This window comes from Pangasianodon hypophthalmus, chromosome 21 (assembly GCF_027358585.1).
Source record: "Pangasianodon hypophthalmus isolate fPanHyp1 chromosome 21, fPanHyp1.pri, whole genome shotgun sequence".
Classification (NCBI taxonomy): domain Eukaryota; kingdom Metazoa; phylum Chordata; class Actinopteri; order Siluriformes; family Pangasiidae; genus Pangasianodon; species Pangasianodon hypophthalmus.
Genome location: NC_069730.1, coordinates 16,950,499 through 17,238,856, shown reverse-complemented (window position 1 = coordinate 17,238,856; position 288,358 = coordinate 16,950,499). Strand labels below are relative to the sequence as shown.

Here is a 288,358-nt window from a genome sequence, read left to right as displayed (position 1 = left end):
AAGGGGAGGAAGGGAAGCAAGGGGGGATTTGGTGTTTTAATTAGATGGCTTTAAGAAGCCGAAGAAGTGTGGAAACTGTGCGTCGTGGGAGGGGAGGGTGCAGGTGACAGCCAGGAGATGACACAACACTAGCAGCCAGGAACTCATTTGCATGGCAGAGCGAGGTCAGGTTGGCATCAGGCCTGAGGACAGCAGAGAAACTTCCAGAGTCACAGCTCCAGGGCTTGGATGCACTCAGAAGGAGGGAGGAGGAGGGTAGATGCCTGAGACTAGAACTATGTTGTTTATGTGCATATGATTTTCTGTTTACAAGAAGCTGATAATTATGGTAAGTAATCAATGTCTTCAAAATCGGAAGTAATTTAGGGGAAAACAAGAACACAAGATCAACTCCAAGCTTCACACAATCAAATGCAAAGTTTCACACTATTAACTCCAAAGCTTCATACAGTTATCTCCAAAGCTTCATGGTATCAACTTCAAAGCTTCACAAAAGCAGCTCCAAAGCTATACACAGTCAACTCCAAAGCTTCGACACCTCTACTCCAACACTTCACAAAATCAACTCCAAAGCTTCAGATATAACTCCAAAGCTTCACACAATTTACTCCAAAGCTTCATGGTGTGAGCTTCAAAGCTTCACATAAGCAGCTCCAAAGCTATACACAGTTAACTCCAAATCTTCGTACAATCAACTCCAAAGCTTCATATACAACTCCAAAGCTTCACACAATCATCTCCAAAGCTTCACATAATTAACACCAAAGCTTAAAATACCACTTCAAAGCTTCACACAATCAACTCCAAAGCTACACACAACTAATACCAAAGCTTCATACAATCAATTCCAAAGCTTCATGTATCACTCCAAAGCTTCACACAGGTAACACCAATGCTTCATATACCACTCCAAAGCTTCACACAATTCACTCCAAAACACAATTAAGTCCAAAGCTTCATAAATAACTCCAAAGCTTCACATAATCAACTCCAAAGCTTCACACGATCAACTCCAAAGCTTCATATGTTCAACTCCAAAGCATCACACGATCGACTCCAAAGATTCACACAATCAACTCCAAAGTTTCATGGTATCAACTCCAAAGATTCAAACAATCAACTCCAAAGCTTCAAATGTTCAACTTCAAAGCTTCATATACAACACCAAAGCTTCATACAATCAACTCCAAAGCTTCACACGATCAACTCCAAAGATTCACACAATCAACTCCAAAGTTTCATGGTATCAACTCCAAAGATTCATACAATCAATTCCAAAACTTCATATACAAGTCCAATGCTTCACACAATAAAATCCCTTGTTTCATACAATCAACTCCAAAGCTTCATATAATCAGTTCTAAGCTGTGCATTATCAAGTCCAAAACTTCATGGTATTAACTGCAAAACTTTATGGTATCAACTTCAGAGTTTTAACTCTATCAAGACTAAAGATTTGAATTGTCCAAAGCTCCACTGTATCAACTCTAAAACAGTCTTTCCATACCTGAGTGTCCTAGCTGTGCAACAACAGATGTAGTTGTGTAACTACAGATAAACTGAATGCCTGAAGCAAAAGAATCTTCTGTGAATTGAGAGGAATAATTTGCAAGGATGCCCCCTGCTTGGCTCCCACTAGAGCAGTATCAGGCATATCCCACTGGACCGAGACCCCGGAGCAGACCCCGGAGCAGACCCAGGACCTGTTGGAGAGATTATATCTCACAGTTGGCTTGGGAACGTCTGAGGAACTCCCAGGAGGAGTCGGCCAGGGATAGAGACGTCTGGGCTGACCTTCTCAACCTGTTGCCACTGCAACCCCCACCAGGAAAAGTGGAAGTAAAATGAATGAATGAGCTCTCTTGTAGAAATGTATGAAATGATTGTTAATTAAAATAACCCTATGTTAACTCCATGGTGCCCCAGGATTTTTTTTTTAGTTATTCATCTTAAAGCATTATTCAGTAACAAGGTAGAGGAATGTAAATATGAAACTGTTGTCAGTTTTTGGGAATGTAAAGGGTTCTTGTCAAAACGTTCTCACGTCAGCCCAAGGTTTCAGAATATAAAGAGTTTTCCCCAGAGAGAAGGAGAAACTCTACATAGACAATAACCCAAGTTCAGGATCAAACCGGGGATCCTGGAGCTGTGAGGCGGCAACACAACCTGCTGCATCGCCGTGTCATCCTCATTTAGTTTCAGTCATCATAAAAACAGTTCATATCAAAGTTTTTTTGTGCTTTTAAATAAAACAAGCAAGCGAAACCCCTGAACTTCAATGAACATATACAGTACTTTAGAAGAAAGGTATTATAAATGTCAGTGAAATTTACTTGTGTTAGAGAAACTCTAATCAGAGACGTGTTTAAATTTCGTTAGTATAAAAAAGTGAACACAGGAAGTTAGAAAGCTGCTTCATATCTAAACACAGCCTTATAAACATTGTCCACAATTATGAAATAGTAATAATCAGACATGGAAGTGAAGGAGAACATAATCTTAAACATCTTTTTTTTCATAGTTCAACCAGATGGCCTAAGCAGAAGCTAACCATTACAAATAGAGTAAAAAACGAGCAGAATTGACAAAATAAGTCTTTACTAGAGCTGAACATTACACATTTACATACTGGGTAATGGTAATGCTGAAGGAATCCATTTAATGGTTGTAAAAGTGCAATTTTGAAGATTTTAATTCCTCGCAACACACACACACACATTTGCCTTTAGTGTTACGCTGTCGATGCGTTTCTCAAGGTTCAGGTGTTCTTGACCTAAAACCTCTGGCAGATGGGAGTGTGTGTTTATTCTAATAGTCACAGAGCCGTGCGCTGCTGCAACAAATGCAACAAAGTCAAAGTCATTTAGTGTCGCAAAGTGAAGGTATGAAGTCTAAATTAGCATATGTGCTACTCCTGCGTCCATGTACAGCACGTTTACGTCGTTTGTTTTGTGAAATGGGATGTGAAGGAATAAATATCAGACAGAAATGTTACAGATTTGTTGATTAAAGAATGTTACCTTGAAATAATAAGAGTAATATACTCTATAATAGCATCAGTTATTGAGTAATGTATGGTATGTAACTGTGAGGAACATCACAAAAGGCACTAGATAGACACAAATTAAAATGTTTATAAGAAAATTTGCAAAATTAACTATTATAATAAATAATTCTGTCAAATAATGTTAATTGGACTAGCTGGGGGTATTAGCATTACTTCTTGCTAACTAGCAACACTACCTTTCATTCACCGTTAGCAACGTTAGCACTAATTAGCTGAACTGTCCCAATGCCACACACAGTGTTCATGCATTCCTCCTGTCCTTCATAACCACTTTAAACCTCAAATGTTCCCAAGAGCTCTTCTCCATCACTAACAACCCTTCCTCACTTTAAACAGCCATTAATATTCCACACGGCACCTCTCCCATCCTGTCCAACGCCGCACCTTCACCACAATCCCATGATGCTTCACTCCCCCCCCCCGTCCTCTGGGAACGTTAGATTGGAGAGGACCGAGCTGTCTTCTCATGGTGGGGAGAAAACTTGGTTGGGATCCAAAAATGCGTCAGGCGGGACACGCATGGCCTGCTGGAGGCATCGACTCAGGCGCTAATGGGCCCCACAGTCGCCTGCACCACCTGGGGATCTGAGGGGGAGGGAACGAGGGAACGAGGGAGCGGTGCAGGATGAAACCAAAATGTTTTCACTTGCTTTCAGGTTTTTGGGGTTGAAAAAAAGCCATGAAGTGAAGCAAGTTGGTCAGGAGTTGGAGGGTTAATTTAGAAATGGGATGGCGGGTGAGATAATTTTGTGAGATGATGAAAGGATGTACGGAAATACAAATGAGAGTGAAGAGATAGAAATATAGACCTTTAGGAACATTTATTATGTTTACTATAACTTCTAGAAACCTCTATATTACAGCACTAGGGAAACTTCTATAAACCTCTATATTACAACATTAGGGAAACTTCTATAAACCTCTATATTACAGCATTAGGGAAACTTCTATAAACCTCTATATTACAGCATTAGGGAAACTTCTATAAACCTCTATATTACAGCATTAGGGAAGCTTCTAGCAACATCTATATTACAACACTGGGGAAATTTCAGTATCATTTCCTATGAAGGCCGTATCTATAATGATCAACACATACATTCATAACATGCTATAATACATTTAGAAATCATTATACATACATATTGTTGTAACTGTTTGTGCAAATGCATTGCACTTTATGGAAATATCTGTTATGCGTTATGGATTGCATTGTAAGTAGAGAACCTAACACATCTAACAAATTTAAAGTGAGACATATTTTAAAAAAATAATTTACAATATTACATTTGTAACAATTGGATCTAGCCCAAAATTACACTTAAATCACTCATTAATACACAGTCAACTATATCCTGCAGTTATTAATAAGGATACTATTCAAAATTATTCAAAATAAAACAGAGTTTCTTTGCTATTAGCCTAAAAACATTGCTAATAAACATAGAAATACAGTGTAATACATTTTCATAAATATTTATAATAATGTGTATAATGCATAACATGTCTCTCTCTCTCTCTCTCTCTCTCTCTATATATATATATATATATATATATATATATATATATATAGATATGTGTGTGTGTCTGTGGCCTTCAGTGAAAGTGTTACTGAAACATCTATATACATTATATATTATAGCATTAATATAAAATCTTTAGTTTACGGTATGACAGAAATTTCTAGAACTTTCATAGTATCAGAGAACCTTCTAGAAACATCTAGAAATATAGTATTGGAGAAATTTCTATATTATAGTATTAGGGTAATGTATAGAAACATCTATATTACAGTATTAGATAAATTTTTAGAACTCACACAATATTAGAGAAACTCGTAGAAACATCTCGATAGGTTATAGTTTTAGAGAACTTTCTATGTAGTGGTATTGGAGATACTGTAGGAGCATGCAGAAACTTCTGTATTACAGTATCGGAGACACATCTAGAACTATTATAGTATTATAGAAAATTCTATATTACCCTTTCACTAAACTCTCTACAGTTGGAGCTCGATCCTTCAGTGCCACAACTCCCACGCTTTGGAACGCATTCCTCCAGTATCTCCGAGATGTCTTCTGTCTCCGAGTCTTGCCTTATTTAAATCAAAACTCAGGTTCACATGTTCACAAACTATTTCCCATCTCACAAATAATTAACTTCATTTCTCCTTTCCTTGCTATGCCTGTGGTTTCTGCTAACCACTTCTTACAGAATAGCTATGTTTCTCCTTAAACTGTTCGGCTGTTATATATTTTTATTTAAATGTATTTAAATTTTATTTATTTTGTTAATGTTACCTTTCCTTTGATTACTCAGTAAAGCAACCTTGGGTTTGTGAAAGGCGCTATATAGATAAAATGAATTATTAGTATATTAATTCATACACATATAGAAATATTATAGTATTATAGAAAATTCTATATTAGGGAAACATCTAGAATATTTCTAAATAGACTTAATAGAATTGGTTTTAGCCTTCAGTAGTTTGTTAAACCCATGCTGAAATACAATTTGTCTTATTTTTTAGGTGGTTTATTATGTATTTAAAAAAAATAATAAAGCCTCATAATCAATGTTCATAATATCATTGGAGCATAAGATTAATAAGAGAAATATTTCAGACTTCGTTCATTCTTTTACACGTGTAAATTGTAATATGCTTGAATTTACAAATAAAGTCATAAGAAAATGTATGTAATCAAACCTTGCTTCTAATCCCTAACTGTATGTCGTTATCAAACTGTATCCACTGTCATTGGATTCAGTGAATTTCAGTGAATAGAGTCAGTGAATAGTATCTGAATTATTAAAAATGTTTCCAAATCTCCAGAGTGAATATTCTTCCCATCACTGTCGCTATTCTCTGAGCACAAGGTGTGAATGTTTCATCATGCGTAAAACGCTTTATTTAAATAGCATTATTCTATATTTATAAGGGCAATGAAAAACATAAATTATTTCATTAAAAGCATGTTCAAAAAAGAAATCCCGTCTGACATATATATAGAGAGAAATTGAAAGAGAGAGAGAGAGAGGGAGAGAGAGAGAGAGAGAGTCGTAAACAGGCAGGGCAGGTGTTGACGATGCAAATGAAACGGATGACAGATGGCGAGCTTCTCTGTCGCTCACTGTGCGGATAATGGATGAAGGTAATCAAATTCCTCTGTGGCTTCATGACTTTCTGCACAACTTTGTCATCAATAGTGGCATCAAACGCTGCCGACGCACAACTCAACAATAACACACACTTACACACACACAAATACTATCTACCTTCTCTAAATAATCCTCAGTGCTTTCAGAGCAAGAAGAAATCTAAAGCTCCTTTTGTGGTGGTCTTTTTAGTCATCATACCGCATGTGTTCTTCCTGGGAGGGATCTGAAAATCCACACCGCCACGGATGAGTGATTTCTGAAAACATCGCAATTTGCATGACAACGCATTGATCAAAAAAAAAAAAAAACAAGCAAAATGATTTCAGCCTTCATGTCGTGGACTGTTGGTACTTCACACACATGCTGTAGTGTCACCACAGCAAACAGCTACAGTCCTTCAAAACAGGATTCATCTACCATCTTTAGGGCTTAAACATTCTATGTAAAATCCTATCAGGTTTCCCTACCAAAAGGGTTCTAAGTAGATCCTGTTTAGAAAGCTATAACTTTCATAACTATTTAAAGAATGTTTGAAGAACTCTTGTTTCCAAGAGTGCACTGATGGTACTATTTACACATAAGTTTTACATGAAGCATGAAACCCTGAATTATCAAAAGAACTATTGAGGAACCCTTCTTTTTTTTTCACCAGATTGTACTGATGGTACTATTTACACATACATTATGCTTTATGTACTATAACTAGAAAGGTTCCAAGCCAAACTGCTTTAGGAAACTAGGAAACCTTAACTATCCAAAGTATCTTTGGGAAACCATTTTCCCCCAATAGTGTAATGATGGTGTTATTGACACAGAAGCTTTATGAGAAATTGTTCCAAGCAGAAACTCCTTAGGAAGCTAGGAACCTTTGAGGAACATTTCATGATCCTTTTTTCCAAGAGTGTACTGTTGGTATTATTTATAGCTGAACTTTTACAGGACATGGTTCCAAGCAGAAGCTAATGGAACCTTTGTGGAACCTTTGTTTTTCCAATAGTGTACTGACGGTACAATGTACACATAATATTTACATGAAACTCGGAACCCTTAATTATCAAAAGAACACCTGAGGAGCTTGTTTTTTCCCAAATGTGTAATGGTGGTACTATTTACAAAAAAGCTTTATGAAAAAAGCGTTTCAAGCAGGACCTCTTTAGGAAAGAAGGAACCCTCTGAGGACCCCTTTTCCCAAGAATGTAATGATGGTACTCTTTACACATAAAATTTACATGAAGCTAGGAACCCTTACACATCTAAAGAACCTCTGAGGATCCCTTTTCCCAAGAGTGTACTGATGGTACTCTTTACATATAAAATTTCACGAAGCTAAGAACCTTTAACCATCCAAAGAACCTCTGAGGATTCCCTTTTCCAAGAGTGTACTATTGATATTATTTACAAATAAGCTTTATGAACAAGGGCCGCAAACTCTTTATGAAGCTAGGAAGCCTTAGGTGTCCATTACTATCCATTACAGACGATGCCCTCTTGGAAAAAGGGGTTCTTCAGGTGTTCTTCAAGAGTTTATTGGACAATTAATGGCTTTTAACCACCTAAAAGAGCTCTTTATGGGAACCTTTATTGACAGGGAAACACTCTATTGTAGGGTTCTACACAGAACCTTTAAGGGTAACTACCCTAGAGGGACAACCATAGGAAACATTAAGGGTTCTGAATTTTCTGTGAGTGTCTGACATTTGCTTCTTTAGTTTCGCACTGGAGCTAAGAGACTAATGTAGCTAATGTTCTCTAAGTCTATCTCACGTTTCCCCTTTCCTTTTCCTTTTTAATTCATGCAAATCTTATTGTGATGTTATTTTACTTATATATTTAATATAAGTTTTTATATTTTTATATTTGAGTTCAAAGTCGAACCATCGTCCACAACACTTCTACGAGGTGGAATGATACAAATTGCATGAAAGAAAAAAAAAGCATTCTGGTTTTCAAGATGGCCGCCTAAGTAATATTGGAGCTTTTCAGCTACATGGTGAAGGTTTGTTCATGTTTACAGATTAAAGCAAGTCATACCGTGTCCTAAAACACTTAAGACAGCATTTTGAAGCAAATATTAACAGCAACAAAAAAAGAATTTGGGTAGATTTTTTGGTACTTGCTAGCAAAATTAGCCTTGTAGCTCTAGTAAAAAACTAAACAAGCAGACCTGACAATATGTCTGCTGACTGAGTATATTTGGAGTAAGTGGAAATTTCTGGAAAAAACAGATTAGCAGGAAGGTATGTGAAAATTTGAAAAGAAACAGTGTTTTCTTTTGCAAATCCTACATCTATTATCAACGTGCTAATTACGCTTAACACAATTCAGCAGCACTAAGATATGCTGGATAATAAAGCTGTTTACATCCAGACTGGTGTGTGAGAAATCTGCCTTGTTACTGTTGTCTGATTTTTTTTCCAGGTTTTATTTTGAGTTGCTGTTGCAGCGCTGTACACGATGACAGCTTGTTGTAGTGTGTCAGAAAGTGACGATGCTAAGAGCCTTCATACGGTAGTTCTTTAAAAAAAATAAAAACAAAACTATATCACGTCCCTGAGCACTGAACATTTCAGACATCACCTTGTATTCAAAACATTGTGTGTTTTTTCCTTTTTAAATCAGGAACAAATGCCTAGTTTGTGTGCTACAATGGAGTGCAAAAGTTTGTACACAAGTCAGAATAGGGCCTAGGAAAGACAAGGGTTTTATTTATAACAAGACATTTAGTGAGTTAGATTTCAATGATGTTCTTTCATTATCAAGAAGAAAGGTCAAATAGTGCATTTCAGTATTAATAGTAGCAAAAAAAAAAGACAAAATCTTTCTGAAAATTTTTTGTGTGAAGATGACAAAAATATTCTCTAATAATGTGTCCATCCAACCTATTTTGCATTGGAGAACAACAGGACACACCCACATTTCATCACATTTCATTTTTAAGATTGTGGATTTCTGTTTTAGTATTCTATTTTTTTCTATTTTTTTATTTTGCAGTTTCCCAGTCACAAACCATGGGGGGGTTCTTTGTACTCTTCTGTCTATCTAGGTCTTAAACCATGTTAGCATGTCATCTCATGTTGGACTCTACCTACTCTACTAAGCTAATTTGAGAAAGCAGAGGCACCAGAGAGTGCAAAGTTCTCTCTCCTGAAGATTTTCCCAAGGCAGAAAAGCTCTGACACTGGAGACTCCTTCCAAAAGTGTTTAATAAACTTCTCTTTACAGAAAGCTTTACCTTATCAATGCTTATATATTTTTATCTGTTTATTATTAGGCTTAGATTAAGTAGACCGTCCGGCATGCAAGTCCCTGTGAACATGTTGTTACCAGAGAAGCGATAAGGTATTAGAATGAAGGCATTACTGAGGGAATGGAACTCAGAGCTTCTGTTATAGAAAATTAATCAACACCTTCTTACCAATCAGAATTGAGAATTTATCAGCGCTATGGTATAAAACTAGATGTTCATTTATTAATAAAAAGCAATCATATATACACATAAAGACGAAATACATGCACACAAACGTTAATGTATAGAGCAATAAGGGCAGCGGTGGGTGTAGAGGCACGGATGAAGGAGCGCTGGTATCCTCGGGCACGGCTGCCAAGCTGCCAGTCGGTGCCGTCACACCTTGCTGCTTTTAAAGATTGCCCTGCAGAGACACGAAAGAGCGAAGTACAGCCCAGGAGACTTTTACGAGGTGGGAACCGTGCCAAGAAATGCCCACCAGGGAGGGTGGGGGTGCAGAGAGGGCACAGACAGCCACACTGCACCACCACGCCCCTTCCCCCTCCACACACACAGAAGGGCACATTCACAGGGTCTTACACTGATTCTAAGCTGATCTGAACAACCGATCAATTCCCCAGTCTGGCATAACAGCACAGTGTGATATATGCGCATACGTGAAGGCCTGCTTTCCCCTCACTCAAACCCACGCCTGCAATGCCGAGCCACATAAATGACAATGGAAGAGGGAATGTAAATGAGGCCGCTATTACACGGCCGCGTTCATCAAGCAAGCCTGGAAAGACATGGATGGCCCTGATGAATATGCATGCAGATTTGTTAATTAAGTTAATTATTCTGCTGAAAATTCATTTGCCTTCCCAAGGACATTGCAGCAGTGATTTTAAGATGTTTCTATCATTAGTCATGCACAATGCAGTTTAAAATCACATATGTCCACTCTTTTCTTTCTTTCTTCCTTTTTTTTGAGACAGGAAGGAAAAAAGGGAAGTTGATATGTGTGTGTGTGTGTGTGTATGTGTGTTTGATTTTTGTTCAGACAAATGACAGAAAAGCTATATGCAGAGATCTGTGTCTTGAAGGAACAGTTTAGAAAAAAAAATCACAGTTTTCCATTTATCAGAAACATAGTCGATCAGATCACATGCCTGGCTGATCATCTCATATTTGCTTCTTTAATTTTGCACTAGTTTCTTCTGATCCATTACCTCCATCTATAGCCTACAGCTACATAGCTAATGTAGCTATGTAGTATGAGCTATGTTCTATGTAATGTAACAAATAAGTAAAATCTGTCTCAGACTTTATCATAAACACAGGCCATAAACAGTTATATGCTTGGTTTACTTGGCATCAGTAGACTCCATAATCTCATTTTTTTAAATCATGTAAAAATCATTTTTAAACATTTCGCAGCATGGGTTGTGTTGCGCTAGGCTCTACTGGGAGCGTCTCGGCTGCGAGTGCACACATTTAGACAGAATTCATGGCTGTGTCCCAAACAGCACAGTGCACACTAAGTAGTACGGCTAAATACACATGAAAACCTTCATTTTTTTATACTGCACTGTTTATTGCAAATAGATGTCACAAAAGTGTATCAGGTTCAATGTAGCAGTAGATCAGGCTATTGAGAACAATGGACCAGTAGTATTTTTACTTTCGCAGCTACAAATGTAATGTACTGTTTCTCTAATTTATGTCAGACTTTTAAGGTTTCACTCACGAGTAATGACACTGATGGTGTTTGTAGTACAGTAGTATGCAGTTTGGGATGCAACCCATGATTGCTCACTATTAGAGACGTGTTAAAATAGATTCAAATTTCTCGTTAACCGTGTTTGTTTTTGCTACAATAAGGCACCAACAATCTCTGATATTTCATTCCAAGCTTTATTTTTCTTCTAAATGTCTCTATATACATTTAACGAGAGGTTTGCACATGAGAGGACAAGATAAGTATTTCTTCCATTTTTGTGTGTCAGACCGTTGTGTAAGGGGAAGTGAAGAAACGCTGGACACACGTGCCATAGGATTGGTCTGAGGAATCAATTGATTGATTCAAATGATTGTTTGAATTTGCAGCTTTAGTTCCTCATACCTAATTTTTCATAGAACAGAGAAAATTTCAATTTAAATGTTGCTTGTTGCTGAAACCGTTGCTCCATATCACTCACGTACGTAGTGAATGAACGGTCAGTGGTTGTGTAGTTGTTGCTTACCCAGTAGGGCTACAGGGTAACTCATGAAAAAGCAAAACCTGTACTCGCTTTCCCTAATCATCACTTTTTTCACTTCCATATTGCAGAGACGAAAAACTATAATGGCCAGTGTTGCATCCAGTGTTTTTTTTTCCTCTAATCATTTATCATACGTTAGATAATGCTAGATACACAATATAATAATACACTAGGGGATACTCAGAATTACAGACAGACAGACCTACGGACAAACAAACAGACTGAGCGACAGCGTGAGGGCCTACAGCCGTAATGAAGATGAGATTAAAACCAAAATCCTTTGATGAGCAGATGTGTATCTGACTCAATTAAATCTACACCTGGCACTTTAAATTCCTTTAATAAAACTACAGCATTTAATTCGGCTTCTAGCGACTTCTACAAATAACTGTGGTACTCTTTAGAAGTCAATTAAATGAAATAAACAGTATTTTCTTCCCATCTTTATTTTCAGATCATCTAAAAAAAATAAATATAATATTTAGAAAGTCAGGGTTAAAAGCTTCTACTTGAACTTGAGGTGTTTTTGTATCCCTGCCAACATTTCTGTTTGAATCCACTCCTGTGTTGTAGGTTGTGCAATGAAGTGTTAATTATTCCACTAGCGAAGACTGGAAGACTGAGGAACAGCTGGTATATTTATTATACATTTCACCGCGGTTTTATTCCATCACTTTTATACCATCCGTGTTGTAAAATAGCAGCGATTTTATAATGGAATAAAAACTGAGTTCCTTAAAATGAAACTGAGGCAAGTTTTCGAGTGAAAAACAAAAGTCTGCCTGAAGCATCTGCACTAATAATTATTTATTAATATTATTCATATTATTTTGCATGTGAGAATGAAAGAGCTTAAAAAACATGCTATGTTAATATTTTATATCTTGATATCTTACTCACTTCCAATTGGAAATAAATTGTCTTCAGATATCCAGTTTCAGTGCCCACTGTGGCCTCAAGGGTCTGAGATGCTTTTCTGCTCACCACGGTTGTAAAGTGTGGTTATTTGAGTTACCCTTGGCTTCTAAATCATACAAAATGATCTGATGTTTGATGTGGACATTAACTGAAGCTCTTGACATGTATCTGTGTGATTGTATGCATTGTGCTGCTGCCATGTGATTGGCTGATTGGTGAGTTAGCAGGGGTACAGGTGTTCCTATTAAAGTGGCATGAGTGGATATCAGTTTTAATCTTGATCATTGCCCAATCATTTTTGAAATATAAAACCAAATATAAACAAAATATATATATAAAAAACGTTCCTACTATGATAATATTTATCATATTTTCTTAATATGATATATTTAGTAAGTTTTTGCAATAAAAAACTTTTTTTTTAAGTACATGTTTGAAATACATACATTTGATGGATGTCTAACATTTTATTTGATTTTAATTCTATTACACATTTAATAATAAACATTATCACAATGTAGAGAAATCAGGATGTAAACATAGATCCCTAACAAACAAGCCAGAGGCGACAGCGGCGAAGAAAAGCTCCCTGAGACGACACGAGGAAGAAACCTTGACAGGAACCAGACTCAAACAAAGACTCGTCTTCTTCTGGGTGATGCCAGATAGTGCGATTATAAAGCATTGCTTTTCTACAAATATGTAATGGAAAGTCAAACAGTACTAAGTGTGTTAAAAGGATGTTCAGTCTGACAGTATGATGTTTCGAATAAGAGTCGAGCATAAGATTCTATCGGATCAGACTCGATACAAGAACAAAATGATCCCAATCTGCTTTTTTTTGTTTTGTTTTGTTTTGTTTTGTTTTGCAGGCACCTTCATCCAAAGTGACTCCTGTGTTAGTGGCTGGTACACTGAAAGATTGAGATTGCTTGTTAGAAAATAAATAGTCTCCTCATCTTCCTCCTTGTAAAGTCATTAGAATTCATACAACAAAGCGACTTGGCACGATGCCTGCTATTAAAATGATATGAAATGCACCAGGTGCCTGATCATTTATTTTCCAGCAGAAGGTCACTCTTTGGCATTACCCCGCCTAATTTTTAATACAATAATAAAATGTTACAGGCCGTAATCGGAACGAAGAGAGGTTTAGACGAGCTGTGTTACAAGGGAAGGTGTGTATGTGTGTGTGTGTGTGTGTGTGTGTGTCTCGAACCTGGCCTCAATGGATGACGCAGTTAATATGAACTTTCTATGACTGAAAAATAAAGAACTGATCAGCACTGTTGAATTCTCGGTTCTGTTGGTCAGGAGGTGTTGATTAATTTTCTCGAACAGCAGCCCTGGCAGTAGTTCTGACTGTGAGTCAAATCATGGGTTTTTATTAGTTCTAATACATTATTGTTTCTATAGAAACAAATTGTATAGGAACAAGGACAAGTCTAATAGTAAACCATATATATATATATATATATATATATATATAAAATATTGTTTTAAAAGAATGTTATTTAATAAAGAAAATGTACAATCATTTATTGTGAAGTTTTCTGTAAGGTGATTCTTTTTTTTTTAAGATTTTTGGAAGGAGTCTCCAGTGTCAGTGCTTTGTATCAGTTAAGCTTTTTTTTTTTACTCTTTCTGTGATTATTCATTAACATTAAAAGCTGTGTTTTTTGTCTTATTAAGTTTAAAAGAGAGAGAAATAAAAAGCTGGTGAGGGATCATGGCTTATAACAGGATTTCATAGAAATTCCACAACACTGAATGTAACTATAAATACATACAAATATGATGTCATTCTATAATTAATAAAAAATAGAATTGTTAGCAAATTGTTGCAGTGTAAGAGGATTAAAACATTTTGTGATATGCTGTTACAGGAAAATAATCAACTTTGGGGTGGTAACAGGAACTCACTGGAACACACAGGAACACACTGTTGTTGATTATTTTTCTCTAACAGCATGCCACCATGTTGTTTATTCCTTACTGACATATCCTGACATGTTTAGCAGCACATTTATTTTACGTTTCATTCACATTAGAACTATATACTGTATGTAACACTTTTAATGGACTATGTACTCTTATTTTTCTGTGTATTCTGTGTATTGCTCATCCTTACTGTAATCACACATCATTGCATTTCAGTGTGATAAATATGAGGGTGTACATATTTCTACAGCAAGTAACTCACATGAATAAAAAAGCGCCAAGGCTAATTTAACATGTGATTACTGAAGACTTGCTTAAAGAAGAAAACAGAAAGTAAATAAAGACAAAAGTAGCCCGAAAGAATGGAGGACAGCGAGTATGGAGGCCAGAGAAGGCTGATGAGACGCAGTCGAGTAGAAAACAACAGCTGTTTCGCTCCTGGCTACAAACCTGAGGAACACGTTTGCCAGGGAGGTATGGAGACAGCGAAGGAGGATGTCTTTCAACAAAGTAGGAAACAGATGTGGTGTGTTAGTTTATCCACTCTCCACCCTCCTACACTGTTCCATACCTATTTATAGAATATGTTCAGGCTCAAGATAAGTTCTGCCACCTCGGGAACATGAGACATGCAGTAGACTAGATACTAAGCAAAGGTGGTGACCCTGTAAGAAATGATCATCTTTTCTACGACATCATCCTTTAAAAGTCAGCTGTGTGAAAGTTTTATTTTATTTAAAACTCTTTGCTTAAGAAGTAAGAGAGTTATCTTTTTGTTCTATTGTAGTAACACACCCAATGGTCACTCTTATGTAACTGGTTATCAGAATAATGTTATTGTAAGGAACTGTTATTGTTCTTTCAGCTGTTCCCGTTAGCGGGCGCCACAGCGGATCATTGGCCTGTATGTTTGATTTGGCACAAGTTTTTAAGCTGGATGCTTTTCCTGACGCTTCCCTCCCATTTTATCTGGTCTTGGGAGAGTACGCTCCGAGTGGCTGGGTTGATTCCCTGCCCGGGAATTGAACCTGAGCCACCACAATGAGAGCGCAGGATCCTTAGCTACTAGATGACTAGGGACCATTATTGTAAAGAACTATTAAAAAAAACACATGCGTATGACAAGTGCATGTTTTGCATAATTTCATGGCCATGGCCATAGAACAAGAATCTGACCAAGTGACATTTTTCTGTCCAGTTTTGTTGAACCTGTGCCCACTGTAGCCTCAGATTCCTGTTCTTGGCCACCAGGAGTGGAACCCGATGTTGTCTTTTGCTGCTGTAGCCCATCCAGCCTCAAGCTTCAATGTTTTGTGCATTCTGAGATGCTTTTCTGCTCACCACGGTTCTAAAGAGTGGTTGTTTGTGTTATTGTAGCCTTCCTTTCAGCTCAAACCCTCCTGGCCATTCTCCACTGACCTATCTTATAAACAAGGTATTCCCAATAAAGTGGATAGCGAGTGTATGAAAAATCTTTCCAACTCTGGTGTTATAAAGCAGTGTGCAAAATTATGTGGATGTTCCTCTGTTGACAGCAGAGAAAACAAGTAATTCGAGGTCATTTATTAGATATAACATCACCAGAAGGAGACCATCATTTAATGTCATTTAATTTAATAGTTTAGAAAACAAGCTTTCCAGCAAGCAATATCTGATTCAGTATATGGTATTAATTTTAAAAAATAGTTTTAAAATGTCTTTTGAAATTAAAGAAAAAATGCAAAATTATGTTATTACAGTGCAAGTATAAAAGTCAATGCCCACGACGCCTGGCCCCAAACTAGGCAACTCAGACATACTCGGAAAAAAGATATTGTTGTAGTAAGATTTAATTTAAAAGTGTGTAAGAAATTATATGTATAGAGTATATTCTGCAATCAGATGTTAAAAAAAATTGTGGGCAAATTGTCGTTGTACAAGAGAAATAAAACACTTCAGGATGTGCTGTTATTAGAATATAATCAACACTGGGGTGGTACCAGTAACGCCGTTGGTTATTTTCCTATAACAGCACGTCCCAAAGTGGTTGGAGGAATGAGTCCTACCTCTTCAAGGACATTGTCCTTCTTTTTACAACCAAACACTGCTGAACTAAACACAGTAGGTAAGTGTCTGGTGGTTTTCTTCAAGTAACAGACATTAACAGGGAATTTGATTCCTGCTTTCAGTCAGAACCTCAGAACCCAGAATCTAGCTAAAGCTTAGCTCTTACCAGGAATGGAGTTTGAACCCATGAGGACTTTTGTCCATCACATTTTAAGTGCTAAGTGCTGAGATCTTAATGAATTTAGTACTGAAGCTTACTGTTATTATTCTGTCACTGTTCATATAATGCATATTTGGCTGCTTTTGCCCTTTCTTTGCAGACTTTGTCACTCATCCTACTTTATCGAATGCTTACTTAAGCAGTTATGTCTAGACTTGCACATGTTCATATTTAACAAATACATGTCTGGGTAGAAGCAAAAAAAAAAAAAAAAAAAAAAAAAAAAAAAAAATTAACAGCTAAGACCTGTTGTTATTCAAGCATATTTTTATCCTGAAACAATTGAAGTCTATCTAACCAGATTCACACTGAAAATATTTTTGCATGCACATTTACAGATGATACACATGAAACTTATGTAAAAGACAAGAACGACTGCAGGGCTATGTAATAAAGTACATGTATAATATAATAGTAATAATAATGTAATAAATACAAGAATAGTTAGGCAACAGATTTTGTATTACTGACATGATTAGATGTATTTTATCCTTTGTTGATTGTAGACAAAATGATTTTTCTTAATATGACATATGTTTGTGTGGAATTTCTAATTAAAGACCCCACTGATGTTTAATTTGTCATAAGTCAGAAACTTGAAACTTGGATACATTACATTGTAAGAATGGCTGAACAGATAAGATTAAGTCGCAGGAGTTTAGCTGTCCCTGTGCACTTGGATGTCCCAGTGGTTAAGGTGTTGGGCTTAGGATTGAATGGATGAATGCCCTTTTGGGTTTGAACTTCACTCCTGATAAGAGCTTCAGCTGGATTCTGATGTTTCTGAAATTAATCAGAAAATTCTTAAAGGAAACCTTACATGGAAACCGTTCCTTGAAGGAAGCCTTCAGAGAATTTCCTAACGTAGTGCTACTGTAAAGCATTAGTGATCCTGACCAGGATTCAGTAGTTACTGACAATGAATGCTTGAAAGGTAGGACTCAGTCTGCAGAAAGCCTCCTATGAGTAATGCTATTCTAGAAGCACACCAGGATGGCCGAGTGGTTAAGGCGTTGGACTTAAGATCCAATGGACAAATGTCCTCGTGGGTTCAAACCCCACTCCTGGTAGAACATGAACTCCAGCTTACTTCTGTTGCATGTTCAAGCAGCTGGAACGGGAATCTAATAGAAAGTGTCATTCAAAGTCCTAGTAAGGTCCATTACTTAAAGCAATGAGGTTCCATCTTATGGTGCTCTTAAAGTACAATGGACCTCTTTGTACTCAAAATGTGGGAGATGAAAAAATTCCAATTTTGTGTATGTAAATGTTCAGCTGTATCCTTGTCTTGTATCCTGTCTCACTGGTGAATCACTTCGGATTAAGTGTCTATTAAATTCATTATAATTATATTCAAAGTACTACACTATACTTTCACTTTCTTTGTTTCTAAGAACACACTTAACAAAATGACACAGCTCTTGGTTTGAGTATGCTACACAGAGCAACGGTTTTCCAACTAGAGGTTAAGCACCCCCATGGGACTAGCTTGAGGTTCTGCTATTTAAAAGAAAATGCTGCACTGGTGGCAATCTGAATCTACTACTAAGGTACTACATTTGATATACTGCATATAATGAATAAAACATTGATACACTGTATGTAATGAATAAAACATTTGCGAGCATGCTGTTATAGGTAAATAATCAATGATGTGGTGGTGATGGTGTGATACAGTTACTGTTACGACCCCAAAATTGATTCTTTTTCAAAAACAGCATATCCATGTTTTATTCCTCTTATACGACAGCAATTTGCAAACAATTACAAATTTTTAATTTTAAAAGAATGACACATAATATGTTTATATGTTTATAGTTACAGGAATGTTAGTTCCTGTTATCACTTACGTTATAGCAGCTATAAACAGTCGTTCCTGCCAATAATGAATGTGAATGCCTTATTTGACAAAAATATTTTGCTTGTAAACTGACTCCAAGGCTAAGGCAATGATTCGATTTATCATAAGATAATTAGATTTATTTTCAAAATATATAACATTTATTTCCTTTCTGAGGAAGCAGTTAATAAAATGCATATTTAATCTAGTTGTGAATTTAGTTCAAAGTAATATTTGCACTTCAACAATTCATATAACATCAAATTGTTTTACATATCTGTGCTGTTTTTGAATATTTTTCACACTAAACCAAGGCTATTCTCATTAGGACTTCCATCTACTGCACATTTAAGCATAATGCCAGATGTCCATAGACCTGAGCCACATGTTTGTTGTGCTCAGGCCACTTTCACATGCAGTACAGTGCTGGTAAAATAGTCATCATGTTTTGGAATTGGTTCAGCATTCACCTGCTCTATACCCCTGCAACCACGGAGGCTCCAAATGGATCAGACCACTGCTGCCATCTACTGTATAACAGTATAACAGCTAAGATTGATTACTCAGAATGTCTACTCTTGCTGGCGTAATCAGTTTCTCTTACAGTTGTCATTCTTCTCTGTTTGACTTTCAGATCCATTTTTTGTGGTTTCACTATGATGCATATGAGCATGTGCTCAAATCTAGTAGCAGTTTCCTTTAAATTGAGCCTATATGAAGAAACCAATTTTCACACATTTACTTACTATATATATATATATATATATATATATATATATATATATATATATATATATATATATATAGTAAATGTGTGAAAATGTGATTTCTTATATATATCCTCACATAAAGAGTAGCTTGAGTACCTTTTTTTTCCCTGTGTGAAACCTCAGACAACTCAGTGAACTCTTTTAAGAATTACCAGGTGCTAATAAACATAAATAATGAGGAGGTAGAAAACATTTTAGTGTATCAAGAGGTTCAACTGACTTTAAATTGTCCCCAAAAGGAAACCAGCTTCATCTATGTTATAAAGTCAGGTATTGCTCTGAGAGCTAAATGTTCCTGTTTTCTAATTAAAATGCAGTAATATAGATGACATATGTCTATATATATTTGAAATATATTATACTATATTATATATACTACTATACAGTATTATACTACTACTTTTAACTGCAGCCTTTCATGAATTGAAGTACGCTCAACTATCTCAGCTACGAGTTCTAACAAAAACAAAATGGAGAGAATTGCATTTAAAGATTCCGACTACAGCGCAGAAGCATCAGGGACATTTTGACAGTCAGTATCTGATTACAAACTGAATTGATTAGACTCATGTCTATTTTGCTATGGAATATAACTAGCTAACAACGTAAGCAAAGTGTGACATTCACTGTTTGAAGAAATTATATTTATTAAGAAATCATATCTTAGATAGCATCCAAGAAATTATGTTCTGAAAGTTCAGGAGTCCAAGGATATGACAAGAGATTTGGTTAAGTTGATGAAAAAATTCTTTCTGAGGCAGCTTTAATTGGCTTAATATGAGAGGAATATGAATAGTCACAGTAAAAGACAGTCTAAAATCTTATATATATATATATCTACACCTGCAGTCTTAAGACATCTATAAGAAAGAAAAGTGCTTTTTAATGAGTTGACAGCTGATCAGAGCTGCCAGCTCCAACTAATTTAATCAGACATCTTGCTGAAACCAAACACTTCATAAAGTTCATCACTTTATTGTGTATTTGTTAACCAGTGTACCATAAAAAATAATACTACATACTTATAGAACTCAAAATTGAAAAAAATTGTTGCAGAGAGAAGGATAAGCCTGTTTTACTCTACTATCTACTATAATCCAAAAAACAACAGAAAAGTACTATACAAACTAGTATAATTCCAAAAAAAAAACAAAAAACTATTTTGTTGAATTCCCTGAATTAAGAATTCACTGAATTAAATAAAAATATTTATACCGCAGCACTCTTGAGTGCTCAATTCCAATTAGTCCGAAGATATTGGTTAATTTACAACAATATAACAATAGCTCTGATTGTAGTTCTGCCTGCAAGGTGTGTATTAAGGTGCTCATTTTAATATGTTAGCGTTTCTATAGTAACAGCGAATTCACAGGGACTTGTGTGGCAGATTCTCCACATAATGTGAGACAGCTACTATTTAACAAAGAAAAATGTGCAATTGTTTGAATGATGAAGTGATGAAGTTTTCTGTAAGAAGCTGTTTATGGAATATTATTGGAAGGAGTCTACAGTGTCAAGGCTGTGCAACATTGAGTAAGTTTAGCACCTAGGGAAAGTCTTCACGAGCTTGCAGTTGCACTTTTTGGCTGCCATAATGTAAGTGATAACAGGAATTAACTTGTTTCACTGATGATCCATAACATTAAATGTAATCATAAAATTATAAAAGTATGACGTAAAATTGCTGTGGTATTTTCTTACAAACAGTTCACATTGTTGTGTTTTATTTCTTACTTATTTAAAATGTAAAATCTACATTATCTATCCTGAGATGTAATAATAATAATCTATTAACTGTCTGATTTTGCAAAAACATGCCATAATTTGGTGCAAAGAATTTATTGCTTTTGCAAAAGACAAAAAAATGATCAGTAAAACTAAAACTGATGACTAAAACTAAAACACATTACACTCAATGTGTCTCTCTAAATACTTTCATTTTTGCCATAGTTTGTGCAATAGTTTTAGAAATTCCCTGTGACTAACTGAATGTACATAGAATTTTTTGAGAAACACAGCTTAAAGTTATTTACAGTAATAAAACATTAATGTTACAAAAAAAGAGAATAAAACATAAAATGAGTTCAACAAAAGAAAAGTAAAACACAAGTACACTCTATGAAAATAAGGGTAAATCCAGAAGTCTGAATAGTTCTTGGGTTTGTTCATTTGTTCCTTTAGAAAGAAAACTCATTAACCATCCAAAAAATTCTTTGTATAAGAGTGCAGTCATCACAAAAAATAGCTTACAAGTTATAAAAATGTTAATGCAAAACACTCTGGGGGAAGGAAAAATATTATGTAGGAACAAACCAGATTAAAAAAAAAAGTAAGATATCATTTTGAAGTTAGATATTTCCATATAAACAGTACTCTGTACAATATTTTCACATAAAAAAATAGGAATTACTCACAGAAAAAGGAGAAATGTACCAGTTTTGAGTCACCACCACTGAGTTCATTGTCACTTCTCAAAGTGATTTAAGCTCTGTTACATTTTGTGGAATTGCCATGCTGAAGTGTTGGTGAATGTTGAAGTGACTCGGGTCAGAAGATCTGTCTGATGGTTCAAATCTCCTGTGTTGAGGCTGGCAGAACAGAAGCCTGGACAGGATTTTTCTGGACCTTCCTCTGATCAGAAACAACAGTGGATTGATACAGCAGTGGAAATAGGCAAGGATACGGCAGGCAACAAAAGTTTGCTGGAGTTGACGTTCCTTTGCGCAATCGTTGTTACGATGAGTCGGCATCAGGATTATGACAATATGATAAGGTCCCCAACATACGACGAAAGCCATGATTATGAGCAACACGACCAGCAACGTCTTATACCTTCTCTGTCCCGAGCTCGACATGAGCGTGTGCAGGATTTTGGCGTAGCACAGGATGATGATTACCAGTGGAATGGCGAAGAGCATGACAAATTGTGTGTAGTAACCCGCCTGGTCATCTGGAGAAGGAACGGTGTCGCAGCTGTGGACAGAATTCACGTTTTTAACCTCAGAGGACAGGGCTTCTTTCAGACAGGCTCCTACACTGATGATCCACGACCCCGCAAAAGCTGCCCTTGCACAGTTGAGCCTTCTTCTGCGAGTGAACCACTGGCTGCGCACGACGATAAAAAAGAAGCAGTCGACTGTCATGGCCGTCAGTAGAATGAGGCTTCCATATATTCCAACGAAATAGGCCCCAGTTAGGATCTTACACGCAATATCTCCAAAGATCCATTCCTTCAGGTGATCAACAGCCCAGAAAGGAAGCGTCAGTGTGAACAACAGGTCAAAAAATGCCAAGAAGAGTAGAAAAAGCATGGTGACCCTTTTGAGATCTTCGAAGCGGGCCAGAGCATAGAGGAGCATGCCATTCCCGAGGAAGCTGAAGCAACAGATGGCAATGTAACTTACTCCTGTGATTTGATCGTATTTCTCCAAATGACAGTGTGTGATTAAGTCTCCATAATCATATTCATAGGAGTCATTCTGATAATCAGTGACGTTATTTTCTTTCATTCTTGTGTAGGTCAGCGGTGTTGTTGAGTTAATAGAAAACATCCCAAAAACCAGATCCACACGTAGATGTCCTGCTTGAAGTCGGAAAGTTTCGACTGTCTTAAAATAAGACAGATGAGAGGTTTTGGCTGGTGGTTCTTCCTCTTTTTTTTTCCTCTGCTGCTTGGCAGTGAGCTTACTTATTTGTCTACTCAGAAAGAAAGAAGCTGTGAAACTCACAGTTTTGTAAACGGTGTTAGGACTTACGTGTTTACAGACCACAAAGCCTCTGAAATGATTGGCAGGTGGAGAGAGACTGTAATAGATATAACAGATGATGTTTTAAGCATATAAGGCATCAGCATTACGGGACCAACAAATCAAAACAAGCAACAACAACATACCACGAATTTCACAATTATGACCAGTACTGTCCTACTTTCCTTTACCAAGCTCAGGAAAATGTCAGTAGAACAGTGCTGGTCATGACTGTAAAATTTGTGGTATGTTGTCGCTGAGAATGTTCTTCATGTGCTTGCAAGCTCACAGGCCAAAAAGCATCAGAACTTATGGCACATGATATAGAGATGCTGAATAAATGTTATTTTTTATGATCAATTTAAGTTATCCACTATAGTGGATATAGTGATCTAATCAAGACAGTAAAGTGGAGTTCCTGTTACAACCCTGAAGTTGACAGTATTCCAATAAACGCTTGTCCAAAAGAGTTTTATTCCTCTTATACCACAGCAATTTGCCAATAATTACAATATTTTTTATTAACTAAAGAACTGTACATGTTATCCCTTTATAGTTACCTGAAATGTTGTCAAACTACTATGAAACAAATTAGTTCCTGTGACACATTTTAACAGCAATAAATAGTTTTCCCTTAACAGCATCTCTTTTTTTCACACTCTTTTCTCACAACAACAACAACAAAAAAGCAGCCTATCATGTTACAAAGAAACCGCAAAGCACTCTGTCTCTAACAATTTTTTTTTGTGAAATCTTACAGTTACAAGTATATTTCTGACTGTTACAAAATACTGACATGGGAGACTCTTTCCAAAAATGCTACATAAACATCTCTGGACAGAAAACTTCATCGTATCAAAGCTTACACACACTTTTAATCCATTCGAGTGGAGCGTTCACCATAAAAATGCCGCTTTCTAAGTTGTTACTATGGAAACACTAACATATAAATGCGTATTAATATTAACAATGCAGAAGGGACTCTGAATTTTCTGACCGATTAAAACAAAACAGTGACCGAAAACAGCGTGGTAGTATAATATTATATAAAACTATTAAAATAAATGTTATAACTTGGGGTGGTTTTAGAATAAAGTTTTGAGGAATAGAAAATGCTCTCAGTTTCACACAAATCAGTTCTGCACCTTAAACGTAATAGATCTATTTACTGTTGGATGGTATCGTATAAGTTAGCTAGCTAAACCCAGGTCATGTCAGTATGATTAGCAGTTTCAGAAGTGGTAGCTGTATTCCACCAGATACATGTTAATATGATATATTAACAGCTTCAACACATTAACACATTATAGCAAAAGTGATGTTGAAAAAAAACTAGCAAGGGATTAAAGCTGTAGTTTTTTTTTTGAGGTGACAAAATGTTAAACTATCTTAGCTAGCCAGCTGAAGTTAGCAACTTATTGTTTTCCCTCAGGCTGAGCTAGTTAGCTAGTGGGCTAAACAGAACTACTGCATGATTAAAACATTCACATACTTCACTAAATATATGTTTCAGTTGGTCTTACAGATTTAAAGAGTCTTATCACGATGTGGAACAAAAAAATCAAGGACAATGTAATGTAATTCCTAACGTGTCTTCTTTGTTTACAAATTGTTAGCTTTGTTAGGTGGCTTGCTAGCTTTTGTACTATGGAATCAGGGGCTAACAGGACAAAAGTAATCACAACAGCCATTGAAAGAAAACTCAATTGGCATTTAATTTGGATTGTTAACAGGTACTAGATGCTATCTGTGCATGCTTACATTTCAAATGAAGGTTCAGTTTTACAGAAAACCATGAAATGACTCATTGTTTCCTGTTCAGGAAATCACTTCTTGCTGCGTCTGTGTTGTTCATTTTAAAGCTGAAACATGTTACATAATGTTATTTATAACACTGAAATTAATATTATATCTCTATATAATATACTGTAACCTTTTTTCTTTAATCTCTCTCTCTTTTTTTTTTTTTTTGCTCCATGTGCATAAGTTCATTTATAAGACATTAAGACCACATTACTCTAAATATTTTATTTATTTTTCATTCATCTTCAGCATCTGTTTTATCCTGTTTGCGGTGGATCCGGTGGCATGAGGGTGAAGTACTGGGTGTGACGGAAGTACCTCACATGGCACCAGCCAATATATGTGTGTGTATGTATGTATATGTGTGGAGTTTGCATGTTCTCCCCGTACTTCGGGGGTTTCCTCTGGGTACTCTGGTTTTCTCCCCCAGTCCAAAGACACGCCTTGTAGGTTGGATATATACGTTGTATATATATAGGTGGTCTCCCTCTCACCTGTACATGAGGGGGGAGGGGTTGTCTTATATATATATATATATAGCCATATATAGCCATACCTAAATATATACAGTCTCAGGAAAAAGAAAGTACAACCTCATTCAATTCTATGTTTTTATTTATCAGTGCCTAAATAAAATTTGTGTGCTCCTCACCAACTTCTATATACAAACAAATAACCTCAGATGATAACAAAAAAACACAATACATTTCAACATGTAGTCTCCCCCCCCCACCCCCCTCACCCACAAAAAAAAATAAACCAACATTCAGAAACCAGGTGGGAAAAAATACGTACCCCCTTTAGCAACAATAACTTGAAGTAAACATTTTCTGTATTAGTTTATTGGGCTCTCACATCGTTTTGGAGAAATTTTGGCCCCCTCTTCCTTACAACATTGCCTCTGTTGAGTAGTGTTTGAGGGCATTCTTTTATGCACAGCTCACAGATCCCGCCACAGCATCTCAATGGGGCTGAGGTCTGGACTTTGACTTGGCCATTCCCAGGTCTTGTGGCTCAAAACAAACCCAAATTTTCACCCCTCCACCACCATGCTTCACAGTTGGTATTAGGTGTTTGTGGCAACACACTAAACATGACACTGTGCATGATGACCAAACATCTCCATCTTGGTCTCATCAGTCCAAAGGATATTGTTCCAGAACTTTTGTGGTTTGTTCAGATGCAATTTTGCAACCATAAGTCGTGCCGCCATTTTCTTTTTGGAGTGAAGGGTGTTTTTCCTAGCCACACTTACATGAAAGCCATAATTGTTCAGTCTTTTTCTGATTGTGCTGTCATGAACATAAACAATTGAATGTGCTTACAAAGGCCTGTAGGTCACATGACGTACATCTTAGGTGTTTCTTTATATGTCTGAGCATTAAACAGCCTTGACCTTGGACTGAATTTGCTGGGATGCTCATTCCAAGGAAGATTGGCAACTGTCTTGAAGGCTTTCCATTTGTAAACATTCGTTCTCACTGTAGAACGGTGAATTTCAAATTGTTTGGAGATAGCCTTATAACCCTTCCCAGATTAACGAGCAGCAACAACTGCTTCTCTGAGGTCATGGCTGATGTCGTTTCTTTTTGGCGTGATGTAGACACACATCTGAGTGCTCAAGAACACCAAATGCCAAACATTTTGCTATTTATAGAGGTAGAAACACAATAACTAATCTTGTGCATTTCATTATTAACATCTGGCTGCTAATTACTCTCTTAATGAATGTGGAAGTAGGAAGGGTGTACTTATTTCTTCTCACCTGGTTTCTGAATGTTGTTTTACTTTTCGGGAATAAATGACTAGATATTGAAAAAAAAAATTTTTGTCACCTGAGTTCATTTTTTTGTTTCTAGAAGTTTTTGAAGACCACCCAGTTGTTATTTAGGCCCTGAATAAAATAAAAACCTAGAACTGAAGGAGGGTGTACTTTCTTTTTTCGATGATTTGAAGGTATGACACACCATATGTTGAGTACTACTTTGACATACAGTTTAGGGTTTTTTATTTGGACATGATTAAAAACATATAAGAAACTCATTTTTTCACAAGATCTATGTTTCAGTCTTACTCACAGCCCAAACAAAAATTTCTTGACCTCTTGGCAGCGGTCACCAAAATCACCCTAAGTAGCTGCTTATTTTGCACATCAGGTAGAGCTGGTTCTGTTCACATTTGCTTAAATTTGCTTCTAAAATGAGCACAGCACCAATGAAGAATTCAAAAATCTTTCTCACATGCATCAAAATAAATGTAGTGTGCAAATTATGAAAATACCGCAGAGGAAAAAAATGTACTGCCACCTAAAATGTTGTCATAGTTTATTCAATATTCATTAAACACCTATACTGTGTAGACATATCTGATTACAAAAAAAAGATGCCAAAATTAACTTTTATGCATTGTATTTAGTATTTTAAGCATTTTAAATACAAGCTAAATAAAATACAGAATTTATTCATGATTATTCATGATCATTCATGATTTCTACATGAGTTCTTTAGAGCCCCCTGCTGTCTGAGAGATGAATTGTAATTGCCATGAAAATATCGGCAGGTCTTCAACTCCAACCCAACCCCTCTGCTGAACCTCTGTATGGTCTATGGGTTGATTTTTAGGGCAAAGGTTTGGAGCACTTTGCAGGGCTAAATTATGGGCTGGCAAAATGAAAGCAGAAGACATGTAGAAATGAAGAAACTAGTGAGATCTGTCACATGTCCCACAGTTTCACAGTTCCTAAAGTATAATGTATATGCATAATGTGTAAGTGCGTGATTATTATAAGCATAGAAACACTTTTAAAACACCTTTAGGTTATAAGTAAAAATGATTGGTCCTGTACAAATAATTTTTTAGTACATAATATTAGAACAATTAAGTATCAAAATATTTTTTTAAAAAAATACTACAATCTTTAATATTTACAAAAAAAAAGTTTTGAAAGTTTTGGAAAATTTTGACTACAATCCTTAAAGTAATTACTTTAAAAATGTCTTTTAATTAAAAAATATTTTGATGATTCTCCGGTATATTGAACAAATTCAGAAGAGGAAATCAAAAAGCTTTGAATACAAAACATTTAAAATACAAAACATTTAAAATTTTAAAGCTCACAGGCACTTTTGGCTACTTTCCTACTATAAAGAAACTGCTGCAAGATCAGCTAGAACATGGAAATTTCCTCCCCATTTGAGTAAATCAGATGACTCAGGGGTCTGTCGTGAGGTTGATCATCTTTCTTGCAGAAACTCTTCAGCATCTTCTTTAGGTGATCTCTGAACTTGACCCCCATAAAGACGTAAAACACTGGATTTAGGCAGCAGTGAGAGAACGCCACCAGTCGGGAGACGTAAAAAACATAATCCACTCTGGTGCTCACATGACACTCGTTGAATGGTGAGATTTGCCAGTGTATCAGAGAATCGAGGAAGATGACCACATTGTATGGTGCCCAACCCAAGTAAAAAGCCACCACAATGCAGAAGATCAGCTTCACGGTCTTGGGACGGGTGTGTGACACGGGTCTGAGCAGGCGTCCGAGAATTCGAATGTAGCAGAAAGCAATGGTGAAGAAGGCAATGAGGAAGAAGATGTTTTGCTGGTAAACGCCAATCAGTTTCCATCTGATGTTGTTATAATTGCAGTAAGCTCTGCCCTCTTCAAAAGGGAATATGACCACACTGAAGATGAAATGAGGGGTCGCGGCACAGAAGCTCAGGACCCAGATAAATGCAGAAATCCCAATGGAATAGTATGTGGTGCTGTTCAAAAGCATAGAGAGTGGGTGCACCACGGCCATATATCGATGCACGGTCATAACTGTGAGAAAGATGAGGCTGCTGTAGTAGCCCAGGTAGAAGATGAAGCTCACTGTCTGGCACACAGCTTCTCCAAATATCCAGCCCAAGACGAGGTCTGAGGCCCAGAAGGGCAGGCCGAAGGTAAAGACCAGGTCAGAGATGGCCAGGTTCAAGAGGAATGCATTGGTCATGGATTTCAGATTTTCATATTTAATCAGCACCCACAGGACCAATGCATTTCCCACACAGCTGAACATGATGACCATCGTAAAAAAGATTGGGGTGACCAGTGTTCCAAACTGCATCACTTCGGTCTTGTTGCATGAATGATCAGGAATATCATAATCGTAACTATAATTATCATAATATTCTGTGGAATTGATTTTTTCCATTACGTCCAAGCTAAAAGAAGAAGTAATAAAATATATATTAGTATAATACAGAAAATATACAGCAGAAATAGTAGTATTTTTCTAGTGCTTTTTGAAAGACAGTCAGAGTGCCATCAATCCAACTTTCACAATTTCACATTTACTGATTCCATCGTACAAATCAAACTCTCAGTAACAACAAATAAAGACATTTTAACTTTCAACTGGGTGGACTAAATGTTCTGAATTGTACATTATAGCTTGTTCATTTCATTTCCATACCTTCAGTAAAAGCTGCAAGGTGTTCTCAAAAAGAGCAGTTGATTTAGCAATTACGGATCATGCAGGACGTCTGATACTGACTGTTGTTATTCCTTTTTTGAAACCGTATCAGAAATACATGGTTCCCATTAGGTTGTAGACCATGAAAAAACTCTCATTTCTCAAAAGTGAGCCCATGAATTTTTTTTTCCAACAGTTAACAAGTAGAAGCTGAAAAGACCCTTTCACTGTAATAAAACCCCAAATTAAAAACTGAATTCAGTCTGTACTGCTGCCCTCCATATTTTCCTCCCTTGTACTTCTCTGCAGTTTCTCTGTATTTATTGTTAGGGTATTACCTCTGGTGTCTGTGGGGAGATATTAGTGGGTTTTTACTAACGGCATGAGAGCAAGATCACTAACTCTGTTTCTGAATTTCAACACATAATCAGTCTACTAAATTGAACTTGATATTAGATTTAAATTAGATTGGTTGGAACAGGGCTAGTCGCATAGGAAGGTAGATTTAACATGTAGTTTTAACATGTTAATTCATATTATTATTTAATCAGCCAATCCTGTTGCAGCAGTGCAATAGAAAAGTCCTGCAGATACAGGTCAAGAGCTTCAGTTCGTGTTCACGTATCAAACATCAGAATAGGGGGAAAATTGTAATCTCGGTGACTTTGACCATTGCCTGGTTGTTGATACCAGATCAGCTAATTTGAGTATTTCAGAAATTGCTGATAACTTGGGAGTTTCACACATAACGGTCTCTAGAGTTTACACAGAATGGTGTGAAAAACAAAAAACATCCAGTCAGTGTCAGTTCTGGAGGCAGAAACAACTTGTTGATGAGAAAGGTCAGAGGAGAATTGCATGACTGGTTAGAGCTGACAGAAAGCCTACGGTAGCTCAAATAACCACTCTTTACAATAGTGGTGAGCAGAAAAGCATCTCAGGACACACAACATGTTGAACACTGAGGCGGATGGGCTATAACAGTAGAAGACAACATCGGGTTTCAGTCCTGTCAGATAAGAAAAGGAATCTGAGGATAGAGTGGGCACAGACTCACCAAAACTGGACAAGATTGGAAAAATGTCACCTGGCCTTTCTCAACTCTTCAACTGTCCAGTGTCATGTGGATGAGCGCTTAAGCGTTCCAAAACACTCAGGTGTAAAATATAAGTAAAGAAAAATATAAATGGAAACACTTCAGTTAAATGTTTTGGAAGAATTTCTAGTGGTATCAATAATTATTAAATAATTAAATGAAATTATTTAGGCTAATTAACCACAAAGGCATTTTTTTTATAACCTTTTTGACTCATTGTTACCAAGGGTGCTAATAATTCTGGAGCCACTGATGGCTGCGGAAATGTCCTATGATCCATATGTCATACTGTATGACTGTATCAACCATCTTGATAAAAAAAAAAAAAAAAAAAAAAAATTGAGTATGAGGTCTACGGTTCTATCTCTCTCTCTCTCTCTCTCTCTCTCTCTTTTCAGATCAAACAGTTTTTGTGCTTTGTGGTTTCACAGGTGTACTGGAAACTGAAAACATGTTCAGTGATGCTTTCAGTAGGGAACTGAAAAAGTTTTGTTTTGAGACGATAATCTTGTTTGTTTTTTTTTTAAATTTTGTATGAAGAAAAATTAATTCATACATGGCTCCACAAGCATATAGGCCTTATGCAGGCAGCATTACATCAGTAATATTTAGTAAAGTCCAAAAACTCGATTATATTACAGTTATGTGAGTTAAAACTAAGTAACTTTTAGTTTTTTATTATTTACAATATATTTTATTGATGAAGTCTCAGTGTTTTGGACATAAACATCCTCAAAACTCTTCTATTTTGCCTGTAAGCTCAGCTAGCCTCCAGTCACGTGACCTTATTTACCTCGTCAATACGGTGAAACCGAACTTGCTAGACGAACCGCTCTGTCTTGTCTCTGATTGGTTGAGCGGACTGCCGATCATCCCAATGTCCCACCTACCGCATTACAGTTTTACTTGTTCTCTCCTGTAAATAAATCGATATGGAGGATCATCTTTCCTTTCGGAAGTACCGTATGTTTATACACTTGTTTTTATATCAAATGTCCGTGTTCTTTTATCGTTTTTTGAATTAATTAAAAAAAGACGCTTATGCTTATGAGTACAGTGAACATTGTTAATGTTTGTTCAATTTAAGAGCAGGTGTGGTGCTCCATCAAAGCTAAAGAGTTTCTTGCTTTCTTTTTTCTTTTTAAGAACTTATTTTTCGTGATGTTCTTCTCTGCAAACCGGTGTCGTCCATCATCAGCACGACGTCGTAATAAAGTGAAGCGAATCTAAAGTGTTTTGATTAATTAGCTGGAAATTTCCCTTATCTTTTCCAGTCAGCGGTCAGTTTTAGGAAGCGCGAGCCGGTGACGTAGCAACACGCTCTTTTCCGTTAAACTTTATTGGCTCAATAATAGTACATACAACACTCTAACTAAGGGTCAGTCTTTTTTAATTTTATTTTTGAGCGGGTTATTTATTAATTACGTAGCTGATAAACTGTCACTTTTAATAATAAACGATAAGAGTATCTTTTACGCACACAAAGCTATTAAATGAACGCAAGACCGCTGGGGGCTGATGGTGAGACTTATGGAGGGGTTCCCGGTGGTCTGACCTGTTAAAGCTAAAACTTTAACAACCCCAAAGCAAATAAACACCAGAGGTTTGAAAGTTTTTAAAAATGAAATATTCATTATATTTAACAATAAGCTACAAAATATGTTTCTCCAAGATGTGAATCATACATTGTACTTTTTGAACACCCCTACAATGGGTCGTACCATTTCTTAATTGTTGGTAGTGTCTCAGGTTTGGCTCTCTCATGTAAATATCTATTATATATAAATATATATTTATATATAAATAATGTATAATACACATCTATCTAGCTAGCTGTCTAGCTATCTGTTTATTTATTTATCGATGTATTTATCAATATAATTTATCAATATAATTTCTTGTATGTAATACAAGAAATCCCTTGTATTATATTTTTATATTCTTCCTTTTCTAGCTGTATAAAAGTAAATTCTATTTTATGTCACGGACAGCATTTCACTGCATGTCGTACTGTGTATGGTGTATTATTCTGTCTGCTTTTCCATCTACCTTTATCGTAGGTTCCCTTGATGCAGTACACAGTATGATGACAGTATAACCTGCGTTCGTCCTCCAGCTTCACAATGGCATCCGTAACAGTTGGTGAAAATCAGCTCCAGAGGATAATCAGAGATCTGCATGGTATCCAACCACATTACACACACACTCACACGCACTTCATGTATGATTCAGACTATTTCTTACAGTTGCCTCCGTGTTTCTTTGGATCAAATCATGTATCTATATCTAAATCTACATCTCTAGAGGCAGTGGTAGCGATGTTGTACCCTTGTGCAACACCCAGCATCCACACCAGCCATGCATTTTCACTACACCATATTTATGCGCCTCAATGCCGACGTATGTCGCGTGATTTGCTTGTGCAGACGCGGTTGCTGAGTTGACCAAGGAGCATGCGGAGAGTGGAGAACCCATCACAGACGACAGCCCTAGTCTCCACAAGTTCTCCTACAAACTGGAATACTTACTGCAAGTACGTTTTATGTATTATCAGTGATAATACAGCTCTATATTCTGTATTTCTCTTTCATTTGTCCTTACATGTGAACTACATGTTTTTTCCCAGTTTGACCAGAAAGAGAAAGCCACTTTTCTGGGCAGTAGAAAAGACTACTGGGACTATTTCTGTGATTGCTTGGCCAAGAACAAAGGGACTAATGATGGCATCCGATTTGTCAAGTCTATCTCAGAGGTAATCTGTTTTTTTTTAAATATAACATTGGAATGCTGCTTAAAATGCTTTATATTGTGTCTAATCTAAAAAAGAAGACCTTCAGACTGAGCAATGAAACAAAGTCTAAGCATTTTTATGTAAGGAGTCTCCAGTGTCAGTACTTTGTAACAGTCAGGAGGTTTTCCGCCCTGGGAAAGTCTTCTGTAAGGAGACGGTTGTGTAACATTTTTGGAAGGAGTCTCCAGTGTTAGTGCTTTGTAATGGTTAGAGGTAAAGCTGTTCTGTTTGGTTTTCCACCACAGGAAAGTCTTCAGGACAGAGAAGTTTGTGCTTTCTGGTTTTTGAGTAACATGAAAAGATGTATATTTTTGATCTTATTAACCTCGAGAGTGAATAAAAGAGAGGGTGGTGAGGGAACAATTAATTATAGTTGCTATAACATAAGTAATAACAAGAAGTAACTTGTTTTGCAGACGTTCCGCAAAATTAAATGTTACTATAAATGGATAAAACGGTATGACATCTTGATCTTTAGATGGAATAAGAGGAATAAATCTAACTAAATCTGTGATTTTTTTTTTTTTTTTTTTTTTTTTTTTTAAACCCCTGAGTTTATTTGAGACATGAATTCCACCAAGTCACCTTTGCATTAAAGAAGAATTTAAAATCCCAGTAGAAGTGTGTGTTATTCGTCAGCTGCGACGTGACATCTGCTGTCCATATGTTCTTTAATTTGGCCACTTTGCTTGGTCTTGCCATGTGCTGTGCTATGAGGTGACACACTCACAGTAGTGAGTAAACAGCTAAGTCAGTACAAAACCTTTAACGTGTAATGCTGTGGTGATTACTGTTTCATTTCGGGTTTATGCAGTGTAACAAGATTTCTGTCTGTAATCACGGCCCATGTTCGTTATTTCGTTAGTTTGGTCTCATGGTTGAAGAGAATAAAACACATTCCATTCAGATGTTTTTCTTTTAAAACTGATGAATATGGACTTGTTTTTTTGTGTTGCAGCTGAAGACGTCTCTGGGCAAAGGTCGAGCCTTTATCCGCTACTGCCTGGTGCACCAGCGACTGGCAGACACTCTTCAGCAATGTCTGATGAACCAGAGAGTCACATGGTAGGAGAACAGGAAACGCAAGAGTTTACAATCAGAACATGTTTAGCAGGAAGCGGAGAATGGTGCTCCACTGTAAACCATGTGACCATAATTTTGGCTAGGGTAATTAAAAATATCCTGATTGCAGAGGATCCTGTTTAAGTTGCTGGTGCTGTTTCAGTGCATCACGTATGAGCAAACATGTGACCGTGTCTCAGATCATAATCATGCTCTACGCACTACGTTATTACACATCACACTATGTACTTGACTATGTAGTATCCTGTCATTACTAATGAGAATGACTAATTACTGCCCGAAACCTCGTGGCCTTGAATCACCAGAACAACCTTGACAGGAACAACACTCAGTTGGCTCCGCCTCTTCCTCATTAATGAGTGAAACAAGTGTCCAATAAACCTCACTTGATATTTTTAGTAGTTTTAGCACATCTATTACTTATAACGCATAATATTTTGCTAAAGTTTCCACTCTTTTTAACCTTTGTTCTCATTCTCAATATAGCTGAAAGGATTTCTATTATATTGTCTTTCATTTACATAGCAATAACATAACTTTTTATTATATTCTTTTTATTTTTGCTGTAATAAACAAAAACTGAATGTGTAAATTTCCTCATTTTAAGCAAAATTGGTGCAAAATTCACTATGCAGACATTTTTCCAGAATGGATTGGTTGAGTTTGGGTGTAATTTGAGTACGTTTCCATATATTTGGGCAAAAATATAATATGTACGTCATACACACATACAAAATTAGATCTTGTGTGTATGCTTTTATTATGAAGAACTTCATTAATTTCTCTTAGCATGTGCAACAGTATTGTGCACTTCCAGTATGTTACAGTAGTACACTCTGTCTTGTATATAGTGTTTAGTAACATGTGTTGTGGTATGCTTTTTGGCCATAGCCACAGATAGTTGTCATAGTAACAAGAAACACAGATTCTGAGGCTGCTAAATGCCAGGATACAGTAGTATCTAAATAATATGTACAACAAATGACGTAATATTTTGACGTACTATTGATGTACACCAGACTGATGTTTTTGGAAACGCAAGAAGTCACATTGCATAACATCTGCAGAATCAGTGCGCATTCTTGTCCACGCTTGTCCATGCTTTTCCATGCATGGTATAAACACTGTACGCTACAATCTCGTGTCTGCGTAAATAAACAGGCTGAAGTGAAGTGAAAATTTTAATTACAAAACAGAGACCAAGAATGGGGAAACATGCCACATCTGTAAGAGTACACTTAAAAAAAAAACACAGATAAAAGGAAGTAATGCATTTCAAGTCAATGTTTTGCTCCAGTAAATTAAGCATTAAGATTAGGGCATTAACAAGTATGACCAAAATGTTTTTTTTTTTTTTTTTTTGTTTTTTTTTTTTTAAATTGAATTTGTATAAAAACAGCAGTACATATATTGCACAATTGTGTAGGTTGGTACATGTTAAAATATATAAGATAAAGACTTTTCCTGTAAATCTGCCAGTGAGATCTACATTCTCAATCACGCAAGCTTGTAAGCTTGAGTTGCTAATCTTTGTACAGAAAGTACAGTTCAGCACAGGCGTTGCTTTCTGATGTATTTTGACTACCTCAGTTTTACTTCTGCCTGACATTTTAGAAGGATTTTCTCTTCCCTTGTTGGAATAAGTGTGGCTTGTTTACGAAAAGAATGTCACAGCATTTTTTTTTTTTAAAAAAAAACTAGCATTTGATAGTTGTTGTACAGGTGCATTTTATTTTTGTACCAGGTTTCATCCCATCCAGTGACCCCCATCCTCTTTTACTTTTCAATGCAGTGACTGGTACTATGCCCGCAGTCCTTTTCTGAAGTCCCATCTCAACGTCGACATCATCAATCACCTGTATGAGCTGAACGAGATCCAGTTTGATGTGGCATCCAGAGGATATGATCTCGACTCCGAGTGGCCCGCCTTTGCCAGGTTGTCCAGGAAGTTTTCTGGTCTACACTTACTGCAAAAAGATCTTACATGTACTGTAGAACAGGGGTTGTCAGCTGGCACACCGAGGTCCAGAAAAATATATATAGTTTTTTCAATTTCCTCCCCATTTCCCATCCAGCTCTCGTGGCTATCTGCCCTCTTACGCATACATGAGCTCCCAAACATGCGTGATTGGCTAATGTTGCTGTGATTGACAGAGGAGAGCGAGTATGCCAACCCTCCCACCCAGAGAACACAGCCAGTTTTGCTCCCTTGGCTACTGGGATTGTCAAGATTTGAACTCTATTTGATTTTAGTTCACCAATCCCAATACTTCAGAAAATACTGTAACAAGGCCGGTAAACCTGTGACACAACCTGTGACATAATTTAGAGACTCCACATTTCTAAAGAGTTTTCTCCAGTTTTCGAACAAGTGCGGCTTCTGTAGCAGGTCCTCTGTTACATCGTATCCAATCACAAGAATGTTTGTAAATTATTTAGCTGAAGGCAGCTCGTTTTGGACCAGAGACTAGCTACAGGGCTAGAGACATTGTTTAAAGAAAAGTTGACAATGAAAACAGAATGTCTGAAAACAAGTGGAGAGAGAGTTACGTGTTTATTCTTCTAGTGTCAAATTCAAAACAGGTGTCTCATCTGTTCAGAGTCTGTGGTGCTAGTCAAAAGCGGGAACGTGAAGCAGCATTACGAATCAAAACGTAACCACTCACAATTATCTTATTATAGACATTAACTAATCACTAAATGTTAAGCATTGAAAGGTAACTTTTGTTGCCGTTCAGTCATGTTAATAGCAAATCTGAATCTTGCATGTGACTAGATTTTAAAAAAAACCCAACGTAACAGGTTTTAGCAGCTTCAAACGCAGTGCGAGGTTCTAGCCATACCACATCCTACAGAATTGTAGTCGAGTGTAACAGGCTGACAGTAATTTTAAACAGCAGGGGTATTTATAAAATATGTAAGCACCCCTGCTGTTGAAGATTATTTCCAGCCCCCTACGGTCGACTACAATTCTGTAGGATGTGGTTTGGGTAGGCTGCATTCAAAGCTGCTAAAACCTGTTACATCAGTTTTCACTTTGCTCAGCATGCCTTTCCTGTTTATTTCACCTCAGTAATACATAGTTCTTTTCTGATACTCACTGTTTCCTCTTGTGGTAATCGACCAAAATGTAACTGATAATGAGTTTCTGTTGCTCTCACCATGCATGTCAAAGTCACCTCATTTATGATCAACAATGCATAAAAATGATGCCTATGCCTACTTATTGCACAATAATTAGAGCTCATCTCAGGTCATATAAAAAGTAATGAAGCTTAATAAATACCAATTGTTCGTAGCTATCGTGCATGCATGTCGTGGTTCATAAAAAAGACACACCCACAATTAACCATATATGTAGTACGTAGGCATTTTTTCAAAGGTTACCTAGAAAGGAAATTTTGTTACTGCCACTGATAAGCAAAATGCAAACAAACAAACAAAAAAACATTTTCTGAAGTTCATGTTTTGATTTCGTAATTTTTAATATAAAAAAATGTAATAATGTGGAACATTAACAAATAGCATCGCTTTAACTCTGACACAAATCCAATCAAGTTTATTGGGAAAGCCAGCGATTGCCTGGAAGTTCTGTTTCAGGACTGTACCTGATAATTTTACGCTTATGTTTGTCATACAACACTCCGGGCACAATCCTACTCACTTGTTCTCTAAACTCTTCCCGTAGACCAAAATACTATGTTGAAAACACTTGCACAAGTATTACATTTTGCATCTTGTTTGCCACAGTTGTGACTCACAACCTATGGTCAAAATACTAGTATTGTTTTGGGGAGTGGAGTTTACAGCTTTTAAAAATGTTTTTTAAATCCTGAAAATGCACTCTTTCCAAATGGCACAATGTATGACATCCTCCCAAGAAAGATAAGTTGTACCATTTAACACTATCTATTTGAGAATAACCACGCTCAAAATGTGTAATGGATTTCGTACATAATTCAAATTATTCGTAGTTCAGATCCAGATCAGTTGGTCTTGAGCCAGTACACTTCATATTAACTTGCAGCGTTCTCTTCCACCTGTGTTCTTTGCGTACACAAGGCCAAGTAAAAAGTAATTTAAGCAAATGTTCTCATAAATTCCACATTTTGAATTGAAAAGTTTGCACACTCTATTAACACACGTACTTGTGTGTAAGTACCACTGATAAGAGCACTGGTCTCGTCCATGCAGTCATATTTAATGGGAAGATTAAAATTGATTCTCAGTCAATACCCATATCCTATGAATAGAGCATTATTTTAGTAATATTGTATGACTTTGGTACTTGTAGGAGAACTATCGGATCAGCAGTTCCAGGTGCCCACCTGTGGAGACCGCCCAGCCGCTGCTCCAGTGTCAACAGCCTTGTCAGCAACTACTCACAGGTCTCCACCCATTCTGTGCTAATACCAATTAGGAATGTGTTATAATGTTTGATGAGGAGTCAAGGGATCAAGAGAATATACATATTAAAACATATATGCCAGTCATTATACAGTCAGTAAGAGTCCTAGTCCATTTTCTCATGTCCTCTTAGTTGAGCAAGTTTGCACTCATGCCTAGTTGAGCAATGCCTAGTTGAGCAATCAGTTTAAGCTTTGGTTGTTTATGACTGATGCTTTCAAACTAAAGCATTTTATCCCTAACAATATATACTTGTCTTAGCAAAATGAAGTGTTTCCTGAATCCCTGTAACTTTGGCTTTTCTTTTTGCAGCAAGTGCAGGAATTTCTCCCAGGCAGTACAGACCTGGGTACCAGTTTTCAGGCAGACCTTGGAGAACTTGGAGAACTCTCTAGTAGTGCTGTAGATGACCTGCGTGTTGAACTCGACCAGTCAGAGCTACGAAAACAGCAGCTTCAAGAGCAGGTTCATCTGCTTACTGACGAAGCAACAGAATTAAAGCAGGAGGTTGCTGATCTCCAAGTGAAGCTGCTTGCTGCTGAGAGTGCCAATAAAAAGCCATATAAGGAGGAAGCAGGGAAGGCTGAAGTGGAGAAGCTGGAAGCTAGGTGCAAAACCGAGGATTGGGCAAAGCAGGCTGAAAGATTGTCCAAAGAACTCAAGGCTCAAGGGGAAAAGTTAAAAGAGAGTGAAGAAGCACTTGCCAAGCTCCGCACATCCAGCGAGAAGGAAAGAACCATTGCAGTCCAGCAGGCTGATGAGCTCCAAGTGACTGTCAGTCACCTCAATGAGGCATTGTCTTTGAAAGAACAGGAGGCAAAGAATTTGCATACCCAGGTGCAGGACATGCAAAGCTTGCTGCAGGAAAGAGTCCAACAGCTAGAGGAAGTGAAGAAGAAAGCACAACTTGAACGTGAGGAACTTCAACAAAAGAGCAGCAGCCTAAAGGAAGCACTAGATAGTCAGATTGTATCACTGCAGGAACAGTTGAAAGCAAAGGAGATCAAGCTCTCAATCAGCAATCAGAAGATCCAGCAGTTAGAAAACAAGGAAAACCAGAGCAAGAAGCTGGAAGAGTACAAGACCCAGTGTGTCAGCTTAATGGAGATCAATGCAAAGTTGGTCAGTACAGTAAAGAGGAGCGAGGAAAGCAACAAGGAGCTGGCTCAGACCAAAGCTGCTCTGGAAAGAGAACTGACCTCTCTAAAAGTCTCCGAAAAGCAGACCAAGGCCAGGCTGGGTTCGACTGGGCTTACAGTGGAGGAGAGAGAGAAGTTGTTTGTGGAGGAGAGCCAGTGTCTTGAGGAGAACACCCAGAAATCCCAGATGAAAACTGGGGCCAATATGAAGGAGAGACATGGACAGCTAGATAATGGACTAAGCTCCAGGGAGAACAAGACAGTATCTGATCAAGAATTAAAGGATGTTCAAAATGAAGAGGTAACAGATCACAGGAAAGATCTCCACCTAACACAGCACTCTCAAACTGGAGAAGCAGCTTCTAGACTAGCTCTAGCTGAAGCCCAACTAGACTTAAACATGAAGGAGGTATCCAGGCTCCAGGAGGAGGTTGTAGATCTTCGAGCCCGGCTCCAAATGACCTCAGAAGAGAGAATGAAGATCCAAGCTTTGCAGGAGGTGACTGAGGCCTCCAGGGCAGACCTTTCTGCTCAGACTGAGCAGCTCAAGGCCCAAGTGGAGGGCCTGAACCACCAGCACATAGAGGAGCTCCTGCATTGTCGGGAGAGGGAGGAGGCACTAGAAAAGAAGTGGGATACTGAGGCCCAGGCTCGAGCCAGCCTACAGACTGAGTTGGACTCCATGAAGGAGGAGCTTGACATGATGAAGAGACAGAACAATGCCCTGGCCCTGGAGAATGAAGAGGCTAAAGAGGCCCTTCACAGAGCCAATACTGAGACCGCAGAGCTGGGCGTTCAAGTGTGTATGCTGACTGGGCAGCATGAAGAGGCTAGGTTGCGCTGTGAGGAACTCTCAGCCAAGCTGCAGGAGCTGCTGGTAGTGCAAAATGACACACAGACCCTCAAAGACTCTGTGGAGACCCTGAGAAAAGAAAACGTTCACCTCCAAAAGGAGCTGAAACAAGCAGAGGGTCTCGCGAAAGACATGAAGCAACAACAGCAGAGGCTTGAGGGGGCGCAGGAGGAGGCCAGGAGCTTGCGGAAAAGCAACCAGAGAGAGCTCAGCGCTCTTCAGCTTCAGCTGAGCGAGGCAACCACATACCACCAAAACCAGATGAAGGTTTTTATCTTGTACCTTCTATCATCTTCAGAACAACTCCACAGATCTGACATATTTTCCATGTTTACAGGTTTTGAATGAGGAGCTGCTGGGCACAAGGTCTCAGATGGAAGCAGAGCAGGAAAAAGTGTCATCCCTGGAGACCAGACTGGCAGAGCTTGAGGTAGGTTTTCTCCAGGGATGTTGCCCGGAGCAACCACATCTGATGCTGTTTAACTTCTGCTTTTGATATGCGTAAGCAGGGGCCGTATATCCACACAACCAGAACGCTCACAGAAACTTCGAAATCCCTAAAATAGATTTCAAATGAATCTTATGGTAGGGTTGCACAATTAATTGCATTTTTCTTGTGATTAATTAATTAAGCATAATTAACATTAATATTAATGTGGTGGCTGATATTAAATAGGTGTCCAAATAAATAAAGTTGGATATTGGTTTATTTTCATCCTGGCGGATTAATTCATATGTTTTAATGGACTGTTTTAGTGCGTCTTTCTTTCTTTCTTTCTTTCTTTCTTTCTGTTTCTTTTTCAGTCCATTTTGTCTCTTTGTCTTTCTGTCATTTTTCAGACTGTATGTCTGTTTTTCATTCTTTCTGTTTGTTCTTTATTTAGTCTATCTCTCAGTTTCTCTGCCTGTCTGTCATTCTGTCATTTTATTGGCCAAGACTATATTAGGGAGAAAATCAGGGAAAAATCCAGAAAAACAAAGTAAATTGTAATAAAACAAAAATCAGCTGAATAACAGAACTGAATAATTGTAATATGTAAGTATTGAGCAAAATAATCATGATTAATTATTTTAACCATTTCACTTTTTTTTTTCGTCACCACAGTATATTTTCATAAAGATCATAAATCAGCCAGTTCCAAAAGCACTACACAAACATATCTAGTGTATGGTGGTATACATGTGTGTGTATTTTGTGTGTTAAGGCCAACAACACCAGCCTCAGTGAGACGCTTGAGGAGAAAAACGCTTGCATTGCCAAATTTGACACGTTGCTTCATCAGAAAGAGGAACAGCTCAACCAAATACAAAGTGACTTGGCAAAGTGAGTCTTTTGACGCATTTACACAGCCGCTTGGTCAAAACCATGCAATTTCTGTGGTGAGGTTCATACGTGTGTTTTCTGTGTTCGTGTCAGGGCTCAGGAGGAACTTGCTCTCACCCAGAAAGCCTGTCAGGACCTGAGTGAGAACCTGCGCAGAGCGCTTATGGAGAAGGAGACATGCGATCTCAAGTCGTCTGCAGAGATAGACGATCTTTACCGCACAAAGAGAAACCTGGAGGAAAGACTTATCGAGCTTATTCGGTACTCATTGTCTTCCTGCAATGTCCTTTCAAAAATCGACAATTTTTTAAATCGTAATTTAAAAAATATTAAGCAACAAGACATATATTTTCCCCAGATGTCTCTAATACTGAACACAGCTTTCCGTGTCAGTACAGCAGCCAGTTTACAGACATGTTGATGTTAGCTCTTTGGTGCCCCCTGCAGGGAGAAAGATGCACTGTGGCAGAAATCAGACGCTCTGGAGTTTGAACAGAAGCTGCGAGCCGAGGAGCAGTCGGACCGAGAGCTTCCTTATTGCTCTGAGTGTCACACACAGTTCAGCTGGTGGCTACGCCGACACAACTGCAAGTAAGAACCGTCAGGGCCGTGCTCTTTCAGGGCCTGTTTTTTTTTTTTTTTTTTTTTAAACAGAATATGCACAAACCTCTTTCTTTAACATAGAAGATTATAACAGCTTCTTTCTTTCTATCTTTCTTTCTTTCTTTCTGTCTGTCGTTCTGTTTCTTTCTTCTGTCAGTCTGTCTTTTCTGTGTGTTTTTTCTTTTTGTCTTCTTTCTTTTTTCTTTCTTTTTTCCTTTCATTCTGCCTGTGTCTTTCTGTCTGTCTTTCTATATGTCTCTTTCTGTCTCTATGTTCTTTCTTTCTTTCTGTCCCTTTCTGTCTGTCTGTCTTTCTCTTTCTGTCTGTATGTTCTTTCTTTCTTTGTATTTCTTTGTTGGTTTGCTTGTTCATTAATAAATGCGTGGGAGCTTTTGAGCCTTTTTCTGTTTCTAATCAAGCCGTTTATAATTCAATATAGAAAACATGGTCTTTAAACCAAGTTTTGTGTGACTTTAACAAATCTTTCTTTAGCTTTATCGATGTAATTCTTTAGATAGACATTTTTAACGTTCAGTATCACCCCCATCTCCCCATGGTAACGTTACATATGCTGTACAAATCTCGTGAGAATTTCGTTAGGTTGTGCTGGACTGCAGGTGAGCCCCTATACTGCACTTGTTCATGCTGTGAAATTGGAAATCAGTGCAATCAATAAAAGATAAAAAGTAAACCCAGCATGCAACGAGTAACTTGAGTAACTGTTGTGTCTAATTTGTGTGTGTTTGTGTCTGTGTGTCTCAGGCTGTGCGGTCGGCCTTTTTGCTACTACTGCTGCAGTCACGCAGTGAGCAGCCAGCAGGGCGGCGTCAGAGAGCGCTGCTGTAAGGACTGTTACACACGGCATGGCGCAGCAGAGCGCCACCCTCAGGAGGAGCTCGGAAGTCCGTCTCGGGTGTCATACAGCCCGCTGTGCTCGACTCCCACCAGAGCCTCCATGCCCAGTGTCACAGGTCAGAGGTCAAACGTGATTAATCAAGCCACGTCGCTAGGTTTTACAGGTCTTACACATGCTGAGGAGCATTTTATGAGCAAGTTTGTTAATCTAAACACTGTTTTCACCAATCCCTAATTAAAATGTTAGACATTATAAAATAATGTATATAAAACGTTTTCTAATTTTCAATGAAAATGAAACTATATCATAAATTAAGCTTGCTCAGTAATGTCTAAAATGATAATCACGATTACTTTGCTAAACAGAAAACATTTTTTTTGAAAACGTACATTATTTGCCCTTATACCACAGCGCCATTGAATTCTCTCTTCTGATTGGTCTGAAGGTAGTGATTAATTTTCTCAGAAAAAAAACCAAAACATTTACATAGAGATTGTAAAAAGAGAGGCTAGTGAGGCAACTGCTGTTTATAGCTGCTATATGGTAAGTGATAGCAAGAGCTAACGTGATTCATGGATGTTCCACAGCATTAAATATACTATTAACTATAAATGGGTAGAATGTAAAACATGTCATTCGTTTCATAAATATAAAATTGTAATCGTTGGAAAACTTGTGTAGTATAAGAGGAATACAACACTTCATATACCAGCTGTTGATTAGTTTCCTGTAAGTACATGTCCTGAAGTGTTTTATTCCTTGTTTATTCCCTCAAATGAATTGGAATAAATCTTTTCTTAATCACAGTTATTCAGAGCACTTTTTCAGTGGTAAATATAATTACAGTTACGGTCTAAATAAATAGATAACTATATATAACATCACAGTATGCAACCAAATAATTTATGAAATTTTTGATTTAATGTGTCAGAGTTTATAAAAACGAATATGAATATAAATTAATACTTTATCAAGGCTCCCCTGTATCACAGTTAATTATGTTTAATTAATTGAGGCAAAAATCAGAATGTGAATAGCGCAGTAACATGCTCCAAAACAAACTGATTTCATCATCAGCAGTGCACAACTGTGTGTTCTTCAGACAATATTGCCTCTATTAGGGGGAAAATGTGGCAGGAATTACACAGTAATCAGTGGAAAACCTGCTTATCCTGTTAGCCCTGAGATCTGGGACTAATCAGTTTAAACACTGTAATGAGCCGTAATGTGACGTGTTCTCTCTCTCTCTCTCTCTCTCTCTCTCTCTCTCTCTCTGTCTTGGCTGCACAGTGGCACCTCAGTCCCCCAGGCCAGACGACGCAGCGTTCGATATCATCACAGACGAGGAGGTGAACTGCATTTACGACAGCGACACACTGCCCTACACCACAGCTCTGTCTCCAGGAAGTGGACAGCAAGGAACACATGAGATGTGAGACACACACACACACACACACACACACACACACACATTTCTCCATCAAAATGTTATCCCAAATTATCCCAAATATCCCCAAATTATTTCCATTAGCTGCCATTTTGTGCAACCAATGATGCACTGTATGAAGTGTCCAGGTTACCATGGAAACCTGCTACTGTCTTTTTCTACCTCCAAAACAACATCCAATTACACCATAAAGGATTAAAAATAGTATTGTGATATACTCTTTAGTACAGTATTAGTTGGCCACATATACCCTTAATGGAGTGTTGATTTAATGCATAAGTCTGATTATGTATTTTGAGAAAGCTGGAAACTGCACTTTAGAAAACTCTGTACAAACTCTAAATAAAGTAGTAATCAAAGAAAGGAATAAAACAGGAGGAGTGCTGTTATAGGCAAATAATCATCGATGTGGTGGTATTTTCCTATAACAGCATGTACCGAAATGTTTTATTCTTCTTATACTACAGCAATTTGCCAACAATTAAGATTTTTCATTTATTGAAGAATGGTGTGTCATACTTTTTATCCACTTATAGTTACAATTAATCTTGTGGACAGTACTTCCTGTTATAACTTAAGTTATAATGGCTAAAGACAGTCTCCATACAAATAAATAATGTGTTAGAAAGAGTGCCAGAGCTGCTGACCAATCAGAATCGAGAATTCAACAGCACTGTGGTATAATTGTATGTAATTGTATAATTGTGTTATTTTCAGCTGTATTGTATGTGCAGAATAAAATTAGTGCATTTCTACCCACCACTGTTTCAGAGACATCACATGTGTCTTGTTTGCCGTGTTTGTTGTTTCTGTAGTAGCAGCAGTACGAGTGGTGGTGACCTCACTGCAGACGAGTCGGAGGAGCTGCCGAGCTCGGTGCAGAACGCAGAGATCTGCCTGCTCAAGTCTGGAGAAGTCACGTACGTACATGCTACAGGCAGTGCAGCCCTGAACACACACTACCTTATCAAATCCATTATTAATGAACAGCCTGAGAGGTGCAGAGGCGTCTCTGTGGGGGGCTCTGACTCACATATGTGTATCTATGTTATTTGCAGTGCACTGTTTGGTATTTTTCCATGAATGCAGCTAATTTACCTGAGCAAAGTGTGTTAGAAGACTTATTACTCTTTTATACATTATCGGGGGTCATGTGATCATTGTATACGCGTTTACATACTAGCAGAGGGTCATGTGATCAGTGTATGCGCTTTTACATGCTATTAGAGGGTCATGTGATCAGTGTATGTGCTCTTATTTGACATCAAAGAGTCATGTGATCAGTGTATGCTCTCTTATTTGATATCAAAGGGTCATGTGATCAGTGTATGCTCTCTTATTTGATATCAAAGGGTCATGTGATCAGTGTATGCTCTCTTATTTGCTATCAGAGGGTCATGTGATCAGTGTATGCTCTCGTATATGTTGCCAGATGGTGATCTGTTTGTCATCTATAGGCTGTCAGCGAGCCATGAGATCTGTGCGTTCTCCTCCTATTGGTTGTCACTAGGTCATGTGATCCGTGTGTGCTCTCCTGCAGGCTGTCCGTGCCGTTCAGTGTGGAGGAGATCTCCAACTTCGGTCAGGAGTCCAGAGAACTCTTCATAAAGTCAAGCTGCTACAGTCTCATCCCTATCACCGTGGTTACTGCTGGACCAACCATCAGCTGGGTGTTTTCCTCGACGCCAAAGAGCATCTCCTTTAGCGTGGTGTACAGAGAGAGCACAGACATACCACTGGAGCAGGCCAAGGTCACACACAAACACACACACTAGCATAATAACTGTATGCTAAACCTTTAAGTGATTAGGTTTATGTCATTTCTGTAAGTTGTAATCTTATCTTGAAGTGTATTGGGACTCTCTTGCTCTTTGTCTCTCTTGCAGGTTCTGATCCCTTTAACCAGGTGTAACTCTCACAAGGATGCAATCCGGGGCCAGGTGAAAGCTCGCAACCCCGGAGAATACGCACTTATCTTCGACAACTCCTTCTCCAGGTCTGCATTCTACATTCACAGCATTTTAGCTGATTATTTGAACACAGTCCTGTCTGACTGCGGTCTGTTTCCTCCTGCAGATTCATCTCGAAAAAAGTGCTGTACAAGCTGAGCGTGGAGCAAACGGTGGTCTACGATGGCAGCGACTGACCGCAAAACAGGGAAGCACTCATCATACACACTTCTGTCTGTCTGGGTGAAGAGACTTCTGGTGTATGAGTGGACTGAAGAGTTATCGAGCCTTTTGTGTTTTCAGGACAATTTAATTTCTCCATAAAAAGCCAAACTCATGCCGAGAGCACAACGCACTACTGATAGGACACGTGATTATTTAGACCAAATCAGCTTTACAAGGTGTTCCAGAAATCTAGCTTTCACGTATGAAGACTCTGTGATCACTGAAATACGATGATTTTTTAAAGGTTTTTTCCTGATATGTGGACTGTCTTCACAGGAGGTTTAGGTTTTAAGATACATTTTGTTAGTACAGAAAGCATTTATTTAGTCAAGTGACCAATCAAAGCAAAAGGTGGATAGGATAGAGAGTGTGTGATCGAGAGCTGGAGATGACGTGCACTACAAATCATGCTGCGCTTTAAATATTTGCTGCGTTACAGGAAAGTCTGTGCTTATTAAACGAAATCTATTTTTACATACTTCATGATCAACTCCATTAACATACAGACTGAATATTAAATGTATAGCAGATGAGTTTTTAAAAAGAGTCAAAGAGCTTTACGATGCTTTTAATTCATCCCATTAAAATAAGACATTTCTTACACTAAAGTAATGCTACATAGAAAGTCTTATATGCACAGGCGTGTTCATGAGAGCACAAGCTTCAAATTAATTTTTATCTCAGACAGCACTCGTTATCTGAGAACAGCGGTTCCGCACGTTTAAAGGTTTTCTTGAGCGTCTCGGAGCGATTATGCGTACGCCGAGATGAGCTGTGTAATCGTACCAAGCACAAGCACACCATAATAATCTGACTGTCACGTTTTTACAGCTCACTGTGCGTTTTCTGTTCCGCTGACGTGACGAGAAATTTTATAAGCAATATCTTTGCTGCTCTGTATTTAAATGAGACTCCTGATCTGTAACTCAGCGGGCCGAACCAAGTTGAACCCAATACAAAGTGGAATTAGTCTTTTCGTTGCAGAGGATGATTTCTACTGATGAGAATTAAAGGGGTGGGTTGAGAATTCAAATATTTCCCAATTTTCCATCCAAGAGATGTTTGGTGTACGAAATACGCGTTTGTAGTTTTGCACTGTAGCTATAAAGCTAATGGAAGACTCTCAGGCAAAATGTTGCCAGAAATTCAAACCTACGTTTTCATATATTTACTTGAAATTACACTGAGCCTCATTTTAACAAGCTTTTAGTAAAGCTGTGTGTAAATGAAATTTCCTTAATGCTGATTTTGTTCGTACTAATGTGCACACGGTGATAAAAGCCGAGCGAGTTTATGGAACAGCTTATTTACATTTAGCCCCACCCACAAAACTCCATAAAAGGCAAAGCTCAAAGAGCTGAAAACAACAAAATGATGTATAGTAACTCTTTCACCTTTTATAGGGTGCCATTTCTTTTGTCCTAGTGGAATATCTATTCTGATTTGCTGTAATTTATAGATTTCTTTCAAGTCATTAATCTGAGTTTGACAAATTTTGTTAAATTTGAGTGTAAAACAAATAAATAAGGGATTTACACTTGACAGTGTAATCCTTATATAAAATTTCAGTAACTCATCACCAATTATGCGATTTTAAACAGTTGAGGTTCTGAACTTTTTCCCGAACTAAATGGATTTTCATGAAACCACTTTTTGTGCTCCTGTGTATTCAGTATTCAGTTTTATAGCACTTTAAACAGCCTCACAAAGCGGCTTTACAGAAATCCCGATGTAGATTCAGATCTCTTTGCGCACGCCAGAGACAACTATGGTGAGAAAAATCTTCCTGAGATCACACGAGGAAGAAATAAGAGTCCTGGGATGAGCAGTTTTACAGCAAACAGTTCAACAAACAACTTTCTAATAGCAAGGATAGTGTTCACAAAGCTATACTATCATAACCCTACAAATTTTGGGAGGCGGGGCCTGGGGGAGATGTCCAAGATGGCTGCTCGCATAACATTACAGCATTTACAGTAATGTCCTGAATCACATCAGTAAGTGTGTGTGATATCACTCGATGCGATTTGAGGCAGATATTTACAGAAACGATTTTGGGTGAGATAGACTTCTGTTACTTGTTTGCCACGCCCCCTAAAGTAGGTCTAACAGGCAAAAAGGCCACGCCTCCTTTATCAGGACTGATGTGTAACTTATTAATTTGTTAAAACTTGTAGTTGTTTAATTTAATTATTTAATATATTTAATTTACATAGGTGAGCTTAATAATCAGTGTGCCATTTAATAATAATAGTTTTGTTTATTGTTTTTTTTATTTAACTTCGGACAGCAAACATGTCTTGGCTAATTGACTACATTTGTGGAAAAATGGAAAATGGGGTAAATTGGATTTTTCTCTAACCTCTTCCCTCTGTCACTTTTGCAGAAATGCACTTTTTGGACTGTTTTTAACTCTGTTTTTATTCGAGTGATGTACTGTACAGTGGTTTACTGTAAGCACATGATCTACAGTAGGACACTGGGATTAGATGTATGGGACTGATTGATTAAAGGACTGTATGAAATGCCTGTATGGTACAGTTACATCATAGTAATAAATTGAACTGACTGTGAATAAACTGACAGCAGCGTTTGGCTGCTGTATCAAACAATTTTTTTTTTTTTTTCTTTTAAAACTGCAATTAAGATATTCTTCACTTGAAAGATGCCTTCAGCTGGATATCAGTTCAAATTGGGCTCTAATGTGTAATTTGTCTTCATCTCCATTTAATAACCAGAGCTGTGGGAACCTGCACGAGCTCGCCACGCGGCACGTTTTCACGAGCTCTCGGTTTTGACGGCTGGTTGCCGATGGTTACAGCCACAGCAGGACTGTAGATAGCGGTAGCCGGCTCGCTCTGCAAGGTTAATGAGCTCGTTTTAAAGCAGCACACGTCTTCCGCCCAGCCTCGCCTTCTGCCTTCTGTGGTTTACACACACACACACACATGCAGAGAGAGAGAGAGAGAGAGAGAGAGAGAGAGAGAGAGAGAGGTTGGATGGAGGATGAGGGAGATGGGGGTTGGACAAACACGTGGGCTGCATATCAATAAACTCTGAAGGCAGTACATAACCCAGTGCTTCACATTCTCTGTAAATAACACGCTTTTTTTATGAACCACTCCCAATCACAGTGTACTGCAAAAACACACTGTTTTTGTGCTTTAAATTTTTTTTCCGCTTTTAGAAATCAGCATTCAAAAGCAGACGTGAAGAAAAATCTTTGATTCTTCGCAATTACAAGATTGTCAACAATTAAAAAAGCATTTCTTTCTTATTCAGACCTGGCGACTTGAGCCTGAAAGTTACACCAATATTTACGTTTTGAGTGTCTCCAGAGTTCAGCTATATTTCTTTAGCATTTTTGGAAGGAGTCTCCAGTGTCAGTCAGAGGAGAAGCTGTAACTTTAGGTTTTCCACCACAGGAAAGTCTTCAAGACAGGAGGAGTTTGCACTTTTTGGTTTCTCAGTAACATGACAAGCTCTGTTTTTTTGTCTTATTAACTTAAAAGAGAGGCTGGTGAAGGAACGACAGTTAGTGTTTGCAAAATTGCTGTAGTATAAGAGGAATAAAACACTTCAAACACTTCACTCGGTTTGATCATACCACCCTGGTGTTGATTATTTTCCCATAACAGCATGCCTCCCTAAAGTGTTTTATTCCTTACATAGCATCCTGAATTGAGACTAAATCGAATCATGTGCACTACCAGTTTCCACCCCGGAGGAACAGCGTTAACACACATGGAATGGAAGTGTCCCATATAATTTGATGCTAAAACTACAAAAGCACATCGGTTCAATTCTGAAGCGCTGCCTCGTCCGATCCCTCAAACCATTCATCAGCATCTCCTGAGCATTCACTTCAGCACACGCTCTGCCTTTTAGATTGGATTCCACAAGCGTCATTAGCCAGGTGAGAGATCTGTGAACGGTGCCATCCATTCTGAACGAAGCCCAGTCGAGCAGCGTCATCAATCTCGCCTTTAAGAGTTTTTGTGCCTGCTGTGCCCCCCTCTGTGCCAGACATCTCCACCAGATGAGCTTTTACAAAGCCCTGAGCTCTATGGGTTTGCCTGTTGCAGCTTGTGCGACAGACAGAGAGACGGCGATTCAAACATGCAGCCTAGAACCAAAGCATTTTCTCAAGTCTGCAGTGGAATTAATGATCCTGAGGTCCAGATGGATCCTGTGCGTATTTTTCTTATATTTTCACACTTCTGCAGTGTGCCATGATCTGCAGGATCACTAGGTGGCGGTCTCAGCTATTTCAGTTGAAATCCATTAAAGATACTGATTTTAGAATCATCATAAACAGGAATGAATATGATTCACATTCCTATTCATGACTGCAGTGCACCAAGACGGTCTATTTCAACCGAGCTGGGAATACATGGGAGCACATCTCCTTCCTTCTATCCTGGACTTGGATGATGGACTGATGATTATGTCAAGATGTGTGAAAGAGGAAGCGGGGGTGATCGGGTGTGTGTATCTGTCCTTCTGAGACAATATCATGCACATCTTAATTAAAATAAAAATTAGATTGTATATTAAGTGAGTTTAAAATACCTTTAGGACAGCAGTGCATTGTGGTACAGTATTGTGAAAACAGCTGCCTTAGCGTGTGGGAGTTAAAAGGCCACGCCTCTTTCAGTGTGACTTACAGACACAAAGGCCACGCCTCCTATATTATGCCTAACAAACAGAAAAGCCACGCCTCCTTCACTGACAGAAACAAAGGTCACACCTCCTTCAATGTGACTGAGGCACAAAGGCCACGCCTCCGTCTCTGTCACTAATAGACCCAGATGCCACGCCTACTTCAGTAGGGCTGACAGGCACAAAGGCCACACCTCCTTCAATGTTAATAACTGGCACGAAGGCCACACCTCCTTTGTCAGGACTGATGTCCAACTTAGTAATTTGTTTAAAAAAAAAATTTTAATTTAAATATTTAATTTAAATAGAAGAGCTTAATATTCAGTGTGCCATTTAATAATAGTTTATTATTTTTAATCTATTTTTAATTTTTTTTAATATATTGTGTTAGCATTAAAGCTGCAGTTTAAAAAAATCTACACCTTTAATAATTATTAGTCAAAGATACTTTGTCATTCACAATATTGTCATGCAATGTGTCTCTCTAGTATCTTTAGTTTAGATGTTTGTTCAAATTTTCAGGCTTGTAAATTGGCTCCGCCCCTTCTTCTGTCAAAGCACATCTTCTCAGCTCTGCTTTTTAAAATGTTAATATTGGCTAATATTGCTAGTAAGTAAGTGGAGCTCTTCTAGCTGCCAGTCGAACATGATGTCTAAATCATCAGCTTCCGAAGAAAATGTCAAGCAACATGTCATGGCTGAGCGAAGTACATTTGAGGAGAGGGGAAAATTGTGTAAATTTCATTTAACCCCTATGGATTTGTCTGCAACTGTCCTGGCTATTCCTGTGTGTATCTCTTTGTGTGTGAGCTTTCATTTAGTTGTGTGTGTGTGTGTGTGTGTGAAAACCTCCCCGCCGAGGTAATAGATTGACCGCTGACCCATCGTGCCCGCTGTTTACTCATGTCACACACAATTTCTCTGCAGCTTTTTCTCCCGAGACCTTTCAGCGCAAACTTCTAATCCGTCAGACAACAAAAGAGCTCATCTCAGCGCTCATCTCTCATCTCTCTCATTCATATCTTCATATATCTGTATTATGAAAGAAAAAAATGCCAATATTTATCTGCCAGGTTATTTAGCCGCTGGATGATGTATATAAATAGATGTGACCTATGCTTACATGTAATAAATGCTAAAAAAAAAAAAAAATCCATAACCTTGGAAGCTTCCTGCACAGCCTCGGTTCATATATCTGAATATTACCATCACCTAACACTTCCTGTCATCTATCATGTCTCCTTTCTGGACTTCAGGAGTGAATCAGAGCGCTTCTCGGCGTAGAGACGATGTGGAGTCTCACATGATGAATGGCTCTGAGAAGGAGAGGGAGAATGAGAGAAAGAGAGAGAGAGAGAGAGAGAGATCGCCAGGGAATAAGTCCAAGCGTAATAATTCTGTCCTGCTTTTAGTGTCCCATTCGTCAAAGAAGAACCAAACCTTGACCTCTATACACTTCTCCTCTTTAGTAATTTCCATATAGACAACAACACACGGATACACACACGATGCCAAGCTGTTTGGTGAGATTTTGCAGGTTTACACCATATTAGAAACACTTTGTTCATTCATTAAATCAATTTTTTTTTCTAACTCATTTAGCTTTCCAAATGATAACTGTATTATGTCCGTTGTTTCCATGACGACCCACGGCAGCTCAGCATCTTGTTTTAAAGGCTCCAGAGCATCAGCATCAGGAGAGGTTGATGTAAGGACATTCGTCTCGTAGAGAAACACAACATCAGAGAGGTTTTATTTTTAAAGGACTGCAAAACAAACGGCTTCTTTTAGCCGAGAAAAATAGATCAAAGTTGAAATGTTTCCAGAAGACGGCTAAGATTTAATGATTCACATCACGACACGGGGTGTCAGTACTTTTGATACAATACCAAAAACGTTACCAAAAAAAGCCATATGATAGATTTTCGCAATGAAAAATTTCGTTTTTGTGGAGGTTTTGCTAGCTAACAGTGTCCTGACAGAGCTAAATAAAAAATCTTTTACACAAAAGTACATCAAACGAAACATGAAAAGGACGAGAAAATGATCAATTCTATCGATTTCTATTGTCAATGAAACCACTGATGCTCTGAAAATAGTGTATGAAACTGTAATAAAGAAGAAACTCTTTGCTAAAACTAGCTAATCGTTGTTAGCTTGCAATTAAATAATATGTCTAGCATTGAAGTGAAGGGCTGTCACTGGTGTGCATTAGCTAAGTAAGGAATAAAACACTTGAGGCTGTGCTGTTATAGGAAAATAATCAATGATGGGGTGGAGTGATGACATGTTACAAACTCAAAGTTACTGATACCATCTCAAAGTTGATCATTTTCCACTAAAAGCACATCCTTGAAGTGTTTTATTCCTCTCATACCTCTTATATTGCAATTTTAAATTTATTAATGAACTACATACTTTTTATCCATTTTTAGTTACATTTAATGTTGTGGAACATCCACGAGAATAGTTCATTCATGTTGTCACTTACGTTATATACTAACTATAAACAGTTGTTTCCTCACCAGCCTCTTTTTTTCTCTTTCTTTAAGAAAATAAGATAAAAAACAAAGCTTGTCATGTTCCTGAGAAATTGCAAAGCACAAAATCCTGTAGACTTTCCCACGGCGGAAAACGTCCTGACACTGGAGACTCCTTCCATAGATGTTCAATAAACGTCTTACAGAAAGCTTCACTAAATAAATAATTATACATTTTTCTTTGTTAAAAAAAAAATATGATTTGATTATGAATATGAAGAATATGATTTTTTTTTAAAATTCTGCCTTAGATCATGTGGAATGTCTGCCATCAAGTCTCGGTGAATGAGCTGTTACCATAGCAACAATAACGTATTAGAGCCGTGTTTTGAGTTACAGCTAGAACTGGTGTCCACATATTCTGACCAATCAGATTTAAGGAATCAACAGCTCTGTGGTGTGAACATAACTCGCTAATTGCTAATCTAATAGCTAATTAACGTTAGCTAAAACCTCATTTTTTAATACTTTGGCTCATTGATTGCATCCTGAACTGAACAATATTTCATCAGGGAAGTGCACTAGAGAGCGAGATGCAGAGGGAACACTGTACTCTTGGGTGTCTTTGACCATTTCATGAAGCTGTAAATGAGCCCTGATTGCATGTAGACCCTTTACCCCTTTTCTTGTTCTCCTCTCGTTCCGCTTGACATCAACTAAAACGCCCCGCGCTAAAGATGACCGGCAAACGAGATTTGTTTTGCTCTAATGAGACCCGGCAGAGGTGGGGTTAGAAATCGCACACGAACATGAGGCATTCCTTTAGACAAATGAACCCTGTGGCATGTTATGCGTTTGCTTTTTTTTTCTTCTTTTTTTGCATGCTGGCATGAAAGGCAAGAGCACTATGGAGCTGTGAGCGATGTGATGGACACGCAGAGTTTCCATGGTTACTCGGTCCTTTGTGCAATCCCTGATAACGTATGTCATTGACTTCCATTAGAGAGCAGGGCGGCACCCTGAGGATATGTATATGTACAGTATGTAAGGTTCTCCGAGAGGAAACCTGATCAGAACAGAGATGAACAAGCCTATTTAATCCTGTGTTTTATTACTATTATTATTATTATTATTATTATTATTAATTATAATAATAATAATAGAGTTAGACCATGCTAACTGCAACTTATTTACTATAAGAAATGAATATAGCAAAGCTTTTATCCAAAGGACTAAGCAGTAGTAGTAGTGATATAAACGTGTAAATTTAAAGCAATATGGCACCTTTTTCAAAAACAAAACAAAAAATTGTAATCTCTGTTTTCCTCTTCTGTAGCATACTGGTGATTACTACAAACAAGAATTTCGAAGTATTCCTTTAAGCTCACTAGCTAAACCTTACTCACTGAGCTATTACTGTATATTTGACAAAAATGCAATTAAGATAGTGCTAAGCAGCTCATTGTGGTGCAGGACAACATTAGATAACAAGAGGCTAGCATGCTGGACTTATGCTAAAGGCTACTATCGAGTGAATTTTTAGAGTAAAACCTTAATAAGCAGTGTTATGGTGTCACAAAATAGAAGAGCCAATCATGTTCTAATATGCAAATGTGTTCAGGTATTGTACCATACCTGAGTAAGGGGGTGGAGCAGGTAGGGTTCGGAGGAGGGGTTGCAATTTACATATTCATAGCAAGTGAATTTTGTATGGTAAGTGTAGCACTTGGAGTGTTGTTTAATACATTTTTTTCTATGAAACATTCAATATGATCTTTAAAACAGATTTTGTGTAATGTTTAAAGTCAAATTGCTAAATTTTGAGCTAAAAAAAACAACAGCACTAAACATGAAGTACTATGTAGTGTAATTCCACCGCCAGCATTCTGCATTCCCCTGAGTGCATCGACGAGTCTTATTTTAATGGAATGACAGTGACTCTTGGTCCGTCCTGTCTCTGCCGAACAGTGAATTACAGGAACAGGTGTGCCGCTCCGCCTGCTCCAAATGGAGTTAAAATATCTAATTGAAAAATTACAGTAGAGATTAGCCCTGCTAATTACTGCCCTTAAAGCCTGGTAGGATCCACGCTCTGCTAATGCGCTCCGAGCCGGAGACATCCGGCATGTTTATAATAACCTGTCAGGTATTTAACGATGATTTTTTCCCCTCCATTTCTTTTTTAGCTGTTTGTCAGCTGTTGCAGAGAGTGTGTTAAGACTTGAAGGTCTTACGTCGGTGCTTCTTGTGTGAAACGTGTTGCTTTTATCCTGGGTTGACGAGCTCATTAGAGCGTTGCTGAAGACTAGAACATGAACGCTGTGATCTTTTATTCATTCGCCATTTCTCCATTCTTCCCTCTCCAGGCCGCTTCTTAGCACTCTGCATATGACATCCATCATCCCTGAGCTTGGTTTCAGAAACCAAGAGAGGGAGAACGGAGAGAAAAACAAATGAGAACGGTCTCAGTTTTTGCTACTTTAGTTTTAATTAAATTTCAATCGGCACAGCGGTTGAAAGTACCTCTAATTCTACAAATGCCAAATGCCAAGTGATCCTGAATTATTATATTTTCACCTTTCCTATCTCTATTTTTATCCCGGTATCAAATTATACGTCTGGAAAGGTCTTGAAACAGCCGTCACGTCACATGGGCCTTCATTATTGCTATTATGGATGGATATCTAATGTTCAATTTCATACCACTCATACTGTAAAGAAATGGCTGATTGATTGACAGAACGTTGTTTTTTTTTTTTTTTGGCTCTGAGAGCTGACAGATGAAGTGCAGTACAGCGTGTGGGCGCTCACACAGACGACAGGTTTGTGTGTCTGTGTGTGTCTCTGTGTGTGTGTGTGTGTGTGTGTGGTGTCGAGAGTTCTCTGTCAAAACTCTCCACACAGGTCTGGTGTGAAGTCCTTTCCCACTCCATCCTGTTCGAACCGAGAGCCTGAGAAGAGCACTTTCCCAGTGTGCGTTCACTAACACCAACCACACGTGAGGTACCGAGGTAAAAAAAAATAAAAGTCAATATTATACTGATATCAAAGCACTGAATATGGGATAATATTCCGTGCTGACATCTTCATAATAACCGACTGGACTCTCTGCATGTTTCTGTAGCTAAGTTGCTAAGATCTATGTCAACATACATCAACAGATTGGAATCGAATCCATTTCACTACCAAAATTTAGATGAAGTATTAGATCTAACACGTGCCTCCCCTGAGACACGTGAAGCCAGCCATCCACATCTTTTTCAAACTGCTGCTCCTGCTGCATCACAGAGCAGCGGAACACACTCTGAAAAAATGTGCTATCCTCCTTCTTCCACATACATGAGCTCACGATTGGCTAGTGTCACTGTGATTGAAAAGGGAGACAGAGAGTATGCCCCTCCCTCCCAGGGAGTACGGTCATTTTAGCTCTCTTGCAGCACGCACCATTATACTGAATAGTATAACAGCATGATTATATGATATGAATGGATATGACAGTTAAATGATTTATGAATATGCGCTTCAGAGAACGTGTTACCGATTTTGATTCTTTTTAAAAGGTCTAACATTTCCTCACAGGATGTGTTTTTTTTTTTGCACCAGCTCATCCTGACCACCATGTTTCTCTGATTTACATCCTGTATATTTCTTATATACCTTGGAAATATTACACATATTGCTCTCAATATTGACTATATTGCTTAGTCTAGATAGTTAGCGTATTATTAAGGCTCATGTCAGCATCATTTTTAAAGCATGACAACCTACAGCTATTTGATTTTGTTGGAGAATGGTGGCTCTTTTAGGATCCCAAGAGAATATTCCAATCATACATTTATAGACGATCACTGTGTCTATTTTTGTGCTCTTAAAAAAAAGAAAGAAAGATGTAGCTGTCCTACATTCTACATGTGTCTGAAGTCTTTTGATATGGTTCAGCTGGGTTATATTTAGAAATGGAACAATATTATTGGCACTCCAAGTGCTGATAGTGGCATGATTTAGAAATATGACTAATCCTTTTATTATTTTGTTCTGCAGATGTACAGGATTGATGGATGTTCAACACACACACACACACACACACACACCTTTTCATGCTTTCAGAATATTCTTAGTATTTTTCCTCATAGAAATTTGAAAGGAAAAAGAAGTACTCGCCAAAATGAATTGCTCATTTCCTGTTTTTGAATCCAGAACATATTTGCTGATGTAATTTTTTCCCCTCGCAACTCGTTTTATTATTTTGTGCTTTTAACCTGCCTTTTCTACTTTTCATCCCTAATCCATGATGTAGCGTCCTCTTGATAGTTGATATGTACCAGACTCTAGTCCATTTATCTCAGACCTGTACTCACAATATGGAACAAACGCTGCAGTAATGACTTGGTCAAAGTTGCCATGGAAATTGTAGCTATGAGAGATTTGGCGCTGAGACTCAGGAAGACATGCAGAGTGCACGGCTGTGCAGAATTGTGGACAGGGAAGTGCCAAAAACTGTCTGCTTTCACTCGAACCCCACTGCACAGCACACTGAACCGTTTAGTATCAGCTCATCGTGCGTCATTAGATTATAGGAGGCTTAGTGGGATGCTTGTACTCATGAGAAAAGCAGTGAAGGGCGAGAGAAACGGTAGCAGGGCACTGGGGATGAGGTCAGGTGTGTTATTTAGAGTGTGTGTGTGTGTGTGTGTTTGTGTGTGTGCACAGTGCATAGGACATATCCAGCTCCTTGCAGGATGCGACTCATTGTGCACTCTCAATGGTGCAATGCTCAGGAGCAAGGGCTCACAGAAGGCTTTGGTGTTGTTTTTTTTTTTTTTTTTTTTTTTTAGGTGAAGTCTGAGGTTGTCAGTGGTGAAATGAATAAAAGCTTGAAATCCCAGGGAACCTAAAGTTTGTAATGTATACATTTGTTTCTAGACTTACTATATATAATTATACACGCAGAAAAAAGGGTACTAACTGTAACTGTAGCTTTCCTTGTCCCTTTGTAGTATGTATCTTTTACCTAGAAAGGTGTATATAGTGTTTCTTTAAAGCTTGACGCCAAAAGAGTACTAAAAGGTACAAATCTTTTTTAAAAGAACACTATATCCACATTTCCAGGTGAACGCTAGTTATTAAAGGTACAGAAGATAAAGGTACTACCCCAGCGACAAAGAATAGAAATTTTTCTTATGAGTGTATGATTATATAAGTCTAGAAATACATTTAAACATGACAAACTGCATCTCTAATTCAATTAGAAAACGTACTAAACTGTACCATTTCTTGTCGCTGGTATGGTACCCTCAAGTGTACACCTTTTGTACCCTTAGTATGCATCTTTTACTAGAAAGGTGTATATAGTGTAGCTTTAATGCTTTACAGGTAACTGAAAGGTACAGTTATGTTCCTTAAATCTGTAACGCTACACTCTAGCCACATTCCCAGGTGAAAGATACACATTAAAGGTATAAAAGATAAGAGTACAACCCAACAACAAGGAAAAGTACAGTTTAGTACCCTTTCTAATTATTTTTGGAGGTGTGGTTTTGTAATGTTTAAGTGTATGTCCAAATGTATATAATTATACACTCTCATTCATGGATAATAGACATCAGACATGAAAGACAAAAAGGCAAGAAAATTAAATATTTAATCAAACATTGTTTAAATAAATAAATAAAACAAGGCTGCAACAAAGCAAAAAATTATTAAAATTAATAAAAAATAAAAGCAAATTAATTAATAAATAAATACATGCAAGCAAATTAAGAAACATACAAATAATTATATACAAACAAGCAAATAAATAAATAAATAAATAAATAAATAAAAGCAAACATAAATAGATAAATGCATAAATACAACAAACAAATAAATCTAAAGTAAAAAGATAATTTTTATATATATGTAATCCTTCTATATACATTTTATCTTTCTTAAATTTTTTATAGATTCATTTCTGATGCTGCTGTCTCACTTCCCAGAACAAAATGGTTTTTGCTCTTTTGATTTACAGATTCTTCTTAGACCTGTTGACAAAAGCTAACTGCTGATCATAGCATGATTTAAGAATACAGTCCTGACTCTGACTTTATAGATTTGGCACGTCTACAAACTCAAACACAAAAACTCAAAATCAATTTTTTAGAATTCTTTTAACATTTTAGGTTTTCCTGATAATGTGTTTCTCAATGACTTCAATTTCCAACTCTTACAACACTGACAAAAAAAAGTGTGTTTTTTTTTTAAACTGATCCATCATCATCATCATCATCATCATCATCAGCCTGCATCATTGCAACACTAAGTCAACTGTATCCTTTAAATCCCTCAGTGTTAGCATATGTACTTACATAAGTGTGTTTATGAGTGTTTGTGTGTGATCCCTGCTTGCATTAGTGTGCTGAATCCACTCCACACTCATTCGTTCCCAATTAGCTCTGAACCTCGTCTGCCAAAATCCCAAGAAGCGTGTCGGAATTTCTCCGAGCAATCTTGCATCTCTTTGATGTGTCTCAGGCCTTGTTTATTCTGATAACAGCACACGGTGGGGATAAAACCAAGCCAATTACTCCCTCATGCTCTGCTTTATGTATCTTGGCCTGAAAAGCGCAGTGCATCGACGGGAGACTCAGGGCTCTACATGGGTGAATGCTGGGAGCAGACCTTCATTAACCTCCGGCTGGAGTGCAGGGGAAACGCTGCCAGAGCACACGGCCACGGCGGCCAGGAGCCAAGCCTGCTCTGGCTTATGGGCTCAACTCGAGACAGTAGCGATGAATCAGATCGGGAATCTCGGTTTATGTCAGATTTGACATTCACTGATAGAGACATGATCTGATTTGGCTCTAATTGCATAGACAGTACATGAATACAAATTTAAAAATACCAAAGACAAGTCTCAAATCTGCAGCTCTCAAGTCAGAAGTACTATATGAACACAATAAGTTTTAAATAATAGTACCAGAACACTAGAGGTGTAACACAACACCACTATCTGTATCTGTGTCTATTTAGTGCTCCAAATATTCGTATCTGTATCTGTACTCGGATTTATACCCAAAGTGGGCGTGGCCTAAACCAGAAACATGAAACCTACCACTATGCCCACAGATCACTGGAAAACACTGGTGTGTGAATTCTGCCTCTGACATCTCTACGTCACTCAAGCTCATAAATGGTCTCAATGAAAGATTTTTAATCCTGCTCATGCCTTTATTATTTTTGTTTGTACCTACCAGCGATATTTTAAACATGTTCATGTTAATGAACGTGGTCTTTATTTGAGAATTATATCTGACTGCTCACCCATATTAAAGTAAAGATCTCCCACTTGTGCTACTTTTTTGTTTTTTGTTGTCTGCATGATCTCAGTTCTGATGCTGGGCTCAACTAGATGCCATGAGAACCTCTCTGGCAAGCTTTCTAAGTCTCTACTTCTCATGTGAACTTAATCCTGTCTGAATAGGGCTGATCAGGGCAACTCTGGCCTTGCAGGAGGATCAGGGGGTGAGGTGGGCAGTTGTAGCATAGTTTGAGGCATGTTATTAAATGCTCTGAGTCATGAAAATTGTGACTTAAGTCAGAATAAGGTCCAAGGCCAAGACTCGAGTATTACATCACAGGCAGATTGATAAAAGAACCTTGCCAAGGTCTAAAAGTCGACTTCCCCTTGCTCTTGTTTGCCAAAAGGAAAGTACGAGCAGTGTGTGCTTTCAGAGAGCTCTCTGAGAGAGTACTAGTGTATCCTCTCACCATCATCTCAGCTGGGTGCTCTTGTCATTCGCCAGCCAACCATTTCAACAATGCTGTGTTGCTTTTAGAGCTCTCAGCTGGCATTAGTTTTACTTCTGCTACCTGTTGGTTCCAGCGCATTTAACCGCTCTCAAAGATGATCTCATTCGTATGAATGTTATAGATGACATAAAATAATGTCAGGACCGACAAACATAGTCACTGATCCTGACCCAGCAGATTGCCAGGGCAATTCTTTTTAGTACCCATTGGGTCGTATCACCCTAGTCCTGCTTTCAATAACTAAATATTACAGAAACGTGATTAGTGAACTCTGGGAGCATGCATTTATAGGAAGCTAATCAAGGAAAGGGAGGTGTGACCCGAAGCAGAGTTACTGCTCCCACATCAAATTTGATTATTTTCCAATAACATCCTAAAATCTTTTAATTCCTCTTACACCACAGCAATTTGTCCATTTATTTAATGTCTGTAAAAGTCAGTTCTTGACATCACTTACATTATAGAGATAAACCTTCATTTCATTAACAGACTCTCTTTTTTTCCTTTCTTAAAGTTAATAAGACAAAAACAAACAAACAAAAAAACAAAACTGCAGCTTATGTTGCCAAGAAACCACAAAGCATAAACTCCTGAAGAATTTTTTCACGTAGGAAAACTTATTGACACTGGAGACTCCTTTCCTAAACGATAAACCAACATCTACTTATAGAAAGCTTCACTGTCTCAAATGATTAGGATTTTCTTTGTTAAGTAACAGCACATTTTTAAAATCTGTTTATTTTTAGTCTTAGATTAGGTGGAGCATCCTCCCTGTGAATGAGCTGTTACTATAGAAACGATAATGTAATCGAAAGAGTGCATTAATATAAACCTATGAGTTGCAGCTGAACTACTGTCAGAGCTGCTGTCACAGAAAACTGATCACCAGTCAGATTAGAGATTTCAGCAACACTGTGGTATAAGCTGCTATTAATATATACGAGGCCATGGCTGACAATTTTATCAGGTTAGCTTCTTAATCTAGCATTACCCCTAAGAGCTGTAGTATCAGATACCAAACTCTCACTTCATTTAATCCCCTCTCTTATTTCTACCTGTCTTCCTCTCTCTTATCTTTTCTTTCTTTAATGCAGACATTCGCCTGAAGTGTGGAACCAATTTTCCTTCTCTGGAACGAACGAGAACGCAGAGTGACACGTGTCACTCCGGTGGCTCCTCTCTCCACTCAGACAGCCTGTAATTACGGCAAAAAAAAGAGCTTTTCTATAAAGTCATCCTCCTCCAAAAAGCTCGCCTCAGTGCCAGACAGCTTCTGAATGTGCTTGTCAAAAACAAATGGAACAAAATGAAACAGACAAATTACAGTGACTGCAGATGGTGAGGGATTGCAGTCTGGAAGTGTCGGGTTTGAAAACTATGTGACATGATGTTTGTGGCTTTTGGGATGATATTTGTGCTAGCGTTTCTTTGAGCCAGCACTCATCGTATATATTTTGTATTTCGGCTAGCATAGTGGTGTTTTTTTGGTCCCAAACACGCAGCACAGTAGGACATAAGATTAAATTATTCAGCAAAAATGAGATTTAAAGGTAGACTGCAGTCACTTTAGGTCTAAATACCGACTCTTGAGGTACACCCTCATGACAAGGTTCTGTTTAGTGCCTTTTTTTTAGATTCTAGTTACATGACTTAAAGATAGGTTTTAGCATTCCTCCACCGGCCAGCCGTGACCTTTAGAATTTATTTTATTTGTAATGCTTAAAAAGTGATGTTTGAAATCGTGTCTTAAGATCTTAAGATCATATAGTGCTAGCATATAACTGCCTGTAATAAAAATAAACATTCATCTGGCTCCATCTGTCATTGATTTTAAAAAACCCACCTACAAATGTTTTCTTTTTATTAACTTTAGCATTTAACTAGCTTTTATTCACCTTACTTTTACAATAATTTTATATTACAATAATTATTATACTTTTATGATTATTTACTATTATTTGTTGCATTTTTATTATTTATTATCTGCCCTTTATTTATTATCTGCCCATTTTATTTTTGACCACCTTTTGATTTATATATATATATATATATATATATATATATATATATATATATACACTATATTACCAAAAGTATTCGGTCACCCATCCAAATGATCAGAATCAGGTGTCCTAATCACTTGGCCTGGCCACAGGTGTATAAAATCAAGCACTTAGGCATGCAGACTGTTTTTACAAACATTTGTGAAAGAATGGGCCGCTCTCAGGAGTTCAGTGAATTCCAGCGTGGAACTGTCATAGGATGCCACCTGTGCAACAAATCCAGTCGTGAAATTTCCTCGCTCCTAAATATTCCACAGTCAACTGTCAGCTTTATCATAACAAAATGGAAGAGTTTGGGAACAACAGCAACTCAGCCACGAAGTGGTAGGCCACGTAAACTGACGGAGAGGGGTCAGTGGATGCTGAAGCGCATAGTGCAAAGAGGTCGTCGACTTTCTTCACAGTCAATTGCTACAGAGCTCCAAACTTCATGTGACCTTCAGATTAGCCCAAGTACAGTACGCAGAGAGCTTCATGGAATGGGTTTCCATGGCCGAGCAGCTGCATCCAAGCCACACGTCACCAAGTGCAATGCAAAGCGTCGGATGCAGTGGTGTAAAGCACGCCGCCACTGGACTCTAGAGCAGTGGAGACGCGTTCTCTGGAGTGATGAATCACGCTTTTCCATCTGGCAATCTGATGGACGAGTCTGGGTTTGGAGGTTGCCAGGAGAACGGTACATTTCGGACTGCATTGTGCCGAGTGTGAAATTTGGTGGAGGAGGAATTATGGTGTGGGGTTGTTTTTCAGGAGTTGGGCTTTGCCTTTTAGTTCCAGTGAAAGTAACTTTGAATGCTTCAGGATACCAAAACATTTTGGACAATTCCATGCTCCCAACCCTGTGGGAACAGTTTGGAGCGGGCCCCTTCCTCTTCCCACATGACTGTGCACCAGTGCACAAAGCAAGGTCCATAAAGACATGGATGACAGAGTCTGGTGTGGATGAACTTGACTGGCCTGCACAGAGTCCTGACCTGAACCCGATAGAACACCTTTGGGATGAATTAGAGCGGAGACTGAGAGCCAGGCCTTCTCGTCCAACATCAGTGTGTGACCTCACCAATGCGCTTTTGGAAGAATGGTCAAAAATTCCTATAAACACACTCCTCAACCTTGTGGACAGCCTTCCCAGAAGAGTTGAAGCTGTAATAGCTGCAAAAGGTGGACCGACATCATATTGAACCCTATGGGTTAGGAATGGGATGGCACTTAAGTTCATATGTGAGTCAAGGCAGGTGACCGAATACTTTTGGTAATATAGTGTATATTGTACATTGAATCCCATTGATGCCACATCTGTCGATGACCAGGAGCTAATTAAGGGAGCAAAACTGGCCGTGCTCTCTGGGTGGGAGGAATGGCATACCCTCTCTCCTCTGTCAGTCACAGTGACACTAGCCAATCGTGGGCGTCTGTGAGCTCATGTATTCAGAAGAGGGCGGATAATGCTTTCCTCCGAGTGTGTCATGCTGTCCTGTGATGTTACCTGAGAAGCAGTTGGAAAACTGGCTGTTAGACTTCACGCTTCATGGTTGTGTGATAGAGGAGAGTTGGCTGGTTGGGTGGGAATTGTCGGATGACCAAATTGGGGAGAAAATGTAGAAAATTTTCCCCATTTCTTATTACTATTAATATTTTTATTCAAATCAGTATGCTGTATGAAGGCTTCCATCTGTCTGCTTGTGTTGTTTCTGATCCAGACTACAATCTGTAAATCGCAGCTCTGCACCATACGGCCTACATTCAAACATTTCAAACGTCCTCCTATAGAGAAAGCCGAATGATTCATATGACTCATATATATCTCGTTTTATGACATTGACATTCTCTCACATGTGGGGGTGGAGCGGGCACAGCAGTTGATGCTCCATCAACTGCACCCCCTTCTTCTCTTCTTTAATGAGAGTGGGGGTTGATGGTATGTTGAGAGGCCATCCACCCCCCCAAGGGCTCTGTCAATACAGAGTTGTGCTGCCCGGCGCTTCAAGCATCCTTCGCTGTCTGCATCACAGGCTCATCACCATGGCGATCCGGCCCACTCGGGCCCTAATTGAAGCGCTCCATTGAAGACGTCTAATCATTTGCAAACCGATTGAGCTGGAAAATAATGGTGGGAAACATTAAAGCATACTCACTGGGCATCCAGGGCTTCACTCCATTCTAAACAGGACAGATGTATTTTTAGGAGTGCTCAGCTTCGAATGTGCTCTCTCTTTAATGCACTTTGATATGCCAAGGCCCTTTGTTTGTTGCTGAGGATGCTGTGTTTAGTTAGTCTGGGGGCGGTTATTAGTGAGGAGTGGCCCTCTCTTCCGGCCGAGAGCCTCGACCAGCTCTTTAAGAGCTGCGCAAGGCTCCTGCTGGCTGTGCCAAAGGCTTGAAATAATCTTTTTTTGCCATGGAAACAGTTCAGCAGCTATTGATTTGAGGTTTTTTTTTCTTTTTTAAGTGCAAGCCACATATAATAATCTTCAAGTTTGTTTGCTCTGGTGATCTTGATTTCACATTCCTGGTTAAGAATTTGATCTTGGCATTCATTTGTTTTTTTTTTTTAAGGAACAACCTAGAGTATGTACAGCCTGTATGGAATACAGATCCAGTCTTTTTCTAGAGTAGTATCACCCTGGATTCTGTTGCTTCTTGTGCTGGATGCCCTGCAGGTATTATAGGGCACTTGACACCCCCGTGTGTGCTCAGCAGCCTTGGAGGAGCTCACTGTGCCTTCTCAGCTTGGTGTGCACAGTGGAAGTTGAAGCGTAGTTCATCTCAATGGGGAGGTGGAAAGCAGCAGAGCAAAAATGCACCACATCTTTCACTATGTTTAATGACCTACAGTCCAACCGGCTGTAGTAGAGCTATTTGTTTTATATATTACGTATTACATACTGGAAAAGGGCTGTTTTTCATTCTGTCTTCATTCTCTCTCTCTCTCTCTCTCTCACTTCCCTTACCTGATAATTCTAATGTGTTGGACTAAGATGGAATCCAATCATGCCTAAAAGGCATAAAAGAGTTTAGAATAGATGATAATGAAATAGAAATAGAATTCCCTAAACCATGGCCTCCATAGTCTCTGTAAATATACTTGAAACCAAAGAGCACTGAGTCTGTAAATTTAATTAATTAATAAATATAATACAAATTTATAAATAATATAAATTTACACACACAGAGATATATATATATATATATATATATATATATATATATATATATATATATATATATATATATATATATATATATATATATATATATTTATATATATATATATATTTTTTTTTTTTTTACACACATATATAAAGCACATCCACAAAAGCTTTATTCCTCCTATAATAATAATACAGTAATTTGCCAATGATTACAATTTTTTTTCATTAACAAAAATGCTATACTTTTTATCCATTTATAGTTATGTTTAATGTTACAGACCATCCACAAAGCACTGACACTGGAGATTCCTTCCATAAATTTTAAATAAATGTCACCTTTTAGAAGCTTTCCCCATATCACCGATTACATGTTATCTTTTGTTAAATAAATTTACACTTAATACTTTGTAATCTATTTATTATTAGTCTTAGAGTATTTAGAGAGTTTGCCATGAGCACTGGACTATCAGAGCTGCTGTTACAGAAAATTAATCAGCACCTTCTGACCAATCAGATTCAAGAACTGAACCATGGTGTGGGATAAAAACAGATAAGCACTGTGTCTTTTTTGGACTAAAAATATTTTAGTGCTTTCATTGCTGCCAACACACCAGATTAAACTAAACAGCCTTTTCTGGGGTGAAATTCTGTCCTATTACAGCAGGAAAAACACAGAAATGTGTAGGATAGGGAAAACTTCAATGTGGTATGTGGAACAGGGTGTATTAATGTGGAACAGGGTTGGGAATCTACCACTACTGATTACAGTGTCATATCCAACAAGCTAACTACTGTCATTACCGTAACCTATACAGTTCACTAATAGGAATTTTTAACACTTTCATCTCCTTTCAGGACAAAGAGATGTGACCAGATGGAACATCTCAAAATCTATTTTTGAAGCAACAAATGCAGAGTCTCTGTCCGTGGTGCTGAAGTAGCTGAGTGCATTTCAAACCCCAAAATCAATGCATAGATTTTAGGTTCTGTATTGGGTCTATCCTGCCTCCAGATCTTTTCACAGAGGTTCTGAAGAAGTTCATCTGCCACTAACAGTTCCATAAAACATTCCACAAAACTTCAACACTTCCTTTTATCAATAATTAGGTAACTCAAGGGTTAGGTGACAAACACAGCAAGCATCATAAGCAGTAGGATTTCATCAGTTGTATATCATTTGACATAAATTTAAGGGGGAAAATTTAATCTTTAAAAATATTTAACTTCAGTCATTCATTTTCATTATTTATATGTCCATATCATTAAATGTAGCTGAACAGAACAGGCTCATGACAAAGTTTGGGTCAACATCTTTGAACCATGGACATTTTTACCAATTTATGTAGGTCTCTTTATTCAAGAAATTAAAAAATAGCACAAACTGATATACAGCAATCTCCAGAGTGTTGCAATAACACATACAGTGCAAGGCCAGAAATCCCATTTCACATCATTCATGTGCTCAAAGCCTACTGCAACTTTATGTTTCTTGTAAATAAAATCAATAAAGCAATCAACTGAGTACGAGAGCAGGGTTGACAAAATGCAGTGCTCTAATGGAGCGTCATTCTCTCATTGGCTGCTCTAGTAAAACCAGAACTACACACCAAGCCAGCCTTCTCAGCCCACTATGTTCATATTCTCCTTTTTTAGAGATTAGATTATTGTCCATTGCTTTTTTTTTGCATTCCCTTGCCTTATCTCACACACAAGGAAGTGAAGGATCAGCCTCTTGGGCATCAACCCTAGGTCCATGCAGTTAAGTGTGAAAGGACATAGCTCAAGTGCCTACAAACTGTAGGACAGGCGAACACCACCCCTCTTACCAAAACTATTATTGGCCAGATACTATGTTCAGTGCAGATCAATTCAATTCAATTTTATTTGTATAGCACTTTTAATAACGGGCATTCTCACAAAGCAGCTTTACAGAAATAAATACATTCAAGATATACATACATTTATCCCCAATGAGCAAGCAAGAGGTGATGGTGACAAGGAAAAATTCCCTGAGACAATATGAGGAAGAAACCTTGAGAGGAACCAGACTCAAAAGGGAACCCATCCTTACCTGGGTTACAATGGATAGTGCAATTATAAATAAATCCTTTCTATATCTGTGTACTACATGGTCAAATAGTGCAATTGTGTTCTTGCCCTCCATTTTTGGAATTTAATAGATTCTTTCTGACTGCCATTTCTCACACACAAGAGGACCAGGGCCTACCATAGCAATTGGGGCTGAACAGACCTAATGGCATGCCTCTGCTGAGCCACCATGGCAGAGAAAGCTAAGATCGTACCAGGAGTGGGGTTTGAACCCACAAGGACATATATCTAGTGAAGCTGAAGTCCAACACCTTAACTACTCAGCCGTCCTATCTCCCCCCCTGGCATTCTTCTAAATGGAGGAACATGCTCTTCTATTGGCTTACTTACTAGGACTTACCTAAAGCATTTAGCACAAACTCGATTTTAGGACACAGTTTATATGAAAAGTTTCTATTACGTAGCCATTGGTTGCTCCTAGAACATCTATAGGCCGAGAATCAGAGACAGGCCAATCAGATCCAGCACTACAAACCACACACACTGTTTCAGACTACTTTAAGCCCCAATATTCCATTTTAGAAATGGAATTTCACTTATAGAAATGTTTGCTTTTCACGTTTCAAACTTGGGCAGCACAGTGGGAAGCACTGCTGCTTCATGGCTCAAGGGTTTGATCCTGAGCATGGGACTGGGTGGAGTTTTGCATGTTCTCCTAGTTTCCTCCAGGTGCTCTGGTTTCCTCCCAAAAACATGCTGGTAGGTAGATTGGCTATACTAAATTGCCCTTAGGAGTGAATGAGTGCGTGAACTTGTGTACAAGGTGCCCTGCGATGGAATGGTGTCGCATTCATCCAGGGCGTATTCCCACTTCCCACTGTGTGGTTAAGGCTTTGGACTTAAGCTTCACTGAGCAAATGTCCTTGTGGGTTCAAATCCAACTCCTGGTATGGTCCAGGTTTTAGGTTGTCATGGTTAAAAGGGGTGCCATTGCCCTACAATTCCAAGGCCCTGATAGACCTTGCCCTGTGTTTGTTTGTGTGTAAGATACAGCAAGAAATATTACTATGAAGTAACACAATGGATGATAAAGAAAGTGGTTTGTATACATATACTACATATCATACTGTCTATGCCAGGAGAACAGTAGATGCTATTGAAAGAATAAACAAATATTTCCTACACAAAAGGAAGTACAGGGAAACCATCTTGTGTATCTACCTTACCCTAGAGCAGTTGATGAAGAGGCTTTGCTCAAGGGTTAAACAATGGTTGGATGGTACAATGACCCTACCAGGACCTTCGTACAAGGTGAAAGAGGCTTGCTCAAGGACCAAAGAAGAATGGGACAGGATAATGGTCCAATTGATATTAAGTTCAATGCATTAATCACTCTACCATCATGCCAGGTGTGCTTAGGTTAGGGAGAACTACAACTTGGCAGGGCAGATGGTCCTGATGACTGGAGTTAAGAACCCCTGATCTTCGCTGATGGGGCCTTGGAATTGTAAGGCTGGGGTCTTACCCACAAAGGACCAGTGTGGCTACAGGCTTTCATTCCAACCAAGCAGGATCCACAACTGATTTCACTTTTTAACTGTTTAATCAGTTAATCTTCAATCAACTATCAAGTGTGCCTCCAATTTGGCTGAAATTAAATCCTCCAGCCACGTGGAAGATCTCTGTTGTAAGGCAAGACAATGGCACACCTTTTAACCAAGGCAACCCATGACCTGGATCCTACCAGGAGTGGGCTTTGAACACACAAGATCATTCATCCATTGGAGACTAAGTCAACTGCATTAACCACTCAGCCACCCTGGTTCTTCATGCAGACAAGCTAACACTCATACCTTTGAGGATAGTGGTGCATTCAGCCATTTTTCTTTCATTCATTCATCTTCGGTAACCGCTTTATCCTGGACATAGTCATAGTAGGAGTGCAAGGCAAGACTACATCCTGGATGGGACTCCAGTCCATCACAGGGCACCACTTTGTGCATTTTTCATCTACTGATAAATACTGAGGTTGCAGACCCAGTAATCTCACTGGAGTGCTATTTTGGTAGTCTACCCAAAGTACAAGTGTGTAATTTAGGGCAACATTTATTGGGAACCATTCATTAAGGAAGACTATTGAAGGTCATTGGAACATCTGCAAAGCCCCAGAGGCTACTTAGTATAGCATTTAAGTCTCTTTGCTTCAACAACCTCTAAACTCTGTGGCTCTGAACATCCTCAGCAGCATTTTGATTATACTTTCTAAAGTAGCACATCTTATTTGTTTAATAAAGCTCAAATTAGACACTTGTACAAGGTTTATTCACTAGTTTGAAGCAGTCTTAATTCGTGAAGACATGTCTTGCAACATAGATCTGGTGGGTGAAAATGACTAATAATTGCATTATTAGTAGTGATAATGTACACTAAACACTTTTTTTTTTTACTGTTCTACAAACTATTATGCATAAATTAAAATAAATTCACACATTTATTTATATAGCATTTCCACCTGAACACCAACAGCTCTTAAAGCTAAACTGCAGAAGTCACTTAACATTACCTATAGCCTAAAGGTCTAGTACGGACAATTAAGTCTAATAAGATGTGAACTGATTATTAATTCATGCTCAGAAGTTTGTATATTAAAATGTATTGCACATTACCACAACTAAAAATGCAATTATTAATCATTTTTACATTACAGATTTCCAGTTATGTAGCTGTCCAGGTGTTTGTGAATAAAGACTTAATGCGTAGTGTATAAACTTTTTAGGTGTTCCTTAACTGTTTTATGCACAATGTGTCAATTTAAGGATGTTTTTAGGAAAATATAAATGAGCTATTTTGAATGTGCCCATTATTCTAATTTAATATAATTCTTTCTCCTTATTTCTGTTGCTCTCTAGACCAGGGGTTCTCAAATTTTTTCAGTAGAGATTTATTTTATTGACACAATGTCAAATATTAGGCATATTTTATATGTGTTATATGTGTGTGTAACATTTTTTTAGCTATTTATTGGTGCCATAAAGCGTTCTGAATCTTCCACTTGAATAACACATTTTAGTAAAATTGCTAGATTAGATTTACATTGACTTGATTTATTGGCCTTGCTTTTTAGTTTTGGATACAAGAACTCAATAATTAATATAATAACTATGATGATGATGAGTTGTTGGTGAGATTACCACCATTATGACAAAATTGTAAAAGTCACGGATCCCCTCGATATACTTCCCCAGACATGCAGCATGTCTCTGGTATATCTTTGCAAACTTTCTACAATCAATCAATCAACCAACCAACCAACCAGACCGACAGACAGACAGACAGACAATCAATCAATCAATCAATCAATCAATCAATCAATCAACCAGAGAGACAGACAGACAATCAATCAATCAATCAATCAATCAAATGACCACTTTATTTTTTTTTTAACCTCCAAATTCAGATGTCTCATGCCTTGTGGAAATTTTGTACATATTAAGAATATTGCTCTATTTTGTTGGGGAAATGATCATTTCTATAATTTTGGTCAGACATTTTTGGTCATCTTGGTTTAGACCTGAATGTTAATAACTTTTGTTTAGAAACACATGGACAAGTAGGATGAATTTCTTAATGTGTTATTTAGAAAAAGTCAATATTCATAAATCAATTTTAACTAAACATAAGACAATGTATCATCTAAGGAATCTGGACATGTTTTGAATTAATTTCTGCATGCCATGTTTAAGTTAACTCGTACACTAATATATTGCACCGATATAAATGTTGGATTAAATCCAGTGTCCAGTGTTTGGAGACTTTGGATTTGGATTTTATAGTGTCGCATCCGGGTATTTTTCCCCGCTTGTCTGATGAATACTGCGCTGTTGGATGCTATCTTACACGGAGGATCTTTTAGTGGACTTGTCTAAATATTATGATTTAGGACACAATTTTTTGTCAAATCCACTGGAAGGCAAACAGTGGGCTAGAGCATGCTCTTTGCCTAGCTCTGCCCCGCAGTGACTGTGCGTGTGTGCGCGTGTGTGCGCGTGTGTGCGCAAACCGCACGCATGACTCGCGCGTTCTCCCGGGTACCACAATCAGACCCCAAAGCGAAAAGAGGGATCGCAGGAGTCCCAGCAGTGCCCGAGATGGTGAGTACTATCTTCATATCTTCATTTTTTTAAAAAAAAATCCTTAATTCATGCGTCCACCTCACATCCGATTGAGCATGCAAAAATATCTGGATATGAAATTTTGCCATTCTGAGTTCGAGCTCGAGCGTGTTCTGTAGCGTTGATATGGCTAAGAGAGCGATAACGCGCAAGGGCGCGAGCGGTGCATTGCATGACACACTGTGGAGTATCTGGACAACTGAACAACGGTTCACAATGCAGTATAATTCATCATGCATTAAAAAAACGAGTTAGTGTAGAATTGTGTGATATGTAAAGCAGACAGATGCGAACATGGACTGATGCAGAGACGCGCGAGCTGCAGTGCTACTGTTACTCCCATCCCAGCATATAGAGGAATTAAGAAGCTCTGAACAGAATAATTGCACAATAATGTGGGCAGGAAATGGAGAAAAGAAATCTCCCAATGCACGTGCAGCCTACTTCTTGTCTTTGTGCATGCATGCATATTTGTATAGGTTTAGAAATGAAGTTGCTTTTTGAAATGAATTACATGTAGAAATGGAGCTAATCTGTAGTGCACATCTGAAAGCCAGTCAGTCTGGGTTAAAAATGCATTAACTCACAGCAAAGTATAGCAAATATTCCATCATCATCATCATCATCATCATCTTCAGTGGCTGAACTATAGTTCCTGTCTAGACACTGCAATGGCACATTGATGCAACAGTGAGTCACCACACAAGGCTCATAATATAGCACCTAAAATCAGCAGAAAAGCTGCTCACCGCTCAAAATCCTCCTCATTCGTCTGCTGATTTATAGCTTTATTCAAAAACATTTTTTTTTACAGATTTCTTTTTTCAAACAAGGCAACTCATGCAGAAAAGTATAAGTAATTCCTCATCACTACATAAAAAGAAAAAATGGTGTTTGTGTGTGTGTGTGTGTGTGTGTGTGTGTGAGGCAGAGGAGGTTGTGGAAAATGAAGAGGTTGTTTATTGCACAGATTTATTGGAATTGTGTGTTTTTGTTTTCACTAAAGCTGCTTTGTGTCAGTATAAAACAGGGACTGCAGTGAGTGAGTGAGTGAGTGAGTAAATGAGTGAGTGACTGAACGAATAGAAGGATGACTCAATGAATGAATGAATGAATGAACAGAAACAAACAAACGGATGAATGGAGGTTTGAATGAATGAATAAATAATTGGAAGGACTTGTGAATGGATGGATGGATGGATGGATGAGTCTATGAAGGAATGGAAGGATGCATGCGTGAGTGAATGGATGAATTGTTGAATATATGGATAGGTGGATGGATGGATGAATGGTTTAACAAAAAAATAAATGGATGAATGAATGGATGGATGGATGAATCAGTGAATGAATGGAAGGATGTAGGAATAAGCAAATGAACAAACAAATGAATTGATGAACTGTTGGATGGATGGACAAATGGATTAACAAATGAACAAACAAATACATGGATGAATGAATGAATTGTTGGATGAATGGATGAACAAACGAAATGTAAATGAATGGATGAATGAATGAATTGTTGGATGGATGCATGGATGGATGGATGAATAAATGGATGAATTGACAGATGAATGGGTGTATGACAGAATGAATGAATGAATGAATGAATGGATGGACGGATGGATGGATGGATGGACAAATGAATGAAGAAGAACAAGAAGAATGGATTAACAAACGAAATGTAAATGAATGGATGAATGAATGAATTGTTGGATGGATGCATGGATGGATGGATGACTAAATGGATGAATTGACAGACGAATGGGTGTATGATGGAATGAATGAATGAATAAATGAATGGATGGATGGACGAATGAATGAAGAAGAACAAGAAGAATGGATTAACAAACGAAATGTAAATGAATGGATGAATCAATGAATTGTTGGATGGATGGATGAATAAATGGATGAATTGACAGATGAATGGGTGTATGACAGAATGAATGAATGGATGACTAAATGAATGAATGTCCATGTTTATGTGTCCAGTCTATAATAAAATCAGCTCCTAGCTCAGTTCTCAGTAGTCTCGAATATGTGGAACACTTCATCAACAGCGTTGTCTCTAAACCTCAGCCATCTGTTGTGTAGGACAGAAGTTCAACATTGTGATGAGGTCATGATCAGAGAGTTCAGAAAGGTTAAAGTGTAAATGCGCACGAGTGTGAGAAGTTGTGGGGAAAACTGAGCTGCTGTTATAGGTATGAAGAAGAACGTAAGAGAAATGGATTGACGAATTCCAGCTCATTTATTTATAAAAGCATCTGACCAATGAAGATCAATTAAAACATCTGCAAAAAAAAAAAAAAAAAAAAAAAAAAAAAACACCACACATTCTTCTACCGCGTACACAAAAAGCTCATACGTCACTATTTTGGAGAGTTTTTGGAGGGAAAAGTGTTTTAGTTGGCAGATTGATAAAACATGCAATTCATATGAATCCTATTAAGCAAGAGCAGCTTCGTCTGTGTTTTTATTTTTATATCTGAACAATTACAACCTTTTTTTATACAACGTGCCTCTTGATAATTCTTGAATTTGCTCATGAGCTCATGTTGCTGAAGCAGCTGCTAGAGGACGATGAGCTCTATTTTGGGAGTTGCATTTAAACTGTAATTAGTAGTTTGCACGTCTAAAGCGTTGTACCGATTAACTTAATTATTTTCCTGTCAATGCGTGTGAAGGCTTGGGAAGTAAAATGGATTGCTTTAGAGAAAAGAGAGATGTGAGGTTCAGCAATGTAAGCATGACAATCTGGATGCCCAGGTGCAAATCATGTCAAAGATTTAAGATATTTATTACATTCGAAAGCAAAAGGGTAAATGGTTTTGGGGTGAGTAAGTGCAGTTAATGACACACGGACGTGGCTGAATGTGTGGCGTGTTTAGTGTTCAGAGTGGCAGGCCATTTTGGGATGACGTGACATTTGTGAATCAGACTGGAACACTGTGTTAAATGGTTTGAGAAGGTGAATTCAGATGAGGTGAAGAAATCCAGGCAATTTTTGCGTAGGGGGGGATCAGAAAATCCAAAAATATTGTGATTAAAGATTAAAGATATGCTGCTTGCCGAGCTTGCTGCAGCTCTCAGGAATAAATAACACAATAAACAAGATTGCAAAACCAACAGAAAAAGGAAAAGGCTTTAAAATGTCAAGGAACGAAATGCTTAATTTGCATTTATTTACGTTAAGTAAATTACATTTATTTATTTTACAGCCAATTTATCCAAAGAAAGTGAGACTAAATGCAGTTTAGCATTTAGCTGATCAGTTAAATGTAAAAGAGCTTGCTTAAGAGACTGACAGTGGTTCTCCTGAACATTCTAGTTACTAGGGTAGAACCTGAACCATGTTAATATTAACCAGAAGATATGTCCTACTGTCTTGAGTCTAGTCCTGAGCTCAGGTTTTTATCTGTCTGGAGTTTTCCCATGTTCTCCCTGTATCTTCATCCTCTGGGTTTCCTATGGGTTCTTCGGTTTTCTATGAAAAACATGCCGGTAGGTTCACTGGGTACTTCAGATTGCACCTACGTGGGAATAAGTGTGTGTCCTGCAATTGACTAGCATCCCAACCAAGGTGCATTCCCGCTTTGTTCCCAGTGTTTCCAGGATAGGCTCTGGATCCACCGCAACCCAGACTAGGATAAAGTGGTCACTAAAGTAAGGTGTTGGGCTAAAACAAGCAACCAGAAGAGCTTCAACGTTCCTTGGCACAGATGTTCCAAGTCTCTGGACCTCCACTAGAAGGATGAACTCCATTCGTCCAAAAGCTATTCCCTCAGTTGGTGTTTTGATGATGCTCTTTAGATGATGGTAATGAAATCTTCCATAGCTGCTCATTACAACATTTACATCATTTTCAACCTCATCGAACCATCCAGTGAGCCATCATGACCTGTACATGGGGGCGGAGTCATCCTGGAAGGGACCACGCCCATCATGAGAGAAACGTTTCATCATACGATCAAGGTGATCGGTCAGAAGAACCGCAGTATTGATTTGCAAGGAGACAAGTGGACTAAGAACATAAAAAGCCAGCAAAAATAAATAAATGTCCCCGCTGTATAAGTATTCAAACACTTTTTTTGTTATTTAATATACTTCAAGTGCATATATCCACTTCAAGGTTAATCACATAGTGTGTAGTCTTTTGAGTGTATACTTATAAATATGACCTGAAAAGTATGTATTCAGAAGCGAAAAAAAAGATAAAAAGGCTGTATGTTTAAGGACATTGTCTGGTTAAAACTTCCATCCAGAGTAAATCGTTCCAAAAGAGTTGAGATTTGACTAAATGCTTTTGGATTAAATGGTTTTTTTAGCAGAGGAGCTGTGCATGAGGTGTAGGAATCGAGATGATTGTGGTGCAGTTCATTGTTTATTGTCCTCTGTGTAACTGTTGTCCTGCTGCTTTCAGTTCGTCCTGCAACTCTTTTTATTCTTCTTTTATTCTTTTAGTCTGAGAGCACACTGTGAAATCCTGCGTGGTGCATCTGTCCAGGGATGATTACTTTCCACCTATATATTATCGAACCAGGTGTATTGATAGGGATGTTATATCAAGTGTTTAATACCGTTTTCTTTCAGAAGCTCCTTCACCTTCGTCATGTTTTGTACTGAATTGTGCAATTTGCATTAGAATATTTTTTCTTGCAGCATTTATATCTAGAACTTGATTTATTTTTATGTATCCTTTACACACACACACACACACATGCACACACACACGCACACACACACACACACACACACACACATATATATATAGTCTCTGAATACTTTTTTCCCCTGACTGTATAATATACTTTCTATCAGACACACATTGCTGAGGTTTTTAAACACCTCAGTGTCACTGCTAAGTTAAAAAACAGTAACAGCTGTGCTGTGGTCAGAAACTGACACTGATGGAGGCTAGAGGACAATAAACACACACCGTGCATGAACAAAGATGAGATTTAGCCCCCAGTTGTACACCTACAAGCATGGCCAACAGGGTGCACATTTTATATTTTACATTTTGCATTTTACGTGTACATGGTGTAAGTGTATGCAGTGTTTAAACTCCGTATCTGATCCACTCGCACACACTGCCATCTCAGTGTTACTCCTGCATGACAACAGATGGGCTATGGTCAGCAACTGTACACCTATATTTTATATATAGATTTGCACTTTTTTATTGTTACTACATGTAACATACTTGCATATTTTGTACATCCATTTTTTGCACATTCTCTGCACAACAGTTTTTGCACATTCCTGTACATGTATTTCATATTTCTTATTCTTATTCTCTTATTTCTTATTCATTTCTGATCTTTTTTTATGCACAGTCTAAAGAGGAGTAGGCTAGGTTCTCATTTCACTGCAAGTTATATACCATATATAACTATGTTATCTATCTATCTATCTATCTATCTATCTATATATATATATATATATATAGGAACATATGATGTACAGTTGTTGTTCTTATTCTTTCCATCTGCTTGCAATTTGCAAGAGTTCGCTCCTGATTTAATGCAGAGCAGGAGGTTGAATTTAGAGCACGGTTCATATAATATCCATCCTGTTGCTCCTCATTTAGATTGCTATCAGAACCGCAGTGTGCGGCTGTTTCCATAAAAAGCTCGTCTGCAGTTTGACTGACAGATGCTCTTAGGGAACTGCTGACTTACAAATGTTTTAATACAACTGGGACAGAAAGAGTGTCAGAAAGTCTCTTTCTCTCTGTCTCTCTCTCTCTCTCTTTCTCTCTTTCTCTTTCAGGCTTTATTCTATCAGTTTTTTAAAAAAATAATCCTACATTGTCAATTTCCATCATTCTTCACTGACATGATTTTAGAAAAACAGTATGTACCTATTGACCTACAGCAGTAAGGATACTAATACATAGCACATAAAGACACATACTGACTGCCTTCCTAATATGTAAGGAATGTGTTTTGTTCCTCTTATACATCATTCATTTGACAAAATTTTACATTTTATATTTATTAAGAAATGAAATGGCATATTTCTAGTTACATTTAATGTTCTGGAACATCTGCAAAATATATTAATTCCTGTTGTCACTTGCGTTTCTCAACCCATTTATTCAGGTTTTTTTTGTGTTTGTGTTCAATGGATAATTAAGGGTTCTTAGTCTCCTAATTTTCTATCTATCTATCTATCTATCTATCTATCTATCTTATCTTATCTTCAGTCATAATGACAAGAGATATGGAGTTCAGGGGGAAAACCAGCACTGTAATTTCCTGTTTTTTCCCTTTGTTTCCTGTCGAATCCCACATTACTATGATGCAGTGCAGTATCTCCTTCTTACTTGTAGGATTCTGTGTATTATTTGATAAAGCACCCGACCGCTGACGTACAAGTAATTGGATTCAGAAGCAAAGGCCAGGAGTAAAGAGGTATATGTGTATATACATATATATATATATATATATATATATATATATATATATATATATATATATATATATATATATATTGGGGATGTATGTATGTGTGCATATACCTGCATGTGTGTGTGTGTGTGTGTGTCGATTCATGACGATTCATCCTCATGTCACCCTCCTCTGTGAGAAGTAGCTTGAATGAGTACGAATGTGGCCCCGGGGTGTCCAATAATGTTGTTTTGCCCTCGGCTCAAGGATTCTCTCATCTTTGCACCTCTTCCGGTCATTACATGTAAGGATTCTCATAAAACACACTCTTTCCATGTACCCCTGCCAACCCCCATCCCTCCCAGTCACACACACCACCAGCCCAACCCCCCCAACCCATACACCCGCCCCCCCCCAATTACCCACGTCTGCGGCAACTTTACTCCAGCTGCTTAAAAATGATAGCTTCTCCTTGATGCGTTCAGAATTCAATACTAGCCAGAAATAGTTGATTATGAAATGAATAAGACACTTGGAGGTGAGAATAATCACAGATGGTATGATGTGACCCTGAAGTTAATCATTTCCTGCTACAGCACATCCTGAAGTGTTTTATTGCTCTTACACCACAGCAGCTTGAAAAACAATTACACTGGCAATGTCGAAGACACATTTTGACTGTACTTTTTATCCATTTATGGTTATGTTAATGTTGTGGAATGTCCGTGAGACAACTTACGTTATAGCAGCTATAAACAGTCATTCCCTCACCAGCCTCCATCTTGTATTTAACAAAACAAAAAAACCCAGCTTATCATGTTACCAAGAAATCACAAAACGTAAAATCCTCTATCCTGAAGACTTTCCTGTGGTGGAAAACTTACTGTTACAGAGCGCTGACACTGGAGACTCCTTCCATAATTCTCCTTATTAAAAAATTATACATATTTCTCACTATTGCCAGGCAACAAATCTGGATCATTTCTTCATGGTAGTGTTAGATTTATATTCTTCAGTTTGGGAGAAAAAAGGGAAAACTTGTCAATTTTTTGACAAATAAAAAGCTGCTTTTACAGTGGTCTTGCTCAGGAGCTCAACAACGTCCTTAAACTCACTAGAAAACCACTTTGTTTTTACTGTGCACTGTTTCATCGTATTTCTTTTTTCTTTTCGTCTGCAATGTTATACAGTTCTGTCATCTATTTTTGAACTTTTTCTAACTGTAAGTCAGAGCTGGCATTGCTCTAAACGAGGTCTTGCCCTCTGTGCATTTCCCGAGACTCAAATAAAAGAAATAAGAAAATAATAAATCAAATCTTTTTTTGCAGGTGATTTTAGACTGAGGAGTCACTGAGGCTCTGCGGAGGCTGCATTAATCGCTCCAGACACCAGCAGACAGAATGAAGCGACCTGGGGCCATCTTCCTCCCCCTGCTCCTCCTCCTCCTCTGTATCTCTCTAGTGAGGACACACACACACAAACACAAACACACACACACACACATTATGCACTCTGGAGTCAGAGTTTCGGTATGCAAGCGTGCGTGTGTGTGTGTATGTGTGAGTCAGGGATTTGTGAGCGTGGGTTTACATGTTTGCGTGGATGCACATGTGGATGCACGGCGTGGGTGACCATATGATCGCTAGCACTCAGGGACGAGGCGTCTCCTCACGCACAGCAGATGGCCGTGCTGACTGGAACTTCTCGACCCGGCTGTGGAGATCCTGTACCAACACATCCACGGTGACAGTAGCAATGTTACAGCCTCAACTTCCTCCTGAGAAAAAAAAATGAACCATCATGTTGTGTACACTACATTGTCCCAGAGCAGTTTTTTTTTAAAATTTAACTGCAGTTTTGTATGTTGTAAGGAATAAAACAATTGCTTGGTGTGCTGTAATAGGAAAATAATCAATGAGGGGGTGGTGTAAAGCAGAGTTACTGTTACCTGTTAAGTTGTTTTGAAGTTGTTTTCCAATAACAGCACATCCTGAAGTGTTATAGAATTTTTGATTTATTAAAGAACATCGTACTTTTTATCTGTTTATAGTTACATTCAATATTGTGGGAACAAGTTGATTCCTGTTATACTACAGTCGCTTCCCTCATCAGGCTGTCATTTGAAGGTAATAGCACAAAAGAACCAGCCTGTGGAACTCATCTGTCCTGAAGATGTTGCAAGAAAGAACTTACAGCTTTACCTTTGACTATAACGCTGACACTGGAGACTCCTTCCATAAATACCGGGGGACTACTGTCGGAGCTGCCGTTATAGAAAATTAATCATCACCTTCTGACAGATCAGAATTGAAAAATCTAAATTGATCTCTACGATATGAATAAGATAACTTGTTAAATTGTTTTTTTCTTCCTACAGGTTCATTAGTGATTGACACACACTTGCATTTTTGTAATTATTATTGCTATATGTTTATTAATAGTATAGAGTGTATAAATAGTATTCTGAGCCGAACAGAATATAGGGGTTAATTAAGCACTTGCTACTAATTTGCACTGTCTGGCATTGCTGGTAATAACACACACTAAAATGTGTGAAGTGTGTGTTCTCACGTTGTCACTACGCTTGTGGAGTTTCATGCTTGAAAAAGAACAGGCGACGTGAGCTATCGTAGCAAATTCACAGTTTAACAACACTCTGCTCATGCTTATACTAAATGTGTAAAGACTCTTTTAAACTTTCTATTTTTTATATACACTTACTTTAATAGGAACACCTGTATACCTAAGAAGCATTTAGAATGCACAACATGTTGAACCTTGAGGTGGACAGGCTACAAGAGCAGAAGATAACATCGGGTTCCACACCTTACAGCTGAGATCAAAACTGGACAGGTGAAGATCGGAAAAAACAACGCTTTTCCGATTTTTAGCTGTCATGTTTCAGTGAGCTCACTGTGCCCACTGTACAGTCAAGTTTTGGCCTGTTATGAGATGCTTTTCTGCTCACCATGGTTGTAAAGAGTGGTTGTTTTGAGTGGTTATTAAAGAGTGGTTATTTAGAGTGTTGCCGTTTCTTCTGATCTCAGAATACACATCTTTAGAGACGTTTGAACAAAGGTGCGGGATTTACGGCAGAAGGTGGAGGAAGCTACTTTTGGTGTTGGAAGCTAGCAAGAAGTGCTAACATTGCTTACCGCAGCTTTAATGTAGCTCACTCTTCATTATATAGAGTATGATTTATATTTATATTAGGTTTGCATAGAAAGTATGTACATTTACTTAGTTGCCAGAAGCTTTTATCCAAAATGACTTGAGTGATTTATTTATCTAATCACAGAAATGAGCAGTTTAGGATTAAGGATCTTGCTCATGGACTTGAGATTTGAACTCACAACTGTAACCACAGAGCTGCACCACTGCCTAGGTGTGTGTGTGTAAGGCAGGTTTCTTATTTCATCTGCGGTTCTGCAATGAGAGAAGAAGACATTTGTCGCAAAGCAGCCTTGTTTTGTGAAATATAAAAAAAAAATACAAGTGGCCTGTCTTTGTCAAATGAAATGCTGATCTGATATTAAGATCAGTTTGGGGATGAGAGAGGAGAGAAATGAAGTTAGCATGGGTTTGTAGACTGGCAGAGTGAGAGAGAAGAGATGGAGCGCTACCAGATCAGTGCATGCAAGTTTGTTGTTGTGTGTAATGTAGTGTGTTCAATCTCGAATACACGAATGCATGAGCATATAACCGTGAGTGTGTGTGTATGCGTATGTGTGTTTTCTGATCTTTTTCTGCTCAATCCAATGACCCAGCTCTGTTGTCGTTCCCACACACACACACACACACACTTTTTTACTATCCTTGTGAGGATGTTCCATTGACATAATTATCAATGCAGCTAGTTAATGCTAAATCTTAAAGTACCTTTAAAAAAACCCTTGTTAACCAAAAGGAAACATTTCTGCTCTTTTCATTTTTTAAATAAAAGCTGCATATTTTTTTGTAAAAACAAACAAAAACAGAAGCAGATTACCTTGTGGGGTTCTAGCTAAATGTCACACTTTGTCATATTTTATTTGCTTTCCTAGAAGTTATGCAGTTCAAGTCAATAGGTGTCCGTTTATCACATGAGAAATGTTCTGTGCAGAATGTCCTGTGAAATCACTTGACAAAATGTTCAGCACATTTTTGAAGGGGAAATGTGTTTTTCTCTTTGCAGCCTCACAGCTTCAGGGTCCCTGTGTTCTTCTCATGTCTGTGTGAATTCACCCCTTTAATGTAGCCAGTCCACATACTGCAAGAGGTCCTCACTGCAGCCTGTAGTGCCATGACATATTGGAGTAGATCCATTATGTTCTGAATGTTGTAACACGTATGCAGCGTAGTAGGTTTCGATAACGTCATGAACGTTTAATCACACGTGCGCTCAAGTATGTGCAAATCTATTTCGACAGGAAAGTGGCAGAAAAACGATGGACTGATTGATGGCAGAGACAGTATATCGGTAAGTAATTCGTCCAGGGTTAGGGTTAGGGTTGGGGTTACAACATCCAGTGCGTAGTGGATCTAATCCGTCATCGTGCTTCAGGCTGCAGTGAGGACATATTCACCTACTGGCCTGTTTTTGGGAGATGAATGGAAACCGGAAAACCCAGAGAAAACATGAGGAGACTAGAGAAAACACCGCACAGACAGTAAAGCTCAGGATTGAACCGGGGTTTCTGGAGCTGTGAGCTGACAATGCTGAACAAATGTGTTTCCCTCAAAAAAAAAAAAAAAAATGTGCAGAACATTTATTCCAAGTGTTTTTTTTATTTTATTTTAATTCATTCAGAAGGCCCAGTGACACAATTAACCACGTTACCTCAAAAGTCAATCAACCAAGATTTTTTTTTTAGTTTTGTTCTGAAGCTATGAGGCACATATGAAAAAACAGACATATAATAAAATGCCTTTTAAAAAAAAAAAAAAAAAAAATCCTGCTCAAACCTTTCATTTTAAACGATGAATTTTATTTTTAAAACTTTAAAAAATATATGATGAATAATCTTACTATCATGAAAAATGATCATGAATATTTTTTATAGGCTTAAGTTCAAAGTAGAACTATATTATCTGCATTAAATTGAATTTTTCTTCAAATAAATTAAGGTTCCAAACTTTAGAGTTAAAGTTCCAAAGGAGGAGCAAAATGATAGCAAACTGCGCTAAAAAAATAAGCGGAAACAAAATGGCTGCCTCAATAATATCACAGAGTTCAGCTACACGGTGAAGTGAAAGTCACACTGTGTCATAAAAAACACGTCTATAAATCTGTGTGATATTACTGACGAACTGGATGTGGTTTTTTTTACGGAAAAGATTTTAAATAGACTTCCACTTGCGTTTTATATCAAGTAACAAACACTGGGCAGCTAGAGAGTCTCTGGAGACATGATGGATATTTTTTTTTAATTAGGCAACGGTCACGGATTAATATACTGAGAAAAAAGATAATATTCCGCGGACACAAATTTATGTCGTGGCCACGAGATACCTGATAACTTGAGACCACAACTTAATATGTTGTAGAACGTAATAATAACACGCACAGATTCCAGTTAATTATTTAGTGCGAACGGACTAAAAAGTCTTTGAGAATCCTCTTATGATGGATGTCCGTGTTGCAAAGGAGACTAGTGACTTCTATATGTCACTCTTTATGCTTCATTGTGTAATGAAGTGTAATATTAGCAGTCATTTCCATGCTTAGGCTCATGTATCTACAACGGTCAAATTCAACTGACTTCTCCGTCACGGTCATTTTAAAATACAATAGTTTCACATGTTATTCAAAGATAACCACCATATCATGTTAGAATGTCTTGGTTGATTGGCTACGTTTGAAGTAATTGGGATGTCATGCGATTTTTCCCCTGCAAAATTATTCATTTAATCAATTTTACCTGCATTTATCAGCATGTGTCTACATCTCATTTGATACAGTCATTTGGTACAGATCATTAACAGTCTTATGAGCTACAGTCTATGGAGCTAAGAGCCAGAATGTAGATGATCCAGTGGAATACAGGGGTGAGAGATCGAGTATGTTCATGCCTGAAGAGGCACGAAGGCTCTTTTACTGCCATCATGCCCTTGAAAACACCATTTAGCACTGTGTCTCAGCAGGCACCATGACATGACGTGCTGCCAACATTTAGTCTGGGGTTTTTTTTGTGTCTGAACTCCTGCTCACACACTCTTGTTTATTGCTCTGTATAGCCCGTACGATCCTTGATCTCCAACTGTGTCATCAAGCGCGAGCAGGAGAGATGCATGGAGAGGATCGCGCTTCACGACCCAGCGCAGGACCAGGAGTTCGGTAAGTTTTGCTAAACTAGAGGAAGTTTTAGTCCATCGTATGCTGTTATGACCCATCAAGATTAGCTAGATTGGACGTCACACATGCATGTTCTTGCTAAAGTCTTATATTTATCAGCAGTAAACAGGAAGTGTGATACTTGGCAGCAGATACTGTAACAGTGACGGGAATGGGAAAGCCAGCTGGACTACTCACACTTATAGAGCAAGAGAAGGACAAAGTGAGAGAAAGAGGAAGGGGAGAGAAGAACTCTGACTCATAGCGTTGACACCCTCAAGGCCGCTCCGGATAAATCGGACTGTTTAGAGCAGAAAATAATAGATTTTAAGAGGTAAAGCAGCTTGCTGTCCTACCATTTAGTCAGCGGGTGCTTTCTAAAGGGCACGTTCGCACGGCTGGATGAAAACGTTTTCTTTTGGAAGGCATTTTGAAAGATGTTTCTGTGGCCAGAAAATGTTTCAGATAATTGTTAAGCTATATACTGAACATCTATCCATTTTACATAGGGAAAAGAATGCAAGGAAAACAACAACGGCATAAAATTGTAACGCAGTATTTTTAGAACCACTTTAAAAAGGGGTGGAGTTAGAAAAAATACATCATGCTTATGGTTAGGTGTTGTTGCGTTATCCAATCACATCAGTCCCGCTCCTTCTCTTTAAGAGCTTTAACACCCTTAACAGCTTAATATAGTAACTTTTCAACAATTTACTTGTAGATTTCACACTTAGATGTAGTATTTATTGGTATGAATAACCAATAATAAATGTGGCAAGGCTGGTATTTAATCAAATCGTATTCTTTAGACATTTTGTACATTTTGTTAATATCATGCTGTGTACAATGATAAGTAACAAAGTACTTTGTTACTGTACTTAAGTCTGGCTTTTAAGTATTTGTACTTTGCTTACGTGTTTCTTTCACCTAATACATTTGACGTTTATTTCCTACATTTCAACATTTCAACTACATTTGCAAACATCACTGCATTTCTCTGTAATCACATATCTGTAAAGTCTTTTTGCAACTAAAAACAAGCTAAAAACAAATTAAAACTTTAACAGAGACTTAATACCCATTAATGTGATACACTTTGTATTCATTAACAGCTAGCTATTAGTATTCAGCTAGTTTGTATGGTCAGTGGTATTATCATGCTAGTTAACATTTGAGAGATAAAACTGATGTTAGTTAACCTTAGCTAACTTTTTCCTACATTCTTTGTTGTTTGGTGAAAGAGGCACTAATTCACCACAAACTGAATTTAGTGGCATTTGGGGCAGACTTTCTTTTACTTTCATAATTTAAGTCAATTTTTCTACTTACTATTTTAATGTGAGTGAAGAATTTGAAGCTGTAATTCAGCTTATATTGGTGGATTTGTTTAGATGAGTAGTCTTGAGTTTAAAAAAAAAAATCTCTAGTTTTACCACCTCTGATGATATATCAACTGTCTAATTTACATTCTTTACCCACATTTGAGGTGTTTATTCTTATTTGCTACAATTAAAATGACATAAAGTTACATGCTTAGCAATTGTGTAAAGTCGCTATTTTATACTGAAGTTGAGCCATGAAACCAGGTTATAAGAACTGTGACAGGACCTTTAAGGCTTCGTTTACAAGAAGGTGGGTTTGTTTCAGATCACAAAACTAGCATCTGGGCAAAAAAAAAAAAAAAAAAGGATGTCCAATCAAATTATCAATGCTTTATATCACCATTTACCCTACCACTTTTTACGTACCATCATTTCAACGATCCAATACCTGAAAATATTCTTTTGCTTTATAAAAATAAAAGCCATTGTATTACAATGCTGTGAAGATAAAGCTTGTAAGAAAAAACTACTAACTAAGGAAATAAAACACTTGGGGATGAGCTGGTACAGGAAAATAAACGCTTGGCTGTTATTGTTATTTTATATTGTTATGTAATTCATTCAATGTGTTTTATTCCTCTTACACCACAGCAATTTTCTTACAACACAACATTTTTTTAGTTATTACAGAAAAACACATCATAGTTGTGTAAAAAGTATAAAGTTGTGGAAGTTACTTCCTGTTATCACTTATGTTATAGCAGCTATAAACAGTCGTTCCCTCACCAGTCTCTCTTTTTTTTCACTTTTTTCAAGTTACTAAAATGAAAAACAAAATGCAGCTTATCATGTTTCGGACAAAACTCAAAATTTCAAAGGCTGAGGCTACTCTCACTTTATTTGAGCTTCAATTTTTCAACTTTTCGATTTAATTTCAAACCCAGTAGTTGGAAAAATGATTGCCACAAAGTACAGTAGACGTATGCATTTCAGAAAGGTCTTTGCTTCTTTATTTCTTTATTACCTCAAACTAGAACAGACAGCTATTTTGCAGACAGGAAATCTTTCAGGTAGAAACAAAACAGCCACGTTAGCTAGAGATACAGAGGAGAGAGAGAGAGAGAGAGAGAGGTGAGAGAGAGGTGAGAGAGGTGCTCCAGCTGTTGTATCTTCTGTTCATTAAAGCAGAAGCCGAATAGACTCTCGTAACGCTCCATTATGAAGCCCGGGACCAACAGCAATAATAAACCACAGCCGGAGCTTATGAGTGCGCTGTATCACACACTACACGAACGCCTGCTGTCCTGCTGTCCACTCTGGTGATGTGAGTCAGCACTAGCATCTAGTTTTGAGCAAAAACGAATGTTCTGATGAGTGATGATTTCCCGAAAATTTGTGGATGTTCTACCCAAGGACCATTCGTCCATTCATTCATGAATAGGAATTTAACGACTGCCTCAAACGTAGACTTTATGTGTATGACTATGTGAAGATGTGAGGAAAAATGCAGGAATTTTCCTTCAGCTTATTCACTCGCTCCATGATGGTGGACAGTGATGATACCGAATGCCATTCCATCTTTCCTTTGCTAGTTCAAGACTGCTCTTATTTGCCCTTTAAGATGTAATTAGCTTTGTGTTCAGGCTGCCAGACAGAGCAAAAACAGATTAGAGTGTAGGATGGGAGCAGTGTCTTTCCACAAACCAGACAAAACCAATCTCTACATCTGCTGCACCATTTCACCATCTTCTCATCGTGCATGAAAGCAGAGGAGAACTCTGGAATAACCAGAGTGTTGTGAGAAGCTGGGGGGTGTGTTCTGTGCTTGTTTTATGACTGGAGATCATCAGGCACAGGTCCAGAGCAGCTCTCACTTGGATACTGTAGATTTACAAATTGCAGAACTATATCAGTTGAACTGAATTATGAACCCTGTCCTCTATTTGTAGACTCTTGTTAAGTCACACATCTGGAGTCGATTACCTTGCTTGCGAAAATAACAACCAGAAGGGCTGTGTGGAATAAATCTGGAACGTTCCAATTTAGCATGTCCAGGCTTTGCTTTGGAGAAACCACCTGGAGTCTGCACAGAAAAACAACTGACTGACTGGGTTTTGGTGAATGTAATCTGCTTTTCAGAGACGGATTAACGGGTTTTAGGCCTGCGAAATATAAAAACAGCTTCATATTTTGTCTCAAACCTGAGTGTTCCATCTGACTGGGTTTAAATTCTAATGATGATCACATTGGGTATTAGAGCATATCTCTTAAATCAGAGATTAACTGCTCTGATGATTTGGCACCTTGCTGTCGCACTAATGCTGTTATTTCATTCTGAGAGAGCTCCAGGATGCAGGGATTTTAGGGAAAAGCACTCCCGAACAGAATTCCCTGCTCAGAACTCTTGTCTTCCGGAAGCAGAGGTTATGGCTGGATTAGTTTATATGAGCAAATACTGATGATTTCAGCACTACACTGAGGCACTAAAGGGAACTGGAGGAGTGGAATTTAATTCCTGCATCAAAGAAAGATGGGGATGAGAAAGGATTGGATTTTTTTTTCCACACAATGATCATAAGGAAGCATAAGGTAGGAGGCAACATGCAGGACTGGCTCAACCGTGCCCTGTTGGTTAGTCTTGGCCATGTAGGCTTTCATTTATTTCTGTAAGTGAGATAGTCCTTGCTGCAGAACCAGAAGTCCAGGGGGTGGAGCTGGACCTGCTCCAACTCCTCCTATAACCCCAACTTTAATCCCTAACCCTAACAAACACACTTATCCAGCCTGAAAAACACTGAGTTGTGTCCACTTCCTTGGCTTTTGGTTTGACTCCACCCAGATAGGAGGATCTGGAGCAGGTCCAACGCCACCCCCTGGATTTTTGGTTCTGCAGCAAGGGGTACTCGCTGTTAAAGATGGACGAGAAAAACAGAAGCATCTCCACTGATGTTTTTTTTGGAATCTGCAACTCAATTTTATTCAAAGTTGATTGAGTTACGGGTCTTAGCTTCATAAAAGGGTTCCCTCAGGCAGAAATTGGAAGTCTTGGAACATCTTCTGAAAAGGAAACGCTCTGATGTTAAGTTCTACATAGAACCTTTAAAGGATACCCCTTTGAGACAAACCAATCATGGAATGTTTTAAGAATATATATATGTGAATGTATAAGCAGTTAACTATTCTTCAGCTCCTGAACAGACTCTACTTGGAACCCTCTCTGAAACGTGAAACGCTGTGTTTTCATATTCTACAGGAAGATATATTAGATAGCCGCTATAGCTGGGTTTTTGAAGATGGGGCGACGGCAGGACAAATTGTGCAATAAGTATTATTCCAAGCAATTCTGCAAGCAACAAATTGCATTGCCAAGTAGAAGGATACTCTGACATAATAGCTGTGGAAATCACGGTAATAATTTGCAACATCAAAGAAAATCCTTAATGTTATGCGTAAGACTGCAAAGGTCAACTAGCCATCAACTAACATTAGCGCTAAGATGGAAGCTGACAGACAAATGACTCTTGACCATATATAAAGAATGCTATTAACCATTCTTTTATTCTGTTCTAACCAGTTTCCAAGAGAGGGGTGTGGAATGTTGGAGCAGGAACGTAAAAATATTGCTTTTTGTTCAGAACAAACCAAAATGGAAAAGAAATTGTTTCTAATCCCTCAAATATTTCCAGTCCCCCCCCCCCCCATTTTTTTTAACTGTTTGTCAGAATTCAGCCATAGTGATATGACAAATTTTCTCAAACACCAACACAATTACTTTTGAAAATGGCACAAATCCTCAAAATATTGGCCATGTCATTTGCACTCATCTACATTATTATTACTTATTATTATTTCAAGAGGTCTGGAGTGGCTGTTTAAAATGATGTTATGTTCATATTCAGCCCACAGGTTGCTAGTTGAATAGGCATGATATTATCAAGTATGGGACTAGATCATTTTTTCTGTGAAGGCTACCCAGTTCTTGTCACTAGTGCTCTTCTTGTGGAAAAAAAAAAGATCTCCATATCCTTCAAGCAAGATTGTGTGTGACACGACTTTAAAAGGTTGCCTGGCATATGGTGTATTATTCTACTGTAGTCAGTGTTGTTTTATGTGCTTTGTTGTCCTTCAGGTTGTGCTTGGGAGTGGGACAACCTGACGTGTTGGCAGGCGGCGAGCGTGGGCGAGATCGTGGTGGTCAGCTGCCCTGAGCTCTTTGAGTTCATGAGTCCTGAGGAAGGTGAGTGATTTTTCATGTATGAAGCAGACTGTTTTGGGGTATTTTTATAATACAGTATTGAATCTTGTTCTAAACTGTTGAATACAGTGTGGAAATGTGTAAGAGTGATTACTTTGTGGTTGTTTTCGGTTCTCAGGTCTCGGGAAGATCAGTAGGAATTGTACAGAGGACGGCTGGTCGGAGCCTTACCCACATTACGTGGATGCTTGTCTGTCTGAGGAAAACGCCACCAAGCCGGTGTGTTTCGGTCGAAATGAAAATCATTACAATGCATTAAAACATACACAAAATACATAGTAAATGTAAATATTGCAAGACAATAGTTAATTTCTGTGGATCATATTCAGAGTTAGTGACTTAAGTCCATATTTACGTTACGCATTCAGAAAGTTACACATTCAGAGTCGGGTTTTGCACCTGCTTAAGTCGATTTTCTTGCTTTCGCCATTCAGATTATGCAAATCACCGGGGTGTAGTTCATGCCTCCATGGTTAGCAGATTTTTACGTTTTTTTTTTAAAATTTTTTAATAGCGTCCACTGCCTCTAGACCACAAGAAAAAAAATTAGGGATAGAAAATGTTGAAGAGCAGATTTTTCTTTGCTGTCAAATGTAATATAGTGTAATATTATGTAATATAAAAGCAAGAGACTATTTAAAAAAATGAAAAGAAAAAACACTAGATAGATAGATAGATAGATAGATAGACAGACAGACATATGAATGAGGAGATGGCACACATTGAAATAAACGTCTAACAATACGGCTTCATCAGTCATTATTCAGCAGCTTATAAAATAACACTTGTTCCAGCGCAACCTATTATAATAACAATAATTTCCGCTGACAATTAATTGTGCACACAACTTAATGAAGCCAAGAGATATTACATCAAAATCACGAAGTTGTAATGTGTGTATGGAATGTAAGCTATTTTATGAGGATTTTAATTCACCATTTTGATTTATTTTATATTTAATATTGGCCTTAAATGGCATTCTGTAGTTTTGTTTTTTTTTTTAATGTAGAACTGTCTGAGTAGTGTATAAGTGTGTAGTGACAACTGGGATCTAAATCTTGATGTACAATTTCTGCATAAATGGCTCTAAGCTACTCTATGCTGCTTCCTGTTTATGCAGGATATGTACTATGCATCAGTGAAAGCTCTGTACACAGTGGGTTACAGCACATCTCTGGTATCCCTCACCACCGCCATGGTCATCCTCTGCAGGTTCAGGTCAGTAAAAGCTCTGCTAAGCCTTAATCACATCTTATATATAGCAGAGACTGGGGAAATCGCTTCAGGGCTCAATCCCATTTCAGCTTCGATTTTCCTGCAGTGGAAATTGCATTTCATCCTGCCATTTGGAAGCCGGCCTGTTTTTTGGCCTCCCCTTCTCAAAGTGATTCTGATTTGATTCTGCTTGCTGTAGCTGGAGTTGCAATGAAATGCGCTCCAACCCCAGTGGAGAGTTCTTTATGTAGCTGATGTTATTCTTCTTGGCTCCGGAGTATTTCTGAATGCAGACTGTTTTAAGTGTAATTCAGAGCAGTTCCCTGAGTGTAATAGAGAGGCTTGACTTTTCCGGGGTTTTGACAGGAAGCTGCACTGCACCAGGAACTTTATCCACATGAACCTCTTCGTGTCGTTCATCCTGAGAGCCATCTCTGTCTTCATTAAAGACGGGGTGCTGTATGCTGAGGAGGACAGCGACCACTGTTTTGTCCACACGGTAAGAACTCTTCACATTGACATGTCAGGAATAAAATAGAGATAAAAATAAAAATAATACATTTAAAATAAAAATAATCTAAAGAGTGTTAGTGATTGCAGTTGATTGCTTATCTGTAACAGCATATCCTGAAGTGTTTTATTAGTCTTATACCACAGCAATTTTGCCAAGTTGACATTATTTAATTAATTAGCAATTAGGAACATCATACTTTTTATCCATTTATAGTAACATTTAATGTAACATGTAGTTATATTAGGGGTGTAACACAATGCCACTGTATTTATATCTGCATCTAAATCTGTTTAGTGCTCCAAATATTTGTATTTGGATTTAAACCCAAAGTGGGCGTGACCTAAACCAGAAGTTTTTTTTTTTTTTAATATGAACCCTAACACTATACCCCTCAGAAAAAGTGGAAAACACTGGGGGCAAACCCCGGAGGTAGTTTTCAGCACTGTCAGCATGGTGTGTGATTACTTGCAGAGCAGAGACAGTTCTTCAACCTCAGCTACATCCCTCGAGTGATGTGTGTCTAACTGTTTTTAATCCCTCTCATATAAATATTACTATTGCTTACACCTGCCTGGCATATTATTAGATTGGGAAAGTGTTGCCGGGTCTGTTTGAGCAATTGGCCATTCTCTTCTGACCTCGAAGTGTTTGTGCCCACAGAACTACCACTCACTAGATGTTTTTGGTTTCTGTGTAAACTCTAGACGCTGTTATGTGTATTACAAAAAAAAACCCCACAGATCAGGAGTTTCTGAAATACTCCAACCAGCCCATTTGGCACTAGCAATCATGCCATGGTTAACGTCAGTGAGATCACAATTTTCCCCCTTTCTGATCCTTGATGTTTGCAGGTTTTCACCTTATAGACATCATTACTGCATTGTGTTTGCCCCTGCTTGTGTATGACTAACAGCTTGTCAGCAGCACAGCACTGGAGTTCGCCAGGTCATAGAAATATTCTATTAGTAACAAATTACCATATCAATACCTGTTCAGACACGCTCGTTATTCTCCAGCAGCCAATCAGAGGCCACGCTAATGACATCACTGCATCTGAGTGCTTAACGAGCACAATCACTGTTGCAGGAGTGCATGCTGTTGCAGTAAATGAAGACGAATGAGGATATACTTGTACTCTGACACTAACTGGAAGAAATGGCCTCTAGGTGGCGTGTAAGGCGGTGATGGTGTTCTTCCATTACTGCGTCATGTCCAACTACTTCTGGCTGTTCATCGAGGGCCTGTATCTCTTCACTCTGCTGGTGGAGACCTTCTTCCCGGAGAGGAGATACTTTTACTGGTACACCCTCATCGGCTGGGGTAGGCTGCATCGTTTTTAAGCTTCATGTCATGGTCACTAATTGGTAATAATACAGTTATAACGTATACCATAGAATATGCAGGATATGTTTTATTTATCTCAATTACCAGCAGTGTAAAAATATCCATGGCAGTAGCCACATCAAATGACCTCCTAATGAGAATAAGAGGGAATCACCTGTTATCACTTATTAGTAAATATTAATAAGTCATTCAGGGTGGATTTTTTTCCCCTGTAATCTGATTCTGCTGTTATGCTATTATCTGTACATTATAGTGATCACAAATGGCCACCTATTGTCCTTGCAATATATATTTTCAAGATAAAGTGTCTTTTTGCCATTAACTATCTTCTCTGTTGTCACGTTTGTTTTACAGGAACTCCAACTATTTGTGTGACTATATGGGCGGTTCTGCGGCTGCACTTTGACGACTCCGGGTATGTTTTATTTATGTGAACGCAAGAAAGTCCAAAAGAAACTTGTCTTGTCCTTTTAATCACGGCCTTTAAAGTGTGGCTGGTTTGGTCTTCTGAGGAAAACCTGATCACAAGAATCAGATTAAACATCGCTTTAGTTTGCATCCTTGTTTTGTTGCAGTTGCTGGGATATGAATGACAACACTGCCCTCTGGTGGGTCATCAAGGGACCTGTTGTGACTTCAATTATGGTAGGTATACAAGTCTAATTAAAAAAATTATTTTAAAAAAAGGCTAAAGTGCTTAAATCAATTTCTGAGACTCTGTGTCTTATGAAATTATAGACAATAGGTACAAGACTCTATATAGGTTAATGCCAGTTGTCCATGAGTTTTGATATTATAATTACTATAGGCTATTATACAACTATAAAAATATCATAAAGATTTTATATATAAAAAATAATAATTTGTTGGCTGATTTTGTGGCATTTAGATCTTTTTGTTGTTGTTGTCGTCATAAGGAATTTCAAGTATAAGACAAAACAACATTCCTTCCAAAATATGTTCAAGTATATATTTAAGGAATAAAATATTTGAGGATGTGCTATTATAGGAGAATAATTTGTGGTAGTGTAGTGTGAGGTGACCCAATGTGAAGCTTTGTTCCTCTTTTACAATTTGCCACCACAAGTTTTTATTTATTAAAGAATTACATGCCATACTTTTTTTATCCATTTATAGTTACGTTTAATATTGTGGAATGTCCACAAAACAAGTTAGTTCCTGTTAAGCTTTCCTGTTAGCTTTATTCTCTCTCTTTAAGTTAATGAGTGAAAAAACTCAGCTTGTCAGGTTACCAAGAAAACATAAAGAACGAACGCCTCTGTCCTGAGAGGAGTTTGGACACTTTGGAGAGTGCTTCCATAAATATTAAATAAACATCTTCAACAAAACTTGTGAGAGGATGTTTTTTAACCCATTCATGTTAAGTGTCCGCCATACATCCTTGCGTTAGTTGTTACTATAGAAACAATAACATTAAATGAATCACATTAATGTAAACCTGTGAACTGCCTTGTTACCAGTCAGAATTGAGAATTCAACATTGCTATGGTAAAAGATAATATAAAACATATCAAGGGTGTGCAAACTTTTGACTGGCACTGCAACACTGACTCTTTTATCTTCCTTCCCATCAGATTAACTTTGTGCTCTTCATTGGGATCATCATCATCCTCGTCCAGAAGCTGCAGTCGCCAGATGTCGGAGGGAACGAGTCCAGCATTTACCTGTAAGTAAGCCTGTCCTGGTCGCCATGGCAACACATTTCCCATACACATGCGCTGTGTGTAGCTCTGAGGCACCTGATTGGCTGATTCTTCATGTTTCAGGCCCTGGCAACCTGTTGTGTAGATTTGATTGGTGTATGAAGAATGAATGGCACTGACTGGTTTAAGATTTGATGAATGAGAATGTTTAGTAGAAGGAAAGACACAGTGTTGATGTAAAGCCGCAGTTTTGTCTAGCCTGATTGAAAGCTTGGCATGGGCATGTTTGTGATGTTGTATAGACAGTTAATGGCAGCTGTGCTTCATGCTTTAGCAGAGGAACGTCACTGTCCAAGCGTTATTGCAGTTTTATGACATTATTTACAATGTCTTTCCACATAGGTACATCTTCAGTATGCGTTGTCTCTCTCCTAGTCTCTCTTTTCAGTCTCTTTCTCTTGATTTTAATAAGACATAAAACACAGTTTTTCCCGTTACTGAGAATCCCTAAAGTGCAAAGTCTTTTTTCCGTTGTCAGAAAACTTACAGCTTTACCTTTGACTTACAAAGCACTGACACTGGAGACTCCTTCCAAAAATGATAACTAACATCTCCTCACAGAACACTTCACCATATCAAGAATTACACTTTTTTTAATCTGTTAATGTAGAGTGTCCACTCTATAAGTCCCAGTGTAGTTCCTATAGAAATGATAACGTATTAGAACAAATGCTTTGATGTAAACCTAAACCTTGCAGCCAGAACTACTGTCAGAGCTGTTTTTATCCTAGTCAGGTTCATGGCGGGTCTGGATCCAGATCTGAGGCAGAAATACACCCTGAACAGGACGCCAGTTTTCGCACACAAATGATCACACCAAGAGGCAATTTAGTGTAGCCAGTCCACCTAGTAGTATGTTTTTGGGAGGTGCGAGGAATCCAGAGTACTGGCAGGAACCCCAAGATGACACAGGGAGAACATGCGAAACTACACATAAACAGTCAGACTTCTGACATTTGCGGTCCACTCTGTATACCTTTGCGTGTTATTTGTGTGTATTTATCCCTTTGCGTGAACCAAAAAGCAGTGTAAGTCCCCATTAGTATAGGATAGTGTCTAATGTCCTCACAATCTCCCGGTCCTGACATTGAAAACGTAAAAACAGCATAAATATTTCCATCTAGTTAGTGAGAATAAGGTTAGGGTTAAGTTTAAGTGTAGACCTAACATTACTTAGCTAGAGTAAACAGTATGTCAGAGGAAGGTCCTCACAAAGATAGAAAACTGGTATGTGTGTGTGGTGAATGTGTGTCTGTTTATGGAGACTCTTAAGTACTCCTGCTTAAATAGTTTTGTGAATTGTTTCGCATTTTCACAAGTGTGTAAGAGTGCAAGGGGAATCTGAGTGCGTGTGTGTGTACATTTTGTCCTAAAGAGGTGTTTGTCGTCTGTTGTGTTGTCTTTGTCGTGTTTAGCAGCTGTGCTCAGAAATGCTTCAGTGAGCCCGCACAGGCTGTCCAGCATTCGTGCAGGATGTCAGAGCTTTCTACCATCACCCTGTAAGTGTGTGTGTGTGTGTGTGTGTGTGTATGTGTGTGTGTGTTTGATAACCTGTGATAAACCATCAGCAGCATTTTCATTCTACCTGCATGAATTCATCTGGGGATTTGGCAAAAATAACACTGATGTCTGTCTTAATTCTTAATTTCAATGGAAATGTGATTGTTATATGGAAATTGTAATTTAATTTTTGATTTGGAAAAAAAAGTGCTAGCATGATTAGTGATTAGCGTGGCGGTTGATGCTATGTAACTGTGAACACACATTCTAGTGCTGCTAACTGATATAAAGTCATCTATACAGACATACGTATTAGATACCTAAATAGCTGATGACATCATGCAAGTATCCGTGTTCAAATTTTGTTTCATTTCTTTAAAATGTTATGTTGTATTTGAAATTACTAACTCTAATTTATTACTTTGGTAGTATGCTAGCTTACTTTTTTCCTGAAAACATTTATCTAGCACTGATAGTTTACTAAATCCGACTACTTATTTGACGAAGTTCAGCTAAATAAGTAAGGTCAGACATTCATATTGAAAAGAAAAGGACACACTTGTAAATAAATTGAATTGAAGCATGTAGAAGAAACTAGAGGTCACATTATGTTATGGACTTATTTTTTTTTTACATAAAATATGCACTTTATTAGGGAAAATCTCATAAAACGATAAAAAGATACATAAAAAGAACTTAACATAAAAGAACATAAAAATAGCCTATGTTCTATTACATATCTTGAAGAAAATATAATATATTAAAACATATTTTAAAGAAAAAATTATAATAAAATATAATATAATAAAGGTATTACAAATAAAAAAAAAACATTATAATAAAATATAACGTTATAATAAATCTTAATGAAAATAATACTAATGCTAAAACTACTAACAACAATAACATGAATGTGTCTATGGGGTGCGCTTACTTATGCACTGCTCGAGTATTAGCTTCAGTGCTAAAAAAGATTTTTGGGCTACCTTGGTGTCTAAAATGTATATCTGGATTTTGTAACTCTCCATTTCGGCTAGTGATGGGCAATTCATGAAAGATTTGTTCACTTTGAATGACTCTTTAAGTGAATCGATTCTTTAAGTCAATTGATTCTTTAAGTGAATCAATTTCCACAAAACATGCACACTCTTAGTTAAAGTCTGTTTTCCATTAGCTTTTCCTGTATATAATTAAACATTTCATTCCAGTCTTCAGATTATCTGTATATTTCACTAGTTTTCTACTCAACTCAGTTTTTTAGCATGTGTGTGTGTGATTTTGTGAATGAGATAACAAGATAAGTTAGACCAAATGTGAAATAATTTTTATCATTATTTATATTTTTATAAATGTAGAATATCTTTGTTGTGCAGCAGTGACATTGTTAGAAATTAACCTGGAAACATTATTTTTGTTCTCATCACCCCTAGGTGAAGTCCGTTACATGATCTTTTCATATAGACACTAGTAGTATGAATTATATCAGTGGAAATCTGTATGATTCATAAGAGTCGATTCACTAAAATGAGTCATTATGCCCATACTGATTCAGCCACATCATATTGCCTGTGAATCGAGTTGTCTCAGGAGTGTGTGTGGATTGACGTGTGTGTGTATGTGTGTGTGATTGTGTTATGTGTTAATAGGAGGTTGGCTCGCTCCACTCTGCTGCTCATCCCTCTGTTCGGGATCCACTACACCGTGTTCGCCTTTTCCCCAGAAGAAGTCAGCAAGCGGGAGAGGCTAGTGTTCGAACTCGGACTCGGCTCTTTCCAGGTAAACAGCGCTTGGACCTCCTTTCATTCATCACTTTATTTACTTCTTCATTTTTCATTCTTTCTTTTTTTCAGCCAAGAGAATAATAAAGCAGTAGGAAATGAAAATGATATAAAAGTATCTATAATGTATAAACATGAAAAAAAAATTAAAATCAAATTTTAACAAATGTTCAAAATGAATGAATGAATTAATTAGTTGATTTTCATGTTTTAGCTGAGTTTTTATTATTATTATTATTATTATTATTATTATTATTATTATTAGTTTAGTTTAGCATCAATAATCATATAATTTTAAAGATTTCTTTAAAAAACTGGGATTCACAATATTTCTATGAAATGGAACTGACTAGTTTCGTCATGTCAGACTCATGTCTTTCTTTCTTTCTTTCTTTCTTTAACCAACAGAATATTTTAACTGTATAATATGTCAGTATAAAATGAAAATTACATGAAAATATCTATAATGTATAAAAATCTAATTAACATAAATTATTAAGGTTAAAATTAAGATCAAATAAATGTTATATGAAGTATTTATTTATTTATTTATTTATTTATTTATCTATTTATAGTAATCATATTATTTTAATAATAACTTTTTTTTTAATGTGATTCACAACAGTTCCATTTAATGGACTTGACTACCTTCTTAGTGACAGACTCTACATTTATCCAGTCTTGAAATTATATTCACCCATTTTTCATTAAAAGACACCTCACAAGGGCAATGTTTTCATTGCAATTGCAAATTAAATTGTAAAGTAGCAAAGGATTCTAAACAATTGCATACTGCTGCTTTAAAGAAACAACATTATTACATTACTAGCTTTGAAAGAGTCACAGCAAGTGAACATCCCTTTATGACGATTTAATGTGAAACATGTATCACAGTTACACCAGTGAGTGATGGAAGAAACAGTGACATGTTGTAACGTTCCACACATTTACTACACACCCTGAGATCAACAGTATTATTGCTTAACTCCAGTTCTCACTCGGGTTCTCTCCAGGGCTTCGTGGTAGCCGTGCTGTACTGCTTCCTGAATGGCGAGGTATGTCTATAATGTCATTTTCTCTGTGTGTGTGTCGTCGCGTGTGACTGTTATACATGGCTGTCATTTGTACAGCCGTTTACTCGTACAATAACAAACATGTTTTTTTGATACCTCTAATCATATCTTATCATATCTTCTGTGTAACTGAATGAACACTGGAAGTATCTGTTAAAAGTAGCTAATTATGTTCATGATGATAGCTGAATTCAGAGCAAATACAACATGCTTGTCTTATCTAGCTATAATATCCTTGCTAGCTAGTTAACATAGCTAACTTTACAACAATCTAAAGTTAGCCTTCTTTCTATATGCCAGTGCTAATTGTATTAGCTAGCAACAACTAGCAAATAAAAAATGGCTTTTAAAGGTTTTTGGACCACACAACAAAACTTCACTAGGGATTTTAGCGTAATACTAAAGGAAAAATCCACCCTGAATATTTATAATCTTATGATTATGATCTCAAATTTTGCACATTTGTTTGGTAATAACATTCGGAGTTCACTTTATTAGTTTAAACGTCGACGTTTTGGCTGATTTTCACCTTCATTAATGGTTTCTTACATTACCCACAATGCTGTTCGATTTAGCCCTCATTTCGTCCCTAGCTACAAAGAACAATGCAGCGGAGCTTTAGTCTTTTAGTCTGTCCAGCTGTCTCACCTCCTCATCTATACACTCTCCTCAAACAGATCAGACTTCCAAAGCTTCAACTTTCATGCTAATATCACCGTCAACACCGTCACGCTCATCATCTCGTAAATCGCTACTTCTGTGTTGGATTTCTCATGAATATGATATTGAATGTAGCTGGAAAATGGTGAGTGAGAAAAGAAGCTGTTGTTCTTTTGTTTTTAGGAGCTAGCAGCAAAACCTGACAGTTATCAGGTCTTTTTATGTTTGAGATTATTAAATATTTTTCTCCTGTTGAATGCCATTGGAACTGCACTAGCAATAACAGTGTCTTCCTGTGACATCAGCACGGGACAGAATCACTAACTTCCTACAGGAATAATGGAACTACAGAACCAACCAACAAACTAGCAGCCGGATCACTAAACACGTCACAGATATTTCAATAAAAGTGTATTTAATGTGTTTCAGGGAGGAGTTTTCCTTTAAGACCTAAGATTGAACTGAACTCAGCTTTCTCCACTTCTCTGTGTGATGCATTAGGAGAGTTTTAGTGATTTCATGTTCGGGCAGGTGGGACAGCGCGGTACACCCTTGCAGCTGAGTCCAATAAAAAAATGACCTTTTCAAGTTTCTGCCTGAAGGTGCAGTCGGAGATCAAGAGGAAATGGCGCAGCTGGACGGTGAACAGGTACTTTGCTGTGGACCTGAAGCAGCAGCGTCATCCTTCGCTAGCGAGCAGTGGTGTGAACGGGGGAACGCAGCTGTCCATCCTGAGCAAGAGCAGCTCACAGATCCGCATGTCCAGCCCCCAGGCCGAGAGTGCCACCCTCAACCTGCCAACCTGAGCGTCTGATTGGACAAGCCAGCTCTAAATCCGCCCCTTAAAACCTCCCCTATCTGATTAAACCTTACTCTAGCCGTAGGGTCTCGCTCCCTGGACAGGCTGAAGAGGCTCTCTAATTATCAATGTTTGTCCATTATTGAAACAAATACATGACACATGATACATGAGACATGATACATATCATATAAATTAGGATTTTGTTAGAAAATTTGTTACAAATGCTACATTAAGAGCATCGTTGTTAGTCAAGGATGAACATGCTCAATTATATTTTTGAAGATTTCTGACAGATAGCACTTCAACGCCATTAGAAATCATATTTGGTGCATAATATTTCAACAGATATATTCTCACTGATGTTCACTCCAATCAGATGGGTAGAACATTTGAACTCAGACGACCCGCAATCGATTTCAGCCTTGGAAAAAAATTTACAGACCCAGTGGGTTTCGAAGACGTGCAATGCTCCTATGAATGAATAACGAATAACTGCAAATAAATTTAGACATAAGAGCAGCGTTGAGTAGGAACGGACTACATGGTGTCTGGACTACGTAATCTGATTACAAAAATCTGCTACTTGGATACATCTAAAAATACTTGTGATCAGAATAATCTCTTTTTGTCAATTAATTTCGGATTAAATTTTCATTTTTGTCGCACAAACCGCAAAATACTATCCGTGTGTAAGGAATAAAACACTTGGGGTGTTCTGTTATACGAAAATGATCAACTTTCCTCTAACAGCATGCTCTCAAGTGTTTTATTCCTCTTTTACGACAGCAACTTACTAACAATTATAATTAATTCAAATTTATTAATGAACATGACATGTCGTACTTTTTATCCACTTATAGTTACTTTCAATGTTGTGGAACGTCTGTGAGACAGCATCTCTCTCTCTCTCTCTCTCTCTATCTATCGCTCTCTCTCTCTCCCTCTCTTTTGAAGCTATTAAGACAAAAAAATATCCTTTGACCTGAAGTCTTTTTTGTGTCAGAAAATGTGCCGACACTGACACTGGAGACTCCTTCCATAAACATGAAAAAGATGCTAAACAATAATTTCATTAAGATTACATTTCCTCAGTCATCTACCCAACACTGTTACAGAGTATAATCCATTTTAAACCCTAATTAAAATGTTTAAAATAGTATATTTTTCTCTCATGAAACTTTACAATCTTTAAATATTACATATTTGGAAATAAAGTGTGACAGATTTACAGAGCGAATCTATGTGTATTAAAGTACTCCGTGTTTCTGCCATTGTTCATCTATAGTAAGAAGTGCCAAAATATGATTATTTTGATATCGTCTTATCTGTAAAATAGTGTTTTTTCAAAGTGACCATATAAAAGAAATTCTCTATATTCAGCATTGCTTGTAAAAATGGCTAAAGCTTCCGTAATGAAATGTGCGTCTCGATAAAAAGGCTGTAAACATGTCTTTTTTTTTTTTTTTTTTACAAATTATTTTACAATCAGCCGCACGTACAGAGTATGTCAACAACGTAAAGACTCGGGAATTAGTATCTATATTTGCATAAATATAGTATTGGTTTAAATCTGTTGCTATTTCTTTTGTTCGTGCGTTGTTTTTAGGCCAGTGCTGCAAGTGTGACTCTGTAGCTAATAAAAAAAAATGCTAAAAACAATTCAATATCTGATATCAGAACAGGTTTTTAAAAAAATGAAAAAGATATTTATGTTACAAAAATGTGCCATATAATCGTATAAACGTTTAAGAATCTGTATGCTATCATAATTGATTTGTTGACAACTAAAGAAATTATATCTGTTTAGTGAAAATATGTGAATTTCTGACCACAAAGACAAATTTATTTATGATTAAATTAAAAGTCCCCTAAAACATTTTGTGCTTTATTATTGGTAATAAAATAATGCATATTCAAATACAATAAAATAAACTAAAATAAACTAAACTAAAATAAACTAAAATAAACTAAAATAAAATAAAATAAAATAAATTATATTATATTACCAACTCTTCAAAGTGCCTGCTGGTCAATTATTTATATCTCACTTCAAAAAATAACAAAATTGTCACTGATATTGAATTTAAAAAATGTACTATTGATGTCTTTTTTTTTTAGCTTACAGTACTGAAAGCAGTGAATATCTAATACTACTATTGTTAGGAATTAAAAAAAAAAAATCTGTTGGTGCACCATGGACTGTGATCACTTTCAACGTAAACAACGTAAACTGCAAATAAAGAAATTTAGGGCTAAAACGTTTCAAATGAATGACTGATACAGAATAATTCTCAGACCCTTTACAAAGTGTAGTCTGATGTCAATCTAGTCACACAACCAAAATTTTGCTGACAATCATTTTTTTTTTTTTTATGTATCCTTACTGTGACTTATTTGGGGACATAACCATTGCTGTGTTTGCTACGTGTGCTTTCAGTCTCGTTCAGTCAGAAATAAATGTATGTAGAATATTAGCACAGCTGAACCAGTCATTATTCTGTGAATTAAAAAAAAACAGTCATGTGCAATATGAAAATGCTTTCAATGCAGACGGTAGCAGAATGAGAAGGTCGCTTTCTATCAAACATCGACATTTTAAATAGTTTGAAAGTTTCACTGATTGTCCTGTAACTGCTTTGTATTTATCGTCTCTTCATCAGTTAAGAGCCGAGTTTGAGTTGCGTGTATCAGTATATCAGTGAGCGACGTGATATATAACATACTCCACGTGATGGTTCTAAAGTTTCTCGAACCCTAATTAATGAGTTAGTCCTGATTAATTAATCAAGGTGTCAAACATGGTAATTAACCCTAGAAAGAAAAAACAGAATGCACAGCAGTCTAATAAAGGAATACAGCGTGTTTATTTTCAGTCAAATCTCTAATCAGTGCATCTGCAACCTACATGTGATTACCACTGATAAAAATCATGATGTTTACTGAAACATCTGTACTGAAAACACGATGGAAAACCCATTTAGTCCAAATTCACTCATAATGGAAGTCTAAGGGCAGCTGTTAAAGGTGTAATAGTCCATTTTCTTATTTCCTACCTGTACAAAAACCCTGTAAGATTTGTAAAACGTGATAAAAAGTGGTTTAAGCCATGACATTAGCACAAGTGTACTAAGTGGCTGAGAAAACCCGTTTGGAAAACTGACTTCCGGTCCGGAATGCTTGCTTGTGTTTGGATGGGATACTCTATGGGCCACCAAAGATCCTGAGGGCAGAGCTTTGTGAACATTGGTGGAAATGGTGCAGTGAGCTAAAGTTAAAAAAAAGCAACTAATAATCAAAATGTCAAATGCCCCAACTACTTAACTAAGTGTTAAGAATCCTAATCTTGAAGAAAAAATCGACTAATTATACCTAATGAACCTTTAAATACTGTGAATGTTTCAAAAAACACTACTACATTTTACAAATTCAAAACTTCTGAAAGGTCGTAGGATGAGCAAGACATAAGAGAAAGCTATCAAAAAAAAAAAAAACGGTTGATCATATATCAGACAAAAACATCTATCTGTGTAACAAAGAGCAAAGATTAGAATTGGATTTGGAAAAGAAATTTCATTTTGAAACTGGAAATGTTTACATATAAAGAGTCTTAACTGTTTTTTTCTTTTGTTAGGATTGATTTTATTATATTTATACTTTCTCCTTTATTATATTTATTCTATTTATAATGTAAGTGATTTTTGTGTGGAGGAGTTTAACTGTGAAGTGCTTCAGTTAAAAAAACATCTCTTAGTAATGCTTTTTAGTAGTTTTTAACAATAACAATATCAGATTGGTATCGATATCAGTTGATACTCGAGGTTTCAGTACCGATATCAGTAAAGTAAACATGGTATTGTGTCATCTTTACACATAATACATAACTCTGTATGTTTTTTTCCCTTTGAAACACTGATCTGATCTCTAAATGGAGGAATTATACAGATTTCGAGCTTAAAATTCCTAAAATTTATTCACAGGATTCAAGCACTGCCCTTAGACTTCCATGACAAGTGCGTTTCAAGTAAACATTTTCTTTTTTTTACTCTAATTTCAGTACAGGAAAACGTCGAAACATTGATTGTCGTCGGTAATTACATGAATGCTATGTACAGTATGTAATGGATAGAAATTCTGGGTTATTCCTCTGTTTGTTTGTTTGGTTTAAGCACTGGAGTATTCCTTTAAGAATCATTGTAATACTTGTGTTCTACATTCAGCTTGTACGCTTAGCTATTATTTCTCTATTTATTGAATTTATGAATGCAATTTATTTATTTTTCACTGTATCATCCAACACACAAAGAGTGTACAGAGAGAACAAATGATGTACTTACCTGATTGAGATGCATATGTTTTGAATGTACAGAGAAAAAAATGTATTCCTAAAGAAGGATAGATAGATAGATAGATAGATAGATAGATAGATAGATAGATAGAATGCATGTAAAATAGAAAAAAGAAGGAAAAAAGCTGCTGCTTTCTGTGTTCTTGACACCAGCTGTCTTTCTGAGTGAGTGTGCTCAGAAGGTAACGACCATGTCTTGAAGCTGTTATAAACCAATGCCAGCTGTGGGTGTGGGTGTGTGTGTGGGTGTGGGTGTGTGTGTTGCATATGCCAACCACTGGGTGGTGTTGTGTTTTTCTCTTTCATTACTGCGCTCATCACGAAGCGAGCCTTTAAATCCACACATGGCTCTCATTGACTCGTCGTGGAGCGGCCTAGATGTGCTTTCGAACCTTGAATGTACTGAACAGAATCGTATCGTACTTTCCAGAATGAGTTGTTGTGTATCATAGCCTGCTTGGTTTCTTTTTTCTTTTCCATGATGTATAGTAAAGCTTCTTGGTAAACCTCTGCGCATTTTTCTACATGTCGACTTTCATTGTAGATGAACTTGGTATTTCTGATGTCTGTGCCAAATTTTGTATCTGTATATGGATTTTTATTGTCTGCTTTGGAGTGAAATGGGAGAGGTGATGCAGTCTGAGATGGCCTCGTTGTTAGTAGTCAGTGGTTGTTCATGGCCAAAAAAAATGGACAAAATGAACACTAAAACTCAGCATTCAAAACAGGGACACTGGTTGTATAACATTCTTTGAGAATATATATTTATTTCTTTGTAAAAGTGCCAAAATATTCAATAAATAGATGAATCGTTGATGGATGTTATGTGATTCAGGATCTGATTTTACTTTAAATATTATACACACATATACAATATGGAAGGAATAAAACACTTAGGCGTGTTAACGTTACAGTACCAACCCTGAAGCTGATCATTTTCTAATAACTGCATGTTGCACAGTGTTTTATTTCTCTTATACCACAGCAATTTGGCAATTATTATAATTTTTTTTATTATCGAAGAACGTCACATTTTACCCTTTATCTGTTTATAGTTACTTTTAATGCTACGAAACAAGCTAATTCCTGTTATCACATACGTTACAGAAGCTAAATTGTTGCCTTCTCTACATTTTCTCTCTTTTGAAGTTAATAAGACCAAATAAACGCAGCTTGTCATGTTTCCAAGAGCCCACAAAGCGTAAACTCCTCCGTCCTATGTCAGAAAATGTAAAGCTTTACTTCTGGCACTGGAGACTCCTTCCAAAAATGCTAGCATCTCCTCAAAGAAATGTATGTTAAGTCAGTTGTCTTAGGTATTATCCATATTTTAATGAGTACATCAGTAGCTAAATGGAAATAATGATAAAGGACACAATCCTCACAACAACATCTTTTAAACTGCAATTATTTACGATATTTATTTCTTTATTTCTATGTGTAACATACACTGTACACACAAGTGCAATTTGAAGCAGGCTGGTCTGTGCTACAATCTGAACAATAATTTTCCCATGTACAACATGTATATTTGATAAGATGTATGAAGCGCTGATTGGCAATCATTCTGTGGTTTGCAGTTTGTTTCAGTCTAATCCATAAGGAAAACCTTGAAAGGTGGCAAAAATAACTTTAATCCACAAACAGCTGCAATTAACAGGAATCTGTACTTCACAGTAATGAGGTGCCTCAGACCTGAATATTAAGGATGGTACAGTTTTCAGAAGAGCACTGGGACCATTTATCTGATGCCAAATTAAATAATAGCTCTATAGCCTGCAGTTAAAACTGAGCTTATGAATCCTCAGCACTGGATCCATAGTGCTCAAAATGTTAATCATAGCTATTATGCATATAACTATTATGTCTAAAGGAGCGTTATAAACAGTGCAAGATCTTCTGTAATAACCTATTTGAAGCGGGTCACTTGCTTCACGCTTCTTTTTTTTTTCTGTTATCTTCTGGTTGTTCAAACCAATCTGCATTTTAATTCTTTAATCTCCGCTCGCTGATCCTTAGCTCTTCCTGAGATCTGCTCTGTATTTCACATCCCTTTGTGTCCTCAGAAGATGCAAGGATATTCCCATTTGCTTGCATTCCCATTGATACAACTCGGACTTGAAGTTGGACATTCACACTGACGTGACTTTAATGGAACTGAAATGTGACTGCGGTTCGCCCCTCTCCAGTATGCTAATCTGAGTGACAGTGATGCGCCGCTTTTTACCAGGGCTGAGCTGATTCTGGGTCTGCCATGTCCACAAGCTCCTCTTCAGCTCAGCCTGTACCTGAGGAGAAAATAAAATGTGCAGAGCTAGCAGAGGCATTACAGCAGAGATGAATACTGGAACTGAATAATCCAGGGATGCCAGGTGATGGGCCTACAGAGAAAGCATTTGCACAGCACCTGAAAATCAGTGGATCACCCATGATTGCTGATCTGAAGGCAAGGTATCATAAAAGGAGAGTTTAATGAGAAACCACCAGTGGTGATGGAATGAGATCAAAAAACCCACATCCTGATCTTCAGCACATCTACTTACAACTTCATATTTTGTGAGCCCATGACCTTAAATGATATAACATTAAATTATTTGTTTATGGAAAATTCTAGACTCAAGTGAAAATTACGTAGTAGTATATTGTATATATCTACATACAGGCTGCACTACATGTAAAAATAATGTTTTTTTCTGGCATTGTTATCTATAATATAGCTTTAGGCTAAAAGAACAGTTATTTAAGATTTCCTTACTTGCTGTATATTGTTATATTGACCAGTATATGGACACATACCACCACAGAAATGCGTACCTCGCCATTGAGAAAGCAGTACAGAAGAGCAACCACAAAGCCCTGCAAATAAAACAACATGATCAGTGTGCTCAAGAATAGCAACACATTTCACATTTTTAAAGATCATATACATTTTTAAAATAATTTAATAATAATAATAATAATATTGCACAATGTATATAAATAAAAAATATATCTAAAATAATTTGTGTTTTATGATTATGATGAATGATATGGTTTTCATGCGTTACGATTTGTATAAAAAGCTACAACAATTAAAGATTTAAATTTAAAGATTAAAGTTGCACACCCACAACACACCTGGAAGGAGCCTAGGCCAAGCTCGATGTAGAGTCGCGCCGTTTCTCCCGTGTTCTCTGGCAGGAAGGCGAACACGGTGTAGTGCATCCCAAACAGAGGGATCAAGAACAAAGTGGACTTAGCCAACCTCCTGCCAAAACATCCACCCATTTTATTTAACTTCGATGCCCTGAATGGCATGGCTAACAAAACCTTTCTGAGAAGTAACAGTTTTATGCACTCAAAGAGGTGTTCTCAGATACACTGTCAAGTTAGCATAGGTTGGACATCTAGCTAGCATATTTGAACAATATGACAAAAAGAAAGTAATGTCAGGTTAGCTCATGTAGTCAGTTAGCTAGCTTTAGCAGTGAAGATTATGAGAATTCATCAACATGCCTTAAAATTCCTTTCAGAAAATCATTTCAGGTTAGCTTATATAGTTAGTTAGCTAGCTTTAGCAGAGAAGATTATGAGCATTTATAAATATGAATTGTTCTTAGACATTCTGTCAGGTAAGGTCTTGTTAGCTAGCTGTCTAGTGTTGCCAGTAAAGATTTTGAACAGTATTACGAATATGACTTAACCTGTTCTCAGAAAATCCCATCTGGTTAGCTTATCAAGCTAGTTGGCTAGATTCAGTAAGGAAAATTATAAACACTATTGAGCACTTATAAGTTTTTATAAGCCCTTTTAGCTTATGTTCGCCATCTAGATAGCAAGCTAGCGTTGGCAGTGAAAATTGTGACCATTTACTGAATCAATATGACTTAAAAATCCTCTCAGAAAATTCTGTCAGGTTAGCCAATGTAGCAGTAAAAGCTCAAAACATTTCTGAAGTCTTTTTAGAAATCCTGTCAGATTACCTCATGTTAGCTAGCTGTCTAGTAAAAAAAAAATTTTTTTTTGATTTACAATATGACTTAAAATATGCTCAGAAAATCCTGTCTGGTTAGATCATTAAGCTAATTGGCTAGCTTTAGCAGGGAAGATACTAAATATTTATGAGCAATTATAAATGTCCTTTCAGAAAACTTGGCAGGTTAGCTCTTGTTAGTGAGCTGTCTAGCATTGGCAGTAAAGCCATTTTTATGAATATGCCTTAAACATCCTCTTTTATGAACATAACTTAAAAGTAATTTTCAAAATCCTGTCAGGTTAGCTGTTGTTAGCTAGCTGTCTAATGCTGGCAACAAAGATTAAACTTTTTTTTTTTTTTCTTTTTTACCAATATGAATTCTCTAAGAAAAGATTGAAGGATTTGAATTCTCTCAGAATATCTTGTCAGGTTAGCTCAAAATATTAGCTAGATGACTAGTGCTGGCAGTAAAGATTATAACCATTTTATGAATATGCCGTAAAAATGCTTTCAGAGATCCTGTCAGGTTTGCTAATGTTAGCAGGCTGGCTAACAAAATCTGTGAAATTACATGAGCATATGGATGTCAACAATCTTCCTACTTCCCACTCACTGACATGCCTTCTGTGGTCTGCGATCTAAAGACAGACCTTCTAAGACTCACATGAAATGGCCAGTGTCATTGCCTCCTACACCGGGAAACTTGAGCTTCTCGACCAGGATCCGGATCACATTTAGGAAGATGATAATGTTGGCCTGATGAGCACAAAGTGAGTATAAATTGTGTAAACAGTGCATTGCATATGGGCTGTGTCAGAGCTTTAATGATAAATCAGATACAGACAATACTTTGCTGATATAAATATATGTATATGTATATGTATACAGATATGTTACGTCCTTACTCACAAACAAGGATGCTGTTATTGGACCTTTGATTATCCACCAGACACCAATGTTATCCGTGTCATCCCAGCAACTGTAAATGAGAACGAAAAGCCGGAATGATTCAAGCAAGTAAAAGTGTGCTTATGCGTTGAATCAGTGATTGAGGTTGACGTACCCACTGTTGTCGTAGAAATGTCGTACCAACACCCAAACAATAAGGACAACTGCTGGCACGCCTACGAATACAAGAGAGTGCAACATTATTTAATAATAATTAAAAAAACACAGAAATATAGATAGGAATAGTGAAGCAGGCCCGATGAGCGCAAATTGTGTAGCTTTGATCAGGAACTGCAAAGGAACTGAAGTGAATCACACGCTGACTTTCCTCTGAACTCAGAACTCATTTTATTAATGCACTGACCCCATCCAGTCAGAATGTACCACCAGAAGTACTTCCTCTGCGAGACGAAGGTGAGAGCGAGCAGCGTCTGCAGGTACATGCCCTCCACCAGCAACCAGAAGTAATTAGCCAGGATGCTGAACTGGAAGAAAGCTACAGCAGATTTACATGCCACCTAAAGGAAAGTGCATGGAGAAAAAAAAAAAGAACAAAGCTATCAAGACACATTAGCACTAAAAGCAAGACACTACTGGCAGAAATGTTTTTTAGATTTTTGGATAAATTTTCTTTTATTAACTCAAAAAAAAAGTTTATTTCACTGTTCCTGTCCACTCTTACCAACCATCGTATCTGAAACGTAGCAATTTTGAAGCTCCACCCACTTGGCATAATCACATGATGTCATATATCCCTGAAAAGCTAAATTCCTTGCTTAGGATTATGTGTCGTTACGTCAATTGCCTTTATAAACCTTATAATTCCCATTAATTAAATTGAAAACACCTTAAATCACTTTTAAAAAATTTTTGCAAAATGTATTCAGCGTTTTTTAAGATTCTGAACAAATCTCTGTTGACCTGCGTTCATGAAATGTTCATTCCTATCCCTAATTAGAACGATATTGCTAAGTAATTTCCCAAAATGTTGATTATCACTGGATTTTTGTTAGGTTTAACACTGAAAAACTTCAGCAAAAAAAATTATGTTCTTTTCTTAATTAAACAATAAAGAAAATATTTTACCAACAAACTTTTCTGTAAAAATCTTTCTCTTGGGAGTGAAATAAACATTTTAATGCTAACATCATCCGAAAACTAAATTTTTTTTTTTGTTTGTTTTATTATGTATGCAAAAATTATGCATATCTAATTAGTCAGTCTCATTTGTATATAAAAAAAATACCTTATCTTTGAAATAGCTCCAATGCAAAAAAAATTAAAAATTCTTTAAGAAATATCAGAAATCAACTGGTGAAGATGTTTTTGTTTCTGAAATGTTTGTGTGCTCTTTTAATAATCATTTCAGATATATGAATTATTGTTTCTTCAACATTTCTATTGCTATTCATTAGTCAGATTTGACATCACCCTTTTCCCATTCAGGTCTTGATTTGAATATATAATTTTATACTTAGTCCTACAGCAATACACAGAACTGTTTATCAAAATGTTCATTTAAGTGACATATTGGTTCCACACAGATCAGGCCAAATCAAATTCTGAATGGATAATCTCAGTGATCATAAGTCATATTTGGATAATTTTGTTTATTTCATATTTCATATTTTGAGAAATGACTCATTCACGGTATTAGATTTTGAAGTATTAAATGGGGGTGAACCCCTTGTGCAAATGTCCTGATGCTGAACAATGACTCTGCTGTAAAATTTAAAGGTCATTTTTTTTGATGCATTAGAGCTGTCAAAAAAATTTACTGTTCAAATCCTATGAAGATTTTCCTAATATGTTCACATTTCAATGTGCTCCCATGCTTTACTTTTAGTCTATTGAAAGTGTATCACTTTTCTAAACATTTTGGCTGAATGCATTTCAAGCACTTGAAGCAGAAAATAGGAAGAAATGCACCTAGTATTAAATTTCACAAGATCACAACCTTTTATAAAGTATTGGACTTTTTTAATGTCACATAATGCACAAGATCTCTTATCCAGTGTTTGAAAGTATGCATCATGTTTTATCATTTAAATGTATGCCCTACTTTTAATGCCCTACTTTTACTTGTACACCTGTATGAAACATTAGATAGGTAAGATTTCTTGATATATGTTGTATATAAGGCACTTATTGGAGTGAATCTCAGATGGTGTTGTATTGGGCATATAAGTATTTTCTACAAACACTATTATGCAGTACTCTGTTTTGTGAGCACATATAGTGAATACTGTCACCTTATGATTGTCTTTGCTTAAGAATTTTAACATTCTAAGGTTTGTGATACACATGCAGTGCAGCACTACTGCAAATCTACTCTGTCTGTTGCAGAGGTTCATTAATGTTTGAATGCATTCAAATAGTAAATATTGAAGTAGGTAAATGCAACTGAATGAATTAATACACTATATGGACAAAAGTTTGTGGACACCTGACCATCACACTCATATGTAGTTCTTCCCCAAACTGTTGCCACTAAAGTTGGAAACAAACAATTGTATAGAATGTCTTTGTATGCTGTAGCAATTTATAATTTATTATTTCTCTTCACTGGAACTAAGAGGCCCAAACCTGTTCAAGCGTGGAAGAACTTGAGTGTCCTGCACAGAGCTCTGACCTCAACCTCACTGAACACCTTCGGGATGAACTGGAACACTGTCTGCACCCCAGACCTCCTCGTCTGACATCAGTGCCTGATCTCACTAATGCTCTTGTAGTTGAATGATCAGAAATCCCCACAGCCACACTCCAAAATCTAGTGGAAATCCTTCCCAGAAGAGTGGAGATCATTATAACAGCAAAGGGGGAATAAATCTGGAATGGGATGTTCAACAAACACATATGGGTGTGACGGTCAGGTGTCCACAAACCTTTGGCTATATCGTGTATGTTCCTGTCTCAATCTCTTTTCCTTACTGTGGACATGAAGCAGTGATCCAGGGACTCGTCTGAGAAAAGAACTGCATCTTTGATGAAGACTGCACTGGCCCGGAGAATGAAGGAAGAAAAGAGATTGATGTGGATGTAGTTCCTGGTACAGTGGAACTTCCTGTGATGAAATAGCACAGTAATTTATAGTATAATTTTAAAAGCTGATGCTAACCTTATAAATAGGATCATTTTGCTTTGAATATATTAGATCGCAAAGAGAACTGTACCTGAAGAAAGTGAAGACTAAGATAGCTGTTATGAGAGATATCAGAGATGTGGCATAGCCTGCTGTGTACACCTGCTTAAACGTTGAGAAGTAGGTTGTCTGAAAAAAAAGAAGGCAAATTAAGGTTAGAGATTTAGGCCATGCTGATGTATCCTCTGCTTATTTAGTTACACTGACATTGGTAAGGACGCATCGCTATTCTTATAAAGAGCGAAGCCCATGTACCTTAGATTCAGGCTCTGTGTCATTCCCTAACCCACAGGCTTTCTCGTAAGGTGGGTACAGGTCACTCCAGCCTTCTGCTGTGCAGTTCCTGTAGATGTAACCTGGAAAGTTCAACAATTTAGCAAATATTCACACTGCTCATCCTTTCCTGACCTACAGTACTACTACCTTGTGGAGGACAGTTCCTAAATGAATGGTAGTATATATTACCAAAGTGTGCCAAGATAATCATCTGAAAGTGCACTGCATGATCTCATTAAGTGATGTGCCAATTGCTAAGAGAATTAGGTTTGTCTTCAGAATTCCACTATAGCAGCATGTCATGACCAGAGATTTTGGACAGTGTTAAATAATGACATAGCCTCAAACAAACTGAGCAGCTATCACAGGTGGCTTATGCTATAGGCTACTATCTAGTCTCATTAGCCTGTTTCGTTCCATAAAGTTGTTATTGCACCTAGTGATCAGAGATGAGAACTGTGAAAAAAGCTAATAGAGGCCCATAGGGGCAGGAATCACGCTGCCTCATGGTCGCTCTATTGAACAAGCGGCCAGGACAGTTGCCAATAACAGGGTTATTATATAATATAATATATATATTATATTATTATATAGTATATCGCAAAGATTGGGAGAGTGAAAAGAGGGGATTAAGGAGTGGATAATGTCCTTATATGAGAAATGAGCGTGCACCATGGTGACCATGTTTCCTTATGTAAAGGCTGAGAAAAAAAAAAGAAAAATGTCTCCCTTTTTCTAGTGCTTGAATTTTTTGGGCCAGTTTCAGGTCTTTTTTGAAATGGATTTTGAAAGGTAGATGGGCTGGAAATTTTACTGAAACTTGGTGACCCTGGTTAATGATATTAGCTCCTCTGTGTGTGACGGGAAACTCACCCATTGTATCACACACAGTTGAACAAATGTATGTCTAAAACCATTCAAATGAGCTGCTAGACTGCATGCTGAATGACTATGTTGTTTATTCTCAACTGTCTATTATTGAGTTACTCTAAAAAAATTCACTAGATAGAGAGTACTTTATTGATCCCCAAGGGGATCAATAATATAGTAGCCTATAGCATAAGTTAAGTGTGATAGCTTCTCGAGTTCGTTTTGTTTGAGGCTATGTTGTTATTAATGTCGTCCTGCTCCACCAAAATCTATGGTTGCAAGCCAGTGCTATTCTTTGTACTTTTAAAAATCTTACTGCTTACCTTCAAATGATATAAAATGTGTTGTACATTCGTTTTATTTCATATTAGATCTTAGCAATCTATTATTCTGGCCATCTGTCTATATTTACATACTAAAGGCCTTGAGATAAAAGTACACATTTGTTCTACTTTTATCAATATTAATCTGTTATATGTCAACCCTTTAAATACCATTTAAAAATGATAGCCTCTCTGGGCAAGAGACAGCTTAGAAAAGTTCACTGAGCACTAAATGAAGAAACACATGACTCCACTGCACACATACTGTGACTACCGATGAAAACAGCTATTACTTAAAGAACACTGTGCCAAATTTAACAGACTGAAATTCCAGATTATTCTAGCTAATGACTTACTTGAGCTTTTAACACAGTTTACAGGCACATTAATTATCATGCTACGTTAGCTAGAACGATACTCAGATGTTAACTTGATTGGAGCTAATCTCTTTTCTATCAAATATAAGATATATTCATTGAATAATTCATCTAAAAGGTCAGAATGATTCATTTATATCATTTAGTGGAGTAAATAATACTTTGTTTGGCTGCTAATAGAGTGTTTCATATCTGTGATAGCTCACATTTCACAGGTGCTTTAACTCAAAAAAAAAAAAAAAAACCCTTTCTGTAGTGTTGTACATATGATGATTTTTCTTATATCAACACTTATATATTACATCAGAAATAGTTTTCTGACAATAAAGGAACGGAAAACGTTCCTCAGTGTTTTTATAACGAAGACTGATGTCACTGTTACTTACATAGCTTATTAGCTAATGTCAAAGGCTAGGTTGTGTTCTTTGTGACATTAATTTTTATAGATGTTAAACAAGAATTTTTTTATCAGGTATTATGATATGTCTGATATTTTTGTTAGTCTCTACCTGATAATAGTCATGCTAATAAGATTACATCACATGTGCCCATCTATCTACTGTAGCTATGAGGTATCTAGCTATGAGGTCCTCTGTAGTTTTGGAAGGTTTTTTTTTTTTTTTAACCTCTCCTGTAGCCTTAAGTTGTCAAGTTCAATATGGAAAAGTGTCTTGAAAAAATAGTAGCACAATGTAGCTTAATATGTGGAAAAACTTGCATATCAAGACTGCCCAATCAGCAGTGATGTTCGTTTCTTAACTGTCCTCAGAGCAGCAAAGGGGGACACTTTAGGATTGTCCTTAGACTTAATCACCCATTATGTTTAAGTTACAGAAAATCTACTTCACCTACTGTCTAAACCCTGTTAGCTTTTTGCATGTTAGTCAGTTAGGGGAACCAATGTTCAAGGAAATATGCAAATACAAGTCTTCAGATTTCAAAGACAAGGATAGTGTGTGTTTAGGAAGGAAAAAAAAGCATCTGTGACCCACTTTATCACTCCTCCAATGTGCCTAGGGGCCATACTGAAGACACGCCAAACTAAAGTAGGTTTTAGTGTCATTACAGGAAAGAATGCTCAAAATAACCACATTTCTGCTGTTAGAAATTGAAATCCAAAGAAATACGAAAATGAGTTTCTCTCAGCAGTGCCCTTTGATTACATCACCTTGACGCAGAACAAACCATTGCGATTCTTCATTCGCTGACCTTGCTTGCTGGAAAAGTGCTGGAAAACTTCTGAACAGGACATGTTAACCACCTGGCCAACGTCGGCTCTGAGCCAGCAGCGGATCTCGTCCCATTCCGTCTTGCAGCCTAAAACACACAGAAGGAAATGGCGGCAGTCAACACAAGGTGGACCACAATCAATCTTGCCTGCTAAATCATGCACGCAAAAAGCATCTTCTATCCATCCTTGTCCAATGGTTTGTGAGTTTTTTTTTTGCTTCTCATCCATCATCCATCCTTTCAACTTATTCGTACATCTCATCTCCAAGATCCTTGATATGATAATCCCAAGACAAATCATTCAGTCAAAGAGAAGACATTTAAGTGAACCTGCCACCCAAGAAGAGACTGATAATATGTCTAGGAATTTCACTTGAAGGCATTTCTGTAGTTGTGTTCTTTCCTGGTGCTTCAAACATTTCGATCAACACATCTGCAGATTGTGTGGAATTTGGCATAGAAGCTAAAATAAATGATCATAACTTCACTGCTTGTCAGTTGATGATGAAACTGAACATTTGTCACTTATATAGGACATGCATCATGGCCTCCATATTGAATCGGGCTGATTCCACTGAACTGAAGTACAGCATTTAGCAAGAGTGGGGATCAAATTCAACTTTAACCACACAAACATACTTAACGCTTTCATCTAAGACTCAGTGTTTACCAGAATTAGGGTTCAAACCCAACAATTCAACTGGGAAAAGGAAACTGGAGTAGCTCTTTAATAACTCAAACACCTTAACTACTAAGCTATCTCGGATTATCAGCTACCTGGATGATCTTTAGAAGATGATGACCTCCTGATATAGGGTTGAATTGCCTTTTAACCATGAGAACCTAAAACCTGGGCCCTACCAGGAGTGGGGTTTGAAGCCACAAAGAAATTTGTTCATTGGAGCTCAAGTCCCATGCCTTAACCACTTGGCCATTTGGTTCATAAATGCCTTAACCACTGGTTCACACATGGCTGCTTAGACAGACTGACTGACAGACAGACAGACAGATAGATAGATAGATAGATTGAAGTTCTATGTAAAATATTCAATTGGTTCTCAAGAAAGATGTCTTCTTTCTGCAGAAAACAAAGAAAAAAACCTTTGCCATTTTTTGAATTGCAGTCCTGTTCCTAGGAATGGCTGCAGATTCACCTGCAGATAGACCGAACCTCCAATGGATTCATGCATTCATGAGAAACAATATATAGTTTAAAATCATTTATTAGGTTTTTGTTCAGAGCAGAATATTGTCAAGCTGACCACTGGAAACTGTTTTGAATTCAATGATGCCTTAATTATGATGAGGGACATATAAATCTAATAAAGACGAATAAAGAGAGATTTTCCACAACCCGTCACATAAGGCTTTACTTACTTTAAGAGGCTCGGAACATCTTGCAATACAAATAGCTCACGTCATTTCCAAATTTCCAAAGACTGTAATTAAATATAGTCTCTTAAGACTGCTGTGAAAATACAATTACTCATTGTTCCATTACTGGACACAGAAGATGCTGTTCAGAGAAAAAAGTGAGTTTTAGAGGGAAGTAAATTCAAACTGCAAAAATAACTCTAGGGACCTATGTAATTGAAAATCAATCAATCAATCAATCAATCAATAGTCTAACTACATCTGTACAGATTATTTTATGAACATATTTTTATGAATTATTCAAATATCAACCTCATTATGGCTATTTACTGAAACCATTACTCTTAAATTCCTTCAATTTCCACTTTTTTTAAATATGAAAACTATCATTAGATGCAAGTATATATTATTTATAATACTTGTTTTTGAATAATTGAGATTTAGAGGAAAACTAGTCAATTCATGTCAAGTGACCAGTTAAATGCTTAATAACTATCAGAACTTGATAGTGGTGGGTTGTATAAAAAAATAAAATGAAATTTTTTAAAAAAAAAGGCAGATAACCCTGGGGTCCCCAAACCCCATTTACATACCAGATTCCATATTTGTTCCTTGGATTGTAAGATCGAGACTTTTTATTTTTGTTTTATTTTTTTTGTGTGTTGCTTAATTTCTTCCACTCTGTTTGAATGAAATAATGGGATCATAAAGTTACCACATGTTGTGTTATTTTCTAGAGCAAATTATTTGGGTTTCCAGAAATTGCAAGTCTTTTACGTATATGAATGATGCACTTTAATATAATATAAATTGCACCTTGTGCTAAAATAATTATAAAAGCACGTAAAGAGAAAATGGTTTCAGGGTAATACATTTTCTTCTCCGGTTCTAGGAAAAGACCCCAGAGTTGCTGTTTACCTGCTTAATACAATTACCCTTTTCCATTTGGGTCAATTAGCGCAGTCGCGCATGCTTGTCCTGTCTCTCGCCCAGTGCGCTTCCACTAACTCCTCTATTTATAGGACCTTAATTCGGGGAGCGGGTCTACTGGGAGAAATTAAATCAACAGGAGTCACAACTCTTTTCACTTATACAATGCCTCTGGAAATCACTGTGGAGATTAGAATTGATGGCTAAAAATGTTTCTGTGGGAGAATTTCCCACAGTCTTCTCTCACTCTGCTCCTGTCCATTTTATTCATTTGAGGAAGACGAGGATCAAACAGAAGCAGCTTCTTGGGCACTTATGTCATCATGCAATGCAAATCCCATCTCAAATCCAATCTCACTCTTGTCTACCGATATGAATTCAAATACAAGGCTGTGGAAATGAAATCTACAGCATCCAGAGCTACCTTTTCAAGCTTCTCATGACTGAAAATGACCTGAACCTAGTTACAATTTATCTCCCCATGTATCCAGCAGCATCCTGCCATGTTTAATTAGAGTAACAAGGTTAAGAGAGGCTCGTCATGGCTAAATATATCTATTTCCGATGAAGTGCACTGAGGTTGAGGTCTTATTTGACATTTATTTCACTATCACATACAGAACAATCATAACTGCTTCTTCATCTCACCTTTGGATAGTAGAAGGCAGTTTTACATAGAACGATAACTAGAGAAATCTACATAACTATAGAAATCAGTGAGGCCAGAAATTAGTGAGGCCAGAGAATAGTTCGATTCTGCTTGTTCCTGCATGACATCACACTCATTAACAATTCTCTCCGGTGGACGATGGTGAAACAAATGTTCAAATTTGTAGACATTGCACAGGGCTTTCTGTTATTTTTTGAACAAGCCTATCACAGCGATATTGAGATTGATGTGAATCTTGCAGTTTCACATCATATGACATTGGCAACCGTGATTTAGCTATGCTACGTATATTGCACTATTTACTGGTCATAATGCACCATATAGATACCTCATAAGCAATGTGTCATTTGCGTTGTTTTGTTTATTTTGTGCACCTTCACTGAGTAATACAGCTAGCTAAGAAGGTAACCTTCTTCTCAGACTTCTTACGAATGTTGGAAGTGGATTCATTTTTCCTAAGAACGTTTCTACAGTCACGTGTATGCTGAACAGCAAACTCAATAGGATTACAATGCCAGTGCTAATTCTAACGAAGCCGTTTGAGCACCAGCATACTCAATAAAAACACACACTCTGATGTTGATTATTTATCTAAAGTCCCAAAGTGTCTGCCATAGAAGACATTGCTGTTACAGAAAATTAATCAACTCCTTCTGACCAATCAGAGTCAAGAACTCAACAGTGTAATACATGATGTTATATTTGTTCTGCATTTAGGTGCTGAAGGATTTGAGTTTGGAATTAAAATATATTCTTAAAGCCAGGTTAGGGTTAATCTTTGTTGAATCAAGAACCCGTAACAGTCCTAGGACAATTCTAGAAACCCTACTGTAACTGCTTCACCTGTCAGACAAGGTTCTGCTAATAACAACAGACTCCTATATCTGCTGTCTTTATGATTTGGCTCTTAACTTGGTGGAAATGTGGGCTGGTTCTTGAAAAGTCACTAATTTCCCTAACATGGGGTGGGCGATATGACAAAACTATCGTTAAATATATGGACAAAACGATATATATATATATCGTTATATATATGGACAAAACTATATATATATATATATATATATATATATATATATATATATATATATATATATATATATATATATAATGATATTCTTTGATACACGATATGCATCATGAGATAAAGGTTTGCTAACTAACATCTAGGAAATGAGTAGCAGTGCATTTCAAAAACTGGAAAACTGTGAGTTTGATCATATTTGTAGTTAATGTCTACACATTTTTAGACAATTTACCGGATACACAGATACCACAATACCTGGAACATCTCAGAAATGTAGTGTTATTGATATTATACAGTCATATTGCACAGCCCTACATGAAGCAGCAGCATTATGTATAGATGGAAAAGGCTGATGAGAGGGTAGAATAAGATGGTGGTGTGGGTACCCTGTGGTTCCGTTTGGTTCTTGCTCTCTTTCTTCTTGGTCTGACTGCAGAGCTCCTGAGCCCTCATGTGCTGTGAGATGATGGCGCAATCCGGGTGGATGGCCTCCACCTGCAGACCCAATGCATATGGAAAGATCAAATCAAGCCGTAATGATTAAAGCAAGATTTTTTTTGTTATTTTTTTAATGTAGTGATTTATTTTTGTGAGTTTATACCTTATAAATAATTTAATCCTGACCAACATCACACAAACTTATTCTCTACCATCATGCCAGAATATAATATTACAATACAGTTTCTTTTCTGTCTAGAAGCATGAATTAGAATAAAAGACTATAGAAATGCAATCGTTTGCACTGTTTTGCTGTCAGTATATATATATAGATTGCTATATTTTGTTATGTACCCATTGAGAGCCATGTTTGCTTAATAGCCGAATATCAGAATTTTAAGATTTTAGATTAAGTGAGACAAGTGGCTACAACCGATATATGATTCTCAAGCACACTTGAAGAAAGTGTATTATTAGAAACATGCAGGATCCCAAGCTGGTGATTAAAATCAGCCTGATCTGTCATTAGCATGGCCATAGAGGAAAGTGCTACACTTTTTCTCATATTTGTTATTTAAAAAAAAAATCTTGCTGAGAAAGAGTCTTTGAATCAGGATACTTGCAGTTTTCACATTTTTTAATGAGCACAAATTTTTAATGACTTAAATGAGGAAATCTGTCTGTAGGACTGTAAGAACTGTGGTCATTTTATTTAAAAAAGAAGAAAAGAGGAAAGGTTTGAGTGCATGTTTGACAAGCAGAAGAAAATGTAACACTCTCTGGGATTGACTTCTTCATTTGTTTTGTAGGAAAATGCAGGTGTGTAAAGGCTGTTAGTTGTTTTTGAAAAGTCAGACATACGTTAGTTTATTTAACTATATATATGTCATTTTTATTTATTTATTTTACTTACCTAATATTTTGTTAAATATTTATCCTTATACAGTATATATTCCTTATGTCAGTGTTATTTGAGGTCTATTTATTATTATTCCTTCTATTAAAATAAAATAATTAAATATATTAAAATAAAAATTTTAATACAAACATTATTATAATTATTATTATTATTATTATTATTAATTTAATACAAATAACCATACTGTTGTAATGTAATTGTAGTTGTAATCAGCCCCTTTTATTATAATTTTAGTTGTTAATTAAGCTTGCTGTCAATTTTACTATTTTTTATTGTCTCTATATAATATTTACTATTACTATATAATATATACTGTTTACTAATATATAATGTACTATTTTATTGTCTCTATGAGGCAGCCTACTTTAATCTGTAAACACAAAACTTGTAAAGCAATAAACGATAAAACTTATAAAAGAGGCAGAAACTCACAGTTCCCCAAAAAGAGCCGAGTATCCACAGATATAACCCGTCCATGTGCAAACTGGCCATAACTGTCCCCTGATATCCGAGTGGTTTTAATGTAATTACCCAAAATAATCCTCCAGAATCCGATCAAAACTCTTTCATTTTGTTCTAAAGGAACAAAATATAGGAGATCAGACAGATTTCCTCACTCAGAAGAGGGCATCCTGCAGGAGAGACTGCAGCCGAGGACAGGAGAGAGACACACACAGGCTCTCTCTCTCTCTCTCTCTCACACACACACACACACACACACACTCATACAAACACCAGCTCTCTCTCTCTCTGTCTCTCTCTCTCTCTCTCTCTCTCTCTCACACACACACACACACACACACACACACCGGCTCTCTCACACACTCTGGCTCCATCTCAAATCACACACTGCCCTAATAAAGTGTGTGCTTCAGAATAGTGCAGTACATTAGTGAACCCTTTGACTCACACTTTAGAGAAAAGCAATGTACTATAGTACTAAAAAAAATAATATTTCACACATGATTACATGAGTAGTATGAATTCAGTTAAACACGTAACATCAGGTGAATAATACTTCCACAACACACTATATAACTAAAACCACCTACATGGGAAACTTTAATATGTGAAAATAAATGAATCATGTGGAAAAAAAACACATGCACTACTTGGGAAACATTACATTAGTGTTTTTCATGTGTGATAGTTTCTGTACGGATGTAACAGAAGATTCAAACACTGACTGTCCGACAATTTCAGCTAGCTGGTTTCTCCATTTCTGTGACTTTTTGCATGCAAAAAAATATATATAATAAATAAAAACTGGCAGGTTAAAGTTCCTGGATGAAATTTGATGTTGGCTTGACATCCTACAAAACACTCTACAAGAGTTAAAAGATATTACGGTGTTTTGTTGTCACTGATTTGAAAATGCTAAAGAGTTAAACAGTTAAGTGTGTAAAGGTTAAAAGAATTAAAGCTTATAATGGTTAAAGGTGAAACTCTTTAAAAATTTGTTTAAAGGTCAAGCATAAAGCATAAGTACACTATTTTCATATAGGATCTATAATTCTGCCAGATTTGGTGGTTCTATGTTAAAAACTGTGACATGTGAAATGGACAAGAAGAAGAAGAAGAAGAAGAAGAAGAAGAAAATTAAGAAAAACAGTATGTAAAGCCAACAGAATAATAAATCATTTCACTTTTTTTTTTTTTCCCTACTATTCATACATCCTTAACATTTATACATATTTTGCTTAGTTTAATACACAATCACTGAGGTGCCTTTTGTAAACTGGGCTGAAGTACGCAGGTCTGGGATAAATATCTGGTTTGAATATTTGACCTGATTGTTTAGCTGAATCTTGCTCTTGTTCAAGTGTGGACGTCGTTCAGCTTTTAATTCGTTTGTTCATCTTCAGTAAGCACTGGAGTGTATCCCGGGAACACTGGGCATGAGATGGGAATACATCCTGGATGGGACGCCTGTCAATCTCAGGGCACCATTCACACACTCATTCACACACTTGTTCACACACTTGTTCACACATGCATTCACACTTATGGGCAGTTAGCCAATCCACTTACCAGGATGTTTATGGGAGGTGGGAGGAAACCGAAGAACCCGGAGAAACCCCATTTTATCTGTGACAAATAAACGCTTGCTGAATTATCAACCTGAATTTTGAAGTGGAGTGCTAATGAGTCAGTCAATCCAACAATCCAGTCTGTGTCAAGCTCTGTCCCCCGGCCAAGAATTATCCTTTTATCCTTTTATCCTTTAGCGTGCATGTGCTAGCTTACAGTATGTAGCAGGAGTTGTTTTTGATCCAAATTGAGCATCAGTCCATGGGCAGTGGATGGAGCATTAACACCACTTGGCCATACTGGTGCTTTTCCAGTCTTGGCACCATTTTCTGACTGGTAATTACATCTTATTAGAACAGACGGAAGCTTGTGATTGCAGTAATTTTGAGATGACAAGACTGTGGTGTGATCACAGCTTGATGAAGCACACAATTGCCTGGGAATAAAAAAAAAAACAAAACAAAAGAAACTAAAGAAATGAAATATAATTATTTCATATAAATATAAGTATTTCAAATACACATAGACATTACAAATACAAAGTGTCTCAGGAATCAATTGCTAATCAGTTAGCAATCATTATATGCCACCTTACAACAGGACTAGCATTAGTTATATTAGGATGATAAACTACTGGTTTAAGTTAACACTAGTTGTGCTCTGATTGTGGGGCTGTGTTTTGTCTTTCTCAAAGTGTTTAGTATTTATTCATTGTGATGCTTCAAGATAATAACAATACCATACTGTGTACATACTGTGAAATTTGATGAATAGATTAACGTCTTTGCCTCAGATGTGAGACAGATTATTACAGAGATTATCCCATTGTTACAGGCAAGCTCAGCAACATGCACCAGGATGGCCGAGTGGTTAAGGCGTTGGACTTAAGATCCAATGGACGAATGTCCTCGTGGGTTCAAACCCCACTCCTGGTAAGGGCAAAGCTTTAGCTGAGGTGTACTTAAACATTTGCAGAATGTTCTTAATTGAAACTTACGGGAATGTCATGGCAAGAATAAAGCACATTCATATTAAGGTGCTTTCCTTAATGGACGCAAGCCAAGAACATCCTGATGTACTGTACAGTGCTTTTATAGAAAAAGGCCAACATACCTCAAGAGATAGGATTTGTTCTGCTGATGGTTGTTCACCTAGTCTGAAAAAAAATAAGTGAGTCATGTTTTTTAATTCAGTGGAGAGAGAAACTTCCAAGCAGAAGTACACCAGGATGGCTGAGTAGATAAGGTGTTAGACTAAAGTGTCAATAGACAAACGTCCTCATGAGTTCGAACCCCACTCCTGGTATGAGCTACACTTTAGCTGGGACCAAGCTAGTGTCCCATACAAGGATGTCATTGCTGAGAAAGATCTAGTGGTTCCTAATTAGTTTCATGTGGCTTTTCAAAGGGTTGTTTTGCTCCTCATGGTTCTTCAGGTTTACCTTTATTTAATTCCCGTGATAATCATCTGCGCAAGACAGAAGGCCCCATTACGTTCCGTTGGTATTTAATAGTAAACAAAAAAATTCCTACAGAAAACCAGTAATTAATGTTTGGATGGACATGATCAGAGAATGATAGGAGACAATAATATGAGACTAAAACTTCTTCTTTTGTCGAGCTAACCTGGAAACCCTTCTTGGCAGTTTAAAAGGATAAACTTATTTAAGGTTGAATTAACATTACACAAGAACTGCAATGTCAGTTCCTGGAATTGTTTGGAATTAGAAAATGAAAATCTAATAATGAAAACTGTCCACTTCCACAACATTTTAAAAAGCTTCTCAGGGTTTTATAAGCACATGCAGTGGGGTCCAAAAGTCTGAGAGCACTAGTGAAAATGCTTTCTATTTCAGAGTTTTTTAGTGTACACTCAAGCTGGCATGGACTCCACAAGTTGGTGCAAAAGGTTAAGCTTATGATCCATTTTAGATCAAATGCATCGGAGTGTTGTCTGAGCACATGCTTCAGTAGAAGACGTTAGGCATGAGGAAAATCTGACCTTTTATACAGAGCTGTTAACATGGTCAATATTACACATTTGACATTATATTTAATAGGGACCTAGAAATAGTGCAGAATCTTGACTTATAAAAATTCATGATATTGAACATGTACTTTCTTTGTTTTAAATATGTCAGAATTCTAAAACCTTTGTTTATTTCGCATTTTATGGAAAAAATGGAAAAACTCCTCACAGATTTTCAGTGTGATTGGTCTCAAACTTGCACATGTTTCAGTACAGTGGAAGGCAGGGAGTGATAAATTTGTTATCTCTTATTAAATTATGAATTTTTTATTAATTTATTTACATTCCATTTTATAAACATTATATATATATATATATATATATATATATATATATATATATATATATATAATGTTTCTAAAAATAATGTAAATAAATTAATAAAAAATCAATAATTTAATAAGAGATACATTTGGATTTTACCTATTGCATGATCTATATAGTTTAATATTTTTCTATTTTTTGTCACTCTCCTCCCTTCAAAGTATGCAATGTTGCACTGTACAAAGTTTCTGGAACATACCACTTTCTCTTTGTGGGGGTGAACACTGTCTTTCTGAACTTTCGTATTCGGCAAAAAGTGTCGCTCTCCTTTGCTCATTACCCCATAGAAAAAGAGGTGTAAACAAAGAAAACACATACAATTTGTTTAAATAATATATACTATGTAATATTAGAACATTATAAGTTAGTACATTTGTAGTTTCCCCTCTTTCGTGAATAAGTTCAGCAGGCCGTAGAGAGCAAGCCCTTTTCTGAACAAACTGTTCTGCGCGAGACGCTCACTCAGACCTCTGCCTTACACGGAAGCTTTAAAAGTAAGTGAAATAAACTTTTTTATGGTCATGGGTATATGGCGGTGTTTTTGAAAAGCTAAAATGTAGTTTATAACGTGCTCCTGGAGATGTGGAAGTATTTTGGTGTTGGTTTTATCGCCACGTGGCTGAGACTGAAATGGCTTGAAGCTGTCAGGAAGTCTATCTATAGCAGCATACACACAAGCTGAGCTGAGCACATAACCTCAACCCTGACACTAACCTACTTCTTTACACTTCTTTACACTCAGTTACACTTCTTTACACTTAATTAACGCTCTTCTTAACAACATATGGTGTTAACAAAACGCGTAATTAAGCCTAGACCATATATTCTGCATATATTTTCCTCTATTTTACTGGCACAGGGCTCAGTAATGACAGTTTAAAGGAGTAGTCTCTAAAAAAATAAAAATCCAGTGATTGATTTTTGATAGCTAACCATTAACCAAACCTAATCTTTTTCTGTAAATACATGTTCACCCAAGCTGAGATGAGCTGTTACTACACAAAAAGATCTGGTGCAACACACAAATAAGTCAAGGCCCAATATGAAGCGATGGCATTATTCTGTTTAGTTCATGCAGACTTGGATCCAAACTTAAAACTCTTCAGAACATTCAGACTTGGCCTCAAATTTACAAAGACTTTATGGAAACGCTGAAAAACCTTTCATTTATTTTGTACCACTGAGTCGCGCTGCTAGGTTCTTGATTCGGATTGGTTAGAAGGTGTTGATTAATTTTCCACAGCAGCAGCTTGGACAATAGCACAGATGCAAATCGTAAATTAATATTAATGCACTCATTAATGCACAAGTTACTTTTTTTTTTTTTTTATAGTAACAGCTTACACAGGGACTTTTATAGTGGACGTTCCACATAATCGAAGAATAATAATAAATGGATTACAAATTGTGCAGTTAATTAACAGAAAAACAGTTGCTATGATATTTTCTGTAAGGAGATGTTTATATTATATTTATGGAAGGAGTCTCCAGTGTCAGGTCTTTAAGACTTTCCTGTGGTGGAACAATTAAGGAGAGAACCAGACATTGCGTTTTCCAGTTTCTCTGTAACAAGTTGTGGTTTTTATTTATTTATTTATTGATTGATTGATTGATTGATTGATTGTGTTATTAATTTGAAGAGAGAGAAGGAGAGGCTGGTGAGGGAATGACTTTTTATCATGATAAAAAGAATAACACTCTTCACAGATGTTCCACAACATTAAATGTAACTGTAAACGGATAAAAAGTATGAACTTCCTCTTTAATAAATGAGAATTTGTAATCGTTGACAAATTCCTGCGATACATGAGGAATACTTCAGGACATGCTGTTATTGGAAAATAATCAACTTCAGGTAACTTTTGCGTCACGTTTAAACCTATTGAAGTATCAGACATTCTGAATTTAGGTGAAATAAATTTACCTCTTTATTCCTAAGATATCTCTAGCAATATATAATTATAATATTTGGTATATAATAAATAATAAATATTTAATAAATGTTATACAATATATTATATAATAAAGAAATAATACATAATAGATAAATATGTAATTATAATTATAATTTTTTTTTTTTTGGTTGTTGCCCAGGATAATCATGTGAGGTCATGGTTTCTTTCAGTGCATTTACAATACTTTGGAAGGAAAAAAAAACAAAACAAAACATAAGCAACATGAGAAATTTGTGTCATTCAATGAATGTTTGCATTTCATGAAACATGAAGTCAGGGTGCTTAAACTTTTGCACTTATGCTTCTCCTCTTTTAATGGTTACAATGCTCGTTATTAAAGAGACCCTGAAAAAGCCGGGCTTGACTTTTTTACTCCTCTGAGCACACCAGAAGGTGAGTGTCTGAATGCGTGTGGTTTGGTGGCATGTGGATTTGATCACGATGGACAATCAAGGAGATTTAGACCGTGATATAGACCGTAATATAGACCGTGAGCAGATCCTTAACAGACTGTTGATGTGCATTATATGGATTGCTACTTGAATGTATGCGATATTATTTCCCTTCTTACATTGATTTAATGTAAAGCATTGTCTTTATTTATAGTTTTTCTCTGGGGCATGTTTAATATATCTTCATCAGCAGTATTGGTAGCTGTTATGTATAACTTGAGCATGGTACCCTTGTGTATTTAAAAAAAAAAAAAAAGCTTGTTTCCATTCAATACGCATGTTGAGACTGTTGGATGAATATTTTTGCATTTTGTATTAAATTGTGCTTGCATTGTAATATGTTACAACTGGGCAATATTTGCAAAGCATCATTGTGCTACTTAGTGTACGTACTGTTTATGCTAGAGTTCTCATAGTTGAAGTAAAAGGAAACCCAACGTGATTAAAAGACTGAAATGTATTTTCTTTTTTCATGTAAAACCTTTCTGTTGCCTTTTTGCACTTTTGCACAATTTACACTATTCCAAAATCATCCAACTAACAAAAATCCAATAGTCGCATGATGAGCTCGTGAGGCCTGTGTCAGTATTAAACGTTCATGAGACAGCTTTATACTACCTTTCAAATGAGACAGACTTCATCTTAGGAGCATAAATGTTGCATGATGTATATCACAATACAGCCTATATGGCCAAAAGTTTGTGCACATTTGACTATAACACTCATATGTATTCCCTAAGCTCCACTCTTCTGGGAAGGCTTTCTAGATTTCGGAGCGTGGCTGTGGGGATTTGTATTCGTTCACCCACAAGAGCATTAGTGAGATCAGGCACTGATGTCAGGCGAGAAGGCCTGGAGTTCAGCTGGCTTTCCAGTTCATCCCAGAGGTGTTCAGTGGGGTTGAGGTCAGGGCTCTGTATGGGACACTCGAGTTCTTCCACTCCAACCTTCACACACCATGTCTTCATGGAGCTTGCTTTGTGCACAGGGGCATTGTCATGCTGGAACAGGTTTGGGCCTCTTAAATTTCCCAGAGAAGGGAAATTGTAAAGCTACAGTATACAAAGAAATTCTATAAAATTGTCTGCTTCCAACCTTGGGGAATATCCACATATGGGTGTGATGGTCAGGGTGTTTTGGCCATATAGTGTATAGATGGTTATTGCAGGGGTGGACAAATCAGTAGCTACAGGTACAAATGTTTTCAGAATCATGAATATTCAGGTGTAGTCAGACATGTAAACGATACAAAGACAGTACAACACAGTTCATGGCTGAAATTTTTGCCATCAACTTGCTTTCGCATCAAATTTTTTTTTTTTTTTTTTTTTTTTACAGTGCAAGCAAAGTGTTCTATGTCAAAAACTTTGTTGGAAGAGGATAATGATCATATACGTGTTCTTAGCCCTTAGTGTACATTAAAGTGTTTAACTAGCTAAGTAGCTAGTTATAAAGCTAGTGCTTTATTTCATCACATTAGCTTTAGCTTTAGCCTAGTCAGTTAGGTTTCTGGGAAGCCAAGCATGAGACTATACAGCACATCAGAGCTTTTACTTGGCCAGTGAGCTAGCTAATGAGTTTCTGATTTGCCGACTCCTGTATCAGCACATAGCGGAGTATTGCCCTTCCAGAGACTGTCTGCAGTGTGGCTAGCTGTTGAACTTCTGCAACTTTCTCATAAGGATGCAGTGCTCCAATTTTTCCATCTGTTATACGATACTGATAAAAAAGTTCTGAGTAACAGCTTACACCAGATACTGATCTGATACTAACATGCTTATAGTAACTGAGTCTACTCTTAACAGGCTTTGCTTGTGGCATGAAACATGGCAGTGTTTGAATTGGAAAGTCCAAGGCAGTGTTTTGGGCCAATAGTAGTCTCATTATCTACAGTATCGTTTTGGTGCATCTCTACTTTCTGATTGGCTTTGAACTTAACATTTAAAACAAGTCAGCTCCTTCCTTTTGCCTCTGCTCTAACACATGATGAGATGGACAATCAGAGGGGTTCTCAGTCCCGCCCCACGGAAGTAGGTGGGCACAGGCAGGGCTCAGCGAACACCAGTACTCATCACAACCCCCATGGAGGCGGGAGAAGAAGAGCTCAGCGCTCATCCCACTCGGAAAGTCATGCCTCAGAAGACCATTTCTTCTTCCCCGAGGCTTTCGGGCCTGTGCATGGCTCTAGAGGCGAGATCGTGTGGTTCAACAGCAACATGTACAAGCAAGCCGAGGACTACTTTCAGAACTCGTCAAGCTTGGGGACGAGTCCGAGAGAGCAGGTCGTCCACCGCTCCCTGGTGTTCAGAGCTAAACGGAAACCGACTCAGCCCAGTGGAGAGGAGGGCAAACGTATCCGTTCTCGGTCCTACAGCGCTCAGAAAAACCAGCGCTCATTCTCCGAGCCGCAGAGGGGACGCAGGAAGAGGGGTTACTCAGAGACGGAGCATCCCACTCAGAGAAAACGGGACAAGTATGCCATCATAGGCCAAGCCCTCGATTGTCTGCTTGTGTGTTATTAGTTGCATCGTCATTATGGTTTACGGTGACAAACCATTGAAAAAGATATCAAAGCTTCTTCCTGGTTTGTGTGGTTTCTATCTGCTGCATGGAAACAAAAAAGCAAAAAGCCATCCAATAGATAACAAAGAAGGTTCTGGGCCTGCACTGTTGAGTACAGGCCTGGTCAGCAAAAAACAATGAATGGATTTTACTGAGGTTTTACAAGCGTTCCCATGTCCATAGATCTAACAGCAGATAATTATTTTTTAGAACCCTGAAATTCCATTCTACAGGTATTTGAGGTAAAGTGTGATATTTGAAAGATTTAAATAAATGGAAAAGAAGAAGAGGGTTTCTCCGGGGTTCTTTGGGTAGTTAAGCTTTGTTGTTCAGCTTTAAAGAGGTTCTACTTGGAACCTTTTTCTGGAAGAAAACCTTGTAGAACCTGTGATGATTTCCCCAGACAGCATCATCGCCAGACTTCTTTAGAGTTGTCCCAATTAGGGCTGGGTGATATGGCCAGAAATATCACATCACAACACATCATCACACTGACATTTTACATCATTTCACTGACGTTTTACTAACAAATCGCCAACAAGGGCTACTATTGGTTCAGAGATTTTTGTCCAGAAATGAAAGTACTTTACAAAGAAATGGAGGGGTCAGTTAGTTTTTCCATTGAGTAACAAAGTAACCACTGGTGCCTGATGGTACTGATGATTCTTAGTAAAGCATATTGTGATGTTATTATATCATGATATTGATAGATTGTCATATTGTCCAGCCCTAGGCTCAGTGTTAGTGATGTCTCAATCCTACTTTTCACTTTTTTCTATACCAGATGTATTCAAACTTTTGCCCATGAAGCTCAATTCCCAGTTTTTGCAGATCATGACTTTCATCACTTTCACCCAGCTCAGGCAGCCAAAATAAACAAACAGCATTTTTAATGATCTTTATTTTTAATTATCTGTAGCATTAGCATTATTTCTACAGTGTTAGAGTTACCGCTTTGTTGTAAGTCTATTTAATAAATTTTCAGGCAAATTTTTAGTCTTGTTTAGTCTTGTTAAAACAGGAGACTTTCTTTCAAGCACTGAAAACCAAAACATTCCTGGTGTGAAAAGGGGGCGGGGCTTCCAGAGTATTTGGATGTATTTTGCAGTACTCCACTGTTAAAATTTGGGGCTCCTACCCAAAATGCGTAAAGGTTGGCAGGTCTGATGCGATCATTTTCAATATTTATTTTTTGGTATTTTCCATCTAACTCATCACCAGTGCCCCCTGCAGTTATTAGTTTGAATACCTCTGTTCTATACAATACAAATATCAGACATCTGGGTACTGACATATACAAGATACTGATCTGATTCAGTCACCTAGCAACTCATTAACATCACGGTGGCCTGCTTTAACACAATTTGTCTCGTTTGTGGCTATAGATGTGGATTTGTGACTAATCTTTTCCACAGCTTGACAGAAAATTGCCAAATGGATGGAGGTCTTATTTATTATCTTTTAATTTATATTTTAATATAACTTTTAATATATTGTGGTCGGAGTCTTTGGTTAATAGGTGTAATGCAGTGGCATACTCTACTAGTAATGCATATTGAGCATATATAGGTGTACTTGTAATAGACTCGTAAACATTATTTCATTGTATGCAATGGTATACATCACCAAAAAGCACAGAAAGGAAGCTCCACCCTCCACCATAATCCCCCCAGCCCCCAAAAACACACACACTCACACTCACACGGCATGTGCTTCAAGTGAATTGAAAATATAGCCTAGACTACACAGTAATTTAACATTTTAGCTCCATTTCTAAAAGGATTCAGGTTTTGTTGAGACTTCAGTGTAAAATGTATTTGATGAAGCAAAACATAAATGTTAATTTGTGCATTTGGTTGTCCTGATCAGTTTCGCTCTGACTTGTGGGCCGTCAAGTATCTTTAGTGCTCACGTGACTGGTTAAGTAAAGTAATGACAGCATAAAATTCGTCGGTGGGTCAGATTATAAAAATATCAATCCGCTCGGATACAGATTCAGCATTTCAAGTCATAGTGTGTCGTAGTGCAAGTTCAAGACTTGTTTATTTGGTTTCTGTCGTTATTTTTAACCTAGTTACCATGCTCACTATGTTTTCTGTCCTCTGTTATCGCAGCAGCATCATGAGCGGACTCCAGTGCCTGGCCCAGGAGAAGATCTGGTTCGACAAATCCAAATATGACGAGGCAGAGCGACGCTTCTACGAGGGAATAAACGGCATACCTTCGGCTCCTCAGGTACCTTATTATACAAAACTGAACAGCGGAAATTAGTCCAGCTTTTCTCTGTGGTCTCGTCCTCATTGATATTAATCAGAACAGACCCTTATGTAAATCCTGCCCGATAAGGACTTTATGAATTCTGAGATCTCATAATAAGCAATATTACGAGTATCAGACTGTTTGTTCAGCTGTTATGTCTGTCTGTGGCTAAAGAAGGAAGTGTGGTGTCTTCTTTCAAAGCTCTTTAATCCCCTAACACATTGCATGGCTGCTTTGTACTGACTTTACCTGCTTGCCCTTTCTCCTGTCTGCCCCTCGCTTGCTTCTTTGACTCGGCTTTCTCTACCCGGCTGTACGCTTTCAGGAGACAGACGCTAATGGCTTCCTGCAGGACATGGTTAAAGCCCGCCAGGCTATCCAGCAGTCCCTAGCCGGAGTGAGTACTGCCCCCCCTTACCATTCAGATTCAGATATCTGTTATTTTGAGTTCTGCTCATACCAAGTCTGAAATCCTACTTAGGCATGTTCTGATAATGAAATACCAAACACACCACAATATTCCATTAGTATACACCAAAAAGCCATAACATTAAAACCTGGTCAACCGGTGACAGGGTCATAGGTGCCCAAGGCTCATTGATGCTTGTGGGGAGCAAAGGCTAGCCCGTCTGGTCAAATCCCACAGAAGAGCTACTGGAGCACAAATTGCTGAGCTTCCTGTGTATGGGGCTGTGTAGCTGCAGTCCAGTCAGAGTGCCCATGCTGAGTCCTGTCCACCACCGAAAGCACCTTCAATGGGCACGTGAGCATCAGAACTGGATCATGGAGCAATGCAAGACGGTGGCCTGGTCTGATAAATCACTTTTTTAAAAAAAAAAAAAAATCATGTGGATGGCCGGGTGTGTCTCCGTGATGGCAACAGGATGCACTATGGGAAGAAGGCAAGCTGGCGGACACAGTGTGACGCTCTGGGCAATGTTCTTCTGGGAAATCTTGGGTCCTGGCATTCATGTGGATGTTACTTTGACACGTACCACTTACCTAAACATTGTTGCAGACCAAATACACCCCTTCATGGCAAAGGTATTCCCTAATGGCAGTGGTCTCTTTCAGCAGGATTATGCTCCCTGCCACACTGCAAAAATTGTTCAGGAATGGTTTGAGGAACATGACAAAGAGTTCAGCGTGTTGGCTTGGCCTCCAAATTCCCCAGATCCCAATCCGATCAAGCATCTTGTGCTTGGGATGTGCTGATCGAACAAGTCCAATCCACGGAGGCTCCACTTCACAACTTACAGGTCTTAACGGATCTGCTGCTGATGTCTTGGTGCCAGATGCCACAGCACACCTTCAGAGGTCTTGTGCAGTCCAGGCCTCGACCGGTCAGAGCACAAGGGGGGCCTACACAGTATTAGGCAGGTGGTTTAATGTTATGGCTGATCGCTGTATAGATTCAAATTAAATAGTTGGTTGAGTTCTTCTGGATTGTTGGCTCACACTAGCACATGCTTAGTTTTTAATCTCATATAAAATAATTACATAAAACCTATCAAATAATAGCGTATAAATTAAAGATAGTCTTTCAGTTATGTGTTTATCATTCATTTACTAATTAGCTAATTATCTTCCATAAACCTGAATCAGCAAAGCTTTAAGTCCTTACTGTTTGTGTTCTCATTCCCGGCTGTCTGCTGGCTTCTAAGTTTTGGCACCTGTCACCAGGCTGAGCTAGTTTGTCTTTGCTCAGTCTGTAGCTTCACTTCCTCACTTTGCTTATCTCGGTTTTTAAATGTCCACTTTTCTTTAAACATATCTTCCTTATTTTCTATGAAAATGTTTTACCTTCTCACAGATGTTGTGCAGTGTAAATGCCATCAGCTAATCCAGCAGCTACATGGACTACACTGATGTTAATGTTATGTCCAGTACTTCATGTGTGTTGGTGGTGACAGTTTTTTTTGCCTTGCAGCATGCCTGATATCTGTGTGTTTTTTTTTGTGTGTTCTTTAGTGGTAATTTTCTGTGTGCAGATGAACAAACATTTACACATTCCTTCTGTACAAATTATGATGTTATACAGTTTCAAATTTATTGCCACATATTGAGGTTCCAAAATGCAACACTAAAGCCTGATCTGTAGTCGAAGGCTAGAACTATTAACATGTTATATTGTGTAGTCCTAGTAAACATGTACTGATAACATTTATTTAAAAAATAGGCCAGTGAAAGCTGTTTGAATAAATAAATAACCTGTGTGTCTTCTGTTCAATCCATATCCATCTCAAAATCCAAAAACCGAAAATGAAAAATTTAGCATTCTCTGAATTTACCAATATATCACCTTGACTATGAATTTAAAAAATGTTTTGTATTTTAGTGGACAATCTAGACTCTGTAAAAGGATGTTTTAGAATATTAGCCAAAATACTAAATTTTAGATTCATATTTTATTTATCAGTCTTGACATGTTTTCAATGAAAACAGAAAATGACTTGTTTTCCGATTTTGCATATTTATTAAAAAACAGCAAGCTGACATAACGCAATTATGCTAAACACCTAGGTCATATCAAAGTACACATCAACACAAAAATTCCATGTATCTCCTGCTGCAGGACAAAAAGTCCACAGAGTGGAGTGGGACCTGATCCAGCTCTTTCTACCCGGATGGAGTCGAGCAAAAAAGTCCAGGGGGTTTAGTGTGTTTCAGGCGGGTTAATTGTGTTTAATGTGTTGTACAGTGTTGTACAGTGTTGTATGGGTTAGAGGTTAGGAGGTGTTGGATCAGATCCAGCTCCACCCCCTGGTCTTTTGATTCTGCAGTGAGGACTGTCTCAAAAATTCAGCTTATTTTCTTGTCATCTTCCTTTAAAATGACCCTCCTGGCACCTTTGAAAAGGATATACATAGCAAAGCTTACATTCAGAAATGCAAGGAAACCAAAACACAAATTTCTTGCACTTCTGCCACGGACCACCTGAACTTCTGGGTCATAACAGAAGAACCATCAAAATATAAATGTTGAATTCAGTATTTATATATTAATATACATTATATATAACATCATATTCAGAGTCTAGATTGTCCACTAAAATTTTCATAGCCACGGTAAAAGTTGTCTTTTGTTGTTTGATTTTGGAAAAAGGAATAAAAGAAAATGAATATTGATTGAATGGAAGATGTACAGATTATAAATATAGTCTTCTTTGTTTGTGTAGTTTTATAGGTGAAATACTTTTTTTCTCTCTCTCTCTCTCTCTCCCTCTCTCTCTCTCTCTCTCTCTCTCTTCCTGTACTGTTGAGAGCACACTATGTTAACCTCATGTGTATGTTTTTTTTTGTTTGTTTTTTTTCCTCTCTTGTTGTGTTTCCTGCCCCGGGGTTTTGTGTGGGCAGGTGAAGGCAGCGCTGCAGTCGGGTAAAGCACACTCCCGTTCCCAAAAGCCTCGCGAGCGCAAGTCTGTAAGTGCCACGGCACTGCGGGCCTTGCATGGGACAGACGCAGGAGCAGAATACACACTCTTCCTGCTTCACTGTGTGTGTGTGTGTGTGTGTGTGTGTGTGTGTGATGTGCATGTGTGCTGCTAACTGAATAAGGCTACACATGCATGCTGCGTTTAGAGGCTTAGCTTTTCAGACTCAGCGGAAGTACACTGTTAAACGTCAAGGACGTTTGTTACTCAACACTAAGCTTTAGGTTTGTGTTTGGATTTTACTGCACACGTTTCTCAATACCAAGGAGACAAAGATCAGACTTGTGTTCCTAGACAGTGTTCTTGCTGTTGTAAAAATGAATTTTTATGAATAATTATGAATATTATAAATAATTAATTACAATATGATGCTGTTTTCTTCACCAAGAGATGTTTATTTAGTGTTTTTGGAAGGAGTCTCCAGTTTCAGTGCTTTATAATAGTCAGAGGTAAAGCAGTAATTGTAAAATTTCCGACACAGGATAGTTTTCAGGACAGGAGTTTTTTTTTTTTTATATTGTTAACTTCAAGAGAGGGGAAAAAAGAGTTTATAGCTGCTATAACATTAGAATAGGAACTAACTTGTTTCATGAACGTTCCAGAATGTAACTATAAATGGATAAACATAAATGACATTCTTTAATGAATGCGCAATTTTTATTGTTGGCAAACTGCTGTGGTTTAAGAGAATTAAATCAGTAAAATAAACCGGATGCACTGTTGTTGGAAAGTATCACACCACACATTCATCTTTGATTATTTTCCTATAACAGACATCCTGATGTGTTTTATTCCTCACATAAAATCTGTATCTGCGTACCGAAAGATCCCACTTCGCCATTGTTCTGTTATCTAATCTGCATTCTGTATTTACTGTGAAGGAATCTCATTCCTCCTGTGCAGTAAGTAAATAATAGTGATCCAGGCAGAGTGTATGGAAATGAGCCAGCTGTCGATGTTATTCTACACCCTCTACTTTTCTTTCACTGCTCTGCCAAGGAAGGCGTCAACTCCAACCTCAGCCGATTATTCCGAACGTTATGTGCCCGCCTCCGTTTCTCACACTTCCCATCGGTATTTCTGTGACATGATGTTCAGGTCATTTGGAGTTGAACAAATGGAAATTGGAAAAACAAGTACATAAAAGCGAACTGAAAGTAAACCACACACATTGAGAAGCACGCTCAGAGGTTTTGACACTGCTTTGTGCTCCACTTGGAATGCTGTTTTAATTTGCCCACTTGCATGGTGTGTATTCCAGTGCACAGACTCAGAGCTTGGCATTAATGCAGTGTGTCAGGAAAATGTTTGCACTCTTGTTTTGTTCCTTCTGGCAGTTAGAGCCTCTAATCGTCTCTGTTTTGTTCTTGCCTGTAGAGTCAGAATGCCAGCAAATCAGAAGATCAGAGCGAGCTGGTCTCACGAGTAAAGAGCCTGGAGCTGGACAACAAGAACCTCCACAAAGGTGGGTGTGTGCGTGCGTGTGTGTGTGTGTGTTTTATATCTTGGTGAGCACCAAATGTCTCCACAAGAATTGGAAAGTCTGACAGTGACACACGATGCACGAAAATGTGTATTTTTACAAAAGCTGCAGCTTTATTTAAAACAAAAACAACAAAAAAAAAAGTTTCCTTTTGTTTACTGAGGATGAGGTTAGGGTTAAATTTAATTATGCCAGTCGAAGGTCCTCACAAGTATAGTAAGACAAAAAAGCATTCATGTGTGCTGAAACTGTATCTGCACTCACTGCCTACAAAAGAAACCTATCTGCTTGGAAACGTTTCTGAAAGGGAAACGTTCTTGTAGGGTTCTTTTTAGCACCTCAAACGGTTTCCTCAGAGCAATAAAACAGACGAATCCATTAGTGTGAAAAAATATTCCCAATAAATTTCTTTAGCAGCTCGGATGAATCACGGCATTCACATTAACATTATGACTTTGTTTATACCAAAGCACTGATGGCATATTACACACATCTCACAAGCCTATAATACACAGCTCTGTATTGTTTAGTGAACACTTTACCTAAGTATTGTGCTGTGTGTGCTATGTTTTGGTCAGTGGTGGATGACCTGAGGGCCATGCTGTCCAAACTAGAGAGCAGATTATCTGTGCTGGAGAAGACTCCGAGTCAGGCTCCCAAAGCAGCGGCCGCTTCACAGGTGAGGAAAAACGGCACGTACGCTCACGATGCATGCACGTGGTCCACATCCTGCAGTGTGTTAGTAATATGTACTGAAACTACAGCAGGTCTAGAAAGGAGTGTTAGGGAAAAGGAACCATTGCAGTAAAGCTGCTGAACTTACTGATTCTGTTACCGTTTCTGGTTTTATATCCACTTTTCTCCTCTGCTTTCTGTATGCATTGTAATCAGATCTCATTTCTCTCACAGAGGTCTAGCGCTATCCAGTCACGATCAACAGAATCATTCACACTGAATTATCTTCTCCAACTTTAGGCTGCTCCAGCTCCGAAACCCAAAGTGGTGGTAAAAGAAGAAGAAGAGGACGACGACATCGACCTGTTTGGCAGTGACGAGGAAGACGAAGAGGCCGAGCGCATTAAAGCACAGAGGGTGCAGGAGTACGCCGCGAAGAAGGCTAAAAAACCCGCCCTCATCGCCAAGTCCTCCATCATACTCGACGTCAAACCTGTACGCACTCAGATTGTTACTGCTTTAGGGAACAAATGAAGGCATTATTTTAATTTAAGAATTATTTATTACCGTTAAAGTAATTCAGTATGATTAATTATAAATTTATTAATAGTTGTATGTATTATATATATATATATATATATATATATATATATATATATATATATAATATAAACAAATAGATAATACATTCATTTTAATAATAATACTATTAAACAAGTATTAAAATAATATTAATGCATTTTTTTTGAGTGACAATTCTTACATAATGGCCAGGAAGAAATGAAAATAGGGATGAAGAAAGAAATGGATAAAAACATAAAACTATTTATTACAATAATTTAATAAATAATAAAATTTATTTTAATAACAATAAATTAACAACCTATTAACATAATATTTATGCGTTTATTTGTATGAGAAGAGAGGACGAAAAAAACAAGGGATTTGATAAAACTAATATATATATATATATATATATATATATATATATATATATATATATATATATATATATATATATATATATATATATATATATATATATATATTAGTTTTATCAAATCCCTTGTTTAACAATAATAATAATACTTGTTTAATAGTATTATTAAAATGAATTTATCTATTTGTTTATTTTATATTGAATCCCTTTTTTTAGTTTCTTCCTCCTTTCATTGCTCTCAGACATAATAAATGCATCATTTAATATTTGTTTATATATTTGTATTAAAATTTATTTTATTTGTTAATGTAATAAATAACAGTAATTTTAATATGTATTAAAATAATGCATTTATTTGTTTATTTTGTATTAGTCATGCAAATAAATGCATTATTATTGCTTTAATAATTATTTATTGTTATTAAAATTTATTTGTATTATTTATTAAAATATTTTACATTCTCTCTCTCTCTCTCTCTCTCTCTCTCTCTCAGTGGGATGACGAGACAGACATGGCCAAGCTGGAGGAGTGTGTGCGTTCAGTGCAGATGGACGGTTTGCTCTGGGGTGCCTCCAAACTGGTGCCCGTCGGTTACGGCATCAAGAAGCTGCAGATCAACTGCGTGGTCGAGGACGACAAAGTCGGAGTCGACATACTCGAGGAGGAAATCACCAAATTCGAAGACTATGTGAGTGCTGAGTTTATCCCAAAACATTACCGTAACACAGCACATAGCACAAGAGACAGATGAGAATCATTTTGTTCAATCAACCATTAATTAATTCGGTGTCTTTTTCCATTTTGCGTGCAGGTCCAGAGTGTTGATGTTGCTGCTTTCAACAAGATCTGAGCGTTTGCTCGACAATCAACTCATCACCTCATTTCAAAGGGCTGCCTGCTGCTTTTCTGTTGCACAGTTACCAATAAACAGTTACAAAGCCTTACAGACTGAGCCAGAGTGTTGCATATTTTTATTAATGTCACATATTGTGACAGATGTGTGTACATGAAGGTTTTCAGTCATGCAGGTTATCTGAACTTGTCTTTTGGTAATAGTAAGTCATAGTAGTTTGAGTTATAGTATTTTGAGGATATTTTGCTGTCAGATATAATGGAATGATGTGAATTTCACAAGATTTTGAATCAGTGAAGCTCATCGAATGAGCAGCAGAGGTGCCAGCATTTACAGTTCAGCTGTAGCATTTATGATTTTTGACCCCTTGCTACGACAATACGTGAAAGGTGCATTTACAGTTACCTTCATATTGCATGACTGTTTATTCAATTCAGTTTTATCTTGTAATACTTTTAATGGACATACCATACTTTTCAACGGTGGATATTGTCACAAAGCAGCTTTACAGAAATACATAAATTCAGGATATGCATTTTTTAATTTATGAATTTAAGCCAGAGGCAACGGTGGCAAAGGAAAAACTCCCTGAGACAATATGAGGAAGACACCTTGACAGCAACCAGATTGAAAAGGGAACCCGTCCTCATCCGGGTGACACCGGATAGTGTGATTATAAATAATTCCCTAACTGTATGCTATATGGTCAAAAAGTGAAGTTGTGTAACCACAAAAGTTCATTATAGTTTACACATGAAGTCTATTTGGTCGATCTAGGTGACCTCTAAACTGTGAATGCATGAGCCAATGGAAAACAAATGGTGAGTATTTCGCATTTAATATTCTTTCATTATATATCATATGAGGTCTTTCTAATTTTTAACGTATTGAGATATTTAAGGTCTTTCTTTGGCAGACAAGTTGTTGGATCTGTTTGATTTCCTTTGATTTCAGTAATAAAAGTGTTAACACAATGAGGCCGTCCTGTCCACCGAAGAGCGCCAAGGTTTTTGTGGTAAAATTCCGGTTTTACTCTGTCTGCTGTGATTTTCTTCTTAGCAATGTTGGCACCTCTGGCGTGGCAAAACATCTTCAAGGCGAAAAGACGTTTATTCTTAAAGAGATTAGCCTGTTAAGGTTAGTTAGATATTTATTATGATTTCACACTTCACTGAAATCTGAGTTGTTTCCCCCCACAAATGTGATACAGATTTCCTTTTTTTATGACTGTGTGAAAGAAAATCAGTTCTGATTTGGACCACAGCTGTTCCTGAAATCTGATGCATGGCAATGCAACTTCAAGATGAATGATCAGGTCAAAAGTATTGACTTTCATGTCCATTCATTTGCATCTAATCTTTGTCATCAATTTGCGCCGATGGGAATTCCAGATGGCCTTGGTTATGACTATGTGGTAAACATGGTGTCGGATCTTAATACAACTGATGAAGCTCGTTGAATGAGTGGCATGATGTTTGTCCTTGAAGACATGAGCCTTTTCATATTGGTGTCTGATAATTTTTTTTAGTTTCATGCCTCACCCAAATCTGAGGCTTTTCTCCTTCATATATTATATAGATTTCCTTTTTATGGCCATGTGAACAACAAAAATCACATTAAATCTGATGTTTTTCAATTTAGATTTGGACCAAAATCTGATGTTAATTGCACCTAATATCTTTAACTGCACCTTATATCTGTCATCAATTTTCACCAATGGGATTTCTTCTAGGATGGCTTTGATTATGGCTACTTGGTAAACATGCTGTCAGATCTTGCAAAATTCATGCAAGTTGCCAAGTTTAAACAGCTGTCATGTTTACATCAGTTAGCTACCTAAGCTTACTGATTACCTTCAAATAATACTTTTATTCACTTCTTGGTTTTCTAGCCTGTGGGTCAGTTCAGGAATACGACCTGGCCAGACCAGTCTCCTATGTAAATCTGAACACATTTGGTTTTAAATAGTAAAGGTACCACAAGTCCACTTGCTAGCATAAGATGCTTTGTGGATTCCCCCTTCTCTAAGCTGTGAAGTTAAGTATGGAGCACAGTTTGAGTGTGGAACCAAGGCCAAGCCAAAATCCGGGGTACAGAGGCTGGGAGAAAGTCGTCTGTATCCTGTGCAGCAAGGTCATAGAGTCCCTTCTCGGAGAGATGCAATAGAAGGCTAGAATCCCTGCCTTGTGGTCTACATACACTCCTATCCTGGCTGAAATAGGAGATGGGATCTCCAGCTTGGTTTTATTGTGCTGAAATGTACAATGGCCATCGGAAAGGTTCAAAATCCATGATTTGGAATTGCAGCCCAGTTTTCCGTCAGTGCTCCCAGCATGCCTGTTAATCCCTTTGTAAGAAACTCCGATACCGATCCTACCACTGCCGCTCCACTCCACCTCCCAGTAACAGCGCGTGGAGACGGCCTCCCTGGCCAGCACCTGAGCCCAGCCACTGAATCTCTCCAGATGTTCCGGATAGTACTGGGACTCGTAGCAGGTGCTGACCTTCCGGTTCCCCTCTGAAAGGCAGAGGTAGGAGTTGGCAGTGTTTGGGTCCAACGTCACCTCACAGCAGACTGTAGATGAAGGAAATAACAACAATGGGGCTGTTTATTGGTGACAGGAAACTAAGATTTGTGCAGGTGAGGTCATGAGGTAAGACAGTTTACTGTAAACAATACGTGCACAGGACTTTTTTAGACCCTCTCCTACTTTCTCCTGAAGGAGTTCTGACTAATCCCATGTGCTCCTGCAGTTATTTCAGTTGCTATTCATTTGTGATATTTTCTTTCTTTTCTCTCATTTTCTCCCAAATTTGCTCTTGGCCAGTTCCTCCTATCATATGACAGCTGGGGAGGGTAAAGGCTAACATACTTTCTCCCAGAAATGTGAAGCATCTTTTGAACTGCTGCCCATGCTGTGTCACAGGGCAGTGTAAAACCCTTGGAGGAAAGAGCTATCTGCCCTCTTCCAGATAAATAAACTCACAGATGCCACCTAGTGGCTAGTAGAGAGTATTCCATCCCTCCCAACTAAACAGATCATAGCCAACTTTGCTCTCTCGGACTCCTTGCCACACATAGCTGTGGCATCATTGAGATTTGAACTCCTGATCTCCCGATGGTATCGTGAGCACTTTTCTGCTGCACCAACTGGGTGAGCTCGTGTGTGCAGAAGTGGGTGGATAGCGCTTTCCTCCGAGCGTGTTATGACGCCCCCTGATGTTGCATGAGCAGCAGTTTGAAAAGATGCACTTAGCTGACTTCATCTGCCTCAGAGGAAGCACTTGTTAGCCTTCGTAGCTGTCGTGTGATAAGGGAGAGCTGGCTGGTGAGTGGGAATTAGCCAAGACTAAATTAGGAAAAATCCAAAAATAAATGGACATAACATAAATAATATTTACCTATTTATGTTTAAAGTGGAACTATCACGTCACTCTGAACACTTCAATCTTTCTCTTCCAAAAAAAATATAAATAAAAAAAATCTGTGGGTTGGTTGTGCAAGATGGTGGCAACCATAACATTACAGCATATAGCTATGTACTATATGGCAACATCTAGTTTTATACACTTTTATAGTTAACACTTTTATAGATTACATTAAATCATATTTCACATTACTGAGAAACTATAAATGGATTGACGTAATTATTTACAGAAAAAATTTTTTGGATGAGATGGACTCATTAGCTACATTAGCATCATAGCTCTAATGCAAAACTACATTAGCAGATATATTTCAGCAAGTATTTCTGAAAGTATTTCAGCAAGTATTTCTCAGATCAAAGGTTGTAATTAGCAGGTCTCTGGGAAAAATATGCTTACACTGTAAAAAGTCGGCTCTGGTCTTTGGCTCGCTTTGTGTTTGGTCCACACTTTTCACAGGAGAAACTGAAAAATATTAATGAGAATGATCAGCTCATATAGGACATTGCCCTAATCTTAATTAAAGATGTTGTGGATCATGTTTCAAGGAGTGTGTTAGGGTTCAGTACCTATTTCAGGACATACAGGGACAGGGGAAGTGCTTTCAGCCGACAGACTCTGCTCATCTTTAACTGGAAGCACACAGGAAAGTACAGGACAAGTTCAGCATCACACCAGTAATCACTGATTACTTTCCTATAACAGCACACCACTGAATGTTTGGCACCCTCAGCCATCCTTAAAAGTGATCAGTCAAGTGGAGTTGAGAATTTTGGTTTAAGAAGTTCAGAAGTTCTTAGTTTGCTTGATATTGATGCTGAACTCACTTAAATCCGAGATCCTGGCTAACTCCCTGTCGCACACATCGTTCACTCGCTCTCTCAGCTCTGTGATGGCTCTCCTCAGGACCATCAGTGAGAAGTATGGGTGGACGTCAACACCGGGCAGCTCATCAGGATCAGCAGGAACGAAAAGGGGCTTGCATTTCTGAACACAAACAGATGAAAAAAGCATGATGAGAATATGAAATTAGGAATCAGATGAATACCAAACATCACCTCTCTGCTTACGCAATGAGAAAAGTGCTGCTACAATCCGAATTTTACATTTTACAAATAGGAATTTTTATGTTTGAATTTGTACATGAAGTTTTGTAGTTGAATGATTGAAATTGTATCCCATGGCCTGAATTTGTGTGCAAGGTTTCAATTCAGCTCTATAATAATCAGCTGGAGAAAATTTTAATTAAGTTTTTGGTGGTACAATAAATTTCATATTCAAATTTTCAAATTCAGATTTTCAAAACACGACATCCAGGGACTTCCGAAATGCAAAAAAACAAAACAAAACAACAAAAAAACAACAACAACTCAAAAACAGGAAGAAAAAGAACAGAAAGAAAGGGCAGACCTGGAATGAGAAATGAGAATGCCACAACAATCTGAATTTAAAATTTACAAATCTGAATTTTCTTGACATTATTTGAATGTGTAAGTGGAGTTTTGTAGTTCAATTATATCTGAGTCAATCTGCATTTCAGCCAATGATGTAGTGTTCTGAAAATTTGTATCTAAATTCGAAATGGATTGTGATCATTTATTGTTCATTCGTCTTTCTTTTGTTTTTCAAAAAATGAATTTTTTTATTCTTTTATTTTATTAACTTCTTTTTTTTTTTTTTTTTAGTTTTCTGGGGTTGCTATTTTATTTTGACACACACTAAAATGGGATTTTTTTCATAAAATTATATACATATAATATGCTGACATTTCTGCTGACTTTAATTTCACAACACAAAATCTAGAAATCAAATATTCATGAATGGAAATCTGAAAAACAAACAAACAAAAAAAAAACAAACAGAAAAAGTGTGCAGTACATTTCAGAGTGGACAGAGTTGACCTGGAAGTTCAAGCAAGTTCAAGATTGAAAAATTGGCTCAAAATATGAAGGAATACACTTTGGGTGATTAAAAGATTCTTAAATTGCAGCAACTTGATTCAGCACCTGCTGAAAAAGTGACAGTCCTTCGTTACTGTCACCAAAAGTAGAATTTGAATCTTGATTATTTTCAAACTGACCTTGAAAACTTGCACAACAATTCAAGCCATGGAATACATTCCAATGAGACGTAATTCGACTATAAAACTTCACTTCCCATTTCAAATCAAGGGTTAAAATTTCAGATGTGTCATTTTAAGTTCAGATCTGCCATTTGTTCTTTCCACATCCGGATCCACATCTTTTCCTCTCCAGGGACATGCTCGGTTACGTGGAGCTAAACCAGGCCAGTCGAGCCACTCTTTAAGACAAAAGAAAGTTTACCAACAGGAAGTGGATATGATCGTCAGTGTGTGAGAGCAGCTCCAGCTCGGCTTCTTTCCTCCTGGTGTCTTCAGTTTGTTGGTCCAGCTGCTCGAGCAGTCCCTCAGCTTGGGCCAGTGCGGCTCTCTCTTCAGCTCTGAGCAGCTCCTTAACCTCGCAGTGTTTCCTCTCGATGGAGCGCAGCAGCTTGGTGCAGATTTTCTCACTGTCTTCCTCCACGGCCTGTGCTGAGCGCTGAGGAGGGAAAGAGTCAGTAACGCTGCTTTTTGTTGAGTCAGGATTTTGTAGTTATCTGGATAACTTGAGCTAAATGATGAAAGAAGAATTTCCAAAGCACCTACTGGACAGGATTAACTTTTGGGATTTTGGAATTACAGTATGTTGCTGGATGTGAAATCTTACTTCTAGAAATGTCCACCAGTTATTTCTTCCAGGGAACACAATCCTCTTAACAAGGTACAAATAACTAAATTACAGCATTCTCAGATTTGACTTGTATGGGGGACACTTCATATAATCTAAGCCTAATAATAAACAGATTAAACATGTGTTGTATGTGTTTTTTCTCTGTTCAATAACAAGTGTTTATATGGTGATGTTTTCTGTAAGGGAATGGTTATTTAACATTTATAGAAGGAGTCTCCAGTTTTAGTAGGTTTTCCACCATGGGGAAGTCTTCAGGGCAGAGGAGTTTGCGCTTTATGGATTCTTGGTAACATGACAAGCTGCATTGTTTTTTTTTTTTTTTGGCTTTAATTTCGAGAGGCTGGTGAGGGAACAACTGTTAGAGCTGCTATACTGTAAGTGTTAACTGTTCCACAACAGTAAATGTAACTATAAATGAATAAAAAGTATGATGTCATTATTTAAACAAGAAAATGTAAGTTTAGGCAAATTGCTGTGGTATAAGAGGAATAAAACACTTCAGGAAGTTTAAAACGCTGAGTGAACTGTTACAACACCGAAGCTGAGAATTTTTTTCCTGTAACATAATGCCCCAAGTGTTTTATTCCTTATTTACTATAAAACAATAAATCGCAATTCAACAGAAGTATTTTTATTTTTCATCATTTATTCAGTAAGAACAGGTTATGTTATTGCACTCTGCTTACCTTGAGGTATTTCATGATATTCCTAAGCTCCTTCTCTTTCTCCTTGCTCCTCTGTTTCGATCTTCTCAAGGCCTCTTCTAACTGCCTCTGTTTTTGGAGTAACAGCAATAAGGCATTCAGTAAGACTTCAGACACAGATCATAAATATAAGGCTAGTGTTCATGTTTATAATTTTTTAAAATGCATTTTTATTTTCATGTGATTTTTACTATTCATTTTTCCCTAAAGTAATTCTTGAACATGACTCATCATCTTATTTTCACATGTGATTCTTTCACATGATTTATTTAATTTCACATGGTTCGTACACGATTCATTTATTTTCACATGTAATTCATGAATCGTGATTCTTACACGTGATTCGTGATTCTTACACGATTCATTTATTTTCACGTTATTCGTACACAATTCATTTATTTTCACATGTAATTCATGAATCGTGATTCTTACATGTGATTCGTGATTCTTACACGATTCATTTATTTTCACGTTATTCGTACACGATTCATTTATTTCCAAAAGTGATTTTTACACGATTCACTTATTTACATTTTCATACACATGATTTGTTTATTTTCACGTTATTTATACACATAATTCATTTATTTCCATGTGATTTTACACGATTCATTCATTTTAACATATGATTCATACACGATTCATTTATTTTCACATGTGATTAAATCTTATATGAATCACATGTGAAAATAAATGAATCATGTGTATGATTTATTTTCACATCATTCATACACATAATTTATTTTCACACAGGATTTTAACAAGATTCATTTTCTGATGTGACTTGTATACATGATTTATTTATTTCCATATGTGAATTGTACACATGATTCATTTATTTGTGCATATAATTTTACATGATTCATTTACTCAGATTTTATCACATGAATAATTCAATTTCACGTGATCCCTTATTGTTCGCATGACGTCACGTGTTCACTTGTGTTCATGTCACTCTCAGATCACATATCACTAATATAATCACATGTGGAAAGACTTAAGATTACAAGTGAAATGTACGTGATATTTAGGTAAATATAGAAGGTATTTTCAGCTCCATTTTTTAAATCTATTTTTAGATAACACTGTGTGCAGAGTCAAAAACCACGAAGGGAAAATGATTTGAAGGGCTATAATTACTCACAGGGAATGAGTAAGAATGAAAAACTCTCTCGTGTGTATACAGCAAATAAAAAAAACTCCAATCTTGAATCCAAAGCATGCCAAACGTTTGCACTTAGTCAATAAAATCATAATCAGTATTGCTAATTCTGTTTGGACACTGAGACAGTATTTGTGTAGTTAATCATTACTCTGCAATGTCAGACAGTTCACACAGCAGACAAACTAAGGCTGAAATCTTACTTCCTTTTCCTTTTCATGTCGTTTCTTTTCTCTTTTTTTAACATTTAGTGCTGTATTTAACCAGTCTCAGTTTGACGTGCATTAAATTGCCTTCATTTTTATAACACACACACAATTGTTGTTAGTCTGCTTGTTATGTAAGCTCATGCTTCATGGATTTCTCAGAATCAGTGCAAGGGACGTTTCACCTCCACCCTTTAATCTCCTCCCTCAGCAAACAATGTTTGCTTTTTCATTCATGCATGAAGATAAAATGGCTGGTTATGCTAGAACAGACATAAGTGCACTGACTTGTAACGGAAGCTTCTGGGAAACTGGCTCTAAACGACAAATTAAGTGACTTGAAAATATGGACATTATTATATAAAATTTCTGAAGTGTGTCAAATCTCTGAAAAATTTCACCTCACCTGCTTTTCAGTCCTCTCCTCGACAGCTGGCACTGTGTGATGTCCGCTGTGTCCGTCCGTCACGCAAAGAGGGCAGGTGAGCTGTTGATCTGTGCGACAGTAAAGCTCGAACAGCCGGCCATGCTGATTACACACTCTCTTGTGCAGTTGTCTGGTTACGTCGGTTAGTTTGTGTGTCTTGTGCTGTTTGAGGTGAGTCTCGCAATAGGAGGCCAAGCACTTCACACATGATTTCACAGCTCTGCGCTTTCTCCCCTGACACGCGTCGCACTCCACTTCAATCATTTTATCAGGAGGAGCCTCCTGGATCTCGGCGTCCCTCAGCTTCTCCCTCAGCTTCTCCACCAGACCTGCCAGCACCGTGTTCCTGGCCAGAGCAGGTCTCGGGGTGAAGCCTCTCCGGCACTGAGGGCAGGTGTAACCTGACTTGTGCTCAGTTTTCCTCCAGTAGCCTTTAATACACTCCATGCAGTAACTATGGCCACAGGGAATAGTCACCGGATCCCTCAACACCTCCAAACACACGGGGCAGCAGAAGTGGTCCTCATCCACCGAGATAGTAGCTGCAGCTGCCATTTTTAATGACAGGTAAGGGGGAAGCAGAGCGAGGCTTTTATGCACACACACACACGGACGCACGCACACAGGGCGTGGGAACAGACGCACAGGTGAAAGGCGATCCAGGTTGCACCCAAAACAGCTCACAGCAACCAATCAGAGGCCAGAGCAGAACAGTGGAGGGTCACGTCCCTGTGCTACAGGCATGGAAGACTAGCAGGTGCACGGGCTGCTTTACATACAACTGATAGGAAAATGTTCAGGGAACAGCAAACATTCTACCTTCAAACATGGTACAGTTCATGTCCCTCAACCTTTATTCAACACAAAGGGATAAAAAATAAATTAAGGAAAACACTAAAGTCAGTGGACTGTCGCATGGTATTTAAAGGAGTACTCCAGGGTTTATTTAACATAACAATATCCACAGATTACCACAGATAAAATCCTGTTTACCTGAAACTCACTACAGACATATACATATATACATACATACATTCATACTGTACTGTGTATACACACTGTTTCACTTCCTACAACCTCTGAAACGTCCTGTTTCTCTGGAAACCTTGTGTACTACATTAATTTTCACTCTGTCCACTATGATTACTTGACTCTTCAAAAATTACTGTTACAAAACACTGACACTGGAGACTCCTTCCATAAATGTTCCAGAAACTTAGTTTTTTGTTTTGTTTTTTGTTAAACAACATATTTAAAATTACATTTATTAGCCTTAGATTATGTCAAGCGTCTGATACAAAAGTCCCTGTATATATGTGTTACTATAGAAACGACAATATACTATAAAGAACTGTTTAAAATAAAGCCGTCATTTATATTGCAGCTGGAACCATATAATCATCGCCTTCTGACCAATCAGAATCAAGAATTCAACAATGCACGGGTATAAGTAAATAAATAAATGATAAATGACCCTCTTGTAAAATATAAGCTTTGTCCAAACAAACCTTTGTTCAAAATACAAAGCCATTTGCAGAAACACTTTATTTTCCATGTTATGAAAAATGAGCATTTGGCATTATAATTATTTAAAAAGAAAAAAAAACAAACAAACTTAAGTAAAACATTATTTCGCAAACATTAAAGCACTTACCACAAGCTTCATGAATAAAACTTGGCATAATTAAAACACAAAGCTATTATTTTTTTTCTGCATTATAATTGTTAATAACTTGTGCACATTATTGAAATCAATTCACAGCAGATACAGTCACATTTCTACTGCAGATAAATAATTTATATCAACCTTTTAAACAGAAAGGTCCAGGCTCTCGTAAAGCTTGTTCACATCCTGTTGCCATTTTTCAAAAATAAAACCACTCATAAATCTGGCCTCTGTAACACACTTATATTTGTATATAGTACATTGTTATCTTGCTTTTTTTTAAATTACTTGTTTTTTAAATAAGAAAAATCGTCAAACATATTATATATAATATAAATATCAATAACATTGAAATGCTGAATACTGATTAAAGTGTTAGTGTCGTCAGTTGCGATGCTACCGCCGTCTTCTGCGCTGATGAAGTCTCAGTCGAGGAGTCGCCCTGCAGCCTACAGCAGGTGGAGAAAGAGGTTAAAGGAGCAAGCGCTCAGAGAAACGGACAGCGAAACATCATGAGGAACCATTCTAAGCAGAATTCTGGCTCTAGTATACAGACATGGCAGAGGATCTGTTTTAACAGCTCCTGTGGTACTATATGAGTGTGTGTGCGCACTTGGATGGGTTAAATGCAGAGCACAAATTCCTAGTATGGATCACCATACTTGGCCACACTTCACTTCACTAAATATAGAGCTAACAGACACAGGGGGAATTCATTCCTCCTAAACGTGTAATTTATTCTCCAAAAAAATAAAATAAAATAAAATAAAAAATTCTCAACACACACTCACCATTTGGTGATGACATTGTGAAACCACCAAACATTGGCACTGCAACACTAAAAGTGTTTTGGCCAACAAAACCTTGAAAGACTGGAGGTGTCTGAAGATCTATAAAAGAAAAATATGCATTAATAAAAGGACAGTTGTACATAACGGCTCACTGTAAGTTACTGTATATCATGTAAATGTAATGTTTGTATAGTGCTTAATGAATATTAAGCACTATACAAACATTACATGTGTTGTTGACGCCATTTCCAAGATAAATTCATTGTACACGTGTACTTAAGAAATTATTCTTATTAGTCTTATTCTGACTCTGATTCTAACTCGGTGATTCTGAGTTCAACTCTCGGATTCAGTCTCTAATTTTGATTCACTGATTCCGCCTCCCTGACCCCGCCTCATTGCATCATTGCAGCCATACTGTAAATATTCATTTTAATCAATGCACTGATTAAAATGTGTGTTTTTTTTCATGCCTACCTGCATACAAACAGGATTTAGGATAATCTGGTAAGTTATTGGAAATTGAAAGCTGCTCAGCACACATTATTTGCAGCGATATGAAGTTAATAGTGTTGTCGCATCACTGAATGAGAAACTGCTATCTCTTGCACTCTCACCTGTGTTCGACTCTGCGTCAGCCTTTGGCTTGGTATTCTGAATAATGGTAACTTCACTGACTGGAAACAAGAGGAAAAATATTACAACATGAGCAATCTTAGCCGTTATGCTCCCCATGTAGCCGTTTGTATGTCGTACTGTGATCCAACAGGCAGCATATTTGCACACTGGATGTTTTTGACTGCTTGACAACATTCTGGTTCAAAGCCACGCTCTTGTTATTGTCTAAACTACACTAGAGAGCATTAATATGGGATGAACACATAAAACTTTATTAATTAATCTCTTTAAAGCTGCATTACATACATCTAAGCATACATGCGTCTAAGCTATATGATTACTTTTCTGCTTACCTTTTTCTGAAATATTCACAAATCCACCTTGGCACACATCATCGAGCAGGGCTTGGAATTCAGACACCGCGCTCATCACACACCCAAAACCAGGGTCCACTGTGATGCTGGGGACGTCCATACACACGGGCTGGACACACACCGAGCCGTAGTTCTAAACAAGAACATCAAGCAGAGGACGGTTCTGTAGATGAGTTATACTGAAATCTGAGATATAGTGAAAGAATAGCAGGTATCCTGAAGTATGCGAGGCAAGGCATAACATGCAAAAGAATGCAAATGACCTCTTCCTGTTTACAGATAACATCATAATTTTGCTTATAATTATCCTTTGAGGGAATAAATGATAAATAAATAAATCTAATTCTTCAGTACAGTGGTACTGATTCCAAAATTCTCCGTTTTTTACACAGGTACTGCTTAGTCTTTGTTTGTTCGGGAGCGAATATAAAAATATTTATGTCATGTTGAATTGAAAATAACTAATTTCTAATATTCCATAATTGTACTGCAACTAGAAATGCCACCTTGTCTATTTCTATTTCCTAGTTGGTGAAAAATGAACTATAACCCCATAAAGTTCCACTAACTCCTGTTTGAGCCGGTTCTTGCTGTGTACAGTGAAATAAATGCCCCAAGGAAGAAGAAAACAGGCCACTATTTACTAGTTTGCGCTCAAAATTCACATTTGGTTTCAGATCTATACATGACCACGCATTAAGCAGGACTCAGAAGTTCTACCTGCAGGAAGGAGATCTGGTTCTCGGTTTGAGCGAGCTGGCTTAACTCAGCGTCTCGTTTCTTCAGCTCAGCGATCTCCTGCTCCAGCTGGCGGAGAAGCTCCTCAGCTTGGCTGGTGGCCGCTCTCTCCTGAGTGCGGATCAGCTCCTTCACCTCCGTACGCCGCCGCTCTATCGAGCAAACCAGCTCTGTGAAGATCCGCTCGCTCTCCTCCAGAGCTGCCTGTGCTGAGAGCTGGAGGTGATGGAAATAAAAGAAAAATAAAAAGCTGATTTATTGGATCTGTTTATCCGGGTTTGATGGCAAGCAGAACGGAGTTGCTTGTCTTCCTTGAGAAAACATCTCACAAATCATATATAGTTTTATTACAGGCAACAGAGGGCTCTAAAATGACCAACTGCACTTTTAATGATTTACAGATAAATCTGGATAATGATTAAAGGGATCACTAAGAAGATACAAGGTCAGATGTTCAGACTCACAGTGAGCGACTGAGTGGCTCGCCTCAGCTCCTGCAATTCCTTCTCTCTCTCCTCAATTCTCTGCTGGGATTTCCTTTGTGTTTCTGCCAGAGCATCCTGTGAACACATCACTGTAATTTGTACATCATATTGGAATTGTAGCTAGTGGTCCGATTACTTACAGTGTACTAATAGTATTGTTCTGATGACCACGTTTTTTCCACTTGGGGTGTGCTGTTATAGGAAAATAATCAACTACGGGGTGGTGTGATAAAGCGGAATTACTATTACCACCCTGAAGTTGATTATTTTCCTATAACAGCACGTACTGGGGTATTTTATTCCCATTACACCACAGGAACTTATCATCGATTACAATTTTTAATTTATTATTGAATGACATGCTGTGCTTTTTAACCCTTTACAGTTAGAGTTAATGTCGAATTTCCACGATAAACAGATGTTCCCTCAACACTTGTTTTTCTCTCAAAGTTCATAACACAAAAAACAGCTGTGCTGATATAGAAAATTAATCGACACTTTCTGACCAATCAGATTCGAGAGTTAAACTAATTTAATTAATCTATACACCGTAATAGTTCTTTTCCTCAAAATACAACTCTTAAACTATAACTGTTCCCTAGCATTACGGTCACAGCAGTTCAGATGTTTGTGGTTTGAGGACACAGAATATGATTCTGTACATGTAGGCGATAGCTGTAAAATTTAAAATGTGTTGCTTTTAAAAAGGTCAGAGGTCAACAAGACAATCTATTTGAAAACTTCTCCCTGAGGAACTTCATATAAAGTCAATTAATGTGTTAGGACTCCTTGCCATTCATACTCTCAGTCATATAATAGTCTACAGTGTAAATAACTAATACAGCATTGTTTATTTTACAACGAGGAATCGAGAACAGTGTGGAATCGACTCTTGGAATCGACTCCTTTGATTCCAGACTCCTGGAAATAGAATCGATTCCAGAATGTCCGGAATCGAAGAGAAAGGTGCCAAGCTGATGACGTGGCGGCGTGTGATTGGTCCAGAGTTAACATAAGCGATAATGTATAGAATAGACTAGAATAGAAATGTGGAGATATAGCTATTTAGCACACAAGCTAAATTAACACGAGCCAGCGTAAAAGTAGAACGAGTCTCTAGTGTTTCATTCATTCAAACAAGTGTGTTTGTATCCAGGACTGTGATTAATTCTGAAAGTGAAACCTTCGTGTGTTTTCTTTTCTGTAAACATTGTTTACTTCGCCCAAACACAGCATTGAGAGCAGTACAACGAGCACGAGCTCTTTTCATGCGTCACCTTTTTCTCGCTTATCTCGGTGGAGGCCAGCACCGTGTCATGGCCCTTGTGCTCGTCGGTTAAACACAGATAGCAGATGCACCGCTGCTCCGTCCTGCAGAAAACCTCCAGCAGCCTGTCATGGCGGAGACACAGGCTTTCCTGCAGGGCGGAGGTGGGTGCTGTGAGTCTGTGCTTCTGGAAAGCGGCGGACTCGTAGTGCGGCTTCAGGTGTTCCTCGCAGTACGACGCCAGACACACCAGGCACGACCTGACGGCTCGGTTTCTGCTTCCTGCGCACACGTCGCACTGCACGTCCCCCGCCTCGGCTTGACTGGGCTCGGATTTGAGTGGAGAAGCTGAATTAATCGCTGTCTTTTTCAGTTTATCCACCACGTCAGCCAGCATCGTGTTCCTGCCCAGCACAGGCCTGGGAGTGAAGCTCTGCCTGCACTGAGGGCAGCCATAAACCCCCAGATAATCATCCTGGTCCCAGTAGCCCTTAATGCAGGCTTTACAGTAGCTGTGACCGCACGGCACCGTGACCGGATCCTTCAGCACATCCAGACAGATCGAGCAGTTAAACTGGTCATGTTCCAGAAACACACCCGCCTGCGCCATGTCACAAACCCAGCACACGCTCCGAGGACCACCGAGCTGACAGGCTGAGGGCTCTGTTTTTGTGCGAAGCGGGTCATGTGACTGTGGGCGTGGCCTGCAGGGGAAAGGGAGGAGTCTGTTGCTATGGAGAAAGAATGACAGAAAGGAGCTAAGAAAGGAAGGGAAAGAGGGAGTAGAGAAGAATGAAAAAAGAAAGAGGGAAATGAACAAGAAAGAAAGAAAGAAAACGAAATAAAGGAGTAGAGGAAAGAAAAGAAGGAAGAGTACGGGAAGAAGGACATGAATGAATTAATGAAAGAAAGAAAGAAAGAAAGAAAGAAAGACAGGAAGAGAGTAAAGAAGACTGAAAAAAGAAAAGATGAAAGAAAGAAAAGAAAGGAAGGAAGAAAGAAAGAAAGACAAAAAGGATGGAAGGGAGAGAGTGAGCGTGCGTGCAGAGAAAACACTGAAAAAAAAGAAAGAAGCCAAACAAAATAAAGGAATAAGAGAAAGAAAAAACAAAGAAGGAAGCGTATGGGAAGGAGGACATGAATAAATTAATGAAAGAAAGAAGGAAAGATAGAAAGAAAGACAGGAAGGAAGAGGGTAGAGTAGACTGAAAAAAGAAAAGATGAAAAGAAAGAAAGAAAGAAAGAAAGATGAAAGAAAGACAGAAAGGAAGGAAGCAAGGGAGAGAGGGGGTCCATAAATCCATGCAGATGTAGGAAATATATGAACTTATCTATAGGTGAACTTTGAGTCCTCAGACTACACTGCTTTTTTCCGTTGCTCAGAGGTCCAGGTTTTGTGTTCCTTTCACCACGTTATGTGTTTTCCTGCATTGGCCTTTGATTAAAACGAAAAGAAAAAAGAAAAGAAAAAAGAAAAGCTATCCGCTCGGCAGCCCTGCTATGAATTCCAGCTTTAGGAAGATTTCAGTGGACAGGTTTCGGTGAGGTTGGGTTGCAGAGGCACTCATTTAATTCTGTTGTTTAATTTTGGGGCTATACTTTTCCAGTGAAGGGGACTGTGTATGCAGAAGAGGGCAGATAGCGCTTTTCTATCCCGGTCAGTCAGCTTGAAATAGTGACCACTGTTCCTCTTTGCTGATTTGTCTTTTGTCCATGTTTGACATGAACTGTCATGATTTTTGAGATGGTTCTCTTTAAAACATTAAACAATTTTTTATTTAAACATTTAATGTTGTGGTGAGACAAGTTAATTCTCCTTACATTAAAGCAGCTATAAACAGTAATCCCCTCATCAGCATATTTTTTTCTCTCTCTTAAAGTTAATAAGACAAAAAACAAACAAACAAAAAACACATTACTTGGCGTTGTGTTAGTGAGAAATCTCAAAGTGCAAATACCTCTGTCCTGACACTGGAGACTCCTTCCCTAAATGTGAAATAAACGTCTCCTTACAGAAAACTTCACCATATCAACAATTTGACATTTTTCTCTGTTAATCTGTTTATTATTTTATTATGTATATGGATTATGTGGGGCCATACAAGTACCTGTGCAAGTTGTTACTATAGAAACGATACTGTATTCAATGGAGCACAATAATATAGACGTGTGATTTGCCTTGCAGCTGGAGCTACTGTCAGAGCTGCTGTTATAGAAAACTGATCAACACTCTCTGACCAATCAGAATCGAGAATTTAACAGATATGGGGTGTAAAATTACTAGACAAATATGCTGAAGTAAGCATTGATAGCTCATATCTTGCAATATTCTGTTCATTATGGTCTATAAGATGAGTCTGGTTGTGGGAGTAAACACATTTTTTATTCTAATACAACTTGCTATAGTAAAAATAACTTTTGTTTACACAAATTGAAGACAAGTTACCTAACTTCCTAACCTAGCTAACCTGGAAACCTGGCACTAGATGGCAGCATTAATCATAGAACCGAGAGTAATTTCACTCTGGAGCTCATAGACACTAGATTTATATTCATGTAGTATGTGTTTATTGAAAATAGATTTCAATAAATGTAACACTGAAAATACATACTAGCTCCATAAAACATGATATATTTTATATTACAAACAACTACAATAAGCATACATTGTGAAACAAGTCATAAAATAAGTATTCTGTTCTTTATTAACCCCATCACACCCCATCTCTTTATTAAAACAACTTCATTTCAAAGTGCAGGCTTAGCTCATCGTCTCATTTGATCTTGCGTAAATAATAATGTGCGTTAAAGTGAAAACATGCAAAGTTCTCGTCAGGAGCAAGCTGCATTTCAGTGCATTCTCTCCAATAATTTAAATAAATAAATACTCAATCGATATAAACGACATTCAAATCTTTTAAAATAAAGCCACAAACAATACAATTAGATTGACACAGCTATTATATCAGCAATCAGTGCAGATTACAAAGTCAGACATCTATTCTGCTATTATTTTCAAGCTTGAGATCGTGTTATTATACTGAACTTGGTCAAAAACTACTAAAATGTCTCTGGACCCAATACATGCAGCCATGACCATTTTCAAATAATTACTGACGTTAAATGTTCCCTTTTCAGCAAAAGATGTACTGTGTACCCGTTCGGCGTAAAATATTGTATGAGCAATCAAAATTTATTTATAAAGAGATCCAAGTCCTTTGCTATATTTCCATATAATCGAATATGTTTTTTTGTACTCATTGATACTGAAATGAGTAACCTGGTTAGTATCAATCGGGGGGTCGTGGAACATTTTATTTAGCTCTGTTTATGCTGGTAGCTGCCATGTGCTACTAGCAATGAACTCTTCATGCTGAGTTTTAAGTTTAAGATGTTATGATGTTTAAACAGAGCAAAATCAGCGAGTGGGGTCATTAAAAATGAGCGCAAGGTGCCATGAACTCCACTTTGACTCACAAGTTGACTCGCCTCAGTGCTCAGTGCTCGCATAATAGAACTGCTCTCATGCCTCTCTCTGTAAGCTTGCGAATACTTTGGGGGGACAGTTCATGGCACTTTATGCTCAGTTGAATGACCAAGCCTGCTGAAACGGCTGGTGTGTTCAGGTGAGTCACCCTCGTGCTCTCTAATAAACATACTGTTTAAACACTATACAGTGTATATACTGTAGTAGCTTCTCTTGATGTTTTTGCAGAGCAGTTTGCCAGATATCTGTTATTTCAAGTTGTGTGTTTGTTAGCATGACAATGTATACTAGGCCTGTGTCACATATTGGAGCATTTTTACGAGTATGAATAAATGAGATGATATTGGATTAATACCCAGTACTGATGCATCCCTAGTCTCTGTGTATGGCTCTGTGATTCCCTTTTCAAGATTTGACTTTTTCCCCTTTAACGTACTGGCATAACATAAGTATTAAAGAAAATGTGCTTAGATAAATAAAACATGGTCTGTGATCATCACTTGGTCTTCTCGTCTAAGCCACATTCTGCTCTCAGTGCCTGACTGTTAGCTGAGATGAAATTGATCCAGTGCTGAAGGTCCTCTGGGATATCAGGACATTCCACCTAAAAACAGACAGACAAATGGAAGACTTTATCATTACTAAGCTATGCACATGTGCAAAAGTAAACAAACACTTCGGCTTGAACTGAAATTACCTTTCTCTTGCAGACATGCTGCAAAATCTGATCAGGTGTGCTATGAATAACATTCTGCCTGCACAGTATGACAGCGGAGATAAAGCCGTCGGATTTGGACACGAAGCGCTGTTCCACAAAGAAAGACTTCTCGTCCCAGGCCACGATGCGGCTCCGCAGCTCGAACGCCTCTCCGAGTCCGAGTGAGCGTCGGTAGCGGATGGTCGAGGCTCCGACCACCATCCTTGCCCCGAGTGCGTGGGAGGCCTTGAACATCCCATTGCGTGTGTAATAGGAGAGTCTGGCGAAGTCGCACTCCCTCAGATAGCGAGCGTTGTTCATGTGGCCCATGTAATCGATGTCATGCGGGAGAACTCGGCCATGGACGACCTGCTCGGCTAGCACGTCTCGGACCGGGTCCTGAAACAGGTACTTCAGGACCGCCCAGGCTCCTCTCATGAAATACCACAAATCAATGGTACTAAACAGCACCAGCAAGCTGGACAGAACCCACAGCAACATGTCTCTGAAATTCAAGATGGCATCAAGTTAATCAAGTAAATCTTACTCTCTACTCAAATCATACACTGAAACGTGAACATAATATACCTTTGAAATGATTTAAGAGCTAAAAGCTAATTAAATATACACCGCATGCAGTTTTTAGGTAAAAGATACACACTTAAGATACAAAACATGCACTTTTGATGGTACCACCACAGCAACATGGAAAAATACAGTTTAGTACTTTTATTTCTGAGTGTAGAGGAGATATACATATATATTATATATATATAAAAGGTGCAACAGACAATATTTTTCATTTCTGAGTAGTACAAATAATGTGGAAATGATTAAAAAATAATAGTTTGAGCCATTATCTCAGGACAAGTATATTACACAGCTGAAAAAAAAAAACTGGCTTCAGGTCCAGAATGTTTGTTTGGATTTGGACTGGCCTCTTGTCAGTCATTTTTATAGACACACCCCCAATGCCCCTTCACATCCTCATAAATTATTATGAGGAGAAATTGCATGTTTATAAAGTTGTAACTTGGCTTTCAAGCAGTTGAATGTCCGAGTGCATTTGAAAGTCATGTCATGACAGTCCCTGCTAATGGGAACTCTGGTTAGCATGCTAACTCTAGTTAAACCACTATAAGTTTTGGGGGCGGAGCTTGGTGTAAATGGTTGGAAATGTATTTCGGGCTCACCCACCCCTATGATTTTGTCTGTTTTTTGTTTTTTTTTTTTCCCCGTGATGCTCTTAGAAGTAAAGGTACCAATTTGTACTTTTCCTTGTTGCTGGGTCGGTACCATCAAGGGTACATATTTTAGTATATACGTACCTTTCACATGGAAATAGGAACATAGTGCGCCCTTAAAAGTAATCTGAGCTACATAATTGGACTCCTGATGTAGCTTTTAAGGTTCACTCTAAAAGCTCATTCAAGGTACACCATGTGCATGTTTCCAAATGAAAGATACACACTAAAGGTTAAAAAGATGTATACTTGATAGTACCACTGCAGCAGCAAGGAAGAGTAGAGGCAGGTATCTTTATTTCTGAGAGTGTAGAGGAGAAAAATGTAAAGGTGTTCAAATATCACATAAAAACGACCTTAATACTTTATATAGTGAATATCGTAGAGTATAATATGACATTTTTCCATATCATATATCACTCACCCCTAGATTCTTGGAAATATATTGTCATTTTCCTTGCCACTTGAGCTGGTACTATGAAGGGTACACCTTCTGTACCTTCAGTTTATAGCTTATATCTTCACTATGGAACCACGAATACAGTTTAGTAATCTAAAGTACATAATTGGATGCCTGATGTACCTCTAAAGCTTTACTAAAAGTTAATTCAAGGTACATCACATGCACCTGCACAGATAAGAAAGCTGAAGCCTTGATGGCACCAAACCAGGGACAAGGAAAGCAGTTTGGTACCTTTATTTAAAATAAGTTTTTAAAATATGGCACTGAAAACATTCCTAAATATTCAAGTATCTTAATATCTTTTGCCATATCACACATCACACACACACCCCTATGAGAAAATGTGTTATTTTCCCTTCTTTCTGAGGAATAAATGATGATTTTTATCAGGCAACAATCTAGCCACCTTGACTGAAAACAGTTTATAACTGAACCCTCATTTGTCCAAGTGCTTGAGGTCCGGATCTTATTTTCTGACAAAACACACACTATTTACTATTTATTTATTTATTTCTCCACAAAGGGAAAGACATATTTTGATATATATTAATGCCATAACGAGATTTTTTTTTTTAAAAAAAAACAAGCCCTTATTCTCATCAGTTGTGCAGTAAAAAGATGAAGTGCATGCTAGTCTTAGAGCTCGTGCATTTTATGAAGGCTAACACTGTTCACCACACAGCGATAAAATATTTCTCCAAAATGATTCTCATTAAACAAATTCACACCTAAATAATTTCGCAGGGACTGTCGCTATCTCTGGTGACTTAAAAACTCTTCATGAAATGCATTTTTGATGTACTCACGCTAACGAAACACCGGCAGCAGCAAGGCGATACTTCCGCGTTTCCGCAAGTCACGTGACCAACAACCCCACCAATGAACTTTTCTTATCGTTTTCTCCAATAGGATTCTAATGTTAGTGTCACTGAAACGTTGTATTTTTTTTTAATCCAGAAATAATTTACACACACACAAAAAAAAAAAGTACAATGCACATATTAACATCTGCATTAATCTGAAATCAACTTGTACACAAAGTTCATCAGTGAAATGGCACAAAAACATTACTGATGTTCCAGCTGTGCGATTCAACTGATTCATATAAATGATTCACTGAATCGCATCCGAGTTTACATCTGATGCATGTTCCATGTGTTTATCAGAATGTTTAGCAGGTAAACATGTACACATTATTGTCTCGTGTCAGTCCTCATTCGCTTTTCTTCTCCAGTCCACTCTCGGCCTTTAAAGCCTGGCTGCTTGCCGTTATAAAGCTGATCCAGTGCTGCAGCTCTTCAGGAAACTCAGGAGCTTCAACCTGTTGAATAAATCAGAAGCTACGATCAGTAGATCATAGTTTGGTGTCTGAAGTTTCTTTAGTTTTGCAATAACGCTACAAGACATTTCTAAAATGTGGAACTGTAGTCATGTGAGACTCATAGCGCCGGCGCCTGAAGCTTGTTTCTATATGTTTGCACAGAAGTACTATTTGAGAGATTATAATGAGGATAAACGTGAAAAAATATTGCTTAAAAACGCTGTTTAGATTTACACTGACGTATTATTTTACAGATGTTTCTTCAGCATTTTTGGAAGGAGTCTCCAGTGTCAGCACTGTTACAGTCAGAGATAAAGCTGTAACTAAGTTTTCCAACAGGTCTTCACTAGCAACTAGCAAGTGAATGACTGTTTATAGCTGCTATAGTGTAACTATAAGCAGATAAAAAGTATGCTGTGTCAGCTATCTATTGTCTCCTTAGCTTGCATGTTTGGTAAGGTCCAAGTCATGCATACTGTTGCTTGTGTAGAAATCTAGTATCCTTTCCTTCCATTTCTTTCCATCCACCTTCCTCCCTCCACTTCAGCACATTACCCACCTTTCTCTTGCACAGGTGCTGGAGGATTTGGTCTGGGCTGCCACGCAGCACGTTCTGTTTGCAGAACATGACGGCTGCCACCATTCCATCTTTTCTAGACACGAAGCGCTGCTCAAGATAGAACGCTTTGCCGTCCCACGTGACGATACGAGTGCGCAGCTCGAACTTTTCGCCCACGCACAGGGGCCGTCTGTAGCGCATGGTAGTCGCCCCCACCACCATGGTGGCCCCCAGGGCCCTCAGGGCCTTCAGCACACCGTTGCGGGCGTACAGGGAAATGCGGGCGAAGTCGCACTCGCGCAGATAGCGCGCGTTGTTCATGTGACACATGTCGATATCGTGGAGAAGGACGTAGCCTCCGACAGACTGCTCTGCTGTGATGTCAAACACCGGAGAGAGGAACCAGGCTCGGAGTAAAACGGCCACCAGGCGAAGGTAGTACCACACATCCAAGGAGCAGAAGAGTACCAGCAAGACGGCTAACACCCACAACAGCAGGTCACCCCTACAACAAAGACACAACCAAAACAACAGTGAAACAACGAGAAATACCCTTCAATAGCGCAATCAATAGCTGCAATTAGAATGAAACCATTTAATGATTTTTTAACAAATATATAGAGGAACAGTTTGTAGTTTAGAGTTCGAGACCTGCACCACCTCTGACACTTACTCCACCCATCTGTGCACTTCATGAGATGTATTTTAAGGGTAATGGGGTGGGGCAGAGTTAATGACTATGAGAATGCAAACAATAGAAAGTGATATACATTGCAAACTGCACCTTTATTCAAGAAAAATACACTGCAACATCTCAACGTTTCAAAGGGTAAAGAATTTTAAAAGGACCTCCAAAGATGATTATACATCAAGGATTTAAGTTATACATCAAGGATTTAATATAATACAAATTTGAACTGTTTTGATACACTATAATGTGGTGGATTATAATGTGTAAAGAGCTTCGAGTAGTGGTAGGCCACACCTCCTTGACATGGACTGACACACAGAGGCCACGCCTCCTTGACAGGGACTGACACACAGAGGCCACGCCTCCTTGACAGGGACTGACACACAGAGGCCACGCCTCCTTGACAGGGACTGACACAGAGGACACACCTCCTTCACTGGGAGTGACACACAGAGACCACGCCTCCTTCACTGAGAAGGAAATGGTGAAGAAAAAGAGCAGGAGGTACATGCTAAAAAATTTATTTGGTAATGCTTCTAAATAATGAACACCAGGAACAGAAAATGGTGTGTGTGTGTGTGTGTGTGTGGAACTTACTGGTACAGAGACACCCATATCGATCGTCTCCCAAATTTTCCCCTGATTAATGTTGTTTCAAATTGGAAACGCTGTATCGTAATTTTATTAAGACTGTATCGTAATTTTATTAAGACACCAGTGCACTGATTCGAATCAGTGAATCTTCATCCCCTACTGAGGTTTAAACCAGAATCCAGACCTGGGACTACATTTCATTCCTCAAGAATTTCCCTCATGGGATCAATAAAGTATATCTATCTATCTATCTATCATTTACACAATTAGCAGAGGCACAACTGAGAAAACCGCCGTTCCTTTTACCAATCCATCATTTTTAACATGTGACTTGGGTGGCTTGTTAGGTTAATGAGTCCATGGAGCATACCACTCCGCTCGCTGCTTGCACAAGAGTGGAGGAGGATGCGAGAAACACAGGACAGACGAGTTCAGCCGGAATGAGCTGTGTGAAAAATGGGGCCCACTCAAAATTAGTATGTGGAATGAGATTTGTTCCACTGCGTCTCGGATTGGTACTGTGCCGTGACTCATTTGTTACCGGCCCACAGCAGGTTTTTTTTTAACTTCTTCCATGTGGCAGTGTGAGAGTTAGGTTTCCCTGAGAAGATGGGGAAAAGACTGATGTTAAACATGAGGCAGTAAAATAAAACCCTATCAAGAAACTAGCTTTCTCTTTCTCTCAGACACACAAATAAACCTGTCTTTGTTTGAGATGTCCAAATACTCGCTTGCCATTTCCTACACACACACACACACACACACACACACACACACACTAGCTGTATATTAAACAACTGATTTATCGCACTGATTATCACAGTTCAGCCTGCAGCACAAACTCCAACCATCCTTCTAACACACAGGTGGTGGTTTGGAAGGAGAATAACATACAAGAAAGTACAGGAATCACTCATGCTTCATGCTAACTTGCTGTTAACGTAGAGTAGGAATTTGGTGTTGGGGGAGGGACAAATGTGTACTAGAGAGCACCTGATTGGTTGTGAATCGGAGGAGTACAGGATGAATCATCAATAATAAAAAGAAATCCTCAGTTGTTGTTTTTTTCTTACAGAAATGATTTCAAAATTAAAATTCAAAATCAAATTGAAATAAGATTATATTTACAGGATTATAGGATTTTATATTTAGGGTTTTTTCCCTATATATCCTATATGCTCTCTTATTTGCATATAGCACCAAGACTCAGCTCTAAAACACCAATTCTGATTTCTTGGGCACTTTAAATGTAAGGTCCAGCCATGATTTGGAAAAGGAAAGCACTAACTCAGTTTCTGTCCACACCTCAGCTCCCCAGATTTCAAAATAAAATGAATTATATTCTCTCATCTCTTTGAGTTCCACTAGTCAGAAAAGTAATTTCCTCTCTCACATGCCCTCTTAAACCTGGCACCAGTGCTAAATGGCTGTGTGCTTTTACTTTCCTCCTGAATAGCTTGTGAAGAAAAATATGCATAAAAGGGGGAAAAAATAATAGCAGGACACTTTTGCATTTGCAAATATGGTTAAGGTTATTACATTTCGCCTTAGGCCTAACAAACTGAAGGGGCTCAGAAGCACGTCTCAGTCTGAATGTTGACCATAAAGCGCTATCACTTCAATTTCGCGTAATGCCTGAGCCTGCACTCCAGTCTGTGTCTGGAACCTGTGGGTTTTATTGCGCAAATAACCGGAGAAACGGAGGCGATAACACGTTGCTGCGAGTCGCGCGCTCAATTCGACAGCCATATTAAGCGCACGCGAGCCCAAATGAGTTCAAAGTTTCCTCAGAAACGTTCATTTGTAGCCTGTAATTTCACCTCCTCCATTTTACTGAACCTCCTCCAGGCTTTATCAGTGCAATAAAACCCAAATAAGAACATTTCCTTCCTTGAAAACAGAACTTACATTGCCGCAGACCCACTTCTCCAGCACTCACTGCCTCGACAGCCTGCGGTCCAGTCACAAATGCCTCTTGCTCCCTATACAAGCACACTACAGAAGTAAAGAATATGACTTATACACACTAAAGAGTGCACAATATATCCAATAGAGACTCGTTCAGGATTCACACCTCCACAGCTGAACTGTCACTCATTCAAAATTAGCCTCTGCTTACTAAGCATAGAGATTTAGCTAACTCTAACACAGCTGACTCTTCAGTACATTCAATAACTTCCTGAACCAAATTATCAAAAACCTGATTGGTTAAAAGTATGTGTGGGCGTGGCTTAATCCGTGGCCCCCATGTTCCCAGGATCATGGCTTCTCCGGTTGTTCGAATCCGATTCTGATTCCAGAAGAATCGATTCTTTTCTCGCTTCTCGATTCCTAAAGAAAACCATAGGTTAAAAACATAGGTTACACCCATCCCATAGAGATTTATTTTAATCAAACTATTCAAATATTTGACTACTTTTCAAATAATAATAATTCAGCTATTTATTGGAGTTAAATAACTTTTTGTTTTTTTTTCTGGACTTTCCACTCAGAGATCATATTTTTATTAAGAATTCTTTTTGGCATTATTTATAGAGAACTGGACTTCATTTAAACCCATTCAATTCAAGTGGTCAGTCAAATAGGTTAATAACTATGATAAGCCAATAATAAATAAAATAATTTTCATAATGTTTAATTTAAAAAAAAATCGCAGAACTCTTGGCTATGATTCACTGACCCCTGAGGGTCCTCACACTGCACTGTGAGAACAATAGCCATAGTCCAAATGAGTCAAATTCAAAAGAGTCAAATCTTCAATTCAGAATTTACGAATCGAGATTCAACTCCAAATCTTTGGAATCAGTTTCACACCTTGACACTGATTTGGCTCATGTTCTCGCACAGAAGAGACGGTCCATGCTTCAATGACTCCTGAGAGTCCCTGGTCCCACTTTGAGAACCATGGCCATATACTGTCTCATCCGAGCAAGAACATGAACCTAATCAATGTCATGGTGCGGAATCTATTTCAGAGATTTGGAGTTGGCTTTCGATTCCCAAATCTTTTAAATGGAGCTTTGACTCCTTTGGCATCCACTCCCAGCCTTAGTTGCTGCTCATTCAGGTGGAAGCTTGTTCAACAGCTTCATAAATGTGGTCTTTTAGACCTATGTGCTGTGTAGGAAATAAACGTTGCTCATAGAAACCACCTCATTAAGTGTAACTCATTATAAAAGCAATGAGGCAAGGACATGGATGAATAATTTAATTACCTGTTGGTAGAAGTCCAAATATCTCTATATTAAAGTTGACTGTTCTGCTGTGGAAAAAAAATGATTATGTTAAATAGCCTATAAAATAATTTTGCACACTTTTTAAACATATGCTTAAAGGAGAAATACACAGATTTTCTACTTTTTCTTTATGGCCTTCTTTTTGTCAGTCCACTGCAATTTTTAGTTTATACTGTTTATTATTTGGTTTAAACACATACAGGCCTGGGGCATTAGGGAAATATCCAATGTCCTTGAAACCCATTTCTCACAATAAGTAGGACAAATTTTAACAAATATACAATACAATATACAGTTTCAGTGAGCCTGTGCTTACTGTAGTCTCAGATTCCTGTTCTTGGCTGGCAGGAGTAGAAGCCATTGCGGTTTCACGTGTTGTGCGTTTTGCATTGCTTTTCTGCTCACCACAGTTGTAAAGAGTGATTACTTGATTTACCACTAATCTTCCTGTCAGCTTGAACCAGTCTTGCCATTGTCCTCTGACCTCTCTCATCAACAAGACATTTGTGCCTGCAGAACTGCCGCTCAAAGGATATTTTTTGTTTATTGCACCAGTTTGTGTAAGACTATAGTGACTGTTGTGGGTGAAAATCACAGGTAATCCGCAGTTTCTGAAATCCTCATCAGCTCTGATCAGCTCACTGATCAGCTCATTTGGCACTGATAACTATGCGACAGTCAAAGTCACTGAGATCACAGAGATTTTTTCCCCCATTCTGATGTTTGATGTGGACATTAAGTGAAGCTCTTGACTTCTGTCTGCATGATTTTATGCACTGTGCTACTGCTAGCTCAATTGCAAGTGCTCCTAATAAAGAGGATGGTGAAGTTCTGTACATGCAGTACATGACATCTGTACAGGAAGAGATCTAATTGCATTGTAGATGGTAGACCTACATTATATATAAAGATGCCCATATTGAGTGTAGCTAAATATGAATATATAGATGTATAATACATACTGCAGATTAAGAAAGACAAATATATACATCTTTCTAGCCTTTTTCCATCATTTAGTATAAGAACTCCAAAACACCGCATTATACCCTATGATCTCTATTGAAACAGTACGACCTTGAGTTTATCAGGGCGCTGCCTTTCTATGCTGGGGAAACTAATTGGACAAGCAGAGCATCTTCCTCTAAGACATACAGAACGTCACTATGATTGATGCATTAGGGGAGACTGAATATAATTTTGACCTTGTCATAGTGCAGTCCTCCCCAGTCATGTCCCTTACTTCTCCTTTTCTTCTCCTGCATTGCACATTGTGGTGTGTTTCCCTGTTTTAACACAGATTTTACACAACTAGAGAAGTACAGCCCTGACTCCATGTCATCTATTATTGAAGGTACATCTATTACATCTATTACTTAGCAGCTGCACTACATAGAAATCCCTGCTCTTTTTGGCAGATGATATTTAGCCACACTAACTCCTCTCGCTGTTAGACAGGAGGTTAAGGTGATTGTTTGTAGACTATATTGATATTGAGATTGACTTAACATAGATGTTCAAATAAAACAAATTTAGAGAGCTATATTATTAAAACTTTGTCAAGACATTTACTATTAATGATAAAAATAATAAAATAGACATTTGTGCTATGTGCATACAGGCTTATGGTACTTATACTGTATATACTATATCTGTTTCTTATATTTATACCACAGCACTGTTGAATTTTTGAATCCTATTGCTCAGAAGGTGTTGATTAATTTTCTGTAACATTCAGTAGTGACCTGGTAGTGAGAGGTTTATCTTAATAAGCTTGTTCTAATAAGGTATCATTTCTATAGTAACAACTTGCTATACAAGGCACTTCACAGTTTTTTTTAAGGTATAATTGTTGATATGGTATAAGCTCTCTGTGAGGAGAAGTTTGTTTAGCAATTACAGAAGGAGTCAGCACTTGTCAGCACAGTGTCAGCACTTTGTACCTTTACAGAGATAAAGCTGTTTCTTTTAATTTGCCATCACAGGAGAGTCTTCAGGAAAGAGGACTTTGCACTTTGTGGCTTCTCGGTAACAAGACAAGCTGCATTTTCTTATCTTATTAACTTCAAGAGAGAGAAAAAAGAGAGACTGATGAGGGAACAGATGTTTATACGTAGCTGCTATAATGTAAGTGATAACAGGAACTAACTTGTTTTGTGGATGTACCACAGCATTAAATGTAGCAATAAATGGATAAACATTATGACTTGCTCTTTTAATTAATACAAAATTGTCATCGCTGGAAAAGTGTTGTAGAAAAAGTGGAATAAATCACTTTGGGATGTGTCTTTATAGAAAAATAATCAACTGTGGGGTAATAACAGTTAGTGCATTCCTCATCACACCACCCAGTTTTTGATTATTTTCCTATAACAGCACATTCCCAAGTGTTTTATACCTCATGTAATATTATATATGATATAATCACATAAAGTCACATAAATTATAAATAGGAATTCAATAGAATTGCAAAAATATTTTTGCATATTAATATATTCTATAAAACAAGAAGCCTTTGGACATAAAAAGACACATTTCACATGCATACTGTATCACTAATTGTAAATCCTGTAGTGTATGATTTCTATGTGCATTGCTAACTACTAATTAATCACTGCTTTTATGTTTAATGTTCTGGAAATGGCTGGATTAAAACCCCTTCAAATATCAAGGCTGGCAAACTTCATTTCAGGAACAGATAAAGCTCATATTCATCGCTCAGATATTTCTTTCGGAGGAGCTCGTCACACTTCGGCCTTGACTGCCTGCCACTTAATCAGCAGCAGACTGAAGAGCTTTTGAAAAGCTGCCGTTCATCACATTAATGGGGACGCATCGATTGTGGTGCAATGTGCCTCTGAAATAGTAATGATGCGAATTGAGAAATCACAGATTGGAAAGCAATAAGGAGATTCAACGTTCCAGGGCTGTGTTGATGGATATTGTTTTGTGGGCGGTGTGTTTGCACTCGCCTCTAGAATTATTAATAAATACACACACAAATTATGATTACAACTGAATTCATTCTGCACAGACAAATGCGTTGTTTTTTAAATGAGAATCTTGCTAGGAGTTTCCCGTAATATTTGATGAGAACATTAAACCAGGAACCTGTAGATACTGCAGAGGCCATTGTCTATGTTGAGCTTTCAGTTTTTCAACAGGATTTGCGTCAGGAGATGTTATGAAATCTTAATTCTGTAGTCTGTGAGCCATTTCCTGTATAGTTCTGGAGGAAAACTCAATTATTGCCCTCATGTTCCTCAATTTAGCTATTACTCAGCGATTACCCAATTTTCACGTCTCAGAAGCAGCAGGCGAATTTTACTTTTCATCCTGCACTTGACAGAAGCCATTGGTGATAAGGTTCCCTGGGTTTTTAGACACAAAAGTCTGAAACATCACATAAACACCATATTACTCACGGACAGTCTGTTTTTTTCCCCCTCTTTCACTCTTGAATATTCCAAATTTACGTACAGCTTCAGTGGTTTTATCTTAACCTCTAGTCATATCGTATACTGCATATACGGTATTTGTGGGTTGATGAAAAGCAACACAAGGCTGTTTCTCAACACTGAAATATGTAAAAAAGAAAAACAAATCTGTGAAGAATGCTCTTGACAAGTTGCTTCTAAAAATCAAATCAGAAGGACATCTGAAAAGAGAGTTATACAAAAATCTGCTTGAGTAAATGTAAGAGAGTATCAGGTGAAAAGACAACCATATTACCTGTTACACAGGAACCTGATTTACATTTCAGAACAAACAGTGCTGATCATGACCAGAATGATTCAGTGTAAACAAAAAAGACAAAAACTGTTTGAACTCATGTATTAATAAATGCATTACATCGTATAGAGTATTAAATGATGCTTCTAAGCTAATATGCAAGCAGGCTATTATGCAAGTAAGCGAGCAGGTTACTTTCTCAGCAGGATAGTATGCTACTATGCAAATAAGCAAAAAGGGTAGTATTCAAGTAGGCAAATGTTAGTAGGCTAGTATGCAGGTATGCAATGTGGTGTGCAGGTATGCAAAGTATTAATGCACATGTTTGCTAATATGTTAGTAGACTATTGTGCACATAGACTAGTTTTCTAGTAGTCATGTAGGCTACTATGCACTTATGTCAGTATGGAAGTAGGCAAGTAGGTTATAATACAGATAGACAAGTATGCTAGTATACAAATAGGCTAGTGATGTTAGTATACAAGTAAGCTGGTATGGCATTATGCCAGTAAACTATTATGCTTGTATGCAAGCCGGCTAATATGGTAATTGGGGAATTATTACTTTGCAAGGAGGCACGAATGTTAGTAAGCTAGTATCCTAGTATGCAAGTAAAGCAGTATTCTAGTAGTTAAGTAGGCCAGTATAGACATAGACTAGTGTGCAAGTAGGTTATAATGCAGATAAGCAACTGTAATAGTTTCATGTCATGTGGGCTAGTATGCACTTAGGTCAGAATGGATAGGCAAGTATGCTAGTATTATGTCAGTAAGCAATTATGCCTGTACGCAAAAAGCTATTATGCAAGTAGGGGAGTAGGCTACTTTGCAAGAAGGCAAGTTTACTAGTTAGTAAGCTAGTAAGATAGTTTACAACTATACAAGTAGGATAATGTTCTAGTAGTCAAGTAGGAGAGTATGGACATAGGCTAGTATGCAAGTAGATTACAATACAGATGCTAGTTTGCAAGTAGGCTAATATTCCTAGTAGGCAAGTAGGCTATTGTGCACATACACTAGTTTGTTAGTAGCCATGCAGGCTTTGATATATACTTAGGTTAGTATGGAAGTAGGCATGTAGGTTTAGGGAAGTATACTTGTTTGCAAGTAAGCTAGTAATGTTAATACACAAGTAGGCTAGTCTATGGTATTATGCCTGTAAGCTAAAATATGCTAGTATGCAAGCACATTAGTAGGTTAGTATGCAAGTAAGCAATTAGGCTATTCAAGTAGTTATATTTGTTAATAGGTTTGTAATGCTAGTATAAGTAGGCTAGTGTGTTATTATGCCAGTAAGCTAGTATGCAAGTAAGCTGGTATGCTAGTAGGCAAGTAGGCTACTAAGCAATTAGGTAGGTGTCCTAGTAGGCTGGTATGCTAGTATACAAGTAAGTAATTGTAGTAGGCAAGTATGTTGGTAGGCTAGTTAATGGTAGTATGCAAGTGGACAAGTGTGCTGTTATACAATAAGGATAATATTCTAGTAGGAAAGCAGTCTATTTTGCTGGAAGACAAGAATTCTAGTAGCCTAGTGTGCATTTTGACTACTATGCAAGTAGGCTAGTATGCAAGAAGGCTAGTAGGCAGGTATGCGTTCCTGAATACTAGCATATTTGCAAAGCTAACTAACTTGCTTGATTACAACCTCACTCACTGTGTAGCTTTCTTGCATACATTCATAATAATGTACTTGACTTCTTGCATACTTGCATACTGTCCATACTGTCATACTAAAACACTTACAAATTTTCATACTTGCATACCAGCACATTTGCCTATTTGCGTCTCTGAATACTAGCATTTTTCATACATTTGCATACTTCACTATTATCATAGTAGCATATGTGCAAACTACCACACTTGGCTACTATCTTTCTCAAATATGTTCATACTAATATACTACATGCTAATATAGACTACTACCATAATAACCTAATTGTTTACTAACATACTTGAATACAAGTAAGCTGGCATACTAGTCTACTAGCATACTTGCATATTAGGAAGTAATTTTTGAGCACATTCTCTGATAGACAAAACATTAGAACCAGCAAATGAAAGAAATTGTTATGTTACATTCCCTAGACAAGACCTGGAATGGGGCAGGGATGTTCTTGCTGACAGCCGTATAATTGAATCTCAAAAAATGTATTGACGTCTGTGACATTTCTACTGTCTGGCCTCGTACGATAACTTGTCATCAAAGACACCGCTTGGACATTTGTATTTCTTAACCACCCCCACCAGCTCCCTGTGGACGAATGTAATGCAATGTCCTGATGTGGCATGTTCCTTGTTCTAAAAGGTCACAGTTCTCTCCTGGGTCTTACAGGAGCTGTCACACGATTTTTACAGACTCGTGCAGAGCAGTTGTGTGATCTTGTGGAGGATAATAACGCAAAGAGGACCACTGTGTTTTCTTTAACCCTCATCATGTGCCAATTACGGTGTGTAGTCCTGCAGGCACTGGTGTGGAGGATGAAGAGGTGATACTAAGTAAGGATACTCTGGGGATCCATTGATGCAGGAGATATTAATAGGTGTTGTTTGTGTTCTGCCAGTGATCCGAATAATTGCCTGATGATTGGAGATGTGTTGTAATGCAAGGTTGTAATGTATCTAGTTTATTATATCAGGAACTATAGATATTGCTGCTTTCCCTGTTTTTGGCTACCAGCTGCCAAAGCACAGGCCAAGCTGGTCAGATTGGTAGAAATGAAACAGGTTAAGTTAATAAAATTCTGCTATTAAACTTATTTTTAAGAAAATCACACAGCAGAAAGGATAAAATCTCAAATCCATCAATTCAGGCAATTAATTAAGGAAGCTGGCGAATAATTACCAGCTGGCGAGGACGCCCTCCCAGTTTGACCAGTATGGCCTGTGTTTTGGCAGCCGGTAGCTGGAACTTTTTCAGGCTGAATTTTTCAGCACAGTTCTTCTTGGCTAAGTCTTGTTTCTAAAAGAGATTTAGAAAAGACTGAACGTCTCTAATCATGGTAAAACAGATCAATAAAAATGTTAGGGTATGTGGTGACTAGCCCTCTACTGCACCTTATTGCCATAAGATATTCACGGATTGACTTTAGGTGTACAAATAATCCTCTGAAGAGTCCTTGAAGAACCCTTTTTGTAAGAATTTTACTGATTGTGTGCTTGGATGAGGTCATGTAACATTTAAATCTCCTCAGTCTTCCTCTCTCCCATGCAAAAACCTCTTCAAATTTCTGTTACCAGTTACCTGAAGAAGAGTTCAATTTTGCCCAAACAATTGGCAGGATCAGTGACTACATTTTCAGAAGATGTTGCAGAAAATCGTTGCCGTTTTGTGTAAAGGTTTAGAAACCACTCAAGCCTTTTTCTGGAAGGTTATCTCACACTGGCCTGGAGTGGCAATTCACTACAATTCTAGAAATCACAAAAGCAAGCATCATGAGTGTACTTAGATAGTCACTTTCCCTCTCTAACTAGTGTCCTTGAGGCAAAAAAAAAAAATCATTTTCAGACAGTTTCATCATCATCATCATCATCATCATCTATGTTAATTATAGTTTAATTCACATTCACTTCTCACATCTTCAGGGTCACCGGTTTGATCATATTCTGTTAGTGTTCTTTTTTAAATAAGCCAAATTGTCTGCCACTTCTATAAGACAATTTCAAGCTTGTGTAAAAATATGTAAAAAAAAATCTAGAAATAGGTTTAATAATTTTAGATTTGTTTCCAAACAATCTAATAAACTGAAATATTAGTTGAATTTGTCTATATTCAAGATAATTTTACCTGCTAAGATATCATTTTTGCAGTGTTCTTCAAGGAGAAAAAAAAGCTGCCATCTTGCAACTTAAGGGATTCTTGGATTTGTTCGTTTGGTGAAACCATTAAAGGTTCTCCACAGAATCCTATAACAAAAAGTTTACCTTTTTACAAAAAGCTTCCAGTTAGACAAAGAACCTCTGAGGAACCATTTTTAAGAGTGTGTATTACTATATATTCAGAACAATAACACTAACCTATGAATAACCATGTACAAACTTGAGATCAACTTTAGAAAAAACTAAAATAAAAATAAAAGGATGCTTGCATTTTTCTCTAAGGATTTCTAGATTTAAAAATAAAATATTTTTTAGGTTAAAATTTTCTAGTTAAAAATCTCAATGCATCTTTTGTTTGTGGCTGTGAATTAATAATAAAGCTATTTCTATTTTTACTAAGGGTGCCAATAATTTCAGGTGCATTCTATATTTTGATGTACAATACAAATAATGGTCTATATGATCTTTAATGCACGCACACACACACACACACACACACAAATCCTTGGCTATTTCATTAGGTTGTTGAGTAGCTGACATCCATTATTTCCTCTGCATCTGTGTGTGTGTGTGTGTGTGTGTGTGTGTGCATGTGCATGTGTGTGGGTGTGGGTGTGTGTGTGCATGTGTGTGTATATGTGTGTGTGTGTGTGTGTGTGTGCTGTAATTCCTTTTCCACCCTAAACCAAGATTACTGAAGAGAGAAACATCTGTCAGGCCCACTTCTGCTCACATTGTCCTCCTTTTGTTATGCCCAACCTTTCGCTGCCTAGACTGCAGTCATTAATTCTTCATTACTCTGGCGAGATTATAATGCCTGAAACCATTTTCTCTCTAAAAAAAAAAAAAAGGATATGCACATTACGGCACGCACACACACACACACACGCACACACACAGTTTTATTGTTTAATCGCCCACACAGCCATATTCTCTCTCCAGGTCTCCTCAGATATTGATAACACTACGCTGTGGGCATTGCAGAAAAAGAAGAGAGGCTGAATATGTGTGGGTGTGTGTGTGTGTGTGTGTGTGTGTGTGTGTATGTGTCCAAATGTAATGTGCGCATCATGCTGAGCTGGGTCTCACCGCCTCCATGTCCTCCTGACATTTATATCTGATGTTAATTACACTGATCTGGGTTGACATGGATCAACGCAGCCCAGGGGCTTTACAGGCTCTTATCAAAAACACACACACACACACACACACTTCCACTAATATATACACCCACACACTTTACATGTACTGCACACATGCAGAGATTTGTATAAACAGAATCTCATCACGTATACAAATCAATCATAGTCTACTACATACACACAGTATATACATGGATTTCTAAAAGCATAAGCTCATCTCATATCCAACACACGGTCCCTAAAGAGCCTGAACTGTCCAGAGACCATATTCAAAAGCTTCAAATGTGGGTCAGCTCATCTCCCCATGGCAGGCTTCGATCACCACTGCCTGCTCTCTCCCGCTCAGACGTTGATGTGACCCAAATATTAACAATTCTCCAGCTAGGGAAAACTCCCAAAGCCCTCAGAGCAGAGATAGATGAAAACCAATACACAGGGTTCCAGTCAAGATGAAGATAAAAGATTGTTTTTCTAAAGTCTCCACTTTTTACCTACTGCTTCTTCTCGGGCAACGCAGAAGGTACAGTACCACGGCGCACTGTATGAAATATTAAACAGTAGCAATCTAGACTGATATACTGAACGTCCAACAAAGTTTGAATGAAAAATCGCCACTCAGTAATGTAATATTCCAATGACCGTGCTTCTATCCCCGTTCAGTTCCAAATGTTCAATTCAATTACATTTTATTTATATAGTCCTTTTAACAGTATTCACTGTCACAAAGCAGCATCACAGAAAGGAAAAAGTTCCTACACTGATCTTCAGAGGCTCTGTATACAGAAGATCCCTTTTGCACACTTTTCTGGCCACATGCTTCAGAATCTTGAAGGTTGCAATCTGATTGGCTATTTGCACTTCACAGTTTATGCAAAATACACTATAATCATAAGGGCTGTCCTCTGCCAATCCCAGGACTCTTATTCAGAGTTAGGTCCAACAGCTATGTCAATATTTACGTGAGGAAAGTTATGAGTATTCAGACTCAGGTTATGTATCTGCTTTAGTCTATTTTCTTGGTGCGACATTCAGATTATAAAAATCACCTGCGCGACAGTCACACCTCTGAGGTTTGCCTGCTTTTTCCTCAGTGGAAATGTCAGAGACAGGGGTTTTATTAGCATCTAGACCACCACCTTTAAAAACAAGCACTTGCCTTTAATCCTGAACAAAAATCAGGGCTAGAGAATGCAGACTGAAGCAGGAACTAGCATTTGTTTTCTTTGCTAATTCAATGATATATGAATGAAAAGATGCAAACATTGAACTAAACATTTAATAGGAGTCTAATATAATATTTACAACTAGATCTATTCATATATTGCTGTATAAATAATTCTAGTTGTAATTATCACATTAACTGCTGCAAATATGGCTTTCACCCTTATTATTTGGCAGCACTCGTTCAAACACATACTATTATTTTGCATTTTCTTTTCTTTTTTTTCTATTGCAACAGTTCACTGTGTGCATAAATTAATGAAGCCACAATATACTAAATCAAGGACAAGGAATTGTGATGTAACTCATGTCGTCTAAGGGATTTTTGTTCTTGCCATGGTCACCTCATCAAGGTCACCTCATCAAAGATCTAAATCTATATCCAGATTTTCTGTAAAGCTGCAACAGTGTCTATTGTTGAAAGTGCTATTCAAATAAAATGGAATCAAATTCAAATGAAAGATCTAGATTTAAAAGAGAGTTTGTTGGAAATTGTTACAGAAAAAGTCTGTGACTCAAATGACCACTTCCTGTTCATGCTGGTGGTTCTTGGTCATGAAGGATACCAGACCCTGAGGTGATAGCTGGATGGTTTTTCGAGGCTGGAGGACAGTAATCATGTTAAGCACTCCCCTGCTGAAGGGTGTGCACAAATTCACAAACCCCACAGAATTTCCCAAAGAAGTCCATCCTCCATGCTGGTGCTGACTCAGAAACCCACTGCACACAACAAATGCCCTCACCACCCTCATCGATTCACCACCTACAAGCAAAACCTTTCCTTTACCAAGACATTTCCTTTCATCCATGCTCCATTTTGTGATCATGAAAAAAATCACCTCCAGGGCTGAACTCACTATTGTAGTCCCTGTGTTCATGTTACGCCATTGGCATTTAGAGCGTCTCAATGTGTAATGACAATGAAATTGAAAGTGCTGCAATAAAAAGCCAGGATCACATCACCATGGATACCCAGGTTTTGTGTGAGCACCGTCTCCAGAAAGCTCCATTCTCAATTGTCGGTCCTTCACCTTTCTTCATTGATTAAGAAAAAATGGCACTCAGATGTGACCTGTCTGAGGACAGACACTCTGTTGGTCCCCTCTGGCCTTGAGGGAGACGTCAGGATGTCGTCTTGCAGTGTGTTTGTTTCAGGCTTCGCCTTAATTAGCAACATGGATGTGCCAAAAATACGCCTGGTTAAGATCACTGAAGGTGAAGTGCGTTTGTTCTTCCTCCACAGCATGCGCTGTGAGAACCATCATCATGATCATCTAGGCACTCCCACAAAAGCGCACACACAAAGCTGGGTACATAGAGGTCATCTATTTCTAAAAGCAGACTTACAAAAGCTGTACAATACCATTAAAATATGAACAGCGTAACCATGACAACACATTCAAATCATCTTTTACCTGATAGTCAGTGGAACTCTAAAATGTAGCTTGTTGTTTGTAATCAGATTGTGTACTGCTGAGGGGCATTCAGACACAAAAATGTCAGTTTTTAACCAGAACTTCAAGGAAACTTTAATTACTTTCAATACAAATGCAAAAATCTGAATTTAAATGTGAGGAAAAAAAAAATTAACCTGCCCATCTTTAACCCTTTGGATAAAAGAAATGTTTGTTTAGATCAAAAAACTTACTTACACAATGACACACAAAAATATTTTTTTATTTTTTAATTACACAAATATTTTTTATTTTGTTATAATGTGCTCGACTGTAAAAATGTGCTTGGTTAAAAGTGTACATTTGTAACAAATTAATATTAAAAGGGAGAGCACTTTTTTTCAGAGTTTGTACTTTTCCATATATAATGTCATACACAAATGCACCTATGATATGTGTTTACAAAAATAGAATTTTGAACTGAAATTAAAATTTGTGCTTTGCAAAAGAGCAATCAAAAATCTGAAACTGCATTTCATGCTTAAGGGTGTGCAACTGGACATGTGAAAGTATGCATATAATCAGTGTCTAAAAAGCATTCAGCCTGTTTATTAATTCACTAATTAATTTTTAGATTTGCTTTCTAAATAACATCTGGCCAACTTTCAGGCAAAAACAGTTGAACATAAAAGTAAAAAAAAAATTCAATTTCAGTGAAAAATTCAATTTCACATTGTATAATAGTAATTCAGATCCATATATGAATCTTACTAAAACCCTTAAATCTCATACAGATTTGTAGGAGAATGTAGAATTTAGATTTATTGTTAAGAATGAAGAGGAAGTAATACATTTGCAGCCATTGTATTATGCAAGAGTGATTCATAATTTGAAATATAACCATTAAAAGAAAATCAGTGTTGAAGAAACACATGTTGTAGCACTGAATTTGCTTTAAATAGTTCACTAATAACTACAAGGAATTCAGAATTTTTACAGTTAGTCAGGATTACTTCTTGTCCAGGGTGTATTCCTGCCTCATACCCAGAGTTCCCGGGATCCACCACAAACCGGACCAGGATAAAGTGGTTACTGAAGGTGAATTAAGGAAAAATTGCTCACAATTTTACAACAATTAATAAGACTCTAATAGCTTTCAGGATAAAACACTTGGGTGGGTAGCATATCCCATATCTCCATGGTCCCCAGTTTGACCCTGAACTCAGGTTACTGTCTGTATGGAATCTCATATGCTCTTCCCATGTTTATCTGGGTTTCCTCAGGGTCCTCCAGTTTCCTCCCATCTCCCAAAAACATGCTGGTAGATGATTTGGCAACTCTAAATTTCTCCTAGACGTGTGTATGGTGCTATATAATGGACTGTCATGCTATTCAGCTTCTATTCCTGCCTCACACCCAGTGTTCCCAGGATCTACTGTGACCCTGACCAGGATAAAGTGCGTAGTGAAGATGAATGAATGATACATCACTTGTCAGTGAGATAGTATCCTTAAGAGTACATCTATTCTACCTTTAAACAACAGGGAAAATGTATAGAGTAAGTCATTTCAAGCCCACTGTAGTGCTGTGATGTGATACCTTGTGCAGCATTCTCCTTTGTGCAAGATTCTTCTTGTTTACTTACAGTGCAATAGTTGTATATAGTATCAGCTTTGTTCATACCCAACATGGGTTATATTACCAGTGTTTTCTATGTCCTTTTCTGTGTTAGCATATTGTAATGTGTAATGTCTGTAACCACTCTTTACAACAGTTGTGAGCAGAAAAGCATCTTGCACAGTTTAACTCAGTCTTAGAATGGGGTTCCTAATAATTTGGCCGGCGCATTACTTTTAACAATAAAACAAATGTTGTGAAAGTGACACCTTCAGCCTTACAAATGGGAAATAGGTGGGCAGTTTAAACTCATTTTCTAAATGACCCACGTACATGTACACTGTATAGTCAGAAGTATGTGGACTTGTTGAACATCTCATTCCAGATTTAGTCCCCTTTGCTGTTATAATAATCTCCACTCTTCTGGGAAGGATTTCCACTAGATTTTGGAGTGTGGCTGTGGGGATTTGTGATCATTCAGCTACAAGAGCATCAGTGAGGTCAGGCACTGATGTTGGTGATGTTCAGTGGGGTTGAGGTCAGTAAGTAAGTAAGTAAGTAAGTAAGTAACCTTTATTTAACCAGGATAAAAACTCATTGAGATCTCTTTTACAAGAGTGACCTGGCCACGAAGGCAGCGAAAGACACAGCAACAATTAACACAACAACAATTAAGCAAACAAACAACAACAACAAAATAACAATAAATAAATAAAAAACACCAGATGGGAAGAATTATTGGAAAACTAAAAATCAATCAAAAGAAATAGAAAAATAGATCGTAAAATGGTCAAGTATCGCAGAAACAACTTCCAGGCAACTGGCTGTACTCAAAATTATTTATAAGTGCCATAAATTGGACCAGTGGAGGGAGCACAGTAAGCTTTAAGTGTCCCTGTAAGTTGTTCCATGTTGTAGGGGCATTAAATTTAAAACCTTTTTTCCCCAGCTCAGTTCTAACACAGGGAACAACAAGTTGAAAAATGTCCTCTGTGCGAAGATTGTAATGTACGGTTTTTACAGAAATGATGGATGACAAATAATTAGGTAACAAACCACATATAGATTTATAAATAAAACAGCACCAGTGTGAGCACCGTCGTAAGTCCAGAGGTGGCAGTTCGGCCTTAGCATAAAGAGAACAGTGATGGGTTTTATAATCACAACCACTAACAAAACGTAAAGCGCTGGGATAAAGGGTGTCTAATTTTCTCAAGTATTGCACTGGGGCATGCATATATAATATATCAACATAGTCAAGTAAGGTAAGAATGTCGAAGATACCGAATACTTTCTGGCACTGATAGGAAAGAAGATTTATTTCTAAAATAAAAACCTAATTTTAATTTAAGTTTAAGAACAATATGATCAACATGTGGCTTGAATGTCAACTGGTTATCAAGGACAATTCCCAGGTACTTATAGGTTGTTTTAGTGCCTTTAAAAGTTACTACATCAATAAGGTTTGGTGACAAAACATTTGTATTTGTAAAGAGCATTAGTTTGGTTTTATCTGCATTTAAAACCAATTTAATTTTTTGTAACTGTAACTAGACCAGGTCAAAAGCAGACTGTAAATATTGTAATGTCTGTGAGACAGAAGATGCAGTACAATCAGTACAATTGAATCATCAGCATAGAGATGATACTGAGCATTAGGAATATTGGGAATATCATTTATATATAGAGAGAATAAAACTGGACCTATAATTGACCCTTGAGGAACTCCCTTGATAACTGGTAACACAGATGAAACGCTTTAAGCCCTCGATCTGTACACACTTGGTTCTGTCGGAAAGATAATTAGCAAACTAACAACAGCTTGATAACCCAATACCAGAGCTCTGTGCAGGTCACTGGAGTTCTTCCACTCCAACCTTGGCAAACCATGTCTTCATGGAGCTCTCTTTGTGCACAGGGGCATTGTCATGCTGGAACGGGTTTAGTTCCAGTGAAGAGAAATTGTAATGCTACAGCATACAAAGACATTCTATACAATTGTGTGCTTCTAATATTGTGGCAACAATTTTGGGAAGGTCTGTGTATAGGTGTAATGCTCAGGCATCCACAAACCTTTGGCCATATACTGTAGCTACTATACTAAATCAAATCAAGTCATTTTTTTTAGTGCAAGATCACTATCTTAAATATCAAGATTGCAACTTTTGACAAATAGCTTAAATAAAAAATTAGTCTTTTTTAAATGTCTTTGTTTTTTCTGTTTGCCCTTTTACCTGTAATTTCACTCTGTGTTTTTGGCTGACCATGAAGTATAGGCCTACTTTCTGTCACAGCTAGTTAAATGCTAGCTAGCTAACTAGTCCCTGACTATATACAGTATACTAGCCTATATGGGGATGTGACAGCGCTTACTACTGATGAAATGGCTTCATTTTTATACTGAGATTTCTCCATATGCTACATTTACAGTATATTGACTTTACCTTGTGTAACAAACATATACTTGTACTTGTTCCCTTTATTCCTGGCAGTGAAGGGGGTAAATAAGAGCCTGTTTAATATGTGCTGTTATTTTGCAGTATGTATAATCACAGTGTCTACACATTTCATTTGTACAGATTTGCATGTTTAAACACTGTCTGTGTCTGTGTGAACACTGGAGATTTATTCTGTGTTGTTAACATTCATGGCTGTCTCTTATGGAGTTGGAGTAATTAGCAGGGTCGGTGCTTGTACACTTTAAGTGGCTGGTGTTAGCTACTTATTGAACACTCCACAGCTCTCCTGCCCTTCACGCTCGTTTCCACGTTCAGGCGCGGTCACGTTCAGGCGCGGTCACGTGTCGCTCTCCATAGTGCTGAAATTCGCGCTGCTCAGTTCTGCACTCTGTGTGTAAGTGAGCTCTTCAGATGAATGAATCACTGCAAACTGGTAGAGGTCACATTTATCCCAATTATATCTTCAAAGATTACACCCAATTATTTATTTATTATTTTAATTAATTGCAACTTACAGGCACATAGAGTTTTTTTTCCCCCTTTAACCTTCTTATGCACTATAGAACATGTATTGGGGTACAGAGGTCAAAGGTCATATAGGTAACGATGTAAGCAGACAGACAGACAGACAGACAGACAGATGACATACAGACACGTGACAGACAGACAGACAGATAGACAGACAGATAGATAGATAGATAGATAGATAGATAGATAGATAGATGTTTATTTTTATGTTTATATGTTTATTATTGAGAGATAGTTTTGCATAAATAATGTTTTTATATGTTCTTATATCATACTATGACATATAAAGCATCAGGACAGAAAACACCATCTCGGCCTAACAGCAAGGTTTTGGAAAAAATGCTAACTGTACATTATTTGTGAAAAAATAGCCTGAACACTGGAGCACTCATACGCCGTCACTAAGGATTTTTGTATATGCTATTTTACTGTCAGTTTTAATAGATGTTAAATTTCTGTTTGATTCCATATTACGACTGTTTGTTTTAAACACACACACACATATGTGTATATATATATATATATATATATATATATATATATATATATATATATATATTTATGTATGTATTATGACTGCTTCTAGTTTTAGCATTTGTTTTCTTTTTGATTCTATCTTTATTTATTTATTTATTTATTAGTTGTTTGTTTATTTATGTGTGTATGTATGTGTGTATGTATGTATGTATGTATGTATGTATATATGTATGTTTACTTATACTTCTAGACATTTGCTTTATTTATGATTTCTTCTAGATTTAGCATTTGTTTTCTTTTTTATTCTATCTTTGTTTGTTTGTTTGTTTGTGTGTATGCATGTATGTATGTTTGCTTATACGTTTAGACACTTGCTTTATTTATGATAGCTTCTTTTTTGTTTGCATTTCAGTTCAGCTCGGTTTGTTTTCAAATTCAAACTGTTCACGTTTGTTTGTTTGTTTGTATGTTTAATATTTTGATATTTTTGTGTCTGTATGTATGTTATACATGCTTATACTTTTAGACACTTGCTTTCGTTTGACTTCTAGAGTTCTATCCCAGCTTCTGTATTAAAATACTGAAATTTGCACAAAGGGATATGGTGCAAGAGAGTAAAACAAACCCTGATTTTCTAAAGGACAGCACGCGCTGCTGACACGCGCCGCCAGCTTTGGCGCGAGCCTTTGACGTTACGGACGTGCGTGAGCAGCGGCGGCTGTGCGGTGCGGTGCGGTGCGGGGAGGAGGAGAAGGAGAGGAGGGGGGAGAGGGGCAGGGGGAGGGGGAGAGGGGGAGAGGGGGGAGGCTGCTTGACAAAGGAGAGAAGGGGAAACGGAAGGGCGAGAGCGCGAGAGGGAAACGAGGTGTGAAATCCGCGGTCACCGCCAACGAGGACGCCGGATGTCTCGCGCGCAGAAAGGACAAGCGGGTGAGAGGAGAGTGAGAGGAGTGTAAGAGGAGTGTAAGAGGAGTGTAAGACTGAGACTGAGAGAGAGAGAGAGAGAGAGAGAGAGGACGCGGATCTGATCTGAACACCGACAAGTGACTGACGTTCATTCGGTGTCTGTGACGCTGGACGCAGCGAGCGGAGCGCGGGGTAACGCGGCTCTCTCAGCGCGATCAGAGGGACAGACCTCTGGCCTTTAGGCACCAGATGCCAATCGGTTTGATTTTTCAGCTCTGAAATGTCCAGGCGTGCGACCTGAATCCACCGAGAGCGGAGAAAGCGCGGAGAAAGCGCGGAGGAAGCACGGACCCCGCGGTACGGCGACACAGCAGAGCACTCAGCACTCTCCGCCTGCCTGCCAGGTCGGTGTTTCCCTCACCCCGTGCTGTGGGCTTCTCATTCTGCCTTTCTTCTCATCCACAGTCTTATAATGCATTAACCTTCGCGTTATGTAGTCTTAGTGCATGAAACATGACTGAGACTCAAAGTACAAGCTGGTATAGCTGTAACACACTGATCTGTCTGCGTGGTGAAGGTGTACTGACTTTAATGTTTAATACTGTTATTTATTTATTTATTTATTTGTTTGTTTATTTGTTTGCTTTTTTGTTTGCTTATTTCATATAACCATATACACATTTATGACTGCAGCTGCACAGCAGGCATTAAAAATGCAGACATAGCAAAACAGAGTACATCTGACCGAAGTGACCATCCACCACCGATACACAGCAGTATGGAGTTCTGCCAGAGAGAGAGAGAGAGAGAGAGAGAATGTAGGAGAAGAAGGTGAAAATCAGAAAACAGAGAGCAACAAGAACAAGAGAAAGGAAGAAACATAACAGGTGAAAGAGAGAGAAAGGCAAATGAAGAGAAAAGTACAGCAGAATGTGAGAGACGAAAATTATAAATGAAGGGATGAAAGACAATGAGAAGGAAGATGGAGAAAAGAAGTATAGAGAGAACAGAGAGGAGTTCTGGAAGAGAGCGAGCAATGAATGATAGAAAGAAATGAAGCAAGAGAGCAAACATGGGAAAAGAGAGAGAGTGAAGTGGAAGAGAATGAAATGAAGGATGAAAAGAGAAGGAAGCAAGGAAACAGGAAGAAGGGGAAAGAAGTAGAGATTGATGAAAAAGAAGGGAAAATGGGGAATAGGGGTGAAGAAGCGTGAGTTGAGGAAAAAGGAACTAAGAAAGGAAGAAAAGAGTGAAGGGAAGCAATGAGAGGATATAGACAGGAAAAGGGGGAGGACAGATAAATGAAAGGGGGAGAGAGAGCCTGGGAATGGAAGATAGAAGAAGAGGAGAGAGGTATGAAGGGAAAGATGTGAGGAAATGGGAGAAGAGAGGAATGAAAGGAGGGAAACAGAAAAATAAAGAGGTTGTATGAGAGTGTCCTAAAAGAAAGAAGAGAGGAAGGAATAAAAGAGTGTAAAGGTGGAGAGAGATCAAAAGATGAAAATGATAAATGAGAAAGAGTGGGATGAGGAAAGCAGAATAAAGGACAGCAAGAAGGATAAAAGGAAAAAGAAAAAGTAAGTATAGAGGAGAATGAGCTAAAAGAGAGAGAAGATTGATTGAATGAAGGAGGAGTAAGAGGAGAATAAAATACGGAGAAAGACAGAGAGGATAGGGAAGAGTGCAGTAAAGTGAGAGGAAAGAAATAAGAAGAGTGGGAAGAGGAGGAAGAGGAAGGAAAAACAAGGAGGAAGGAGAGTACAATGAAAAAGTGGAATGAATGAAGGAAAAGAGGAGAAGAATGAAGAAATGAAAGAGAATGTGAAGATAAGAGTGAGAAGGGGAAAGGGAAGAAACAGCTAGTAGATGAGAGGACTGAATGATGGATAGAAGGAACGACTGAGAAGTTAGGAAAGGGGAAATAGAAAGAAGGAAGGAAAGAGAGTAAAGTAGAAGGGGAAAGAAGAAATAAGGAGGTGAGAAGGAAAATATGGGAAGAAAGAGAGGAGATGAATGAGTGTGTAAAAAAAGAGAAATGGACTGAAAGAGACAAATGGAAAGAGAGTTAAAAGAGAGGGAGAGTATGGAGAAACAAAGCAGCATAGAAGAGAGCAAGAGAAGAGTGTGAAGGCGGAGAGATGGGAAAAAAAACAGGCAAGAACAGTGGGATGATAAAGGAGTGCCATAAAGAAGGGAAGGACCAAAATAGTGAGGAGAGAAAACAAGGAAAGAGAGTGGGATGGAGGCAAGTTTAATAAAGGAGGGAAAGAAGTTAGGAAGTAAATAGAGAGAGTGAAGAGGGAGAAAAGATAAAAGAGGAGATGCAGGAGGGTGAGCTGAAAGAGAGAAGATTTAACAAAAATATGGAACAAGATGGAGTGGTATGAGAATGTGATGGAAGAAGTGAGAGGAATAGTGGGAGGAAGGAAAAAAATGAGTGAAAAGAAAAAAGGATGTGAGGAAACATGGAAAAATGAAGAGGATGAAGGAAGTGAGGGAAAAAGACGAGCGATAGAAGACAGGAGAAGGGTGAAGAAAGACTGACTCAGGAGAGAGAGAGAGAGAGAGAGAAGGGAAGGGAAACTTCACAAACGAATGAAGGAAGGAAAAACGTTGAGGGAAAGACAGGAGAAGAGAGGAAAGGAGGAGGAAGAGCGCACTGCAGGGGGCAAAGGGATCAGCTTATTGGCCATTTGTTGAGCACAAAGCAGCCTCTCCAGTAGATGGATGAGCAGTGACAGGAAGTGAAGAGGTGAAGCTGTTTCCCATCCATCTCATCAGACTGGAAGAGGACGTGAGAAGATAAAACTGATCACATGTCAACAGCGGAGAGCATAAATCATAAACTATAAAACGTCATCCTAACAATATAGGCAGTACAGCAGAAAGAAAGAAAGAATAAACCACATGGTGGTATGCTTTAGAGGAAAATAATCAACAGTGATTAAAGTAAAAGATCATGTTGTACTATTTTGCTGTTTATACACTATATTGGCAAAAGTTTGTGGACACCTGACCATCACAGTCATATGTGGTTCTTCTCCAAACTGTTGCCACAAAGTTGGAAACACACAATTGTGTAGAATATCTTTGTATGCTGTAGCTTTACAATTTCTCTTCACTGGAACTCAACCTGTTCTAGCATGACAGTGCTCCTGTGCACAAAGCGAGCTCCATGAAGACATGGTGTGTGAAGGTTGGAGTGGAAGAACTCGAGTGTCCTGCACAGAGCTCTGACCTCAACCCCACCGAACATCTTTGGGATAAATTCGAACGCTGACTGCACCCCACACCTCCTCACCCAACATCAGTGCCTGATCTCACTAATGCTCTTGTAGCTGAATGATCACAAAAGCCTTCCCAGAAGAGTGGAGATTATTATAACAGCAAAGGGGACTAAATCTGGAATGAGATGTTCAAAAAGCACAAAAGCATAATTTTCAGGTGTCCACATACTTTCGGCTATATAGTGTAGCTATATTTTATATTGTAGAAAGCTGAAAACACATTTGCGGAGGGCTGAAAACACACACGTAAAACTCCTTCATCCATTGGTCAGAAATATGTCGAGGGAAAAAAGTCACGAAAGTTTTGCCAAGTGTGCAAAGCAATCACCCGAGCATGCCGAACACGGAGCTGCGTTCAGTGTATTGCTAGATAATTATATAAAATAGTCTATAAACCACATTGACTGTTTATTTTCTTTTTTGTTCACGAATCTTCAGAATCAGAACACATCACATTTCCTCAGCACTAAAGCTTTGTACTTTGGCTCAATTTGTGCCCCGCGGCTCAGTTTTAAAAATCTCACCTTCAAAACACCCAAAACACGTAGTTTGTTTGGTTCACGTCCTGCAGTCAGGTTGATTCGAGTCGAATCGCTTTCACACTGCAATCGAACTGCGCTAGAGTTTGATTGGAACCATACCGAGACCACCTCGCTGAGATGCTCACAGACCACTTATGCTGATCCACACCTGAGTGTGATTACTGTGTTCTCACCTGTACAACTGAACCGCACCAAAGTGTTAAATGGACCAGAGTCTGATTCAAGCAGACTAAACACTGCATATGTGAAAACATCCTTGTATTATGTAGATAATCTGCCATGGCACTCCCTGTACATGAGCTGTTCCTATAGAAATGATACTGTATTAGAACAAGTCCATTTATATAAACCAGTTGAATTACAGCCGACATTACAGTCAGTAGCTAATTAACCAATTAATCAACAGCTTCTGACCAATCAGATTAGAGAATTCAGTGCTATGGCCTACGTACGGTAGAAAACGCTTAGGGGCGTGTTGTTGTAGGAAAATAATCAACAGTGGCCCAACACAAAGCACAGTTATGTTTATAGTTTCATCCTGTTTCCGGATATGTTATAAAAGATATAAACAGCCTCTCTTTTTGTCTTGAAGTTAAAAAGAAAATGGCTTTCTTGAGTTGGAAAACTGAAATTTACAGCTTTACCTCTGACTGTTATAAAGCACTGACAATGGAGACTCATTCCATAAATGATAAATAAACATCTCTTTACAGAAAACTTCACCAAAAATCCATTATATATATGGAGTGTTTGCCATGTGGGTCCCTCTGTAAGCTGTTACTATAGGAACCATAAAGTATTAATAACAAGCACATTAATATATGTCTATGATTTGTCTTGCAGCCAGAACTGCTGTCAGTGCTGTTGGTGTAAAAAATGAATCCATACCTTCCGACCAATCAGAATCGAGAATTAGACAATGTTAGACTGACTATGATGAACATAAGTAAGAGTAATGTGTTCATAAGCCTCTTTGTGCTTTTGACTGTGAAATATGTCTTGCATCTCTGAATCAAATCAAGTTGCCTTTTCAGCCTCGGTTCCAAAACACAAGGCAGATATTGGACATATTGAACAAGCTCATTTTTCAGAGGCCATGTATCGAATGTCAGCTTGATGACCTGTCAGTTACGGATTTGAGATATGTGCAATAAGCATGCCGTTAAGTATCAGACAGAATGGATTTTCCTGGCGAAGGGTATCGACCGCGGCAAAATGGAATCCACAGGTCGCTGAGGAGACGCTGTGTGTCTCGTGTGTTCAGTGCAGCTCTAGTGACTGAGAGTTCAGCTTCACTGGAAGCACAGAGCTGTGGAGTCACAGCCGGTTTGGACGTGCCGGGAATTAAAGATGTGACAATCGATCTGTTTAGCAAAGCACATGACTGGAGTGGAGATTCACATCCTTTTGGGCTGCTGGTGAGAATGCAATAGGATGAAATCAATCTTAACCTGTTCTTTCAATCTGGTGTGTGTGTGTGTATGTGTGTGTGTGTGTGTGTGTGTGTGTGTGTGTATGTGTATGTGTATACATTAATCCACATTGGCTGGTCCAAGTGTGTGTTTGTATTTTGATACTTGTTACTTGTGTAAATGGGATTTAAAACAGCTAAAATAAATAAATAAATAAATAAATAAATAAATACATACATACATACATAAATAAATAAATAAATAAACCAGCAATCTTCGGGGTCCAGGGTCTACAGTTTTTTTGCTAACATAGCCTGTAGATATGATTAAAAATGCCTGATTAATTCAGAAGAACTTTGCCAAGTTGTGCAAGCTGAGTTGGAAATGAGCTCTTGTATGATTTGATCAAAATATATTGACACAGATACATGAAATTTTTCATTCTAGGTGCATTTTAATAAATATTTGCATAACTATTAACTGATTTGGAGAGGGATGGTATGAGTTTATGCATTAAGCAGGAATTGCAACCTTGGCATGTGTTGCCAGTACCTTGCTTAATGAGTTGAGCCAGGAGTTTCTGATGACGTGGTCTAAATAAATTATGATGCTTGATTGAATGTACACACTGTAGTTGTACATTGAATTTATCCATCCATCCATCTATCCACCCATCTGTCTGTCCGTCCATCCAGTCATCCATCCATCTGTCCAGTGTTCCATTCATCCATCCATCCAATCACCCAGCGAGTCATCCAGCCATCCATCCAGTCACCTATCCATTTGTACAGCCAGCCATCCATCCATCCAGCCAGTCATCCATCCATCCATCCATCCATCCATCCATCCATCCATCTTCAGTTATTGTTTTATCTTTGTTCAGGGTAGTGGTGGATGCGCAGCCTATCCTTGGAACACTGGGTATGAGGTGGGGAAATTACAAATGACAAATTAACCAGGGTGTCATGGTCACTCAGCAAGTACCGTTCCTGCCTCACAGCCTCAGGCTCGTTGATTCGCTCCTGAGCTCAGGTTACTGCCTTTTAATGTTCTCCCCATGTCTGGGTTTCCTCTGGGGTCTCTGGTTTCCTCCTAACTTCCAAAAAGTAGGCGGATTGGTGACTCTAAATTCCCCCTACATGTTAATACCTGGCATCTCCTCCTCCATGTATCCCTGCCTTGTGCCGAGTGTTCCTGGAACAGGCTCCTGATCCACTGTGACCAGGAAAAAGCATTTGCATTTACTAAAGATAAATGAATTACCCAACATACATTTACTGGACAGCTATGAGGTTTTGACACTGACCGCAAAATTAACAGTACCCAATTCTAAGCTTAACCCAAGCTTTGAGAAAAATGAGAAAAACTGTTTATTTGGTAAGCTTTGGGTCACATTTGGCCTTTTTTGATGTATAAACTGTGCAGAGAGTGATCAAAGCTGAGGGGCTTATAGGCCTGTGATGTATTGTGCTTGTGTGCAGCACTCTTTAATGAGAGCATTTTTTCCACACTAGGAGATGCCAGAGCACAAAAAAATCAATAACTGAGTAGTGTTAAACCTAAAAACCTCAAAAGTACACTAATAAAGAGTTATTCACCCATCTGCTGAAGTTGCTGTGGGTGACAAATAGTTTGGATTTAAGATTTAATGAAGAGTCTATTCATAAGGGTGAGCTTGGGTCAGGTAGGAGTAGCAGAGGACCGGCATTATATCAGGGTTATACCTTGTTTTTTCATTTCATTGTTAGCATTAAGTTTTTTTTTGTGAGGAGACATTTATTTAGCATTTATGGAAGGAGTCTTCAGTGTGAGTGCATTGTAACAGTCAGAGGTAAAGCTGTAACTTTTAGTTTTCCATGACAACTTGCATTCTTCCGTCTTATTGACTTATTAAGAAAAAAGAGAGGCTGACGAGGGAATGAATGTTTATAGCTCCTATAATGTAAGTGAGAACAGGAACTTGTTTTCCAGTTGTTGCACAATATTAACCAAATATTGGATAACACGAACAGTGTGTTGTTTTTTTAATAAATAAAAAAATTGCTACTGTTTGCAAATTGTTGTGGTATATGAGGAATAAATTAGGGACTTAGGGACATAATGTTATAGGAAAATAATCAGCATTGTCAGCTTACATTAGTCTTGTATCTCCAGCGTAAAACTAAAGTAACAAACACATCAGACACTTAACATGTCTTGACAAAAGTGAAACACTGTGTCACTGATTTTTTCCCCCCACTTTTAACCTCAAAAGAATTTCCTTCGCCAATGACATTTTCAAGTAAAAGATTCCCACTGGGCAAAAATAATCTATGGAGGAATGATCAAAACATCCTCACAAAATAAAAATGTGATTTTTTTCAAATATCATCACAAAAACATTTTGTCCAGACAAAGAGGACAAAAATATCCACACAAGCACACTCATATAACAGCCTGCCAGAGAAAGTATTTTGTCAGCGTATTCAGTTTTTTGTTTGCATGCTGTTCTGCCTTCAGTGGCGTCCTGCTGCGCAATCACAGCTGACCAAGACCACAGTGATCACGGCACGTAAACTCAGTATTTCTTTGCTGTTTCAATGCAGCCTGCATCAGCAAATTAAAAAAATATAACTATCAGCCAGGCTATATCGATTGTCTTTTGGGTTTTAACATCAACCTCTATGGATACAGCAGGTAGCAGGACTCAGGATGCAGGCTGGACTCTTGAACACATGCTGACAATCACTGTGATCATTGATCAGTTCTGGTCTGGATTGGTTTGGGTGGTGGTGTGCATTCGGTTCGAACTGTGTATTATTTTGGGTCCATTATTTGTGGGCATTGATTTCTCTCCCAGTGTCTGGTGTCGTTATGGAACGCTGAAGATGGAAGCGATGAGAGTGTAGATACACACAACCTTGACAACACAAAACACTTAGGAAGGTGCAGTACATTAGCCGGCGCAACAGGAGTGCAGACGAGAGGATAATTGAGTATTTTTCGCTGTTATATTATTGCCTCTTACATATAGGTACACATAAATACACTTAAGAATGGCATTCACATAGAAACGCTGAGAAAAAGAAAAACACAAGCAGGCCTGAGATACACATTCAGCTGCACCCAGCCAAATATATTGTGCACACAACATGCCATGGAAAATAATCAAGAACTAGGTGGTGTGATGCAGCCAATCACTAAATGGATTTAATGTTATCACCCTGAAGTTGATTATTTTCCAAAAACTGCAGTGTTTCTTTCTTCTTTCATTCTTCTTATATACCACAGCTCCAATAATTTGCTATTTATTAATGAATAACACCTTTTTTTTATCCATTTATAGTTATGTTTAATGATGAGGAAGGTCTCTGAAACAAGTTAGTTTCTGTTATCACTTATGTTATAGCAGCTATAAACAGTTGCTCCCTCACCAGGCTCTGTCTCTCTGTCTCTGTCTCTGTCTTTCTCTCTCTCTTGAAGTTAATAAGGCAGAAAATGCAGCTTGTCATGTTACTGAGAAACCACAAAGTCCTCCATCCCCATCCAAAGGCTTTCAGAAAACGTAAAGTTACAGCTCAACCTCTGAGTTAAGACACTAGAGACTGTTAAATAAATGTCTGCTCACGGAAAACTTCATATCAACAATGAAATGAACTGTTTTTCATTTGTCTATATGAAGCATTTTTTTTTACTATAGAAATGTATTAGAAGGAGCATGTTAATTTAAACCTTTTAGCCATGCTGATAGAAAAAGGTACACTCAGTATCTATGTGCAATATGCCTACTTAATTACAACGTGAAAGGACATGTCCTGGCAGATTATCTCCGGCATGGACAGTGGTTTGGATGCAACTGCAGGTTTTATTGATGCAAATGGCAAAGCAGACAAATCTAAAGGGCAAAAACAGACTTGCAGCCATAAACAAGCAATGGTTCAGACAATCAACAATGGAGCTAGACTAAGCAGAGCAACATGATGAAGTAAACAAAGAAGGTCAAAACCTGACTATAGCGCACTCAATAGTAAAAGCTTGTTAATGTCAGTAGTGATGAGGTAGGAGTGATGCTTCGCAATCGAATAAAGTTTATGGTGTGTCTATGTAGTGAACCAGTTATTGGAGACAAGTGTGTGATTAGCAGTCTTTGGAGTGAGAATGAGCTAACTGGTCATGTGACAGATCATGTGACAAGTCGTGGAGTTTGGTATTTGGGGGAGGGTTCTGGGTGATGATGTTGAGTTCTACGCATTACAGTGCAATTGTTTGGGTATTGGCTGATTGAACGTTATGCTTTACAGTCACATGTTATATGAACATGCTATGTCATATGGGGTGGATGCTATATTTTTCTATTGTATGTTGAACATTCTCGCTGATTTGTCCATTTTTTTTTTCTGTATATTTGGCAAAAAAAGCTATACAGATTTTGCTCCTGGGTACTGTTCTGTTGTTGTTAATAAAAAACAACACATTTATCAAGGAGTATACATTTTCCTGAACAAACAGACAAGAATATTGTTGATCAAACCTGTTTTATTTTTGAAAATAGGCTTTTTAGCCAGACGACAGCCATTGTTGCCTTGCAGAGCTCATTGGATGTCCACTGCAATAGAAGAAAATTTATCATTTCTTTGTGTGTGTGTGTGTGTGTGTGTGTGTGTGTGCGTGTGTGCATTGGTTCAAGGCCTTAAATCATATTCATCTGATCCGCATCTTCAGTCTTGTGCGTTTCATTCCTCGATAACAGCCAGCAGTGGCAGAAAGGAGAACGGGTCGCAGTAAAAGCTCTGACCGTTAGCATTATTCTGCACCATCAATACAGTGCATTTGGACAGGAGCATTTAATCAATGTCCTCGCTTTTGCACAGTCACCAAGATAATAAGAGCAACTGACTCACTCTTTGAGCATAATGGGACACTTGAAGGCTGTCAGATTCACAGAAGGAAGGAGGGAAGGAAGAGAGAGAGAGAGAGAGAGAGAGAGAGAGAGAGAGAGAATTGGCCATGGTGTCATGGAAACAAGAGAATGAGCCCTGATGGGTGAAAGCTTTAGGGCACTGATTAGGGTTCAATGCAGGTCAGAGAGCATCTGAGTCACTGGCTGAATGTGTTATTAAATAATATACCACAATGCTGTTGAATGCTCAATTCTGATTGGTCAGAATTTGCTGATTAGTATTCTCTAACAGCAGCTCTGAGAGTAGTGCTGCCTCAAGTCAAATCACAGGTTCATAATAATGCAGTCATTCTAATACACTGGCATTTGTATAGTAACAACTTACCCAGTGACGTCACTGGTGAGCAATCCACATAATCTGATTGAAAAATATGTGTAATTGTTGATATGTTGAAGTTTTCCCTCTTGGGAAAGTCTTCAGGATGGAGGACTTTGCATTTTTTAAGTAACATGACAAGCTGAGAGAGAGAAAAAAAAGATATCTTGGTGAGGGAACAACTGCTTATAGCTGTAATAAGAAGCTTTATAAGCTATAACAAGAACTACCTGTAACTTGTTTTGTGGATGTTCAACAACATTAAAAGTAACTATAAATGGATAAAATGTATAATGTATTATACGTTAATGAATACAAATTGTTGGCAAATTGCTAATAAAACATGCCACAGTGGTATCTGCATCCTTCTACACCTTCATTGATTATTTTCCAATAACAGCATGTCCCATTGCGTTTACACTTTACTTACTGTATATTAGTTATTGTATGTAACTCAACTAGTCAGTGAACATCAGTACTCCCAGTGATAAACACTCAGAATATACAATATGTATTCATATTAATACAACTTTATATGTCAATACATTATTGTTAGATAGACCTCCATTCAGCTACACATATCTCTGGATCCAAAGGTGAGCAAAGTGCTGGGACCTCTGTTGGTGCCTTTTTTGGCAGTGAAGCAGCTTGTTTTTTGGCATAAATTTGACTTGTTCAGCATGAAATGATGATTCCACGATGCATCAAGTGACAGATTTAGAATGATTATGCTGGAGAGGATTACAAAGGGCTGTAACAAACCATGTTGGCCTGTAGACAGATGATTAGTAAGCAGCAACTGAGCAAGCATACAAAGCAGCCACTCAGACCAGATGCCTTACACATGATTAACTGTGCACAATTTACTTACATATTATTACTAGTATTTACGGCAAGTAACCTTAAACCAAGACATAACCTTCAATATTGAATTTGTAAATAGATCGGTGGACAAACAATGCTTATTTACATCGATATGTGTTTCTATGGTTATTTTTTGTCTTATGTCTTAAGATAACCTCCTACAGAACAGACCTGGCAACAAACTCAAACTAGTTTTGTGCCGTTGTCGACGTGGCTATGCATAAAGCTGATGGATTGATGTGTTCCAGCTGGCATAAAGACAACAGGCCAAATGCTCTGCTGGTGCAGCTTCATTCTTGCCGTATTAGCAAGCAAAGTGTGTGTCCAACGCAGAAGGTACTGTACGGTTGGCAGTTCATTTCAAATTAGGGAAAATCCTTAATCAAGTGTATGTGTGTGTGTGTGAGAGAGGATGCCATCTGTTTTAGTAACTGTAGTCATCTCTCTTTCTCCTGCGCGCACACACACACACACACACACACACACACACAGGGGAGAGCAGGCACAATTGTAACAGGGTTGTTTTCTGTAAATGCATGCATGCAACTGTGACTTCATTATGTCCATATACAAGTGCGCCACTACTCCTTATCCGTATGGAAAGAAAAAAAAAACAGTGGGATTCGTCTACTCTTGCTTAAAATATTTGTGAAAAATCCTTTTTGTGTCAGCTAATTAAAGAAAAGAAACAAAAGTAGAAGTACACTATCTAATATTATTGTTTTCTAATATTATATGTACAGCATCTGAAGTCTGTGCAATTGTGTACCCTTATGTCTACATTAAATGTTAGGATAGTTTTTAGAATATGTGCTAATTCTTTAGCAGTACAATTGTAACACCTGATATAATTGTACAGGCTCTTGCTTCAAAGACTCTCAGACTATTAAGAATATCAAAAAGAGATGCACTCACATGTTCACGCTTGTAAGGAAGAATTGCAATTAATGAAATAAAGATATTATAAAGACATTATCTTTTTAAAAAATCATATAATTATATTTAAACCATAGTAATCATATACCATACCATAGTAATCATGTTTACTATAATATAACAACAACTGAAATGGGAAAAATGAAAATCAAACAAACAAGTCGACCTCAATGCTAACATAGTCGACGAGCATTCCTCCACCACCAACAAGACTAGTCCTTCTTTTTCCTAGTGTGTATGGCAGAACTACCCTTAAAATATACTTCAAACGTGAAGGAAGCTATTGTAGAAAAACAATTTCAGACATTTGACCTTGCTGTGACCTTGCCCCAGTTCGGTCATTTCCAAAATCTAATCAGCTCATCTGCTGGTTACAATCTGCTGGTGATAATTCCATATAAATCCTACAAGCATTCAGGCACTCGTTCTTGCAAACCTGTCAAAACTGTTCTGATGAGAATCTCGCACAGACGCACAGACACACTGACGGAGGGACTGATGGATGGATGGAGGGCGAAAATTGTAGATAGCGATGAAAATGGGTCATGAGTTCCTGAACATGAAGGTGTAAGTAACATCTTTGTATGATAAACATCTATTTCAGACATTTGAACATTGTTGTGAACTTGACTCTTCTTGGATCAATTCCAGAATCTAATCAGTCTATCTGCTGGTTACAACCACTCATTCTTAAGATATTGTGCTAATGAAAGTGTTGGATGGACAGACAGATAGACAGACAGACAGACAGACAGACGGACACAGTCTGAAAACATAATGGCTCTCCCACTCAATTACCACAATCCCAGACACACACAATTATTATAATACATCTTTAAATGGGCTTATTCTGTGTGCGCTTCTCTTCACGTCCATAATGGATGTCCAATGATCTGTTGTAATTATTTAATATTTTCCAAGCTACTGTCAGAGATATACAGTGTAATGAATGTATAATGGTATATAATTGATTTTTCCTGATGTACATGTAAGTTACTTGTAAATTTACAGGGTTTTGTGAGTAGCGTTTCTAAATCGTGATGCTAAATCATTGTTGAGTAATTGAACTGAAACCAAAATAATGTTTCCCTACAAACATACTGGCACAAGGGACCTATATTTAAATTAACTTCTTGCAGCTTTTTTTTTTTAAAGAACTCTGAACTACAAAAAAAAAATCCTCTCTCACTCGGAACAGCTTCCAGATCATCATTCCAGTTTATTCTTCGGCTTACCGGATATATAGCTCCATTTTCTCCATTGTTTGGGAGGCTGTTCACGTAGCAAACCAAACCCTTGGAAGCAAACCTCATTCAAAATGCTTTTTTTTGCTCACTATTTCTCCTTGGCAGGAAGAGAATAGTGGCTGAGCGAAGGACAGTATGTCTGTATGGCGCTGACGGAAATAGCTTGTCATTTCCCTGGCAATGTTTATCAGCCCCTTTTTTCCAATTTCATGCTTGGAAAAGATAAAATGGCTTATGTAGGGCACATTACATTAATCTAGAACCTCTAAATACTTGCCGAATTAAGCAGCTGCATGAAATATTAACGCCTTGTTCACGCCTCACTGCTCTGTTTATGTGAAGTTTTACTTGACTGAAGTTGGTTCTTGCTCCAGAACCACCGTTTCTGAGATAACATATGCCCAGACAACGCTTTGATCAGATCAGAGGTGCTTTGTTATACATTTTGACTTTGGTATGACTTTTTTCATGACCTCTTTTTTAAAGTAGGGATCACGTCACGCTGTTATACGATAATCTCTGTTTGCGATTCCTCCTGACTTTAGCTTTCATTGACATTCTTTCCCAGAGCTGCCGCTCTGATCAGCATGCTGCTGTTCTCTTCCACCATCTGGGCTCATCACGGAACATGATTTTGATCTCTACTGAGTATTCCTGGATTTCTATGCAGTCTTGCTTTAAATCTGATGCCTGAGGGTTTGTGTTCATACCCTCAAAATAAAAAAAGGAATGAGATGGAATGACAGAAAAGCCTCCTAGGCAGTAGATTTTGATATTTGGATGATTACAGTGACAAAACTCTCCCACGGGACTGTGAAGTACGTGCCAGGCCGTGAAAGACGAATCACCTCCTCTGTTTATCCTCAAGAATGAAAAGATAGAAGCAGAAGGGAGGGCGTGCCTTTTTGCACAAGTCTTTTATTAACTGAAGCTCAAAAGAAACCATGGGTTGCTCTCCAGAGACAGTTCTACAGGGCTGTGTGGAGCAGGAATAGAGTCTAATATTACTTCACTGGCTGTATTTGTTGTTGGTTGCGGTCGTACTCAATCTCACTTGTGTGCGTTTTTATTGTTTGTGGCCTCTTTTCTTTCTCTTGCCTTTTTCCATGTTTCTCTATCTCTCTGTCGCTCCTGACAGATTGCACAGCTGAACTTTTCTAACGAGATGCCTGTCATAGATTGGTGCGGATGAAAGCCAGGACAAGGATAATAACCTGAGAGAAGTGACAGCATTGTGCTCCTGCTACCAGATGTGTTGACGGTGTACTTGTAGCTGGTCTAGTTCCTGTTTCATTAGGAGTCGTCTCACTATTGTCCTGCCATATGAGCTGGCAAGATATTTGGAAACAGAATTCTCTGTGGAGTGGGGAATACCTATAGGCAGTCGAGGGAATTTTAGGGGTTGAGGAGGCAAGCTTCCTGTTGTTCTTTTGGTCTTTTGTCTGTTGGATTAATTGGATCCCACCCACTGACGGTTCATCATGATATTAGACATGAAGGCTAAAATTGAATATTTATGAATAGCTTGACAATGAAACAATTAGGGTCGAGTAATGCTTTTTATCTTGGCATAAAAAGATGGCATAATAAGAATGATGTGTGGCAAACTCATGATTTCTAACTTTTGTAAGGTTGGTGCCGTGTTTCCTCCAAATACCAAACATGGCAGACAGAAACACTGAAACCCTCACAGTTAAACAAAACCAAAAAAAACAAACCCTAAATTCATGGTTCTGTCTTCTCTCCTTTCATGTACTCTAATTGGACTGTGTGTGCTTAGTGTATCTACTTTTAGTTTCTCCTCCAAAGGCATTTTGAGGAAAAAAGAATGATAGAGTAAATCATTCACTTTGTTCATATTCATTACACCCATGACTGTATTTCGCACTTTCTCAATCACTGCTGATGGGATGTTATAAAAGCGTCAGTGAAGCAGGCTGAAAAATATCAGCCCAAATGGAAATCTAGGGGGAGTTTCACTCTGGGTAATCAGCCTGTCACTGATTGGCTGCCTGAATTGCTTCTTTATATCATTCTGTGTAGTTCTCTTATGACCATGATGCACTTCAAAAAATCCAAAAATCCAAAATAATCCCTTTTAAGATATTCATTAACAGAAAAATAATTGAAGCGAATGGCAAAAATGAAACTTTATATTGATCTTTTTAATCAGAGTGGGGATTTAGCCCTGCCACCCCATTCATACCAGTCACCTCTGATCCCACCACTTGAGTTTTGTTATTAATAATTCGGTCTTACCCATTCCTGCAGTCTTTCTCAGATTGATCCCATTTTCCTTTTGTTACCTTTTAAAGCCTTTTAATGACTGAAAATTAAAGTGCTGGGACAAGATAATGGACATCTGTGGTGTAGATCCAATCCCTAGCCTGAAACTTGTTACTCTTTGTAACCCTAACTATTAAATGTAGACTTTGTCATTATGCTCATTTTGGTTAGATGACTGCTTTCTTGTGGTGTAAGTGGAATTCATTAGATGGTATCAAGCTATGGAGTGTGATGTATTGTCATTTGCCATGTTCCTCTTTGGTATCTTGGTTTCATGTTAGAAATTGAAAGAAACTGAAATGTGTTAGTAAGATGATATAATTTAAAATTATGCCCAAGAAAGCAGAGGATAGTGGTGATGAAGCCTGGAACTATGTAGTTCCATCTCACTATGAGCCTACATTAAAAAATATTATCTGAAATTAAAAAAGGCAAATACTTGGCACTTGGAACAGCTAGTCCATCTGTGAGAGCTAGATTTGGAGACAGAAAGGGTTCAAAAGCACAGGATTCGCACATAACCTCTCACGCACTATTCCTTCCTAGGGCTACGTCTCCCCCCTGTGTTTCAGCTTTTAGATCTAGGTAGTGCAAATGGCTTGGTTTCAGCAACTTCTACTGACCTTGATGAACAGCGTACAATATGGGATCCAATGAGAAAAGTGCATTTCCAAATATCCACGTTTTCAGGACCCAAAGTGTATGTCAAGCAGAGAAGGATATCAGTACATTTTCATTTTCATATTTCAAACAGAGTTACATAGAACATACAAATGGTTTTTGATGGATTCCAGTGAGTCACGGTTAACTCAGAAGTCTCACAGCCACTATGAATATACTGATATGTTCTATTTCACCCTTATCTGACAGGTTAGTATCATTAGTATGGATAAATTCTTGTGTGCATGAGCTCACATCAAAAGACCTTCAACAAAGTCAAATCTCACAGCACATTAATGATTAACATCTCAGATTACTAGTTGGCAGTTTATTATGAACATTTGTAGAATTATGAAAAATTTTTTGGTGTGCTGATAGGAAAACGCAACTGCATGATGTAGTTCATTTTTACACAAGCTGTTTATAAGAAAATGTAGTTCACTGAAATGAAAAAAAGCTCCGAAGTTCCAAAGCTGTGATATTATCTGACAAGTTAGACACATAAAATAGTCTTCTCCGATTTGGTGTGTCAGTCTTGTTGAATTGCCAGAGACACAAATTTCTCCCTTTTTTTTTTTTTTTGATTTTTATCATAATTGAGGCATGTATTTGTAGACCTGCTCCTAGTGCTAGCTCTCTCTCTCCTGAATCCGAATTAAAGTGTGTGATACAGACACTACACACTTACTCATTCTGGAGTGTCTTGCCATTTCCTCATATGTGTAACGAACCTAGGAATTGAGTTTTCTGCCACTTATACACTTTGATCTCTACTTTAAGAAAACAAATATATTTTAACTAAAGTTAGTAGTTGAACCTGATAACTCTTCTGTGCCTGTTGGTGCATTGCCTGCTAAAGAGGAATTTCTCAGAAAGTCAGATGGTGATATATAACTGATTATTTTTGTACCATTATCACTTGCATATTCTAAAACTAGAATTTCTGGCCTGTCATATGTCCACCTGCTCTCCAGCCCAGCCCTGTCATAGGAGAGCTATTTCAAAGTTTGTTACAAAATTAGACCTACTGGAGGGTTTCTGTCTTTACCTGTTCCAGCTTCCGAGATCTCTGCTCATTTCCTACGGTACACTGTAATGCCTTTCGGTATGCACACTGCACCTGACACTTTCTAGTCTCTTATCTCTTCTTATTGGTCACGCCTCCAAATGCACTTTAATGATATACCTGTCACATTGGTGGAGAAGATGCCGAGGACACGGATGGTGAAGACCCGTGGGAGAAGACAGCTTTGGGATTACCATTTTCCTGCTAACAGATGCCTGCGTATTTTGTAGTTGCACAGTAGTGTGTCATTTGTGCAAGTTGTCTTGCTACAATTATTCGAGGTACTACATTTGAGGTTTGTAAATATAGGATTTTCGTTATAAACAGATTAAATGTATTGTTGATGGAAATCCAACAACAATAAGGACTGGGTGCCTTTTTTTCTTGGAATTAGTTCTTTTTCCTGGTTTGCTAATGAGGCAGTGAGGGAGGTTTCCTTGTTTTTGGTGTTTTAGTTTTGAGCCTAATTAGTTCCTCTTCTATGTTAGTTAGACGTGTTTATTATTTCAGCCTTGCTCTCTCCCAGAGCCATTTTCAGTCTCTGCTCCTTTTAGCCTTTTGTTTAAAGAATTTGTTCAGTACTGAATTTACATTTTACCGATACAGTGAACTTCCACTCCAATTTTATGTTGTGGACCAAACCCTTAGACTAGGATATAACGTTACATTATCTACTCTTTTCCTGTTAAGGCTGGATATTTTCTGGCATAAAATATCAGTCCTGTTCATGGCTCACTGCTTTGTTTATGTGAAAATCCATCCAGCCCCATTTTACTGAAGACGAAACTTTGTCATGCTCCACAACTGCATATATCTGAGGTAACAGATGTTTTGGCAGCACTTTGGCATGGTGTATTGGCTATGATATTGTGATGACACAAAAATGACTACACTATGGTTAATAATGTTGCAACCTAATCTGTTTGAAATTCTGGTACTGACTCAGAGCTGACAATCTGATCAGCATGCTGTAGTGCTCTCCTTCCATCTGGTCTCATCATAGTACACAATTTTGATCTCTGCTGAGTATTCTTAGATTTACATCCACTCTTGTTTTAAAAATGGTGCCAGAGGCTGTAATTTATGAATGTGTGGTCGTACCACATGTCTTCATCAAAGAGAAGAAAGACTGAGTGACATAAAAGGCTTATAGTCAGTAGATTTTGATTATAGTGAGTAAGCTTCCCTGGGGAATAGCAGCATGACAAGAAGCAGTACACCTCATCTATTTATCTGAGAAAATGTAAAAGAAACAGAGATGGAAAGTGGAAGAGAGCTTCGTAAGACTGCATGTGTACTCCTCTGCATATATCTTTAATTAACTGAAGCCCAAAACAGAAACAATGAGGGTTCCACTGCAGAGGCTGCTCTATAGGGCTATGTGAAGCAAGAATGGTTTCAATCTGTCTCAGTCTGCTTCGTCTTGCTTGAAGTTTTGTGTCACTTAATATCACATGGCCTCTTTTCACTTTCTCCACCACGATATTCCATTTTCACATACACTTGCTCATGCATTAGATATCTGATTAGGCTCCTAAGGCATGTACAATCTTTATTCTTTTCTCATTCCACTACGCTACTGAATTCTCAAAAAAAAAAAAAAGACTGATTTAATTTTCTAACAGCTGCTCTGACATTAGTCCCAGCTGTAATTCAAATCACATTTATATTAATGAACTCATGCTAATGCCATACTGTCACTACAGTAGCAACTAATTCACAGGTAGTTATATGCCATGTTTATTATAATCTAAGGCTAATAATGAACAAACGTAAAATAACAATGATATAACAGTGGATAATCATTGACATGGTGAAGTTTTCTTTAAGGAGATGTTTACTTAACATTTAATGAAAGAGTCTCAACAGTACTAGTACTAGTTAGAGTTTTCCATCACTGGAAAGTCTTCAGGACAGAGGAGTTTATGTTTTGTGGTTTCTTAGTAACATGATAAGCTGCATTTTTTTTATTAACTTCAAAAGAGATAATAAAGAGAAGGTGATGAGGGAACTACTGTTTATAGCAGCTATAACATAAGTGATAACAGGACCTAACTTCAAGATCAGTTGATATTGGAAAATAATCAACTTCGCACAAGGCTGCATCCCACCACCCCACTGTTGATCATTTTCCAATAACAGCATGCCTTGAAGTGTTTTATTCCTTACTTATCCTTATCCTCATTTTTCACTGCTCCCCTTTCTTCTCCCTTTTCCTTCTCACTCTATTCCTATTCCATCAGTCACCCTTTTCTAATCCATTTCCTTTTCTTAAAGTTATTCACCTCTCTTTCTTCACCTGTGTCTTCTTCCCTTCCCCAGGCGCTGTCTCTTCTGAGATGGCGTTCCTCCTCCATTGTCTCTCGCTTCTGGTGGTGGTTCTGGTCCTATTACCCATGCCCTGCATCGGATGTCCCTCTGGCTGCCGGTGCTACAGCCTGACAGTGGAGTGCGGCTCCATCGGACTCAAAGAGATACCACGGGGCATTGCTCATGGAACACAGGTCACTGTTTGAAAACGCCATAGTTTCCTACATAACACTATTATTTCCTATTCAGTGATATTATCTCCTCTTTAGGCCCAGAGATAGTGCCTGTGACAATTAGATTTCAAGTCAAATTTATATATGAAATAACAGATGTTGACCCAACTGCAGCAATAAAAGTCAAATAAAAGTAAACTGGATTACATGCATCAAAAGTGCAATATACAATAAAAGACTGGACACATAAACTGTAGAGCAAAAATCTAATAAAAGACAGAACAATATATACAAGAAAAATAAAATGAAAGCACAAAGCACTAGGAAGGATTGATAGCGGGGGAAGACCAAATTAAAACAGAGTATTCCACATCCTTTTGGCAGAACAGAGAAACCAAGTTTAAATTAAATTTTAAAATGCACAAATATTGGGTCTGAATCAGTACCCTAACCCTGAGTCATTTACATTTTGTGGCATCTGGTAATCATACTATAATGCAAGAGATGTGCTTCTCATACACTGCCAAACACATTTCGGATAAAAGATAAATATCAGATCCATGACATGGTTCCTCTCCGAGGCTTCACCCAAGCACACAAATATAATTGTCCTTCTCTATGGTTGCGGTTCGATTCCCTGTCTTTAACATTAACCTATGCTGCAACCATAACACCACAGCACCCGTTACATATTCATAAGCTTCTTTACATAGATTACTCAAATAACCTGAGGAACCTGTGCCATACAAATGAGCTGATGTTGCTCCGCCTGCATTAATCTCTGCGGAAACAATATGAGAGAGAGAGTGCGAGCATGAGCAATCAAGTAAAGTAATGAATTATGCAATTGATATAGTGTTGATAAATCACTAAAGACAAGACGAAAGGCCTATACAAGCTCACCACTGTTCACACAAAAAACTTTCTAATGCAAATGCTGCCTCTACCAATTGAGTTGTTTACAAGTACCCGCACTGTGGAGACTCTGGGGAGAGCGTTTATGAAAGAGTCGATTCAGTGCCTAAAGCTTCCCATTGATCCAATTCTCATCCACTGAAAGAAAGCACCATCATGATAAGCTACCTTCTAGCAAATATTGTTTATTATGTAACTGAAGTGTCACTCATAAAAAAATTTTTTAAAAAACTTGGTGATGAATAAAAATGTCATATATGTTTTTATATGTTCTTATATATTTTACCTCTGTGGCTCTAAAATGCTAAGTACTGGTGAACAAATATTTTTGGTCTAATGAGTCCTCCAGAATTTTTTGGCAACCTTGGTAAAATTAAGCAAATATGCAGTCATTCATTCATTCTTTCATATTCAGTAAACACTTTATCCTGGTCAGGGTCACTGTGGATCTGGAGCCTGTCCTGGGAAACCTACTGGGTACGAAGCAGGAATACATCCTGCATAGGAGGCCAGCCCATCGCATGGCACCACACACAGTCACACACTCATTCACACCTCAGGAAATATTGGAGTAACCACTTCACCTACTGGCATGTTTAGGTGGTGAGAGAAAACCAGAGAACCTCGAAGAAACCCATATGGACATGGGGAGAACATGCAAAACACCCCACAGAGAGTACAATTTGAACTCAGGACCCTGGGGTTATGAGGCACATAAACAAACTCTTATATCTTGAAAAAAAATCATATTAAAAGGTTAGATTTCTCTGGTATTCTGAGTACAAGTAACAGGGTACCTTTCTACCATTCCATTTTTACTCATCTTCACCAAGGGTGGCAATAATTTAGAGAGCAATGTTTAGATCCCATACCACCAAAAAAAAACCTAAGGATGTTGTTGAGCTTGTATTTTGCACTCTTTTACAGACTATCTTCCTGCAGGATAATGCCATTGGTCAGATCCGGGCAGAGGACCTGTCTGGCTTGGGTCACCTGCACTATCTGTACCTGCAGAATAACAGCATCTCAGCTCTGGAGGCCAGTGCCTTCTTGAGTCTGGGCCAACTGCTAGAGCTCGCGCTCAATGGTAACCGCCTCCACCTGATCTCTGCCGATGCCTTTCGTGGTCTTGAGCACCTGCGCATCCTCTACCTGGCAGGGAACCACATCAACCGGCTGGAGGATTACACCTTCCGTGGACTGCAGGTGTGTGTGGTCTCTATTCCTGCACATTTGAGTTTTATTTGGATTATGTACACTGTGCAATAATTTCCCTGTCAATTGGAGTGTAGTAAATGTGACAGCAGAAATATCCAGATGACTGTACACAGTGCAGTTAACTGAACTGGAACAACATGGAAGCAGGAACTGTGAACATCATAGATTTTAATGAAGGTGGTGGTTAGGATGATGACAATGATGAACATCATGATGTCTAAGCTAACAAGAATGATCACACTACAGATGATGTGGAGGATAATGAGATCTTTTTCTCCCCCAGCGTCTGCAAGAGCTGCACCTGCAGGAGAACACAATGGAGGTGTTAGATGAACAGGCTCTGATGGGCCTGTCTTCTCTGGCTCTGCTGGACCTCAGCAAGAATAACCTGCGCACCCTAAGTGCTGTCACTCTCAGACCTCTCATCAGCCTGCAGGTGCTGCGCATCACAGGTACCTTGATAGACACCTGCACAGACTTGCACAAAAAGGGAAAAGAGTCAAGGTGATGAAACTGGAATAAAATATTTTTTTCCAGATTACAAACAGGAGCAATATTAAATGTAAGGAAAGTGGAAAAATATTGAGCAAACTTAGGAGGAAAATCTTTATTTGGGGTTGAAAGATATTTTAAGCAAAAGGGGATTAGCATAGTATCAAACAAGAGCTGAATCTAAAGCAAAAAAAAAGCAAATGAAGCTGTGTAGGATTTAGAGGCAAAAGATTGCCTTTTAGGCTTTTTCCCTTGTTCACCTTTTCTCCTACTGAAGCTTTCTGCATCACTCTGCATGTGGCCTTTTAATGTTTAGATAATTTGCTTTCTCAGAGTCTTTGCTATAAGAAAGTAAGTTATTGCTTTCTCATATCTTAGTTAAATCTTGAAACTTCCCCTCTCCATCTACATTTGTTTTAGCGCTTAAACAATCTTGATCTCTCTACCTATACCTTTTTCTCTTCCCCTCTCCATTCCTCTCTTCACTCTCTCTATGTTTTGGTTAGATAACCCATGGCGTTGTGACTGTGCTCTTCACTGGCTTCGCGGCTGGATAAACACCGAGGGTCAGCGGTTGCTGAGCTCAGCCGAGCGGAGGCTGCTGTGCTCTGAGCCACCACGCCTCTCACACCTGAGCCTGGTAGAGGTGCCAGCTAATAGCCTGGTGTGCATCCCACCTGCTGTACAGCTTGAGCCGAGAGAACTAAGCGTACGTTTGGGTGAGAGCATCCGTGTGTCTTGCCAAGCCTCAGGTTACCCGCAGCCTCAGGTCACCTGGAGAAAGGTGTCCTACGGTAGGGCTCAGCTATCACCACGAGGTCTGGTGCAAGAGGAAGCGACAGACGGGGACAGCAGGAAGCCAGTGACAGCCAAGCCTGGGGGTAATGGAGTCAATGTTGGAAATCGTGGACCAACAGATGATGGTGGGGACAGGGAGAACTTTGATCAAGACACGGGTAGTGGAATGCTGTTTTTGAGTAATGTTACAGTGGCACATGCAGGACGCTATGAGTGTGAGGCTTGGAATCCTGGAGGGGTTGCACGTGTGACCTTCCACCTCGCTGTCAATGTTTCATCTTCATCTTTGTCATCATCCTGGCCTCGTCTGCACCAGTCGTCATCCTCGTCATCCTCTTCGCACCACCGCCCATCCTTAGGGGATGTCAGTCAGGAACCGCTGTACGAGCTTGAGAGCATGGACTTCAGTGCCCTGGGCACAGCCACCCAAACAGCCATCGCTGTGGGTATCTCACTCCTGGCGCTGACTGCCCTGCTGCTGCTGTGCATGATCTATAGCCGTCACCGGCAGCGCCAAAAAGAGGATGGTGCCTATGGCAAGGAGGAGAGCATCCTCTATGTGAATGACTACTCTGATGGACCCACTACATTCGCACAGCTTGAGGAATACCGGGATGAGCGTGGCCATGAGATGTACGTGTTAAACCGGGCCAAGCCTGTGCTGCCTCCACCACCCACCTCCAGCCAGCACGTAACAGTACAGCCTAGAGAAGTGCTCCAGGGCCAAGGCACTCTGGCATCTACCATTTTACCATGCAGAGCCCCAGCAGAGGGCATAGAGGGTCCACCACCAGACCCAGAGGGACTATTTATAAACCAGAGTCTGCTTTTTGACACACAGATCGCGTATGAGATCCACTGCTGAAGAAGACTAAAAGCAGATTGATCAGAGAAGGCAGTCCATAAGGCTAGTTATAGAAAAGCTCTCTGTGTATTGGGCTTGAAGTCAGCCCAATGGGATCTCTGATTAGTTTGCCTATTTCTATTCTATTTTTTTGATTAATGTTAGATGAAAGGGATAAGCCGAAGGTTGTTTCAAAAGGATAAAATCACTGGCTTACCTTGCACAGGACAAGAAGGATACAGAAATTTCTGTTGCCTGACATAATGCTTTAGAATTCAAACTCCCAAAAAATGCCTAGGGAGGCACAGTAGTATTGCCACCTCACAGCTCGAAGGTCCCCCAGTTCAATCCTGAGTATGGGTTACTGTCTGAACGGAGTTTATGTGCATGTTCTTCGCGTGTCCATATGGGTTTCATCCCACTCTTCAAAAACATGCCAGTTGGTGGATTGGCTGCACTAAATTGCCCCTAGGTGTTAATGAGTGTGTGAATGTGTGTTCATGGTGCACTGTGATGGACTGGTGGTATTTTCCTGCCTCACACCCAGTGTTCCTGAGATAGGTGCCGGATCCACAGCAATCATGACTGGGATAAAGCGGTTGCTAAAGATGAATGATTGAATTAAACAAACAAAAAAAAAGCCTGGCACCTAAATAATTTCAATGGTCAGATGAATCTACTGAGAAGAAAACCAGCATATTGTACATTTCATTTATTATTCACAAAGTACAAAATAGGAAGAATGCTTGAGTAAGCTGCTACACTCTGACAGACATTCGTCTGTTTTTCTGCATAGTGAGTAAAGGAGAAGGCCATTTTTTTCATCATGTCAAACATTTTTTTCCTGTTTCAGCCAGACAGTGTGAATAGTTTTGTCATCTGTGCTCACTGACTATTAACATTATGTCTTTATATTTTGAGAGCCTTTTATTTTTCATTCGTACCTACATATGATTTTAATGCACAGAAGACCAGTGAGTCACAGAGACAAAGACAGAGTGAAGTTATGTCTGTGTTTGTGATAGCCAACAAACTATTGAATTTAATGTCTTTAATTAGGTTACTCTCTCTCTCTCTCCCATCCTCTTGACCTCTATTTAAGTAACACTGTGAAAATAAAAGTTCTAGACGCTAGATTTCCTGATCAATGACCAACATCTCTATAATTGCATTGTGCTCTGTATGTCTCCAGAAAGCATTTTGTATGATATTATAATATTGTTCTCTGGAGTGTAGGTTAATTTTCGCTTTTTTTTTTTTTTTTTTTTTTTTTTTTAAATCTTGCCAGGTTTGTACAGAAAAAGCCTAGTAATTACTTCAGGGTATAAAAACACACATCACAGCTGGTGACAGCATCTGAAGGTGTTAAGCTTAAGCTCAGTACAATAATTTGGAACAGTATGTATTTTTGTTTGTCAAATGTCCAATACATGTGACGTTTTTGTTTATCTAAATAAAATCTGTTTTTTTGGTCCAACTTTGGATCTGGTTTTCTTTCAAGACACAGACAAAAATAAATGTAATTATACTATATTATTATTACTATAGTTTTTCTTAATAATCCTTCTAAGGATGTTATGATGGAACTGGAAATTTGCATTTATATTAGGCCCTGCCCATTATAACGTATGGCCAGGTAGGAATAAAGCACCTGGGGCTGTGCTGTTATAGGAAAAGAATCAACGATGGGGTGGTATGATGAAGCCTGATGCATAGCAGAGTTTTTGATGCATAGCACTCTTACCCTTGCAAAGTTGATTATTTTCCATTAACAGCACCTCCCAAAGTATTTTTTATAATTGCAATTTTCTATTTATCAAAGAACGACATATCAAAAATTTTTTATCTGTTTATAGTTACATTTAATATTGAGGAACGTCCAGTTATCACTTATGCTATAGCAGCTGTACACAGTCATTCCTTCACTTTCTTTTGAAGTTAATAAGACATTGTCCTGAAGACTTTCTCATGGTGGAAAACTTAAAGGAATAGCTTTATTTCTGACTGTTACAATGCACTGACACTGGAGACTCCTTCCACAATTTGTTAAATAATTGTGTCCTTAGAGAAAATTTTACCACATCAAAAATTATACTTTTTACTGTATCTAGTATTTCTATATATGTTATATTGATCCAGTATAGTAACATGTCACTATGACCTGCAGATTCTGGATCGGTTATAGGAGGAAAAGAAAGAATGAATCTGATCTGATTCTGTAACCAATTTGAGCTGAAATATCAAGATTGCTTGTAGGGCAATATAAAGTAAAGTGACAAAGTTGGACACATGATATTGTAACATGTTTTATAACTAAAACCACCTACATTAACATAACAAGAACAAGTAGATAGGTATTCAGCAATATTATGCTGGAATTAAAGTTTGTTTAATTTTGCATTTGCACAGATTTTTGCTTGACTTTTTTTAATGTACTTATAATAAAAACTTGGACAATATTCCAGCTTTCAGGATCAGTATTTGTCATATTATAGAAGAGGCAGAGATTTTATTAAGTAAAGTGCAGACAGAAAACCAAAAGCAGTGGAAACAAGAGCTGAAACTACTGTAGAACAGAGGAAACCAGCAAAAACCAAGAAGGCTCTGAACTATGATGTGGAGCACACGACGACATACACTCAATAACAACGAAAGCTTGACCCTGAAGCGTACAGAGAACAGGACTTAAGTAGGGTTGCTGATAGGTGTAACTCAAAACAGGTGCGAGTGCTCATGTGACAAGGTCATGTGACTTGCAGGGGCTGGTGGGTAGTGTAGTCAAGCGCACCTTTGGTGCTCTCAGACAGTATCCATATCAGAAAAAAAGAAAATCAATATTGTGCCATCTCTTTGACATCTTTGCACGCTGGAAACTACAGAAACTACTCAAATCCAGAGGATGTTCAATTATGGGCGCATCCACAGCGATATTAAAAGCAAATGAACATTGTAAAGTGCTGTGTTATGGAGCTCAGGATTTCCCTAAAGCTATGCTGCAACCACTTCTTAATAGGTACAGAACTCAACAGCACAGCAGAACAATGCTAACTACAGGTTCTACAGGATATCTGGCCCTTGGGGCATGGCAGTACATGCAGTACTCTTGTAACCTGATGGAATCTGCAAATGACAAGTATAATACAGCATAATCCTATTTCTTTAAATGAGGCTGGATTTTGTTCTCTGTTCTTCTATATCAATTTGTAATGATTGACAGAAGCTTTATTGCCCCAAAGGAGACTCAAAAGAAACCTTAGACATATATTATTGATGCATATAAAGGTTAAAAAATTGGCTTTTTAGCATTTAGCTGTTTAGCATTCTGATCCTGTGGGAGATAAAAGATCTGTTGTTTTTAATATGGCTCATTCTGTATTTTTTTTCCTTTAAGAGGGAGAAATGAGGATGGGAGGGGTTGTCAAAAATACTTTTTGCCAAGCCAAGTGTGCATTAGTCTGTGAGCACAGATATGGAGCCTAAATCAGCATTGATAATCTTGCCTCTGATGTGCATGGTCTTGCTGATAATGTTCAAAATGTTCATGTTTAGAGATCCTGTCAGCACAGAGGGTAAATATATTCAGGGAATATATATTCAGTTGATAAGAAATGTTATAATGAAATTTGTTTTAGTATGATACCTCTGTATTTGCTAATGAGCTGTTGCTAATGAAAATTTGAAATACAAATCATGTCAAACACATACCTAGAAACACAGCTGAAGTCAGTCAAACCAAATCTGTTATATCTTACAGGAGAAAAAACAGAGGTGCCAATAATTAAAGTTTCACCATAGCATTTAGGGATTTTGACCTCTTGCTACGACGATAAAGTAAAACTACGCTTCTGCTTTTTTTCAGATGAAACAGCAGTTAAACTCTTTGAAATATTTGTAATATTTCACCAGCAATATTCAAATTTTCTGAAGATCATGGGAAGAAGAAAATAAATTTGTCATTATTTTTTTCCCTTCATTTTCAATGATTGACTGATGAAGTTACTCTCAGAAATTACTGTTACTGAAATTATAGATTATAGAAACGAAAGATTATAGAAATGATTATAGAATTAATTATAGAAATGAAGTATAATAAAGTAATCGTTAAAATGTTCTTAACGTCCTCATGCCATTAGCATGGATGTTAATTAACTACATTTAATATGTTTGCTAAATTTATGCTTAACTCAACCCTGTTACTCATTTCTTAGCCGTTGTGAGCTAAGGAAAAAAAGATTAATTAGATTTAAAGTTGAAAAATGGTTTAAAAATAAAATGACATTTTAAGGGTTACAACGGCTAAATTGTGTGGCATTTGTGAAATTACCCATAAAGGTTAAACGCCAGGGATTTCTGCTGGTCTGCCTGCAGGGATTTCCTTCTTGGACATATTAGAAGCTCTGGAAAAAGAATCAGTCAGTGTATTTTATCTCTCATGTGCTGCAGCATCTCTATAATGTTCAGCAGTGCTTAAAAACAGTAAGCGAGAAACTTAATGCTGCTCAAAACATTTGCTCACCATGCCCACTGTTTAATTGTGTGCATGCTGCAATCCTATTTTGAGAAGAATCATAAGAGCTGTGCTTGAGTTCTAGGTAAGCAGTTCAAGAAATTGCATGATTTTGCTCTTCTCATGCCAGCATGCTGAGATGCAGTGACTCCTGCTAGCATGGGCCGAAAAGCTGCAATGTGAAAGGATGGGCTCAGTGATGCTCCACCACATGGTGGCACTAAAAGCCAATGTATGTGGTGGCTGTACAAAATAAGACCATAGAAATATATTAGACTGCCTGCATTCACCTCAAAATTATTTCACCTATTTTAAAATAAAGAAAACATTTCTGACCAATTTACATGTGTACTCACAATATGAGAGTCCCAACAATCAGCAAAAATATGAAGATGATCCTTAAAACAAAAGCGAAATCAAATGTACACATTTCCCCCCATATTCCAAATGTATTTCATTAATAAAGACATGTTTGGTGAATGAGGTTTGTTTCTTAAATAGAAATGATGTGATTTGGGGGAAAAATACAAAGTGGAAAAATACAAAATAATGATATAAAAAAAAGATAACTGTGATGAGTGACATATTTACCTCTGCAAAACATTTTTATTTTTTGCTAATAAGGTGTATTTTAAAATTTGAAATACAAATCATGACAAACACATACCTAGAAACACAGCTGAAGTCAGTCAAACCAAATCTGTTATATCTTGCAAGAGAAAAAACAGAGGTGCCAATAATTAAAGTTTCACCATAGCATTTAGGGATTTTGACCTCTTGCTGCGACGATAAAGGAAAACTTCGCTTTTGCTTTTTTTTCAGATGAAACAGCAGTTAAACTCTATGAAATATTTGTAGTATTTCACCAGCAAGATTAAAATTTTCTGAAGATCATGGGAAGAAGAAAATAAATTTGTCATTTTTTTTTTCTATGAACTGTACAGTCAGTGTTATAGATTTAACAAGCAAATATGTCTGTATGTTGATTGATCCAAAGCAGATACTAGTCTATAGAGTATAACTCATTTTAAACTAAAGAAGTGCTATTTGTTTACTGTCACATATTTAATTTTTGACAGTTTGCATATTTATTTTATTTAAAAAGACAATATTCACATGTTTGGAGTGAGGGGAAAACAGTGAATTTAATTTTTGGCAGAACTGTTCTTGAAGGTACTTCATTAATAGCAGAGGCTGCGATACAGAAAATAAATAATTCTATCTGATTTTATCGTGCACCCATGCAGTAATGTCCTACTGCTTTGTATATAAGAAAATATGTGAGCATTTTTTTAAAAAAATACTATGTTAAGAAATGAATGTTTAGTTACTGGATATACCTTGGCAGTAGATACATTCCTGAAATCATTGTTAAAAAAAAAAAAAAAAAAACAACCAACCACACACACACACACACACACACACTTCTGTAAATTCTGTTTGTCATAATGTTCTGCTGTCTACTGAAAGGAAAAAAAAAAAAAAAAAAAAAAGACAGACAAAACAATAACTTCCTCCACAGAGACGTGCTCTTTCTGACACAAAAAGAAAAGTTTATGGTGGGCAAAAAAAAAAAAAATAAAATTAACAGAAAAGACAAATCCATCTGCCTTCATGTTATTTCACAGTAAAGGATTCCAGATTCTGGATGGAGGAACACAAAAAAAAACGTGTGTAGTACACCACTGCTTGCAAAGACTTTCCACTGCAGGTGTTTTTTCAGTAGCCTGAGAGCAAAAAAAAAAAAAAAAAAACATTTAAAAATAATTATGAAATTCAGTTGCTGAATTATTAGTATTATAATTAGAATTATTCATTATATAATACTGAAATTATCAGTATTATAAAGCATTACATACTGAACGGCATGAAATGTGCATGTAAATGGTTGAAGTTATCATTATACTCACCTCTCATTAGTGATGTTTTACTGAGCTGTAGATGACCTTGTCATTAAGGGGAACGGGAGAGACCTGGAAATGATTTTATAAGTATATAATTTAAATATAAGCAATGTTGTAATTTAATTTGGGTTAAAATAAAATGTACTGGTTTTGATTTATTGCTCAGCTGCTTTACTGACACAAGAGTCAGAGCACACATTGTTGTTTGTGTTTTATGCCTCAATATTTCATTAAAATTTATTCTTACTGTTGGATTGTGAGAGATTTTGAGTGTGCTGTAGGTGACTTCCGGCTCAGAAGCTGATGAGGCCTGTAGATAGCATACGAACACACATTTATTTTGATCTGTACTGTTTTTTTATTTTTTATTTTTTTTATTTTTATTTTTTACTGGTAACACTTTACTATAAGGTCCACAGATAAACATGCTGTATATTAATATATGAAGCATATATCAAAACTAATGTTTTCAAAACTACAAATAAATACACTGGACTAAGCACTATAATTAAAATAATTCATAAATAATTATTAATAATAATTAAGCATATATATTAACAGCCACCTGAGTCATATATGAATAGTCATTAATAATGGTAATAGTCAAATATTAGTACTTTGATAAGTCTTTTTGTTTATTAATATCATGACTTGAAGTATTATCTACATTATTAATGGTCTTTTTGTACAGAATAGGCTAAGGAGCTTGGGACAATTTGCAATTCAAAACCAGCAGCACTAACAAGTTGAGAAAACATGATCAAAAATCAAACCAGTTTATTGGTGTGAAGTTATAAAAATTGGTATGAGTTAATCCACTGAACCACCCAGTAAGAACAGTGACATGCTAAAAAGAACTGTTTTAACAATATGTATATTTCATCTAACATGTCTTAGTTTTGAATTTGAGGGTGTTGGAAAACAAAAACAAAATTTTTAAAATGTCGGAATTTACATTATAGCCTGTAATTTGGGGTAACCTACATTATTTCCAAACACACCCCACTGCAAATCATGATATTAAAAAAATAGAAACATTATTAATGGCTCTTTTGTATATTCTGTAAAAACACAAACTTAGGGTAAAATAAACATACCTTGCATTGTTCATCTGCCACAGTGCTATATGTCACCGCATTCTCACGTGCTTTGGGACTCTACATTTGGAGACACAAACATGGATAGACCCAATTCAACCTGACAGAAATAGAACTGAATTGTGTGAATAGTCAGGAAATTTTGTTTTCCTTATGCTTATTCTAAAAAATATGCTGATGATGGTTCCGAGATTTTCACAAAGAAAGTTAAACCTGGTTTGGATTGCTCTTCGGCTGTCTGAAAACGAAAGCACCATAATCCACATCAGTGTTTATCTATGTGAAAAAGGGAACAACAGCTGTAAGACTTCTTGCCACTGTAAGCTTTGTGCAATGCAGGCAAATACATGATCAAGCAACACATGTATAACACATACCAGACTGTGGTCATATCCTTTGTTTGTGACTAACTGTCCAGCTGCAAAAGAGTGAAAAAAGCACTAAAGCTGTAACTGCTCCTCTCTTTCAAGAAAAAATAAATAAAAATAAGGTTAAAAATTTTTTTGTCTTATTTGCTGACTTAAAAAGGATTATTTTTTTATTTCCATAGAACCAAGGACTACAGCACCACCACTGGTCATATGAGGTTGGAGCTCAGACTGTAGAGTCACACAGACTAGTGTATGCTTATGTATGCTTTAGCTGATAAAATGGACAGTGAGAGTAGCTAGATTAGATAAGGTAAGACTCTGCAACAATAACATATACGTACCACAGGTATTATGGTCTAACCATTAAATATAGAGAAACAGAGAAGAAAATGCAGTACCATTAAGATACTGGATATATATTTTTGAGAATGTATGAAAAAAGCTACTGACTTTGTTTCTGTTTAAGCTTCCAGATGACCAAACCAACCACCATGAGCACCAACAAGAGCCCAGAGATGATGCAAAAAGCCAGTATAGTGTCTTCACTGTGTTAAAAGAGGGGATGGGATCAGAGACATTCAAAATGGATGTTATCAAAATTAGAAATTGCAAATTGTATGACTTGGTGAAGACAACAATTTTTCAAAAAGTATTTATTCATTATTAGTGATCATTGATTATTAGTCTAATATTCTGTGCCTCAAGGAACTGTACACATTTGGTTTTAGGGTTAAAAAAATACTTCAGTACTTACAAATTTGATACTTTATCTTCCTTTTGGTTATCAGGCAGACCTGTAAGGAGCATAAAGCAAATTCAAAGCAGAAACATGCTAGTGAGGATAGGCCAACATAAAGGAAAGAATGAGTTGCAGATACTTTTCATAATTATGCAATACATTTTTTTACAATAAGGACAACAGTAAATGCTGTTTTTACACTATGACTGCAAAAAGCGGAATCAAATTGCGTTATGAAGAGATCAGAAAGTTGAAAATAATCTACTGGTATACACAGGTTTCATAAAGATGCTTCCAAATGGCTTTAGGAAATAAAAGTGGATTTAATTGAAGCAGGTGTTGGCATTTATAATGTTACATAGAGTTTAAGTTGTAGTTTGTTGTTGTTGTTGTCTGATTCAGTAACATCTTAACCTAATGAACGCTTACTGAACTAATGAACTGTTTTACTGACAAAGAAGTCAAAAAACATCATACCTGACCATAGTACCAGTTTGACCAGCTAGAACCAGTTAGATCTAGCTTATAAGTGTCCAGAGACCCCTTAAAACTGTCAAAGCTGACCAGATAGAACCAACTTGACTAGCTAGAAACAGCCTGACCAACCAGGCTGGTTTCTAAGATGGTTTGCTGGTCTAAGCCAGTTTAGGCTGGTTTAGATGGTCTCCCAACCTAGTCTAGCTGTCTTTTCAACAGTGGTTACTTGGTATCATGGGCCAGTCAACTTGACCAATTGAAACCAGACTGCCCCTCTAAAACCATAATTGACCAACTAGAACCAACCTGACTAGCTAAAAACAGCCTGACCAACTGGGCTGGTCAACCTGACCAACTGGAACCAGCCTGACCAGCTAGAATCAACCTAAATGTGTCCAAAACTGTGATTACACCTGATCAGCTGGAACCAGCTTCACAAACTAGAATCAGCCTGTATGTGTTCAAAATCTAAAATCCACCAAAACCCTACCAACTAGAACCAGCTTGTGAGTGTCCAAATCCCCACTAAAACCATCAAACTTGACCACCTGGAACCAGTCTGATCAGATAGAACAAGCCTGCAAGTGTCCAAAATCCCACTAAAACCATCAAACCTGACCATCTAGAAGCAATTTATCAGCTAGAATCAGCCTGACCAATCAGGCTGGTCAACTTGACCAGCTGGAACCAGCCTGACCTGGTTGAACCAGCCTGTACGTGTCCAAAACCCCTCTGAAAATATCAAACCAGACCAGATTTGACTTGCTGTGACTGGTGACAAGTTAAAGCCAGCTTACTGGCCCAGGCAGTTTTTTTCAGCAGTAAATTAACATGAATAAATTCCTTCCATTGTTTCATGAAATCAAATGTAATACCTGGAGCTTCAGCACCAACACTGATATGAACAGGAACCTGAAGATCTCCTGCACTGCACCAGTACCAGCCAGCATCACTCTCCTTCAGATTACTCATCTGCACTCTGAAGGAGCTCCCATTATCAGTGATTTGCACTGCTGAAGTCTGGGCTGTGGAAGTCTTCCTCACTGTGTTGCACCACTCATCTTTGAATCTGCACCACTGCTTCTGTTTATTCCAATACGCAGCGCTGTAGAAACACTGGACTGTGACGCTTCCACCTTCATTACCTTTTACTCTGCTCTCCATCACAGACAGATCAGGATCTGATAAAGAGGCAGCAAATGAGTGGTGTAAGGGACACTATTACAAATCGTATACTTCTGCCTCATTTAGGTGTTTTTTTTTTTTTTTTTTTACCTTGACTAACCGTCAGGTACAAATAATTACGGTCATCTGGGTCCCATTTACTTCCAATTTCTGCAGCGCACCAATATGTTCCAGAATCAGAGACAGGGTTCAGTTCCACAGTGAACATATTCTGCGCCGGATGATCAGCCAATGATGTAATTCCATTTGTGCTTGCATAGGCTACTATGCTGCAGGAAGCCCAATAGTACCCTTTGCACCAGAATTTAGGGTTTGCTTTGTATTGCTTTTCATAAAGACATGGAATAGTGACAGATCCTCCATATTTTGCAGCAACATTTTTTAGTGTCCTCATGCTCTCTACATCTGCAAGCAAGCCACATTAGGAAACAGCATTAGCATTACTCAGACAATGATTCACTATTATCAGGACTATCAGGAATCACTGTGTCACTACTGAGACAAACTGACCAATGACGAAAGACTTTAACAGCCACTACTCCATGAAAGGAATTAATTGATAAGGGCTTACTTAAACCTTTAGAAAATGAAGGACACACACACACACACACATTATATAGGAATGCTATAGTTTTAGTCTTACCTGATATACAGAGGAATAACCCAAAGAGAGTTCCAGAACCAACTAGTGAGTAAAAGCTCATGTTTCTAAGAGACTCATATGACAAATACCCTTCCTACTTCTGGGTGAAGTTGCTTTGTACTAACTTAGTTCTCTTTTTTCTTTTTTTTTTTTTTTTCTCTCAGCAGCAGCATGTAAATGTGCTGACATGTACAAGGAATTTCCATGGTTCTATAGTAGTGTGATAAATAAATAAACATATACATACATACATACATATGATACATAAATACTGGAATACACAAATAATTAAATAAATAAATTGAGATACATTTTTTATTACATTCACAAAAGAACTGAAAGTCAGTGTGCATATTTTGCCTTTTGAGAAAAGAAAGCTGCTTTACAGAAGTCCAGATGTGGATTTAGATCTCTAATGAGCAAGCCAGAGACAGCAGTGGCAAGAAAAAAAAAACTGCCTGAGAGGAACCAGACTTAAGCCTTAAGAGGAACCAGACTCAAAAAGAAACATATCTTCTTCTGGTTGACACCAGATAGTGAAATTATAAACTATATATAAACTATGTAGTGAAATTATATATTCCACTTTAAACCTTCTGACCAATCAGAACAGATAATACAACACTGTTGTGTAATTATGGTGATTCCTAAACTTATCACAATGCCATAAGAAAGAGCCTGATTGTTTATGTTTTCTGAAGGGTGAAACTACAGATGATCTAAAATAGCCAACAGGACAATTCAAACCATTGAGTTCCATCCTTTATCTGGAATAGGTATGTAACAATGTATAGCGATGCAAAAATGTGACGATTTGCATCATGGTAATGTGTAACTCACAATGTGGAACTCCACATTTTATTAATTATGCGTCTAATGCAATTGCACTGTTTGAAAATCAGATGTCCCAATCTGTGCAACCCATAGAGTTAAAATATATAGAGCGCATGGTCACATGATCACATTCTTTCGTGGAGAGCCTGCGACATTACTAGAAGCAGCTACACTTATGAAGTGACTGATATCTCTGGATCACAATGACGGAAATGCATTATTGGCTATGTGGTTACACAACCACCTTATAACTGTTAAAAAGAACTCTTAAATTGTTTTCAAATGACACCAGCTCAGCACCACTGCAATCAAAAGAGAGGCTGCAGAAATCAGACATTTTAGCCGACTTTGGAGCTCTATTTCCTTCTGTTTCTCTATTTTCATTAAAATGATGCTTCAAGTGCTACTACAAAGCTCATTATGTTTTAACCAATCACTTTTCCCTGCTCTGGGGCTGTGTTTATTCAGTGAAAATTTTGGGAGAGTTTCATGTTGGTTAAGGAGTCAGTTTAACTAACATAGGGAAAAAACAGTCAGTCTGACTAGTGATGTCTAAAATCTTACCAGTTAAGTGTGATTTTCTCACACAGTGAATGGCACATTGTTGGATATCTACATTTCGCAGTGAAAGGGTCATAAGCCTAATCAATTCAATTTGTAATCAGCTACCAGCTGTCAGAATGTGGAATGGAGTCTTTTTCTCTTTTCACTTTTGGGGGTAAAAGAGAAACATTTCAGTTTGGGAAGTTCTTCAGTGTTTTTTATATGTATATATAAAATGTATATATTTATATATATATACAAATATAATGTTAGAAATTTCACCATGTGAAGGGTTTTCCCAGGCCACCATTCTTATTTAACAATTGCTTTCACTGGACATTTATAATATTAGATCTGTATGTGTTCGTTTATAAACAAAAGATGGTTTTCCCGCACATTTTTACTCATCTCCTTTTGTAGGTTCTGCAGTGTGTTATGCTGTATACTCATGTTGTATTTAAGGGCTGTATGCCATGTGGATGGAAATGATGAGAGCTACTGTAAAAGGAATTGTTTTGAATTAGCTTATAATGGAGATATCTTCACTTCACTGCATAGTTAGGAAACGCAAGTAGTATAAGCAAAAAAAAAATTCAATTTCAGTTTTCCCAAGTCAAGCAAAACACTAAAGAGACTAAAGTACAGAAGAGAATAAAGTAGCTTGAGGGAAGTGTGATAGCTATTGTGAGGAACTGGACTTTTCTGAATGACTGAGGGTCATGTGACTATGATCTAAGTCAGTGGTGTGAGTGTGGAGCATGTTGTCCTTGTTCTGATTGGGATTGTCTGTAATGCTAAGGATGAACATGAGACCCAGTAGAGATCCCTGAGGCACCACCCACAGTTTCCTTCCACAGTTTCTTTTCCGTACTATGAAGAGAATAAATACAGTTGCTGTGTGAAGGGTTTGTAATTTTACCCTACAAATTTGACTGGGTTAAGTATATTTTTAATCACACATCGTCCCAACAACATCATTTGGAGACACCTGGAACTTTGAATAAAGACTAATAAGAGTCTGAATATCAAACTAGTCCATTGCAGATTAGTGAGAAAAGTGGTTACTATGGATTTATACACTTAGATTTTTAGCTTGAATTGTACTGGAATAGAATTGCTGGTAATATTCACTTCAGACACAATACTTACTGTATGAACAGTGGTGTCATTGCTCTGGTCCTGGTCTGAGTCTCTGCTTCTGGAAGTTAGAAAGAGAGAATAAAGCAAATTTACTCTTAGTCAACTGAATTTGGTTACATTCAGTTCAGCGTGCTTCACTGGCATACAATATCTGTATAACTGAAGCTTGGGTTACAGAGTGTGTGAATATCACTAGCATGATCCTTCTGATGGCAAACAAAATAAAAAAAATCTTCAAATATTAAAAATGAATGACACAGCAGGGACACTTACTGCATTTCTTTGCAGATGTTTCTTTGCAGGATGCAGATGTTGACAATCATCGGCAGTAGCAAAAGTGGGGCCAGCAGGTACCAGATAATCTGGGTCACACCTCCACTGTAGCGTGATACATATAGGTTAACACAGACTAGCAGAATCAATTGCAGTGCAGAATATTCATTCATATATTCATTCATTCATTCGTTCATTTTCAGTAGCCAAATCATCCTACTGGCACTGGTATAATCTACCTTCAATACTACATTTCCCTTTTCTAAAGATATGACACTCACTGATTCATGTGTATTCATGTATAAAAAAAATAAAAAATAAGTTTGTCTTGTGTTCCATTCACTAACATGGAGGGCCTCAGAGACCTTTAGGCTTCACTTCTGAACCTGTGTTAGACCATCCCCTCCATATACGCATACAATCATCGGTTAAAACACTTTCTATTGATGTTTACAAACATTTTAGGCCACAATACAAAGACAAAATTAGAGCAGTTGTACAAGCTTAAATATGGGCTTCAAATGAAATGCAGCTTTCCTGCTTGCGTGTAAGTAGTGACATGGTGAGTGGTTGTAGTCACTGTCAAAGAAAAACACAATTCCAATGTGATTTCTAGAACATCATGTGTTAAAGTAGACATCAGTGTATGTGATAATACCTGGAGGTGGATCATGGACAATGATGTGAACAGGAACCTGCAGATCTCCTGCACTGCACCAGTACCAGCCAGCATCACTCTTTTTCAGTCCACTCATCTGCACGCTGAAGGATCTTCTCCCATCATCACTGATGTTCACTGCTGAATTCTGGGATGTATCAGTCCTCCAAAATGTGTTGTAGTATCCATCTTTGCACCACTGTATCTGTTTATTCTGATATGCAGTGCTGTAGAGACATTGGACTATGACATCGCCTCCATCCTCACCTCTCAGTTTGTAACTTAATGTCACGGTGTGGGGATTGAACCCAGGTCTCTGGAGTGCTAGTCTAACAACAATCCACTAGACTATTGGGGAATACAGACTCAAGAGCAGAGCAAAACAGGTAGTGTCCATAAGATTTATTAAAAGGTTCAAAAGGCCAACACAGAAAAAGCACCAAAAATAAGTCCAAGCATGAAGGCAAACAAATCCAAAGGGAAAATCCAAAAATCATTAACAGAGAGGCAGACAGAAAATTCAGGAGACCAGGTAATCCAAACAGTAACAAAAGGCACAGAGTTTGCAACACAAAGGAAGACAAAGACTTAGCAAAGACATGGACTTGAGACAGGGTTTAAATACACAAGCTAATAGATCACATGACGGGGAGACAGTGAGGTACAGGTGAGCAAGGTAATTACAAGTCAACAACATAGAGAGTCATTTGGCGACCTCTGGTGGTCAAAACTGTTCAATTTGACAGGACCTCCCCCTCTAAGAATGTCTCCTGATGTTCCTAGGGGCAGTAGGATGATGAAGATGAAAGTCCCTTATAAGGCTCTTGGCTAGGATGTCCCGGGCTGGAACCCAGGAGCGTTCCTCAGGGCCATATCCCTCCCAGTCCACCAGATACTGGATCCCACCTCGAACCTGGCGAGAGTTCATCAGTCGGTGGTCTGTAAAGGCCGTTTGACCATCAATGATCCAGGGTGGAGGTGGAGCTTTGGGGACGGGAGCCAGGGGGGAAATGAGCACAGGTCGTAGCTGGGATACATGGAAGGTGGGGTTGATCTTAAGGGAACGGGGCAGCTGGAGCCGATAGGTGACAGGGTTGACCTTGCGGATAACCTTGAAGGGGCCGACAAAACGGGGTGCAAGTTTGCGGGAGTCCACCCTCAAGGGGAGGTCTCTAGAAGATAGCCACACCCTCTGCCCAGGACGGAAACAACAGGCTGGCCTGCGGCGACGGTTGGCTTGAGCCCGATTCCTCTTGGAAGTCCACAGCAGGGCCTGCCGGGCCTTTTGCCAGGTCTTTTTGCAACACCTGATGAAGAGTGAAACAGAAGGCATGCCGGCATCATCCTCTTGCTTAGGGAACAGGGGGGGCTGGAATCCGAACTGGCACTGAAAAGGTGACATCCCTGTAGCAGAGGACTGGAGAGTGTTGTGTGCATATTCCGCCCACAGAAGCTGAGAGCTCCAGGATGAAGGGTTGTCAGATGCCAGACTCCTAAGTGTGGTCTCCAGCTTCTGATTAATCCTTTCTGTCTGCCCATTAGATTGGGGGTGGTAACCAGAGGAGAGGCTGGCAGTGGCCCCAATAAGCTTGCAAAAGGCTCGCCATACACGGGAGGAGAACTGAGGACCTCGATCAGATACCATGTCCTGGGGAAGACCAAAAACTCGATGACCAGTTCAGTCGTCTCAAATGCTGTAGGTAATTTTGGCAGAGGTATAAACTGGCAGGCCTTAGAGAACCTGTCCACAACAACTAAAATTACACTGTTACCTTTAGATGTGGGCAGGCCTGTGATGAAGTCCAGTGAGAGATGGGACCAAGGGCGATTCGGGATGGGAAGAGGGTGCAGGAGACCTTGTGGTTGTTGTTGCTGATTCTTGCTCTGGACACACACGGAGCAGCTTGCCACAAACCCCTTCTCATCGTTGGACATACCAGGCCACCAGAAAGGTCTGTGGAGGAACTCATAAGTTCTTTGATACCCAGGGTGAGCAGTGAGGTGCGAAGAGTGTCCCCATTGAAGCACTTGGGACCTTACAGCTTTGGGTACGAATAGGAGTCCTGCAGTGCCTGTTCCCGGGATCTGGGTCAGTCTGAAGTGCCTGTTTGACCACTGCCTCAATTCCCCAGCGGATGGGTCCCACAATTCCGGATGGAGAGATGACTGGTTTGGTTTCACTCTCTTGACTGGAGTTATGTAACTGCCTTGAGAGAGCATCAGGCTTTTTGTTCTTAGTTCCGGGACGATATGACAGAGTGAAATCAAAGTGACTAAAAAAATAGTGCCCATCTGGCCTGGCGGGGGTTCAGGCGGTTAGCTTGTTGAAGGTACTCCAGATTTTTATGATCCGTCCACACCAGGAATGGATGCTGGGCCCCTTCCAGCCAGTGTCTCCACTCTTCTAGGGCGAGCTTAACCGCCAACAACTCCCAATCTCCAACATCATATTGAGACTCAGTGGGAGTCAGGTGGTGAGAGAGGAAGGCACAAGGATGCAATTTGCCATCAGTAGAGCGTTGGGAAAGAATGGTGCCTATTCCCACATCTGATGCATCAACCTCCACAATGAATGGTAAGGTTGGATCGGGCAGTGTTAAGATGGGTGCTGAGGAAAAGCATTGCTTGAGATTCTTAAACGCCTTGTCAGCCTCTCGTGTCCACAAAAAAGGGCAGGTACTTTTCTTAGTCATGGCAGAAATTGGGGTGGCCACTGAACTAAAGTCTCTGATGAATTTGCGATAAAAATTAGCAAAGCCAAGAAACCTTTGTATCTCCTTTATAGTACTTGGTGTGGGCCATTCTCGAACAGCCTGTGTCTTTTTAGGATCCATACCAACTCTGCCCTCCTTGATGATAAAGCCGAGGAAAGAGACCTCTTTGACGTGAAATTCACACTTCTCGGGCTTGACATACAGGTGGTTCTTAAGAAGTCTCTGGAGAACTTGGCGCACATGGTGGTAATGCTCATGTAGGGAGCGGGAGAAAATTAAAATGTCGTCCAGGTAGACGAACACGAACTGGTTTATCATGTCTGAGAGCGTCATTGATAAAAGCCTGGAACACCGCTGGGGCATTGGTCAATCCAAACGGCATTACTAGATACTCGTAATGGCCAGACGGGGTATTAAAGGCCGTTTTCCATTCATCCCCTTCACGGATTCTAACTAGATGGTACGCCTTTCGTAGGTCTAATTTAGTAAAAATGGTGGCCCCCTGAAGTAAGTCGAATGCTGTGGACATCAGTGGCAAATGATAATGATTACGGATGGTAATTTTATTAAGGCCCCTGTAATCAATACATGGTCGTAGACTGCCATCTTTCTTGCCGACAAAGAAGAATCCAGCCCCTGCTGGAGAAGTGGATGGATGATTGAACCCAGAAGCCAAGGCATCTCTTATATAAGTATCCATAGCCTTACATTCAGGGAGTGAAAGTGAAAAGATCTGTCCCCGAGGAGGGCTGGTACTAGGTAAGAGTTCTATGGCACAGTCGTAGGGACTGTGGGGTGGGAGGGTGGACGCTCTTTTTTTACTAAAAACCTCCTTCAGGTCCAGATACTCAGCAGGAACATGGGTTAGCTCGGAGGGGTCTGGGGCTTTGGGCTTGAGGGAAGGACTAGCAAAAAGCACGGCAAGTGGGCCCCCATTCTAAGATAGTGCCAGTGAGCCAGTCAATATGGGGATTATGGTGGTTTAGGCAAGGGAACCCCAGGACCACAGGAAATTCAGGGGAATCAATAAGATGCAGGGATATTTCCTCCTGGTGATTCTCCACTTTAAGGCGTATCGGTGAAGTAGTGGAGGTCACAGTGCCTGGACCAAGAGGACGGCCATCCAACGCGGTGACAGACAGAGGGGTGTCAAGAATGACTCTTGGAATCTTGAGTTGTTCAGTAAGTCTGGCATCTGTGAAGTTGCCTGCTGCACCAGAATCAACCAAGGCTTGACAAGAGTATACCTGTTCTCCCCAAGTAATGGTGATGGGAAGGTAGACACCCCCGCTGGGGAACTTGGGAGTAAAAGTTGTTCCCGTCACAGCCCTCCCTCTGCTGAAAGGGACGGCTCTTTTCCCAGCAACTCCGGACAAGAGGCTCTGAAGTGACCAGGTTTGCCGCAGTAGATACAACACCTATCTCTTCTGTGACGGTCCCTTTCAGCCTGAGATAGACGAGCTCGTCCAACTTGCATCAGTTCAGGTACCTCAGGAAGAGGTGTAGATGGGATCCCAGTCGAACCTGCCAGCTCATATGTCTTCTGGAGACTAGAACGGTCTCTGTGGCGTTCCCGAAGGCGGTTGTCCAGGCGTATGGCCTGAGAGATTAGGAGGTCTAGGTCATCAGGACAGTCCATGGAAGCTAAAGTGTCTTTCAAAACCTCGGACAGGCTGTTCAGAAAAGCAGAAATGAGTGCTGGCTCATTCCAGCTCATTCCGCTGCAAGGGTGCGAAAGGAAATGGCATAATCCGCAACACTGTTCCTGCCCTGACGGAGCTGCAGCAGTTGCTTGGCTGCCTCCTGACCTGAGGAAGATTGGTCGAAAATCTTCAGCATGTTGTCAGTGAAATTTTTGATGTTGGCACATTCAGGACCTTGCTTTTTCCAAATAGCTGTTGCCCAGGCCAGGGCTTTGCCAGTTAGCAGCGTGATAATGTAGACCATCTTGGACCTATAAGAGGGGTAAGTCAAAGGTTGTAGTTCAAATGTCAGTTGACACTGGGTTAAAAAGCCCTGGCATTTTCCCAGAGCTCCGTCATACCTTTGGGGGGCTGGGAGGCGGGGCTCAGCCCCTAGAAGTTGCGCTGGCGCTGGGGGATCCTGTGGGACAGCGTAGTAGGCAGAGCAGAGGGTGAAGCTGGTGGCGCCAAACTTCTCACAGTTTCAACTAGCTGTCGAAGGATTTGGTCATGGCGTGCTAGTGTGTCCTGCTGGTTAGACAAGGCTTGGCTGTGTGAATCCATGGTGGAGCCAAAACTATTCAAGGCAGCCATGATATGCTCAAATTCTGTGGCTAACACTCTGCCAGAGGACATGGATACTTCTGCTGAGTATGTCATGGCTAAGTCTTTCTGTCACGGTGTGGGGATTGAACCCGGGTCTCTGGAGTGATAGCCCAACACCACTCTACTAGACTATTGGGGAACACAGACTCAAGTGCAGAGCAAAACAGGTAGTGTCCATAAGATTTATTAAAAGGTTCAAAAGGCCAACACAGAAAAATCACCAAAAATAAGTCCAAGCATGAAGGCAAACAAATCCAAAGGGAAAATCCAAAAATCATAACACAGAGGCAGGCAGAGGTTCAGGAGATCAGGCAAATAAATCCAAAGGGAAAATCCAAAAATCATTAACAGAGAGGCAGGCAGAAAATTCAGGAGACCAGGTAATCCAAATAGTAACAAAAGGCACAGAGTTTGCAACACAAAGGAAGACAAAGACTTAGCAAAGACATGGACTTGAGACAGGGTTTAAATACACAAGCTAATAGATCACATGACAGGGAGACAATGAGGTACAGATGAGCAAGGTAATTACAAGTCAACAACATAGAGAGTCATTTGGTGACCTCTGGTGGTCAAAACTGTTCATTGGGACACTTAATGCCTGATTTCACTGTGATATAAAGGTCTTCTTTAACATCTGGGTCCCATGTTCCACCTACCTCTACAACACACCAGTACCGTCCAGTATTTCCTGTCTGGGGATTACTTATTGTCACAGTAAAGAGACTCTCAGCTGGGTAATCAGTCACTGTCACTTTCCCCTTTGTATCATTGGCATACGCCTGAATATTGCAGAAATTGAATTATTCCATAGCACCAGTATTTCTTATGTTGTATATATTTCCTATCATAATGACATGGGATGGTGACAGATGCTCCAGTTTTAATACTTAACTGTCTGGATGCTGATGAAAAACTGTCAACACCTGCATAGAGAACAGAAATTCTCTGCTGTTACTCAATGCAAATAAAATATTTGATATGTGATAATACATAATTTTACTGATGGTTGATACATTAGTTTAATTCTTTAGGCTTTTGATGGATCAATGGTTTATTCTGCACATGAATCTCAAATAGGATAGAAGAGTGATTGAAAAATGTACTTACTTGAAATGAAGAGAATAAAAATAAAAAAGTAGCTCATGTTAGATTTGTTACAATTCCCAACTCCTGCTTCTCTGTGAAGCTGTTACTGTATCTGTAGCAGCTCAAGTAATTTCTCTTCCTGCTAACCTTACTCTGTAGTCTAAAACCACAGTGTGTGGTAATTTAGTAACTGACCAGCTAAGCTGATGAAATATCTGATAAATTGACACCACTTTTTCAGACACCAGTTTTTTCCATAAGAACACTTGGGAAGTCATACTTGTGATTTACTTGTCACTTGTTTGTCCTTTGTGATTTACACCCTCAGTTTCACTGATTAATTCACTTATTGTGTTTACCTGTTTCCATATATTGTCCATATGTGGTGTTTTCTTTAATTTGTTTCAAATTTATTTAATTTTTCTTGCCTTTTCTTTTAAATAAAAATGCAAAACTGAATTGCTGGTCTATACAAGTGGATTTACAATTTTGATTTTCTTTTGCAGAGCCACAGATCTCTGTGAAAAGATGTGGTATAAGATGACTAAAACAGTTCAGTATATGGCGCTACAGGAAAACAATTATTTTTGGGGTGCTTTATGTTTATAATATTCCTATAACAGTGCACCCTGTTGTGTTTTATTAACTTTCTTAACTGTACTTACTGTCACAAAATGTATACTATATATATATATATATATATTACACACACAGTGTATATAGACTCATACAGAAAAGCCAGAGGAACAGAAACAGGAGAAATACACAAGCTTTATTATAGTTAATAACATGGCAACTTCACTCAATGTTAATGTATTGTTTAGAAAAGGAATGCTCTTTTGCTACATGGCAGAGAATCACCATTGACTAAGAATGTAAATTATGTGCAAGATAGATAGATAGATAGATAATTATTGATCCCTAAGGGAAATTTGGAATTCTTATCCTGGTTTTTCAAAAGCACACTGTAAAGAAGTTGCAATTTCTGCGATAAAATACTGTGTTCTAAATGATATGTAAGGAATAACACATGACTGACAGTGCTGTTTTTAGGAAAATAAATGAATAAGTTGAGCATGCCAGCTTCTTAAGTTCTCAATGCCACCAAGATCACATCCTTCAGTTGTGTGCTATACAGAACTCCACTGGCTTTCTGAAACATAAAACACAGCAGAGATCAATCACAGTGTATATTACAACGTGTGCTGAGGTGTCACACTTACATTCACTTCAAGATTCTATGCAGTTTCCCTATCAGAAAGAGTATAAATGTCTTATTTACCAAAAGTACACAATGTGAGAACCCAGTCATTTGGAGCCACAAACCATTGCAAAGGGATCTGTGTCTGTCTCTAACACTGATATGGAAGGTCCAAACATAATCATTTCTTCCTTGTACCTGATCTCTTAAACAGTGTTTTTGGCTGCATCTGGACTGGCCTTGCTGATTTGAACTACATTGCTATTAGGACACGACCCCCAATGACACGGTATTTAACTTTTCAATATATATAAAATCCAACAGCATTAAAAGACTCAAAACAACAACAACAACAACAACAACAAAAAGACTCAATCATTTTACAAAGATTAAGTAATAAAGGCTACATTCAGAGTTTGTTGAATTGAAATTAAAAATGAAATGAAACACTTTGTCATGTTCCTCAAACCTTTCCTGAACATTTTTTGCAGTGTGGCAATGCACACACACTCGGCCATCCACATAATGTAAAAGAAAACGTGATTCATCAGACCAGGCCACCTTCTTGCATTGCTCCATGGTCCAGTTCTAATGCTCACGTGTCCATTGAAGATGCTTTCAGCAGTGGACAGGGGTCAGCCTGGGCACTCTGCCTGGTCTGCGGCTACGCAGCCCTATACACAGCAAGCTGCAATCCACTGTGTGTTCTGACACCTTTGTATCATAGCCAGCATTAATGTGGGAGCTACAGTAGCTCTTCTGTGGGATCGGAACAGACAGGCTAGCCTTTGCTCCCCCCGTGCATCAATGAGCCTTGGGCACCCATGACTCTGCCACCAGTTCACTGGTTGTCCTTCCCTGGACCACTTTTGGTAGGTACTAACCACTGCATACTGGGAACACCCCACAAGACCTGCTGTTTTGGAGATGCTCTGACCCTGTCGTCTAGCCATCACAATTTGGCCCTTGTCAAAGTCACTCAGATCCTTACACTTGCCCAATGTTCCTGCTTTTAATCCATCAACTTCAAGAACTGACTGTTCACTTGTTGCCTAATATATCCCACCCCTTGACGTTTGCCATTGTAATGAGATAATCAATGTTACTCACTTCAACTCTCAGTGGTTATAATGTTATGGCTGTTTGGTATATATGGGTCCCTGATGGACTAGTGGTTAGGCCACAGCTCAGCCAGGGAACCAACCCCAGCCACCGGGGTTGTGTGCAATGTGTGCTCTCAGTGCCGGTCCCAAGCCCGGAATGAAATTGGGGAGAATTGAGTTGGGAAGGGCATCCGGTGCATAATCAAATACGTGGACCAATAATCTGCTGTGGTGACCCCTAACGGGAGCAGCCAAAAGAGGAACGTGATATATATATATATATGTATACAAATTTCAGAAAGAATATTAATATTTGCATTTAAACTTTACTAGTGTCAAAATATTATCTAAAACAGATGAGCCATAGCTTTTTCCCCTAAGTGCCTGGTGGTTAGTATAAATATGCACACTCTAGTTTGGGGCACAATACAATGATCCCTCAAGTTACTAAGTCTAGGTGGAGAATCAAATTTAAATTTTTTCAAGGCTGCCATGAAACCAGACCGTAGCAGATTCAGTGCCGGCAGAGAGGAAGGCATTTATGTAGCGGGGGTCCATTATAGGCTACACATGTAAGGGTGTGATCATGGTCACAAGGTGAAGACATTGCTATTAGTATTGGGCAAAGAAACAAGCAAACTGGAAAACGTCACTAGTTCTGAAAGAAACCACTCTGGCGGTTCTGAACAAAAGGAAGAAGAACATTCTGACTACCTGTCACAGTTCATGTGTCATAGACTTTCAGCAGGAAATGGCTGTATTTCGATTGGGTCTTGTGAATAGAAATAGAAGCTGAATATTTTATTGGTAAAAAAACAAACAAAAAAAAAACCAAGTAAATGTACTTCACAGTACTTTGATTGAATTAAAATCAAAAATGTACCATTACAGTGAACAGTACATGTGCTTTGTTACTTTACACCCCAGGTGCACATTATTTTGAAGTATAATATGATATCAGAATTGAATTTCTCTTTCCTATAGATATGGTACTCATTGATTTCTTGTGTATTTGCATAAGCTTGTGAGATGAGAAATTTTCTACTAGCAAGAAAGGATCTCATGTAATAGTCACATGGTCACTTACTTCTTAAATACTGCAGTGTTTGGTTTGCACACTAAGCACATGTTCATCTTTGGATAAAACAAGAAAGTTACAATTCTGTAAAAGTGCAGAGAACAACATCATAGCCTAAAGTGTTCAACATGTTCTACAAGAAAGAATAAATGTGTGTTTGCACTCACATGGTTTGATGACTGCTAGAAACTGCAGTCACAGATGCTGCTGTGGGTGAGAAATAATTAAAATTAGAAACACGTGTTAAGAAGAACAGTTGCACTCATTTTCTCTTGAATATGTACATCTGATGCTACCTGAATTGTGCTTCGAGACAGATCTGTTTAAAACATAAAAGAAAAAGTCAGAAAGTAAAGCTTGACCACTTAAAATATTTTCCTTCATACATATACATAATGTGGAGAAATCTAAAATACATAGATTGACAGGTTAATTTTTGTATAAAAAGCTAGGCCCCCCCAAATATATTGATTTTTCTTTGTAATGTCTGTTCAATAGTGATTAATTGTTTTATGTATGTTAAAATATTCAGTACACGCACACATTTCTTGCATACTCACAGCTAGGCAATGGGTGTCCAGTGGGTGGCGGTAGCCAGATGGAAATCCCTAGAGCAGACCTGAAAGAGAAAAAAGAGTTAGAGTTAGTAGTAGTTCACGAAATGTTGTGTTGCACGGAGCTGTGGCGAGATTTGTAAGACTGCTGGCTGAATAAACGAAAGAACCCAAAAATCAATCACGCTTGTTGCCTTCTTCAAGTGTGTTACAATAAGGTCATGGTGAGTGCAGTCCCTTGTCTTTTTACATTGTATATTTACAGATATTGATATGCACTTTTTTTTTTTTACCTAATTTGGCATTTTCCAATTCCCGTCCTCTAGCTAGCTCTTGACAAACTCAAGCCACCCCTAGTTTGAAAACCCCTGTTCATCTTTTCTTCTGCACAATGTAGTAAACCATGTGCAGTTTCATTTATTGTGGCTACAGGATCCTAATCAATGTGCAAGATTTAGCTACTTCATTCTTTATAATTGACTATTTCAAGCTCACAATTTAATATACAATTTAATCCACTCACATCACAGACTCATAAAAAACACATTATACACTCACCAGCCACTTTATTAAGAACACATTCATGCATTGGATGATTATGTAATTGCATGAATAAGCAAGTGTACGGGTGTTTCTAATAAAGGGGTCAGTAATGGAAGTTCTTATGACAGGAGAAAGTAGAACTAGCAAGATAATATCTCATGTACTGGTCAAATGGTCTTATGTACTGTTCAAAAGATTAAATAACAGGGTGTTTGTTTTGCACATTAAGCATACGTGAATAAGTCTTTGAATAAGTTGATGAATAAGTTAATGGATACAGAAATCTGTAAAACTACAGAGAACAACAACATGCCTAAATAAAATGGAGCCTTCCTACTTACGTGTAAGTACTGACATGGTGAGTGGTTGTAGTCACTGCTGTAGTCACTGTTGTAGTCACTGCTGTAGTCACCACTAAGAAAAAGAAAAGTAATCAGTGTGATTTCCATCTCATCATGTGTTAAAGTAGGGATCAGTGTATGTGATAATACCTGGAGGTGGATCATGGACACTGATGTGAACAGGAACCTGCAGATCTCCTGCACTGCACCAGTACCAGCCAGCATCACTCTTCTTCAGTCCACTCATCTGCACACTCAAGGATCTTCTCCCATCATCACTGATGTTCACTGCTGAATTCTGGGATGTGGCAGTCTTCTTAAATGTGTTGCAGCGTCCATCTTTCAATCTGCACCACTGCTTCTGTGTATTCTGATATGCAGCGCTGTAGAGACACTGGACTGTGACACTGCCTCCTTCCTCACCACTCACTCTGCTGTTCCTCACAGACAGATCAGGATCTGAGCACACATACTGTATATAGTCAATTATATTTGATTAATCTTTATATATGATTAATCTTTTTAAATTAACATTAAAAAAAATGCTAATTTCACTAATTATTTGCAGTTTGTAACTTAATACCTGATTTCACTGTGATATTAAGGTCTTCTTTAACATCTGGGTCCCATATTCCACCTATCTCTACAACACACCAGTACCATCCAGTATTTCCTGTCTGGAGATTATTCATTGTGACAGTAAAGAGACTCTCAGCTGGGTAATCAGTCACTGTCACTTTCCCCTTTGTATTATTGGCATACGCCTGAACTGTGAAACTGTGAAATCGAATGTTTCTCCATAGCACCAGTATTTCTTATGTTGTATATATTTCCTATCATAACGACATGGGATAGTGACAGATTCTCCAGTTTTAATACTAAACTCGCTCGATGCCTGACAGACAGCACCTGCATACAGAACAGAAAAACACTACTATTATTCAGTGAAAATAAAATATTTAATACTTGGTAATACAAGATATTACTGATGGTTGATAAATTAGTTCAATACTTTAGGTTTTTATGTATCAATGGTTTACTCTGCATATGAATGTAAAATAGGATAAAAGCATGCAAGAGAAATGTACTTACTGGAAATGACGAGAATAAAAATGAAAAAGCAGCTCATGTTAAACTTGTTCTGATGTTGAAAAAATTGTGAGGTTTTCTTGAGTCCTGCTTCTGTGTGAAGTTGTTACTGTGTCTGTAGCAGCTCAAGCAGTTCCTCTTCCTGCTAACATTACGATGTCGTCTAAAACCTCAGCCCAAATTAACTTTGTGACTTTTTTGTCTTATTAACTTCAACAGAGAGAAGAAGAGGAGAGGATGATGAAGGAACAAGTTTTTCTAGCTGCTATAACAGGAACAGACATCATTCCATACCTTGCCATGCAGACACATGGTACACAGTAGAGCTTTTCTCCCACCCCATGCATGAGACTCTGGGGGCACTGGGCAGCTCCTTTAGTGACAGGCTGCTCCACCCCAAGTGTGTGAAGGAGCGGTATCGTAGGTCCTTCCTCCCTGCTGCTGTGAAACTGTACAACCAGCACTGCTCCCAGCAGACCCCACCACTTACCTGGGCAATAAATCTCTGGTACTATATTGGACAATAAATTGTTGGTAACCCCCCATCTCATGGGAACAGTGCAATAATGCAGTTTGGTCACTTTAATACTGTCGTGTGTTTGTGTTTTTGTGCATTCTTGGTGTGTCTCTCTTTTATATTTTCATACTTATATATACATATATATATACATAATATATATATCTGCTGCTGTAACAATGCAAATTTTCCCATTGGGGGACGACTAAAGGACTATCTTATCTTATCTTTTCTAGTTTTATTAATTCATGTCACTCTAAGCTAAGGTTTGCACCACATTACCAGAACCATAAACAAGTTCATCTATTCATTGCCATTTTACATTGTTTATATAACTATCTGACTTTATTTTATATGCTTAAAAAAAACACCACATATAGCTGTGTAAAGTCTGGCCCTGTGAAAGATGTTTGTTGAATATGTTGAACATGCCAGCATGTGCTGAGGTGTCACACATTCACTTCAAGTTTCTATGCCATTTCCCTATCAGAAAGAGTTCCAAGTAAACCTTTTAAAGGAGGTTAAGAACCCTTAATTATACAATAAACTCTAAAAAACTATTGAAAAGCCAATGAAGTTTTACTGCTTTTATATATTGACTGCTAAAGAAGAATAGAGGAAGAGCGAAGTTTTTTTCCTGTAAAACAGTCAAATCAATAATATTCCTGGGAATCTTCTCTATAACATTAGCTTTTAATCATACACAATACAAAAGACATAATTTGAAAAAAATTAACATAGCCTAAAATGATTTCAAATACCATAAAATGCTAGTGTATACTAATGACTCATTCCTATCAGCAATGTATTAGACTATTTCTGTGCTCACGTGGGTTCTTTACTGTAGGAATCTGTACAATCAGTCGTAACTGAGGAAATGATCATTAGAAGTGATATTTGTAACAGCAACACAACCAGAAATGTCAACAACAGCATTAAAAGACTCAAACCAACAATGACAACAAATTACTTACTCACAATTTCTTCCTCTTAATGTTGTAGATCTTCTGTGAGACGAGTTAGTTCATGTCAGTTCATCAGAATAAATAATTCAACACTGGTGAGGTATAATCTTTATTTATGCAACATTTAACATACATTTAAGGAGTTTCATTAAAAAAAATCTAATGCTAAAGTTAAAATAAAAACTGCTAATACACACAGACCAACACTGTCAAAATAAAAAGTGATAAATTATTATTTACAAGTAAAACATTAATGAGCGACAATAACCCTGAATGCTTCAAATATTTATTAGACATGTAAATGTACCACTTTGTCGGTCCTTGTATTTATATGCAAATGTGAGAAATATATAAGAACACATAGATATACTAGATGCTGGAATTGCTCTTTTTATTTGCAATCACCAATTGTTTTTTTTCTTACATTTATATTCATACAGTTGTGTAAGTTCCTCAGTGTGTTATGTTGCATACGCATGTCTGTATTTAAGGGCTGGACTGGTGTGTGCCGTGTGGATGGAAATGATGATAGCTGGTGTAGTAGGACTTGTATTGAGTTAGCTTTAGCAGTCATCATGTGGCAGCTACAGTAAGGAAACTGGTATTTTCTGAATGACTCAGGGTCATGTGACTATGATGTAAGTCAGCGGTATGAGTGTGGGGTATGTTGTCCATGTCCTGATTGGGTTTGTTCATAATGCTGAGGATGAACATGAGACCCAGTAGAGATCCCTGAGGCACCAGCCACAGTTTCCTTCCAGCCAAACAGGACATCAATCTCTAAAGAGAATAAATACAATTGCTGTATGAAAGGTTTGTAATTTTACCCTACATATATGAGTGGAATAAGTATATTTGTATACTTACTTATATACTTATATATACCTCTCTTACTGGCAAACCACGTTGCTGTAGATGTTCTCAACATCAACATTATTTGGAGACATCTAGAACAGGATATGAATAAAGTCTAATAAGAGTCTCAATATCAAACTAGTCCCTGGCATATTAGTGAGTAAAGTGGTTATTATGGGTTTATACACTTAGATTCTTAGCTTGGATTGTACTGGAATAGACTTCATTTAAAGGAAGTTACTCACAGATTTATTCTTGGAAGCAATGTTTACAATGCTGTAGGTCACGTCCTGCTCATTATCTTTTGATGCTGAAGACTGTGGATGTAATTAATTCCTCTTTTAAATCTTTAATAATTAATAAATGTTTTTATTATTATTATTAATAATTTGGAAATTAATGTAGAAATGGATCAGTGGATTGCCGTCTTACCTTTGGCTTAGAAACAGCCACAGTGCTGTCTATAATGGAGTCTTCAGCTGGAAAAGTAGGCTGCTTCAAACACACACACACACACACACACACAAACTCATCTCTTTATATGGTATAATTATCAATGTAGCTAATTAAGGCAATGCCACACCTAAATGTAACTGTAATATTAACTAGTGTAAGCAAAAGGAGATATTTTGGCTCTTTACTAAATAAAAACTGCAGTTTGACATGAAAACAAGTGATCTGTATGATCCCTCACTCTCAGCCTGAAAAGAATTTCATTTACTGTTAAGCAAGAGCACTGATGAGAAATTGTTATAATGACAGTTCATTAAAAGTGCTAAAAGGTACTAAAGGTACTAAAATAAAAGGTAACATGATTTTGGATTGCATTACGCCACACATCAAACACAATACTAACTGTGTGAACAGTGGTGTCATTGCTCCTCTCTCTGGTCCTGATTTGATTCTCTGAGGATAGAAAGAGGGAATAAAGCAAATTTACTCTTAGTCAACTGAATTCAAACATATTCAATTAAGAGAACAGATAATAATAATAATGATAATAATAATAATAATAATAATAATAATAATAATATCCAGAGGGCACCCTCACTTAAATTTTAGAGACTCTTCTTTAGTTGTTACACTCATGTCCTGTCTACAGGCTACATAAAGCACATGGTCACATACACTGACTGTGAAGCCTTGCCAATTGTTACCATTCTTGTAAGTTCTAGGCCGTTATACTGTATTTACCTATCATGTATGACCCTTGCCTTTTTTCACTATTTTCCCATTTTCTGTTTGCCCTCTGATTCTGGAAACACTGTTGATTACCGTGTTTGACTCCTGGCTGATTTATCTGACTACTCTCTGGATCTGTCCTCTGGGTTTGGAAACAGTGTATTGTGTTTGACCCTGGCCTGTTTGGACATGGAGTTTTGGATTGTGGAATTTCTTGTTAATGAACCTCCAGCAAATGGATTCTCACAACACCTCTGTCTTGTCCATTTCAAATAATATAGAACATCAACTAGCATGATCCTGCTGCTGCGAAAAAAAAAAAAAAAAGAATGACACACCAGGGACACTTACTGCATTTCTTTCTTAGCATGCAGATGATGATGACCAGTATCACCAGTAGTAAAATAAGGGCCACCAGGTACCAGTGGATCACGGGCTCACCCCCACTATAGACACACATGTGTTAGCACAGACAGGCTGAATCAGTTGCAGTGCAAAGTATTCATTCATTCATCTTCAGTAGTCAATTCATCCTACTGGCATATTTTCAAGACATGGGAGAAAGTGAACTGACAGTAACCAGACCTCAGGTTCCAACCCAGGGACCCTGAAGCTGTGTGGCAGTAGTGTTACCTGCTAGCACCATCATGCTATGAAATGCAAATTATTATAATATGAAGTACATTTTTTCTTCAGAGGACCATTAAGACTCTTGTTTGTTATTTAGCACTTTGCACATGTCTTTAGGAAATTGTCCTAAACATGGGTTTCATGTGAACTCATGCATTCCATCATCACTTTTTTTTTTTTTTTTTTTAGAAATCTCAATATGTTTTTGATTATTATTGTATTTAAAATAATCCTAGGCCTAGTTCACAAAATTATGTTTCACATGTAATGCAAAAGCAAGCTGAAAATCTAAGTGAGGGAAGCTTAATAGTCCAACTTGCAGTTTGGTTTGAAATTACCAAAAGAATCATCAGAAAAAATACTTTGTCTCTAGGCCTTAGCATTCTTCCTTTGGTGCTTGGACCCCTAATAATAATGGAGAATAGTGGCAAAGCAGTAGTAATGTTAACAGTAACAACAATAACGATCATCCCCTACACCGTGATCCGGCCCATGTGTATGTGTGCATGTGTAGAGTATGAATACATTTGTGAGTGAAGGTTTTAATGAATCTACTGATGTGTCGTATGGCTGTGGTTATGTGGTGTGTCTGTAGGAGACCAGTCTTGCTGTTGCTGGTAGGATTCAGGGTCATGGAGACTGCAGTCGCTTTTCTTCATTGTATATGTAGACAGATTTATAAACATATGCACTTTTTAGCCCTATTTTTACCTAATTTGGTCATTTTGGTCATTTTCCAATTCCCATCCTCTAGCTAGACATTATAATAAAATTAAAGTACTTTTTTACTTACACTGTGAAGTACATTTACTTGTTTTTACTCTGAAATGGTGACCAAAATAATTACAGCAAAGCTGAATATTGTATTTGTAAAGAAAAATAAACTCAAGTAAAAGTAAAAATACACTGATTTAATTATACACAAAAAAGTACCATTACAGTAAACCATGTACTTAAGTACTCTAACCAGAGGACATGTAGTTTGTTACTCATTATTTTGAAGTATAATATGATATCAGGACTAAATTTCTCTTTCCTATAGATATGGTACTCACTGATTTCTTGTGTATTTGCACAAGCTCTTGTGACATGAGAAAGTTTCTACTAGCAAGAAAGGATCTCATGTAATAGTCACATGTTCACTTACTGCTTAAATACTGCAGTGTTTGGTTTGCACACTAAGCACATGTTCATCTTTGGATAAAACAAGAAAGTTACAAATCTGTAAAAGTGCAGAGAACAACATCATAGCCTAAAGTGTTCAACATGTTCTACAAGAAAGAATAAATGTGTGTTTTCACTCACATGGTTTCATCACTGCTAGAAACTGCAGTCACAGATGCTGCTGTGGGTGAGAAATAATTAAAATTAGAAACACGTGTTAAGAAGAACAGTTGCACTCATTTTCTCTGAAATATGTACATCTGATGCTACCTGAATTGTGCTTCGAGACAGATCTGTTTAAAACATAAAAGAAAAAGTCAGAAAGTAAAGCTTGACCACTTAAAATGTTTTCCTTCATACACATACATAAGGTCATGGTGAGTGCAGTCGCTTGTGTTTTTACATTGTATATAGACAGATTTTACAGATATTGATATGCACTTTTTTTTCCCTAATTTGGTCATTTTCCAATTCCCATCCTCTAGCTAGCTCTTACATTTTTAAGTCAAGCGACCCCTAGTTTGAAAACCCCTGCATAGAGAATGCATAGAGAAGCCTGGAAAGGTCAGTAAAACTGTTCATGTTTTCTTCTGCACAATGTAGTAAACCATGTGCAGTTTCATTTATTGTGGCTACAGGATCCTAATCAATGTGCAAGATTTAGCTACTTAATTCTTTATAATTGACTATTTCAAGCTCACGATTTAATATACAATTTAATCCACTCACATCACAGACTCATAAAAAACACATTATACACTCACCAGACACTTTATTAAGAACACATTCATGCATTGGATGATTATGGAATTGCATGAATAAGCAGCTGTACAGGTGTTTCTAATAAAGTGGTCAGTGAGTGTAAGCTCTTATGACAGGAGAAAGTAGAACTAGCAAGATAATATCTCATGTACTTGTGAAAAGATTAAATAACAGGGTGTTTGTTTTGCACATTAAGCATACGTTCTTCTTTGAATAAGTTAATGAATGAGTTAATGGATAGAGAAATCTGTAAAACTGCAGAGAACAATAGCATGTCTAAATAAAATGGAGCCTTCCTACTTACGTGTAAGTACTGACATGGCGAGTGGTTGTAGTCACTGCTGTAGTCACTGCTGTAGTCACAACTAAGAAAAAGAAAAGTAATCAGTGTGATTTCCATCTCATCATGTGTTAAAGTAGGGATCAGTGTATGTGATAATACCTGGAGGTGGATCATGGACACTGATGTTAACAGGAACCTGCAGATCTCCTGCACTGCACCAGTACCAGCCAGCATCACTCTTCGTCAGTCCACTCATCTGCACGCTGAAGGATCTTCTCCCATCATCACTGATGTTCACTGCTGAATTCTGGGATGTGGCAGTCTTCCTAAATGTGTTGCAGCGTCCATCTTTGAATCTGCACCACTGCTTCTGTGTATTCTGATACGCAGCGCTGTAGAAACACTGGACTGTGACGCTGCCTCCTTCCTCACCTCTCACTCTGCTGTTCCTCACAGACAGATCAGGATCTGAACACACATACTGTATATACTATATACAGTCAGGTCCATAAATATTGGGACAGTGACACAGTTTTGGTAATTTTGCCTCTGTACACCACCACAGTGGATTTGAAATGAAGCAGTCAAGATGTGACTGAAGCGTAGACTTTCAGCTTTAATTCAAGGGGTTTAACAACAATATTGCATTAACTGTTTAGGAATTACAGCCATTTTTTACAGAGTTCCTCCATTTTCACAGGCTCAAAAGTAATGGGACAATTGACTGATAAGCAGTTTCATGGCCAGCTGTGGCCTGTTTCCTCCTTATATCATGATAAATTAAGGAGATAAAAGGTCTGGAGCTGATTCCAAGTGTTGAATTTGCATTTGGTAGCTGTTCATGGGAACTCTCAATATGCCGTCCAAAGAGGTGTTGATGCAAGTGAAGGAGGCCATCATTAGGCTGAAAAACCAAAACAGACCTATCAGAGAGATAGCAGAAACTTTAGGAGGGCCAAATCAACAATTTGGTACATTCTTAAAAAGAAGGAATGCACTGGCGAGCTCAGCAATACCAAAAGGCCCGGGAGACCACAGAAAACAACTAAAGTGGATGATTGCAGAATTCTTTTCTTATTGAAGAACAACCCCTTCACAACATCTAGCCAAGTCAGGAACACTCTGGAGGAGGTAGGCCTATCATTGTCAAAGTCTACAATCAAGAGTCACCTTCATGAATGTAAATACAGACCGTTTACCTCAAGATGCAAACTGCTGGTAACACTCAAGAACACAAAGGCCAGATTAGACTTTGCTAAAAAACCTCTAAAAAAAGCCTGACCAGTTCTGATGCAAGATTAACTTGTACCAGAATGATGGGAAGAGAAAAGTATGGAGAAGGAAAGGAAGGGCTCATGATCCAAAGCATACCACATCATCCGTCAAACATGTGGAGGCAGTGTTATGGCATGGGCATGTTTGGCTGCCAATGGAACTGGGTCACTGGGGTTTATTGATAATGTGACTGTTGATAGAAGTAGCAGGATGAATTCTGAAGTGTACAGAGCTGTACTTTCTGCTCAGATTCAGTCAAATGCTGCAAAACTGATAGGACAGTGCTTCATAGTACAGATGGATAACAACCCAAAGCATACTGTGAGCCCAAGAGCTTGGAAATTAAATGTTCTTAAATGGCCGAGTCAGTCACCTGACCTCAACCCAACTGAGCTGCTTTTCACTTACTGAAGACAAATCGGAAGGCAGAATGACCCACAAACAAGCAGCAACTGAAGATGGCTGCAGTAAAGACCTGGTAAATCATCTCAAGGGAGGAAACTCAGCATTTGGTGATGTCCATGGGGTCCAGACATCAGGTAGTCATTGACTGCAAAGGATTTACCTCCAAGTAATAAAAATAATCCTAATATTTATGATTATATTAGTTTGTCCCATTACTTTCGAGCCTGTGAAAATGGAGGAACTCTGTAAAAAAATGGCTGTAATTCCTAAACGGTTAATGCAATATTTTTGTTAAACCCCTTGAATTAAAGCTGAAAGTCTACGCTTCAGTCACATCTTGACTGCTTCATTTCAAATCCACTGTGGTGGTGTACAGAGGCAAAATTACCAAAACTGTGTCACTGTCCCAATATTTATGGACCTGACTGTATATATTAGATTATTAGATAATAATAATATAATAATAATAATATATATATTATAAAAAAATATATTAATAACAATTAATCTATAGCAACATTTTTTAAAATGCTAATTTCACTAATTATTTGCAGTTTGTAACTTAATACCTGATTTCACTGTGATATAAAGGTATTCTTTAACGTCTGGTCCACTTATCTCTACAACACACCAGTACCATCCAGTATTTCCTGTCTGGAGATTATTCATTGTCACAGTAAAGAGACTCTCAGCTGGGTAATCAGTCACTGTCACTTTTCCCTTTGTATTATTGGCATACGCCTGAATTTTGCAGAAATCGAATGTTCCTCCATGGCACCAGTATTTCTTATATTGTATATACGTCCTGTCATAATGACATGGGATAGTGACAGATGCTCCAGTTTTAATACTAAACTCCCTCGATGCCTGACAGACAGCACCTGCATACAGAACAGAAAAACACTACTATTATTCAGTGAAAATAAAATATTTAATACTTGGTAATACAAGATATTACTGATGGTTGATAAATTAGTTCAATACTTTAGGTTTTTATGTATCAATGGTTTACTCTGCATATGAATGTAAAATAGGATAAAAGCATGCAAGAGAAATGTACTTACTGGAAATGACGAGAATAAAAATGAAAAAGCAGCTCATGTTAAACTTGTTCTGATGTTGAAAAGATTGTGAGGTTTTCTTGAGTCCTGCTTCTGTGTGAATTTGATACTGTGTCTGTAGCAGCTCAAGCAGTTCCTCTTCCTGCTAACATTACGATGTCATCTAAAACCACAGCCTGCCTTAACTTTGTGACTTTTTTGTCTTATTAACTTCAACAGAGAGAAGAAGAGGAGAGGATGATGAAGGAACAAGTTTTTCTAGCTGCTATAACAGGAACAACTATCATTCCATACCTTGCCATGCAGACACATGGTACACAGTAGAGCTTTTCTCCCACCCCATGCATGAGACTCTGGGGGCACTGGGCAGCTCCTTTAGTGACAGGTGCTCCACCCCAAGTGTGTGAAGGAGCGGTATCGCAGGTCTATGCTCTCTGCTGCTGTGAAACTGTACAACCAGCACTGCTCCCAGCAGACCCGACCACTTAACTGGGCAATAAATCTCTGGTACTATATTGGACAATAAATTGTTGGTAACCCCCCATCTCATGGGAACAGTGCAATAATGCAGTTTGGTCACTTTAATACTGTCGTGTGTTTGTGTTTTTGTGCATTCTTGGTGTGTCTCTCTTTTATATTTTCATACTTATATATACATATATATACATAATATATATATCTGCTGCTGTAACAATGCAAATTTTCCCATTGGGGGACGACTAAAGGACTATCTTATCTTATCTTTTATAGTTTTATTAATTCATGTCACTCTAAGCTAAGGTTTGCACCACATTATCAGAACCATGAACAAGTTCATCAATTCATTGCCATTTTACGTTGTTTATATAACTATCTGACTTTATTTTATATGCTTAAAAAAAACACCACATATAGCTGTGTAAAGTCTAGCCCTGTGAAAGATGTTTGTTGAATATGTTGAACATGCCAGCATGTGCTGAGGTGTCCCACATTCACTTCAAGTTTCTATGCCATTTCCCTATCAGAAAGAGTTCCAAGTAGACCTTTTAAAGGAGGTTAAGAACCCTTAATTATACAATAAACTCTAAAAAACTATTGAAAAGCCAATGAAGTTTTACTGCTTTTATATATTGACTGCTAAAGAAGAATAGAGGAAGAGCGAAGTTTTTTTCCTGTAAAACAGTCAAATCAATAATATTCCTGGGAATCTTCTCTATAACATTAGCTTTTAATCATACACAATACAAAAGACATAATTTGAAAAAAATTAACATAGCCTAAAATGATTTCAAATACCATAAAATGCTAGTGTATACTAATGACTCATTCCTATCAGCAATGTATAAGACTATTTCTGTGCTCACGTGGGTTCTTTACTGTAGGAATCTGTACAATCAGTCGTAACTGAGGAAATGATCATTAGAAGTGATATTTGTAACAGCAACACAACCAGAAATGTCAACAACAGCATTAAAAGACTCAAACCAACAACAACAACAAATTACTTACTCATAATTTCTTCCTCTTCATGTTGTAGATCTTCTGTGAGACGAGTTAGTTCATGTCAGTTCATCAGAATAAATAATTCAACACTGGTGAGGTATAATCTTTATTTATGCAACATTTAACATACATTTAAGGAGTTTCATTAAAAAAAATCTAATGCTAAAGTTAAAATAAAAACTGCTAATACACACAGACCAACACTGTCACAATAAAAAGTGATAAATTATTATTTACAAGTAAAACATTAATGAGCGACAATAACCCTGAATGCTTCAGATATTTATTAGACATGTAAATGTACCACTTTGTCGGTCCTTGTATTTATATGCAAATGTGAGAAATATATAAGAACACATAGATATACTAGATGCGGGAATTGCTCTTTTTATTTGCAATCACCAATTGTTTTTTTTTCTTACATTTATATTCATCCAGTTGTGTAAGTTCCTCAGTGTGTTATGTTGCATACGCATGTCTGTATTTAAGGGCTGGACTGGTGTGTGCCGTGTGGATGGAAATGATGATAGCTGGTGTAGTAGGACTTGTATTGAGTTAGCTTTAGCAGTTAGCATGTGGCAGCTACAGTAAGGAAACTGGTATTTTCTGAATGACTGAGGGTCATGTGACTATGATGTAAGTCAGTGGTATGAGTGTGAGGTATGTTGTCCTTGTCCTGATTGGGTTTGTTCATAATGCTGAGGATGAACATGAGACCCAGTAGAGATCCCTGAGGCACCACCCACAGTTTCCTTCCAGCCAAACAGGACATCAATCTCTAAAGAGAATAAATACAATTGCTGTATGAAAGGTTTGTAATTTTACCCTACATATTTGAGTGGGATAAGTATATATACATACTTACTTATATACTTATATACACATCTCTTACTGGCACACCACGTTGCTGTAGATGTTCTCAACATCAACATTATTTGGAGACACCTAGAACAGGATATGAATAAAATCTAATAAGAATCTTAATATCAAACTAGTCCCTGGCAGATTAGTGAGTAAAGTGGTTATTATGGGTTTATACACTTAGATTCTTAGCTTGGATTGTACTGGAATAGACTTCATTTAAAGGAAGTTACTCACAGATTTATTCTTGGAAGCAATGTTTACAATGCTGTAGGTCACGTCCTGCTCATTATCTTTTGATGCTGAAGACTGTGGATGTAATTAATTCCTTTGTTAAATCTTTAATAATTAATAAATGTTTTTATTATTATTATTAATAATTTGGAAATTAATGTAGAAATGGATCAGTGGATTGCCGTCTTACCTTTGGCTTAGAAACAGCCACAGTGCTGTATATAATGGAGTCTTCAGCTGGAAAAGTGGGCTGCTTCAAACACACACACACACACACACACACACACAAACTCATCTCTTTATATGGTATAATTATCAATGTAGCTAATTAAGGCAATGCCACACCTAAATGTAACTGTAATATTAACTAGTGTAACCAAAAGGAGATATTTTGGCTCTTTACTAAATAAAAACTGCAGTTTGACATGAAAACAAGTGATCTGTATGATCCCTCACTCTCAGCCTGAAAAGAATTTCATTTACTGTTAAGCAAGAGCACTGATGAGAAATTGTTATAATGACAGTTCATTAAAAGTGCTAAAAGGTACTAAAGGTACTAGAATAAAAGGTAACATGATTTTGGATTGCATTACGCCACACATCAAACACAATACTAACTGTGTGAACAGTGGTGTCATTGCTCCTCTCTCTGGTCCTGATTTGATTCTCTGAGGATAGAAAGAGGGAATAAAGCAAACTTACTCTTAGTCAACTGAATTCAAATATATTCAATTAAGAGAACAGATAATAATAATAATAATAATAATAATAATAATATCCAGAGGGCACCCTCACTTAAATTTTAGAGACTCTTCTTTAGTTGTTACACTCATGTCCTGTCTACAGGCTACATAAAGCACATGGTCACATACACTGACTGTGAAGCCTTGCCAATTGTTACCATTCTTGTAAGTTCTAGGCCGTTATACTGTATTTACCTATCATGTATGACTCTTGCCTTTTTTCACTATTTTCCCATTTTCTGTTTGCCCTCTGATTCTGGAAACACTGTTGATTACCGTGATTACTCCTGGCTGATTTATCTGACTACTCTCTGGATCTGTCCTCTGGGTTTGGAAACAGTGTATTGTGTTTGACCCTGGCCTGTTTGGACATGGAGTTTTGGATTGTGGAATTTCTTGTTAATGAACCTCCAGCAAATGGATTCTCACAACACCTCTGTCTTGTCCATTTCAAATAATATAGAACATCAACTAGCATGATCCTGCTGCTGCGAAAAAAAAAAAAAAAGAATGACACACCAGGGACACTTACTGCATTTCTTTCTTAGCATGCAGATGATGATGACCAGTATCACCAGTAGTAAAATAAGGGCCACCAGGTACCAGTGGATCACGGGCTCACCCCCACTATAGACACACATGTGTTAGCACAGACAGGCTGAATCAGTTGCAGTGCAAAGTATTCATTCATTCATCTTCAGTAGTCAATTCATCCTACTGGCATATTTTCAAGACATGGGAGAAAGTGAACTGACAGTAACCAGACCTCAGGTTCAAACCAGGGACCCTGAAGCTGTGTGGCAGTAGTGTTACCTGCTAGCGCCGCCCTGCTATGGAATGCAAATTATTATAATATGAAGTATATTTTTTTCTTCAGAGGACCATTAAGACTCTTGTTTGTTATTTAGCACTTTGCACATGTCTTTAGGAAATTGTCCTAAACATGGGTTTCATGTGAACTCATGCATTCCATCATCCCTTTTTTTTTTTTTTGAAATCTCAACATGTTTTTGATTATTATTGTATATAAAATAATCCTAGGCCTAGTTCACAAAATTATGTTTCACATGTAATGCAAAAGTAAGCTGAAAATCTAAGTGAGGGAAGCTTAATAGTCCAAATTGCAGTTTGGTTTGAAATTACCAAAAGAATCATCAGAAAAAAATGGTTTGTCTCTAGGCCTTAGCATTCTTCCTTTGGTGCTTGGACCCCTAATAATAATGGAGAATAGTGGCAAAGCAGCAGTAATATTAACAGTAACAACAATAACGATCATCCCCTACACCGTCATCCGGCCCATGTGTATGTGTGCATGTGTAGAGTATGAATACATTTGTGAGTGAAGGTTTTAATGAATCTACTGATGTGTCGTATGGCTGTGGTTATGTGGTGTGTCTGTAGGAGACCAGTCTTGCTGTTGCTGGTAGGATTCAGGGTCATGGAGACTGCAGTCACTTTTCTTCATTGTATATGTAGACAGATTTATAAACATATGCACTTTTTAGCCCTATTTTTACCTAATTTGGTCATTTTGGTCATTTTCCAATTCCCATCCTCTAGCTAGACAGAGGTGAAAAGTATCACACTACATGTACTCTCATTACTGTACTTGAGTACATGGTTCACTATAATGGTACTTTTTTGATTATAATAAAATTAAAGTACTTTTTTACTTCCACTGTGAAGTACATTTACTTCTTTTTACTCTGAAATGGTGACCAAAATAATTACAGCAAAGCTGAATATTTTATTTGTAAAGAAAAATAAACTCGAGTAAAAGTAAAAATACACTGATTTAATTATACACAAAAAAGTACCATTACAGTAAACCATGTACTTAAGTACTGTAACCAGAGGACATGTAGTTTGTTACTCATTATTTTGAAGTATAATATGATATCAGGACTAAATTTCTCTTTCCTATAGATATGGTACTCATTTATTTCTTGTGTATTTGCACAAGCTCTTGTGACATGAGAAAGTTTCTACTAGCAAGAAAGGATCTCATGTAATAGTCACATGTTCACTTCCTGCTTAAATACTGCAGTGTTTGGTTTGCACACTAAGCAAATGTTCATTTTTGAATAAAACAAGAAAGTTACAAATCTGTAAAACTGCAGAGAACAACATCATAGCCTAAAGTGTTCAACATGTTCTACAAGAAAGAATAAATATGTGTTTGCACTCACATGGTTTCATCACTGCTAGAAACTGCAGTCACAGATGCTGCTGTGGGTGAGAAATAATTAAAATTAGAAACACGTGTTAAGAAGAACAGTTGCACTCATTTTCTCTGAAATATGTACATCTGATGCTACCTGAATTGTGCTTCGAGACAGATCTGTTTAAAACATAAAAGAAAAAGTCAGAAAGTAAATCTTGACCACTTAAAATGTTTTCCGTCATACATATACATAAGGTCATGGTGAGTGCAGTCGCTTGTGTTTTTACATTGTATATAGACAGATTTTACAGATATTGATATGCACTTTTTTACCTAATTTGGTCATTTTCCAATTCCCATCCTCTAGCTAGCTCTTACATTTTTAAGTCAAGCGACCCCTAGTTTGAAAACCCCTGCATAGAGAATGCATAGAGAAGCCTGGAAAGGTCACTAAAACTGTTCATGTTTTCTTCTGCACAATGTAGTAAACCATGTGCAGTTTCATTTATTGTGGCTACAGGATCCTAATCAATGTGCAAGATTTAACTACTTCATTCTTTATAATTGACTATTTCAAGCTCACGATTTAATATACAATTTAATCCACTCACATCACAGACTCATAAAAAACACATTATACACTCACCAGACACTTTATTAAGAACACATTCATGCATTGGATGATTATGGAATTGCATGAATAAGCAGGTGTACAGGTGTTCCTAATAAAGTGGTCAGTGAATGGAAGTTCTTATGACAGGAGAAAGTAGAACTAGCAAGATAATATCTCATGTACTGGTCAAATGTTCTCATGTACTTGTGAAAAGATTAAATAACAGGGTGTTTGTTTTGCACATTAAGCATACGTTCTTCTTTGAGTAAGTTAATGAATGAGTTAATGGATACAGAAATCTGTAAAACTGCAGAGAACAACAGCATGTCTAAATAAAACTGAGCCTTCCTACTTACGTGTAAGTACTGACATGGTGAGTGGTTCTAGTCAATGCTGTAGTCACTGCTGTAGTCACTGTTGTAGTCACAACTAAGAAAAAGAAATCAGTGTGATTTCCATCTCATCATGTGTTAAAGTAGGGATCAGTGTATGTGATAATACCTGGAGGTGGATCATGGACACTGATGTGAACAGGAACCTGCAGATCTCCTGCACTGCACCAGTACCAGCCAGCATCACTCTTCTTCAGTCCACTCATCTGCACACTCAAGGATCTTCTCCCATCATCACTGATGTGCACTGCTGAATTCTGGGATGTGGCAGTCCTCCCCACTGAGTTGCAGCGTCCATTGTTGAATCTGCACCACTGCTTCTGTGTATTCTGATACGCAGCGCTGTAGAAACACTGGACTGTGACACTGCCTCCTTCCTCACCTCTCACTCTGCTGTTCCTCACAGACAGATCAGGATCTGAGCACACATACTGTATATAGTCAATTATATATGATTAATCTTTAGCAACATTTAAAAAATGCCAACTTCACTACTTATTTGCAGTTTGTAACTTAATACCTGATTTCACTGTGATATAAAGGTATTCTCCAACGTCTGGGTCCAATATTCCACTTATCTCTACAGCACACCAGTACCATCCAGTATTTCCTGTCTGGAGATTATTCATTGTCACAGTAAAGAGACTCTCAGCTGGGTAATCAGTTACTGTCACTTTTCCTTTTGTATTATTGGCATACGCCTGAATTGTGCATGAACTGAATGTTCCTCCATAGCACCAGTATTTCTTATGTTGTATATATTTCCTATCATAATGACATGGGATAGTGACAGATGCTCCAGTTTTAAGACTAAACTCCCTCGATGCCTGACAGACAGCACCTGCATACAGAACAGAAAAACACTACTATTATTCAGTGAAAATAAAATATTTAATACTTGGTAATACAAGATATTACTAATGGTTGATAAATTAGTTCAATACTTTAGGTTTTTATGTATCAATGGTTTACTCTGCATATGAATGTAAAATAGGATAAAAGCATGCAAGAGAAATGTACTTACTGGAAATGACGAGAATAAAAATGAAAAAGCAGCTCATGTTAAACTTGTTCTGATGTTGAAAAAATTGTGAGCTTTTCTTGAGTCCTGCTTCTGTGTGAAGATGTTACTGTGTCTGTAGCAGCTCAAGCAGTTCCTCTTCCTGCTAACATTACGATGTCGTCTAAAACCACAGCCTGCCTTAACTTTGTGACTTTTTTGTCTTAACTTCAACAGAGAGAAGAAGAGGAGAGGATGATGAAGGAACAAGTTTTTCTAGCTGCTATAAGAGGAACAGACATCATTCCATACCTTGCCATGCAGACACATGGCACACAGTAGAGCTTTTCTAGGTTTATTAATTCATGTCACTCTAAGCTAAGGTTTACACCACATTACCAGAGCCATAAATAGGTTCATCTATTCATTGCCATTTTACATTTTTTATAAATAACTTGTCTGACTTCCTCTTATTAGGTTTAAAAAAAAGGCTCTGTGAAATTTCTCTTTAAAATTAAACACTGTCAAGCTGACAGAACTCGATATGTCTGTTTCTTTGTCAATATTTCTAGGCATACAGTATATGAAGAACCTGGAGGAACCACAGAATTTAAAGAATACTTTTATAGTCAGACAGAAGAAATGCATCACTGATTCACCCATGACACTTTGCCTTCTTTTTAACTATTTATATTTCTTTATCTAGAAATGTGGAAAAAATGATAACTGGTGTCAGTAAAGTGAAGCGGAGCATCTTGTAACTCAGTAACGCCTTAGCATATCTCATATAGACATTTAGCAAGTCAGAGAAAGGGAAACGTGTAGGAGGATAACACAAACTTTATTGTAATCAACAACCCAATGTCATATTCCTTCATCCAATGTTAATATATTATTTAGAAAATGAATGCACTTATGCTGTTTCAGAGAGAATCTCTATTGACTAAGAAACTAAATTCTGTACTAGTCTGTAACAGAACGATAGAACGATAGAACGGTAGATAGATAGATAGATAGATAGATAGATAGATAGATAGATAGATAGATAGATAGATGTGCTTTATTGATCTGTTAGGGGAAATGTAGGATACTGTGTTCTAAACGATACGTAAGGAATAACACACGACTGACCGTGCTGTTTTTATTAAAATAATTGAATATGTTGAACATGCCAGCTTCTTAAATTCTCAATGCCACCAAAATCATATCCTTCAGTTGTGTGCAATACAGAACTCCTCTGGCTTTCTGAAACATAAAACACACCAGGGATCAATCACAGTGTATATTACAGCATGTGCTGAGGTGTCACACTTACATTCACTTCAAGTTTCTATGCCATTTCCCTATCAGAAAGAATTCCAAGTAGACCTTTTAAAGGAGGCTAAGAACCCTTAATTATGCAATAAACTCTGAAAAAACTATTCAAAAGTCAATGAAGTTTTATTGCTTTTATATATTGACTGCTAAGGAAGAATAGAGGAAGAACGAAGTCTTTTTCCCTGAAAAATAGTCAAATCAATAATATTCCTGGGAATCTTCTCTATAACATTAGCTTTTAATCATACACAATTCAAAAGATATAATTTGAAAAAAATTAACATAGCCTAAAATGATTTCAAATACCATAAAATGCTAGTGTATACTAATGACTCATTCCCATCAGCAATGTAAATTAAAATAAAAACCACTAATACACACAGACAAACACTGTCACAACAAAAAAATGCTAAATTATTATTATAAGTAAAATATTAATGAGGGACAAAAACCTGAATGCTTCAGATATTTATTAGACATGTAAATGTACCACTTTGTCGGTCCTTGTATTTATATGCAAATGTGAGAAATATATAAGAACACATAGATATGTTAGATCCTGGAATTGCTCTTTTTATTTGCAAACACCAATTGTTTTTTTTTTTCATACATTTATATTCATACAGTTGTGTAAGTTCCTCAGTGTGTTATGTTGCATACGCATGTCAGTATTTAAGAGCTGGACTGGTGTGTGCCGTGTGGATGGAAATGATGATAGTAGGAATTGTTTTGAGTTAGCTTTAGCAGTTAGCATGTGGCAGCTACAGTAAGGAAACTAGTCCTTTCCGAATGACTGAGGGTCATGTGACTATGATGAAAGGTTTGTAATTTTCCCTTACATATCTGAATGGATTAAGTATATATATTTTTCATTACACACCTCCTATTGGTAAACCACAGTACTGTAGATGTTCTCATCATCAACATTATTTGGAGACATCTAGAACAGGATATGAATAAAGTCTAATAAGAGTCTTAATATCAAACTAGTCCCTGGCATATTAGTGAGTAAAGTGGTTATTATGGGTTTATACACTTAGATTCTTAGCTTGGATTGTACTGGAATAGACTTCATTTAAAGGAAGTTACTCACAGATTTATTTTTGGAAGCAATTTTTACAAAGCTGTAGGTCACGTCCTGCTCATTATCTTTTGATGCTGAAGACTGTGGAGGTAATTAATTCCTCTTTTAAATCTTTAATAATAATTAATAAATGCTTCTTAATAGTAATTCATTTAATATATTTTGGAAATGGAAATATGGATTGCCGTCTTATCTTTGGCTTAGAAACAGCCACAGTGCTGTATATAATGGAGTCTTCAGTTGTAAAAGTGGGCTGTTTCACACATTCACACACACACACACACACACACATCTCTTTATATGGTATAATTATCAATGCAGCTAATTAAGGCAATGTAACCAAAAGGAGATATTTTGATTCTGATTTGATTCTCTGCTTCTGGAAGTTAGAAAGAGGGAGTAAAGCAAAGTTACTCTTAGTCAACTGAATTCAGTTATATTCACTTAAGAGAACAGATAATCACATGTTAAAATAATAATATAACCATAACCATAATAATCTGCCACCAGAGGGCACCCTCACCTAAATTTTAGAGACTCTTCCTTAGTTGTTACACTCATGTCCTGTCTACAGGCTACATAAAGCACATGGTCACATACACTGACTGTGAAGCCTTGCCAGTTGTTACCATTCTTGTAAGTTCTAGGCCATTATACTGTATTTACCTATCATGTATGACTCTTGCCTTTTTTCACTATTTTCCCATTTTCTGTTTGCCCACTGATTCTGGAAACACTGTTGATTACCGTGTTTGACTCCTGGCTGATTTATCTGACTACTCTCTGGATCTGTCCTCTGGGTTTGGAAACACTGTATTGTGTTTGACCCTGGCCTGTTTGGACATGGAGTTTTGGATTGTGGAATTTCTTGTTAATGAACCTCCAGCAAATGGATTCTCACAACACCTCTGTCTTGTCCATTTCAAATAATATAGTAGATCATCAACTAGCATGATCCTGCTGTTAAGTTGAGATTGCTCTGTGTCCACTAGGGGGCACTGGAGTTCTTGGTTGGAGGGAGAGCATTCATGTTTTTCCTGTAGTTGTTATCAGTCGAGTTGGTGTGAAGACTGGGAATAAAGGAGGTGAACCGAAGTCTTTGTTTTTTTATTATTACAGTTTAACATTGGTAGCAGAGGATGGCTGCTGGAAACTACAAGGTCCCGCCACAGTTTGATGAAAAGAAGTCATATGAGAGTTGGAAAAATGAGGTGGAAATGTGGATGCGCATTACTGAACTGGAAGGCAAGAAACAAGCCCTGGCTGTCACTATATCGCTAACAGGGAGAGGAAGAGATGCAGCTCTGGAAAGCCCTGTAGACGATTTGAACGTGTCATACGGCTGTGGTTATGTGGTGTGGCTGTAGGAGACTAGTCTTGCTGTTGTTGGTTGGATTCAGGGTCATGGTGACTTCAGTCCCTTTTCTTTTCATATTTATGTATATACATATACAGTTAGGTCCAGAAGTGTTTGGACAATGACTTTTGGTGATTTTGCCTTTATACTCCACCACTATGGATTTGAAATAAAACAATCAAGATGTGATCGAATTTTTATTTTAAGAGGTTCCACAAAAATATGGCATTTACCATTTAGGAATTACAGCCATTTTAAGCAAAGTACTTCCATCTTCAGGGGCTCAAAGGTATTTGGACAAAGTGACATAATTGTAAATATAACCATAATTTTAATACTTGGATGAAAACCCTTTGCAGTCAATGACTGCCTGAAGTCTGGAGCCCATGGACATCACCAAGTTTCCACTGAGTTTCCTCCCTGGAGATGCTTTGCCAGGCCTTCACTGCAGCCACCTTCAGGTGCTGCTTGTTTGTGGGTCTTTCTGCCTTCAGTCTTGTCTTCAGCAAGTGAAAAGCATGCTCTATTGGGCTGAGATCAGGTGACTGACTTGGCCATTGAAGAATATTTCTTTTCTTTGGCTTCAAAAAGTCTTGAGTTGCTTTCGCAGTGTGTTTAGGGTCATTATCCACCTGTACAGTATCGGCGTCCTATCGGTTTTGTAGCATTTGGCTGAATGTGAGCAGAGAGTATAGCTCTATACACCTCAGAATTCATCCTGCTACTTCTGTCAGCAGTCACATCATCAATAAACACCAGTGAGCCTGTTCCATTGGCAGCCATACATGCCCATGCCATAACACTTCCTCCACCATGTTTGACGCATGATGTGGTATACTTTGGATCATGAGCTGTTCCTTTCTTTCGCCGTACTTTTCTCTTTCCATCATTCTGGTACACGTTAATCTTGGTTTCATCAGTCCAAAGAATCTTATTCCAGAACATGGGAGGTCTTTTTAGATGTTTTCTGGCAAAGTCTAAAGTCAAAGTCTAAGTTTTTTCAGCCTAATGATGGCCTCCTTCACTTGCATTGAGATCTCCTTGGACTTCATATTGGTAGCTCCAGTCGAACAGCTGCCAAATGCCAACTCAATACCTGATATCAACTCCAGACCTTTTATCTGCTTCATTTGTCTTGATTTAACGAGGGAATGGACCGCACCTGTCCATGCAGTTAACTTCTTGTCAGTCAATTGTCCAAATACCTTTGAGCCTCTAAAAATGGAAGTACTTTGCTTAAAATGGCTGTAAAATGGTAAATGCCATATTTTAGTGGAATCTCTTAAAATAAAGCTGAAAGTCTACACTTCGATCATATCTTGATTATTTTATTTCAAATCCATTGTGGTGGAGTATAAAAGCAAAATCACAAAAACTCCGTCATTGTCCAAATACTTCTGGACCTTACTGTATGTGTGTGTATATCTATATATAGTACATATGTAGATAGATTTATATAGCTATGCCCTTTCTTACCCTATTTTTTTCCCCAGCTAGGCAGAGGTGGAAAGTATCAAACTACATGTACTCTCATTATAGTACTTGAGCACATAGTTCACTATAATGGTACTTTTTTTGATTATAATCAAAATTTTTGATTATAATCAAAGTATTTTTTTTTACTTACATTGTGTAGTACATTTACTTGTTTTTACTCTGTAATGGTGCTCAAAGTATAAGTATATCATATTTGTATAAAAATATTTTATTTGTTAAAAAAAACTCAAGTAAAAGTAAAAATACTCTGATTTAATTATACTCATCAAAGTACCCTTACTGTGAATCATGTGCTTATATACATACACACAGTGTATATAGACTCATACAGAAAAGCCAGAGGAACAGAAACATGTACAAGCAATACACAAGCTTTATTATAATTAATAACATGGCAACTTCACTCAGTGTTCATGTATTGTTTAGAAAAGGAATGCTCTTTTGCTACATGGCAGAGAATCACCATTGACTAAGAGAAAAGGGAAATTTGGAATTCTTATCCTGTTTTTTCAAAAGCACACTGTAAAGAAGTTGTAATTTCTGAGATAAAATACTGTGTTCTAAATGATATGTAAAGAATAACACACGACTGACAGTGCTGTTTTTACAAAAATAAATGAGTAAGTTGAGCGTGCCAGCTTCTTAAGTTCTCAATGCCACCAAGATCACATCCTTCAGTTATGTGCTATACAGAACTCCTCTGGCTTTCTGAAACATAAAACACACCAGAGATCAATCACAGTGTATATTACAGCGTGTGCTGAGGTGTCACACTTACATTCACTTCAAGATTCTATGCAGTTTCCCTATCAGAAAGAGTATAAATGTCTTATTTACCAAAAGGACACAATGTGAGAACCCAGTCATTTGGAGCCACAAACCATTGCAAAGGGATCTAGGTCACATAATTTGTGTCTGTCTCTAACACTGATATGGAAGGTCCAAACATAATCATTTCTTCCTCTTACCTGATCTCTTAAACAGTGTTTTTGGCTGCATCTGGACTGGCCTTGCTGACTTGAACTACATTGCTATTAGGACACGACCCCCAATGACACGGTATATAACTTTTCAATATATATAAAATCCAACAGCATTAAAAGACTCAAAACAACAACAACAACAACAACAACAACAAAAAGACTCAATCATTTTACAAACATTAAGTAATAAAGGCTACATTCACAGTTTGTTGAATTAAAATTAAAAATGAAATGAAATGCTTTGTCATGTTCCTCAAACCATTCCTGAACAATTTTTGTAGTGTGGCAGCGCGCATTATCCTGCTGAAACAGACCACTGCCATTTGGGAATGCCGTTGCCATGAAGGGATGAACTTGGTCTGCACCAATGTCTAGGTAGGTGGTACATTGCCCAGAGCGTCACACTGTGTCCACCGGCTTGCCTTCTTCCCATGATGCATCCTGGTGCCACCTCTTCCCCGGGTAAGTGACGCACACACACTCGGCCATCCACATAATGTAAAAGAAAACGTGATTCATCAGACCAGGCCACCTTCTTGCATTGCTCCATCGTCCAGTTCTGATGCTCAAGTGCCAATTGAAGGTGCTTTTGGTGGTAGACAGGAGTCAGCATTGGCACTCTGCCCGGTCTGCAGCTACACAACTCCATACGCAGCAAGCTGCAAGGCACTGTGTGTTCTGACACCTTTCTTTCATAGTCAATGTTAACTTTTTCAGCAATTTGTGCTACAGTAGCTCTTTTGTGGGATTGGAACAGACAGGCTAGCCTTTGCTCCCCACGTGCATCAATGAGCCTTGGGCACCCATGACCCTGCCACCAGTTCACTGGTTGTCCTTTCCTGGACCACTTTTGGTAGGTACTAACCACTACATACCGGGAACACCCCACAAGACCTGCTGTTTTGGAACTGCTCTGACCCAGTCGTCTAGCCATCACAATTTGGCCCTTGTCAAAGTTGCTGAGATCCTAATGCTTGCCCAATGTTCCTGCTTTCAATCCATCAACTTTGAGAAGTGACTGTTCACTTGCGGCCTAATATATCCCACCCCTTGACGTTTGCCATCGTAGTGAGATAATCAATGTTATTCACTTCAACTGTCAGTGGTTATAATGTTATGGCTGGTATGTATATATGTATATGTATGTATGTATGTATATAGGAAAGGATTCATTTTGATTGGGTCTTGAAATCGAATAGAAGTTGAATATTTTATTTAAAAAAAAAACAGTAAATGTACTTCACAATGTAAGTAAAAAAATGGACTTTGATTGATTTAATTATAATCAAAAAAGTACCATTACAGTGAACCATGTACTTAAGTACTGTAACTAGAGTACATGTATTTTGTTACTTTGCACCCCAGGTGCACATTATTATGAACTATAATATGATATCAGAATTCAATTTCTCATTCCTATAGATATCTTAACCACTGAGCTACGACCACCCTGCTTAAATACTGCAGTGTTTGGTTTGCACACTAAGCACATGTTCATGTTTGACTAAAACAAGAAAGTTACAAATCTGTAAAAGTGCAGAGAACAACATCATAGCCTAAAGTGTTCAACATGTTCTACAAGAAAGAATAAATGCGTGTTTTCACTCACTTGGTTTCATCACTGCTAGAAACTGCAGTCACAGATGCTGCTGTGGGTGAGAAATAATTAAAATTAGAAACACGTGTTAAGAAGAACAGTTGCACTAATTTTCTCTTGAATATGTACATCTGATGCTACCTGAATTGTGCTTCGAGACAGATCTGTTTAAAACATAAAAGAAAAAGTCAGAAAGTAAATCTTGACCACTTAAAATGTTTTCCTTCATACACATACATAAGGTCATGGTGAGTGCAGTCCCTTGTCTTCTTACATTGTATATAGAAAGATTTTACAGATATTGATATGCACTTCTTTTACTTTACCTAATTTGGTCATTTTCCAATTTATTTTCCATTTACCTCTTACATTTGTAAGTCAAGCGACCCCTAGTTTGAAAACCCTTGCATAGAGAATGCATAGAGAAGCCTGGAAAGGTCACTAAAACTGTTCATCTTTTCTTCTGCACAATGTAGTAAACCATGTGCAGTTTCATTTATTGTGGCTACAGGATCCTAATCAATGTGCAAGATTTTCATGCTTTATAATTGACCATTTCAAGCTCACAATTTAATATACAATTTAATCCACTCACATCACAGACTCATAAAAAACACATTATACACTCACCAGACACTTTATTAAGAACACATTCATGCATTGGATGATTATGGAATTGCATGAATAAGCAGCTGTACAGGTGTTTCTAATAAAGTGGTCAGTGAGTGTAAGTTCTTATGACAGGAGAAAATAGATCTAGCAAGATAATATCTCATGTACTGGTCAAATGGTCTTATGTACTTGTGAAAAGATTAAATAACAGAGTGTTTGTTTTGCACATTAAGCATACAGTCTTCTTTGAATAAGTTAATGAATGAGTTAATGGATAGAGAAATCTGTAAAACTGCAGAGAACAACAGCATGTCTAAATAAAATGGAGCCTTCCTACTTACGTGTAAGTACTGACATGGCGAGTGGTTGTAGTCACTGCTGTAGTCACTGCTGTAGTCACAACTAAGAAAAAGAAAAGTAATCAGTGTGATTTCCATCTCATCATGTGTTAAAGTAGGGATCAGTGTGTGTGATAATACCTGGAGGTGGATCATGGACACTGATGTGAACAGGAACCTGCAGATCTCCTGCACTGCACTGCACCAGTACCAGCCAGCATCACTCTTCTTCAGTCCACTCATCTGCACACTGAAGGATCTTCTCCCATCATCACTGATGTGCACTGCTGAATTCTGGGATGTGGCAGTCTTCCTAAATGTGTTGCAGCGTCCATCTTTCAATCTGCACCACTGCTTCTGTGTATTCTGATACGCAGCGCTGTAGAAACAGTGGACTGTGACACTGCCTCCTTCCTCACCTCTCACTCTGCTGTTCCTCACAGACAGATCAGGATCTGAACACAAATATTGTATATAGTCAATGATATATGATTAATCTTTAGCAACATTTAAAAAATGCTAATTTCACTAATTATTTGCAGTTTGTAACTTAATACCTGATTTCACTGTAATATAAAGGTATTCTCTAACGTCTGGTCCACTTATCTCTACAGCACACCAGTACCATCCAGTATTTCCTGTCTGGAGATTATTCACTGTCACAGTAAAGAGACTCTCAGCTGGGTAATCAGTCACTGTCACGTTCCCCTTTGTATTATTGGTATACGCCTGAATTGTGCAGAAATCGAATGTTCCTCCATAGCACCAGTATTTCTTATGTTGTATATATTTCCTATCATAATGACATGGGATAGTGACAGATGCTCCAGTTTTAAGACTAAACTGCCTTGATGCCTGACAGACAGCACCTGCATACAGAACAGAAAAACACTATTATTCAGTGAAAATAAAATATTTAATACTTGGTAATACAAGATATTACTGATGGTTGATAAATTAGTTCAATACTTTAGGTTTTTATGTATCGATGGTTTACTCTGCATATGAATGTAAAATAGGATAAAAGCATGCAAGAGAAATGTACTTACTGGAAATGACGAGAATAAAAATGAAAAAGCAGCTCATGTTAAACTTGTTCTGATGTTGAAAAAATTGTGAGCTTTTCTTGAGTCCTGCTTCTGTGTGAAGATGTTACTGTGTCTGTAGCAGCTCAAGCAGTTCCTCTTCCTGCTAACATTACGATGTCATCTAAAACCACAGCCTGCCTTAACTTTGTGACTTTTTTTTTGTCTTATTAACTTCAACAGCGAGAAGAGGAGAGGATGATGAAGGAACAAGTTTTTCTAGCTGCTATAACAGGAACAGACATCATTCCATACCTTGCCATGCAGACACATGGTACACAGTAGAGCTTTTCTCCCACCCCATGCATGAGACTCTGGTGGCACTGGGAAGCTCCTTTAGTGACAGGTGCTCCACCCCAAGTGTGTGAAGGAGCGGTATCGCAGGTCTTTGCTCTCTGCTGCTGTGAAACTGTACAACCAGCACTGCTCCCAGCAGACCCCACCACTTAACTGGACAATAAATCTTGATGGTAACCCCCCATCTCATGGGAGCAGTACAATAATGCAGTTGTGTGCAATACAGAACTCCACTGGCTTTCTGAAATATAAAACACACCAGGGATCGATCACAGTGTATATTACAGCATGTGCTGAGGTGTCACACTTACATTCACTTCAAGTTTCTATTCCATTTCCCTATCAGAAAGAGTTCCAAGTAGACCTTTTAAAGGAGGCTAAGAATGTTTAATTATGCAATAAACTCTAAAAAAACTATTGAAAAGTCAATGAAGTTTTATTGCTTTTATATATTGACTGCTAAGGAAGAATAGAGGAAGAACGACATCTTTTCCCCTGAAAAATAATCAAATTAATAATATTCCTGGGAATCTTCTCTATAACATTAGCTTTTAATCACACACAATTCAAAAGACATAATTTGAAAAAAAAAAAAAAACATAGCCTAAAATGATTTCAAATACCATAAAATGCTAGTGTATACTAATGACTCATTCCTATCAGCAATGTATAAGACTATTTCTGTGATCACGTGGGTTCTTTACTGTAGGAATCTGTACAATCAGTCATAACTGAGGAAATGATCATTAGAAGTGATATTTGTAACAGCAACAAAACCAGAAATGTCAACAACAGCATTAAAACACTCAAAACAACAACAACAACACCAACAACATATTACTTATTCACAATTTCTTCCTCTTAATGTTGTAGATCGTCTGTGAGACGAGTTAGTTCATGTCAGTTCATCAGAATAAATAATTCAACACTGGTGAGATATAATCTTTATTTATGCAACATTTAACATACATTTAAGGAGTTTCATTAAAAAAATCTAATACTAAAGTTAAAATAAAAACTGCTAATACACACAGACCAACACTGTCAAAATAAAAAGTGATAAATTATTATTTACAAGTAAAACATTAATGAGCGACAAAAACCCTGAATGCTTCAGATATTTATTAGACATGTAAATGTACCACTTTGTCTGTCCTTGTATTTATATGCAAATGTGAGAAATATATAAGAACACATAGATATACTAGATGCGGGAATTGCTCTTTTTATTTGCAAACAACAATTGTTTTTTTTTTTCTTACATTTGTATTCATACAGTTGTGTAAGTTCCTCAGTGTTTTATGTTGCATACGCATGTTTGTATTTAAGGGCTGGACTGGTGTGTGCCGTGTGGATGGAAATGATGAGCTGGTGTAGTAGGTATTTTCTGAATGACTCAGGGTCATGTGACTATGATGTAAGTCAGTAGTATGAGTGTGGGGTATGTTGTCCTTGTCCTGATTGGGTTTGTTCATAATGCTGAGGATGAACATGAGACCCAGTAGAGATCCCTGAGGCACCAGCCACAGTTTCCTTCCAGCCAAACAGGACATCAATCTCTAAAGAGAATAAATACAATTGCTGTATGAAAGGTTTGTAATTTTACCCTACATATATGAGTGGGATAAGTATATTTGTATACTTACTTATATACTTATATACACATCTCTTACTGGCACACCACGTTGCTGTAGATGTTCTCATCATCAACATTATTTGGAGACACCTAGAACAGGATATGAATAAAGTCTAATAAGAGTCTCAATATCAAACTAGTCCCTGGCATATTAGTGAGTAAAGTGGTTATTATGGGTTTATACACTTAGATTCTTAGCTTGGATTGTACTGGAATAGACTTCATTTAAAGGAAGTTACTCACAGATTTATTCTTGGAAGCAATGTTTACAATGCTGTAGGTCACGTCCTGCTCATTATCTTTTGATGCTGAAGACTGTGGATGTAATTAATTCCTTTGTTAAATCTTTAATAATTAATAAATGTTTTTATTATTATTATTAATAATTTGGAAATTAATGTAGAAATGGATCAGTGGATTGCCGTCTTACTTTTGGCTTAGAAACAGCCACAGTGCTGTATATAATGGAGTCTTCAGCTGGAAAAGTAGGCTGCTTCAAACACACACACACACACACACACACACACACACAAACTCATCTCTTTATATGGTATAATTATCAATGCAGCTAATTAAGGCAATGCCACACCTAAATGTAACTGTAATATTAACTAGTGTAACCAAAAGGAGATATTTTGGCTCTTTACTAAATAAAAACTGCAGTTTGACATGAAAACAATTGATCTGTATGATCCCTCACTCTCAGCCTGAAAAGAATTTCATTTACTGTTAAACAAGAGCACTGATGAGAATTTGTGATGATGACAGTTCATTAAAAGTGCTAAAAGGTACTAAAGGTACTAGAATAAAAGGTAACATGATTTTGGATTGCATTACGCCACACATCAAACACAATACTAACTGTGTGAACAGTGGTGTCATTGCTCCTCTCTCTGGTCCTGATTTGATTCTCTGAGGATAGAAAGAGGGAATAAAGCAAACTTACTCTTAGTCAACTGAATTCAATTATATTCATTTAAAAGAACATATAATCACATGTTAAAATAATAATAATAATAATAATAATAATAATAATAATAATAATATCCAGAGGGCACCCTCACTTAAATTTTAGAGACTCTTCTTTAGTTGTTACACTCATGTCCTGTCTACAGGCTACATAAAGCACATGGTCACATACACTGACTGTGAAGCCTTGCCAATTGTTACCATTCTTGTAAGTTCTAGGCCGTTATACTGTATTTACCTATCATGTATGACCCTTGCCTTTTTTCACTATTTTCCCATTTTCTGTTTGCCCTCTGATTCTGGAAACACTGTTGATTACCGTGTTTGACTCCTGGCTGATTTATCTGACTACTCTCTGGATCTGTCCTCTGGGTTTGGAAACACTGTATTGTGTTTGACCCTGGCCTGTTTGGACATGGAGTTTTGGATTGTGGAATTTCTTGTTAATGAACCTCCAGCAAATGGATTCTCACAACACGTCTGTCTTGTCCATTTCAAATAATATAGAACATCAACTAGCATGATCCTGCTGTTGCGAAAAAAAAAAAAAAAAGAATGACACACCAGGGACACTTACTGCATTTCTTTCTTAGCATGCAGATGATGATCACCAGTATCACCAGTAGTAAAATAAGGGCCACCAGGTACCAGTGGATCACGGTCTCACCCCCACTATAGACACACATGTGTTAGCACAGACTGGCTGAATCAGTTGCAGTGCAAAGTATTCATTCATTCATCTTCAGTAGTCAATTCATCCTACTGGCATATTTTCAAGACATGGGAGAAAGTGAACTGACAGTAACCAGACCTCAGGTTCAAACCAGGGACCCTGAAGCTGTGTGGCAGTAGTGTTACCTGCTAGCGCCGCCCTGCTATGCAATGCAAATTATTATAATATGAAGTATATTTTTTTCTTCAGAGGACCATTAAGACTCTTGTTTGTTATTTAGCACTTTGCACATGTCTTTAGGAAATTGTCCTAAACATGGGTTTCATGTGAACTCATGCATTCCATCATCCCTTTTTTTTTTTTTTTGAAATCTCAACATGTTTTTGATTATTATTGTATATAAAATAATCCTAGGCTTAGTTCACAAAATTATGTTTCACATGTAATGCAAAAGTAAGCTCAAAATCTAAGTGAGGGAAGCTTAATAGTCCAACTTGCAGTTTGGTTTGAAATTACCAAAAGAATCATCAGAAAAAAATAGTTTGTCTCTAGGCCTTAGCATTCTTCCTTTGGTGCTTGGACCCCTAATAATAATGGAGAATAGTGGCAAAGCAGCAGTAATATTAACAGTAACAACAATAACAATCATCCCCTACACCGGCATCTGGCCCATGTGTATGTGTGCATGTGTAGAGTATGAATACATTTGTGAGTGAAGGTTTTAATGAATCTACTGATGTGTCGTATGGCTGTGGTTATGTGGTGTGTCTGTAGGAGACCAGTCTTGCTGTTGCTGGTAGGATTCAGGGTCATGGAGACTGCAGTCGCTTTTCTTCATTGTATATGTAGACAGATTTATAAACATATGCACTTTTTAGCCCTATTTTTACCTAATTTGGTCATTTTGGTCATTTTCCAATTCCCATCCTCTAGCTAGACAGAGGTGAAAAGTATCACACTACATGTACTCTCATTACTGTACTTGAGTACATGGTTCACGATAATGGTACTTTTTTGATTATAATAAAATTAAAGTACTTTTTTACTTCCACTGTGAAGTACATTTACTTGTTTTTACTCTGAAATGGTGACCAAAATAATTACAGCAAAGCTGAATATTTTATTTGTAAAGAAAAATAAACTCGAGTAAAAGTAAAAATACACTGATTTAATTATACACAAAAAAGTATCATTACAGTAAACCATGTACTTAAGTACTCTAACCAGAGGAAATGTAGTTTGTTATTCATTATTTTGAAGTATAATATGATATCAGAATGAAATTTCTCTTTCCTATAGATATGGTACTCATTGATTTCTTGTGTATTTGCATAAGCTCTTGCGACATGAGAAAGTTTCTACTAGCAAGAAAGGATCTCATGTAATAGTCACATGTTCACTTACTGCTTAAATACTGCAGTGTTTGGTTTGCACACTAAGCACATGTTCATCTTTGAATAAAACAAGAAAGTTACAAATCTGTAAAAGTGCAGAGAACAACATCATAGCCTAAAGTGTTCAACATGTTCTACAAGAAAGAATAAATGTGTGTTTTCAATCACATGGTTTGATCACTGCTAGAAACTGCAGTCACAGATGCTGCTGTGGGTGAGAAATAATTAAAATTAGAAACACGTGTTAAGAAGAACAGTCGCACTCATTTTCTCTGAAATATGTACATCTGATGCTACCTGAATTGTGCTTCGAGACAGATCTGTTTAAAACATAAAAGAAAGAGTCAGAAAGTAAAGCTTGACCACTTAAAATGTTTTCCGTCATACATATACATAGGGTCATGGTGAGTGCAGTCGCTTGTCTTCTTACATTGTATATAGACAGATTTTACAGATATTGATATGCACTTTTTTTTACCTAATTTGGTCATTTTCCAATTCCCATCCTCTAGCTAGCTCTTACATTTTTAAGTCAAGCGACCCCTAGTTTGAAAACCCCTGCATAGAGAATGCATAGAGAAGCCTGGAAAGGTCACTAAAACTGTTCATGTTTTCTTCTGCACAATGTAGTAAACCATGTGCAGTTTCATTTATTGTGGCTACAGGATCCTAATCAGTGTGCATGATTTAACTACTTCATTCTTTATAATTGACTATTTCAAGCTCACAATTTAATATACAATTTAATCCACTCACATCACAGACTCATAAAAACACATTATACACTCACCAGACACTTTATTAAGAACACATTCATGCATTGGATGATTATGGAATTGCATGAATAAGCAGGTGTACAGGTGTTTCTAATAAAGTGGTCAGTGAATGGAAGTTCTTATGACAGGAGAAAGTAGAACTAGCAAGATAATATCTCATGTACTGGTCAAATGTTCTCATGTACTTGTGAAAAGATTAAATAACAGGGTGTTTGTTTTGCACATTAAGCATACGTTCTTTGAATAAGTTAATGAATGAGTTAATGGATACAGAAATCTGTAAAACTGCAGAGAACAACAGCATGTCTAAATAAAACTGAGCCTTCCTACTTACGTGTAAGTACTGACATGGCGAGTGGTTCTAGTCAATGCTGTAGTCACTGTTGTAGTCACAACTAAGAAAAAGAAATCAGTGTGATTTCCATCTCATCATGTGTTAAAGTAGGGATCAGTGTATGTGATAATACCTGGAGGTAGATCATGGACACTGATGTGAACAGGAACCTGCAGATCTCCTGCACTGCACCAGTACCAGCCAGCATCACTCTTCTTCAGTCCACTCATCTGCACACTGAAGGATCTTCTCCCATCATCACTGACGTGCACTGTTGAATTCTGGGATGTGGCAGTTCTCTCCACTTTGTTGCAGCGTCCATCTTTGAATCTGCACCACTGCTTCTGTGTATTCTGATACGCAGCGCTGTAGAAACACTGGACTGTGACATTGCCTCCTTCCTCACCACTCACGCTGCTGTTCCTCACAGACAGATCAGGATCTGAACACACATACTGTATATAGTCAATTATATATGATTAATCTTTAGCAACATTTAAAAAATGCCAACTTCACTACTTATTTGCAGTTTGTAACTTAATACCTGATTTCACTGTGATATAAAGGTACTCTTTAACATCTGGGTCCCATATTCCACCTATCTCTACAGCACACCAGTACCATCCAGTATTTCCTGTCTGGAGATTATTCATTGTCACAGTAAAGAGACTCTCAGCTGGGTAATCAGTCACTGTCACTTTCCCCTTTGTATTATTGGCATACGCCTGAATTGTGCAGAAATCGAATGTTTCTCCATAGCACCAGTATTTCTTATGTTGTATATATTTCCTATCATAATGACATTGGATAGTGACAGATTCTCCAGTTTTAATACTAAACTCCCTCGATGCCTGACAGACAGCACCTGCATACAGAACAGAAAAACACTACTATTATTCAGTGAAAATAAAATATTTAATACTTGGTAATACAAGATATTACTGATGGTTGATAAATTAGTTCAATACTTTAGGTTTTTATTTATCACTGGTTTACTGCATATGAATGTAAAATAGGATAAAAGCATGCAAGAGAAATGTACTTACTGGAAATGACGAGAATAAAAATGAAAAAGCAGCTCATGTTAAACTTGTTCTGATGTTGAAAAGATTGTGAGCTTTTCTTGAGTCCTGCTTCTGTGTGAAGTTGTTACTGTGTCTGTAGCAGCTCAAGCAGTTCCTCTTCCTGCTAACATTACGATGTCGTCTAAAACCACAGCCTGCCTTAACTTTGTGACTTTTTTGTCTTATTAACTTCAGCAGAGAGAAGAAGAGGAGAGGATGATGAAGGAACAAGTTTTTCTAGCTGCTATAACAGGAACAGACATCATTCCATACCTTGCCATGCAGACACATGGTACACAGTAGAGCTTTTCTAGGTTTATTAATTCATGTCACTCTAAGCTAAGGTTTACACCACATTACCAGAGCCGTAAACAAGTTCATCTATTCTTTGCTATTTTATATTGTTTATAAATAACTTGTCTGACTTCCTCTTATACGGTTTAAAAAAAAGGCTCTGTGAAATTTCTCTTTAAAATGAAACAGTTTCTTTGTCAATATTTCTAGGAATATGGGAAGAACCTGGAAGAACCACAGAATTTAAAGAATACTTTTATAGTCAGACAGAAGAAATGCATCACTGATTCACCCATGACACTTTGCCTTCTTTTTAACTATTTATATTTCTATATCTAGAAATGGGGAAAAAATGATAACTGGTGTCAGTAAAGTGAAGCGGAGCATCTTGTAACTCAGTCACGCCTTAGCATATCTCATATAGACATTTATCAAGTCAGAGAAAGGGAAACGTGTAGGAGGATAACACAAACTTTATTGTAATCAACTACCCAATGTCATATTCCTTCATCCAATGTTAATATATTATTTAGAAAATGAATGCACTTATGCTGTTTCAGAGAGAATCTCCACTGACTAAGAAACCAAATTCTGTACTAGTCTGTAACAGAACGATAGAACGATAGAACGATAGAACGGTAGATAGATAGATAGATAGATGTGCTTTATTGATCTGTTAGGGGAAATGTGGGATACTGTGTTCTAAACGATATGTAAGGAATAACACACGACTGACCGTGCTGTTTTTATTAAAATAACCGAATATGTTGAACATGCCAGCTTCTTAAATGCTCAATCCTACCAACATCACATCCTTCCGTTGTGTGCAATACAGAACTCCACTGGCTTTCTGAAGCATAAAACACACCAGGGATCAATCACAGTGTAAATTAAAGCATGTGCTGAGGTGTCACACTTACATTCACTTCAAGTTTCTATGCCATTTCCCTATCAGAAAGAGTTCCAAGTAGACCTTTTAAAGGAGGCTAAGAATGTTTAATTATGCAATAAACTCTAAAAAAACTATTGAAAAGTCAATGAAGTTTTATTGCTTTTATATATTGACTGCTAAGGAAGAATAGAGGAAGAACGAAGTCTTTTCCCCTGAAAAATAGTCAAATGAATAATATTCCTGGGAATCTTCTCTATAACATTAGCTTTTAATCATACACAATTCAAAAGACATAATTTGAAAAAAAAAAATACACTAAAAAAAAAAAAAAAAAACATAGCCTAAAATGATTTCAAATACCATAAAATGCTAGTGTATACTAATGACTCACTGCTATCAGCAATGTATAAGACTATTTCTGTGATCACGTGGGTTCTTTACTGTAGGAATCTGTACAATCAGTTGTAACTGAGGAAATGATCATTAGAAGTGATATTTGTAACAGCAACAAAACCAGAAATGTCAACAGCAGCATTAAAACACTCAAACCAACAATGACAACAAATTACTTACTCACAATTTCTTCCTCTTAATGTTGTAGATCGTCTGTGAGACGAGTTAGTTCATGTCAGTTCATCAGAATAAATAATTCAACACTGGTGAGATATAATCTTTATTTATGCAACATTTAACATACATTTAAGGAGTTTCATTAAAAAAAATCTAATACTAAAGTTAAAATAAAAACTGCTAATATACACAGACAAACACTGTCACAATAAAAAGTGATAAATTATTATTTACAAGTAAAACATTAATGAGCGACAATAACCCTGAATGCTTCAGATATTTATTAGACATGTAAATGTACCACTTTGTCTGTCCTTGTATTTATATGCAAATGTGAGAAATATATAAGAACACATAGATATACTAGATGCTGGAATTGCTTTTTATTTGCAAACACCAATTGTTTTTTTTTCTTACATTTATATTCATCCAGTTGTGGAAGTTCCTCAGTGTGTTATGTTGCATACGCATGTCTGTATTTAAGGGCTGGACTGGTGTGTGCCGTGTGGATGGAAATGATGATAGCTGGTGTAGTAGGACTTGTATTGAGTTAGCTTTAGCAGTTATCATGTGGCAGCTACAGTAAGGAAACTGGTATTTTCTGAATGACTGAGGGTCATGTGACTATGATGTAAGTCAGTAGTATGAGTGTGGGGTATGTTGTCCTTGTCCTGATTGGGTTTGTTCATAATGCTGAGGATGAACATGAGACCCAGTAGAGATCCCTGAGGCACCACCCACAGTTTCCTTCCAGCCAAACGGGACATCAATCTCTAAAGAGAATAAATACAATTGCTGTATGAAAGGTTTGTAATTTTACCCTACATATATGAGTGGGATAAGTATATTTGTATACTTACTTATATACTTATATATACATCTCTTACTGGCACACCACGTTGCTGTAGATGTTCTCAACATCAACATTATTTGGAGACATCTAGAACAGGATATGAATAAAGTCTAATAAGAGTCTTAATATCAAACTAGTCCCTGGCAGATTAGTGAGTAAAGTGGTTATTATGGGTTTATACACTTAGATTCTTAGCTTGGATTGTACTGGAATAGACTTCATTTAAAGGAAGTTACTCACAGATTTATTCTTGGAAGCAATGTTTACAATGCTGTAGGTCACGTCCTGCTCATTATCTTTTGATGCTGAAGACTGTGGATGTAATTAATTCCTTTGTTAAATCTTTAATAATTAATAAATGTTTTTATTATTATTATTAATAATTTGGAAATTAATGTAGAAATGGATCAGTGGATTGCCGTCTTACGTTTGGCTTAGAAACAGCCACAGTGCTGTATATAATGGAGTCTTCAGCTGGAAAAGTGGGCTGCTTCTCACACACACACACACACACACACACACACATCTCTTTATATGGTATAATTATCAATGCAGCTAATTAAGGCAATGCCACACCTAAATGTAACTGTAATATTAACTAGTGTAACCAAAAGGAGATATTTTGGCTCTTTACTAAATAAAAACTGCAGTTTGACATGAAAACAATTGATCTGTATGATCCCTCACTCTCAGCCTGAAAAGAATTTCATTTACTGTTAAGCAAGAGCACTGATGAGAAATTGTGATAATCACAGTTCATTAAAAGTGCTAAAAGGTACTAAAGGTACTAAAATAAAAGGTAACATGATTTTGGATTGCATTACGCCACACATCAAACCCAATACTAACTGTGTGAACAGTGGTGTCATTGCTCCTCTCTCTGGTCCTGATTTGATTCTCTGAGGATAGAAAGAGGGAATAAAGCAAAGTTACACTTAGTCAACTGAATTCAATTATATTCAATTAAAAGAACATATAATCACATATGATATATATTATACATATAATAATAATAATAATAATAATAATAATAATAATAATAATATCCAGAGGGCACCCTCACTTAAATTTTAGAGGCTCTTCTTTAGTTGTTACACTCATGTCCTGTCTACAGGCTACATAAAGCACATGGTCACATACACTGACTGTGAAGCCTTGCCAGTTGTTACCATTCTTGTAAGTTCTAGGCCGTTATACTGTATTTACCTATCATGTATAACCCTTGCCTTTTTTCTCTGTTTTCCCATTTTCTATTTGCCCTCTGATTCTGGAAACACTGTTGATTACCGTGTTTGACTCCTGGCTGATTTATCTGACTACTCTCTGGATCTGTCCTCTGGGTTTGGAAACACTGTATTGTGTTTGACCCTGGCCTGTTTGGACATGGAGTTTTGGATTGTGGAATTTCTTGTTAATGAACCTCCAGCAAATGGATTCTCACAACACCTCTGTCTTGTCCATTTCAAATAATATAGTAGAATATCAACTAGCATGATCTTGCTGTTGCCAAAAAAAGCAATTATGCAAAATGAATGACACACCAGGGACACTTACTGCATTTCTTACAGCAGATGATGATGACCAGTATCACCAGTAGTAAAATAAGGGCCACCAGGTACCAGTGGATCAGGGTCTCACCCCCACTATAGACACACATGTGTTAGCACAGACTGGCTGAATCAGTTGCAGTGCAAAGTATTCATTAATTCGTTTAATCATTAATCATTTAGAAAAGATTCCAAAGATTAAATAACAGGGTGTTTGTTTTGCACATTAAGCATACATTCTTCTTTGAATAAATTAATAAATATAGAAAAGCTGTAAAACTGCAGAGGACAACAGCATGTCTAAATAAAATAGAGCTTTTCTACCCACATGTAAGGAGTCACATGGTGAGTGGTTGTAGTCACTGCTGTAGTCACAACTAAGAAAAAGAAAAGTAATCAGTGTGATTTCCATCTCATCATGTGTTAAAGTAGGGATCAGTGTATGTGATAATACCTGGAGGTGGATCATGGACACTGATGTGAACAGGAAACTGCAGATCTCCTGCACTGCACCAGTACCAGCCAGCATCACTCTTCTTCAGTCCACTCATCTGCACACTGAAGGATCTTCTCCCATCATCACTGATGTGCACTGCTGAATTCTGGGAAGTATCAGTCCTCCCCACTGAATTGCCGCATTCATCTTTGAATCTGCACCACTGCTTCTGTGTATTCTGATATGCAGAGCTGTAAAGACACTGGACTGTGACACTGCCTCCTTCCTCACCACTCACTCTGCTCTCCATCACAGACAGATCAGGATCTGAGCACAAATATTGTATATAGTCAATTATATATAATTAATCTTTAGTAATATAAAAAAATGCTAATTTCACTAATTATTTGCAGTTTGTAACTTAATACCTGATTTCACTGTGATATAAAGGTATTCTTTAACGTCTGGTCCACTTATCTCTACAGCACACCAGTACCATCCAGTATTTCCTGTCTGGAGCTCATTCATTGTCACAGTAAAGAGACTCTCAGCTGGGTAATCAGTCACTGTCACTTTCCCCTTTGTGTCATTGGCATACGCCTGAATTTTGCAGAAATTGAATATTATTCCATAGCACCAGTATTTTTTATGTTGTATATATTTCCTATCATAATGACATGGGATGGTGACAGATGCTCCAGTTTTAAGACTTAACTGTCTGGATGCTGACGAAAAACTGTCAACACCTGCATACAGAACAGAAATTCTCTACTGTTACTCAATGCAAATAAAATATTTGATGTGTAATAATACAAGATATTACTGATGGTTAATACATTAGATTAATACTTTAGGTTTTTGATGTATCAATGGTTTATTCTGCACATGAACGTCATATAGGATAGAAGAGTGAATGAAAAATGTACTTACTGGAAATGAAGAGAATAAAACTCAAAAAGTAGCTCATGTTAGATTTGTTCCAATTCTTGAGTCCTGCTTCTGTGTGAAGTTCTTACTGTGTCTGTAGCAGCTTAAGCAGTTCCTCCTCTGGTTAACCTTACTATGAAGTCTAAAACCACAGCGTGCCTTAATTTAGTGACTGACCATCTAAACTGATTAAATGCCTGATACACTGTCACATAAGATGATGGTAGTTTGCTCCAAAAAGCCCAATTTTAAAATAGCAAATTAAATTTTGTCTTACATCTCAGCTCCTGTGGCAATATCATGTAGGTTAATTTACTTATTCAAATATCTGTGAAAAGATGTCATTTATATCTAACTCTCTAGGCAAACAAATTCTGGCTGTAATTCAGATCACAGGTTTATATTAATATGCTCATTTTAATATGATGTACAGTGTAACCCCCGTCAGTGCAAATTAGGAGCTTACACGCAAAAATTTAAATGATTATTTATGGGAATACCATAGACCCAATTTACCTCAATCAGAAGACGCAAGGATTCGTAGGAGGCAAGGAGACACACACAGATACGGTTTCAGTGCACTTATTTATATTTATACCTATTTATAAGTAAGAAAGGTATTTGAATTTTAACAGAAAAATTGTGTCAATAACACTGTATGGATAGGAAAGGAAACAGAGCAAAAGAAAATGTAAACTGGAAAACATATAAATCAACCCCAAATTGTCATACGCCCAATTAAATTACACAAATGAATTAAAATGAAATCTTTAAATACCAGAAATTCCTTCCTCCGAAATGAACTTAAAATTTATGTCTCGAATATTATGCTAGGCTTGATCCCCATTTCTTTTATATTTGATCTTATATCAATATTAACTAAATTTTAGCACCTTAGAGTCCAATTTATATACACAACCCAAATATACATACACTCAAGTCCAACAAATGCAAAGCAATAGACCCAAACATCAGCGGTTAAATGGAATCGCATACACAAATTGGCACCCTAAAGAATTATACACAAATTGAATGTGTATCAGCAACTCTTGAAATGCACAATCCAGTGTCAGTCCAAATAATAACAAATGATATTTCTTTCCTTGGTTCCTTATAATGAATAGCCCAGTACTCAAAAATATAATGGATACTTCAAACCTCCAGAAGTCCAGCGAAACCTTGCTAGAGGTAATGAAAAAAATGCAGAAGTCCACGGGGAAAAAACAAAGAGGGGTAAGTGTCTCTCGTCGTCTCACGGGTGGCTCGCCATCTTTACACGATGCACATGTGAAGCGTTCACATCAATACAGTCTACGAATAGGGAGGTCCGAAATCTAGATTTCTAGAATGACAAAACTGGCCTGCACACACACAGGACAACATTCTCAATCAATCCACACTTTACATATGTTTTGCCCAACTTGCAAACATCTTTACAACTCTATACATATTTCTTACAACAATGTATACACTTACTCCATACAAAACGAAACATTTTCCTCTCAAAAATACATCAATACCCCATTTGAATCACCATATTTCAACATACATACTGAAATAGACATTTTAACTCACCGATTCCCTTGTGTATTAATGCTATTTCTTAATCCCTTTCAAGTTTCAGCGGATGACGCAATGATGGCCTACTCCACTGGATTCCAGCGCGATGCGACACGGATCAACAGGATAAAGGTAAGTTCTTTTGAAAACTACTAAGAAATTTTGTTTTCTCAACAAAATAACTTACACTGCTTGTTCCTCGCAAGTGTATTTCCTGATAAAATCAAATAAATCAAGAGTTCTGCGCAGCTCTTAGCTCACGCTTCTCTTCTCGTGCTCTCTCCATCGCCTTCGCGCGCTTCCCCAGGGGGCGGAGTCAGCTTTTTCTAATTACACGCAATTGGCTGCTCACCTGCACAGCAGACCAAGAGCTCGGTATGAAATAGTTTGACTGCAGTTTTTTTTCTTATTGCCTTATATTGTAAATAAAGCATATTTAACATGAGATATTTTATATTTCATCTTTTATCTGAACATTTCTTTACATGCCTTATATTTTTTTCTTTAGTCTAACTGCATTCATAAACTGACTCAAACTACAAATGTTTTTGAGCCTGGGTTACACCAGTCCCCTCCAAAAGTATTGGAATGGCAAGGCCAATTCCTTTGTTTTTGCTGTATATTGGAGACATTTGTATTTGAGATCAAAAGATGAATATGAGACAATAGATCAGAATTTCAGCTTTCATTTCCTGATATACGTATACATCTAGATGTGTTAAACACCTTAGAACTTGGCACCTTTGGTAGCAGACCATCCAATGTTTAGGTGAGTAAAAGTGTAGGAACAGATAGTCTTAAAGTAAATTAAAGTAAATAACACTTTATATTTGGTTGCATATCCACTTGCTTGCAATAACTGAATCAAGGCGGCAACCCACTGACATCAAACTATTGCATTCTTCTTTTGTGATGCTTTCCCAGGCTTGTACCACAATTCACAGGATGCAGACACATTGTTTCTGTAGACTTCTGAATTCATTCTGCTGCTACCATCATGAGTTACATCATTAATAAAAATTAGTGAGCCCATTCCAGAAGCAGCCAGGCAAGCCCAAGCCATGACACTACCTCCACAGCGCTTCACCAGTGAGCTCGTATCTTTTGGATGATGAGCAGATTCTTTCTCCACACCTTGGCCTTTCCATCACTTTAGTAGAGGTTAATCTTGTTTCCAGAACTTTTGTGGCTCATCTCTGTATTTCTTTGCGAATTCCAATCTGGCCTTCTGATGATGAGTGGTTTGCGTCTTGTGGTACGGCCTCTATATTTCCACTATCGATGTCTTCTTTGAACAATGGATTGTGGTACCTTCACAGTGTGGGATGTCACACTTTTTATCATTTAGGGATATTTAATTAATAAAAAAAAGTCCTTAATTAGAAAATAATTGTCATTTTTGCCAAATTGCTGTGGTATAAGAGGACTGAAATACTTCAGGATGTACTGCTATAAGAAAAAATCTTTGGGGTGCCGTCGCCGATAACATTCCTATAACAGCCCACCCTGTTGTGTTTTTTTTTCCGTTCTTAACTGTACTTACTGTCACAAAATGCTGTTTCCTTCCCCTTTTCTTTATTCCTGATATAGCTCTGTCATGGTCATGCCCCTCACTCAATGGTCATATGAGTTTCTCATGTTTCTATATATATACACTGTATACTTTTTTGCTTGTGTAGTGTGTACTTGAATCTTGTGTCTTGTAGTGTCTTGAATCTTGGTTACACTGCAATTCTATTTGTGTCCCTAGTTTCCCTAGTTTTCTTTTGTCGCAAGAGCACACCAATGGGTGGCAGCACCTAATTATTTTTAGGACATTTGCAGGATATTTGTTAGTTGGTGCAAAATGAATGGCCAAGATTCAGTTTGTGCATTACAGCAAAACAGCAAAATCTTAAAGATGTCTTTGAAAAACCTCTAAGAAGGTAAAGCTGAGCATACTAATGAGCAGTCCCAGTCCTACAGCCACCGGATGCCAGCCAGACATCATTCCATGCCTTGCAATGCAGATAAATGGTATACACAATAGAGCTTTTCTAGTTTTATTAATTTATGTCACTCTAAGCTAAGGTTTGCACCATGTTGTCAGTTCCATAAAAAGTTCATAAGTTCATTGCCATTTTGCATTGTTTATAAATAACTTGTCTGACTTCCTCTAATATGGGTTTAAAAAAAAATGTGTTGATTTACATTTATGGCATTTGGCAGACGCCCTTATCCAGAACGACTTATAGGTACAGACTTACAGACACTTTTTCTCATTTATACAACTGAGCAGTTGAGGGTTAAGGGCCTTGCTCAAAGGCCCACCAATGGCAGCTTGGCGGTGCTGGGGTTTGAACTCATCACCTTTGGATTCTTTGATGTACATTTTCCCCCCTGCCCCCATTCCACATGTCAGCGAAAGGTTTGCTATTATCATCTTCTGGTGGTCTGTCAAAGCAAGTGCCACTTAAATTATGAACAGCTTCTTCACTGTAAATAGTTGTTTTTAGATCTAGAAGTGGGGAAAAAATTATAACTGGCATCAGTAAATTGATGCCGGACCATCTTTTGACTCAGTCTAAATAAGTATATTTCATATACACATATAGAAAGACACAGAAACAGAAAAATGTTGGAGTATAACTTTAGAATGTATTGTTTAGAAAATGAATGCTCTTATGCTTTATGACAGAAAATCTCCATTGACTAAGAAAGTAAATTTTGTACTGGTCTGGCAGACAGACAGACAGATAGACAGATAATGCAATAAAATACTGTGTTCTACCCCATTTTGTAAGGAATAACACATTACATACTGCTGTTATGTTATGTGCTGTATGAAAATTACCCATGTGTTATTCCTTACTTAATTATAATAGTATAATATTACAGTATATCACTTTTAGGAAATTTACAAGCCGCCTTCTTCAAGCGTGCTTTGGTTTGGATCTGGGTGATCCATTAAAGATTCTATGTAGAACTATGTAGAAAGAGCAACTCATGGTAAAATGACAACGATTTTTCCAATAAGAACACTTGGCCCATGGTGACATATACTGGACAGTTAAAGCGAATTTCCTTTGTGATTTACACACTTTTTTCAGATGATGGTGCTTTGCTCCAGAAAGCCCAATTTGACAACAGCAAGTTAAATTTTAATGTCACAAGCTCACTGCCCCAGTTTTACATCTCAGCATTGCTTGAGACAGTGGGTCAAAAATAAGCTTTGTCCAGTGTAAATTGGCCTTAAAAGATTAATCGATTGATCCATCTGCAGAAAATCATTAACAGTTCTATGTAGGACACTGCAACAGAGGGTTTCTCTTGCAGAAAATGATCTAGGTAGGACCCTTTTAGAAAGCTAGAACCATTAACCATCCACAAAACTCTTTTCTTAATAGATCCACTTTCATTTTAGCATCTCCATTTCAAATTTGTCTTCTACAAAGTAAAGAAAGTAGTCCATGGGCGTCATGGTGGCACTACGCCTCCAGGGTCCAGAGTCTGACCTGAGTTCTGGTTAATAGCTGTCTGCAGTTTCACAAGTTCTTCTGATTTCTGTAAGGGTTTTCTCTGGGTTCTTCTCCCCCAAAATACATGCTTGTAGGTTGATTGGCTTCTCTAAAGTGCCCCTTGGTGTGAATTGGTGTGTGAATGCGTGGACTGCTGTTCCATCCAGGGTGCATTTCTGCCTTGCATCCAGTGCTCCCAGGATTGGCTCTGGATCTACACTGACCCTGACCAGGAAAAACTGATTATTAAAGATGAATGAATAGATGTTCATAGTCCATTATCAGTGCATTTTGTCCTTCTGTCTAAAAGTTCCTCACCTCTTAATCACGAACCACTGTGCTGTAGGTCACCTCATTGTCTCTGTCTCCTAGAGAATGCTGGGAAATGGGGCAGATATAGCATAGGGAAAATATTTGATTATTAACAGGCTATGTGTTCTTCAGTTATAAAAGCTACCACTAAGTAAATGCCAGAATTCCTAGTCAGGAAACCAGCTTGTAAATAAGACATTTCGCATACCACATTGCCACAGGTCACCTCATCATCTCTGACTGGCGGAGAGTTCTGAAAATGGGTCAGTTATAATGATTAAAGATAAAGCATATACTTTGGTAATGAAAGCTATCATGCCATGAAAACTAGCATCTAGCTGGGAAACCAGTATGTAAATAAGATTATTTTTTACATTTTTAATTTTAATTTAATGCATTTTTCATACCATTTTGCTGTAGGTCACCTCATCATCTTTGACTCTCAGAGACTGCTGGAAAATGGATCAGTTATAATGATTAGAGGTAAAGTATATGAAGAATTTCTGATTATTACTAATATTACCAACTCATTTTATTACTCTTGGTACAGTTAATAAAACACAAATCTCTAACTGAGATATTTTCTCATCTAATGTACCTCCTTCAACCAAATAAACCCCTGCTCTAGGTAATGGCTGTCCTTTACAGGCTTACTTACAGTTTGATTTTTGGTTGCATAAAACACAGAGCTGTAGGTCACATCTCCTTCATGATCCACTGCTGATGATGGCTGCGGATGTGAGTATTTATTCATGGTTATTCTATGATCCCTGAATCGTAAACAGGCATGTAGGTTTCATGAAATTAAATATGTAATTTTACATAAACTGTAAAGTGAAATGGTTATTTTTCTAACAACACATTTGATTTTAAAACTGAAAATATGCAGCCGGAAAGGCACTGCCCCATCTGTATGATCACCAATAGCAAAACTGCAACAGATTGCTGATGATTATAGTATGCATCTTATACAATACTAACTGTGTGAGCAGCGGCATCATTGCTCTTCTTTCTAGTCCTTGTCTGATTTTCCTTCTCTGGAAGTGAGATAATTAAAACAAGTTATACAGGTTAGTTATGTAAGAAATAAAAACCCTTGTGGATGAAAATAATCAACAACAGGGTGGTTTTAATTAGAAAATTAATCTACACATTCTGACCAGTTGGATTCATGAATTCACCACACTGAGGTATAACAATTTATTTTTTGTAACAGCAGTAGTACCGGCTATCTGACAGTAGTACCGGCTGGAATTCAAATCACAAGCTTACATCAGTGCGCTTGTTCTAACATGTTATCATTTTCATAGTAAAAACTATCTCTCAGAGATTTATATGGCGGACACTGTACATAATATAAGCCCAATAATATAATCATAATAATAAACTGATTTAACAAAATAAAATTAATCTAATTATTGATATGCTCAGGTTTTCTGTTAGGAGCTGTTTATTCAATGTTTATTTAATTGGAAAATAGACAACTTTGGGGTGCTTTTTGTTGAATATATTTCTATAAGAGTGCACCCCATTGTGTTTTATTCCTTAGTTAACTGTCAACTTGCTGTTTCAAAATGTTGTTTCCTTCCTGTCTTCTTAAACTTGACCTAGCTCTGCCCTGGTCATGTCCCTCAATCATTGCTCACACATGTTTCTCATGTTACCATTTAGTCCTGTGTATATATACTGTACATACTGTACAAAGGTTTTTTGCTTTTGTAGTGTGTCAGATCTGGAATCTTGTTAACACTGCAATAAATACATTCAATACATTTGGGCATTATAACAGTAAACCTCAAAAACATCTCTAAAAGACTTAAAAAAAATAAATAAATAGGAGTAAACACTCACTGCATGTCTTTCTGAACATGTAAGTTACAATGCTGACAAGAATGAGCAGCAGCCCCAGTCCTACAGCCACCAGGAGCCAGAGAGACATCATTTCATGCCTGTGATGATGACACAAGGTTTGCGCCATATCATCAGAGCATAAAAATTAAGTTCATTAACATTTCATATTGTACATTAACATGTCTGGCTACATCTCATGCTACTCGTGTCAGTTAGATTTGCAGAAGTAACAACAGAATGAAAAAAATACAGCACATTGTGTTGGGTAAACGTACAGCTGTATTTAAGGCTCTGTGAAATTTCCGGTAAAACTGAAATATTATTAAACTGACAGAACTTACACTGAATTGTCCTTCTGTTGATCTGTATTTGTGGTCACATTTAGAAAAACTGAAACGACAGAACAGTGGAATGAATTCTTCCATTTTTTGTAAATATGTGCTCATCCAAAATGACCACAAATGTCACACTGGTAAAAGTTTAATGGCGGTTGACCTATACAGGTTTTTTAGTGGATAACATCAATGCCGATGCCGATATCTTATAAATAATGTTTAATACAATTAAATGAATGTAAGTTAATTACATTTTTGAAAGCTAGGAATTCAGCTTCACCATTTGGACTATGGCAACTCAAATGTCAGTGCTTTCTCTTAGGTGTTTTATTGCAATTTATGGCAGCATCTGATTGCTGGGACAGACAAAAGGGGGAACTCAAACACTTTTATTAACCAGCCATGCTTGCAGGGTGATTGGCCGAAGCAAGTTACCTTAAAATGCTTGATATTGAGCTATTTGGCTGGTTAAATAACCAATTGGTTGACCATTAATTTAATATTAATACGCAGTGACAAAGACTATAAGCATTATAGTAATGTAATAATCTCATATCGGTTTCTTTGACACTTAATTGCCTAACTTGTTTAATTCATGAAATAAGGTCAGGTGTGTGTACCTGTTGAATTATTAACTGAAATATGAACAGGAACCTGCAGATCTCCTGCACTGCACCAGTACCAGCCAGCATCACTCTTCTTCAGTCCACTCATCTGCACGCTGAAGGATCTTCTCCCATCATCACTGATGTTCACTGCTGAATTCTGGGATGTGGCAGTCCTCCCCACTGAGTTGCAGCGTCCATCTTTGAATCTGCACCACTGCTTCTGTGTATTCTGATACGCAGCGCTGTAGAAACACTGGACTGTGATGTTGCCTCCTTCCTCACCTCTCACTCTGCTCTCCATCACAGACAGATCAGGATCTGAACACAAATACTGTATATAGTCAATTATATATGATTAATCTTTAGCAACACTTAAAAAAAGGCTAATTTCACTAATTATTTGCAGTTTGTAACTTAATACCTGATTTCACTGTGATATAAAGGTATTCTCTAACGTCTGGTCCACTTATCTCTACAGCACACCAGTACCATCCAGTATTTCCTGTCTGGAGATTATTCACTGTCACAGTAAAGAGACTCTCAGCTGGGTAATCAGTCACTGTCACTTTCCCCTTTGTATTATTGGCATACGCCTGAATTGTGCAGAAATTGAATGTTCCTCCATAGCACCAGTATTTCTTATGTTGTATATATTTCCTATCATAACGACATGGGATGGTGACAGATTCTCCAGTTTTAATACTAAACTGCCTCGATGCCTGACAGACAGCACCTGCATAGAGAACAGAAAAACACTATTGTTACTCAATTCAGAGAAAATAGTTCCTTATTTGTGCTAGTCATATAACAAATCACTGATAGTTGACTCATTAATTCAACACTTCACTGATTATATTTTGATATTAAAATGGATGACTCTGTACATGAATTTTTAAATATGATCAGTGAATCCATAAAAATCTACTTACATGAAATGAAAAGAATGAAAATAAAAAAGCAGCACATGGCAAATTTTTTCTGATGTTGAATAAAATGTTTTACACGTCCTACTCCTCTGTGTAGTTGGTTCTGTATCTGTAGAGGCTCATGCAGTTCCTGTTTATGTTTCCCAATATAAAACACAGTAGAGTGTGTGTGTGTCTGTGTTTTAACTTCCTTACTGACTGGATAAACAGTAATGGAATAGACACCTTGTAAATGAGCATTTTTCAGTTTCTTAGAGGTGGGAGGAAACCAGAGAACCCAGAGGAAACCCACACAGACACAATGAGAACATGAGCAGCTCCAGACAGGCAGTAACCTGAGCTCAGGATTGAACCAAGGACCCTGGAGCTGTGATGTGTCAATGCTACCCACTTCACTGTTATTGAAACAGGACCTTAGAATTCTGTGATACCACAATAAAGTTTAGTTTAGTAAGAAACAAATTTTATTACATCAGCATTTAAATATAGAATGTTAAAACTAAGCTACCATCTTAAGAGATCTGCAGCCAAAAACATTATCCAGATACGGGCCCTACGTCAACAGGCCCAACTGTTCTCAACCATCTCTACTCACATGTCACTGCAGGCTTGGTTAGTGTATTGCATCTCCTAAAAGAGACGCAATCAGATCTATATCATGTACATCAGGACATCAGAGAATAAAAAAGACTAGCTGCTATTTTTGTGCATGCTTGAAACAGAATCAGAATCAAATAAACCAATAGTAGCGCTAACAGTTGCTGCCATGGTAGAAATTAAATATGCTTAAGTACACTCAGAACCACATGGAATGAATAATGTTAAATTTTAACTGCTGTCACCTGCTGCACAATCAGAAACTCTTTTTCAGGGCTGTTGAAAGGCTATCTGCAGCTTCCTGTTTCTCAACAAACTTTCTCAACTTTTATTCCTCAATTTTTTTGCAACTTCTCTGTTAATTGCTGGAGGAAGCTGTACATACAGTTGAGGTCAAAAGTTTATATACCCCTTTCAGAATCTGCAAAATGTTTATTATTTTACCAAAATAAGAGGGATCATACAAAATGCACGTTATTGTTTATTTAGTGCTGACCTGAATAAGATATTTCACATAAAAGATGTTTACATATAGTCCACAAGAGAAAATAATAGTTGAATTTATAAAAATGACCCCGTTCAAAAGTTTACATCCCCTTGATTCTTAATACTGTGTTGTTACCTGAATGATCCACAGCTGTGTTTTTTTTTTGTTTACTGATAGTTGTTCATGAGTCCCTTGTTTGTCCTGAACAGTTAAACTGCCTGCTGTTCTTCAGAAAAATCCTTCAGGTCCCACAAATTGACTGTATGATTTTGAGATCAACTGAGAGACTCATATGCAACTATTACAGAAGGTTCAAATGCTCACTGATGCTCCAGAAGGAAAAAACCATGCATTAAGGGCCGGGGGGTGAAAACTTTCTGAATTTGAAGATCAGGGTAAATTTAACTTATTTTGTCTTCTGGGAAACATGTAACTATCTTCTGTAGCCTCTGAAGGGCAGTACTAAATGAAAAAATACGATATTTAGGCAAAATAAGAAAAATGTACACATCTCCATTCTGTTCAAAAGTTTTCACCCCCCGGCTCTTAATGCATGGTTTTTCCTTCTGGAGCATCAGTGAGCATTTGAACCTTCGGTAATAGTTGCATATGAGTCCCTCAGTTGTCCTCAGTGTGAAAAGATGGGTCTCAAAATCATACAGTCATTGTTGGAAAGGGTTCAAATACACAAAAAATGCTGGAAAACCAAATAATTTGTGGGACCTGAAGGATTTTTCTGAAGAACAGCAGGCAGTTTAACTGTTCAGGACAAACAAGGGACTCTTGAACAACTATCAGTAAACAAAAAAACACAGCTGTGGATCATTCAGGTAACAACACAGTATTAAGAATCAAGGGGATGTAAACTTTTGAACGGGGTCATTTTTATAAATTCAACTATTATTTTCTCTTGTGGATTATATGTAAACATCTTTTATGTGAAATATCTTATTCAGGTCAGCACTAAATAAACAATAACATGCATTTTGTATGATCCCTCTTATTTTGGTAAAATAATAAACATTTTGCAGATTCTGAAAGGGGGATGTAAACTTTTGACCTCAACTGTATACTGTAAATGCAATAAAATAATACCTCAGAACATTCAAATTACAAATATTTGGCTAATGTAGCATAGTTGTTTAAATCTCCAACAAACCCAGCACTTCATCTGAACAGAATTTTGGTTGCAATAATAGTAAATTGGAAATTCTGAGAGACCAATGAACTATTCCTTTAATTTGCTTGCCCTTCTTGATGTTGCACGATCATGGGGTCACTGCCCGTTTACTTCCATAGTTATTATTGCACCTAGTGCTCAAAAACAGGAACTGCAGCAAGTGCTATTAGAGGCCTGTGTGGGCAGGAGCCGCACTGCTCATGCTTGATCTATGAATGTTTTCAGTGGCGGAGTGGACAGGGCATTTAGTAACAGGGTTGCAAGGGTTGTGATTTTACACCAAATTGGGCTAGTTTACAAATACTCCACAGCCGCCAAGATCTTGTTTTATGTATTAAATATAATACATTTCTGCAAACTAAGGCAAAGTGTAAGTGCAGACAGTGTGGCTATGATATATAGAACTATTTCTATTGTAAGATATATTACAAAGATTGGGAGAGGGAAATTATGGAGAGGGGATTATGGAGTGGATAATGTCTCATAAATGTGTGTGCAGCATGGTAACCTTGTTTCCCATTCAAAAGATGAGAAAAAGAAGAAAAATGTGTCTACCTTTTCCACTGCCATTTGGTGTGGTTTTTGAAATATAGTTACGCTTGATATTTTGTGGAAATCTGGCAACCCTGGTCAATGATATTACCTGACGTTAGGTGTCACCACAGCAGATCATGGTCCATATATTTGATTTGGCACAGTTTTTACACCGGA

General features: G+C 37.8%; 17 protein-coding genes and 2 non-coding genes across 47 annotated transcripts; 6 read left to right on the top strand and 13 right to left on the bottom strand.

Annotated features, from left to right (window-relative positions):
* Positions 1-17,825: 17,825 nt before the first annotated feature.
* Positions 17,826-17,908, top strand: trnal-uaa (transfer RNA leucine (anticodon UAA)). The gene has a single exon. It is a non-coding gene; the product is annotated as a tRNA-Leu (tRNA).
* Positions 17,909-19,608: 1,700 nt separating this feature from the next.
* On the bottom strand, positions 19,609-23,211 carry xcr1b.2 (chemokine (C motif) receptor 1b, duplicate 2). The gene has a single exon (XM_026946338.3). The coding sequence runs from the start codon at positions 22,997-22,999 to the stop codon at positions 21,920-21,922; it is 1,080 nt and encodes a 359-aa protein (XP_026802139.2). The 5' UTR covers positions 23,000-23,211; the 3' UTR covers positions 19,609-21,919.
* A 3,728-nt stretch (positions 23,212-26,939) lies between these two features.
* On the bottom strand, positions 26,940-32,959 carry xcr1b.1 (chemokine (C motif) receptor 1b, duplicate 1). Of its 2 annotated transcripts, none has more exons than XM_026946138.3 (2): positions 32,599-32,959; positions 26,940-29,202 (listed from the first exon to the last, which is right to left on the bottom strand). In XM_026946138.3, exon 2 carries the CDS (start codon positions 29,190-29,192, stop codon positions 28,164-28,166), a length of 1,029 nt encoding a protein of 342 aa, XP_026801939.3. In that variant the 5' UTR covers positions 29,193-29,202; positions 32,599-32,959; the 3' UTR covers positions 26,940-28,163. The 2 variants fall into 2 exon arrangements, with proteins under 2 accessions (XP_026801939.3, XP_026801938.3); XM_026946137.3 differs by lacking the exon at positions 32,599-32,959 and adding an exon at positions 29,454-29,551.
* fyco1b (FYVE and coiled-coil domain autophagy adaptor 1b) lies at positions 31,375-49,838 on the top strand. Of its 4 annotated transcripts, none has more exons than XM_026946136.3 (18): positions 31,375-31,512; positions 32,610-32,730; positions 32,976-33,082; positions 33,176-33,301; positions 34,299-34,405; positions 36,216-36,359; positions 38,718-38,811; positions 39,143-41,059; positions 41,160-41,252; positions 42,028-42,146; positions 42,240-42,407; positions 42,594-42,737; positions 43,512-43,720; positions 44,896-45,037; positions 45,868-45,972; positions 46,593-46,803; positions 46,939-47,048; positions 47,129-49,838. In XM_026946136.3, the coding sequence occupies exons 2-18, from the start codon at positions 32,673-32,675 to the stop codon at positions 47,196-47,198; spliced, it is 3,924 nt and encodes a 1,307-aa protein (XP_026801937.3). In that variant the 5' UTR covers positions 31,375-31,512; positions 32,610-32,672; the 3' UTR covers positions 47,199-49,838. The 4 variants fall into 4 exon arrangements, with proteins under 4 accessions (XP_026801937.3, XP_026801935.3, XP_034170567.2 ...); XM_026946134.3 differs by having other exon boundaries at positions 39,143-41,089; XM_034314676.2 differs by having other exon boundaries at positions 31,441-31,507; positions 39,143-41,089.
* Positions 49,839-73,277: 23,439 nt separating this feature from the next.
* On the top strand, positions 73,278-107,643 carry adcyap1r1a (adenylate cyclase activating polypeptide 1a (pituitary) receptor type I). 6 transcript variants are annotated; one of them, XM_026946112.3, is made up of 15 exons: positions 73,278-73,571; positions 81,313-81,444; positions 86,201-86,300; positions 91,749-91,856; positions 91,993-92,093; positions 92,995-93,092; positions 93,456-93,588; positions 94,770-94,923; positions 95,302-95,362; positions 95,523-95,592; positions 96,543-96,634; positions 98,090-98,170; positions 99,818-99,947; positions 100,963-101,004; positions 102,272-107,643. In XM_026946112.3, the coding sequence occupies exons 2-15, from the start codon at positions 81,385-81,387 to the stop codon at positions 102,494-102,496; spliced, it is 1,455 nt and encodes a 484-aa protein (XP_026801913.1). In that variant the 5' UTR covers positions 73,278-73,571; positions 81,313-81,384; the 3' UTR covers positions 102,497-107,643. The 6 variants fall into 6 exon arrangements, with proteins under 6 accessions (XP_026801913.1, XP_026801912.1, XP_026801916.1 ...); XM_026946111.3 differs by having other exon boundaries at positions 98,087-98,170; XM_026946115.3 differs by having other exon boundaries at positions 73,279-73,571; positions 102,285-107,643.
* A 572-nt stretch (positions 107,644-108,215) lies between these two features.
* On the bottom strand, positions 108,216-123,957 carry ghrhra (growth hormone releasing hormone receptor a). Its single transcript, XM_026946355.3, has 13 exons — positions 123,741-123,957; positions 122,338-122,446; positions 117,930-118,037; positions 115,130-115,230; positions 114,906-115,003; positions 114,664-114,796; positions 112,097-112,250; positions 111,848-111,908; positions 111,694-111,763; positions 111,449-111,540; positions 109,947-110,076; positions 109,644-109,685; positions 108,216-109,117 (listed from the first exon to the last, which is right to left on the bottom strand). The coding sequence occupies exons 1-13, from the start codon at positions 123,798-123,800 to the stop codon at positions 108,962-108,964; spliced, it is 1,314 nt and encodes a 437-aa protein (XP_026802156.1). The 5' UTR covers positions 123,801-123,957; the 3' UTR covers positions 108,216-108,961.
* Positions 123,958-126,191: 2,234 nt separating this feature from the next.
* Positions 126,192-126,274, top strand: trnal-uaa (transfer RNA leucine (anticodon UAA)). The gene has a single exon. It is a non-coding gene; the product is annotated as a tRNA-Leu (tRNA).
* A 1,754-nt stretch (positions 126,275-128,028) lies between these two features.
* eef1da (eukaryotic translation elongation factor 1 delta a (guanine nucleotide exchange protein)) lies at positions 128,029-142,395 on the top strand. 12 transcript variants are annotated; one of them, XM_053227411.1, is made up of 10 exons: positions 128,086-128,185; positions 129,987-130,039; positions 132,090-132,571; positions 134,778-134,895; positions 135,245-135,316; positions 139,730-139,817; positions 140,414-140,514; positions 140,811-141,005; positions 141,945-142,139; positions 142,263-142,395. In XM_053227411.1, exons 3-10 carry the CDS (start codon positions 132,090-132,092, stop codon positions 142,299-142,301), a joined length of 1,290 nt encoding a protein of 429 aa, XP_053083386.1. In that variant the 5' UTR covers positions 128,086-128,185; positions 129,987-130,039; the 3' UTR covers positions 142,302-142,395. The 12 variants fall into 12 exon arrangements, with proteins under 12 accessions (XP_053083389.1, XP_026802154.1, XP_053083386.1 ...); XM_026946346.3 differs by having other exon boundaries at positions 134,775-134,895; XM_053227412.1 differs by lacking the exon at positions 135,245-135,316 and adding an exon at positions 138,276-138,341 and having other exon boundaries at positions 128,087-128,185.
* A 956-nt stretch (positions 142,396-143,351) lies between these two features.
* Positions 143,352-151,673, bottom strand: ftr87 (finTRIM family, member 87). Its single transcript, XM_034314649.2, has 7 exons — positions 150,959-151,673; positions 149,167-149,253; positions 148,055-148,288; positions 146,558-146,717; positions 146,300-146,362; positions 146,130-146,195; positions 143,352-144,879 (listed from the first exon to the last, which is right to left on the bottom strand). Exons 1-7 carry the CDS (start codon positions 151,532-151,534, stop codon positions 144,329-144,331), a joined length of 1,737 nt encoding a protein of 578 aa, XP_034170540.2. The 5' UTR covers positions 151,535-151,673; the 3' UTR covers positions 143,352-144,328.
* Positions 151,674-152,603: 930 nt separating this feature from the next.
* Positions 152,604-157,642, bottom strand: ftr67 (finTRIM family, member 67). The gene is made up of 7 exons (XM_034314648.2): positions 156,929-157,642; positions 155,631-155,726; positions 155,149-155,382; positions 154,408-154,561; positions 154,054-154,113; positions 153,437-153,535; positions 152,604-153,094 (listed from the first exon to the last, which is right to left on the bottom strand). The coding sequence occupies exons 1-7, from the start codon at positions 157,526-157,528 to the stop codon at positions 153,042-153,044; spliced, it is 1,296 nt and encodes a 431-aa protein (XP_034170539.1). The 5' UTR covers positions 157,529-157,642; the 3' UTR covers positions 152,604-153,041.
* A 3,180-nt stretch (positions 157,643-160,822) lies between these two features.
* Positions 160,823-163,694, bottom strand: si:ch73-52e5.2 (protein THEM6). The gene is made up of 3 exons (XM_026946367.2): positions 163,616-163,694; positions 161,103-161,607; positions 160,823-161,009 (listed from the first exon to the last, which is right to left on the bottom strand). The coding sequence occupies exons 2-3, from the start codon at positions 161,601-161,603 to the stop codon at positions 160,902-160,904; spliced, it is 609 nt and encodes a 202-aa protein (XP_026802168.1). The 5' UTR covers positions 161,604-161,607; positions 163,616-163,694; the 3' UTR covers positions 160,823-160,901.
* A 34-nt stretch (positions 163,695-163,728) lies between these two features.
* On the bottom strand, positions 163,729-168,159 carry them6 (thioesterase superfamily member 6). Of its 4 annotated transcripts, none has more exons than XM_053227418.1 (5): positions 167,883-168,159; positions 165,978-166,575; positions 165,675-165,850; positions 164,690-165,194; positions 163,729-164,130 (listed from the first exon to the last, which is right to left on the bottom strand). In XM_053227418.1, the coding sequence occupies exons 3-5, from the start codon at positions 165,683-165,685 to the stop codon at positions 164,023-164,025; spliced, it is 624 nt and encodes a 207-aa protein (XP_053083393.1). In that variant the 5' UTR covers positions 165,686-165,850; positions 165,978-166,575; positions 167,883-168,159; the 3' UTR covers positions 163,729-164,022. The 4 variants fall into 4 exon arrangements, with proteins under 4 accessions (XP_053083393.1, XP_053083394.1, XP_026802166.2 ...); XM_053227419.1 differs by having other exon boundaries at positions 165,675-166,575; positions 167,883-167,969; positions 168,049-168,150; XM_026946365.3 differs by lacking the exons at positions 165,675-165,850; positions 165,978-166,575 and having other exon boundaries at positions 167,883-167,956; positions 168,049-168,153.
* An 18,267-nt stretch (positions 168,160-186,426) lies between these two features.
* Positions 186,427-212,280, top strand: lrrc24 (leucine rich repeat containing 24). Its single transcript, XM_026946139.3, has 5 exons — positions 186,427-186,902; positions 206,376-206,557; positions 208,379-208,657; positions 208,953-209,121; positions 209,668-212,280. Exons 2-5 carry the CDS (start codon positions 206,393-206,395, stop codon positions 210,822-210,824), a joined length of 1,770 nt encoding a protein of 589 aa, XP_026801940.1. The 5' UTR covers positions 186,427-186,902; positions 206,376-206,392; the 3' UTR covers positions 210,825-212,280.
* Positions 212,281-216,829: 4,549 nt separating this feature from the next.
* LOC113546333 (polymeric immunoglobulin receptor) lies at positions 216,830-221,848 on the bottom strand. Its single transcript, XM_034314718.2, has 11 exons — positions 221,727-221,848; positions 221,174-221,488; positions 220,774-221,079; positions 219,437-219,476; positions 219,133-219,227; positions 218,689-218,729; positions 218,525-218,587; positions 218,312-218,371; positions 217,462-217,524; positions 217,221-217,283; positions 216,830-217,037 (listed from the first exon to the last, which is right to left on the bottom strand). The coding sequence occupies exons 1-10, from the start codon at positions 221,785-221,787 to the stop codon at positions 217,227-217,229; spliced, it is 1,101 nt and encodes a 366-aa protein (XP_034170609.2). The 5' UTR covers positions 221,788-221,848; the 3' UTR covers positions 216,830-217,037; positions 217,221-217,226.
* Positions 221,849-232,018: 10,170 nt separating this feature from the next.
* LOC117595734 (polymeric immunoglobulin receptor-like) lies at positions 232,019-246,771 on the bottom strand. Its single transcript, XM_053227448.1, has 8 exons — positions 246,277-246,771; positions 245,782-246,093; positions 243,692-244,000; positions 236,236-236,544; positions 236,086-236,158; positions 234,944-234,966; positions 234,815-234,854; positions 232,019-232,418 (listed from the first exon to the last, which is right to left on the bottom strand). Exons 1-8 carry the CDS (start codon positions 246,311-246,313, stop codon positions 232,385-232,387), a joined length of 1,137 nt encoding a protein of 378 aa, XP_053083423.1. The 5' UTR covers positions 246,314-246,771; the 3' UTR covers positions 232,019-232,384.
* A 1,187-nt stretch (positions 246,772-247,958) lies between these two features.
* On the bottom strand, positions 247,959-254,099 carry LOC117599970 (CMRF35-like molecule 1). Its single transcript, XM_053227443.1, has 12 exons — positions 253,787-254,099; positions 253,283-253,603; positions 252,872-253,180; positions 252,727-252,799; positions 251,912-251,934; positions 251,783-251,822; positions 250,126-250,220; positions 249,469-249,518; positions 249,041-249,103; positions 248,854-248,925; positions 248,621-248,700; positions 247,959-248,533 (listed from the first exon to the last, which is right to left on the bottom strand). Exons 1-11 carry the CDS (start codon positions 253,821-253,823, stop codon positions 248,644-248,646), a joined length of 1,140 nt encoding a protein of 379 aa, XP_053083418.1. The 5' UTR covers positions 253,824-254,099; the 3' UTR covers positions 247,959-248,533; positions 248,621-248,643.
* Positions 254,100-259,372: 5,273 nt separating this feature from the next.
* On the bottom strand, positions 259,373-263,691 carry LOC117599973 (polymeric immunoglobulin receptor). The gene is given in 8 exon segments (XM_053227447.1): positions 259,373-259,725; positions 261,610-261,649; positions 261,739-261,761; positions 262,551-262,611; positions 262,689-262,749; positions 262,752-263,002; positions 263,105-263,416; positions 263,597-263,691. Coding segments are annotated over 8 exon segments (819 nt in total). The 5' UTR covers positions 263,634-263,691; the 3' UTR covers positions 259,373-259,691.
* A 376-nt stretch (positions 263,692-264,067) lies between these two features.
* On the bottom strand, positions 264,068-277,150 carry LOC117599972 (polymeric immunoglobulin receptor-like). 4 transcript variants are annotated; one of them, XM_053227439.1, is made up of 10 exons: positions 276,298-277,150; positions 275,796-276,113; positions 275,386-275,694; positions 275,260-275,308; positions 274,939-275,027; positions 274,234-274,283; positions 273,812-273,874; positions 273,625-273,696; positions 273,392-273,471; positions 271,945-273,304 (listed from the first exon to the last, which is right to left on the bottom strand). In XM_053227439.1, exons 1-9 carry the CDS (start codon positions 276,332-276,334, stop codon positions 273,415-273,417), a joined length of 1,044 nt encoding a protein of 347 aa, XP_053083414.1. In that variant the 5' UTR covers positions 276,335-277,150; the 3' UTR covers positions 271,945-273,304; positions 273,392-273,414. The 4 variants fall into 4 exon arrangements, with proteins under 4 accessions (XP_053083416.1, XP_053083417.1, XP_053083414.1 ...); XM_053227440.1 differs by having other exon boundaries at positions 273,812-273,871; XM_053227441.1 differs by lacking the exons at positions 271,945-273,304; positions 273,392-273,471; positions 273,625-273,696 and adding exons at positions 264,068-264,170; positions 271,806-271,919.
* Positions 277,151-280,467: 3,317 nt separating this feature from the next.
* Positions 280,468-285,558, bottom strand: LOC113533485 (CMRF35-like molecule 1). 3 transcript variants are annotated; one of them, XM_053227445.1, is made up of 11 exons: positions 285,387-285,558; positions 284,879-285,190; positions 284,470-284,775; positions 283,856-283,904; positions 283,515-283,612; positions 282,645-282,700; positions 282,322-282,393; positions 282,071-282,115; positions 281,872-281,916; positions 281,670-281,729; positions 280,468-281,590 (listed from the first exon to the last, which is right to left on the bottom strand). In XM_053227445.1, exons 1-10 carry the CDS (start codon positions 285,421-285,423, stop codon positions 281,673-281,675), a joined length of 1,077 nt encoding a protein of 358 aa, XP_053083420.1. In that variant the 5' UTR covers positions 285,424-285,558; the 3' UTR covers positions 280,468-281,590; positions 281,670-281,672. The 3 variants fall into 3 exon arrangements, with proteins under 3 accessions (XP_053083420.1, XP_034153613.2, XP_053083421.1); XM_034297722.2 differs by having other exon boundaries at positions 280,468-281,576; XM_053227446.1 differs by having other exon boundaries at positions 280,468-281,576; positions 282,071-282,112.
* Positions 285,559-288,358: the final 2,800 nt, after the last annotated feature.

Coding starts and splice junctions, on each gene's coding strand:
- xcr1b.2 (XM_026946338.3), bottom strand. CDS start 22,999: ATGTTTTCTATTAACTCAACAACACCGCTGACCTACACAAGAATGAAA.
- xcr1b.1 (XM_026946138.3), bottom strand. CDS start 29,192: ATGGAAAAAATCAATTCCACAGAATATTATGATAATTATAGTTACGAT.
- fyco1b (XM_026946134.3), top strand. CDS start 32,673: ATGGCATCCGTAACAGTTGGTGAAAATCAGCTCCAGAGGATAATCAGA. Junction 33,083..33,175: donor AACTGGAATACTTACTGCAA/GTACGTTTTATG, acceptor GTTTTTTCCCAG/TTTGACCAGAAAGAGAAAGC. Junction 43,721..44,895: donor CTCCATGCCCAGTGTCACAG/GTCAGAGGTCAA, acceptor TTGGCTGCACAG/TGGCACCTCAGTCCCCCAGG.
- adcyap1r1a (XM_026946111.3), top strand. CDS start 81,385: ATGAAGCGACCTGGGGCCATCTTCCTCCCCCTGCTCCTCCTCCTCCTC. Junction 91,857..91,992: donor GTTCATGAGTCCTGAGGAAG/GTGAGTGATTTT, acceptor TTCGGTTCTCAG/GTCTCGGGAAGATCAGTAGG. Junction 92,094..92,994: donor AGGAAAACGCCACCAAGCCG/GTGTGTTTCGGT, acceptor CTGTTTATGCAG/GATATGTACTATGCATCAGT.
- ghrhra (XM_026946355.3), bottom strand. CDS start 123,800: ATGGCCAGTTTGCACATGGACGGGTTATATCTGTGGATACTCGGCTCT. Junction 122,447..123,740: donor TCGGCTCTTTTTGGGGAACT/GTGAGTTTCTGC, acceptor TTGGGTCTGCAG/GTGGAGGCCATCCACCCGGA. Junction 111,764..111,847: donor CATTTCTACGACAACAGTGG/GTACGTCAACCT, acceptor TCTCATTTACAG/TTGCTGGGATGACACGGATA.
- eef1da (XM_026946346.3), top strand. CDS start 132,090: ATGGACAATCAGAGGGGTTCTCAGTCCCGCCCCACGGAAGTAGGTGGG. Junction 134,896..135,244: donor GCATACCTTCGGCTCCTCAG/GTACCTTATTAT, acceptor GTACGCTTTCAG/GAGACAGACGCTAATGGCTT. Junction 141,006..141,944: donor TCATACTCGACGTCAAACCT/GTACGCACTCAG, acceptor TCTCTCTCTCAG/TGGGATGACGAGACAGACAT.
- ftr87 (XM_034314649.2), bottom strand. CDS start 151,534: ATGGCAGCTGCAGCTACTATCTCGGTGGATGAGGACCACTTCTGCTGC. Junction 148,289..149,166: donor ATATCATGAAATACCTCAAG/GTAAGCAGAGTG, acceptor TTCCCTCCTCAG/CGCTCAGCACAGGCCGTGGA. Junction 144,880..146,129: donor CAGAGCCGACTTTTTACAGT/GTAAGCATATTT, acceptor CTTCATCTACAG/TCTGCTGTGAGGTGACGTTG.
- ftr67 (XM_034314648.2), bottom strand. CDS start 157,528: ATGGCGCAGGCGGGTGTGTTTCTGGAACATGACCAGTTTAACTGCTCG. Junction 155,727..156,928: donor CCGAGATAAGCGAGAAAAAG/GTGACGCATGAA, acceptor ATGTGTTCACAG/GATGCTCTGGCAGAAACACA. Junction 153,536..154,053: donor TGACGCAGAGTCGAACACAG/GTGAGAGTGCAA, acceptor TTTCTTTTATAG/ATCTTCAGACACCTCCAGTC.
- si:ch73-52e5.2 (XM_026946367.2), bottom strand. CDS start 161,603: ATGTTGCTGTGGGTTCTGTCCAGCTTGCTGGTGCTGTTTAGTACCATT. Junction 161,010..161,102: donor AGCATGTCTGCAAGAGAAAG/GTAATTTCAGTT, acceptor GTCTGTTTTTAG/GTGGAATGTCCTGATATCCC.
- them6 (XM_026946365.3), bottom strand. CDS start 168,072: ATGAGTGACAGTTCAGCTGTGGAG. Junction 165,195..167,882: donor AGAAGTGGGTCTGCGGCAAT/GTAAGTTCTGTT, acceptor TCTTTGTTGTAG/GGGTGACCTGCTGTTGTGGG. Junction 164,131..164,689: donor AGCACCTGTGCAAGAGAAAG/GTGGGTAATGTG, acceptor TTTATTCAACAG/GTTGAAGCTCCTGAGTTTCC.
- lrrc24 (XM_026946139.3), top strand. CDS start 206,393: ATGGCGTTCCTCCTCCATTGTCTCTCGCTTCTGGTGGTGGTTCTGGTC. Junction 206,558..208,378: donor GCATTGCTCATGGAACACAG/GTCACTGTTTGA, acceptor ACTCTTTTACAG/ACTATCTTCCTGCAGGATAA. Junction 208,658..208,952: donor ACACCTTCCGTGGACTGCAG/GTGTGTGTGGTC, acceptor TTTCTCCCCCAG/CGTCTGCAAGAGCTGCACCT.
- LOC113546333 (XM_034314718.2), bottom strand. CDS start 221,787: ATGAGCTTTTACTCACTAGTTGGTTCTGGAACTCTCTTTGGGTTATTC. Junction 221,489..221,726: donor GTTATTCCTCTGTATATCAG/GTAAGACTAAAA, acceptor GCTTGCTTGCAG/ATGTAGAGAGCATGAGGACA. Junction 219,228..219,436: donor GAAGATAAAGTATCAAATTT/GTAAGTACTGAA, acceptor CTTTTAACACAG/TGAAGACACTATACTGGCTT.
- LOC117595734 (XM_053227448.1), bottom strand. CDS start 246,313: ATGAGCTGCTTTTTCATTTTTATTCTCGTCATTTCCA. Junction 234,967..236,085: donor CACCATGTCAGTACTTACAC/GTAAGTAGGAAG, acceptor TGTTTTAAACAG/ATCTGTCTCGAAGCACAATT. Junction 232,419..234,814: donor TCTAGCAGTCATCAAACCAT/GTGAGTGCAAAC, acceptor TTTATGTTTCAG/AAAGCCAGTGGAGTTCTGTA.
- LOC117599970 (XM_053227443.1), bottom strand. CDS start 253,823: ATGAGCTGCTTTTTCATTTTTATTCTCGTCATTTCCA. Junction 251,935..252,726: donor CACCATGTCAGTACTTACAC/GTAAGTAGGAAG, acceptor TGTTTTAAACAG/ATCTGTCTCGAAGCACAATT. Junction 250,221..251,782: donor TCTAGCAGTGATGAAACCAT/GTGAGTGCAAAC, acceptor GTGTGTCTATAG/TGGGGGTGAGCCCGTGATCC.
- LOC117599972 (XM_053227439.1), bottom strand. CDS start 276,334: ATGAGCTACTTTTTGAGTTTTATTCTCTTCATTTCCA. Junction 275,028..275,259: donor CACCATGTGACTCCTTACAT/GTGGGTAGAAAA, acceptor GTGTGTCTATAG/TGGGGGTGAGACCCTGATCC. Junction 273,875..274,233: donor ATGACACCACTGTTCACACA/GTTAGTATTGGG, acceptor GTGTGTGAGAAG/CAGCCCACTTTTCCAGCTGA.
- LOC113533485 (XM_053227445.1), bottom strand. CDS start 285,423: ATGTGCTGCTTTTTTATTTTCATTCTTTTCATTTCAT. Junction 285,191..285,386: donor TTTCATTCTTTTCATTTCAT/GTAAGTAGATTT, acceptor TTCTCTATGCAG/GTGCTGTCTGTCAGGCATCG. Junction 284,776..284,878: donor TTATATCACAGTGAAATCAG/GTATTAAGTTAC, acceptor ATTTGTGTTCAG/ATCCTGATCTGTCTGTGATG.